At 37.1% G+C, this 217,642-nt stretch overlaps 1 protein-coding gene and 1 long non-coding RNA gene across 2 annotated transcripts; one reads left to right on the plus strand and one right to left on the minus strand.

Annotated features, from left to right (window-relative positions):
• The first annotated feature begins 44,815 nt into the window (after positions 1–44,815).
• Positions 44,816–177,304, plus strand: LOC121393748. Its single transcript, XR_005961309.1, has 4 exons — positions 44,816–45,080; positions 118,773–118,865; positions 170,360–170,467; positions 176,407–177,304. It is a non-coding gene; the product is annotated as an uncharacterized LOC121393748 (long non-coding RNA).
• Positions 129,694–183,180, minus strand: mei4.L (meiosis-specific 4 homolog (S. cerevisiae) L homeolog). Its single transcript, XM_041563104.1, has 4 exons — positions 182,060–183,180; positions 179,269–179,795; positions 146,439–146,570; positions 129,694–130,528 (listed from the first exon to the last, which is right to left on the minus strand). The coding sequence occupies exons 1-4, from the start codon at positions 182,301–182,303 to the stop codon at positions 130,268–130,270; spliced, it is 1,164 nt and encodes a 387-aa protein (XP_041419038.1). The 5' UTR covers positions 182,304–183,180; the 3' UTR covers positions 129,694–130,267.
• Between the last annotated feature and the right edge of the window lie 34,462 nt (positions 183,181–217,642).

The following is a 217,642-nucleotide window of genomic DNA, read 5'->3' on the forward strand; positions in this document are numbered from 1 at the left end:
AATACCTACATTTTTCGCTGCATGCTGCTGTATGATAGAAATGTGGAGGGCTTATGTTCACTGTATTGTCCAGTTTTTCAACAAGAAAGTTACAGTTGCCTCACAATTTATCAGTCAGTGAATATAACGCATACCTAAAAATACAGTTTGTTAGCATATCAAGCAGTATCATTCTAAAAAAAACATTCTAATTACAAAGCGTACATAGCGAGGATTTCTCACGGGCAATCGTATAAAGTCCAATGAATGACTACTTTTTGCCTATTGTTTTAATCAGGTAAAATCTGTGGTTTTCATTATTTCTTGAACTAAATGGGAAAGCTGAAGCTACTCCATGCTTGATCTTTGCAAGGTAGATAATGTGATTAACAGTTTACTGCTAACAAATCAGTCAGAGGGTGGGAGTTGTATATTGGTAATATTATTTACCTTACAAAGATCAAACACAGAGTAGCCTCAGTTTCTCAGTTTTCACTGTCTATCACAAGAAATATCATTTTTTGTGAAATATTGCCCCTTTAAAGACTGATAGCCCAAAGGGCATATTCAGCCAGTGAATCAGCAACCGACACCATCTATTTATTTGAATGAGAAAGAAAAGACAACAGTGGCACTCAAAGTGCTTATTACAGCATTTTTGGTCAACGCGTGTGTGCATATAACTTTCGTACCACTGCTTACATCCGGTATGTGTTTGATGTTCTTTAAAATTCCTTGGATACTCTTATATTTTCTTCCTGGTTTAAAAAGATAAAAACTTTTTTTTAACATGCATGACATTTACACAAGCCAATGATTTATTATGGGGCTCTGCACTTTGTTAGCATATATTTAAATTGCACCACAATTAGAGTTGTCATCTGGTATTTCACTGGCCTAGCTAGTAATTAAAAAAAAAAAAAAAAGGTCAAGTTATTATTAAATGACAGAAAATCCTCCTGCTGAGCACTAAGCCACCTGGATTTGGTAGGAGCTCCTGCCACAGGCAGCCATGTTACTGAACAGTGCCACCGCGTTCAAACTATTTATGGGTGACAGGAGCCATTAAAAGAAGCAAAAACAAATCTAAAATTGCAATTTTTTTTGTAGAAACTGTGGCAGCTTTTCTATCATACTGTATGTCGGGCTCACCATGAGTCCCCTTGGTGTAAGCTCTGTACGATGTACTCCAGGTGCCTCTGCATGCTGCTCTTGGCCTCAGCCGCTGTAGCTTTGGTGCTGGTAACAGTGATATACACTCGGGCTCTGTCTAGAGTTGCCACCTGGCTAGTATTTTACCGGCCTGGCCAGTAAAAATGATGCCAATGTTATTAATAGGAAAAAACCGCAATAATATAGGAAGGCTGGTATTTTTTTCCAGAAAAGGTTGCAACCCTAGCTCTGTCACTAATCTGTTGTCCAATGACTATGCCAGCTCTGTTTTCCAACTTGGCCATGTGTAAGGCTGCGGAGTCCGCCGGCTGTATAGTAGCAATAAGATGGGATACGGGCAAAGGAGCAGCCATGGTGGTTACAATGGCAACTGATGCCTATGGAAACCATTTTAGGACATCCTCAGCCATAGTCTGTCTGTGCTATGTGATCTCCTAAGCAAAGAGAATGCGGCTTCTCTTGGTATTTTCCTCCCCCTTCAAATAAGGCTCTATTCACTCTTCCGTCCTGCAGCATATCTCTCTCATATCTCACCCCTCCTGTCACGTGTCTCAGCTTTCCTACTTTAATGATCTCCCCCCCTCTTCCCTGAGCTTTGACCCCTCATTCACCAGCCTTATCATCAGCCAGGGTCCTAGGGAAGATTAATGCTGAGGAATGATGAGACAAGGCTAATAGGGAGGAGATAATTATTGTACGAGAGGTGAGGGGTTAAAGATGAGGGAGAAGGGCTGAGGAAATCATTAAAGCAGGAAAGCTGAGACGTGAAGGCTGAGTAACGTGACAGGAGGGGGAGATATGCGGGCAGGCGAAGGAGTGAATAGGGTCTAATTTAAAGAGTGAGAAACAAACCAAGTAAAGCTGTATTCTGTGTGCTTAGAAGATCGCATCGCTGACACTCACTTTGGCTGATTATGTCCTAAAATGGTTTCAGTAGACGGCTCTAATGCACGCGTCTGCCCCACATACCTGAACGTTACAGATATCATAGATATAGAGCTACAACGCTGCGAAATATGTTGGCGCTATATAATTACATGTTAATAAATAATAAAAATATCAGCCAGTGCAGCGAGTGCGCAAAGTTTTTAACTCTTGGAGCATTCTCCCCACTAATGCTGACCTGTCCGGATTCTTATGGATATATACTTATCAGCCCCAGTCAGTGTTTATATGTACCTAGAAACCCCGTATCGAGGTTAAATAGTTTAGGCTGATTAGTTCTGAATTCTGCAGTGTGCCAATATAATTTGTGCTCACTTATATGGGTGGCGCAGTGGCTGTTAGATTTTATCTGTCAGTTTCTACCTACAAGTAAATGCCTAATAGCACTACCTTTTCTAGATGCCAGGTTGTTCTGAGACTATACATCTTTTGGCCATTTACTTTATAGACCAAATCTAGACAGTATCCCACTGGCATGTCTGGGGCTGCCAACACAAGGGCCAACTACTTTAGACAGGGAGGCCCCACACAGGCATGAATCCCTCCAACTCACTCCATTCCAGTTGTGTATTTATGAGTCGAGACAGATAATTAATTTTGCTTGTGACTGCCAGCAGAAGGTCTGGGTTGGCAGGACCCACCAGGATTTTTCCCAATGGCCCAGTCCAACACTGAATATGGTCCAATTATTTGGCCAATGATAAGATCATAATGAATATCTATGCAGGACCCGTGGGAGAGGACTGTACCAACATGCCAATGTGGCCCCTGCCTAACAAGATTTTCAATCCTACCCCGATAGATATCTTGCCGATTTCATACCACCTGTCTATTGGGGGGCAGTCATGGAGGGTCCATACACGGGCAGATAAGCTGCCTACTCAGCACAATGGAGGTCTGGTGTTACAATTCATGTTGAGGCATTTGTACATTCAAAGTTTGTTCCATGCTGCACTTCACTGGCATTTTAATCTCAACAATATCTGATCTATTGGCACTCTGCTCTTCTTTCTGATATCGTGTATGATCAAAACTAGGCAGAGGCATTACTTATTATCACTGGGATCCCTGCCACTTTCATTCACTGTTCCTTTGCTTTTGCCTCCCCCCAATCTACATATTTCTTGTGTGATACAAAAGCAAGCAAGTATATAAAACAGCAAAATCAAACAGAGAAAACGATGATTTTAGTTCTATCTGAACCACATGGATCCCTATTCTTAATTACATAAAGTGTGAAACCTCCCTATGCTTAACCAAAAGGAACTGCTTGTCTCATAAAGTGAGGAGGTTGCTATGTTTAGTAGTCAGTAGATGGTGCTATTTACCTAATATGCAATATTTCAATAATTTCCTTTTGTCACATTACATAATGGAAACGACAGCTCAAGGCAAGATAATGCTGCATCTGTCAGCAATGATAAGCAATGTTGTTTTCTTTGCATTGACTGTATAATGCGATTGTCTTTTATTATATATGCCAATTGGCATACTAGTAATATCTAGTCCATTAGTGACATTTCATGTAATCTCTTGCATTTTACAGTTCTTTTGAAAGGGGTTCTGAAGTCAAAACATAAACTGAAGTGGACTTGTTTAGAGCACTCTTTTTAGAAGTTTACTTTCATTTTGTATTTTCGATGGTTTCAACGATGCAAACATTCTTACAGCTGGGGAGCTCTGTCTCTGGGCTTCCTGGGCAGAACTTGAGGGACTAATTAAATAAATGCAAGCGGTGTCACTAATGATCTGCATATTGCCTGCTAAGTCCAATGGGAATGTACAGGTCTACTGAGCTGCAGAGAAGGAGCTGCTTCACTCTAGTAAGCTTCCTAATTTTTCCCATTATATGAAATCAAGTGGTTCAGCTTTTTATATGTTGTACCCATTTTTTTCCCCTCATAACACTTGTTTGAAGACTGGGTTATATTAAAATGATACGTCATAAAAGAAAAGTCTATTGAGTGCTTAAGGAGACTCAGCTGGGGGGCATAAAAACCCTTCGAGGGTCACATTTTACTAACTTCCAATTGGACAGCCCTTCTTCAAGTGATCTGACATGTTGCTGTCATTTGCCCTGAGAAAAGTAAGAAACTTACTGCAAAGTAAACCATGATTTTAAGTACCCTGGTTTTAAGTTTCCCCCCATTGTACATTTTTCATTTGTGGCCCCACCAATTTATAATGCATTTGAATGGGTTAATTTGATTTTAAGTAATGTTTTACTGGTTTTTACATCAAAATATTGTCCTGATGTACCCAAAAACTGTTTTTCCCTCTATGGATGTTATTATTTGTGAAATAAAAAGGTTTAAAATACTATATCTTTTCAGTACTTGATAAAAAGTAACTTTTAACACATTTCCCTGATTTTACATTTTCCCGGATTTTACATAATTTTTTCCTGGTCCCATGAAAAATGTAAAATGGGGGTTCTGCTGTATTTCTACTGTCATTACAGCTTAAAATCACTCCCTACCCAGGTAAGTAGGGAACGTTATATATAAAAATATGGCCTGCATATTCAGTTAGAGGAACAGAAATACCAAAATATGAAAGTGTCTTAAAGTAATGTGTCTCTATCTGCTCGTTCATAGCTCTGGCCTCAGATTACAGCAGGGAGAGGAACAAACTGAGCATGCTCACGCCCAGGGCAAGGAGGTTTAAGCTGAAGGCAGGAAGTCTGATACAGAAGCTCATGTGTACACAATAGAAGGAAAGAAATGCAGTGTTTATTTTGACAGAAGACTCAGAGCAGCACTACTTTGAGGGTTTATTGGTGTATTTATTTAGACCTTTCTGATAAAGATTACTTTAACCTTTCCTTCTCCTTAATTACAATCTCTCTTAGTTGGAGACATTGACAGATATGAGATGTTTTTGTAAATCAGAATTTAATATATGTGAAATAGCGGGCCTCATTTGTGAAAATGAAGTAGCGATTTGTAATTGAAACCTTTCGTAAAAAAAAAAACAAAATTAGAACAAGCAACAGAAAAAGAAAAGAACAATAGTGCTTGTAGTAGGGATTATATTTATAAATAACTTGAACATACTTGTAATTTTTATACCTGTATGTTGGAAATTAGAATTAGAATTCATTTGTATTTCATTATGCAAAATTATAGTTGGGTTTAAAGGAAACTTGTTTTCTTTTCCATTTAATTATGTTTTTAGATATATATAACACAGTCTATACATTTATTTGATAAGACTGCTTAACAATGCATTTTTATATACAACGTATGGGCTACCTGTTTTCCATCTTCAAATTTGAAAATGACCGCTAGATGGCACAATTCATGCATGAATGTTTATTAGGAAGTGATGAACTGTGTAATTTGCAAGTTTGAAAAAGAGTACAAGTATTTTATACTCTGCTACCATCTTGTTAAAGCCCTAATAATGTCAGGAAAAGGGCTTTTGCACATGAGAGCATTGTTCAGCACCCAAGGAATGTTGAAAATCACGTTTCAGCTTCAATTCAAGTAACAAGATGTGATTTCTCAATACTCCTATGTGTCTTAATGTGCAAACAGTTTTACTGAAGGAAATTGCATGTAAATCTTAGATCTGCATATTAAAGGAGACAGAACTTGACTTCTTCTTCTCATAAGTCTCTGCACATGAGATATTTTGTGTGCAATTTGCTCTCCAGTGCACGTGCTTCAATGTATGTGCAAGTCTTAACATATTTGCACAGTGCAGAAATTGACACTGAGGCCTATAGCACACTGCAAGATGATTGTTCATCCTGGCTGACACTGAACATTATTCCTTTTAGATTTATTTGTTTGACTTCAGCTTGTACCTTGACTATTCTCCTGCTTGCTGCATGTCTTGACCCCTGCCTGTTCTACAGATACAATTTCTGCGAAGATATTCTACTAGCCCCAAAGTAGGGCAGTGGATGGGGTCTTTTGTTTGTGGTGGGTTTAGTTGGCTATATGTCTAGAAAGGATCCTTGCTGGCCACAATTTCTAGAGCAAAGAGGTGAAGAGGATGCTAATTTCACTAAAATACTTAAAATTGAAATGAGGTGCATCAGTTCAGGTTCAAATGTTAGAGAGAATCGAGGCCGAGCCTTTCTTATTTAAATCTCATACATTTGCTGGGTGGTTCACCTTTGAGTTAACTTTTAGTATGTTATAGAATGGCCAATTCTAAGAAACTTTTCGATTGGTCTTCATTATTTATTTTTTTCATAACTTTCAAATGGGGGCCACTGACCCCATCTAAAAAACATATGCTCTGTAAAGCTACACATTTATTGTAATTGCTACTTTTTATTACTTATCCGTCTATTCAGATCCTTTCCTGTTCATATTCCGGTCTCTTATTCAAATCAATGCATGGTTGTTGGCTGGACCCCAGCAACCAAATTGCGGGGACTGCAAACTGAAGAGCTGCTGAATAAAAAGCTAAATAACTCAAAAACCACCAATAATAAAAAATGAAAACCAATTGCAAATTGTCTCAGAATATCACTCTCTACATCATACTAAACGTGGATTTTAAGGTGAACAACCCCTGTAATTTCTCTTTAAAGCATGTGGTAGCACCAGACCCAGATTAAAAGAACTCTCTTAAACCTTTAGAAAGAAGGTAAATGGAAGTCTGGTAAGGGATTTAAAAAGTTTGCTAAACAATTGTACATCAATCATTCTCAGGGGCAATTGAGGCTTTGAGGCCTGGGTAACTCAACACAATATAATCCACCAGAGGGGGCTGGAAGATATCAGGAGACTGTAGCTCAACTGAAACAAACAACATCACAATAACAATCACCACAATAACCCTAAACTTTCCAAAAAAACACCAAGTACTGATTGAAAAACAAGAAATGTATGGTTCTGCAAAATCAAAGTTCTGATCTAAATTCTATGGAGATACTGTCAGGGGATTTGAAATGGGAGCATGCAAAAAAACCTAAAATATTAGCTGAAAATATTCAACATGGAGTAACGGGGGGATCCAGAGTTATATATAAAACAAAAAACACTTACATGAGGTTGTTTCTGCTACAGGAGCAGTACCATATATTAGATCCATAGGTGTACATACTTTTTCCATATGCTTTGTTAAATAAATTAGTGCAAAGTCAAATTTTCTGGGGTTTTTTTTTTTGCTCAATTACCTTTTTCTTTGGAAACTGCGTGAAGATGAAAGATTGCTATGTCCATATACTGTATGCCAAAACTAAAAAAAGAACATGGCGTGTTCTTTTCACAGAGCTGTATATAATCAACATCCTATCCAATATGAAAACATCTGTGAGAAATCCAATATTAGTGGTAATGTTATTCCAATAAAAACCTATGATTACTGCCACAGAAAAACATTCAAGCAGCACTTATGTTGCTCTTATGATAGAAACTGTTTGCACACTTCAGTCGAGTATCTCAGCTTGGTAATTGCCTCCTCTAGCTTGGTCCGAACTCCAGACTACAGTGCTGATTGGTGTAGGTTTGCTTTCATTTTCTTACAGTTTTGCTTTTTGTTCCTCGCAGCTGGTAGCGGTTTTACTGCTACTGTCTGCATGTTAACCGGGATGCAACAACGTGCCACTTTGACATCTGTGCCTTATTAAAGTCCCCCCCTGAGTCTAATTATATTAGGCATATGCTCCAAAGGGTTTAGAGCATCAGTGACAAAATTGCTGTATTTCGCCATATTGAAGGCTTTATAAAGCAGAACAGTCATGTAGTTCTGCGATTGATGTTTCACTTAAAGACATGCTTGGCATTATTACTTATGTGCTCTGTCATTCTTGTTCTGTTATGCTTTATAGATAATATACATTAAAGGGGAACTCCACACAAACATAACTTAAGCTTTTTGAAAAGTAAACATAATTTCAAGCAACTTTGCAAAATGCATCAATTAAATACAGGGTCGGACTGGGCTGTGCACCCGGCTCATGTAGGCCCCGCCAATGGCCCAAAGAATACACCGAAAAACTTGAATATTCAAATTTTTGATTCAAAATACAACTCAAACGTTAATAAATCTTCCCCCTTGTGTATAAAACTTGGATCTCTGGCATAATGGCAAAATAATGTACTAATAAAGTGACTTGTTGACCCCAGCAAACTTACATAATGGAGTGCTGCTAATTTGACCAAATAAATATGATCAATATCTTAAAACAGTAAATGCTGCTATGGAAATTGAGCAGTTATTTTGGTGACGTCTAGAATAAGAAGTTTCGCAATAGCATGCTGATATAGATGTCCTTCCAATAATTTAGAACTTTCTGGATACAGGGTTTCCTGATAAGAAATCACATTCCTGTATAAAATTGGTGCCAGTTTGCAATTAATAAAAAGCTATTTTTTAACATTGTACTGAAACAACATAAAATCACTACATTATGTATTTATGTATGTGTTTTTCCTATACTCTACCTGCCCTATGATTCCTGTGTGTGCCATACTATACCTACCCTATGTTTCTTGTGTGTGTGCCATACTCTGCCTGCCCTATGATCCCTGCGCGCAGTGTTGGACTGGGATGCCAGGGGCTGAACAGAAAACCTTAGACCATGGGCCCATTCGCCAAGTTAATTTTCTTCCAATTCTCAGTCAACCTTTTTATTTTCTTAGTACTTTTCTTTACATGGTATACTATATTCTCCATCTATCTGGCCCCTTTGTTTGCATAAAGAATTAGAGAATGAACATGAAATTGTTGTAAATTATTAGAAGCAGGAGGGCTCACTGAACCCTGAGCCCACAGAGAGTTTTCCTGGTATCCTGGTGGGCCTGTCCAACACTGCCTGTGTGCCATACTCTTCCTGCCCTATGTTCCCTGTGTGGCATACTCTGCCTACCCTACACTACCTGTGGGACATGAGCTTGGTAGGATTTGTTCTGGAGGTTTGTTAGGGGCCCCTAAGGTGTTGGGGGGGTCGCTGTGTTATCTGCAAGGGAGGAGGAGGCATATGGATTTAAGGGTAAGTTTTAACATGACTTTACATTTTTACACAAGTGATAAGTGAGCACCAACCATTAATGTGGATATGTTCACATGGGTGTGGTTTACAGTGGGTGTGGTTTAAAGGGGGACTGGTCAACACTGACTTCCATTATTGTCCCTCCACCACGTAGAAAAATGCTGACCTTTGGTAACACAAGTTGAACAGCACTTGTCTAGATATATATATAATAAAATCTGTCAAGATAATGTAATAAATACTTATATGCCAATACTTTTTTGTGTACAAGTGTGGCTAGTTTCACTTGCATGATCATGTTGTATGCAGAAAGTGTTAAAACTAAATGGAGAACCAAATACAAATGTTTTAATAGAGAGAAAAGCTCTTTCAGTATGTTTGGATATTCACCAGTCTCAGTTTTTTTACTGTTTTTTCCCTATTTTTAAGCACGTCTTATTTTTTTTCCATTGCCATGCACTTCACTATCCCTTGCTGAATTCACAATCATTACTCATGATCACAGTTGAAATGCACTGCAATTTTCCATGACCATAGGTGTTCTTCATTTACCCTTCTGTCAGGAAAATGGGGCCCAGATCTATAGTTAGTTGGCAGAATTGTTCCTACAAGGATGCAAGGTGAAAGCTGCAGTAAAATATTGAATTATTTTCCATATGTCTGTCCCTCACATTACATTATGGTTTTGTGTGCAGTTTGTGTTTTATCTATTTAATTCCAATAAATTGATATGAGGTATTCAAACTACTAACTTTATTTTTTGTTCTAAGCAGACCTTGTCCTTTTTCTAGTTAGCTATTTTGTGTTGCTACAGGAGATTCTAACAAAACAGCATTTGCAGTACTGAATTTGTTTTGAGTACTCAACATTTCCTCTCTCTGTCACATTGAAAATGAACAATGGCAGGCACACTGTGTACGTTCTTTTTCATGTGGAAAACAATCTTTGACACAGACATTCAGGATTGATTATTTTTGTTGTTAGATTGACATTAAAACACCATGAATGTAATACAGAAATCCATGATAATGTAATTAGTTCAAGAAAATAATTATATCATTTCACAATTAAAATGATTGTGATTTTAGAGGGAAAAGTAGCAGACTATAAGCTATACATAGTTTTTCATCCAAGTAGGGAAAAGGTTTTGGCTGTTTGTGGCAAATACATCAATTAAGACTTCTTCATCTGTATATTTCTTTCTTAAAGCAATTTGTTTGCGCATTTAAAAAAAAAATTGCTATACCGAATCAGGTTATGGTACAGTAAGGAATACCAGGTAAGCTCTTTAGGCTAATTCAAATTACTTCCCCAACTGGAATATAGATACACTACCATTTTATATTTCTTACCTTGAACCACAGTTTTGTGATTTTCGTTGTGCTGCCTCAGAGATCACCTGACCAGAAATACTGCAGCTCTAACTGTAACAGGAAGATGTGTGGAAGCAAAAGACTGAACTTTGTCCATTAATTAGCTCATGTAACCTAACACGTATGGTTTGTTTGTGTGCACCGTGAATTGTAGGATCCCAGGGGTGGACCTTAGATCTTAAAATTGAACTTTTCTATTTAGGATCACCTAATAGCACATACTACTAAAAAGTATATTATTATGAAAGTGGTTTATTTACATGGAGCAGGGTTTTACATATGAGCTGGTTTATGTAATATATTTTTATAGAGATCTACAATGTTTGGGGTATAGCTTTCCTTTAAAGGCTTAAAGACCTTTAGGAGACTAGAGAGAAGAGCAGTCCTCCAGGCAGTAGTAGTAAAAACAGGTCTTTATTGAAGTACAAGTGTGGATAGCAGCCTTACGCGTTTGTGTTCTCACAACAGCATAGGCGCCTATGATTAAGTGTTGTGAGAACACAAAACCCGTAAGGCTGCTATCCAAACGTGTAATTCAATAAAGATCTGTTTTTACTACTGCCTGGAGGACTGCTCTTTGAGTGCCTACCCTACAAACAATACAGTGATGTCCGCTCCCTTATGCTGAAGGCTTGGGGCAGAGCAGCTGAGCCTCCTCATTCACACGGTGAGTCTCTTGAAAAAATAAATGTTGTGATAATACTAGAGAGAAGAGCGTCAGAGATGGGATTGGAGGTGAACTGTGTGAAAACCAAAAATATGTTTTACTCTTAGAAAAAGACAGACTGTGGAAAATAGAATAGTGATCAATGAAGCTTTTAGAGCACCAGTGGTATTATGTAGTAAAAGGTTTAAGCAAGTCCTAGCACATTATGATATCACAGTAATGACCAACATTAAGAAATACAGGTCACAGTAAATTATAACTGTATTTCTACACACAAAAACCTTATTCTAACTCTTATTGCAAGAAGTGAATATAAAATACACCTATTATACTGAAGACTTTCTATTTTGCAGAATACATAGAGCTAGATCAGTCCTGAAATAGGCTTCCACATAAATACATCATAGGAAAGTGCAAACATATACCATTACAATTACATAATGTATAGCTTTGATGAACAGAGCATAAAGTTGTGCTGCAGATGTGTTTCTTGTGGAATAATTCAATTAAAAACAAATAATGCAATGAAATGCAGTTATCGTGGCATACAGTACTTTACAGAAGAATAAAATCTGCTGACCTTGCTTTAGTATTCAGTTTAAGAAGAAGTCAGCAGTTTAACAGAACACTCTGTGAGAGGAGAATTGTTGGTTGCATTTATAAATTAATGGAACTGATTTTATCTGTTACCCTGTATAGGTATTTTTTTTCCAGGAAAAATTAATGCTGATAAGAATCACTGAAGGTAAGAAGGTGACTTTATTTAAGACCAAATAGCAATTGAATATTGACATTAGGGTTTTTAAATGTACCTTACAGTGCCAAGTAGACTTAAAAAACATGTTTGATTGCTAGAATACACACAAAGGTGAGAAGGCTATAGTAGAGTGGGTGGGTGGATTAACCAAGGTTTTTTAGGTATTATTTAATATGTAATTTAATGTAATCACCCTTGTTTTATATATATATATATATATATATATATATATATATATATATATATATATATATATATATATATATATATATATCTACAATATATTTGACAGCACCCAGGCATGAAGAGAACGCTTGACTGGAGTGCACCACAGCTGGAACTTTATATATATATATATATATATATATATATATATATATATATATATATATATATATATATATATATATATATATATATATATATATATATATAGGCCCTAATGTGGGCCGAAACGTTGGACACATGAGTGATGTTGAAATAAACCTTTTTTGATTGAAGATTTGGTGTGCTGGTCCATTTTGAACATTATATATATATATACTTTACATGTGACATCTGTCTGAATCCCAGCAAAATGTGGAAGAAAGTATTTTATACATATCAAATTCCTTATTCTTCAGCATTACAAGGTTTTTTTCAGACAGTTTGACGCCTTAGGAGTGACACAACCTTGGTCTAAATACACTACTGAGAAAAAACTTGATGAGACCGCAAAAAAAAGGGGGGGAATGGCTTTACTGAGTATGCACTATTACCATCTATCTGCCAAGCTGTCCCCCATTAAGCACATGGTTAACACCTCAATACTCCCCATCCCCCTTATTCCACCTGTGGGACAGCATACAGTCTGACGCTAGGGAGGGTTGGGAAAAAGATCTTGGGGTTTGGGAAAGAACTTGGTGTGATAACAGATGACCAGTGGCAGGAGATACCTGACACTCCTTCCAATATCTCAATAAACTGTAGGCATAGAATGCTTCAACTATACTCAGTGCATCAAGCATATTATATCAGAAGCAAGCTCCATAGGATGTTCCCTGTAATATCATCATTAAACTTGAGGTGCTCTAATGTCCCTAGTAGCTTTCTCCACACCCTGTGGTCCTTTCCCAGCATACAAGCATACTGGCAAGGTGTACTGAGCGATCTATGTGTGGTAGTGGGCTGTCAAGTACTGGCCAACCCTCCTCTGCCTACTAGTGGTTCAACATGCCAAAAACAGTAATCCCTCTCAATACCAAATAATTATTCTATGCTAGACCACTCATCATGCTCCACTGGAAAGGTAGCCCTCATCAGAAAGGGTCATAAATCCACACAACTGGAATACTGGCAGGCGTGGACAAATGACACCCCAGAAGTATGAATTATATGTCCTTGTGAGGATAACAAAAATGTTGGTGTAACCTCCCTAAACTATGTTGTTGATGTACACTATAGTATATATGTAAGCACTGTAAACCCCATTGTATTGCAACCAGTTGTCAACTATAATACCTGACTGTATCACTGTGTATCTATGCTCTTTCTGTTCTGTTAATGAAACTTACCTGAGCAAGTAACAGGGTCACCATCAGGAACTTTGCTGTCCTATACAAGTCATCTATCTACGGTTCCTCCCCCATTTTTACCAAAATTGTTGGATACGCTCCTTTGTACATGCTACCTGATTAGATAGCAGATAGGCCAGTTTTGCTGGGACAAAAGGTTAAACTCGATTGGATGGGTTTTTTTTTTCTTTTAACCAGTTACTATGATATCAACTCACAAACCATTTTAAAGAAATAGAATAGAAGACTGTGGGAACATAATGTATAGCTATTGACATTTCCATGTCAAGAGAATTTTCTAATGCTGATTCCATTCGATATTCACGCTGGGCTATTGGCAACACAATCCTTTTATAGACTGGAAAATATGCAGTAAATAATACTCCAGCCTTTTGAAGGATCCCACTAGTTCAGTATGAGTGACAGAACCAGCTCTCCACACTCACATAACTTAAGCCTAATCAATGAGTGTAAGAACTGGCAAATTACACTGGTGTAGTGGGGATTTTTGAACAACAAATATTTCAATTCTGCCTTGTTCTTATCAAATCAGTTGTAAGAAATTAAACCAATTTATTGTTAACGGGTTTATACAACTGAAATCATACTGCCCAAAAAAGCACTGGTTTGTAGTATTGTAGGAATAAAATTCCAAAAAACAAGGTGTCCACATGTTAAATACTTGGTAAAAAAAATATTCATTTGCCTTCAGGGGCTCATTTAAATGGATTATTGCATCCCCAAGTGAGAGTGGATAAAATTTTTTAAACTAAGTTGTCTGATGTATTTTTAAGCATAACGTATTTTTTTCATCTGTTGGGTTGTCTTCTCCTAATAAGGATTTCTGTTATATATTAATGTGATACAGTTAAGAATAACATTTACCATTTTGTCTAATTTAGTCAACTCAATATTCTGTTATGGTTCTCTAAAGATACTTTTTCTGTTGAAAATTGAATCAAGGCTTGTGCAGGAGAAAAATAAGCTACACCCCACTTTAAATACCGCAATACTCACTGAGGCTCTTTACCTACGGAATTTAACAACTGCATAGGCTGCACGTTGTATTTCTTATAGTGTGTGACAATGCATACAGTATGTCCTGATAACGATAACACCGTTAATGCAGAAAAAACTTAATTATTTAAGATAATGACCACCATATTGCTTTTATCATACTGCTGAATGGTGAATTAGCAATTTTGTCATCACAAACCAAATACCCTGTTTTTGAAGATGTATATACTTGCACTAGATACTAAATCACTAATAAAACATGGATCAAGGGAATGTACAATAACCAAACCTTTCTATTTTGTGGGACTTGTTTTATAGATAGGAATGCCATTTTATCTATAATACAGTATGTTAAACACAATAATAAGAAAGTATCAGCTGAGATTGGTGAAAGGCCAAGTATTCTGGTCAATTTACAAAACAATTCTTGACTGCTGAATACTAATCATTTCACATTCATTTTTTAGTTTTCAGCTGACCTAATTACCATTTCACCATGTAGCAGGTATATTTAAAAGGTGTCAAGGGGACTTTGCAATTCAGTCCCTAGAAAACTGAACATCTATACAAGCTACTTGTATACGAATGAGTTTCCACGTGCAAGTCTACATTATAATTCACAGTTGATTAGTAATAATCTGGGTTAAAAGGTTTTTTTCAGGATCTATAGGCTATTTTGTGTTTTTCAACAATCATTAAGCACTCCAGAGAACACTGAGCATGTGCTTTTCTAAATTAAATATGGCTTCAGAGGCATGATTCATTCCTTTCATTGGCTACTATGCCTATGGCTTGGTTTGCACAGCAACTCCAATGAATAAGCCAAATTTATTTTTTAGCCTTTATTTCTTCTTGAATCAAAATACCAGTAGGTTAAAAATACACAAAGTAATAAGTATGCCATTTATGGGGATTTTAGGGTCACCCTGCATAGAATCTATAGCACCAACATAATATACCATAGACTCAATACTGTAGATGTTATGGTTCCAGGTTTCATTATGTTCCATGTCATGCCAAATGTTAACTGATACAGTGCAGCACAGCAAGATCAAAGGCAATCAGTGAAATGTAGTGTATAAATTAATGAGTTGTGTTTATTTGCAGTGTTAACAAGTCAGCTGGGAACCAGTCCTGCATTGTGACAAATATTTAGCCTCTGTTTACTCTGTAAAAATAATGCAATAAATAATTATTTGCGGCAGAGACTGCGTTTTATGTGCTCCATCCATACCCTTGTTTGCTGAAATTGTCTGTGGGTCTTCTGGTGTGGCCTGACTGGAGAGTGAGCACGATTACACAGGTGAAGGTGACTGAACGAATCTGCTGAAAGTTACTCTGTAAAAAGACCAAGATCTGTACACTAAGGCCATAAACACACGTGTTTTCACACAGCAGTAACGACACGGTTTTTAAAAAAGCAGACCACTGCGTAAATACGCTAGACAAGTGTGCCATTGCCCAAGCTTGTAACCGCTTAGTGTATGTAAACCGCGGCGCAAACCCAGCCGTAAAATCGCATGTGTGTCCATACCCTAAGAACAAACCAAAGAGAATTTTTTAGAATTATGGATTTCTGATAAGCGCATGGGATCTTATGAACGGAAAGTATTGTATGTATAGTACATCTGTGATCTCTAGTTTCATGCCACTGACCTAAGAGACCAATTAATAGGATTACATTTGTTACACAGATACAGGGTTAAACTATTTATCATGTAGCTCTGCTCTGTACTTTGTACTATGAAATTGTTTATTCATGAATTGCAGAAGGCTGACTCATGGTTTTGCAATACTTTCATGTACTGGCCAATACACAGAATGCTGCATGCTGTGAAAATCAAAGAATATCACAGAGAAAGCATTGATTAAACATAATAATGTCAGAAGCCCTTATTAGTTGGACAAAGAGATACCACGACAACCCGTTTACTCAATTAGAACTATAAATATGTTATTTTTTTCATGAATGTTTATTTCACGATTTTTTTTTATTATTCTGAACGATTTATTATGCATGCTCTTTAGATAATGCTTGGTATAACAGAAAAATGATACACTATTGAGAACCAACAATAGGAGCACACACCGCTAGAAATCAGGTGCCTGGGTGCTATTTGATAATCATTGTAGAAGAAAACAGAGCATAACATTCATCATGTCTTTAAAAAGTTTAGTAAAATAGTTTGCTTGAACCCCAAATAAACTAAATAAACATTTTTTTCACTTTTTAAAGACCTGATGAGTGTTACGCTCTGCTATGCTCTCTCTCTCTCTCTCTCTCTCTCTCTCTCCCATTATCCAGAAAGATCCAAATTACGGAAAGGCTGTCTCCCATAGACTCTATTTTATTTAAAAAATTCTCAATTCTAAATTTTTAAAAGCAATTTCCTTTTTCACTGTAATAATAAAACAGTAGCTTGTACTTGATCCAGACTAAGATATAATAAATCCTTAATGAAAGAAAAAACAGCCTATTCGTTTTATTTAATGTTTATATGATTTTCTAGTAGACAAGGTATGAAGAGCCAAATTATGAAAATATACGTTATATGGAAAGCCCCAGGTCCCAGGCGTTCCGGATAACAGGTCCCATACCTGTACTTCCCTTTTATTCAGGAGCTTGTGACATTATTAGTAAAATGTACTTTTTTACCCAAGCTAAATGTAATAATTTATCCACCAACACACTTGTTCTACATACACTAATGCTGCATATTCCTCTCTACTGATTATAATCATATTAATATTTAACTGTACCGTCTAAAGCTTTCTTGGACTTTCCTGGTTCTATTTGTACCAGTTATAAACCATTTACCTTGAGGATACAGGTATATACAGAGATATATATATAAATATATATATATGTTCATTTAATGCTTAATAGTCTCAAGTGTAATTCCTCACTTATTTTGAAATATTTGTCTGTTTCTGCTTACCAAATTACACTGCATTACAGCTACTTACTTGCCTTACTTTTACTGCTAGCTGCTTGTAAAACTAGAAAATTACATAAATAGTAGGGTCACCAGATCATTTAAAAATTCAGGGACCATTCTAATAAATGCAGCTTGCTGGGCTGCCCTTAATTGCATTTAAATCCAGCCCCTCCAGGTGAATTTCCAAGATTTGTCTTCAGTTTTTACATGATCTGGTAACCTTATAAAAGAGAATATGCAACATACACTCCTGCAATCTATTTGTTTTTGTTATACAATGCTCCAATGCAACTGCACTGATTGAGGTTGTCTTCTCTTTACAATATCAAACTACCTTTCTCCAACCCTTTTCTTCTTGCTCTTTCCACTAGCTCTGGTTCCACTGATGATCTCCTCTTTAGCACACTTTCAGTTACAATGAGCTTTCATGGTTCTCTTCCTACATTTCAAAGTGGCCAATCTGTGTCACCTGTTGTGTGCTCTCTCCATCCTGCTAGCAGTACCAGACTATTAAGGAATTTCAAGGTTTAAATTTTGGCCCCCTAATTTTGCCCACTTTTGCCCATTTCCATATTCATGTTTTGGATTTTATTTGGTTTCTTGTTTTAGATGATACATGACTATCTGCCTTTCTGATACTGTATTTTAATATTTGATAAATCTGCCCCATAATTTGGTTATCCCACCTCACATAGTAATCTTTGACCTGTGTGGTCTTTTGGAAACATCAAATAAAATGTGCATCTGTATGAGACAGTTTAAATATCCATCTCCTTTTTTATTTTGCAGTTGCAGTTGGCCCTTGATAGGGTCACAATTTCAAGAAAGGTGATGGGCACCAAGATGGACATCCCTGTGCTACAGTAAGAATTATCAAAGTCATTTTTTGGTAACAAATTAGTAAAATATGTATATTTCAAAAAGTTTTCTGAAGTTCACTTTTAATAACTTTGGTAACAGCAATTATGCAATGTTATAAGCACTGTTATCCAGTAAAAAATGTTGATTACAATAATTTCTCAGGACACATTTAATTTAAACAGTGAAAATCTCCACTTTGCACCTGAGCATTATGCATTATGAATCTCAGATTCTCTAATTAGTTTTCCAAAGCATGCTTTGCAAATTGATTATTGTAATTACTTATTGGTTGTTCTTCTGAAATATGCTCAGTCAGGACTCCAGCTGGTAAAGAGAGCTGCTTTGGGGTTAATCATAACCACAAAACCCTATATTTCCAAATGTTCTATTGTTGTACTGGTCCATGGGTGGATGGGGAGTTGATTGCAATAGATTATCATTTAAACACATACAGTGTCTTTTTTTTAAAATATAGCTTCTGTATACACTTTCGTTTTGCAATCAGAAAAATGATACAGTGTACTTTATTTAAATCACTATTTGCTTAAAGCTTAAAAATAAAAAGAAATGTTGTCAAGTTGTATTTTTACGGTATTGAGAACATTGGGAATTCAAAGTATTTTGTATATTGTTTTTTTCCCATATCTTTGTTTCTAGATTGTAACACTGTAACCAGTTATTGCAAAGTCCTAGTCCTATTTTTTAAAGTATATTCTTTATTTTAGAGTTTCTCGGAACAGTATAACTAAAGGGAAATAAATCAAAGGCAGTTCCTTAAAGGGTTTGGTAGGAGGGTTGTATTGGGGCAGTATACATGTGGGCAGTTTAATGGGGAAAGATCTAAGATATGCATATGATTGGACTGACTACCAAAACATGAAAATCTTGATTATATCTGTGACTATAGCTTATCAATCTGCGGGATAGGATATTGGGTAGATTGGGTGGAAGGAAATTGTAAAAGTCATGGGCAAGGTTTCCCGACAACACTAGGGGATAACCAGCATTGCTACTATTAAAAATGACTGCTTAAAGGAATTATTCAGAATATATTGAAAAACTGGGCATATAGGCTGTAAAAAAAAGTTTTCCATATAGTTAGTTAGCCAAAAATGTAATGTATAAAGGCTGGAGTGACTGGATGCCTAACATAATAGCCAGAACACTACTTCCTGCTTTGCAGCTCTCTTGTTTTCCACAGATTACCAGGCAGTAACCAATCCAATGAATTGAGGGGGGGCACATGGGTCATAACTGTTTGCTTTTGAATCTGCGCTGAATTGTAAGGATCAATTACAAACTCACTGAACAGTTATGTCTCATGTGGTCCCCCTTCAAGTCGCTGACTAACTCAGAGTTAGAGAGCTGAAAAACAGGAAGTAGTGTTCTGGCTATTATGTTAGACATCCAGTCACTCCTGTCTTATAGATTACAGTTTTGGCTAATTATATTAGAAACATTTTTTATTTTACCCAGTTTTTATTTGTATGCTGAACTGTTCTTTTAAGTTCTTCTAAATGTTATGTATGAGGCATTGGGTTAGTTGTCAATGGCTTTAAAAAGTTTACTTACCGTAAATAGCTGTGGTTCCAAGATATTTTACCAGTAGATATACATACTGCTGCCCTTCAGGTTTGAATATATATTAAAATATAAAGTGCAGTGTCCTGTGTCTTATTCCAGGTATCTTAGAACTGGCCTCATAAAATTAAATACCAAATAGTTCAGTGAATACACCAGTAAAGCTCTGTTTTCCTGAAGCAATAAGATTCACATAAAACCTCATATCAGTGTTAAATTAAAGTAAAATGTAAAATAGTTGCATTGGAATGACATTTTGACCATGCACCCCGAAACGATGACAGATTGGTCTTAAAAGGGGTAGTTCTTGTTAAAATATTTTTCTTATTTTGCTGCAGATTGATTGTTCTTTCTCACTTACATCTGTATATGACTTGTCTTGCAGAGATAATCACATGCGCCAAGGAGAAAAGACCTTATCTATGAAATATTAGCATTCTTTGCATTAATAAAAAGGGATCTCTAAAGGAAACAAAGCCCTATTTTGGAGGTACTGTATTAATAGCAAAAGTAAACTGAATTGACAGGATTCTGTTACACTGATAAGGTAAAGACAAGCAGGCAGTTTTATTTAAAATAACGTTTATTTTGGCAACAGATTTCTTTATAGCATTTTTGCATTTTACGTAATACACAATGGAAGGTATTCAAATGGAAAACGAAAGCTGATGGATGTCTTTGGTTCATCCAACTGATGGCAATGAATTTTGTTATGATGCATAATAATCCATATATGGTATATATATATATATATATATATATATATATATATATATATATATATATATATGTTGTGATGGTTTCCCTTAAATAGGCTTAGCCTTGAAAAGGCCATAGGGAGTACATCAACATTTTCCACTTTTACAACAATTTCCGTTTTCTGAAGCATAACCATGACTTATTTCGGAACATGTGTTCAAGCAGTTAGTGTCCATATTAATCAAAAATATAGAACAGAGGGAATCTGATCCGGTAATTAATCTCACTCCTTAGAATCTCCTTTATACAATGCAACCATCTTTCATCTGTTCTTTAATATGCAAATATGAGGGACACTCTGACAGATAACATCTATTCCAGCCATACTTTTTACTGCTCGAACCTGTCTTCATTTCTAAAATGCCATCCAGGGGAAATGCTACTCCCATGGATGAAAAAAAGCCAGTAGCCTATTAAATTATTTTTCTAACTTAGCAGATAATAGTTTCTCTACATTTGCTGTCAATGAACATTGAATACATTGAATTCTGCTTTTAATTGGTGGAAAACCTGTCTTTCTTGTGAAATGTAATCCTACACAAAAAAGAAATTAGATTTAGTTATCGTTCTGTTGTCATTACTCAGAATCGTAGCAAAAGCGGACGCATACTTTTTCATTTTGTCGACACTTTAGCAAATAATGTCTAGAATGTGCTATTTCACTCAGAAAGTTTGCAAATTATATTAGCAGGGAAGAGGGTGAGAATGGATAACTATGTATTGCTCTCCTGAGTAGGAAGATAGCTCAAACACTAATCTCCTTGACATCTTTATTCACTAAAAAAAAAAGATTTAATTACAGCTGTTTCATACTAACCCAGCACAGGAATTGGAATACCTTCCAATGCAAGACGAGAACAATTATGTCAGATTTATTTTAAACATTAAGATCTTTTTCCCAGTATCATTTACTATCTTTTTTTTCTGTTATTACATCTGATTTCTGAATGATGCACACTCTGAAGAGGAAGATAAAACATAATGAAGGAGACAAAAATGACAGTTATATGACTATAACTGTTGCCATTCTTTTGATTTGCACAAAACTTTTATTTGGACTTGCAGAATTTGAACCTGTTAGCCTGGTGCAATTGTGGCACCTGTGTTTTGTTTATTGCTTTGAAGGGTCAGTTCACGCCTTGAATACAGTGGCGTAACTACCAGGGGTGCAGGGGGTGTGATCGCACCAGGGACTGCACTCCCTTGGGGCCTGCTGGAGCCTAGAAAATGAATATTGCTGGTGGCTGGGCAGGGGGAGATTTTACAGCGTAGGGGGGAGGGCAGGGGTGCCCGGGTGCCCATTATGTACCAGGACCCGTCGGTGAGTAGTTACACCAACGCTTGAATATAATCGAACAGATAGAACTTTATTTGGACAACAGATAAAAGATATACATATAGATATACACACATATACAGTATATATACACACAGTGCTAGTGTGCCACATAAAAAGTTGGCTGCCCCAATTTCTGTTCACTGCCAGAATGGCCTTAGCTCCTATTTTTTCACCTGCTTATGTAGGAAAGTGAAACTTGCCCTTTCCTACACTTGTAAAGCATTTATTTATATAGGGAACCACATAGTCAGAGTACAGGGAGTTAGTTAACCCTTTCCAGTCAGCCATCATTGTGAATGAGACTAGTGCAGCTGCCTGTGCTATTGCTAGGGAAGTAATCCCTGTAGGATAGATAGGACTCCAGCCCTGCAATGAGTGAGTTGCCAGCGTGTACACTGGATGTGCACTGTGGATTTCCCATCATCCTCAGTGACTCCAATGGATCTCCTCAGGATATCAGGAAGCCTTCTCCTACACTTGCATTTCAAGCTCAGTGTGGATTAAAGTTGCCAGACTGCATTCCTGCATTTTCTCTGCCTCACAGGATTTATTTAATTTTCATTACATCACTGAGAGTTTGTGAGACCTTTACTTCATACACCCCTTGGTGCATCAATCTGGTGTTGCAACATGTACCGCTGATCATATTACCTTGTGATTACTAATATACCCCAGGAGACCATATTGTGCACTCTCTATTCTTAAAGTGACAGTGGACATTTCATACAAGGGGTGATCATTATTATATTGCCTAACGTTCATTGTGTTATTGTTATTTCACTGCTCTTATTGCAATATACTAGATTACAGTTTCTACCTATTGTGTGGTTAAATTGAGTACTGTAATCACTGCTACTGCAGTTCCCAGTGGGTTGTATGCTCACCAATACCTGGTCCTAGTCCTGGGTGGAGGCATTTAACTTTTCCAAACCCCACAAATCTCCCACTTAGTGGAGGCTTGGGATCTATACTGTTAGTGCCACAGTGTGGCCATGGATATTTGTGAACAAGAAAGGGTTACATTCAAGTGCCCTCCTTCCATCATCCACCCCCCATTCCTTTCTCCTTTGGGGGGGATGTCTGGGTCGGCAGGCCCATGTGCCCCATGGCTTACTGGGTTTCCCTTCTGCATGGATGTCAAGAAAAACAATCCATATGAAAGAAGAATGACTTTTGTGGCATAATGATGTGATAAAATATTATTTATAAAGTTTGGCAGAACTTCAGAGTTTGAAATAAAGCTAGTAAACACAAACACACATTGTTATACAAGAAGTAAGTAAACTGTTTTCCCACCATACTTCATACATACTGTACATACATCATTTCTTAATGTAAGAAATCGTTTTAGACAAAGATACAAATGTTTTCTGCTGATGCGTGTAAACCTGTTCAACTAGTTAGTGGAAATACTTTCCTCTCTTAGAACATACTGTATGTTATAGTTTCTTAGATGTATAAAACCTATCCAAATAGTGTATACAGCTACAATTACAAACACAAAGAACCCCATGTTGTCTGGTTTAAATTTGTTTCTATGAAATCGTTATCACCTTGTCCAGGTTTTTTTTTTTTTGTTTAAGTTTTATTCTATAAGCAAAATATCTTGTTCATAAAATAATATCACATGCAGTAAACAGCTTTTGTTTGAGGAGGAGGAAGCCCTGTTTTATCCTTATTAATGTACCATATTTCTGATAAAGAGATTCATTTATTCTACTGTAGATAGAACAGAATAGAGTTGACAGAAGGTTTACAAAGAGCTTTATTGGTCTAGCTCCCCCAATAGCTTTGTTCTTGTATTTCATACAGTTTCATTTCATAATTAATCAGTTGTCTGGTTTATAAACAGCTCCAAGTATTAATTCTACTTTTTATTTTTATAAAAAACCTTTTGAATATTTCATAATAAATTGTTTAAATTATTTAAATAGAACTGGAATGCAAGAGTTTGCAAGGACTGGATAAGTGGGAGCAACTGCTTTGCTTTTAGAGGCAATACTCTGGGGAAGTTATCAGTGCTAAATCATTTTAACTGAGCTTTTTGGGAATAGTTGTTTACATTAAAACATAGTAATTGAACAGGAGGAGCTTTGTATTAGATAGTTAGACATTAAAGTGGCCTCTTGTATCTATCTATCTATCTATCTATCTATCTATCTATCTATCTATCTATCTATCATCTATTTATCTATCATCTATCTATCATCTATCTATATGCTGTATAATGTAGAGGATGTCACAATAATGGCACTTCCAGCTGCACATGACTAGGTGTGACTATCAGAGATCACTAACTTCACCAATCTCTCCCACACGCTAGACAAACACAAAAGCATCCCAAAGCCAAACCAATACCCACCAAATTCATACAAAGAACTTGCTGCCACTAATCTCAGGATTTGTGAGATCCCTTCATTTTTTAAACAACATACGTGTGATTTGACGGCCACGAAAGGGTTAATTAGCATACACACATACTAGCATTAGCTGATTTCTTAGATACTAAACATCAATACTGTGTGTCCTGCCCCTGTCCATATATTCCTATCTGGTAAACTGCCATACCTAGTCATGTTTGGGCTCCTTTGAAAGCAAATATTACATTGAACCCATAACTAGTTTTTTATACTGTTGGTACAACAAGAATGGATTCTGGGATGATATATATGTTTGAGTATATGTTATAGTGTGACCTCCACATCACCTATGAGGGGTCTTGATGTGAAATCCCCCCTCCTCCTTAGGCTTTCGCCCCTCCACATGGAACTGCTCTTATAAGTAAGTTATCAGCCTGGGCTTAGAGCAGGACATCACAGGTTGTGATTACTTTCCACATGGCTGATTCCAGACCTTACTGAGCAGAGGTCTGTAAACTATCTGTTATTGGTATGGATATTTTTTTTCATGATACCTTGACTTGTTTTATTAACTTTTACAGTCCTGTATCATGACTTTTACCCTGGTGGTCTAGTGGCCGGCAGGAACACCTGCCGCATGCTTCCTCACCCTCTGAGTGCCGGTTTTCCTATGGTATGCACGGCGCGCACTTCCGGGTTTTACGCACTGGCGTGATGATGTCATTGGGCGCGAAATTCGAATGTGATTAAAGGGATTTCGGATTCGAACTCGTTGCCTGTTGTTAGGTCTAACTTGTTTAGATCCTGGGCACTTGTGAATCCTGCTTGTTATACTGGTATTGACCCTTGCCTGTGTGCCTGACTATTCTGAACTCTGCAATCCTGACCCTAGCCTGAATCATTATTCCAAACTCTCCAATCTTGATCCTTGCCTGTCTGCCTTATTATTCTGAACTCTCCAATCCTGATCCTAGTCTGTCTGACCTTGGTTAAACTCTAGTTCCTCCTGAGTTGTGTGGCCTTCCTTCTAAAATCCTTGGTAAACAATCGTGCCCCTTTGTTTGTCCAGAACTATTGCTAGGCTCCTCTCTTATTAAGACCTGGCGGCATCCAATTTGCAGAGAGCTCCTCCCGGACTAAAAGACGGCTCCTACAGGCGGAAGTGGAGCCGAGACCAGGGAGCCTAGCACTTGTTTTGGATTTAGGGTGCCGATCGTGACAGACAGAGGTTAATAAAGGACTTTAATAGCCTTTTAAATTTTAGTAGGACATATACTATCTTTAGCAGATAATAGTAGTGGCTGATAGTCCTGATATGAAAATTAATTCTGTCATTCCGTCTACAAAATACTATACGTTAAGTTAAAGGTGAGCTACCCTTTTAAGGGTTTTAAAAGTGGTTGGGAGATTTTTAAAGCTACATCCTTTTCTGATTTCTATGTGTGTTCAAGGATCATGTGGGGAACAACTTCCTGTGATTGTCAGAAATACTGTGACAGCAGTTGTTCCTGTTCCTGTCTGTTGAAATTAGGAAGGCAAGGATAATATTTACAGTATGGCGTATCAGAAAATTCCCATACTGTAGATTCTATAGCTGTTCACGTTAATGGTGTATTTATAACAACTTATACTCCAAGAAACAGTTATACTGATATGGCTGAATTGTAGCCTACTGTTTAACTTAGATTGTCCACACCAGGTTTTTTTCTTGGTTACATGACAAATATCATAACAGAACACTCACTGTTAAGTTAAAGTGCTGAGCAAGAAGTTAGGGGCTTCTTTACATATCAGATTCATTGTCACCAACTATTGATGAGACGGCAAATCTTGAATGTCACATAAGGAAAAACAAAGAGATGCTTTGTCAGTCTGGCATTTAGTATTCTCCTTGGACTACACCAGGTTATCTCTCTTGTGCCTCCAGGGGACAGAGGAAGGGAAAACTGGAATCCTTAATTAAATTTGATGAGAGGAAGACTTATATTAGCAAGAAACATGTCAACATGACTGTACACTGTTACCTTACAAAAACACACAATAAGGGGCACATTTACTTTGCTCGAGTGAAGGAATAGAATAAAAAATAATTTGAATTTCGAATGTTTTTTTTGGCTACTTCGACCATCGAATGGGCTACTTCAACCTTCGACTACGACTTCGAATCGAACGATTCGAACTAAAAATCGTTCGACTATTTGACCATTCGATAGTGGAAGTACTGTCTCTTTAAAAAAACTTCGACCACCTACTTCGCTACCTAAAACCTACCGAGCTCCAATGTTAGCCTATGGGGAAGGTCCCCATAGGCTTTCCTAGCTTTTTTTGATCGAAGGAAAATCGTTCGATCGATGGATTAAAACCCTTCGGAACGATTTTTCCTTCGATCGCACGAACAAAGGAAATGCGGTAAATCCTTCGACTTCGATATTCGAAGTCGAAGATCGAGGGTTAACCCTCGATATTCGACCCTAAGTAAATGTGCCCCTGAATGTTATGAGTGGGAAAGGTTTCATGTTTTATTTGTTTCTCATTATTTCTTTTCAAAAATGTTTTTCCTATTTAGGCTTATTTTAGTACGTCTTTTGACAATTTAGGGTGTTTTTGCATGTTAGGGCGATCCAGATCACGATTCCATTCTTATGATTTGTCATATTGTTTCTGCAGATACAAGCTAGTTCACATAGGAAGACTAATATAAAATAAAGTACCTCGACCAGCCCTTTTATTGTAGAACTGAAATTTGCAAAAATGCATTCAAAGTTATGCGCGTATTGATGCTGTTCACAAAAAGTGCTTGCATATATAGGAAGCACTAATGCCTTAATTTTGCTAAAGTGCATGCACTGACATAGGAGAACCATGGAATTAGCACCACCTGAATGAGGCAGTAATTCCCCAGACAGGTTGTGTTGACTGACTAGCACCCAACGGATCACAAGCTAATGCTGTTATTAATGTTGCTTTTGAAGTGACACCATCAAGTAATAACGGCACATATTATGCATCCAGTGCAGCTGGAATTCTGGGAAAAATACAGAAAACTGTACTTAGCAGCATTTGTAAATGAGCCTTACAATATTTTAGGATAAAACAACCCCTTAATGTTTTAGTTTAAGAGAAATATGATGCTGGACACAAGTGCTACAGTACTAACCTAACTGAAAAAGCATTTATGTTTGGGGTCTTGCTGTCTTTGCATGTCTGAATGATGTGCAAACTGGGGGCATACCTTTGTGCTTCCCCTACACGTTTTGAATACAGCGCATGAACAAAGGCAACAATGTATTCATTGGGCACATGCAGATTTCTGCACTGCACATTTTGGATCGCAGAGAGTTGTGGAAATTCAAATAAGTGCAGGGCAGGGTTCAAGTGTGCAAAAACATAGCAGTTTGTACTTCTTTGTAAATAACCCCTAATATATACTGAGAAATCAATCAAAATAATTTACTGTATGCAGGTAAAGGTATTAGGTAAAAATGCAGGGTCCTTAAATAAATCTACACTTTACAAAAAATTTGAAAATACAGGAATAGGAAGGATCAATTATTGGGAAATCCATTATCCAGCTCTGAATTACGGGAAGCCCATGTAAAAAAATGATTTCCCTTTCCCTGTAATAATAAGTACATTGTACATGATCCTTAATAAGCTATAATTAATCCTTTTTGGAGGCAAAACAATCCTATTGGGTTTAATTAATGTTTAAATGATTTTTTTTGGCGGAAGACCCGAGCATTCTGGATAACCAGTGCCATACCTGTAAAATGTTTAATATTCTGACAATATACAAAAATGTCCACTTTCACGACTTTTCAATGGTTTCAACATTTGGCAACCAGTATTTCCTGCTACCTTGGCTTAGGAGAGAGGATTATTCTGTTTATCTTTTGCTACCAGAAAGCCCACAAGCCATTTTCCTTTCCCATCCTGAAGATAAAACGTTTTCCCCAGGGAGGGTATTTTATTTGTGCGATAGTTATATCCTATAGCCTATCAGGGGCATTAGGTGATGCAGCATGTTGGTAAAAAGGGCCCACCAGAAGCCAGTCTGAACTAGCAAATTTAGGAGAGACTCTGTAAGTAGCTAACAAGAAATAACAATAATAATTTTCCTTTTAGAATAAAGGATAAAAATGCTTTTTAACTCCCATGAAGAATCTACTGACATGTCAAAGGAAATCTTGTTTCAAAAATTTAAATAAATGCTTTTTCCAAAGTGCTCCTGTTCAGTTCAGCGATAAACAAATGAAAATATTATGAATTTCTCAACTGAGAACCACGGGTTTCTCTTATGTTAATAGAGAAGGAGAGCAATTCATTTATTGATTAATAGTAATCGCATTCTAATTGAAATGAGGTCAGCTTAAAAATAAGGTTAAAAGCCTTTTTCATGTCCGCATATTGATTTTAATAACACCATACATTACTACTGGCATGTTATCCATTGTAATTGCTAGAAAATGACAGTACTTGTGGTGAAAAGGCAGAAGCCTTTAAATTGCAAATTTAAGCCAATAGCTATGTGTTTAGGAACCTAATTAGTCTACCTTAACTTTCAGCTGTAAAAACCTGTGGTACATTGCCTTATGTGGCTTTAGCTTTGAAATGATTTGAAACTTATTGGATGAATCAATGTAATCTTATGCAATGGTGATTCAGACAGGGGAGCAATAGGGCACTGCCTACTTTATAAGGTCATACATTTCTTTTATGAGGAATTTCATGCTCTGTCACAAGATTTCTGCAAACTCATGTTCATTCTTCCAAATGAAAAGTCGCTGTATTCCTCCAAATAAATTTGGGGAGGGAGAATAACAGAAATAAATTTTATATAGTGTAGTATTTTTGAACACTTTCTCACTGACCCCCTTGGTGTCTTTAAAACAACCGTGCTTCGCAATTCACACTATATTGTGTCATCAAATATCACGTGCCAAACTTAAATTCAAACAAAAGTAAGGAAGAAAGTAGAAATAAAAATATATAAAACATTTTTTTGCGTTAAAGCGTAACCTGTGACCACGTGATTAGTACGTGCAGCCCTTACTGCTAATTTGTCACCTTGTGCACACACAATGGTTACGTAACTTTTAATGTGCTGAGTGTGAACACTGTAACCACAATTCTGGGACCGATCGTGCCAGTAGCACAAACAACTCACCAGACGTGAGTTTGAAAGATCAAAGATGCCGACTCCAGCCTCCGCTGGTTCCAACGATTTTGCTGAGGGATAAAAGAGGTTCATGTGCAGATGAACCTCTTTTATCTCTCAGCAAAATGGAGTCGGCATCTTTGATCTTTGATCTTTCAAACTCACGTCTGGTGAGTTGTTTGTGCTACTGGCACGATCGGTCCCAGAATTGTGGTTACAGTGTTCACACTCAGCACATTAAAAGTTACGTAACCATTGTGTGTGCACAAGGTGACAAATTAGCAGTAAGGGCTGCACGTACTAATCACGTGGTCACAGGTTACCCTTTAACGCAAAAATTTTTTTTATATATTTTTATTTCTACTTTCTTCCTTACTTTTGTTTGAATTTAAGTTTGGCACGTGATATTTGATGACACAATATAGTGTGAATTGCGAAGCACGGTTGTTTTAAAGACACCAAGGGGGTCAGTGAGAAAGTGTTCAAAAATACTACACTATATAAAATTTATTTCTGTTATTCTCCCTCCCCAAATTTATTTGGAGGAATACAGCGACTTTTCATTTGGAAGAATTTTCTAACAGGTGGAGGAGAACCTGAGTTGACGCTGGACTTTGGGAGTGATCTAAGCTTCCTCGGAATCGAACTATATTTGGACTTTGTTTACTAAACTCATGTTCATGTTTTAATCTTCCTTCAGAACAGAATATCTTTGCAGCCATAAATTCTGCTTATTTAGGGGCATCTTAAGGTTTGTCACTCCTATGGTGCAACTGTAGGGTAACAGTGAACTATACTAACTGGGGATGCAAAGAATCCATCATTTTTGTATTTGTTTAAATACCTTATCTTCCTCAAAAGTTAAATCAAAATGGCAAGCCAAATCCTAATGTAATAGATACACCACGCTCACCCGGGATTTACTTACTCACTCTGCAGTAGGGGTGCTGGTCATCCATCGTTCAGCAAGCCCGTTAGCAACAGCAACTTTATATTTATGGATCCACACACACAAGTTTTTCTGCAGTTGGGATAGCACCCCTTCTTTTTATTTGTTTACACCACCAATATCAATTTTTCGGGGGGTACAACCTCCCTTCATCAGGATATAATTCTAAATGTGAAAAAACACCTTTATAGGCATAACCCCGCCTCTTCACTCCATCACATGTGAACCTTATCTCCATTAACCCCTTATTGCCCATACAGTATTACCAATTAAAACCCCCAATATAATAGTGTATAAATAGTGAATAAATTATTTAAACGTCCCCCTGAGGAAGTGCAATTAACTGAAAATGATGCAAATGACCCCTCCTCTGGAACTCTCTCCCACGGTCTGTCCGACTTTCTCCCAACCTTTCTGCTTTCAAGAAATCTCTTAAAACGCACTTCTTTCGAGAAGCCTACCCTCGCTCTGCTCAACTACCAAACGCAACACCACATACAGTACCACATTTCTCACCCACTTAATTCGATCTTGCCCACTCCCACACCTTGTGTATTACTCCCTTCCCTTTAGACTGTAAACTCTTTTGCATAGGGCCTTCCTCACCTTTTGTACCTGTATTGATTGTGATGTATGTAACTCCATATGTTCTATGTATAGAATCCATGTGATTTAGTTGTATAATCACATTTACTTTACAGTGCTACGCAATATGTTGGCGCTATATAAATACATGTTAAGAATAATAATAAAATTTGATTTGCAGATCTTTAATTAACCAGTACGCTAGGCCGGCTATAAGATACATTGATACATAATGACACATATAGCAGTCATCCCTTACTAAAAAGCTGATATTCATGGATACTTTTAATTCTCTACTACTGCTCTACTACTGCATATAACCACGAAATATTATGAGTCAGGCACGTAACTATGAATCCTTTATCATTGTGTCAGCTCATCAGAATGTTTTAGGCTGCTTTGAACAGTCAAACTCAGGTCTGCGTTGTGAGGTTTTAGAGCTCATATTGCAGACCTAACCTCTAACACTCCATAATGTTGATTTGATTAGTGAATCAGCCCTACTCATTAGTTTTTTCCATGGGGCAGGCTTGGGTGTACAAGTAATGAGGGCACTCTGGGCGGATTGCATGGTTTTTGAATTATGGATTGGCACAGACCGACTCATGCATCGCTACCGGTAAGTAAGTCAGCCCCATCTGTCTCAGTAGTCTTGTTTGAAAGTTTCTAAAAAACAAAAACACATTTATATAGATGAATACAATTCTAAGCAATTTTCTTACATTCAGTGCTTTTAAAGATAATTGTAAATATAATTGCTATTGAAAGCTTTGACTATTCAAACCGTCTAGCAGAAGGCAGATCATTAACAGAAGAAGGATGCAAGGTATTGTAAGAAATGGAATCTTGACTGGAAGAGAACAGAATTCAGATTTTTCCAAGAGCCAGAACCAACAGTGCAGAAAGGGACAAATAAATACCACAATTACATTTGCAGATAACTGTAAAAACACTGAAAGATTTAATTAGGGTATATTGCAAACTTTTTTCTTAATTGGGCACAATTTTATAAAAAAAAATAATTCAACTGTAAGATTACAATGTAACTAATTATATGCATATTCAGCGGTGACATTGGAATCTAGGTAGATCTGAGTTATAACAAGGACAATTAATCATGTGTTTTATCATTTCACTTCAATACAGTTGACAGAGTGCACTTCAGGGCAGAATCCTATTTTAATATATACAATAATGAGAACTCTGCAGGTGCTATCATTTATATTAGTGAAGCAGGGACATATAGTTCTTTTTGACAAGTAACAGTACATTGAAATAATAACTTACAATGCATTGGCTGTTGAACATATATATGCATACATATGTACATTGCCATTTGCTGTGTACAGAACTTTAATGATACCCTGCCTGGGGACACGTTATTTATATTAAATGGATACTGTCATCAGTTAATAGTGCTGCTCCAGCAGAATTCTGCACTGAAATCCATTTCTCAAAAGAGCAAACAGATTTTTTTATATTCAATTTTAAAAATCTGACATGGGGCTAGACATATTGTCAATTCCCCAGCTGCCCCAAGTCATGTGACTTGTGTTCTGATAAACTTCAATCACTCTTTACTTCTGTACAAGTTGGAGTGATGTAACCCCCCTCCCTTTCCCCCCCAGCAGCCAAACAAAAGAACAATGGGAAGGTAACCAGATAACAGCTCCCTAACACAAGATAACAGCTGCCTGGTAGATCTACACAACACTCAATAGTAAAAACCCATGTCCAACTGAGACACATTCAGTTACATTGAGAAGGGAAAACAGCAGCCTGCCAGAAAGCATTTCTCTCCTAAAGTGCAGGCACAAGTCACATGACCAGGGCAGCTGGGAAATTGACAAAATGTCTAGCCCCGTGTCAGATTTCAAAATTGAATATAAAAAAATCTGTTTGCTCTTTTGAGAAATGGATTTCAGTGCAGACTTCTGCTGGAGCAGCACTATTAACTGATTCATTTTGAATTTTTTTTCCCCCCATGACAGTATCCCTTTAAACTAGAAGGCAAGGCTGTACAGTTTACACAACTGCAGCTGTTGAATACAACTCCCATCATTCCCCTAAAAAAGGTCTAATAAAAATACAACAGTTAGCCAGTGCTATATTTCGGTCTGGTGCCACCCTAGGCACTGGACATAAGGACATTCCCTTGTCTTCCTTCTGCGCTTGCATGTATGATGTCACTAACGTTCATGTGACATCACTAGGTCCACACAAATGACCACAGCACCCCTCACCCCTCCAGGTCTGATGCCGGATTTAGACAGCAAGGTCTGGCGGTGGCTGGAGAGATAGGTTATACTTTCTTAGAAAAAGAAATCACATTTTATATCAGCCCTGCCCTGCAGTTAGCTATGATTAGTCTGCTTCTAATGAAAGGAACGGTTTATAGGTACTTGTGCGTTACTGCACCGGGATGGTAAAAAGAGATAGGGGGCTGCCTAATTTCAGAATTCTGTGACTTAAGGGGATCTTCCATCATGTTAGAGATTTCATATATTGCGATAATTTATAAATTTAATATAACTTTTGAACTGCAGCTGCCGAAGGAGTCTCTCCAGCCTGAATTGGCAGTGTGTAAACAGGGTTGTCCTAAGCACTGGACTTCAGCCCACCACCTCAGTGCTCAATAATGGCATGCGAAGCCCACTATTTTAGGGAGGCATGCTATCAAGTTGCTTCCCATGCACTAATGAATATGCACATTAATCAAGGGGAAGCAGCGGGAAGGACAAGTGGTAGGGGGCCTAGGGCGCCCGCTATGTAAATCCGGCCCTGCATGTGACCAGGGCAAGTGATATTAGTACCAGTAATTGAATTCCTTCATGCAAGTATAACAAGTAACCATTTTCCAGCAAGTAAAGTATGTTCTTTGTCAATATCCCTTTTATAATGTGGGGATTCACCTTTACGTTAACTTTTAATATGTTGAAGAATGCCCAATTCTAAGCTGCTTTTCAAGTGGTCTTCATTATTTATTTTTTATAATTTTGAATTATGAATTATTTGCCTTCTTCTTCTGGCTCTTTCCAGCTTTCAAATGGGGGTCACTGACCCCATCTAAAAACAAATGCTCTGTAAGGCTACACATTTATTGTTATTGCTACTTTTTAATACTCGTCTTTCAATTCAGACCCTTTCCTATTCATATTCCAGTCTCTTATTCAAATCAATGCATGGTTGCTAGGGTAATTTAAACCATAGCAACCAGATTGCTGAAATCAGAAAATGACGAGCTGCTGAATAAAAAGCTAAACAACTCAAAAACCACAAATAATAAAAAATGAAAACAAATTGCAAATTGTCTCACAATATCACTCTCTGCATCATACTAAAAGTTAATTCAAAGGTGAACAACCCCTTTAAGGGTCGAATTGGAAATTCACATTTTTTTTTTTTTTTTTTGGTCAATACTCTCAAATTTGAATTCTTAATTAAACACATTTTAATTCAAATTTTGAGATTTATCATACTCTGGCCCATTAAGAACTTGAATTCTACTATTCGCCACCTAAAACCTGCCGAATTACCGTATAAGTCAATGGGAGCGGGTCAGGGATCAATTATGGTGATGTTTGTAGCCTTCCTGACATTTGATTTTTTTTTTGGAGAAAAAAACTCAAATTGAGTTTAGTCAAATCGAGTTTTATGTAATTTGAATTAGATTCGATTCGAGTTTTTGGGTCGTTTAAATTTGTTCGGGTTTAAAAAATAGGATTTTATTAATACATTTTGACTAGTCGCATTTATGGGAGTAAAAAAACATGAATTCGAAATTCAACCCTTGATAAATGTGCCTAATCGTGTCAGAGTTCATATAAAATGTATATTTGTAGCATCGTCACAAAATGAAAGACAATAGCACGCAGCTTTTCTTCTAAATGTAGCAGAAAGATTGTTTATAAATCCCCATTTCATGCATCCCTGCAGCTCTCCTGTAGAAGTGGCAATTTACGATGTGAGATAAAGTTATGAAATGGCTTAGAAATCTTATTTTATCCAGTCTGTAACTTTCTGACCCGTCGCTTTTTTGTATCATAGCGTAAGGCCCAGGCACTGACATGTGAGTTAAAGAGATCACTGACACTGAATGGGCAAAAAATAACCCTAACCAGCAATTTCATCAGTATGAACCCAAAGAAGATCAATTTATTTTTAAGCCTTCCTGAGCTCAAAGGAACCGACATTCTGTCGCCTTAAATTAAAGAGCCTGGCGCACATTCATATTGTTTATTGCAATCTCCTGAATGCACAAATGATTTAAAAACTATTTACAACTTGGAAATCCTTGAAGGGACGTGTCAGGCTTCACTGAAATATATTTTACAATAAACAATTCCATTTTTTTATAGTTCATTTACAACTGACTTCCAGTACTGCTGAAAATATCGAGCATCATATATGACTCGCTTACCTTTTTTTCTGCTGCCAAAATATTTTAATGTTTAAAACTTCTTATTACGCAACATATTTTAGGTTTATAAAGATTAAATCACAATAATGAGCTTTATAGTTTTCTGGAGCATTGTCTCCCCTTAGTAAAATAGTTTTCTGCAATATTTATGATTCCTGCATTTGTTTGTGGTTTGGCAGTTAAAATTTCCAGGGAAATTTGAATAGTGACTGCATTTTTATTTTGTGGTTTCTTTTAATCGACAATCGAATGGAACAGTTATAATATTATACAGGAAAATACATTATATTGACTCAGTGTTCTGTCTCTGAGAATAAAATGTTTTACTCGTCCTAAATGTAAAGCTAGGCTTCTATTTTTCATGCTAATGTTTGTATAACCTCAGTAGATGACACAGCACTAATCAATAATATTGCTGCAGGAGTATTTTATCCAATATTTATTTATCATAGGAACTGGTGAATATTGCTGCAGGAGTATGCTATCCAATACTTATTGGATGAAGCTCCCCTGTTGAACCAATGAAGCTACGGAGCTCACTGTGATCACAAACTTCCTTCATTCTCTGCCTGAGTTTGGACTAGTTCTACTAGTTCTACTAGTTCTGTGATGCTTTCCTGTTAATTCTGATGTTCGAGCTGTAACTGTTGAGCTGTACAAATTTCCTAGCTGCTGACATTATAAGTTGTTTTCTAACTTTATTCATTCTGCCTTGCCTTACTTATAAGCCTGACTGACTTATCTCTCCCTATCCACTACCTCGGTTCTGGCTACATTACAGGCCTTTTTTAGAGCTTCCTTATGTCATCTTCTGCTTCTGGCACCATCAGTAGCCTTAGATGACACATCTGATAGATCGATAGATCGATAGATGATAGATAGATCGATAGACAGATAGATAGATTGATCGATCGACAGATAGATCAATAGATAGATGATAGATAGATGATTGATAGATAGATAGATAGATGATAGATAGATGATAGATAGATAGATGATAGATAGATAGATAGATATACTGGCCCTGCCAAAACTGAACTACCTTGTGTAATAAAACTATTTCATTCACCAAATCCTTAAAGTGCTTCAATCTGATGTCAATGATGCTACCAAGGTAATGGTACTTGCTCAGCAACTGTTTATTGGAGATACAGCTAGCCTAGTCATATAACTATCTTAAAGGACATATAAAGCCTACATTTCTTACCATGTTTATAAGTTGGGCATATCTTCCCCACCCAAGCCACATTATTTGTACTGCATATACCCCTCCATTTGCCAGCGTCATCACATTTTACTAAAACAAATAGCAGTTTTCACCCGGTGGCCATTTTTCCTCTGACACATCATCAGTAACACTGACATCTGCAAACAGGACATGTATGTTGTAAAGTTCATGCAATGCAGAATGCAGTTTACACAGGCACAACATACTTTGATAAAAAGTCCTGCTGGGGTTGATCACTGTAATGATTAAACTGAGCTCAGGATCAGATCAGACAGCTATGGGAACCAGCAATGCTATCTCTTCATTGGCTGTTAGACTGTGGAGTGTGTTTAGTAACCTGAACTGAGTAGAACTGAGCATGCTCGTTAGCCAACAACCAAAGTTAATTCCTGACAGAGGGGGCAGATTAGGTTAGAGGAGGAGAAGAGTTTCTAAGTGCTGCAGCCTTATTATTAACCTTTTAACAACCAGAGTGGCAGGTATCTAAAGATTTCAAAGACGCTGTTCACTGATTACATTTTTGTGGAGGGGATTTACATGTCCTTTAAAGGGGTTGTTCAACTTTGAGTTAACTTTTAGTATGATGTGTATGATGTGAGTCAGGCCTGTATTTCGGGCTTAGGCACCCCTAGGCTGCTCGGTCCTAAGGCCTGGGCCTTTGTGGCATCGCCACGAATCCAAGCCTGTAGAGAGTGATATTCTGAAACTATTTGCAATTGGTTTTCATTGTTTATTATTTGTAGCTTTTGAGTTACAGTAGAACCCCCATTTTACATACCCTGACTTTAAGTTTTCCCTCATTTTGTGGTCCCACGTATATATTATATAAGTAGCAATAACAATAAATCTGTAGCCTTACAGAGCATTTGTTTTTAGATGTGGTTAGTGACCCCCTTTTGAAAGCTGGAAAAAGTAAGAAGAAGGCAAATAATTCAAAAACTATAGAACAATCAAAAATGAAGACCAATTGAAAAGTTGCTCAGAATTAGCCATTCTATAAAATACTAAAAGTTAACTTAAAGGCATATATATAAGCATGACAATAATGATGATATAGAGAGCTGATGGCTTTCATGAGTGGCATAGTATTTCATTTAGGGAATTTAGTGAAATAGTATTTTTAAAAAATGGTTTATATGTAATCAAGCTTGGTTTTGGCAAATATTAATAGGTGAGAATTTGTACCTTAAAGATAATGAGGGGTCCATGAGGGCTGGGAGCATGTGTTGTACTGTGTTAGCCATAGATCAAAACCAAAAAATATAATGATACATTTTATTATAAAACATGAGCATTCAGCACTACTTAGGTCCATTCTTCAGGCATGGTTTATACAGCAACGGGAAAAACTCATGAAATATGGAAGTCCTCCATGACTTATATTCTTATATTTTACAATAGGGGGTACTTTATTCCTTATATATTTAATTAAATAGCACAAACATGTTACACAGCACTATATAGGTATTGATTCAGAATGTTCAGAACCTGGGTTTCCGTATGCGAGTCATTCTGTAATTTGGATCTTCATACCATAAGAGTACTAAAAATTATTAGAAATGTCATTAACCCCAGTAGGATCGTTTTACTTCCAATAAAGATTCATTATATTTTAGTTGGGATCAAGTACAATGTACTGTTTTATTATTACAAAGAAATCAATTATTCAACTAAAATGGTCTCTATGGGAGATGGACTTTCCATCATTTCGAGCTCTCTGGGTAATGAGTTTCTGGATAACAAATCCCATACCTGTAGAGAGAGCCTGCATTCCACATTCTCTCTTGCATTCATACAACACTCACAAGGGTACATTTTAGTGGAGTCAATCAATCTACAGTACCTTTTTAAAGTGCATCTTCACTTGGTTTTAAGGGAAAACATAACAGAAAGGGCAACATTTCCTTCAAGGTTTATAACCCATGTATAGGTTTTTAGACATGGAGCAAACTCTGCAACAGTTATTGAATTTTCAGCCTTGGCTGATGAAAGGTATAAACTGAAGGGGTAGGTTAATTAGTCTACATTTTAGTGGCTTTGCTTTTGAGGTAAGTAAATAGCAAACCTGCCAACTGTCCCATTTTCTTTTGGACAGTTCCGATTTTGACAGTTCAACCCATAGTCGGGGGTTTCTTACTGAAACTCTTTGATCTTTGATCTCCTGCACAGACTAGAGAAAAAGATACAAAGTTTCTGAAAACTTAATTAAAATAAGAGGCTTTTTGGCAGACAGCCCAGAACACTCAGCAGCTGCACTGAGATACTTTTGAAAAAATTTAAGATAAGCAAAGAAACAATTGTAACTATTTAAGATAAGCAGATCTCTTTGGAGAACTGAGACTACAATTCGAAGGGCAATTCACTTTCATTAGCAAAACCAGTGTCGTACTGGCCCGGCAGGACTCTGGGAAAAAACCCAGTGGCCCCAGCCCTCGCGGGCCCCACCGGCCCAGATCCATTCCACAGAGTGAGACCTCCTCCCCCTCTGCCTGGTTGCCTGGCTCTGCCTCTTGCCCCGCCCACTCCACCCACTTGCCCTGCCCACAAACAGGTCTCCCTGTAGTTATTCACTGCCAGGGGGGGCGGGAGAGGCCAGAGGTGAGTTTGCTGGGAAGGGCGCCTGTGACTGGGGAGGGGGGCTCTTGGGGGGCCCTGATGTGGCAGCCCCGGTGGGCCCTGACCCCCCCAGTCTGACCCTGAGCAAAACTGTTATAACACATAAAACATTGCACTTAAACTCCCAGATATGTGTTCAAACTTTTTCTTGAAGTGCATACTTATATGGAAAGCTGCGTAGAAATGCTGCAGAAGGCCGTAATGTTGGGACCCACTGCTGATTTATAATACATTCTGGCAGCATTCACTTCTTAGCACTCAGCTGGTGTACACTGTCAATGCAGTGCAAAGTATCATGCAGTGCAACTCGATTTATCAGTGTTATGAATAATGCCACTATATTGCCACGATATTGCCCATGTTAATAAAAACCGTCAATGTGCAGGTTAATAAAACTATAACTACATAGTGAAGACGGTATTCAGAACTAATTAAATAGCTGGAAGCACAATAGTATCTAAAACAACCTAAGCATATAATTAAAATACAAGGACCATTGTGGATTTTCTAATGATTTATAAATAACGATTCATTCATTATGATCTGAATGTTCATCTTAAATAACCAAGCAGTACGAGCAGGCAGCCTATTTTCTGATTCTTATACAGAATATGACATGAATAAGAATAACAATGCTTAATTAAAGAAAATATTGTAAAATTGCTGTTCTTTTTTGAGATTTGTAAAAACAACTATGGCACATGCAAAATCTGCTGCAATTCACACAGCATGTAGACTTTTCCTGCAGCTTTTTTCTTTAGCGTAGTTATTGTTTGAAGACCTGTTAATAAGAAAGCTCAGAAATATGGCAATGCCATGTCTATTATTGACAGATGTATCCTTTTATTAGTAGTAATTCTAAAATATGCGATTTTAGCATGAGTTTGTTTTTTTAGAAAATAAAAAGCTTGTCTGGTTTTCTGTGGCAATGATCCAGGACTTAAAACTTGTCACAGGGGGTCACCATCTTGGAAAGTGTCTGTGACACTCACATGCTCAGTGGGCTCTGAGCAGCTGTTGAGAAGCTAAGCTTAGGGGTCATCACTAATTATCCAGCAGAAAATAAGGTTGGTCTGTAATATAAGATGATGCTACAGGGCTGATTATTAAATTCTGATGCTAATTGCACTGGTTTCTGTGCTGTCATGTAGTAATTATCTGTATTAATTACTAATCCGCCTTATATTGTGACATTAATATTCTATTTGTACTGTATATTGTGAGTGACAGCAGCACAGAGCAGTGAATCAGCAGAAACGAAGATGGGGAGCTACTGGGGCATCTTTGGAGGCACAGATCTTTACTGTTAAATGGCTGTGATTGCCTTGGGCTGGTACAGAAACCCAAAACATAATGTACAACATTTCTAGCCTAAATCTTTAGTTAAACTTTTGTTCTACTAAAAAAACATTTTAACATTAAATACACCCAATTAACTTGTTTTGCTTCCTATAATGATGAATTATATCTTATTTGAGATCAAGTACAAGATACTGTTTTATTATTAAAGACAAAACGGTGATCATTTTTAAACATTTTAATTATTTGGATACAGTGGAGCTTATGGGAGACAGCCTTTCCGTAATTCGGTGCTTTCTGGATAATGAGTTACTGGATAAAGGATCCCATACCTGTATTAATAATAACAGATTCCATAGGTGTACTTCATAGATGAGTTATGTTATGTATAGTTGCGTTGGAAATATCCACCATCTTTTCAGCATCAAAAAATGTTTCAGCATGAAAATTAAATGTTTTTATTTGTTGATTTGCTTTCCTTGCAACCCAGAAACTAAATAGATCCAACCCGTACTTCAAATGATTCATGTGCTTATTTTTCTCTAAATAAACCTGGTGTGCAGGAGAGTTCAATCCAGTCCTCCTTCGGGCCAAAGCACTTTGCTTTAAAAAGTTGCTGCATGTGTTTAGCCTACTAGATATGATGGCTTTTGTAATAAGACTGTAGAAAAGGTTACTTTCTGTCATTTCTCAAATGCAGATAAATGTTCTTTAACGAAAGCTGGACCGTGGAACAGTGGACAGCTATTCCAGGTGCAAATTAACATTTTAGCAGGTTGTTTGCAGTGATTTATGACTCGTTTTACAGATCTGACCATTTGTCTGCAATTCTATTATCATTACTATTGCAGTTCCTTCATGAAGTATCAGCATCTTGTACAACAATGTGCTTTACATTGGGAGAAAAGTGTGACATAAACAAACCAGATATAATAAATGCAACAAGCAAACAGTAGGACTCATTTACAAAATGGGGATAGGTGCAAAGTGCAAAAATTGTTCAAAATGAAATAATTTCCACTTTGCAACCAGCCTATATGATTGTACCGTGAAACACAACTCTTCTAGCTCCTAGTATGTTGTGGACGAGTTGTGTTTCACACTGTATGCATAGCTGCTGTATTGTATACAGTACAGGTATGGGATTAGTTATCTGGAAACCCATTATCCATAAAGCTCCAAATTATTGAATGGCCGTCTCCCTTAGACTCCATTTTATCCAAATAATCCAAATTTTAAAAAAAAAGATTTCTTTTTTTTCTGTAATAATAAAACATTACTTGATCAGAAATAAGATATAATTAATGCGTATTTGACGCAAAACAATCCTATTGGATTCAATTAATTTTTAAATGTTTTTTTAGTAGACTCAGGGGCGCTCCGCCAATGAGGAGAGTTGAGACACTTGCAAAAATGCCGCTCCTGGTAACTTTAAGACCCGAATTTCCGGTTTTGCGCTCTCTTCACTAGAGACGTGGACAGCCCCGTCCGACGATGAAAAGGTGAGTGCCGTGGAGACGGGGGATGGGCGGTAAAACGAAGGCCGTCTCGGGTGGCAAAATGGGCAGGATCACCCCTGAAGCTGGCCATAGACACAAAGATCCGATCGAATTGAGGATTCGTACGATTTTCGGACCGTGTGTGGAGAGTCCCGACATTTTTCGAACGATCGAATCTTTGCATCTATGGCCAGCTTTAAGGTATGAAGATCCAAATTACAGATAAGAGTATTGACAAGTTGTTGACGAGAGTGAAGGAAGCCAGAAAGCTGAACTCTTTAACAGGAAAGGGTCCTGTGAGTACAGGGGTGAGCCAAACTATACTGTTTTGTTGTGCTGGTCGTCCACAAGGGGCCCAGTCTAGTCGTGGACTGCTTCAAAGTGTGAAGTTAGTGCCCAGTGGGCAAGGTTTTTATTTTATGATTTATGTTTGTTTGCTACAATGTTCACCCCTGTGCAAAATTGACTTTTGTTTAAAAGTGGGAAAATAAACCCGTGTTTTCCTTGAAGAAGCCTATGTGCCCACCATTGACTAATCCCCCCCAAAAGTTACATGTGCAAGTGCCAGTTTGCCGCAATAGTCAGGAACCAAGCTTCATCTAGTTAAACATTACATATAGTAGGGTAACTGCATAGTTCATTTAGGTTGAAAAATTACAACAGCCAGTCAAGTTCAAACCCTCCGAATGATCCCCCAGTGCCCATATATACATACATAATGTAAATATATAACTGTAGATGTTGTGATTGCTGCAGCCCTAAATATTATTCTTATCCAGGAAGTTATACAAGCCCACATAAAGGAATGGATTGCAGGTGTCTGTCAATAAAGCGATACTGACACGTTCCTATAAAAATCATAGGAAAGTGTCAGTATGAAGTAAATGCTGCACACGGAATAGTTCCCCGCAAAGCCGCTCAGCCCTGCCAACCTGTGTGTAGCAGACCAACTCACACAGCTCACTGATCTTCTGCATTGCTTCAGTGATGCTGGGCTGGGGCGGAGCGATCTTTCCATAGGCTGAAGTCCTGTTTTGATTCAGCCTATGAACGTTCAGCCGGGCCCTACGTCTCCTGTATCTGTACCGTACTGACTGATTGTTGCCGACCCGGCCTGGCTTTTGACTACGTTCCTTTTTTCCCATTCTACTACCACACGCCTGGTTCCCTAGCTTGCTCAGAACTCTTTCCTTGGTTCTCCCACAATAATACCTGGCTGCATCTGCATAGCAGAGTGCTCCACCCAAGGCCAAAGGCGGCTGCTAAAGGCAGAAGAGTGGGTCGAGACTGTAACCTTGGACTTAGTTCTGGGTTTGGGATACCCCGCATTACAGTACTTTTGTTCTGTGTAGTAAAAGAAATACAATATATGAAATAATTGTATAATTTATATATAATATTATATAATATATCTAATATGTATATACCATATAACTTGCCTCTATGAATCACACCAGTGATCCCCAACCAGTAGCTCTCCAACCCCTTGGATGTTGCTCCCAGTGTCCTCAAAGCAGGAGCTTATTTTTGAATTCTAGGCTTGGAGGCAAGTTTTGGTTGTATAAAACCAGGTGCACTGCCAAACAGAGCCTCAATGTAGGTTGACAATCCACATAGGGGCTAACAAAATGGGCAATCACAGCACTTACTTGGCACCCCAAGAACATTTTTCATGCTAGTGTTGCTCCCCAACTCCTTTTACTTCTGATTGTTGCTCATGGTTTCAAAAGGTTGGGGATCCCTGAATCACACTAACTTTTTCCTATGTATTCTCAAGGTCATTTTAATTTTTCTAGGAAATTGTAATTATGTTTTTAGATCTGTATACGCTCCCCTTTGTTGGACTAATTAGAAAGTGTATTGTTAAAAATAAGTTTACCTTAAATACAGTCTTTGTTTCTCATACAGTGTTAAGACACATGGGTGTTTGCATCATTAACTAATACACTGAGATTTTATTCTGCTTGTTGCATAACCCAGACTGCTTAATGCAGAGAATACTTCATAATTATCCTGTTTAATATGCACAACAGCTCATCCTGGAATCTAGATTTGAGCTGTTAAAACTAAGCAATTTAGGGCTGTTTCTTCCAAGATAACATAATCAGAGTGCAATATTCTGTTTTGACTGCTAATGTAATCATGATGTGTGAACAGTTCTGCAAGATTATAGTTACATGGTTGGCTGCCTAATAGCAAGTTGATGACACATGCAATTTCTGTTTGTCATTGGAAAAGCACGATTGTACGTAGGGTTTATGACAGCTGTTATGTCATTGAGGATGATTTTTACAAAGTGCTAAAACATCATTAAAACACATAAGGGTAATATGTACAATACTGGGCTGGTGAAAGTTTTGCCTGTGAAGTGCTGCTAAAAAGAATGGAATCAATTTCATTTAGTAGGGATTGTAAGAAAGTAACACTAACCCAAACATTATTTTCTCTTTTAGCATTTGCTGCAGGGTAGAAAGGTATAATTTTAGGTTTAACTTGCAATTACATTCTTATTTCTATAAAAAAGGAATTTAACTAAGAAAATAAGTTGTAACACAAATGTTTTCTTGCTTTGTTTCATTTGATGGGTAAAATCAGATTTTTTCCTTTACTCATTGCCTGCAGTTTTATAGTGATGTCAGAAAAAAGTGCATCAGATACGTCTGGAACTTTCCACAGGTTGCTTCAGAAACAGAGAAAATAGACAGATTAATGATTTAGCTTGTTTATAATAGTCATTGCAGCATCTGAGTTAAAAAGTAATAAAGAAAGCAGGGTGCACAAACGAAACAAAAAAAAAAAAGAAACAACTTCCCAATCACTATCTACGCCACTGGGAATCCTTGTTTTCAGATTAGAAATCTAGAAAACTTCTCTTTGATCTATAAATCTCTGAAAGGAATCCCCTGTGGGTCTCACCTTAACTGCTTCAATTGCTTGGAACCTTTAGACTTGAGCAGTGGTCTCAATTTTTTTTTCTGAAGCTGCGAAAAAGACCCAAAGCCACAAAAGAAGCCGAAGCTGAAGCCCCGTAGCCGTGAAAAGACTCAAAGCCACGAAAGGAGACTAAGGTAAGTTCCACAGAACAACAATGTGTATATGAAACCCCTGGCCACCAATGTATTGTTTTAACACTATATAGGCCCCTGGCCACTAATGTTTTTTTTTAAATATTCTATAGGGCCCCTGACCACCAATGTTTTCTTTTAACTTGAAAGGGAGGGGCCATGACCACCAATGGTTTTTTAAAAACTTTTATGGGGGCCCTGACGTCAATGTTTTTTTTATTTATAGAGGGGCCATGGCCACCAATGATTATTTTTTAACTTGTAGGGGGACCCTGAACACCAATGTTTTTTAAAAACTTTTATGGGGGGCCCTGGCGCCAATTTTTTTAACATATAAAAAAACATGGACCACCAGGATTTTTTTTAAAAACTTTTATGTGGGACCCTGGCCACCAATACATTTTTTAACTTATAATTGACCACCAATGGCTTTTTATAACGTGTGTGTGTGTTTGGGAGGAGGGGTTTACCATTTTTAGCTCTCTCTGTGTGGACTTTTTACTGTGGTGGGATCTGGGGTGGGGCTTTGGGGCTGGGGTGGGTGGGGACCATGGAACCCAGAAAATGTTGTTGTACAGGGCCCCATGATTTCTGATGGCGGTCCTGGACAAGTATAATATCCAAGGCTATTGTGATACTAAACTCTACAATTAGCATAGATACTGGTATACTGTATATAGTTTATTAATGTGAGTGTATGAAGGGGCTGGTATGAGTATATGGATATATGCACACTGGAGTTCGTTTGGAGGGGTTCAGTTTGATGGACTAATGGTTTGAACTATAGAACAAATAGCAAGTACTAGATAAGATTTAGCAGACGGTTCTAACAATACAGAGGAATAATACTATTCAGCTTTCACCTGATATGACCAAACTATCTTTTATTCTACAATTCTTTTCATTTACATAATATTATTTTGTTCTCCATTTTTCTACTGAATTGAAAGAATTACTTACCCCTGAAATCTTTTTTTTTTTCATCTGCACTCCAGCAGCTTAAAGCCAGGTATTTAGAATTAGAATCAATATGTTCAGCATGGAACAATAGGAAACCTTGCTTGTTCGATTGCAGAACTACTCCTAAAACTCAATTCAGATATTGGCAAGATCACATTACTAATTGCCTGTCTATGGGAAAATTGATTCCTTAATAAAAGAAGAACTAGTCCTAATAGTATAGGTTGAATAAAAAAAGCCATGTGTGGATTATGCTGAGGTTGAAAAGAGTATTATTATAGTTTATATGGTCTCTGCATTTACTTTTTTCAGCTCATAGCTCACCATCCAATTGAATTGTAATCCCTAGTGATTATTAGCGAGACCTTACTAACAGGTTTGTGCTCAGCACTCCAGGTTCAGCTGACAAGCTGGATTCTCCAATACAAACTGCAATTTCATTATTTTGATTCTGCCCTTAGAAGCTGCAGTTCAGTTGATGATAATGAAACAACTTTAAACTGGCTGTAAATCAACATACTGTATATATAAATGGGCACTGGTCCATTGAAAGCAACTGTTGTTTGCAAAATGTTCTTCTAAATACGTCAACAGAAGCCATAAACCAGTATTTGGCTAAAAGAAAGGACAGACATGGTCTACTACTCTTCCATTTTTCCTTTGTGGAAACTAAGCTAAATGAACTGTTCCTGTGACATTCCATGTTTCATTTAGAACTTTGATCAATCTATTGAAAATTACCGGTGCATGTTCATTTCCTAAATGAACCTTTCAGAATGACCGGCCTGCTGTCGTTTTACAGGTTAATCATTATAGACGACAGTTTTGTGGGCAGTAAGACTTTTAAGAATTTTAAAGGCAATTTTAAATGTAAAAAAACAGGCTTCGTCTACAGTACACTGTATAAAGTAATTACTTATACGCTGCACAAAATGAGAAGAGAAAATGAATTTATTATAATGTACAAGACAATAATATTAATCGCCTCTTCTGTAGATTAATAAAAGTAGATTAACTCATAAGTTATCCCTGTGTTACCTTATCCCCTGAAACCATATCTCTGCTCACTCACTGGCATATAAATGTAACTGGCATAAATGGAAAGGATTTACCATTTACATTATGATCAACCTAAACTTCTGGAAAGTTTCCACTATTAAAATCAAGCCTTTTCCAGATGGCTCAGAGAAGTTTTATATTTTATAGGTCGATGATTTCTTAAGAGCTGAATTATTTAGTATTTACATTCCATTTATTTTAACGTATAAATTTGTAACTTATTATGCATGGGGCAAAAATTGCATTTTGTGCCCTGCCCTTGACATAAAACAATTGCTGTCAAAATGGAAAGTGGAGATCTATGTTCCCCGTGATGAATTGCCTGCATTTGGCAGCACTGTACTCATAAGGGGTGAACAGAGAGAGGTATGTATGCACTTTTGTCTGGGGCCTTTGTAAATCAACTTCATTAGGATCTATTAAGAATCTTATAGAGAAATGTAATGTAAAGGCATAAAGGCACCTCATCTAGTAACCCATGCTTACCAATAAGATGTCTGCTTTCAATCAGGTGACCAGAAAATGCTACCTGCTAAATGGCTGCTGGATTATTAGACCTATAGCTTTTGTAAATATGCAAGTATTTTGACCCATCTACTAGAGAAAAAAAGTTTGCCCACATTTTTCACCAGTATGCAATGTATGTAATTAAACTTCTTACTGAAAAAGATTTAGGTTCTAGAAAAATGTACCGTGTGCAGTTAATATTGGCAATGTAGTAGCTTTACTTTGCAAAATGCAAATTTATCTTCTTGTGTATGCAAATTAGTATCTATTTATGACCTTTTTCTTACATTACTCCAATAAACTTGCCCTGTATGGATAATTAATGTTCCTGCATGTGTTTCTTGACATGCCATGTAGATGTCTTTGAATGTCTAAATATAGAATTACATTAAATTAACTTTGAGTATAAGATGAACTTTTACAAACATGAATGCAAATATTCAACATTTTGTGCTTTTTTTTTTTACCCTTGACGCATATCCTGGGGATAACTTTTCTTTTCCTTTTAGGTTTAGGATTAGTGCGTAATTTTGCTTGTTAAACGGGATATGTAATTTTACATACATTTAAATAAATAATTTCTCAGAATTATAGATACAAGTACTACAAACACATTATTTTATATGCTTTTATACACAACTGATTTTGAAAGCACCATATACCCGTGAGCACCCCAATACCAAATATATTTAATCTTAATGAGATTGCTGACTTGTAAAGATGAAAAAACCAACAGAAGTACAAAAGAGGATTTACAAATTACTGCCCCAGAAATAAGCACACTTCAAGGCAAAACCAAATTATAAATGGGCAAATATACTCCCCACACCCTATATTTTTTTTAAAGTAAATAATACAGAATTGAAAACACTGCAGCATAATCATTACTAAAAATGATCTTTCACTAGGTTTTAATTAGACTTATCATTAATGGGGAAATGCTAATCCATAGCAACCAATCAGATGTAACCATAACAAAATATTTTTTGGAAAGTAAACATTATAAAGAATTACAGGAGCAGTAATATCAAAATGTAAATCTATAAATGAACTATTTCTTACCAAGAAATGTATACGTACTACATATCATATATAGGTATGGAATCTGTTATCCAGAATGCTCAGATATCATTTCCAGATAATGGATCCAAAATCCACAATTTGGATCTCGATACTTTGTCTACCAGAAAATCATGTAAACATTTTGGGAGTTATTAAAATTCGAATTTATCTCATTATTTGAATTAAAAAAACACAACCAAACTCCCATACGCGATTTTGCTTTATTTATTATTAAAAAGGTTCAAAATCACTTCAGTTAAAACCTCAATAAAATTGAGCAAAAACCTGAATCGTACAATTTTTTTATATTTTTTTTTTCCTAAATCGGATTTTTGCCTGAATAGCCTGAAATGGTTGGAATTCCAGCGCAGACCACAGAAACTTCCTGTAAGAATCTTACCTGGTGGTCTAGTGGGGGGACGGCAGGGACGCTGACTGTAGGCCGCAGGCGCCTGTTCACTAGGGGGTGTAAATCTCCACATTGAACTTCACATTAGAGCAAAAATGGTGAAACTAAACTCATGATAGAGCATTGTGACTTGTAACTAACCTGTCTTCATTGTATTCTCATTTACTTACATGGCTTTTTTCCTGTTTTTACAAAAAAATTCTGTTTATATTTGTCACAATGTAAAAACAATAACTGTAAGTGATTCTTTCTTCGTGATCTCGAATCCCTTTCTTTTCTGTATTCCCCTTTTCTTTGAATTTCCTCGAAAAAACTCAATAAAAAGATTTAAAAAGAAAAAAAAATGTTGAAACTATAGTGCAGATCTAATTTCCTGGTAATTGCCAAAGTAACAGAAACACATAGGTCTTAGAGATTATATATTTATGTTGCTATATACAGTAATAGAAAAATATAAAGAAAACATAATTTTTGTACCTCCTGAATATTTTTCAGAATTTTGAATCAGAAGATCCTTGATTGGCTGCCATAGTCCTGCCATTGTCATATTAGTCACTCTACTATTGTTTTAGGGATATCCTCAACTGCATGGCCAAATCTCAACCTCAACGGGCCTTCAATTCCAGATTGGAGGACCAGCCTGAAGACCAATTAGGGACAGTTTTGCCTATTTGCTCTCCTATATGCTCAACCTTGAGTACTCTGAGCAATATTTGATGTCCTAGTTATTTTTGGAACAATAGCTGAATGACTTACAGAAATATTTGTACATGTTTACAACTGTGTATTGTGAACCTAGCAAGTTTGACTTCTACCGCATTCAAGTAATTCACAACATCCTCAAGCAGTTTTGCAGATAATAAAACCCCATTGGTATATCCAAAGCGGTGCTACATTCTTCTTAAACTCTAAAGCAAGACCAATTTTCACTGGATTTGTGCACAAAACTTTTTGCAATATGAGCAAAACAAATATAAAATATGAAACTGCCCTCTTCATGTTACCTAACTGAAACAATAGTTTAATTCTAGTTATAAAGAATTGTTATTGTTTTATTTTACTTTAAGAATTGCTGTAGTCTCACATTTTTCCCTGTAAGTAGCTGAGTTAGTTAAATGAGTCACAACGAGCTCTGTATAACCAACCTCTTCAGTATGTTGAGACAGTTTTGTTTTACAGAAGTCCATACTGTAGTGGTTTATCCGGGCACTGGTTGGATTTGCTACTTTACAAGAACCAGGAAGTTAGAAACAATTTTTTGTTTGCCCTGTATAACTCAAGAAATAACAAAACATAGATTTTTCTGAATAAAAGCAATAGACAAAAATATGTATATTTGATCAAGGAGGTATGTTATACCTTTAAAGAATAAAAAATCAAAGCGGAATCGTGTTTATTCTAATTTAATGACCATTAGAGAGTGTTCATCCAAACACAAAAAGGAAACTGAACTCACCCAAGACCTGAAGGTTTAATCAGCAATGATTTTAATGTCAGTATTCCCTGAAAAGCACAATTCTCACAATTAGCTTTCATCGGCCAGTCTCCATTAGTGTGGTGCACTGTTCACTCAAATCCAGTACAGTATTAATATATAAGCTTTTTTTTACTATAACCAGTCACTTTCACCTTGTGCTGCTGGACATCATTAAGGTTATATAAGATAGAAGCCACCTAATTGTTTTGCTATTCAATTAAAACTGTTTTCCTTTATTCTGCTGAGTATAATTCTTCTGAGCGGTCCAAAGGATTCATTTACAAAACAACAGCAGGAAAGGCAATTGAAAACATAGTAATTGAGAAGTAGGTGAATCAGTAGAAATTTGATGAACCATTTTTTTCTGATATATTTGTATCAGCATAATAAACTATGAGCAGTTTGCTCAGCCCTTCTTAAGAACCGTTGATGACAAAACACTTAGTTAACACAAATAGGAATTGAATATATTTTGCAAACTTGGTCTTTCTATTGCATAAAATATTTACACGAAAAGAATTGACAGAAGTTTTTGTTTCATTTAGCAATTATTTGGGCAATGCAATAACAAGTACAACATTTGCATGAATTCTAATAATACACAGCAACCAATCAGAATGCTCAATTACCAATGCAAGGCATGATGCTAAGCGCACTATTCAGATGCAAATTGCTGCCATGATTTTGTCCCAGAATTCCACCATCAGTGCGGCCATGTGCAAAGTTGCATCTGGCAAAATTGTGTACAATGTGCCATAACAGATCTTGTGCTTTTCTGTGAGTTGTGTGCAAGTTGTGGGTAACAATCGCACAGTGGACTTGCTGTCTCTTCTGGCAAAACTGGTCTGTAGTTGGGAATCCAATTAGCAACTGGCTGTTCTAAAACTCAGATTCTTAGCTTATAGGGCATTTCATGTACATGATGACAGCTATTTTAGGACTGATACTGGGTTTCATTATTGATATTCTGCTGGGTAGCAGCTTTTTAGTTTTAAGCAAACCAGTCAGAAAGCTCAGAATTACAGGAATCTCCCAAAAAGTCAAATTTTTTAAACAATTCTGGTTATGTAAAATGTACAGAAGTTATGGGTACATTGTTACAGGGGTGATAGAATCCATTATAAGCAATTTATTCTAATTCATTCTAATTTATACAATCCACAACCCCATTATCCAGAAAGCTCTAAAATATGGGAAGATCATCTCCCATAGTCTCAATTATAATCAAATAATTAAAAATTTAAAATATATTTCCTTTTTCTCTGTAATAATAAAACAGTATATTGTACCTGATTCCACCAATGATATAATTAATCTTTATTAGAGCAAAGCTATCCTGACCAGTAGCCGGGTTCAGATTGGGGCAGGTCGAGGTCGAGGAAAACTCGACCCGCACCTGCCCCAACCCGAACCTGGCCCAGCCTGCTCTGTCCCCTCTATTCATAGACCCGCCCCATGGTGACATCACAAAAGGGGCAGGGCGGGCACATCACTACTGACTAGAGAGGACTTGGAGAGGGCTGCTTTGAGTAAACATTTGAGCTTTAGACATTAAGAGAGCCCAGTTTCTGTTTCCTGCATGTGGATACTTCGACCACACGTAACTCCCCAGGGTGAGGACAGGTTTTGTTCATGTACCTGCCATGTGGGAGTGCTACTAAGTCCAAAGTGAAAGGTACTTTGGGGCAGGTTGTGCTACCTGGGGACATAAGAGCTTGTGGGGTAGGGGACAAATTGCAAAGAACTGAACTGTGCTAATTGGTATTTTACACCCAGAGTGTGGGACTGTGGCATTGAAAGACTGTGACAAGGGTTTCTATACAGGTTCCCAAGTGCAGGGTTATACTGTTGAATTGCATTATTGTTTATCTCTTTATTATTATTATTATTATTATTATTATATAAAATTATATTTGGTTTACTGCAAACTGTGTAGTTTATTTTCCTAGTAGTGCAAAGTCCCCAGTGCTCACTAGATGGAAGCACTGCGCTGTAAATCCCAGTTCCCAGTATCTTTCATACAAAGGGAATTCAGGACCCTGGATTGCAGAGGGTTAATTACTATTTAAGTGAGTGTACCAGCAAAGGGTTACACATTCATCTTGAGATGAAAAATAATTAGTTACCTTTTGAAACAAATCACCAGCGTTTGCAGAAAATCCATTGTCATCCTTGTCTAATGATGGGATCCTCCTCACCTCTAATATTTACTAACACTCCATCTTTACTTTGCATAATGCACACTTTACTGGCTGTATTCCTGCATAATGGATCTGTGACATTTGAACAGTTATCACAGCTAATATGTGTTTCTTACTGATGCAAGACAGGTTATAGCATCTTAATTTGCAAATGTGCCCATCATAGATGAGCCAATTACCACAAAGAGTGGCTAAGCTGTCAAAGCAGTTTTCTTATATAATAATGAATTGCAACAGGCCTTAAATTAAACTGTATGTCCTTTGTCTGATGACAATTACATTTTGGCACCAACATTTTCCACATGAACCCCTATGAATATATATTTTCCTCTTCTGCACATCATTGTGATAAAGTAGCTAGTGTTGAATCCTCAGTTAGTTATGAAGCTATGATTGATCATAATGGTATCATGCTTAGGGAAATTGTAATGAAGCATTTATTACTAGCAAATTTTGAAGACCCATGTAACCGTTTTTGTCACGGTCGGCACCCTACACCAGAACAGATGCCAAGCACCCTGGTCTCGGCTCGACTTCACCAGTTAAGTGACCGCCTTTGGTTTGGAGGTGCAAGGCGTAAGTTCTGGCAGGCAATGGGGCACGACTGTTTACAAGGCAGGCCGGGCCAGCACAAGCAGATAGAATAGTCAGACAGGCCAAAATCAGGATAGAGATCATAGAATACTCAGAGGACAGGCAAAGGTTTCAGGATTGGAGAGGTCAACGTAGTTTCAGACAGGCAAGGTCAGGATTGGAGAGATCAGCGTAGTTTCAGACAGGCAAGGTCAGGATTGGAGAGATCAGCGTAGTTTCAGACAGGCAAGGTCAGGATTGGAGAGATCAGCGTAGTTTCAGACAGGCAAGGTCAGGATTGGAGAGGTCAACGTAGTTTCAGACAGGCAAGGTCAGGATTGGAGAGGTCAGAGTAGTAGCAGGCAGGCAAGGGTCAAACACAGTAGATCAAGACAGGAATCACAGTAATAACACCCAGGAACAAGCTAATTGAACCTAACAACGGGCAAGGTCCTGTAATCTAAATGGGCTTTATATACCTTTGAATTTTGCGCCAATTTCGCGTGATGACGCCAACGCGACTGCGCATTTAAATGACGAACACGCGTGCGGCGCTCGCCCTAGAGGAAGCCGGCACAGGAGAAGGAAGCAGCGCGATGGGCGTCCACACCGAGGACGATGCGTGGACCCCTCTGCCGCTAGACCACCAGGGTAAGTTCCTTACAGTTTTCCATCTGAAGTAAAGACTCTATTCACAGCATATTTTTGGTTACCTGCTCAGTAGTATCAATTCAAATTGTTACAATTGTTACGGCCCAGATCCACTCCTGCATGGCTGGCATAGCCGCTCCCTTCCTGGCCTCCCCCCACCCGACCAAAGCTCTAAGAAGAAGATCTAAGATATTTTATGTAACAGGCCATCTATCTCAGAGCATCAGTGGTGTCCATGTGGCTTCACGCCTCACGCCTGCCCTTTCCTATCCTTATCCTTAAAGGCACAGTTACTGGGCTTTACACTGTATCATGAAGTAGGAAGATGTCCTTAGTGGGGAGGGAGTGATTTCTAACTACTGGGTTTCTTTGAAATAATATACGCTCTGATATCATCTATGTAAAGCTGTTATTTAGTAGGGCATATTAATCATTATTTATGTGGCCACACGTCACCTCATATTGGTGATTGCATGATTGGATTGGCTTTCTATGACCTTAGAAATGAATAACAATCGTGGTCGGAATACGTCGTTGGAAAAGCTGAAGTATGGCAAAACTGTGAATCCATTACTATATCACATGGTAGCAAATCCATCATCAATATTTTTAGTAAATAAGTCTGCAGGGGCTTCTGTGAAGGTCAAATGTTGCTTCTTCTAGAAAATACGTCAAAAGAAATATTACAGTGCATCAATAGAGGAAACGGATTAAATAAATGGTATTTTTACTGTGACACTACAATTCTGTTTTATTATGCAAAGAGACACCGTGGTACAAATGATCATTCATTGTTTCAGGCAATTCTAAGACTTAGCCAGAATGTTGTATTTTTGCACAATCAGTAGTTGTTGGTAAGAATAAACAAATTGGTTTTAGTCAAGGGTGCATGGCACAGTCGCATCATTACTGGAAAACTCAATTTCAAAGCATGGGCATAAATAAATATATCCTCTAATGGAAAATAAGCATATGCTTTGAAAGAATGAATTAGGAGGCATTATGATCTTATAGGATCCATGCAGTAATACATCAGTTTTGAAAACTAGTTACTGTGTCTCCATAATAGTTTTCTCCATACTGCAATGGTTTTGATCAATATATATTGATCCCTTCTTTGAAATAGAATCCCATTTCAAGTTGCCTAAATGCTCTCTCTCATTCAGCAACATGCCTCTGAGGGCAAACATATTCCTATGAAACGAAACTAAATGGCATCCGTAAGTGATAAATTGCTGCCACGTGTAAGTACAGTCATTTTCACAACCACTCTTTAGACATCACATAGGTGTTGAAGGCAAAATCACCAGTTTGTCTATGGACATGATTTACTCTTCTTCCTTCTCACAAGAAGAAGCACTGTTTAGAAAAATAAATATCTAATAAAGGAAAAATATATTTCTGGTAGAATGTCCAGTACCGTAAAAGAAAAAGAGCAGGAGTCAAACTCATTATGTCCATAGAGAGACATAGCGCCAACAAACCAAGAATTAGGATTCACTTCAAAATACCACTGGGAACTTCAGGATCTTGAATGATATGATATATTGTATGGCATTGTTTATTAAAACATATATGTGCCATGTCATCTACTTCCAGGTGGAGTTTCAGTGGCCCACTGTACTGACACATTGGTTCCCCTAAATCCTGTACAGCAAAAAGTTTAATGGACATAAAATCAGTCTTGTATGCCTTAACTTTAAAATGCATATTTAAAGGATTTTGTAATAATAGAGTTGCAAATTTTTATGTTTGATTGCCTCTTTATATTGCAGTTTGTCATGTAAATATGTGCGTATTTGTACAACAATGTAATGATTTTTTACAAAACAGAGAGTAAAACATATGTACAGGGGTGTATTAGCCATATAGGCACTTGAGGGCCTTTGCCTAGGATGGCCAGGCCCAGATTTGTGGAAAGGCCACCTAGGCCCGGGCCTTGGGCGGCAGGATTTTAGGGGACGGCATGCGGCCCAACCACACCCACATTGATTCAAAAACACTGGGAATGCGCTAGAGATACAACCATTTTTTTCCCCGTGCACCAATCCCCATTGCTCCAGTCCAGATGATGAATAATTTACATGAATAAAGGGGAGGGGACAGGGGCAACAAACACCAGTGGGCCTAGGAGCGCCCACTATGTAAATCCGGCCCTGAGGATGGCAGCTTTAATGGGCACGAATTGTGTAAAAATGCTATCCCCAACAAAAGGTGCGGGCTAAAGCCCACATTCCGGTTTGGGATAACAGTAGTTTTTTTAAAAAAAAAATGCCACCGCCAGTGCTACGTTACCCGCACCAGGAGCAGCCATGTCCCGTCACTCGCATGCACATAACAAGCAATTCGGGGCACATTTTCATTATGTACATGCGAGTGTAGGACATGGCTGGAAGTGTTGCGTTGCGGTGTATTGTAGGTAAATGTATATTTTCACCAATAGATGTCGGTAGAGAGTTTTGTTATTAATATTATATGGGGCCAATTACTACAAGTCTTCACCAGAGGGTGCTAGAGAAAATGAGCCTCCCTGGAAAGCATCTAGAAAAGAGGGAGCCCAAAAAACCATAGAAGGAATGCAGCATCTGATGTGGCTTTCTCTGGCCAAGTGAACACATATGGAAGCAAGCCGGGAGCCTGATGCACCAAACTCAGTTAAAAAGGAACCAGAAGGAAGGCGCCAAGTGGAAGAAGCTGTCAGGGTAGTTAGGACAGGAATAGTTTTTGTCATAGATCATCCTAGGGATTAGAGGCAGAGAGGGAACAGCTAGCAGTCTGTGCCCCATCCAGGAGTGAGAAGGGGTTAGTACCTTTGGCAGGTAATCCACAAGTTAGGGTCCAAATAGTGAGTTTAGGATATAGGAAGGGCCCTGATGAGCTTAAAGCAAATGCCGTTGAAATAGTGAGTTTAGGATATAGGAAGGGCCCTGATGAGCTTAAAGCAAATGCCGTTGAAGTTGTTCAGAGGGACCAGAAGAAAGCACCTGGCAAAGCTGGTCCCATTGTGAAAGGGGGTGTGTGAGTCTGGAAAGGTACTGGAGGCTGAAGGTGAAAGGCGTGAATGAACAGAAGGAAGGGCAGTATATGTAAATACTTGGGACTAACTGTAATTCTTCAAGCGTACAATTCAGTTTGGATGATGTGTACCAACTGTGGATATTAATCCTTTCGTGTGCAAAGAATGTGGCTGAATAAAAATTGTGTGTGTTGCAACTCCCAGAATACCAGTGTTCCTTGGTCAGATGGGCAATTTCTACTTATGTGGGCACACTGCATCTAAGTGCTTGCAAATACACTGGTACATATATAAAAAGGAAACAATAGAAACAGGCAATGTTTAAAAAAAAACAATGACATCTAACATGTTTTACACACTCACTGCTGTCTATGACCATAGTCTCATCATTGCTCTAAGGATTTTTATACTTCTAACCCTACAAGTTATTGCTGCGTTTAATGCTACTATCTACAACAATGATCCCCAACCAGTAGCTTGTGAGCAACATGTTGCTCCCCAACCCCTTGGATGTTGCTCCCAGTGGCCTCAAAGCAGGAGCTTATTTTTGAATTCCAGGCATGGAAGTGAGTTTTAATTGTATAAAATTAAGTATAGTGCCAAGTAGAGCCTCCTGTAGGCTGCCAATCCACATAGGGGCTACCAAATAGCCAATCACAGCACTTATTTGGCACCCCAAGGGACTTTTTCATGCTTGTGTTGCTCCCCAACTCTTTTTACATTTAAATGAAGCTCACGGGTAAAAAAGGTTGGGAACCCCTGATCTACAAGATTAAGGTACAGTACCATCAGACAGACATTTTGCAGTGCTGGGTGATTTAAAGGACTGTTTTAATAAGTGGAGAGGCCCATTGACTTCTATGCACCTTCTTCCACAGCAGAACAAACTTTTTTTTGATTGAGATATATTTTTCTAATTTTCAGGCATCATTGCAGGGGCTGCTGGACAGTTGTGCGTATATTCACTATGGGGTAGATTTATCAAGGGTCGAATTTCATAGTGGAAAATACTTCGAAATTCGACCATCGAATAGAATCCTCCGACATTCGAATTCGAAGCCAGAGGATTTTCTTCATCGTACGATCGTATTCCAATTTTATCGTACGATTTTCCTTCGAATACAAAAAACGTAGAAAATTGCTCTGGAAGGCCCCCATAGTCTAACATAGCACTTCGGCAGGTTATTGAAGTCTAAGTTTTTTTAAAGAGACAGTACTCAAATTGTCGAATAGTCGAGCGATTTTTACTTTGAATCGTAAATTAGAAGTCGTAGTGTCCTATTCGATGGTCGAAATATTCAAAAAATTACTTTGAATTTTGAACTTTTTTACTTTGAAAATTCCCTCGAATTCACTTTGACCCTTGATAAATCTGCCCCTTTAAGTGTTGTGTGTACAGTCCACCATCTTCTTTAAATCCAAGATATTTGTAATATAGTTTCAATTATGGTTTCATCAATTATGCATTGGGATTATACAAAAATATTCAATATATTACATTGAAAAGATTGACTGCATTTTCCCCCATTTGTGCTACAAAAAATCATTATATCATCGTACAATCCACAATCCAAAACCAAAACCAAAGTATTTTCATATTTAAGAGAGACAATTAATAGAAGAAAAAAATAATTTAATCTTACTTCTCTCTGGGGTTTGATTCAAAATGTGAAGTTTTGCACTCAATCTCTTTTTCTTATATGCATCAATAATTGCCCATTGCCTTCTGTTGCTCTGGGCTAGGGGATTAGAAATATAAGATTCTCAGCACCTTCCTTTATTTTTTTTTTGCCAGGGAATAACACGTGTAAGACTCACCATCTATAGCTCTATTACAAAAACACTAAAACATCTCATTATCCATTTCCATATGCTGAGTTATTTAAATCTAATGCTCGTCGTTTGGTTATTCTGTATCCTGCAGCTCACAAATATCTTTTCTTTCTTTTTTTCTTTATTGGGGTGGGGGGGGGGGTTACAAATGTAATGCTAAGTATGTTGTTTTTGTACTGTATATTAGTAGAATAAAAATCTGCTTGCCTGTTATGATGGTATATTCAGTACCTTCATATCTTCAGCAAATTGTGGCAAAGCAGACCTATTGGCATTTAACTACACTGGTTGAATTGAGGAGACAGATAAACCGTCAATGAAATATATTTGCAAGTGCAAATATGAAGGTTTTACTCAGGGGGAAACATTATGAAAGGCAAAAGACACAGAGATGATAACCAGCTGGGACTGAAATCTAAGCTTTGCAAGAATGATTGTTCTTCTAAGACAAAAAAAATGGTATTGTTATGGCTAGCAGACTGTTAAACTAGTAACTATTTTGCCCCAAGCTCTTTGGCACACAGGATAGTTTTACCAGCACGGTCATCTCATATGAATATAAAAACATGCATCAGATGGAAGACAGTGGGGGTTGCTCAGTAATCCTCATTTCCCAATCAACCCCCTCCTAATAGTGCCTGTGTTTGCCATTGATAGCACATTCCTTATCTGTATGAAGGTGGCTGCCTAGGTGTGCCATAGGGCTTAAAGGGATCCTGTCATCGGAAAACATGTTTTTTTCAAAACACATCAGTTAATAGTGCTGCTCCAGCAGACTTCTGCACTGAAATCCATTTCTCAAAAGAGCAAACAGATTTTTTTATATTCAATTTTGAAATCTGACATGGGGCTAGACATTTTGTCAATTTCCCAGCTGCCCCTGGTCATGTGACTTGTACCTGCACTTTAGGAGAGAAATGCTTTCTGGCAGGCTGCTGTTTTTCCTTCTCAATGTAACTGAATGTGTCTCAGTGGGACATGGATTTTTACTATTGAGTGTTGTTCTTAGATCTACCAGGCAGTTGTTATCTTGTGTTAGGGAGCTGCTATCTGGTTACCTTCCCATTGTTCTTTTGTTTGGCTGCTGGGGGGGGGGGTGATATCACTCCAACTTGCAGTACAGCAGCAAAGAGTGATTGAAGTTTATCAGAGCACAAGTCACATGACTTGGGGCAGCTGGGAAATTGACAAAATGTCTAGCCCCATGTCAGATTTCAAAATTGAATATAGAAAAATCTGTTTGCTCTGTTGAGAAATGGATTTCAGTGCAGAATTCTGCTGGAACAACACTATTAACTGATTCATTTTGAAAAAATGTTTTTTTTCCCATGACAGTATCCCTTTAAAGAGAAGTGTCAGTTGTAAACCATAGTGTCACTGAGCAAGATAAGGGCACTCTTTTTAAAGTGGGATAGCCAGAGCAAGTCTTGTATTGAATGTTGAATTAGATTGGGCGAATTAGCTGAACACCTTTAGTGCAGAGACACACTTAGAGATTCAGGGAGAGTAGTTGCCTGGTGACAAACCTCCTCTTCTTCGGGCGACTAATTTCCCCGAACTGCCTCCCGGCCAGCTAGAATGTAAATCGCCATCGGGATGGTACTCTTAGCACTTTGTTTTCCAAAATCGCCCAAAGTTTCCTTGTGAGGCAACTTCAGGTGACTTTGGAAAACGAAGTGCTCCAAGGCCATCCCGCCAGCAATTTACATTCTAGCCGGCTGGGAGGCAGTTTCGGGGAGAAGAAGAGGCAATTTGTCGCCGGGTGACTAAATCTCCCTTAATCTTCTCGTCTGTCTCTGCCCTATGTTCCACTGAGAGCATCATTTGGTCTGTTTGTTATCAATATTCTGTTCCTAACCACCCCAAGGGGAGTTTATACCCCCCTGCTACCAGCAGTGTTACAAAAATGTATTGTTCTTATTATTCATTATAAAGCACCTAAACAAGTATTAAAGGAATACAGGTATGGAACCTGTAATCCAGAATGCTCGGGCCTGGGTTTTTCCGGAGTGGATCTTTCCATAATTTTCATCTTCATACCTAAAGGGGGGTATTTACTAAGACTTGAATTTTCCCTATTTTAATATTAAAACAAAGTTGACCTAACTCCCATCTACAAATTTACATAATTAATTAAAATATCAAAACGAAGTTGGTGCTGGAAAAAGTCGCACAAAATTGTGCGTCAAATCAAACAGTGCGTCAAATCAAACTGTACAACTTTTTAGATTTGACGTGGAAAAACTTGACTTTTTCAGATTATCGAACAAAAACCAACCTGAAACCCTCGAAGATCATGAAGGTAAGAAACATCTTCAAATTTTAAAAGAATCATTTGCCATTAACTTTTACATGACTTCGACCAGTTTTAGTATTTTCAGATTCAGCAGCTTTGGAGCATAATAAATAAGTTTCCCCCAAAAAACTAGACCAGAAAAATTCAAGGGTTCTACTAGAAAATCATGTAAACATTAAATAAACCCAATAGGCTGGTTTTGCTTCCAATAAGGATTAATTATATCTTGGTTTGAATCAAGTACAAGCTACTGTTTTATTATTGCAGAGAAAAAAGCAAACCTTTTTAAAAATTTTGATTATTTGGATAAAATGGAGAAGGCCTTTCCGTAAGTCGGAGTATTCTGGATAATGGGTTTCCAGATAATGGATACATATTAATCAAGCACAAGAAGGGGCAAGACATAACACTGCAACTATGAAACTTCTTTTTTGTCATAATAGAATACGTATATCTCTTTACTTTTGCATTCCATTCATGTACTGTAGCTCGATAATTCAGCATTGATTCCAGACTATGGAAACTTCTAGGGCACCCTAATTGAAGGAAAGGAGTTTATTACAGTTTTCCAGCTTCACTGTGATATTACTCGTATATTCTGTTGCTGTTTTAATACATTTGGCAGTTGCTGTTGCTCATGTTAACTTGTGACATATTCAATTTCCTGCTCTTACAGGTTGCAGGATTGCTCTGCCGTTCCACATTTGGAGCAGGTTCTGCACAGACTTGTAGATGAAAAGGTACAAAAATATGCCTATGCCGCAGTAAAACACATCTATGAACAATATATAAAGAGCCCAGGAGAGGCAGTGCACATCTGCATTATTAGAAAATCTTGAGCAGTTCGTAACAAAAGAAAGCAGATTTTCCGTCTTCACCATTAGATTTCTAGGAAAGATTTCTATTAGGTTTCTTAGAAAACATAAAGAAGAATAGAAAGTCAAATGAATAACAGCATGCTAATTAAATATCCTGCTGTTGTGGAGTAATTATGCACATTCAAATCTTATAATTGGACCTGTTTTTCTCTTCTCTCAAGCTCTCTAGTCAATGCCTCAGCTTTTAAGGCATGCAGAAAGTTGAAAAGAAATCAGGTGCAGTCCTTTAGCATGGGGAAGTGTGTGTGTGTGTGTACAAGCCCCCAGATAGTTCACCAAAAATAAACACCTTTTTGAATTACTTTCTATTTGTGACTGTTTTTCTAATATTGAAGTGTGAAGTTTCATTTTTCACCTTCTTATTAGTGATGTGCGGGTCAAGCTTTTTATGACCCGTACCTGCCTGCCACCTGCCCAAGCTCTACTTCCGGATTCCTTTTATAGACCTGTGCCGATCCACCCCACGATGATGTGTCGAGACGCGCGTCTATAAAAGTTCAACCTGGAAGTCGGAAGCAATTTGGAAGGTCGCTCAAACTGCACTTGCGACTCGGAAAGGGGGGTGCGAGGTTGGCCCGAACCCATCTGACCAGCGGGTCCCGTGGGTATCGGGCCGGCCCGCACATCACTACTTCTTATGTCTTTCTAAAGCAGCTTTGGGAATGGGGGGGTCACTGACACTGTCACTGTTCTAAATTGATACATTTAGTTGAGGCATTTCTTATCTTGTGTATGTATGTATCAAATAGATGTATCAACTAATATAGCAAATTGTAACAGTTCAGAATCTGCACCTGAATTACTGAGCTGCCAGACTGAAACACCAGAGACACGAACATTAAAATGTAAACTTCAATTAAAAATAAAAGATGGAAAGTGATTGAAATAAAGTCTTTATTTCTGGTGAACAATCTTAAAACAACTCAACTTTAAAAGTGTTTGGAAGGTGAACAACCCCATTAACAAAATATTCAAAGGCACCCTGAATAAAATATATTCCAGCAGGCATCAAGTTGCTTTGTTTTTCACAGTTGTTGTCCTTAGTTTTCTAACTACACTTCAAATGTGTATCCCTGGGCAAACTCTGGAAATGATTGGCCATAACATATACATAAACTGAATAGTAGTGCACATCATCTAATAGTGTAACTGTATGGAGTACAGAAGCTGTGATCACTACATTGGACTCAAGTCTGGGAGCACCCAATAGATTTTAAACTGCATTACTAAGTATTTTACTCCCATACAATAGAACTGGGGTTATGGGGGATGGTAATCTAATAAATTGCTTCTGTGTTGAGTAATAAAATGTTCTAGTGGACTATTGGAGTTCTAGTGGTCATAAAGAAATTACATATTTAAAGAAGCAAGAACAAAAACCCTAGCCCATCCACAACTCCTCTAAGCTCCCTCCTTGCAGCATCTATTCTGTTCAAAAATGTCCCTGTGTGCTGCCTTAAATCTGCAGAGTTGTGCAGCCAAGTACAAAGGCATCATCTTTCCCTGTTTTCCTATTCTCTTCTGATAGTTTGCACACATGAATCTAAGCCCTGATTTAGCCTCACCGTTGCATGCTCCTACAAGATTCATATGAGCAGACTAATAGAAGAGAATCAGAAGACAGGGAAAGATGGTGCTTTTGAACTCTACTGCACAACTCTGCAGATTTATGGCAGGTTGGCACACAGGGGAACTTTTATATCAAATCAAAATAGGATTTTGTTGTGTTTTCTTTTGATCACAAGGTTCTCTTTTCACCTTCGCATTGTTCTGCACACGACTATCAAATATTTTATGACTTGTTTTACCTTTGCTGCAGAATGTTGCATGTTTTGAAGCTGGTTTTGAGGAAGGCCTTCAAGTGATGGAAGTTTTGAAGCCGCTTGAAAGCGTAGAAGGGTTACAAACAATCATTATATGCAACAAAAATATGTCCCTAACCTTAGCCTTGCTAGAAAATTATTCTTATCTTTTAAACCCTCCTGGAGTTCTTGAAATGTGAAAAATAACACATAAAAAGTGGTGCTGTCGCATGCTGAGACCACCAGTCAGATTCCACGCAGTGAGTTGTTCCTATAAAGGCACAAATGAATGCCGAATATCAGTCACCTCCGAAGTCTCAGAAGAGATGCTCTAAATAGACAGCTTACTGTAGTGCAAGCTATTGCACTGAAAATGAAACCCAAATTAACGTTCAGAAAACTTGCCTGGAATGAGGCACCGCTGATATGTTGCATGATTAACTGAAGAGCTGTCAGCTTGGCAGAGAAAAAATTATATATATATATATATATATATATATATATACACACATGCACAAATATGACAGCTTTTCACACAAAAAAGTCACTTTTCCATAGATGTAAATAATGACAGGAATACATTCATACATGAATAATATTTAAATGCTGGTCTGTATTTAACATAAGCAGATACTGTCCTCAATTCAGAAAAATGTTCCAGTGCTGATTGCCATAGTGATGTGTTGGTTGACCTGTGAAAGTGGAACTTCTATGGCAGAATAAGGAACTTGTACCTATGAAGCAACATAGAATACAAAACAAAGTGATGCAGGCATACATTTACTATACAGTTGCCCAAATAATTTAATTTTGGGGGCAGTTCACAAATGTGATTTTTTTTTTCATAATGACAACTCTTGTACAAGGGGGTATACTGTCCCTTTAATTATCTCTGTCCCTGCACCCCCTCTGTGTTTCTCTTTCCCTGTTACTATAGGGAGACTTTCATTTGCCATGTCTTTATTACATGTGTATATATATATATATATATATTTACATGTGTATATATATATATATATATATATATATATATATATATATATATATATATATATATATATATATATATATATAACAAACAAGGGAAAGTTGTGCTCACCACTAGTTTTTAAAACCATTAGGCGGGAGTGCAATGAGGGTGTGACCACAAAATACATATAGACAAATACAAGATTCCTCTGCACTCAACCCATTATCAATATATTTAAGACAGAGACATTTTGTGCATACTGCTACTGAAAAATGCCTTACCCTTTAAACAAAACAGGGATTGTTTGTCCATATATTGCAATATATTTAAGCTGGCCAACTACGTCAAAGTCATCCCATATCTGGCCAGTAGAGATGTCGCGAACTGTTCGCCGGCGAACTTGTTCGCGCGAACATCGGGTGTTCGCGCTCGCCGGAAGTTCGCGAACGTCGCGCGACGTTCGCCATTTTGGGTTCGCCATTGTTGGCGCTTTTTTTGCCCTCTCACCCCAGACCAGCAGGTACATGGCAGCCAATCAGGAAGCTCTCCCCTGGACCACTCCCCTTCCCTATAAAAACCGAAGCCCTGCAGCGTTTTTTCACTCTGCCTGTGTGTGCTGAAGAGATAGTGTAGGGAGAGAGCTGCTGCCTGTTAGTGATTTCAGGGACAGTTGAAAGTTTGCTGGCTAGTAATCGTTTTGATACTGCTCTGTTATTGGAGGGACAGAAGTCTGCAGGGGTTTGAGGGACATTTTAGCTTAGGTAGCTTTGCTGGCTAGTAATCTACCTTCTACTGCAGTGCTCTGTATGTAGCTGCAGTGGGCAGCTGTCCTGCTTCTGATCTCATCTGCTGACTGCTGCAATAACAGTAGTCCTTGTAAGGACTGCTTTTATTTATTTTTTTGTTGTTTTACTACTACTACTACTACTACTACTACTATAAGAGCCCAGTGCTATTAGTCTAGCAGTGTTGGGGAGTGGGACTGGTGTGCTAATCTGCTGCTCCTAGTAGTTCAGCAGCACCAACTTTAATTTTTTTTTTTTAATATTCATTTTTTTTTATTTTACTTTTTTTATTTTACTACCGCTGTAGTAGTGTATAAGTTGACCTTTTAGGCATTATTTGCCCAGTTTTTTTGGCCACAGCCACTGAAGCACAGAGGCCAGAAAAAATATGCCATATAAATGCTGAAAATAGTCATTTTTTGCCATACGTTGACTCAACGTATATGGCAAAAAATGACTATTTTCAGCATTTATGTGGCATATTTTTTCTGGCAACTGTGCTTCAGTGGCTGCAACCAAAAAAACTGGGCAAACAATGTCTACAAGGTCAACGTATGGCGAAAAATTACTATTTTCAGCATTTATATGGCATATTTTTTCTGGCAACTGTGCTTCAGTGGCTGCGTCCAAAAAAACTGGGCAAACAATGTCTACAAGGTCAACGTATGGCGAAAAATGACTATTTTCAGCATTTATATGGCATATTTTTTCTGGCAACTGTGCTTCAGTGGCTGCGTCCAAAAAAACTGGGCAAACAATGCCTACAAGGTCAACGTATGGCAAAAAATGACTATTTTCAGCATTTATATGGCATATTTTTTCTGGCAACTGTGCTTCAGTGGCTGCGTCCAAAAAAACTGGGCAAACAATGCCTACAAGGTCAACGTATGGCAGTTGTTTAAAGAGAACAGTAGATTACTAGCCAGCAAAGCTACCTAAGCTAAAATGTCCCTCAAATCCCTGCAGACTTCTGTCCCTCCAATACAGAGCAGTATCAAGCAGATTACTAGCCAGCAAACTTACTATCATCTGTCCCTGAAATCACTAACAGCTCTCCCCCTACACTATCTCTTCCAAGCACACACAGGCAGATTTTTCAGATACATTTTTGCCCTTGATCCCCCTCTGGCATGCCACTGTCCAGGTCGTTGCACCCTTTAAACAACTTTAAAATCATTTTTCTGGCCAGAAATGTCTTTTCTAGATGTTAAAGTTCGCCTTCCCATTGAAGTCTATGGGGTTCGCGAACCGTTCGCATTTTTGCGCAAGTTCGCGAATATGTTCGCGAACTTTTTTTCCGACGTTCGCTACATCCCTACTGGCCAGTCCTATGCTCAATTTTCATTTGATTCATTAAGAATTCTATGGTTTCATTATACATTTTATAAAAGGGACGAATGCGTTTTACCTGCAACTTACTTGCTGCTTTCAAAGTAAAACTCCCAAACTTGGCTGCCCTTTTATTAGACACCAGTGGGATCACCTGACTATAGTTGGAGGGGGTGGGAGCTACAACATGGAGCTGGTCACTGCTCTTGTAGAACTATAACAAACAAGGGAAAGTTGTGCTCACCACTAGTTTTTAAACTAGTTTTTAAAATCATTAGGCGGGGGTGCAATGAGGGTGTGACCATATGAAACCATAGAATTCTTAATGAATCAAATGAAAATTGAGCATAGGACTGGCCAGATATGGGATGACTTTGACGTAGTTGGCCAGCTTAAATATATTGCAATATATGGACAAACAATCCCTGTTTTGTTTAAAGGGTAAGGCATTTTTCAGTAGCAGTATGCACAAAATGTCTCTGTCTTAAATATATTGATAATGGGTTGAGTGCAGAGGAATCTTGTATTTGTCTATATATATATATATATATATATATATATATATATATATATATATATATATATATATATATATATATATATATATATATATATATAGTCATATTGTTGAACCGGCACTCGAAAGAGAGCAAATAGATATAGTTAGGAGCACTCACGGGTGTTGTGACAAAAAAGGGTTTTATTGGAGTGTTACAGTCTACCCCACATCAACGCGTTTCGGTTCTCTCTGAACCGTCGTCAGGATATATATATATATATACGTATATATATATTATATGTATATGAGGCTGCTTTTAAAGTATGGGATTTGTAATCTTTTGTAATTTAATTATGGGATAGTTTTTCTTTATGTAATGTAACAATAAAACAGTAGTGTGTACTTGATCCTAAATAAGATATAATTAATCCTTATTGGTGGCAAAACAAACCTAATGGGTTTAATTGATTTTTAAATGATGTTTAGTATACTTAAGGTATGGAGATCCACATTATGGAAAGATCCCTAATTAGGGAACCCCCAGGTACTGAGGATTCTGGATAACAGATTCCATATTTGTATTAGTATACCAGAAATGCAAGTCTACACACATCCTATTTAGCAAACATTCCTTCCTCTGTGACCAACGGTAGTTGAAAACTCAAACATTCTCTCTCTAAACTGTATTTCATACCTTCCTAAGGTGTTCCTAAGCTTCAATGGGGGGCCCAATCCCCTCAAATAACTTAATGTTTACTGACCAATCACAAGTGGACACAAGTGTAGGTGAATAGAATGGGTTAAGGTTTAGTTAGGGACAGTGGTGCAACTATAGAGGAAGCAGACCCTGGGGGCCCAGACAGTGGGGTCTACTTTCTCTATAGCGTTTGAATCCCCCTCCCTGATACTCTTTTTATTCTTCTAATTGACGCACTCACACCTGTGCAAGCTTGTGGGGGGAGAGAAGGGCTGTGAATGGAGGTTGGTTGGGTGTGGGGAGCGGTTGTGCACATTGGGCCCCCCAAAAGGCTTCCTGGCACAAGCTTGTCGACATTTGTTATTATCTGCATATGTATATATTTGATGTTGTTTTGTAGTTGATATTTCTGTAGATGTGTGTAAGTTATCATTGAATAAATATATATTTTCATTGAACTATCTCTTTTACTAATGAATCCTCAGAACCAGGAATATTTGTGTACATATTTATATGAGAATAAATACAACATATATTCCACTACATAATTATAACATTTGGTAACAGTGCTGCCAAGCCAGATACATTACCTTTTATTACATGGGTATTTGCTATACAATGTATTAGGTTCAGAACACAGGACGAGCCGTCAGTTAGGTGGTGGCTGATATATTAGGCTACGTGACAGCTGTGACTATGAAAAAAGTAAAATATATACAGTATATAACTAAGACAGGGATCCTAAGTAGAAACTCGCGCACCAGTTAAAAATGACTTAGATTTAGGCTGGTCCATTACAGATATATGTGGCAGATGGCATATTAGATTACATGGTACAATCTTAACTCAGCTACAATGGTGCCAGAGGCTTAAATATATATTAACAAACAGGCAGTAGATTGTATAAGAGTGTACATCAATACTGTGCATCTGTGCTGTATCAATGGTAATAGAATCAGAAATCACAATGTTATAAGCAGTTCCTGTCTCTCTAGGACAGTGATCCCCAACCAGTAGCTGTGATCAACATGTTGCTCTCCAACCCCTTGGATGTTGCTCTCAGGGTCCTCAAAGCAGGTGATTATTTTTGAATTTGTGTTGCTCCCCAACTCTTTTTACATTTGAATGTGGCTTACAGGTAAAAAGGTTGGGGGGGGGACCCCTGCTCTAGGATACTCTTAGACACCTAAGTGGAAACCTCAAGCACTATTACTATCATTTCACTTGAGGGCAGAGTTGCTTTAAAGGGGCAGTAAACTCCACTTGTCCACTATGATTTAATAAATGAATAGGGCTTGTGCTGAACATACTTTTTGCCTTCTGTTGCTTTCACAAAAACAACTCGTTTATTGAGCTAAACAGGGGACAAAGGGGAAACTGAAGCTGCAGTACTCCATATTGTCTCCTTGTGAGCTAGATAATTTGCTTACCAGCAGGGCCGGAACTAGGGGTAGGCAGAAGAGGCAGCTGCCTAGGGCGCAATGATTAGGGGCTGCTGGGCAGCTACCTCTTCTGCCTACCCCTAGACCGAACTCACCTGGAATTTAGCGTAGGCTATATCTCCCTGAACGATATTGCGCATGCGCGCGAGCAACATTGATGCGCATGTGTGAGCGTCATTATAGATCAATCCTGCGTCATTACTGCGCATGCGCGTGTGATGGGGGAAGGGAGGGCGGCAAGCTAGCAGCTGGGTTGCCTTGGGCGCTCAGGTTGCCTCGCCCTCCTCTGCTTACCAGTATACAATCCCCTTCACCCGTTGTTGTGACTGTTTTGATTTACAGATTTACAGATAAGCAGAAGCCCATTCTGCAGGAGGATTTTCTGTGTACATGTATTCATACCATCAGACCATTCATTCTACATTCACATTATTCAGTCTATAATGTGAATGTAGAATATCCCAAAAATGGTTGACCCTGCATTTTAAGCAACTGGAAGGGCTCAACAAATAAAACAATTTTATTGTCTTTCCTTTTTTTTAAATGTCTGTTGCAACAAATGTCATTATCTTTCTAATGAAAAATGGTTATTTTTAGTAGAGATCTTTTTTGTTCTTGGTTCTCTATTTTGTTACTACAGTTTATCTGTTCACTTGGTTGTTACCACACATTCCTTCAATTAGCACAGACCATTTTTTAACTGCATGCCTTATTATGGTCAGGTTCACCTGCTTGTGAAGTAACTGCAGGGGCCCACCAATGAGATCTTTGCTGTTATGCAGTGGTACCTTCAAGTATCTCTGCATGGGGATCTACACTGGCACCTTACTGTAATGTTTTGGGGAGCATAGGTAGGCTCCTCCCTATTCCTTTACTGTCTGTCAGTCTATAGAGAACTGCTAAAGGCGAAAGGTTATTTAACTTTATTTCTTTATAGGAAATGAGTAATGTAAATACATGTAGGGGGTTATTTATCAAAGTCCGAATTTATCACAATATTTTCTGCTACAAACTCCGATCAAACCCACTCGGGTTTTTTGCACTTATTTATTAATTTTCCTGAAAATTTGCTTTGCGGGAGAGAAAAAATCAGATTTCGAGGTTTTTTAGATTTTTCATCTGATTTTCAAATTTTTTTGTGAAAACTCGCATTTTTGCCCAAAACTCCAAAAACTTCGGGGTATTGCATGAAACCCAGCGAGTTTACTAGATAACCCCCGTAGTGTAAATAATCATAAAGCAGAAGTGATACGTAATGCAGTCCCAACAGACTAGACTACATTCATCTTATACCCAATGGGGCAATTTGGATGCTGTTTCAGTGCTCTCCCTTAAACCATAAACCAAATCATGTATCTGAGACTACCCTCTTGTCAGATATTTTGACAGTTTTTATATAACTTTTCAAAAGGGGTACAGATCGGAAAATGTGTGTGTGGGGGGGAGTACAGTACAAATGATTTGCATCACCTATACAGATCTTTTGATATCTAAATGCAAATTCAATTTCAGTAGCAAAGTATGAGAGTCTCTTGGATGTTCCATCAGAAGAGCAGAGCCACAGGATAAATACTTGCATACTTGTGCCCTTGGTAAGTACCATGTAGACACCTGCCCAGAATATTTAGAGACATAACTGCTTATACAGAGGCTGAATGTGTGAAGTTGGCGATATAAGACACCGCAATGAGTAATCTTAACAAGAAATGCAATCTTTCCTTCCTGTGAATATTACACTTTGAAATAACCTCTACATTAATTAGAGTTTTCAGAGCTATAATTACAGTACATGTTTTGCTCTACCATTTGTTTTTTTCGAAATTTCTTCCAGCAGTAATTTCCAGCCTATAACCTTTTTACATTTAAGAATGTTAGCTTGTGCAGCATAATGGCCTTTAATGATTTATTTTTCAAGCTACCAAATTGTACTTAATGAGATCTCTCAACTTATACATAAACCCTATGGATATACCATAAAAGGGGGGCAGGCAAGCACTTGTGATAGAATCCCTTTAATTTCTGTGTTCTTCTGCATATCACATCTGGGTATAAATTTTAGGTGCTGCTACATAAAGGTACATACCTCCCAACATTTGAAAAATTGAAAGAGGGATAAAAAGATCTGCTGCGTGTAGGGCGCTGAATATTTTTTGACCACCCCCATTTTGTGGCCACACCCCCTAAGTACCGTGTCCATTTTACAAAATTTGGCCGGTTATGGAAAGTTTGAACCCCTTTCTGGGTGTTTTAGGATTATGTTTTATGTGTTATTACAGTTTTGCTAATGAAGGTGAAATTGCCCTTTAAGCTGTTCTGGGCTCAGTCAGCTTTCATTTTTTAACTTGTAGTAGACTGACTGCTGACTGTTTGCCATAGGTTTTGGCAATTGTGCAATTTAGTAGCTAAGTTAGTTAATCATCCCCCAGAATTGCAGCACTAGGTACTGTTTGTAAACATCAGTTTCCATTTTCAGTTTCCATTATCGAACTCCATTTCAGTACTAACTGGGATAGCCCCTCCCCCCCTGCTCCCATCAGAAGGACCCTCCCCAAACCTTTAAAAGGCCAACCACACCCACCCACCCCACCGGCGTCTTTTTTGTCCTTCTCTTTCTTGCTTTTGCTCCCTTTTGAAGCAACATTTTTCTTTTTATCCTTGGGAAAACATAGACCTGCCCATAAGATGTCCTAGAGACAGGAGTTTTGGTCCATGGGGCCTTTTGTTTCCCAGCACATTGCTTCATATCTTGGAGTCTTCTGGTTTAGCTCTTGGATCAGGTAAGACACTCATGTGCATGTTTTTTGGTACCCTTGGTCTGCCTGTTGCCTTCCTGTTTGCTCTATAGCCTTTATAGGAAAATGGCGGCAGACCTGGGCCCTTGTAATAGGTACCAACACCAATTGTCCAAATTGTCTCTGTGTAACCTCAGCAGTTGCTTTTGGTTACCTGCCTATGCATACAGCAGCTGAGTATAATCAGCGGGTTCCACTGGCTATGTGACCCCCCACTGTGTGCAATTATATGATTTCTCTGTCTGTGCAGACACCATCTAATCCTTTGCCTCTGTCACTGTGGCCCTGACTGGCAAAGCACCCCTGGGGCACTTGCCCCTTCCTTCCAGCTACTTAGTCTACCTACAGTAAGTTTCATGGAATCTGGTCTACTACTAGCTTGTCTAAGGCCGAAGTCACACTTAAGGGCTCATTAACTAACATTCAAATTTGATTTTTTTTCTACAAAAATTTGCGTTTTTTCTATTTTTTTTTTTAAAAAAGGGAAAACCACGAAATACAAAATTTCCCCAGATAAAAGTTGTTGAGGTCCTATAAAAGTCATTTTCAGTGCGTACACATTTGTAGTTTTAGAGTTTATGAGTTTAGTCTTGGTCTCAAAAACCTCTAAAATCCAACCTTTGACAAATAGGCCCCTACTTATACTAAATGCAGGTGGTAAGAAGCAGATACACTCTCATCCACAGCCCTTGTAGCTGCACTGACAGGTACAATGCCAGCCTGAGTACACAGCCTGAGTACAGCTACAGAGAATTCCTGAAAACCCCCTTCTAAAGGGGTTCCCCATCCCACACTGCCATCTAGTGACTGCACTAAGTAACAACAGCAAATTAACATTATATTAGAAGCTTACAGGCAGATTCACATGCTTTGTCCCATTCTTAATGAATTTCAAAACAGCTCTGACTGCCATTAAACTTCAACATCATCATCTCCTGGGAACAGAACATTGCAGTCCTGGTAAGTGCAGTGTTACTTATGTTACACAAATGGGAAAATGACTCCTTAGAGCTGAAAGCATTCATTAAAAACTCTTGACATTTCTCCTGTCCTTGTTCATCATTCTCCTGACTGAGTGCTAAATTATCATCTATTCTGCATCGAATGCACGTGTAAAGGCCAAGGAATGTATATTTTACTGATATCTGTATATTTAAACATACAAATCCAGTTCAAGCCACAGTAGCAAAAGAGCTAAACAAGTTTATTATATTCAGATAGTGTTGGCTGAGGCTATAGTTATATGACCCTTTTGATAATAAGTGGCAACCAGTTTAAATTGCAGTAATAATTTTGGCATAGTTTGCTTTGTGCAATTCAGGTTACTATGGTATATACTGTATGCAGCTTCATGGCTTAATCAATGTAAAATCTGGGTCCTAGCACTCATTAGTTTAGATCCTCGAAACTTCAGTGTTGTTTAAAACTGTTCCATTTCTCAATTGCCATTTTTACCCCCCTAATCCCTTTATGTACATTGATTATTATTTGATTATTATTAAATGAAAGTAGAAATTACTATTAAATAAAAGTAGAAACTTACACACACACAGGGGCCCATTTATTAAACCTACATTTTTTTCTGGTCGAGTTTTTTAGGGGACAAACTCGAATTTTTATAGATTTATTATACCACAAAGCTGCTAAAAATCCAAATCTGAAAATACTCCATCTCAAACCTGTCAAGGTCATGTAAAAATCAATGGCAGATGTCCCTGGAGTTGTTTCGTGACATTGTGGTCTGTGCTGGATAATCCGATAAAGTAGGGGTTTTGTCTAATGATCCGAAAAATTTAGTTTTCGGAATGTCAATTGTGTGATACGTATTGTTGCTCAATTTTTTTTCGTAGCTTTTTTCACTAGATAAATAGATAAGTTTTATTTGAAGGGAGTTTGGTCGAGTTTGTTTTATGAAAAAATTTGATTAGTTTGAGTTTTACTAAATAGGCCCCTAAATGAAACCATAAACCATATAAACCTGCTACTGCTACTTAAATCAGGCACTGGGGCAGAGAATAGTTTGCATTTTCAATGTACCATGTAGCTTTTTATTCACACTTGAGATTTTATTGTCTTATTTCTGGCCACAATCATAATCCTAGATCTACACAATCCACCTGCTAATCCTCACTAACCCTGCTCCTTAATGCACAGAGCCCTAAGGCAAAGAAAGTGTCCAATGTAAACACATACAAGTATACATTTATATCTCTTTCTAAATTCTCTCTCTTAAATTCCCGTAGCTTTTCTATAATGCTTGCTCTGTCTCATACCACATTTAAAAAAAAAAAAAATAGAATCCATCAATTTGACACAATATAAAACACTGAAGGGAAAGGAAATTAAACATATGAATGTTTTACATTTTCTTTAGAAGGTTTAGCTCATATCTATAGTTTAACATAAAGAGATATGGCAACATTTGCACATACTATAGCTGAATGGAAAGTTACAAATCCTACGCAATTACTGTAGACGTGAAACTAAATAAGATGGGGGGGAGGGGACAGATTCCATTCTCTGCACAGTCTATTAAACCCAGACACAACTTTTCTTCTGCACGATTTGAGATTTCCGGTTATCCAGTTGTGTTAAGGAATGTACTTGTATATGATTTACATATCAAATCAGTTACACCAGTTCCTTTTCTTTTCCCATTTGCTGACTTGTTTCTGTGCTAGAAATGGATGTTATATAATCCGTTATGTCTGGCAGAAATATAAATGCACTTCTTCCATCTTATGGGACATCTACTGCTGCAATGCAGTGGGATTCATCACATTTCCAGCTTTCTAAGACCTGAGTATGCAATAAGTAGTAGAACAGCATTTGTGCTTGAAATTGGGAGCAATTATATATACATTAGTGGCTCATTAAGGACAATTAAGACAACAATGCTGAGTTGCTGGAAAGTGCACATAAATAATGATGCTGTAACATGGAACCACTTCCTACTGAAGTGTAGTAACACAGTTTCAAGAGCTTGCTGCTTATGTTCATTTACATGGAAAAGAATCCAAATCCATTGTCTCTATATGAAACAACACAACGTGCTGCACAGGTTACATTGTCCTAATTACTGTATCTCAAATGGAATCCACAAAATGGCTATAGAATAAAATGTGAAACAGTTAACCTCCCCTAATGCATGTTATGGGAATTATCTATTCTATAAAAGCTATGGGATCCCATAATTCTTTCACTCTAGAATCTGGCAGCAAGCCTGGATTTGTGGAAAGGCCACCTAGGCCCGGGCCTAGGGCGGCAGGATTTTAGGGGGGCGGCATGCTGCCCAACCACACCCACATTGGTTCAAAAACACTGGGGGTGCGCTGGAGATACAATCATTTACACTAATCCCCATTGATGATGAAAATTTGCACGAATAAAGGGGAGGGGACTGGGGCAACAAAGGGGAGGGGACAGGGGTGACGAATGGCAGTGGGCCTAGGGTGGCAGAAAAGCTTTCAGCAGTTCCCATTGGCGTCAGTGAGAGCTTTCCCACCTGATAACATTCACCAGTACAGTGTCGGACTGGCCCACCGGGATAGCAGGAAAACTCCCGGTGGGCCCAGGTATCAGTGGGCCCTCTTGCTTCTAACCATTTAGCATATTCCATGATCCTTACCTATTCCTTTATGGGGAAAAATGCTTAATGGAAAAATATAGTAAGTAGATATAAAAGACAAGAAGAATAAAAAGGCTGAGAGAGGAATAATAGTTTGGAAAGTAGGCCCACTGTCTAAGGTTTTCTGGTGGGCTCCTGGCATCCCAGTCCAACACTGCACCAGTGTACTTTTAGGCAAAAAAGCTCTGACATCCGCACATCCCAAGGGGGGGGGTCTTGTTTGCTGGCTTAAAAAAAACTTAACAGGGGGGTTGATGTGCCTGTAGGCAAATGGAAAAAGAAATACAGACTTGAAATGACATCAAAACTCTAGTGGTAATGAAGGGACATCTCAATGATTATTACCCCCTGAACAATGTAGGTCTCTATAAAAAGAAATTGCATAAAACAGCTCATATGTAAAACCCTGCTTCATGTAAATAAACCATTTTCATAATAATATACTTTTCTAGTAGTATTTGCCATTGGGTAATCATAAATAGAAAATTTCCATTTTAAGAAATAAATTCATTTGTGGGGTATAGTTGTCCTTTAATTCATATTAACTAGAGTAAAACAATCTATGTTAATAGCTGTTAAACATAGCTTGAGATATGGAACTGCTATACAGTAGATTGTCAGAACCAGTTTTCAAAAACCGAGAAGAAAGACAAAAATAAGAAGAGGGAATGCCTGTAGCACATTTCATCAATAGTTGTTTCAGTACACAGCTGGGACATTCTTGTAATATTTGCCACCCTGTACACCTTGTAAAACATCATTGAAGGGGTATCTATTATTTTGCTAGGCTGACCTATGCAAAGCCCACTATACTTATTTACACTGATTTAAATAAATTCTGGAATTTGAATTTGCTCACAACTTTTTTACTTATCCTGACATCTTACAATTGTATTAAAAGTTGCATTTATATATATTTGTATTTATCACACTTCAGCCTTTAGGGCAGAGACACACGGGCAGATTCAGGGAGATTAGTCGCCCGGTGACAAATCTCCTCATTTTGGGGCGACTAATCTCCCCGTACTGCCTTCACGCTGGCTAGAATGAAAATAGCCGGCTGGATGGCACTCGGAGCACTTCGTTTTCCGAAGTCGCCCGAAGTTGCATTAGGAGGAGCGAGTTCAGAAAACGAATCGCTCCGAGTGCCATCCCGACGTCGATTTTCATTCTAGGCAGGGAAGGCAGTTTGGGGAGATTATTCGCCCTGAAGAAGAGGGTCTACTCAGTATTACTTTCTACCTTCAGGCTAAAAAAAATGTGGTCTTTAGGCTGGTGGCACCAAATTAGTTACCTATCTCATATTATTTGGTGGAGCTCTTTGTACCTAACCTCTCTGTCTTGTACTCTTACCCGAGAACCCAGCAATGCCTTGTTTATATGGTCTAATTTACTAAGGTTTTACTCTTTAAGATCTGTACCTATCGCTGCCTTCCTCCTTTGAGCAGGAATCCCTAAGAAATTATAGATTCCTTCTATAATGGGGGGGGGGGAGCGTTACCTGTCAATCATATCCACAGTAGCACTGTACAAGCTCTCAATTATTCTAACACAGGAAAACAAGGTAGGTTCCATTTTATTTAATCTATGGGAAACTAAAAGTAGGGGGCACACAATAGGCAGATTTGGCCTTCCACTAAATCCCTATGAGAACACACTTTATAATTCTGGATAAAAAATATGGCCTTTAGTGTTTTTTCCCCCCTCAAAATTTGTATGAAGCTATTAAACTGAAAATCATTACTATGTAACGAACAGACACACTATTTTATATTCAGTAACATGTCCAAGTTATGAAACAGTTAAATGAGAATTGAAAAAAAATATTTCTCAATTTGTTTACATGTATAATAAATAAGAATATGTGAAATGATTCTAGAAACAGATAACTGTTGCCATTTCTTCTGTGAAACCACTTTCCATAATAGATGGCTGAGATGCACTCATTCTGGTGTGCGTAGAAAAGGTCTGGGAGAAGAGATCGATCATTGATATTCTCTCCTTTTGAACAGTTGGATGTCAACTTGTTTTGTCTCAGGAGAAAACACATAAATATGTTATTACTGTTTGTTTGATTAATTATAGATGTGGCTGCTAACATAATAACACACTGTAGCATAAACAGAATAAAACATATGCCGGATGTGTGTATTTGTACACATCTCCGTTTCCTATTGAAACTTGACAATGTACAAGGCCAGGCATCTTTCATATTTAATCACACAGTTGTAAATTATCCAAACTCCTTTCCATAGTGCTTTGGTAAATGGTAGTGATGGGCGAATTTCTCCCGTTTTGCTTTGCTGAAAAATGTGGGTTTTTCCTGCAAAAAATTGTGAATTTCCTGAAAAATTCATGAAAAGGCGAAAAAATCGCAAAAATCATGGAAACGGAAAGTTCACAAAAATTCGTGAAATTTGGCTGTTTTCATGAAAAATTTGTGAAATTCGGACGTTTTCACTAAAACATTCGTGAAATTTGGACGTTTTCACGTAAAATCGAGCAATTCTAACCTTTTCTCAAAAAAAATAGAGCATTTCGAACATTTTCACAGAAAAATCGGAAATTGCCGCAGGAGAAATTTTCACCAGTGAATTTTCGCGTGAGATTCGCAAATTTTTCCGGCTGTGAAATGAGGGAATTCGCCGCAAATTCTTGCCTGGCGAATTTATGCGCCCATCACTAGTAAATGGTTACAACTGATTTTATTTCCAGGCACACCCAACACGCACCAGTTAAGAATTGTTCTCTAATGCAATCACTTTGGGGTTGACCCTAATAGCACAATAGTTGTGGGCCCTTTCTCTCCTGTGATTCTCTCTGCAGACTTGACCACTTCTGCTGCTCTTTGCTGGTTGCTCGGTATCCAGGGAGATTAGCAAGCTGATTGAGGATAGGAGATGAACATTTTACTGAAAGCACTTCAGGAAAGTAGGCCAGCAGGTTTTCAACCCTTTTCCGAGTGATAATACTTACATCTGGTGTATTATTGTAAGCTTATTGGATCCATCTGACCATGTATAAATATGCCATCCTAGTCTATACAGTCACAAAAGCAACTTACAGAGCACCCAGAGCTGTGTATTAAAAAATGTATAAACTTTAATAATCCATGTTAAAAAGTAGTTTCAGCATGTCAGCATACATATCATGGGATCCTGCGCTTAACGCGCTTCATGGCTTCTCGCCATATCCGTTAAAGCATAACTATCAGGGTGCCATCTCTAACCATACAGATTTGGTCTGATAAGCAGTTTCAGTGTGCCCTATAAGATGGCACAGGAGGCTGTTGAAATTCTGCCACATGTTCCATTTATACATACTTATTATGCAAATATGAAGCAGATTTTACATATCTTTAATAAACATCTGAGTATTTTATCACGTGCATATCCGCAAGTGGCAGGATTTCAACAGCCCCCTATGCCATCATATAGGAGAGCCAGAAATTTCACATCAGTGCGGTTAAAAACCCACCAGTGTTAATAAACTGGCAACTCATGGTGATATCAGGTCACTGAGTTTAACAATGTGATTTTTTAGTCAACATTTAGGCAAAACTGACTGAATGAATAATAATTACTTACAGAGCCATGAAGGGTAGATCAGATATTTCAGCCTGCCTGTTTGATGCTAAGTAGGTTTTAGTCAAACAATTGCATGGTTTTAAGCTTAAGTTTTGATCTATGAACCAACGCCAAGAAAATGTTGTTGAAAAAGACCATACAACTCACACTTAAGTGGCCAGCGTTAATTATATATACATATATATATATATAGTGCTATGTTGTAACAAAAGGCAGTCTATAGGAAACGGGCTTCCAATCTCAGGGAGAGTTGCAGAGGAGTATTGTGTTAGTATAATTCTTCTGGGCTAAAGCCTTTTACAAAAAGTTGTGTCAAACAAAATACTGATCAGCAATCAAAATGCTTATTATCATACAGAATCTGTACCTCCACATTCTCCACAAATCTCGGTCACAGTTATTTATGCTGGCAGTTTCCAATAGTTATTAAACCATAACTGCCATTTACCAGCCAGCAGTTTTAGCAGTCCGCTTTTCTGATTTTAATTTGCAGGGGCAGGATTCTGTGTGTGGTATATATATATATATATATATATATATATATATATATATATATATATATTCCTAACAGAGGCACGCACTCACAGGACTTATAGAGAAAAAGAAGTATTTATTAAGCAATTTTTTTCTCCCTAAATCCTGTGAGTGCGTGCCTCTGTTTGGACTAGATGCTTATTTTTTGGCTATTTGCACCCAGGCATTTTTGATTATACACACGAGAGTTGTGCCGGCACAGAGTATATATATATATATATATATATATATATATATATATATATATATATATATATATATATATATATATATATATATATATATATATATATATATATATATATATATAATATTTAAATACAATATTTTCATCTATCCAGAAAATATTGTATTGTGTATTTCCCAAGAATATGTTCCGAAGCGAACTCTTTGCTCTACCCCCCACCAACCCCTTCCCTCTGGTGAATACACATATTAGCAAAAAAAGGGAATGAAGCAGCAGGGAAGATAGATTTGTAAGGGTAGATCAATATTTCTGTATTCAGTATTCAATGTTCTGTATTCAGCTTGAGGTAAGATGATTTCAGACACAAACAAGTAGATTTGATCCAGATGACCACATTTCACCCAAATTACCAAATAGTATCAACGGTAGTCTTTCTGTTAACTGCTCACATGGCTATTTTAAACTTCTGTTCAAAAGGTCCATCAATGCATTGCACTGTTCATTTCGCTTTGATTTAGATGTGTTTGTAAAGATATATATATATATATATATATATATATATATATATATATATATATATATATATATATATATATATATATATATATAATTTCCACTGACAAAAGGTGCACACCAGGATTTTTCAGTTTAAAACTCCATATTTATTAAATAGATTTAAAACAGGAACTGGCCAACGTTTCGGTCTTTTTCTAAGACCTTTATCAAGACCCTGTTCACAGTAAAACATCAGTGTTTAAATACCTAAAAACATGACACTCACCCCTTTGTGCACGCCCACATGATTATGTGAAAAAAGGAAACACCTGCACCAAAAAAGAGCAGAGAAGAATTAAGCACATTGTGGCAAGTATGTACAGATTGCATGAACACTTCAATATAAGCAGAGAATAAATACATTGAGGATATAGATTTTTGCAACTTTGTATCCAAACCGTTAGTGTTGCTCAAGGAAGCATAAGTAGGAGCAGTATTCATTTAAGCCTAAAGGGGCTATAGTGTTTAATTTGCGTATCCAGAACGCTTCCCGCTGAAGTAATATTTTAGACCTGTCACCCCCACGTTTCAGGGGCGGAATATGGTCAATAGCTATATACTTAAAAGTGGGTAATCTGTGATTCAGTTCCAAAAAATGCTTTGCAACAGGTTTGTTGGTGGTCCCGTCCCTAAATGCTGTACTGATGGCGGACCGATGCCCATCCATTCGTAATCTTAGGGTCTGGTCTGTCTTCCCCACATAAGCAAGACCGCAGGGACAGGTGATTAAATAAACCACATGCGTGGTAGTGCAGGTAGATTCACATGTGAAATTAACTCAAAGAAATTACATTTCCTTGATATTGAGTTATCTTTGAATGATCATGGCCTTACCTATACCCTCTTCAGAAAGCCCACCGATAAAAATGTGCTGTTACACTATGGAAGCTGCCATTCGCCCACCATGAAGCGATCCCTTCCCATCTCTCAATTTTGTAGGGTGATTCGTAATAACTCCTCAGAACAACAAACTGAATTACAGCTACGTGAGATGTGGGCTCGCTTCAAAGATCGCGGCTATCCAGACAAGGTACTGGACAAGGCCCTTGCGATAGCAAGGAATAGGTCTAGTGGTGTAAGTGAGACTAAGAAAACTACTTCGAGGCTGGTTTTCACTACCACTTACAATCCAAGCACCAGTATAGTCAACAAGGGGGTGAGGGACCATTGGAAAATTATAGAGGCAGACTCTGATTTACGTAGACTGACTTCTAGTCCCCCAATGATGTGTTATAAAAGAGGCACGAATCTTAGGGATTTGCTTGTCAAGAGTGACCCAATTGACTGCTATACAAAGAACCCTGGTGGTTGGTTACGTGATCTAAAGCTTGGTTGCTTTCGCTGTCCATGCTGTACGTCATGCAGATATATGTCTCCTGGCACATCTTTCCTTCATCCCCAAACAGTCAAGCGCCTGTCTATTAGACATCACATTACCTGCACTACCACGCATGTGGTTTATTTAATCACCTGTCCCTGCGGTCTTGCTTATGTGGGGAAGACAGACCAGACCCTAAGATTACGAATGGATGGGCATCGGTCCGCCATCAGTACAGCATTTAGGGACGGGACCACCAACAAACCTGTTGCAAAGCATTTTTTGGAACTGAATCACAGATTACCCACTTTTAAGTATATAGCTATTGACCATATTCCGCCCCTGAAACGTGGGGGTGACAGGTCTAAAATATTACTTCAGCGGGAAGCGTTCTGGATACGCAAATTAAACACTATAGCCCCTTTAGGCTTAAATGAATACTGCTCCTACTTATGCTTCCTTGAGCAACGCTAACGGTTTGGATACAAAGTTGCAAAAATCTATATCCTCAATGTATTTATTCTCTGCTTATATTGAAGTGTTCATGCAATCTGTACATACTTGCCACAATGTGCTTAATTCTTCTCTGCTCTTTTTTGGTGCAGGTGTTTCCTTTTTTCACATAATCATGTGGACGTGCACAAAGGGGTGAGTGTCATGTTTTTAGGTATTTAAACACTGATGTTTTACTGTGAACAGGGTCTTGATAAAGGTCTTAGAAAAAGACCGAAACGTTGGGCGGTTCCTGTTTTAAATCTATTTAATAAATATGGAGTTTTAAACTGAAAAATCCTGGTGTGCACCTTTTGTCAGTGGAAATTGGATAATGCAGCTATTTTCAGCATAGCACCCAGGTATGTGACTAATCATTGGAGTCTCTCATGGATGGTGTGCGTTAGGACTTTGAATGTGTATATATATATATATATATATATATATATATATATATATATATATATATATATATATATATATATATATATATATATATATATATATTCATGTAGCAAAAATAAGAGCACTTATAGGACTTCATTTAAGGTTTCCCAGAGACCATTCCCAAGACTAAACCACTGACCTTAAATAAACCATTTTTGTTCACTATTTCAAGACCCTTACAGTGCTGCAAACTTTTCTATATCAATATATCTATTTTTTTAGAGGCACCTGGACTAGTTATGTTTTTTTATCTTTGAATGTCTCACAGTAAATCTGGCCATAGATGTTGAGATTTTTAAAAGATCAGATCCTGATCGTGAGACCACGATCTTCTCAGAACGATCGTACGATCGTACGAATTTACCATCAACTAAAAAGACCAATTTGTCAGGAAAACAAAGGGGAGTTGCCTGCTTGGCCCTGCAAACATAGATAGATTGCACTGGGACTGACAAAGATTTTTTGACCTGGCCGATCAATTTCCTGACAGATGTCAGCCGAAAAATCGTAAGATGTACGATCGTTCGAATACCACTAACCACACGATAATTGGTCGGGCTTCCCTAAAATCGGTCGTTCAGCAATAAGAATCGTCGCGTCTATGGGGAGCTTAATACTTGTATCAGTATCGCAGTCTCCTTTTCCACTTATTTTGTCAGAAAATCACAGAAACAGCAAAATAAATTCCTGCTTTTCTGAACACTAGAAACCTTTTTCTCTCTATACAAGAACCTCCTAAAAGATACAGGGAATAAAATAATGTACACCCACTTTATCAACAGTATGTTTCACACTTAACCCGGAGCTCAACAGTCCCCCAACTACATGCAGAGAGACCGCTTTTTTCTAAATCAGTTGCAAGAAGCATTGATCAAAAATACTTTTTTTGTTATACATATACTATAACTATGAAGGGAATCATATTCCTTGCACTGATTTACTGGGCAACCATGTTTCTTGGCGATTCATTATGTGCCGAGCAGACACTTCGTTTTGTAATTGAACTGCAGTATAATTGACTGAACCCCTGCTGCTTCCATATAGGACTTACTGCACATATTGCAGAATACACTGCACAGCAATCTATTTTTCAGCATTGCAACATGACCTCTGATCCATTACCTGCAATTTGGGAAATAATGAGTCCTCGATCACACAACCGATCACACAACTGATTGTGTCTGTATTGCTGTGCTGAGACATATTGCCATACCCCAGGTTCTGTAGACCACATCTCAAAAGCAGTAGCAAGTAGAGGTGAATATTGTGGTGTGTCTCAGTAAATGCTCAGCAAATCTGTATTATATAACAAGAATATAAGTGTCATGAAGAAAATTAATTTGTAAAGTGAATGAATATTTGTACAGTATTTTTAGAATCTGTTGTCACTATTGATTCAACACTCATACGCACTGGTATATTTTCTAAATATATATACAGGTATAGGATCCGTTATCCAGAAACACATTATCCAGAAAGCTCCGAATTACGGAAAGGCCATCTACATTTTATCCAAATAATCCAAATATCAAAAATGATTGCCTTTTTCTCTGTAATAATAAAACAGTACCTTGTACTTGATCCAAAATAAGATATAATTCATCCTTATTAGAAGCAAAACCAGCCTATTGGGATTATTTAATGTTTACATGATTTTCTAGTAGATTTAAGTGATTAATATCCAAATTATGAAAAGATCCATTATCCGGAAAACCCCAGGTCCCTGGCATTCTGGATAACCGTTCCATACCTGTACTTATTTGCTATAAAAATAGATCCACTATAATCCATATTGGGGAGAAATCACTCGCTTTTGGGGAAACTAACCAGACTGTAATTTTATGGCAGATTCAAGTTCATAGCCATAGACATTTGTGAGCCTCCATGTGGAACAGAGGTACAGAAGAAATCCTGTAAATATTTTAGTATTGAATAAACATCTGGTTATACCTAAAATCAAGTTGTTGCCGTATTAAACAGTTACGGATTATTAACATTCAGCAGGTACTACTAATCTGGCTGCTGCTTGAAACCCTTCAGTAAATAATAAATCATCCCTTGGCGGAGATAGGTGCTTGCAGACCCAAGATTTTTTAGGGTAAGCTTGTGATGGTTACTGAAGCTTTCCTGCTTTTATTCCATTGCATAATGAAACAGACTGCAACTATTACAGGTTTTTAATGATAGCAAGCTGTCCCTTCCTAGTCTCCTTAACAAGTAATGAAACTTTGAACCACTGAAACAAGGAGAAATTCAACATTTTCATCAATCATTCGACTTTCTGCCAATTGTAAATAACTCTGCGTAAATGCTGAAGCTGAGAGTTAAAAAGGAATGTTCTGCAACAGAAAACTAACATATTTAAAGGCACTATAATTATGAATTGCCTTTCTATAACCCATTATCCTTAACTGGCAAGCTATATCGGTGTTTAATATACAATATAGATAGGGCTTGTATTGGGTTCATAAGGAATATTCAGGAATATTGCATATTGCTGCTTTGTATGGATGGTTTAATGGCAAAATAATAGCGATCATTTACTACCGCAAGCAAAGTTTTGTTACTGCAATTTTCCCAACAGTCAATTGCACATTCTTTAAAGGTACGTGCATCAAAATGTGTTCTTTGCTCTTCCGTATAGTTGAGCTCAGCACCACTCAGTTTTTTTTATTTGCGGTAAAATGCGTGCAAAGTTGTGTTAACACCCTTGTGACCACAATGTTGGTGGGTATTGTGTCTCAATATTTGCTCACTGCACTTGAGGACATAAATGAGCGCTAATGAATCATAGGTATTATTATAATATAATAACTGACATTAACATGACATCATGTACCAAAAATAGGGTAAAACAGGCACATGTCAAATTTCTCTTACCTTCATTCAATTATAATCAATAGATTCAAGATCCAATCAAAACAAAGGGTAAGTAGTAATATATTGTATGTAGCATGCTGATTGTGACAATATTTTAAACATCACCCTTAGCTACATTTCTGACTTCCAATAGAAATGTATCTGTATTCTTTAAAACTCTATAAAATTTGAGATTTATTTAGTGTAAAAACCACAAAAAACTCGAATACAAAACTTCTCCAAGTAAAGGTCCCATAGAATAGGAGCTGCACTGATCCTATTGGATTTTTTTTAAGCATCAGACTTTTAGAGGTTTGGAATTTTTTTCACTAGTAATTATGAGAAAAACATAATTTAGAGGTTTTAGAGATATTCATATTTTTCTGCAATTTTTCCATTCATACTTTTTCCATTCTGATCTTTCAATAACTTTCATGGCCATTGTGATGTTAGAGAAAAACAGTTTAATTGTGGTTTCCAAAAGCTCTAATATCACTAAATTCGCCCTATAATAAATGGGCCTCCCTGATACATACATTTTTCTTGAAATGTTTCAAGCAAAGCATTTTTTTTTAAATGATCTTATCGGAGTTCTCTTAATTTAAGACATGTTTCTACTTTCTTTGCCATCTTCTACTTTATTACTCATCTTCCTGTACCCTGTTCCCTCTGTGCTCCCTAGCTATACAATTCTTTCGCTCTCCAGCCCCAGAGAGGAATGCAATGCTTATTTATTAAATAAATCCTAGATGATGGCAGAACAAACAGACACCTATTGAGTGCTATCAACACTATTTCTGTAGGTGGGAAGAAAAGCAAAGCAGGCATAGTGACCTGTTTAATCCTTGCCACTTCTCTTTCACCTTCATTTTCCCAGTGTTTCACCTTAAAATGTTTTCCCCCAGGCATCATCACCTTTACTTGTCACCCAGTAGTTTACTTCCATAAAAAGCAATAATGGAATACAGCAAAAACATTGCACTCTGATACATCCTTGTAATTGTGAAAAATACAGCTTCAGAGTATTCAGGAAGACATAGCAGCCTCAAATAAGATATATTTCTATAAAATACTTTACATATACGGCAATGAAAAAAGGCAGCTGATGCTTTGGGCGACTCAAAGTATGAGCATGAGAGTTCTAGCTCACAACGTGCTTTATCAAGATAAGTGTCAGACTAACATAAAAATTGCTAAAATTGCATGTATTATATAATATCACAGGGTATACAGCAAATGGATGTAGCAAGATTGGTTGCTATATATTAATTCAGAGTTATACTACACAAGCATTTTCTGGGCTTTCTAAGATAAAGTGACACTTACTGCAATACCTGTTACAATAAACTGCTATTCCACCTACACTTGCACTTTTAAATTCTACTCTATTTAGAAAAGGCAGAATTACCGGGGTTATATAATAAATTTACAGGTTTTTACACCCCCCCTCCCAGTTTGATTTCCAAATTATTTTGGATAATTATCATAGATGTATTTGATGAATTTAAAATCAATATTTTTCACCAGAATCACCAGACTGCTCACTTTTGTCTAAAAAAATAGATAATCAAGGTATTGGAGGAAACATTTTCTGCAGATGAACTGTAACGCTATAATATATTGCAAAAAGAAGAAAAGTGGTTTTATAACAAAGATCAACTTACATAGGGGGTTACACATTAATGGTGCTAAATGTTGTGTCCTAAAAAATTAGAGTTTTTCAAGGGTAGTTTCACTAAAAAAACTCGAATTATTCAGGGTAAAAAAAACTTGAATTATTCAAGATTTATTATGCTCTGAAGCTGCAAAGCCCAAATCCAAAAATACTCCAGCTAAAACCTGTCGAGGTCATGTAGAAGTCAATGGCGGAGATCCCTTTAACCATCTGAAGATTTTCATGATTTTCAGGGTTTTTTGGTGGTTAGCACTCGAAAACTTGATAAGTTAGAGGTATTCAAGGATTTTTTAGCTCATAACACGATAAATTTGAGGTATTCAAGTTTTTCCCCCCGATTGCATTCAAGTTTTTACATTCGGGTCTTTTTCAGCAAAGAATCAGAAAGATTCGAGTTGTGGATTTATTAGAGGTAGAAAAAAAACTCACTTGACCTTTGATAATCCCCTAATTTAGTTGCTGAGCACAAAAACACTGGGGCAAGTTTGAGAGCATAGTGGTATAGCAAGAACAATACATTTGTAGCCTGTCAGAGCATTTGCTTTTTCCCTTCCATTTGAAAGCTGGAAAGAATCAGGCAAATATTTCAAAACTATGAAAAAAAAATGAAGATCAATTGAAGAGTTGCTTATTCATGATGATCCATTGCAGAAGCTGCTGGGGGAAAAGTTATTACTATTATTAAGTTATTATTATTCAATGCAGAGGCTTCTAGAGGAGTATCAAAATGACAGGACTCTACACAATATTAAAAATTTTTGAAGGAAGAGGTTGACAAGATCTATTGTGATTACAGTATCCCAATAAATATAGTATGGAACGTCAGTGTTGATGAGTCCGTGGGTGCAGATGTAGAACATTTGTTTTTAGGCTATTGATGTTGGCATGAATGATGTGCTTCAGGCTAGCCAATGTGTCATATTAGAAGCCAAGTACTAGCTAAATGTTTACAGAGAGCCAATAATTACGAATCCATTAACACAGGATAACATAGCCTAATAAATTAAGCTGGCTAATCACTGAATTGTGCAACAAGCCAATATGCCGTATCCATCTCCAAGCACTCCACCCCTTTTCTGCCACAAAATGATACATTTATTGCACAGTACTTCTGTCTGGGAGGAACAGGCTGCCCATTAAACTCTTCTGCATTTAAATGTCGGTTGATACGGTTACTGTTTAAGAATGCAGCAAAATAACGGTAAGCAGAATTTATATTTCACATTTTTCTATTCCTAATATAACACACATTCACATTCTTTCCTTTTTTAACTGCTTAAATTATTGTGCAAATTCATTGTGATATGGAAGATAATGTACCCATACTGTATTCATAGTTGTTTACATTCGGGGTTTTTTCATAAATAAGCAAACATTTAAGTAGTGAGTTTATTTGAGGTAAAACCTCACAAACTTCACAAACTCAACCTCTTAGGGGCAGATTTACATAGGGTCGAATATCGAGGGTTAATTAACCCTCGATATTCGACTGCTGAATGTAAATCCTTCGACTTCGAATATCGAAGTGGAAGGATTTACCGCAAATAGTCAGATCGAACAAAAAATTTAATCCATCGATCAACCGATTTTTCTTCGACCAAAAAATTGATAGAAAGAATATGGGGACCTTCCCCATAGGCTAACATGGCACCTCCGTAAGTTTTAGGTGGGGAACTAGGGGGTCGAAGGTCTTTTTAAAGAGACAGTACTTCGAATATCGAATGGTTCGATTTGAAGTCGTAGTCGATGGTCGAAGTAGCCAAAAAAAATTTCGAAATTCAAAGTTTTTTATATTCTATTCCTTCACTCAAGCTAAGTAAATGGGCCCCTAAATGTTAAGGACACAGAACTAAAATTTTTATTAATTCCCTTATACTGGTCAATCATTGCCTTACTGAACACAACAATTTGGGCCCATTATCTCATACATAATTACATTTTATGACTCCTCCTAATAAGTCCCATATTTTCTTTTTTTGGTCTGGTGATTTGGGGTAGTAAATGATACACATGGGGCAGATTTATCAAGGGTCAAAGTGAAAATTGAAATTCGAATTTGAATTTAAAAAATCTAATTTACTAGTTTATTTTAGTGTAATTCCACTAGGGAATAGTTAAAATTCAATTTGAGTTTTCAAAAAAATTTGAATTCAAATTTTGAAATGTATCATCTACTGGCCCTTTAAGAATTTGAATTCTACTATTGCTGTTTTAGCCTATGGGGGATGTCCTGGAATTCATTTGGTGTTGTTTGGAGACATCATGAAAATCGAGTATTTTTGGTGAAAAAACTCGAATAAAAATTAGATTCGAGTTTGCGGGTCAATACCATTCACCCGAATTTATAAATTTAGATTATTTTTTTTAAACATTTTTTGATTGTTCCTTTTTTTTGAATTTCAAGTTCATGGGAGTTTTTACAAAGTCTTATGAACTCGAAATTCGACCCTTGGTAAATCTGCCCCATAGTAACATACATCATGTGGAAATAGAAAATGTGAAACTAATTAAAAGTACAATTTATACAGGCAAATGTGACAGAAATATGATGATAGCTTGTTTGAAGGAGAAGAGTTTGAAGAAATGACTTTATTTGGATTGAGCCAATGCTAAGTGCAGATAAACACTCTTAGGTTACAGTATTTATCAAAAATAAACTCACAACTCGAATGTTTGCTTATTTACAGAAAAACCTGAATGTAAAAAACTTGAACTGAATGCAATTGAGGGAAAAAACTTGAATACCTTAAATTTACCAAGTTACAGTATAGTCTAAAAACCTTGAATACCTTGCATGTTTTTAGAGCAAACCACCAAAAAACCCTGAAACTCATGAAGGCAAAAAACATCTTCAAATGGTGAAAGGGACCTCTGCCATTGACTTCTACATGTCCTCAACTCAATAGCTGGAGTATTTTTGGGTTTGGGCTTTTAGCAGCTTCGGGGTATAATACATCTAGAAAAATTCAAGTTTTTTTTTACCCTTGAGAAACTCACATTTTTTCAAAAAAACAACTCGACCTTTAATAAATAACCCCCATAATATGTACTGTACCGGTTAGTATTGAGACATACGGACACAAGGGCCTCCACCTACTTATCTTTTAACACAAAGGGGAAAATGTAATAAAAATGTAAACAGAAAAAGATTGCACAACTAAGAAGAAAAATTTGTACTCCACAATGTAATATTCTTTGTTAGACTGGTATTGCACTGCAAAATGTATTTACACATAGCACACTTTTAAGACTTGCTTGAAGGTGGAGTAATCTTGTGAAGCAGACATAACTTTTCAGTAAGAAGTTTTATTGCATACACTGTGCAGTATTTCTTCCAGTGCCGGAATTGGTTGCTAAACAGTTCACAAAGGCTATATTAAATTTGTGCAAATGCAGAAATGAATATTTCTGCATTTGCATTTGCATTATGAATATTTTTCCATTAATGACTTTTATTTCATTCCCTCCATTAGCACTGAATCTTAATTGTAATTGTATTACTGCATGTACTTGTAGACTTAGTGGCAGATTTATCAAGGGTCGAATTTCGAATTGGCCAAATTCGATAGTTGAACTTTTCTTTTTGAATTTTTTTGGCCGTTTTCGGTCGAAGTAAAATGGTTCGACCGTTAGTTGAAATCACTCGAATCGAAGGATTCGAGCAATGTTTTGCGATCGATCGAAGGATTTTTATTCCACTAAAAAAAAAACTTAGAAAAGTGCTCTGGAAGGTCCCCTTAGGCCAACATTGCACTTCGGTAGCTTTAATTTGAATAGTCGAACGATTTTTACTTAGAATCATTCGAATCGAAGTAGAATGGTCGCATATAGCCTATTCAATGGTCAAAGTACCCAAAAATTTACTTCGAAATTCGTAGTTTTTAAAATTCGAACATTCACTCGAGCTTAGTAAATCTGCCCCATAGCCAAATTTTGGCTATAGGTTCTAGGAGGTCCCCATAGGCTAACATAGCAATTCGGCAGGTTTAAGGTGGCAAATTGTCGAAGTCGAAGTTTTTTTAAAGAGACAGTACTTTGATTTTGGAATGGTCAAATATTCAAAGTATTTTCAATTCGAATTGAAGTCGAATTTGGCCTATCCGATGGTAGAAGTACCCAAAAAATACTTCGAAATTCAACGTTTTTTCATTCGAAAATTCACTTCGACCCTTAGTAAATGTGCCCCTTAATGATTTTTTCCCTGTTTGTTCTGTTTATGTATTATTTTACTGTGCTGTACTACGTATACAAAAAGCGCTATATAAAATGACATGGTACATACAGTAGCTGCTACAAATGTGCTTGAAGCTGGCTGAACATATCCAGATATTGCAAGAATATAACCACTTAAAGGAATGCAAGACATAAATTATGACGGTAGACTGTCAAGGTTGGGTTTTTTTTCTCTGGAAAAAAGATTCTTGTGAGGGGACATGATTACACTTTATATAAACATTAGAGGACATTATGGACAAATAGCAGGGGATCTTTTTTTCCCATAAAGAGGATCACGGCACCAGGTTTGGTTCTGGAATGCCCTGTCAGATGATACTATTTCTGCATTGTGAGGTAACATCCATAATGTGGAATCTACACACAATCACTGGCGCCTGAAGGCAACACCTGAAAACTGTCTTCCATTGATGTCTCAAAACCACATTTTCGCAAAATCATTGTGGATTGCAATTAAAGACAGGCCACTGTTCTACATTGATCCTACTATGCATCTTGACCCACACATGCTTTGATTTTCTCTTCCACTTAATGTGACGTAGGAAACTCAAGTATCTCATCTGTACCTTCTTTTATAGAAGTACTGCTTAGCAATACTGCACCACTGAAATGTCTGATGACTATTCACTAGAATACAGCGCCGGATTTCAATGAGGGGCGCCCCTAGGCCGCGCGGTCCGACCAGGCGGCCGCGCGGTCCTAGCGCCCACCTCACCTCCCCTTCCCAGCGCGCCGGCGAAAAAACGCCGGCGCAGCTGCTGTAATTGAATGGGGAGGCACGCGTCCCCATAATGCGGCTGGGCGGCATGCCGTCCCTATTTTTTTGCCGCCCTAGGCCCGGGCCTATGCGGCCTTGCCGCAAATCCGGGCCTGCTAGAATATATGTGAATAGGTTGCTCTACAATGAGCTTACTAATTATTTCTACACCCTACTAGTGATGGGCGAATTTATTCGCCAGACGCGAATTAGCGGAGAATTTGCGCGATTCGCCACCAGCGAATAAATTCGCGAAAATTCGCCAGCGTCAAAACATTTTTTTCGAAAAAAACGGATGCCGGCGTCATAAACGGGCGCCGGCGTCAAAAACGAGCAAATTCGCCCATCACTACACCCTACACTATTGAACAACTCCCTCACATTCTTTAAGTGGAAACAGAGGAATTATGCACATTTCAGTTCACTCCATCCCTACTGATATATTCAATAATACCTTACTGTATGAATTGCATTTTCTAGCACATTGTTTTATAGAACATAAAGCAGTTGAAGGAGCTGACTTATTGAATTGCAAGATGGGATTCCATTACAAAGACCAACTTCCCACGCTGGAATTTTCTTAGTAGAGAAAACAGGTGTCTAGAAGATGCTACAATAAGATAATACAAATAGATCAAGGTCAATATAAAGCTGACTGGGAAACTGTTCATGCTTGTGAAAAGAACAAATACTTGTAAGAGACCTATAAAATGTTGAACTGGCTAAACCAATATATCCTTTAAACATAAATACAATATTATCCCATTTATGGTTTACAGGCCCTTTGAAGTGTGTTGCGCACAATCTGGGGAAGAAATACAACATTTATAAGGAAAAAATAAACATTATTACTTCACTATATGGTGCAGGCAGTGTCAGTGAAGCAGCCCAGTCGATTAACCATCCCCAACTTACTCTCCCAGAATGACTGCACCTACCATTGGGCAAATTTACTAAGCGGGGAAAATTCGCCAGCGACGGCTTCGCAGCCATTGCAACACTTCGCTCAGACAACGCTAGTTTACTAAAATGCAAAGTTGCATCCAGGGCACCGAACGCTGGTGAATTTTTGCTAGCGTTACTTCGGCAATCAAAGCGAAGATGCGCTAGCGTTGGCTAATTTGCATATGGTGGGAAATTATAAAGTTGAATGGACGTATATGTTGCAGCAAATACATTACATTACACAAGTCCATGGAACCTTAATAAAGAAAATAGAGTTGTTATAATGCCCTACACATGAGCCCACTGTATAGTTTATGGTCCATATGTTAGAAAATGTAGGGGGGAACCCGGTTCCCCAAACAATTTTTTACGAACTTCTGCAGGCTATCACTCTGAAAAAAGACACCAGCATTTTTTAGTCCTATGCACTCCATTGCACTCCAAGTCTGGCGAAAGATGTAATGCTCATCTTAGTGAATTTGCGGAGTAATGTCCATTCGCCAGTTTGAAAATTCGCCTGTCGATAGAGTGCGAATGAGCACTAGCGTTGGTATCTGTCGCTAGCGAAGTTACACCTGCATCCATTAGTAAATTGGTGAAGTGCCTGAAAGTCGTAACGTTGGCGAATTTTCGCCAGCGTTTGTCACTTCGTCCTTTAGTAAATCTGCCCCCTGGTTCCTTTACCTTGCGGCTTGTAAAAAAGAATCCAGGTTTTATGATAAAGCAGGCCACAGTATTTATTAAAAGATATATACAAACATAATAAATTACAATAATGGTTACATGTATAACAGATATAGGACTGAAAGAACACCCAAATGATTTCTTGAGAGTTGAGAGGGGACTTTTTTTCATAAAGGACATTTATATAAACTGGACTGTACATTAAGAATAAAGCTTTGTAATACATGGTTCTTTATATATCTCTGGCATTATTTTAAGAAATATCATCACTTCCAGATTACTAAGGAGACGCTATACTTTATCAGATGAATGACTCACAAAATGCTTCTGCTCATCTAGTTATTGTGTCTCCCTAAACATATGATTTAAAGAATCTAATAATCCCTTTTCAGTGTTGTCTTATTACTTTCTGCAGATGACACACTAATGCTCCTTTAATTTCCCTTACACATGCATTTTATCTAGTATCAAATTTCCCGTTGCGTCTCCTCTACTTTAAACCAGAATGTGCAGTTACCATAGAAATGCCTCTCATGTTTTCACTGAATACATGGAGATAATATTCAGTATTACAGGCACACAGCATAGCTTACATACTGACCAATGTTTGAAGAGCATATACTTCAAATAAGCAGAAACTGATACAAAATGTAATATAGGAAAGTAATAGTTATGCCATTTCAAATGACGAAATATTGATGGCTGTGAGTATAAAGAGAAATCACAAAGAATAAACCTTTATACTGACAACATACAGGTATAGGATACCTTATCCAGAAACCCGATATCCAGAAAGCTCTGAATTACGGAATGGCCATCTCCCATAGACTCCATTTTATCCAAATAATCCAAATTTTTAAAAATGATTTCCTTTTTCTCTGTAGTAATTAAACAGTAGCTTGTACTTGATCCCAACTAAGATATAATTAATCCTTATTGGAAGCAAAACCAGCCTATTGGGGGTATTTAATGTTTAAATGAATTTCTAGTAGACTGAAGGCATGAAGACCCAAATTACAGAAAGATCCGTTATCCGGAAAACCCCAGGTCCAGAGCATTCTGGATAACAGGTCCCATACCTGTACTTGCTATCCAGAATACTTGGGACCTAGGGTTTTCCGGATAAGGGGTCTTTCCGTAATTAGGATCTCCATACCTTGTTTACTAAAGAATAAATATTTCCATTTATTAAATAGATTACTATCATTTTGCTTCCAATAAGGATTTATTATATCATAGTTGATCTCAAGTACAAGATACTGTTTCATTATTACAGAGAAAAAGGAAATACAGGTATGGGACCTGTTTCCAGAATACTTTGGACCTGGTGATCTTTCCGTAATTTGGATATTATATCATAAATCTGCTAGAAAATCATGTAAACATTAAGGGGGTTACAGTATTTACTAAACTCTGGTAGGGCTTTTTAGGGCAAAACTCTATTTTTTCTAGTTGTTAAAAACTATAATTTTTCGACATTTATCAAAGCCAGAAGCTGCAAAAAGCCCAAATCCAAAAATCCGCCATCTCAGACCTGTCGAGGTGGTGTATAAGTCAATGGTCGAGGTTCCTATCCTATTTGGAAGTTTCTGTGGTCTGTGCTGGAATTATTTTTCATGTTTTTGTCCAAAAAGCTCGAAATGGTTGGAATTTCAGGCTTTTTGGGCAAAAATATGAAAAATTCCTGCTTTTCGGAAAAAAACATAAAAAAAATCGATTCATTAAAAGATAAATTATGCGATTTGGGTTTTCTCATGATTTTATCGAGTTTTTACCAGAACCGGTTTAATCAAGCTTTTTTAATAATAAATAAAGTAAATTGGGTATGGAATGTTGGTCATGGTTTTTTGTTTAAACAATTAGATAAATTCGGTTTTAGTAAAAAAACAACAAAATAAACACAATAGTACTGCTTTGCCTCCAATAAGGATTAATTATAACCTCATTTGGATCAAGTACAAGGTACTGTTTTATTATTACAGAGAAAAAGGAAATCAGTTTTAAAAATTTGGATTATTTGGATAAAATGTCTATGGGAGATGGCCTTTCTATAATTCGGAACGGTCTGGATAATACGTTTCTGGATGACGGGTCCCATACCTTTACTTTTTAAAAATTAGAATCACTTGATTTACATTGCTGAAAAATTGTAGTCTCTAATTTTTGAATTCACTGGGATCTCCTAGAAAACAGTGATACTTCTTTCTGTATTTATATTTGATCTTCTTGTGTATCTTTGATGTCACATAATGAAACAGCTACATAGGAGAATGGGAATATATAAAGAGTGCTTTACAGGATGTACTTACATGAATTAACATGTTCACAATCTATATCTTTCAAAACACCACACATTTTAAACATTTGCTTCTAATACTCAGTGGAGCCCATGAGAATTCATGAATCATTCTATGACACTCCAACAAGGACAGAATATGTGGAACAGCTGTTCAAAAGAACAATGAATACCATTAGAGTTGTGTCATGTTTTTTTAACATTTAGAGGCAGATTTATTAAAGGTAGAGTTATTTTTTTTCAAGTTCTATCAATTTGAGTTTTCCGGTTGTTCAGCCCTACTTCACTAATTCAAGTTTTTTACATCGAGTTTTTTCTTAAATTAGAAACCATTCGAGTTGTGAGTTGATTCAAGGTCTAAAAATGCTCATAAATGCTCCTAAAGCTCTAAAATAAAAAACAGTTCAAGAAACTAAGTTAGATCGCATGGCATTTTTTACACTGCAATCTGGAGGTGATGCCATTGAAAGTCAGATAGAGGTAGAAAAAAGTGTCATAAAACTTCCATCCACCATACCTTGCACACAAGTTTTGATGGACGGCACTTACTATGTGCTGACAATCACACTGGTATTCTGTGAAAATATGTTGCATTGTAAGTAAAAACTTGATGATTCTGAGTTCATTGCACTTTGCATTAATAACTTAAAGAAATCAACATAACATAATAAGTGAAAGCTTTAGGTAACAATAACATCTCCACACCAGTGTTACAAAGACTTTGGTATTGATAACTTGTAGGGGCAGATTTACATAGGGTCGAATATTCGATATTCGACTCTCGAATGAAAATCCTTCGACTTCGAATATCGAAGTTGAAGGATTTACCGCAAATAGTTCGATCAAACGATCAAACTAAAAATCATTCGATCGAACAATTAAATCCTTCGAATCTTTCGATTCGATGGATTTTAATCTATCGATTGAATGATTTTTCTTCGACCTACAAATTGTTACAAAGCCTATGGGGACCTTCCCCATTGGCTAACATGGCACCTCAGTAGGTTTTAGGTGGCGAACTAGAGGGTCGAAGTTTTTTTTAAAGAGACAGTACCTCGACTATCGAATGGTTGAATATTCAAACGATTTTTAGTTCAAATTGTTCGTTTCGAAGTCGTAGTCGAAGGTCGAAGTAGCCAAAAAAAACATTCGAATTTTTTTTTATTCTATTCCTTCACTCGAACTAAGTAAATGGGCCCCGTAATGTACATGATCTAGTATCTCAAGAACTGCTATGGTATCCCTCATACAGTATAACAGCTTTAATAACAATACAAGATGGCTTATTTGTAACTCTTCCTATGCACATGCATAACAAATGTGACTCCCAGTGCATACAGTGCATAAGTGTATCATCCATACAAGCAGCTGTTTACGTATTCTGTGGTCTAAGCATGCTATCCTTCACACACTAGGGATTCTTTAGCTGGGGCTTCATGTAAACCACAGTAAAAGACTGGAATAAATCCCCTGGGTGCACAGAAAGCACAATTTACGCATTGTCAAAGAAATTTGCTAGCTGTCCTTTATTAGATCTGAGGTTTTAGATAACCCAATTGGTTTCCTTAACAGTCTTCAGGGGAAAACAGCTCTGCATTTCTGGATATCCCTGCTCAGTTTTACTACAGTAAGGGATTTTCCCATATTTCTCTTGTTTCATTAGAAATGTAAATTTAGCTTTTTGAATGCTTCTATAAAGGATTAATGGATGAATGGGGATTGTTTTATTAGTAAGCATCAGCAGGGTAACAGACCATTCCAGTTATTTAACACTTTATATTTATATACAAACATATGAAATCTCTTGATAAAACTATCATCTGTGAGCGATTCCCCAAATCCACACAGTAGGTGCGAAGTGAGAAAAGTCCCAATGCACACTGTGAATTAATGTATCATCCCTGTGTTTGTCAGCTTTTTCCTGACATATAATATTTCTATCCATCTAAAAGGTGTACTAGCCAGGGCTTTATGCAAGCTACAAGTAACATAGTTATTTCTATTAAAATGTCACTTCCTATGAAGCCTACAAGGGTTTTTCAGCTTTGCAAAGTGCATACCAATATTATTCTGTTAAATTGTATTGTTAGATTGTGTTATGTTTTAGCCAATTGTCTAGTAATACCTAACAACCCAGGCTCCAGAATGTCCCTGCTTAATTATTCTACAGAAAGGACATTCCTCCTGCTTTACTGAATTTGATATGTCTTCCATAAAGCCAGTTGTAGAGAAATCCACCAATAGCCACCAGCTCTTATTGATTCTCCCTCGTTTTCCATACTGGTTGACAATATATTTTTATGAACATAATTGTGCAGATAATATATTTCATTATATGTAGAAAATTGCTGTATGTGGTTTCCAAACTGTAGTGCTGGATTAAAAATGCAGAACAAGATGCAGAGTGAAGATTTGTTGTGCCCAAGCTGACCCCGTGTTTTACAGCTACTGTTAGTATAAGATAGGCAGTATTCTAGAGGACACCCAGGTGCCACCCACCTCCACTCCTTCTGAATGCAGCTCTTAAGTGCTCAATTCTTGGAGAGCAGTGATCTTAGAGAGGCAAAGTATGTAAAACCACAATCACACTACTATATGCTTTTCACATGAAAGATAAACTCACACTTTGTTTTCCATGTAGCTACCAAGTGGCAAAGTCTACATGTCAATCTAAGCCAAACAAAATACAACTTACTGGAACCACAATGGGGAGTTTTTTTTTCTCATCTCATGACTGTGCAAGCATTTGGCTCAAACATAATTTCCAACATATTATGCAGAATATGTGGAGTCATGTAACCTGCAAAATCTGATCTACAATATATAGAAATTTAAAGTTTACAACAATTGTATTCATTAAATAGGATTGCATTAATAAAAGGATTTACAGAGATTATAGGGGTGATGTAAAATTTTCCCAGGCAGAAGAGAAAGTGCTACTTTATAGAATATCTTCCAGGGGGAATTGCTGTGCTGTGCAAACCGCTCCCTTACTTGTGTGTCTGAATGACCCCCCCACTTGGCCATCTTGAATAGAGTAATGCTGAACGCACCAGTTCTGTATTCAAGGGGGTAGCCTTAGGTCTCTGAGAACCAAAATGAAAAACAGACTTTTTTTGCACTTTATATATTGCCCAGGAGCTTGTAAACAACCCCTTGTGTTTTATCTTTAATTGATCTTATACCAACACTATTATAGATAATCTATCATGTGAAGTAATTATATTCTGATTTCCCATCTAATGAGATGTGTAATGTTTCTTGGTAGCTAAGCTTGCTAAGAGATAACACTCAAGTTGTCTTTATGATGGATTGTTGGGCTGTCTTGAGGCAATAATAGTCTCAGTGACCCAAGTGAGTTAAGGGGTATTTTATCTATAACTAAACATAAGACAGCCAAATCAACCAACCAAACCAACGATTAGTCTCCTTTTCGATTTGATATTGCAGCACAATAATATCTATTTATTTTATAATACAGTAGTTAAATATAACACACATTTCTATGAAACCAGAATATTGGCAAGATAAACAAACACCCAAAGTAATAAACAATTTCATAAAACTAAGCAAACCATTATCCTCTTTTACAGCCAGGCATGACCATGGGCTAGGGGAGGTAGATTAAGTATAATGTAAATCATATAGCTTTTCAATACTTCACTCAGCCCATATTGTTTTTAAAATTCATATGCCTCTTTAGCTGCTGGACAGATTTATATCATACATTTTCATGGAACTTGGTAAGTCAGGAGCTGAATATATTCATGATCCATAAACCGTTGCATTTTCAACTGTTCAGTCACTTCTCTTTCCTAAGCATCCACAGATGTTTCTAAAGCAATGTAATTTCAGTGCTGCTAGATTTAGAAAAACAAACACAGCTGCTGTTTTCCTCAACGTAACTTGTTTGTACCCATGAACCGTTAATGACACATTAGAGTAATCAGCGTATGTCTTAAATGAACTTCATTTGTTGAACGTTTGTGAGTTTTCAAACAGGAGATAAGGTTAAAAAAATTCTAATGAAGACAGGCATCAGAGCAGGGATAAAAATTCAGCCAGGAGAAAGGCAATTAAAATACAATTTCTTGCCCCTCTAGCTGGGACATTAAAACTGCATCTTATACTTTCTTCTGCTTTCCTTCATGACCAAAACTGAATGAGGTATAAGGAATTTTAATAGTCCCTTAAAAGATGTTTTGCAATTTTATTTTCTCAGTTGATGAGATATGCAGGATTACATCCTTATTTCTATTTATGAGAAGCTTTTTGGTAAGCCGCGTTAGATTTTGATGCCCACGTGAAAGTATAAACCATGCAAGATCATTTTCAAGATGGAAAGTTACTAGAGAAAGTTGGAAAAGAAGTGATTTTAATGAATTCTTTTTTTTACAATATATAATTAACTATATAACCAAAATGTATTTTGTACAGTGCAAACGCATGTACTGAATTACTTCATTATAAATATAAATTATCTAAAATTAAGCTTACAATATCCTCATGACATAACTATTATTTAAAAGATAAATCAGATTTTTTTTTGAACAAAATCTGATTTAAGGAAAAATTAGAAGTCTAAAACATGCATAGTTCTCTTTAAATAACTTTCAATATTTTTTGTTTGTGTCTTTATTTTTACTGCTCAATAATTCACTGCTCAAATGTGCAGTCTTAACATTTCAAAATTTCCCCCAATTGAAATGAATGATTTACTGGTTGCCTCGTGAAGCAAAAATCAAATAAAAAAACAATTGAGTTTAATTGTTATTTTTAAAAATAAATATTTGATAAACTTCAAAAAAATTCAAACATTCAAAAAATTAATAAATTGTCTCAGCCTGTCTATAGTATCCTCTAATGTATTTGTTAGAGAGTTATTCTATCTTCTTGCAATTGCTTTTTCTCTAGAGCATACAAATCCATCTTTGGTAGTCTATCCTGATAGTTTAATCGTTACATTTTCTTCACAGCTCGGTTCACCTTTAAATCAACTTTAATGTGTTATAGAGGCACCTTTTCTAAGGAACTTTTTAACTGGTCTTCATTATTTATTTTGTATGGTTTTAAAACTAGTAGCATTTCTATTCTATCTATTTCCAGCATGTAACTAAAGGTAGTTATTTGGTTATTGGGATCACTGACCCTGGCACCTAAAAAAAATATTAACTTTGAGGATTTTTTTTTTTTGTTATTTTCTATCCAGGCCTATTCGTATGCATTCTGACTTCTTAACTGTTTCATGCTAATTAAGCCCTAGCAAACTAGGTAGAAGTTAAAATTCTACCTGAGAGCTTCAGAACATAACAAGCAATTCATTAAATTAATTCAAAATTGATTTAAAATCCACAACTAAATAAAAATGATGACCAATTGAGAAATGTATTATAATATTATTAGTTACTGTATATCCTACTTAGGGGGTTATTTATCAAGCTCCGAATATCCGAACCTCGACTTATGTAGTTTTATAGTTTTCGGAGCAAAAAAAAAAAAAAATACTACGAATTATTCAACATTTATTAAAGTCCGATGGTCTTAAAACTCAGAATTCGAAACCCCGGCATCTAAAAGCTCTCGAGTTCCTGTATCAGTCAATGGGGAAGGTCCCAGTGTCTGTGCTGATGTCCGTACCGATATCCAATGTTTTTGGGGATTAGGAGCAAAAAATTCAGAAAACTATCTGTTATTCACAGCAACTATCAAATCCTTATTTCAGTTTCTTTCAGTGTGCAACTAGCATTTATAATATTATTGTCCAGGTATATAACCTTGAATTTATCATTGTCCAGTACTTGTTTTATTGAAATCACTCTGCAAAGTGGAAACATTTTGCATGGACTCTATATTATTAGCAAAAAAAAAACCAAGACAGTGCTTTCAATGCTAATCTCAAAAAATTGATGAATAAATATAATGCAAAGGGCCAAGTACAGTTTCTGGAGGCACTCCACTAACAATACCAGTCCAACTAGAAAATGTTCCATGTATAACCTCTTTGTAATTTATTCATCAGCCAGTTCTCAATTCTACAAAATAATACAAATAGCATGTTTAAGATCAATATTCCTTGTTGTAATCAGCTACCTTGGGTGGTACTGTATCAAATGCATAAGCAGAATCTAAGTAGATCACATCCTCTGCTGGGATGTCTACTTCTATGTGTCTATTTTTCTAGCAAAAATCAATTGTGCATAAAATCATTAGTGGTTAGGGCTAAGTGAAAAAAAAATTAGATGCTTCTTCTTTAAAAATTTCATTCTAACACTGGAATGGTTTGCAGCACAGAATAGATTTGTCAGAAAAGTTCTGGCAAATGCTAAAAACAGCTGGGAGTCCTTCAGGATAGTGATGGGCGAATTTGCGCCGTTTCGCTTCGTCGAAAAATTTGCGAAATTCGCAAAACGGCGAAAAATTCGCGAAACGGCGCCGGCGTCTCGTTTTTGACGCCGGCGCCCATTTTTTCGATGCCGGCACCCGTTTTTGACGCGAATTTTCGCGGGCGTTTCGCGAATTTATTCGCTGGCGGCGAATCGCGCAAATTCGCCGTGAATTTGCGCCTGGCGAATAAATTCGCCCATCACTACTTCAGGATTCTGCACTTTGATATTTTATAAATCTGCCCCATAGCATTGTGATATGAAATATATTCCAATATCAACTTCTATGCCCTCCAAAAGCTTTCTCACCACAGATGTGAAACTACCAGGGCTGTAGCTATCCAGGTTGATACAGAATATCTGCTTGAATAACAGCACATCATCAGCAATTTATTATATGATAAAAATATGTAAAATTTTGGCATCTAAGAGCTGCCAAATTCATGTGGAAGCATCTATGGCAAATCCCAGTGCTTTTTCAATGCACATTTTTCAAAATTTTTGACCTATTAAAAATTTTAAAGTAAAAATGTAAAATATATATTTTTTTCACAAATGTATTCAAACAAAATTTTTTATATTAGAACATTTAATAAATAAGCAAATATTTGGGTTTGATAAAAATTAAATTCCATTCAAAGTAAAAAACCTCTAACATTACACAATTAGAATTTTAATAAATAGGCCTTTATGTAAAGTGATGTGGCAACGACAGAGCTAAACTCCTTTAATACCTTAGTGTGAATAACACTTGAATAGCAAGTCTTCAACCCCTATTTACTTTCACATGTTATAGTCTTTTTGAAGTTCCTCCTGAGTTAGCCAGTCGCCTATGCTTAAATGTATTGATTTGGCTTAAAATATCTGAAACTGTTTGCAAAAAAAAAAACAAAACGATTTTTTTCTGTTGTAATCAACAACTCCCTCTGATACCAATGGGGTTATTTAGAAATTATGTGAATTTGTTTTTTACAAATTTTGAATGTACTCACAAAAAAATTTGATTGTCTAAAATTTCTATTGAATGGGAACGACCCGAAAATTCGATTCATATTCGATTAGAATACGAACGAAATTCAAATAGAAATTTCCTATGGAAAAACTTATGTCAGGAAGCCTATTAACATCTTCAAATGGGTCAACGGACCTCTGCCATTGACTTGTAAATTAACTCAGCAGATTTTAGGTGGCGGATATTCAAATTGGAACTGTTTCCATGGTCAAGGTATGATCTCACATTCAAATTGGGTGATTAAAATACGAATGTGTGAATTTTGACACCAAAAAATATTCGAAAATTTGAATTTAAATTTGCTAATGAACCTTTAATAAATCTGCCTCCAAGTGTTTCATGCCCTCTTTCATAATTATTCAGCATTTATATGTTTAAAAACTAATGTTAGATGTGTCTTACTATTCTCAACAATGTTTGATCTTAAACATAATTAATATATATTTTTCCTTTGCCTTTTTAGGTTAAAAGTTTATTTCTTTACCTTTTCTTTTTCTGCTAAAAAGTTTATATGCTGATACAAAAATGTAGCATCATTAACAGCACTCTAGTATATAATTCTTGAATCTTACATGTTGCTGTACATCTAGTGCACAAAGTACAACACATAGGGGCAGATTTATCAAAGGTCGAGGTGAATTTTCAAATTGAAAAAATTCAAATTTCAAGCTTTTTTGTGTACTTCGACTAGGGAATAGTCCAATTTAAAATTTATCATGTACTGTCTCTTTAAAAATTTGACGTCGACCATTCGCCATCTAAAACCTGCTGAATTGCTGTTTTAGCCTGTGGGGGACCTCCTAGAACATATTTGGAGTCAATTGGTGGACTCTGACAAATCAAAGTTTTTTTTGGGAAAAACTTTGAATCGAATTCGTTTGAATGCAATATTCCTTCGATCCGAATTTGGCTGAATACAGACCTATTCGGCCGAATACGGGCCTATTCGATCGAAAACGGACCTATTCGACCCAAAAAAAACTTCAACCTAATTTCGGTTGGTCTTTTTGAATTCAAATTTCAAAGTTTTTTCTATTCAATTTAACCCTTGATAAATCTGCCCCATAGTCTAATTATTTTCAAGTCTTTAGTTGCACTTTTAAATTGCAGTTTAAGTTTTGCTATGAATCATTTTAAATATCAATACATTTTTTGTGTGCATACAGGGCCATCCCTGAAGAGAGTCCAGGATAAACAACTTTGCATTCATACAAGTAATATAAAAATATAACACAGGAACTGTAGCTGACAGTATCTATGATCTAACTAAATGTAAATAGGGAGCTTTTACACTAGCCAATTTAAATTTGTATCCCCTTTCAGGGGTTGATACCATACACCAGAGCACGGCCAAGCCACCAGGTGCCCTAGGTAACCCGTTGGCCACCTCACACCCTTTCCCTAGTGTCTGCTCTTGTTGACATGGTAATATCATGCTGGGACAACAGAGTGCATGGATACAATCTTCATTGTGGGGCAAAAGAGGGCCTGGACTAGGGGTAAGCAGATGGACAAGGTTCATGCCTGGTGCCCCTGCACCTTAGGCACATGCCTCTTCTGCATACCCCTAGCCTAGGCCCTGCCATGCACCTGTTATCATGAGCTATTTACCCATTTTTTATTTTTAAACTGAGACTGAAGGTATTAATATTTTCTTATTGTTTTTATGAAGACTTTTTGGATATAGTTAAGCTGTACTTATTCACTTTAGTACTATGCACTTTTAACTGTTTTTATACTAAGTTTGATGCCTTTTAAGTAGTACACAAAGACCACGCGCACACTCAGGCCCTTCGTAGGCTTACGCTGGTGCCCAAGACCTGAGGGAGACGGCACTCCCAATGGACCAATGTAGGAAAAAAGGCCTGGCACACGGAGCAAGTTAAACCGGGGTCCTAGCCCTGGTGTGTTTATTGCATCAAACACACCAGGGGTAGGACCCCGGTTTAACTTGCTCCGTGTGCCAGGCCTTTTTTCCTACATTGATGCCTTTTAAGAACAGTGTGACTTCTCCACAAATAGAAAATGTAATGGCTCAAGTCTAGGATTGTTTGACTTTTTGCACGTGTGATTACCCCATAGGAACATGTCAAGAAAGGAGACAGTTTATATCTATTATTTTCCTTTTTAGACTCATTACTTCTTGCATTTTTGCTGCATTATTAATATTGATTCATTCATTCTACTAATTTACAGTTAATTCGTTTTAATAAATGAATTCAGTAACAGTTCATTATATTTTTCATTAAATTACTCTCTTGTATTTCATTAAATCACATTGACGGTAATATAAAACTGTCTAAATCTAATTAGGAATCCATTAATTAGTTTTGAATCAACACAGTTCTTAGCAATTGTACCTTTTTTATGTGGCTATGCCCCACAGTGATTATAAAAGTGCTGTTCTAGTGGTTTTTTTTTAAACTAAATTGTACCTATGACGTAATGCACCTTGAAGTCTAATGTTCCAGGGGTTTTACAGTCTCGAAATCTGACATTGCTCAATTTTTCTCACATGATATTACCATTTAAAATATCTGATTCTGTGTATCGCTTTTTTTTTTTTTTTTTAACTACAGCATATGTCTCATATTTATTACTTCTTGAAATCACTTTCTCTGGTATGCAGACACCATAGAAAATTCCTTTGAGCTATAAGAGTTTATATTGTAAGAAAAATATATTGGTGAGAAATTACCAGCAAGAACCTGAGAAAATGTTATACTTTTCAAAAACATTATACTCATCTAAAAATAATAATCTGTAGGAAAAACACCTAATTTTTAGTTAAGAGTGAGCGAAGGATTGATAAATAGCTTGAACCCCAGTATCACAAATACAAATATACTGTATATCTCACACCAACACTGCATATACATATACTGTACATTCCGTGACTGTAGAAAGGAATATTTTTGGACTTTTACATAACTGAGAACAAGGGCTTTCTCAGGCTGAAGGTCACCTTTCACTAGATGAAGAGTAAAATCAAATCAATAAACAAGCCTTAGCTCTATATGCTAAAGTATTTCACATGAAATTCAGAATCTGTTGTTGTTCTGTACTGATTACCATTTTAATGACAGTATCATCTAGGGATTTAATCTCTCTGCCTTAAAGTCAACGCTGCTGAATATGTTGATGCTTTAGAAATACGTGTTAATAAATTCGATAATTTTACAGTTAAAGTTGTGTACAAAATCAAATAATGGACATCACATTTTTGATCATGCATTAAAACTAACCTTTTTATCAAAACTGCAGTGAAACACTATGAATACATTTGAAAAATGATGCACAATTTTAATATTAAATAAAATATTATCTGCATTAAGAAGTGTATATCTTTTAAGGTAGCGTGTTACACAGCACATGTATTTTCCATTACATTATTTATGTTGTGAAAGCATTTAATTTATAAACATTTCTATTAATTTGGGTTACCAATTTGGAAAAAACTTTATAAACGTTTGCAGAGGTAGAAAGATGATCAATAAAACTGATTTTATTCTAGTGACACAAAGCCACTGTCAGAATTACAAAAAACAGACATATTTTGAGAAAATAAATCAATCATGCCCCACCAGCAGATTATCAACACGGGGGGGGGTTATTTACTAAAATTTGAGTTTATCAAATTTTTTAAATAAAAAAACCATGACAAAACTCCCATACCTGACTTTGGGGCAAATTTACTAACCTCCGAAAATTCACCAGCGACGGCTTCGCTTACAGCGCAACACTTTGCCAGGCGTAGATTCGACAGGACAGCGCTAATTCATTAAAATCCGAAGTTGCATCCAGGGCGCCGAACGCTTGCGAAGTTGCGCTATTGTTACTGTGCCATGCAAAGCAAAGTTGCCTAATTTGCATACGGCGGGAAGTTAAAGTTCAATGGACATATATGTTGCATCAAATACATAACACTACACAAGAAGGGAGACCTTAATAAAATAAAATAAAGTTGTTATATTGCCCTAGACATGAGCCCAGTGTATAGTTTATGTGCCATATGTTAGGAATTGTAGGGAGGAAGCGGGTTACCCCCCAAAAAATGTACGCTCTTTTGCAGCCTATCACCCTGAAAAAAGGAAAAGATGCCAGAGCTTTTTGGGACTTAGGAATTTTTTTCAACTAGATTTTGAGGAACTCCTATCTACTCTATTGCACTTCGCCTGGTCTGAGGTGGTGAAGGCAAGTCTGGCGCAAGAGGTAACGTTCAGTAAAATCAGCATCTTAGTGAATTTTCATAGTTATGTCCATTTGCCAGAGCACAAATTCGCCAGGCGTTCAGAATCAAAGTACAGCTGGAGTCGCAACGAATTTTCGCCAGCATTAGTCACTTCACAATTTAGTAAATTTGCCCCTTTATCTAATTTATTATTAAAAAAAATGTATTTAATCGGTTCGGGTCAAACCTTGATAAAATCGAGTAAATCTTAAAACACGAATTGTACGTATTTTTTAGGTTTTTTTTCACTAATCCCTCGATTTTAAATTTTTCGGATTTTTGCCCGAAAAGTCTGAAATGGCCGTATTTTCAGGCAAAGTCCAGCACGGACCACAGAAACTTCAAAATAGGATAGTGACAACCTCGACTGGTCTGAGATGATGGATTTTTGGATTCTGGCTTTTTACTGCATCGGGCATTAATAAATCTTGAAAAGTTTGAGTTTTTAAAAAAAAAAACTGAAAAATTCGAGTTTTCCCCCCCAAAGCCTGATTAGAGTTTAGTAAATAACCCCCAGCATATTCGTAATCCCACCAAAAATAGTTAGAGCAGGGCTGCCCAAAAGGTAGATTGGGGTCTACCAGTAGACATTTACGTAGCTGGTGATCTGTCAACAAACAGCATGTCTATATCACCCTCCAATTTCATGCTTTTAATGCAGATATTTATTATGTTAAGGTAACAGAAGAAATAGTTGTTTTTCTAAATGTAGCAATATACACTTTCTTGTAAATCAATATTTAAGTAATATTGGAACCGAATAGTATCAATGCTTTTATGGATGTAGATCATAATGGGACAACATCACTAAAAGTAGACCCCACATTAGTAAAGTATGGGCACTCCTGAGTTGGAGGGTACTGGACTCTCATAAAAAGGTAATTGGTGAGCACAAATGGAAGAATGCCTTGATCTGGTTTCTTCCTTGGTGTACAGTAAGGTATTTGTAGTCCACTTACAAGTGTACTGTAATGGTTTTATATTTATCATATTTCTTAGTATACTTAGAACATATAGCCTACACTAGAGGAATATATAGATGTATTATTTAGTAATTGCTTCACTGTGTGTTTTATTTTTCAGTAGATTTCAGTAGATTTTGATGTTTTGCCTTATCATATTAAGAGAAAAATACAGTAATTCTTACTGTTTAAGCATTATACAGTAGCTATATGATCCAAAAGCTACTCAAAGTATGAACTTATACTGCTATTCAGTTCCTTTTACTGCATGTCCAGGATATATGCATTTACATAATTTCTGTAACATCCAAGAATATAATAAAATTAAATTATATTACATTATAATAATATAATTTAAAGACCTGAAAATGAGAAGGAAAGTTCAGTTACATAAAGCATATTATCAGCCATGCTACTTCATACGCCTTAATTTCACCTCCGTTAGAAAAGGTCACCTTGTCCTTTTTGCTTTGAAGATTCGAGATCACATACAAGAAGCTATCAAGCATACAGTAGCTGCCCTTTGTCAGCAATCATTGTTAATGAAATTCATACACTATTCATAACACACAATAGTCTTTATTTAATCTTGAAACTGAGAGCATATTAAACACAAGAACATTTTCCTTTTCCAATATAAATACAAATGAATATTTTTTTTAATTAAAATAAGTTACTCTTACATGTGTGTCGAAACCTACATGTTTTATCTCTTCCACACCATTTTCTATACAGATATAGGATCTATAATGTTTGGCACCTGAGGTTTCCAGATAAGGGATCTTTCTACAGTTTGGATCACCACACCTAAAGTATGCTATAAATCATTTAAACATAAAATAAACCCAATAGTATTGCTTTGCCACCAATATGGATTAATGGAGTCTAGTTACCATCAAATACAAGGTACTGTTTTATTATTACAGAGAAAAAAGGAAATCAATTTTGAAAATGTAGTTTTCTGAATACTATTGGGTTTCTGGATAAGGAATCCCTTAACGGTATAATATATTTGTAAAGCAATTAATATCCATTATGACTTGGGCCTAGGGATGGAGACCTTTAGGGGGTGCAGACTGATTTCAACTCAAAGCATTAATACAATTGTCAGGGCCCGAAGGCGCCGTTTGGAGTGCGGACCAAGGAGGAAGCAACTAGGCAAACACAGTTCGTGGTACAAAGGGTTTAGGCAGAAGAATCGTCAGTTCAGGCAAAGGTCGGTCCAGGCAGCAAGATAACGTGGTCGATATTCCAGGCAGAGGTCGGTCCAGGCAGCAAGATATCAAAGTCGAGGTTTCAGGCAAGGTCAAAGATCAAGGAATCAATAATAGTAAGCACCCAGGAACTCAGGATAGAAGAACCTATACTCGGGCACTGAGAGAACCTTCTGGCGACTTTAAATAGGTGGATTTTCGCACCAAAACGCGCTAGATGACGTCACAGGACGTGCGCCAGAATATGCGCCAGCGTCTGCACGTTTTTAGACGCCAGCGTCTAAAGTATGTGCCAGCGTCACGCTGGCGTCTGACGGCCGCATGGCTTCTTCTGGGCGCCGCCATCTTGGATGCGCCAAGGACGCCTTACAATAATATTCTCACAAATCAGAAAAATAGTTTGCATTTCACAATATTTTTTGTTAGACTGTTATTTTATTTAGTGAATTTTAATTGCCCATAGTGCAGTTTTAAGGCATGTTTTAAGGTTGCATAATCTTTTGGAGCAAATATAATAACTTATTCAGTAGAAAGTTTTATTACATACACTGGTGCAAACCAATAAGACCATCTGTCTTATACTGTCTGACTTGTTTGCTAGTTTCCAGGTTTGCAAAAGTGATATTAAAATTTGCACAAAGGTATACATTTTAAGTGCATTGTGAATATTTTACCATTACCAACTTTTGGTACATTCCCACCACAGTTTCTTATACATTGTTTAAAATTGTTACTATTGGAGGATGAGAAGTGTGTTTGGGTAAATCAATATTATGGGGCCGATTTATCAAGGGTCGAATTTCGAGGGTTAATAAACCCTCGAATTCGACCCTCGAAGTAAAATCCTTGGAATTCGAATATCGAATTAGAAGGATTTTAGCGCAAATACTTATATAAAAATCGTTCTATCGAACAATAAAATCCTTAGAATAGAACGATTCGAAGGATTTTAATCGATCAATCGAACGATTTTTATTTGATCAAAAAAAACTTAGAAAAGTGCTGGGGAAGGTCCCCATAGGCTAACATTGAACCTCGGTAGGTTTAAACTACCAAAGTATATAGTCAAAGTATTTTTTTAAAGAGACAGTACTTCGACTATCAAATGGTCGAATAGTCGAACGATTTTTAGTTCGTTCGAATCGAAGTCGAAGGTCGTAATAGCCTATTCGATGGTCGAAGTACCCAAAAAAATACTTTGAAAATCTATGTTTTTTTCATTCGAATCCTTCACTCGAGTTTAGTAAATGTGCCCCTATTTGTATATTGTACATATACTGAGGAGGAGATTATTCAAGGATCGAATTTTGAGCTCATGTTTTGTAAAAAGTCTCATAAACTCCCATGAACTTGAAATAGAAAAAAAACAATTGAAATTTTTCAAAAAATATTAGAATTTTTCAAATTCAGGCGAGTGCGATCGACCCGCAAACTCAAATCGAATTTGAATCGAATAAGAATCAAATTTGATTCCAGTTTTTCACCTTGATTTTCACCTTGATTTTTCCAAAGAACTCCAAATTGATTCCAGGATGTCCCCCATGGGCTAAAGCAGCAATTCGGAAGGTTTAAGGTGGCGAATAATCTAATTCGAGTGCCAGTATATGATAGATTGCAAAATTACAATTTTTTAAAAATAAAAAAATAAACATGAAAATTAAAATTTTTAAATTCGAAATTTAAAAAAAAAGATAAATCTGCCCCTTAGTGAGCGTATGTGTGTGTTTGTGAGTGTGTGTGTATATTTTGTTATTATTGTGAGGAGTGCAGTCAAATCCCACTAATTTATAAAAAAAATTATGTTGTTAATAATTAATGTTTTTATTTTAATTAACTTTAATAGGGGATTAAAAAAACTATTTGAACCTGAAACTACAAACAAATGTTTTTAAAAGTACCAGTAGTCATTATTCTTCCTTAACACCGATCTATAACCTAGAATTCTTTTGAGAGATTTGGAAAATTAACTTGCATTACTTCATTACGACCCTACTGAAAAACACAGCTACCATGATTGCTGCTCTTTCTCATTTTACAAAAGATAGAGCAGTCTATTTGTTTTGGCATATAGAAAATAGTACAAAGCGAATCTGTTCTAATCGATATTATACAGAGGCACTAAAACTAAAACTTGAAAGAACACATTCAATTAATTCTAAAAACTGAAAATCAAAACATATGAAATGAACGCCTTATCTAATTTCTCTATGAATACATACAGTATCTGATTTCACGGCATTGTGCCTCACATGCTGTTTTGTTATATCATTGCTAATTGGAAATTACTTTTTCAAAACATTTCCTGAAGAAAGTAAAATTGGAAATTATTTTTTTACCAGCTGTTTAAAATCTATCAAAAAGCAAATAGATTTTTTATATTTAATTTTGAAATCTGATATGAGGCTAGACATGTTGTTAGTCGCAGGGGCCCCAGTCATGTGACTTGCACTCTGATAATCTTTAGTTACTCTTTAATGCTACACAGCAAGTTGGAGTGATATCATCCACCTCCCTTTCCCCCAGCAGCCCATCAGTAGAACAATGGGAAGGTAACCAGATAGCAGCTCCCTGACAAAAGAAAATAGCTCCCTGGTAGATATGAGAATATCACTTAATACAAAAAAGCCTAGTCCCACTGCGACTTCTCTAGTTACATAAATTAGGAGAAACAATAGCTTATCTGAAAGCAGTTCCATTGTAAAGTGATGGCTCTTCGTGAAAGCACAGGATCAGGCACAATGATCTGAGATGGCTGCCTACACTGCCTTACAGCTTCAAACATTTTACATTTTATTTTATATGGTATAGTGAATTATGTGTAATGTAAACTGTGTCATTTATAAATATCAACTACACCATAGAATCAGGACAGAATCCCTTTATGAAGCTATAGCTATACATAGCTCTTGGTCCCAAGAATACAAGTGAGGCTATGGCTTTGGCTATATCAGGCTAGGGAATTTATTGGAACAATGTTTTTACTGTGGTCAGTGGCTGAAAAAAATATGTAGTTATTTTCAGTTGAGTTTATAAGTTATCTTGATAACATACACATATATTTATATCAATTTGGGACATGGCATATTTTTGTATATCCTTGCCTGAATAAAATCAAATGAATTGCAATATATTATTGGAAATATACATTATTAAAATAATGTAAGACTTATTGGAAAACCTTCCAGTGTCATATAGCTTTCTTTACCAATGGAAGGGTATATAAAAATAAGTCCTGCATGGGGAAAAATATTAGTATTACTTATACCAACTCCTTCCATTATATTTTATATGTTATAACACCATATTAAGGGGCAAATTTACCTAGGGTCGAATATCGAGGGTTAATTAACCCTCGATATTCGACTGCCGAATTAAAATCCTTCAACTTCGAATATCGAAGTCGAAGGATTTAGCGCAATTCGTTCGATCGAACGATCAAAGGATTTTAATCCATCGATCGAAGGATTATCCTTCGATCACAAAACCCTTGTAAAGCCTATGGGGACCTTCCCCACAGGCTAACATTGGCCTCGTTAGGTTTTAGGTGGCGAACTAGGGGGTCGAAGTTTTTTCTAGAGACAGTACTTCGATTATCGAATGGTCGAATATTCGAAACGATTTTTAGTTCGAATCGTTCGATTCGAAGTCGAAGGTCGTAGTCGAAGGTCGAAGTAGCCAATTCGATGGTCGAAGTAGCCAAAAAAAACATTCGAAATTCGAACTATTTTTCCTCTATTTTCCTCTATTCCTTCACTCGAGCTTAGTGAATGGGCCCCTAACTGTGATACTTGTAAAAATTAAAGTGATGATTCCAAACCATTACTGCGCTACACAATTCCTTTTCCAAAAGTGTTAAAAAGATCATCAGGAAAGAACAATCTACAGTTTTAATACATTGTTGACTTCCCTGCCCTGGGCTATAATTACAGCACCTTCTGCACTCTAGACACGTAATAACAAATAGAGGTCAGCAAGGTTGCAACAATGGTGTGATCTCTGTACCACCTTAACAGAACTTCATGTATACCTTTGGAGAGAAAGAAATCTCCCAGCTTTTACTGCTGAGAGAAAAATTTGGCTAACATTATCTGTCAATATCTTCATTAATGTGTCACTGATTCAGTTGTAGTTAACTCCAGCAACTCCATAAATTTAAGCCAAATCTAAAATGAGCCATTGATAAGCATATATTTTGCTTGGGTATATGTAGGGGGGAATGTTCAGTATGATGCAATACTGCTTTACTGTGGTGCCATTACTTGCTTTTTATGGCTATTATTGCCTTGAGATATATTTGTGTTTCAGTTAAAACTTATATTCAATTACACAGTTCATGTCTTTGTAATACTAACTGTAATTTAGTAAAGGCATCATGTAGCCTGGATAACCACATAACCTTTCATCTATTCTCCTTTAGCTAGCCACAGAGTGTTATATGTTGCACTGTGAATATCCCCAGAGCATTACTTATTGCATTATTTTTGCAAATGGGCAAATTCCTGAAATAGCTTGCTAAGATTTAGCTGAAGCAGCCAAGCACAACCATGAATGCTTGCTTTCATGATGTTTGGCTAATTTAGTAATTTATCCTAGAAATATAATATTAAAAATATAAAATAGCACACTGTTGGGTACATAATGCAAAGGGAAAACGTATCAAAAAAACATAAAACAAATAAAATGTTTAAAATGAAGCAATAACACAGTGAATTCTAGAAGCAGCTGCTTGGCTAGTTTGCAAATAAATATTGCTTAGACAGCATGAAAATGTGCCATTGTAGGTAGCGAGCCATTTTCTGAATTTCTGCAGTTGGCCCAAAGAGGTTCATTTGTTTTCATTTTGTATTAAAGGGGAAAAAAAGCATAAAATAGTTTCCAACAATGAAAATAATTTTTACAGGACATATCATTATCAAAGCAGCTGACGTTTCACTTAAAATATATGGGAGCTGCCATATTGTGTGTTACACCAACCTGGACACCATGGGGCACATTTACTATTGGTCGAATATCGAGGGAAATACTTCGATCGAACAATTAAATCCTTCGAATCAAACGATTCAAAGTATTTTAATCCATCGATCGAAGGATTTTCCTATGATCAAAAAAATCTTAGAAAACCTATGGGGAAGATCCCCATAGGCTAACATTAATGCTCGGTAGGTTTAAAGTGCCGAAGTAGGTAGTCAAAGTTTTTTTAAAGAGACAGTACTTCGACTATCGAATGGTCGAATAGTCGAACGATTTTTAGTTCGAAGGTCGAAGTAGCCTATTCGATGGTCGAAGTACCCAAAAAAAAACCTCTGAAATTCTACGTTTTTTAACTTCAAATCCTTCACTCGAGCTAAGTAAATGTGCCCCCATGTATTGTTTTCAAAGTCAATAGCTTGTCAGTACAATATACTATTATTCCTCACTAGTTAAAATCAATTTGAGTCAAATACAAATTGATGATGGCAAGAGAGTTGTAAGAGATGAAGGGACTGTAGAGGAAAGTTAGACAGAAAGAAAGTAGGTACAGAATGTGCTGAAACACAATACTAAATGCATACCTCCCAACCATCCTGTTTGAGCATGACAGTCCTGCTTTTGACAGCTCAAACCGCAGTCCCGGATATGTACTGATATGTCCCCAGTTTCTCTTTGATCTGCTGCACTGAACTGCCAAAAAAAGATACAAAATTTCTAACTTAATTGGCTCTTGTCAGAGAGCCCAGAATACATACTTAACATACTTTTGTAACAGTTTTAGATAAGAAAAGGACTTACACAACTAAAAGGGGAATTCACCTTCATAAGCAAAACTGTCTTTTTGTCACGCTTTCTGTTTTCAACATGTTGGGAGGTATGTAATGTATGGTGACCCAAATTACCAAAATTCTAAGTCCCTCACATACTTGATAGCAGCTCCCATACCTGTACCTTGTTCCCCAAGCCTCTCCAAATAAGAATAGCCTGGTGCTTGGTATATAGGGGATCAGCACCCCTTCCAAAGCATGTAATAAAAAAAGGCATTACTAACACATTGTGACAAGTTAATTATGTCATGAAGTAACATTTCAGGGGCACACCAGGTACACATAGCTCCAGGGTACCCACAGTGCTCTGAATCAATAGATGTAGCATATGTGTGTTTAAAGGATCACAAGCAGCCATCATTTTAACATATTAAGTATGAACATTTTCAATGTAATTGCATCCAATCTACTGTGAATCCCAAGCACATTTCAGCACCGTGTGGCTGCAATTACACTGGAATTATTGGAAAAAAACCCTGTATTGTTGATTTTAAAAAAATAGCCAGTTGGATTCAAAGTTGCACTTTACACTCATAAATACCATGGTTTTTTTGCAACTGTTCCTTCCTAAATGAGAAATCACCACTCAAAATGTACCACATTAGTAGTATATTGCTGCCATGTGTCCACCTAGTAATGTCAGTTCTGCATGCCAACCTCTTGATCTTCTTAGAAAACAGCTTGAAATGATTCCACTGAGTGTGCTCTTGCCCAGGGCCAGGCATTTTTACAGAACAGAGGAAGTGCACTGATGTCACCCAATTCTAAAACTTACAAAGCTGATCTGATTTTAATGGAAAATCTGGGGACAGCACTGTGAATTTAAACAAACTTTTAATGTGACCTTGTTGTTGAGGCGTTATTTAAATATACCTTTTACCTTTTATACCTTTTTTTTAATGTGTTATTAGCATACTACACCCCAACAAGGCTCTATACATTACAAGGGAAATTATTTTAAATGTATCCGGAGGGACCATAGCCAGAGCTATGTAACATGTTTATGTATGTCAGGCAATTAAAAATATTAAATATGATTAATGGAAATGTACTATATATAGTTTTATGCAGTATTATTCATGATTAAAAAATAATAAGGTTTGGATGCTTCTACATTTGACACGTAAACATATCTCCTAGGAACCATCGGTAATTTGACAGGCTAAATAAGAAACAGTTTCAAGGCCACTCACAGGGAATTTAATTAGATGGCATGATGGAAATTATAAGGAAATATATTACTATTCATTAGGGATAAAAATATTAGTGGTATTAATTAGAACATTACTTAATTGTTTATATAGCTTAACCTTTAAAGCTTTCTCAAATCAGATAAGCAACCAAATATAAAATGTCAGAAGCACTTATAAGTGAAATAAGACTGACATTAATTTCCTCTCCAAATCAAACTTGGTCAAGGATTTTTATAAAAGCTGGCAAAGAAAATTATTATTCATTAGGGATGTGCCGATTCCTAAATTCATTTCGGGATTTGGCCAAATCCCAGCCTTTTTCAGCACTATTCAGATTTGACTGAATGCAAGCACCTGGCCAAAGTCATGCGACTTCAGGGTTTGGATTTGGTTTGACCAGGCTGTTGGATTCAGCCGGCCTTGCAGAAAAAGCCTTCAATTTGGCCAAAGTTTTCTTTTATAAAATATTTTGACCCAGTTTCCTTCTAGAGAGGAAACTGCCGTCATATTATGAGGTGGATCACTTCCTTCTTCTGTTTCCTAATTTGTATATGCAAATTAGGGGTTGGATTTGGTTTGGGATTCTGCAGAAACCCTCAGGAAAGATTTGGGGTTCAGCTGCATCCTGAAAAGCAAAATTTGGTGCATTCTTGTTATTCATTATTCCAGGACAAAATTACATTATATGAATCATTTTCCTCCAGTGGGTTTTATAATAGATTTGTTGTATATAAAAGTGGGGATCTGGTTTATTTCAAGCGACTACATTCACAGATGCTTTTGTTAATCCTTTGCTCGACTAAACACACCAGGTAAAGCCGGTTTACTGCGCTGCATGTAAGAATGACTGTTCCACATTGGCAGTTTCTGATATGATAAGCCCCCAACAAATCCTGTCACTACAAGTACATACAATCACTGGTGTCACTGGGTTGTTAAACACATGATTTAGGATAAGCTGAATTCATTTTAAATATCTTTTAAAAGCACATTTAACAAAGGCTAAATAACGGAAAACAATACTGTAATAAATAACCCTTTGGTTTATGTTTTCTTTGTGCCGTTTACATTCAAGAACTGATGGCATGTGGCTTCTTGATTTATTTATTGGTCTGGCTATCCTTGATTTATTAGTTCAATAACATATTCTGCAAGTATATCCTCCACAATTTTTAAAAGTTTTTCTGAACAAATGGACATCTTTTGGTGTTCACTTGTGGTCTTCCTCTGCCTAATTGTAATGTCACCTAGAAAGGTGAAAAATAGAACAATTAGTACTATACATTGTTCATTATAAATTCAATTTCATAATGAGATTGAATTTGTTGTATATGAAGTTATTCACTCAGGTCTTATGCCTCTTATCTGTATTCTTCTGCTACCTGGTAGTGTTTATATGTATGTGAATTGATCTTTGAAATATTCTTGCGGATTATTATACCTTTATGTCTTTGCTTTGGCTTACAGGATCAGGTGTGTGTACGGCAAAGCTGCAGCACAAAAAATGTGAATGTCAAAATCCAGCAACTAAAGCCTAGCGAGTTTCTGTAGCAGGCAATGGTAAGTGTATCTTGAAAAACATTCTTTTTTTTTAAATTAATTTGTAAAGTATTTAACGGGGTGAGTACAGTCTAAGTTTCACCCACACTGCAAGACATAAAAAACACACTAAATCATATAACACATGCAATGTCTGCTATTAGAAAAATAATAGAAATATTGATAATTGCTCAAAAATAGAATGTCCATTCTCTTTTTAAGCAAACCATCCCTTTAAATACTCTAGTCTTTATTGCTTGTAAGGGCAGTTGACTAAGGGGGCCCTCCTAAAACATTTGATTTGCTCTATTGTACCGTATAACCACCTGTAAGCAGCAAGGAATCCGGTATAGTAATCTTGATAATTCTATGTATGTTGGACATTTAAAACAAACATGTAAGGCATTGTAAAAATATGAAATGCATAACGAATTTAAGATTTAAGTACTGTACATAGGTGCATGATTTATGTATTTTCTACTGGGATTGAGAGAAGTGCCACTCTCCAGCAAGGAGGAGAATTAAGATTAAATACATCATCAAAGAAAGGCATATTGGAGGCATACATTACAAATTAGATGCCCCAGTAGACACGCGGAATAGAAATTATATCCTTTGAAGTGTTATTCATGCATAAAAAGCAGAGTTTTGATTTAAATATTAAAGAATTACTTATTGTGGTAATTTGTAATTAGTATGCAGGATATTTAATAGTATGTGACATTTGTATAAGAGTAAACAATTCTGCAGCAGCAATGCTCACCGCTGGTACATGTTCAATTTTATATTTTTTGAGACATGCAGATTATATACTTTTAGGAATTAACTAAATACAGAATCTTTGAAAAACATAATCTCATATTATCATATATGCATTATATAAAAGCAGTTTGCATACTAAAAAGCAATGGAACTGAGACATAAAAGCATTCATCTTGATTTGGGATCTTTCTCATGTAGCTCTTTTATTATATACTCCATCAAAATCCGAGTTTATCTAATTTCTATCTGATATATACTCCGACAAAATCAGCACAGGGTATTTCTCCTTATTTATCATTACATTTTCCCGAAAATTTGTACAATCCAAATTTGTCACCACAAAATCTTTGGATTATTGCATGAAAACCAGAGCAGATCAGGATATCTTCGGGACTTCTCCCATTGACTTATATACAACTTCGGCAACTGGCAAATACTTATTATTAAAAAATCACGATTTAATCAGATTGGGGAAAAAACCTCAATAAAATCAAGTGAAAATCCGAATCATATGATTTTTTTCTGATTTTTTTTCCTGAATCATTTTATTTTTTCGGGCTACTTCCTAAAAAGTCAGAATTTTTCGGATTTTTTGCCAGAAAATCCCAAAATAGTCAGATTTTCAGGATAATTCCAGGGCAGAGCACAAAAACTTCCAAATAGGATAGGGACCTCTCCCATTGACTTATACAACCTCAGCAGGTCTGAGATGATGGATTTTCGGATTTGGACTTTTTGCAGGCTCAGGTTATAATATAGCTCGACAATTTTAATTTTTGTTATTACAGAGAAAAAGGTAATAGGTTAAAATGTTGCCTTATTTGATGAAATTGGAGTCTATGGGAGATTCTGGATAAGGGGTTTCCAGATAACAGCTCACACACTTGGCTTCTAACCCTGAAGCTCCGGGGTTCTGCAATGTCACTAGACATATTTGCGTTCTAGGGGCACATTTACTAAGGGTCGAAGTGAATTTTAGAATTTCAATTTTCAAATTTCAAAGTAATTTTTGGATACCTCGACCATCGAATAGGCCAAATTCGACTTTGATTCGAAGTGAAAAACTTTGACGTCACCAACACCAACGTTTTATTTTAGTGAGGCAATTTAAATTATGTTGGTAATGCATGACAATTCTGAATTCTGACAATTCACTGTAAGGGCTGTGAGGTTGTAGAATATTGTGGTTTGCGTGGCATTTATTAGCATTTATCTTAAAAACTGTCCCAACAAACCCCTTCTAAAACATGTTGTCTACTGGGGAGCGTGCCCTACCCCTCTCTTGCTGCTGTGTATCTTCACTCAGAATGCACAGAAAGGTAAAAAAAAAATGCTTTAAGACATAGATCTGTCTAAGTTGCATTTATAGGTAAGTATACTGTTCCAACTTACATACAAATTCAACTTAAAACAAACCTTCAGAACCTCTCCATCTCATATGTAACCTGGTGACTGCCTGTACCCTGCCCTGTGAACCCACATTTTACGTGTTTTAGGGGACCAGAAAAATTGTGTAAAATCAGGGAAAATGTAAAATCAGGTAAATGAATAATTATTATACTGTATGTTGGTGGGAATACAAAAATGGTGTGAAATGAGGAAATATCTAAAATCGGGGGGGGGGGAAATTTGAGGTTTCATTGTATTCATCCACAGAAAACTAAACCTAAGAAATATAATGATCAAAGCATGTTCATTAATTTATTCTGTACTTCATTCAACATGCCTCTATGTTTTATATTGTAATTAATTTGTCCTGTCCTACAGTTATGAGGACAGGGGTCGGAACCTTAATTATAGCAATCCCAACATATTAAGCTTCATTAGAAGAGAGTATTGTAAGTATTTCTTTACCAATATCACTGTAAAAGGAATTTGCTGCTGGTAATTTTCAGTTTCAAAAGCTTTGAAATAAACCAAGCCAGTGTTTTTGATATACAACATAAAAAACTAAAAAAGCAATGCATAAAAATTGAAAATTCAGCTGAGCTAACATAGAGGAAAATATTATTTATATTCAGTATGCACAATGTACTAACACGTTAAAGGAATTGTTCAGTGTAAAAATAAAAACTGGGTAAATAGATAGGCTGTGCAAAATAAAAAAGTTTCTAATATAGTTAGTTAGCCAAATATGTAATGTATAAAGGCTGGAGTGACTGGATGTCTCACATAATAGCCAGAGCTCTGCTTCCTGCTTTTCAGCTCTCTCGGGTTACACTGACTGGTTACCCTGGTTACCAGACAGTAACCAATCAGAGACTTGGGGGGGGGCACATGGGTCATATCTGTTGCTTTTGAATCTGAGCTGAATGCTGAGAATCAATTGCAAACTCACTGAACAGAAATGTCCCATGTGGCCCCCCTTCAAGTCGCTGACTAACTCAGAGTTATAGAGCTGAAAAGCAGGAAGTAGTGTTCTGTTATATTAGACATCCAGTCACTCCAGCCTTTATACTTAACATTTTTGGCTAACTAACTATATCAGAAACATTTTTTATTTTCTATTTACACAGTTTTTATTTTCACACTGAACTGTTCCTTTAAGATAAAAAGAGATACCACCACACATTAAAAATAAACATTTACTCACTGTATACAAATGAAAATGTTTTACTAAGCCTAATGCTGTTCCAAAACATTTGCCTATCGATACCATGGTCATACACTGATTCAGGTATGGGATCCGTTATCCGGCTAACAGTTATCCAGAATGCTCTGAATTAAGGAATAGCTTTCTCCTATAGACACCATTTTATCAAAATAATCCACATTTTGAAAAAGGATTTCATTTTTCTCTGTAATAATACAACAATGCCTTGTACTTAATCCAAACTAAGATATAATTCATCCTTATTGAAAGCAAAACCAGCCTATTGGGTTAATTTAATGTTTAAAGGATTAAGGTTTGAAGATCCAAATTATGGAAAGATCTATTAACCAGAAGACCCCAGATCCTGAGCATTCTGGATAACATGTCCCATTCCTGTTCTGAGCATATTTCTTATTTAGTCCCTTTTTCAGTGTTCATACTATTAAATGGTTAACATCTTGTTACTTTACAGATCCCTTCAGAAGTCAGTAGTTGCTATCGACTAAAGTTACTGGTATCTACTATTTTGTTTTTGCTTATTAGACAAATCCTACCTCCTGTTTAATCAGAGCTTCTCATAGCCTAGCAATTAATTATGAGAATAAAACAGAAGAGAAAGATGGAATTACAAATTGAATAGTTCATTGTGGTTGATTCTGAAGGGATGAAATGAGTCTTTGATGGGAATGAAGAATAATTAACCTACAGTATATTAAGCAATGTGACATGTGGCTGTTTCTTTTCATTGATTAATGCAAACGTCAAACTGAAAGTGCTTTCATTTTCCAGCTTGGTCCTTCAGAGCAATATTTTTAATCTAAAACTAAAGAACCATTAACATCAAAAAAATTTTTCTTAAACTTTGTTTCTTTCTAACGAAAAAAAACCACCAAGACATATTTAACGTTAAAACCGCAAAGTCTTTATTAATAAATAACTTACCGAAACTCTGCTTCCTCTCCTCTTCAGAAAAGGCGATAGGGCGACGATCCATCGCGCGGAGCTCGATTTTTCCTCCATGCCTTTTATATGAGATAGCCAGGGAGGAGAAATCGAGTGTAGCACGATGGATTGTGCGATTTTAAAGTTAAATGTGTCTTGGGTTTTTTTTCCATTATATACAAACATATTTATTTAAATTTGATGTTACTGGTATAAGAAGTATATTTTCTCTCTTTAAACAACCTAGAAGGAGGGGGAAGAAAGGGGAGAGGGAAATACAATTTAATAAGATAATAGGGGTCCTTTACTCAGACAAGAAGTGTGCATTGCACTAATTTTTTGCACTTTGCACATTGCCTTGAAGGTTCATAAATGACCTCTAATGTGTATTTTTATTTAAAGGTATAGGCAGAATATATGCAATTCGTGATTACTGTAAATATTGCAAAAAAAAAAAAATATTGCAACAAAAAAAAAATATTGCACAAATGCTAAGTAAACGTATAACTTTCTGTGCACAATAGTGTATATATATATATATATATATATATATATATATATATATATCTGTCTGTCTAATACATTGCTGCCTATGTTTTGTATAAGGGATGGGTGGGGAAGACATTGGAGCCCCACTCCAGTCTCCTACCTTGTTAGAGTCTTCAGGCAGCACTGGGGCCCTGTCCTTACCACCTGCCCTATGACCTATCACTTATCCATGGAGCACACATAGAGGAAGTGGATACTTGATTTCATGACCAGAGGGGCATGCACGTGGCCCTGTGGCCAACTAATGCATACATTTGTTGGAGGTATACTCAGTAATATATTGTAATTATGAACGTGAGAAAAAAACAAGGGATCTACACAATGGAAAACCTGAGACTTTATGGGAGTTATTTATCAGTCGTATTTCTACAATTGTATTCATTAGACATTTTTATATTTAGAACTGTTAATGAATAAGGTAACATTAACTTTTTTTAAACTGTGTTTTTATTTGAAGTAGAAAAACAATTACACATATCCAAATGTGTTCAATAAAACATGAATTGTGGTAAAAAAGTGAACGTTGATAAATTAACCCTTGATCAAATAGACCGTAAAGGCTATTAAACATGTAATATTGAATATGTATTCAGTATCACATGTATAATGGCCTTTAATCATATTTAGCGTGAATCGTGCGGTTCAAATGTGAGCACTGTTTGCTCTGCAAGCATGGAAACACACCAACATTCATTGAATCAAAAGCTTTCTGACTAGGAACAGATGGAACAGTCAAAACATTGCAAGCCTGTATTTCAAATTCTGCGGTAAAATGTGTGACAACAGCTGGGTTTTTGAAATTCTTTTATGTTAGAATAAGCCCTCTTTGGCAAGGCCCTGTGTTTATAAATATAAGTCATATACCTTTCTCATAGCAGGATGATATGTATTCACAAATGGTATTTACATATTTTTTACCAGCACATTTTCATCATATGAAGCATTCTGTGGCCTCTGGGTATCTGGTGGCTGAAGCAATGCAACTGGGATACAGAATGATGCAGCTACAGAAGAAGGGATAATGATTCATACACTACAAGAATTACAACAGAGAATATGTTCTCAGTGCATTAATATAGAAGCAAATAGATTTTATAGGAGATTAGGTTTTTCCTAATGTTACATAATCAGTTTTTTTTGTAATTTATGTACCATTGTATACAGCGCTGTAGAAAATGTTGGCACTTAATAAATATTGTAAATGTAAATATAATAATAGTGTTAACTATAAATGCAGGAAGGTTATTATGGTGGCATGCAGGCTTCAACATGAAATATAGACTAGCAGTAGTTATAAATCCCACACCCCCAGGGCTTTACAGAATAACTTTGTTGACCTTTATGAATGATAATGTACAGCTTCAATTTAGAAAATCTTTTATTAGTCTGCCGCTCATTCAATGTAACTTCAAGCACTTATTGATTAGTGAGTAATGTGGAGTCAATAGCTTAATTAAAGTAACATTTCTTAAACTGTACTAAGTTAATTACTGGACCCAGGTATAACAAAATTGAGCTTTAAAGTTTCCTTTAAAGAAAACTTCATTAAACTGTTGCAGACATTCTTGGGGGCCTATTTATTATGCTGTGTAAAAATGAAATTTGTCAAAAAACTGTGTAAAATGCTGTGTAAAATAAACAGAAAATTTAGCAAGGTATGTTTTGTTTTACACCACGCAAAAGCCAGATTTGCCGCTGTTATTTTACACGTATTCAGATCTTTGTAAGTAAGTTCCCTCGGAAGTTGCTCAAAGAAAAAGAGCGTAAATAATTTATGCCATTTTTATACCGTTTTTTAAACTGTGCTGCCTGGCGATGTGTGGTGAACTATGCTGCCATTTTTTACACTACATAATAAATCTGCCCCCTAGTTTCATATGTTAAACTTTAACATTTAGCCATTGTAAAGAAAAGCACTGGGAAACAAGCAGTGTATGTCCCCCCCCCCCAAATTACGATCATATGTGGGGTAACTTCAGCAAATGTCAGTTTTGCAGTGGGGGAAAACAATGTGTTCAATTTTATTATTGGTCAGCTTTCATAAAAACTGGTTTATGGAGTCCCTTGAGTCAATGGGCAACTTATTTGTGTGGGATTGGGGTCAAGGCTCCGATCCTGAATTAGTAAGGGAAATCTAACTGTGTATTAGTTAGAGCCAGATAGGCTTAGTATTTTTTTGTTTTCTGTATTTTGTTTTTTTTTTCTCTTTGGAAAAGCCTCCAATAAACTGGCCACAGACCAGTTATACTGAACTGTCTGTGCCTCTGTTTAGGAGTGGCTGGAAGTGTACTCAAAGGTCTATTCCTCAGTGAGACCATGGTCCAACTACCTGAAATTGTTACTTCATTTACTTGAACATCAAGGAAGAGATTAAAGCATGTGTTAAGTCTGGACCAAAATATAGTGTCCTGACATTGGTCTGAAGCAGGAATATTGTTAACAGTAGTAGAAACTCTAATGACCTTAAGTTTCCCTACATTACAAAACAGCAACCTGAGCTTGTGGGAGGGAGGTATTTTTATTGCCACAGGGGGTAGTATGGGCAGTTATTGTTTTCCTGTTTTTCTCTTATTTTATTATTGCTACTGACTAATTCTATGCCTATGACTATTGCATTTTCCAAACGAACACTTCATTAGCTTGAGTCCCTCACTCAGGAACACTGTACTTGTGTTTATACGTTTTCTTATTGTTTCATAAGAGAGCTACAGTTTTGGGACAAGTGTTTGTTTTAGATAGGATTGATGGCTCCATTATGGGCAGGCATCATTGGCAATAGTTGCTAAATATAATTCATTCTAAGGAGCTGCCATAGTTATGTAGATACAGACCAGTACACTGATAACATATTCTACAGGTACAAATAACTTACCATGAAATCAAAGAAACAGCAGTATGACCTTTTGTCAATAAGGAACATATACACATCACTTTGTACAACATGCATTGCAAGGGATAAAGTACATCAGTTTCATTTATAACTACAAGTAGCAACAAATGTTACTCCTAGCTTCTTCTTGAAATGACCAAGGAATTTACATAAAAAAAAGCTCCAATGGTATAGCTGAATCTTTCTGATGTTTCTCCATTAATTTAGCAATAACCAGCTGTGCAAAGGATGTTTGGAAGATCCTTCAGCTGTAAATAAAGATGTCATATGGGAGTCTGTTAAAAAATTTGAGGTATATGACTGAAGAATCTACCTCAACCTAAATGTAAAGTACTGCATTTTTGTACCACAGAAGTGAAAAAAGTGAGAAGTGAATTTACTTGCATGGGCACACTTACCTTATTTAGGGGACTAGTAAATTAGTCTCCCAGTATTATGAAGCAGGCAGTCCCCTACACCAAACTTGGTCCTAAAGTACAGTTAGGAGGGGGGCCTGTTTCCTGATCATGCTTAAAGCTATGCCCCTTTGGTGTTCACACAGTGACCAGTTGATGGCACTGTGCTAAAGTATAAAGTCCTGGGTAGCCATGTGCTCAGGGTCCATTTTGTGTTAACCCTGACCTCAGCAGGCAGGATATCCAGTGGAACCTAGACAGGTTAGGTCTAGTAAGAATAGACTACTCACCTTAGGAGGTCACTCTAGGAGTGACAGATAGACAGGCTATTTAGCTGAGCAGCTTCAGGCTCTTCCGAGGAATGTGAGTGGGATTATGATCTCTGGTACCAATTGCCCAGAAGAAGGGACTAAGTATACAGACCTAGGGATGTGAAGACTATAAGAAACACTGGCGCCCAATTACTGCACCCTGCACAAAGTTACAGTTACACTACACCCTGCTTCCACAATTTGTGAGGGCTTACTCCCTAAGAATTAAGGTCTCATCCGGAGCACAGCATTGGGATTGGAGTTTATAGTAAGAGATCGGTGCACTCAATTTACTATAGCGCTACACTTACTTACCCTCTAGCGAAAGGTAAATGGGAAACATTTCAAAAACTGGCGCAGTGGTTGTGTTGGTGCTGGGGATGCTACTGTAAATAACTCCCTGTTTCAGAAATTCTACTTACTACATGCAATGCGAAATGTGCTGGCCCAACAAGCTTGAAGTAATAAATAGAGAGACTTGTATTAATAAATGTGATACACATCGAGAAACAAATACACAGATTTGTAAGATCGACAATTTAATACACCAAAATGTTGAATCAGGGGTTTACAATCATTAAATAGGCTGTACACATATATACAGTTGCTTGTGGTTCTCAGACACTCAGGGGTCTCAGACATGTGCACCTATTGACTTAACAATACCTCTTCTTTTCATTTTCCCAGTCTTCACTGTTGTGTTTTTTTGTTTAGCTTGACAAAATTCTCGCATAACTTGGGCTCAAACTGAAGTAAGCATTGTAAGGTATTGTATAATTAGCAAATGGGGCATTTCCATTCTTTTGTGTTACCATCCACTTAGTAAACCACCCTTTACAAGAAAGAGATATTGTAACTAGAAATGCCTCTTAACAGGTTGCAAATACATGTGCTGAATATTTATATTTAGTAAAAGAAAATGAATTCACAGGCTGTTATTTCATTCTATCATAGTCAACATTTGAAAAGCCTAAATCTCCTTTCAAAGAGCAGTCTCCAGATATTTTCTATTATTGGCCATCATACAGGAACTCAGAATCAAACTATCGACACTCAAGGGACAAGTAAAAATTAAATCAGGCTGAATGGTCTGTCATGTCATATTAGCAAACCTTTTTATGTAAAAAAAAAAAACAGTAATACCTACGTGAGAAAAAATAAAATTCTGTGTATGCAGATTCTCTTGGGAGCCCCCTGACTTATATGGATTCTGTTCTCAAGCTAGCTTGGTCATTATTACCTTGACCTTGAGGAAGAACCATTTAATTGGTTATTTGGGCAGTTGTTTGTTTTAATGTGCAGTAAAGAGATATCTCTATGCTGTCGCAATGGTAAGGCTTTTGTATGACCACAATTTCTTATGTCATATGTTGCAAAGTTTATAAAAACTCTGTGATTTCTTTGTTTGGGGATCTAACGCTTTGTGATTTCATGGAGCTCATGTAAAATAAACTTCATCTTTTTTTTACCTCAAGTGGTCTCTGTTATGTGAACTTCCACGAAATGTGTAATTCAACTATTTCAATTATACTTTGTAGAAATGCTTACTAGATCATATACACCTCTAGATTTGGTGAGTCTAATTTTGAACTTCTTTGATCAAAAAAAGTAAAAAGCAACAATTACTTGAACTGTTTATCTTTAGTGATGGGCGAATTTGCGCCGTTTTGCTTCGCGAAAATCGCGAAATGGCGAAAAATTTGCGAAACGGCGCTGGCGTCTGTTTTTTTGACGCCGGCACCTGTTTTTGACGCCGGCGCCCGTTTGTGACGCCGGTGTCCGTTTTAAAAAAAAAAAAATTGGACGCCGGCGAATTTTTGCCGCGAATGTTCGCAGGCGTTTTGAGAATTTATTCACCGCGAATTCTCGCCTGGCGAATAAATTCGCCCATCACTATTTATCTTTCATATGCTTTTCTTTATGAAGTGGTGTCAAAAACTTAAGAGTTGGTGTCCAAGACCAGTTGTCTTAAATGAATATCAAACTGCAGTTTGGACCTACAAGGGGACCTGCAACTGTAACAGGATCACTCAGCCTAAAGGTCAGTTAGGGTTAGCTTTGGAAAGAATATCTCTTTACTCTTCTACATATGCCTTGATGCCAACCTAAATTTGGGGTTAGTTTCAGAATAGCCAACTTCACTGAGGGAATGAGAGAGTGCCGTACAGAACACTTTCACTGAGAAAGGGGATGAACAACCATCCACGCAGTTATTTAAAGTGCCCCAGTGTTATATAAATCCAGTATATGAATGAGGCATAAATATCGTATAGCTCATATTTTTAATTAAACTAAAAAATATGTAGTTAAGAGAAACTTAATATTTAAAATTGTATTTTTTGATATAACTGTTGATACATATAGACAAAACACATTTTGCAACATGCATAGTGGGAAATTATCCATGTGTATTAAAATTCACCAATGTATAATGAATGTACAGTAGTATTTATTTTTGTCTTTCAAAACATTTTTTTTGTCTCTTTAGATTTTATGACTGTTTGGGGCCATGTTGCAAGCATATGCATAAAGCAGTTTATTCTTTGCAGGCAAGAAGGATCAGTTCACTCTTGTGAACCCTTTACAACGAAAGAAAACAGCCCTGGAATTCCCTCCATGGCAGTGGCAATTCCCATATATCTGATTGTAAAATATAAATTTACTGAATCTATGTTGCTGGTTCTTCTTAATTGTTTCATAAGCAACATAGATTTTAGGTTGTTGACAGGGAAGGAGTTAAAGGCACACATTTTTTGTTTACTTTCTTAACTACTAAAATATATATACATATTTACATTTTAAAAATACATTGACAAACTATACTGTGTATTACTATACTACCTACACTCCTGTCTTTTCACATTAATATACATTTCTGTTTCTATTTCAGAAATAGTAATTGAAAAAGCTAAACAGAAGAGAAATCTGTTATAAGGGATGACTATATACATTAATAATTTCTTTCCTTTCTGTTGAGCAGTTTAAAGAGGCTTACATTTATAATTTTCTATGTACGAACACAATGTTCCCATTTTCCACAGATACAAGGAAAATAAAGGAAAGTCATCAGAAAGACTGAGTATCATTTGGTCAAGATTGTGCAGAAACTGTTTTGTCTCATTGTTAAAGAGCTCACATTCTGATGATTCTGATTTCTCCTTTTCATACTGTAGAAGTGCTTCCACTGCTGAGAGAATTGAAAAAATATTCTCATACTCGGAAATGTCATATTTGCTCTGGTTCTACAGGAACAGAAAATACACAAAGGAAACATGAATACTTTATTCACAATTACTGTACTAAGAAAGGTCTGTATAAATATGTAACTTTAAATACAGGTATGGGACCTGTTATCCAGAATGCTCCGGACCCGGGGTTTTCCGGATAACGGATCTTTCTGTAATTTGGGTCTTCATGCCTTAAGTCTACTAGAAATTAATTTAAACATTAAATAACCCCAATAGGCTGGTTTTGCTTCCAATAAGGATTAATTATATCTTAGTTTGGATAAAGTACAAGCTACTGTTTTATTATTACATAGAAAAAGGAAAAAATTTGGATTATTTGGATAAAATGGAGTCTATGGGAGAAGGCCATTCCGTAATTCGTAGCTTTCTGGATATCAGGTTCCCGGATAAGGAATCCTATACCTGTATATTACAGTAATACTAATTATACTATTACTATAAACAGTCCACTAGGCTATTTTGCAAGTGAATGCACAAAAATACTATTTTCCAATATGTAGGTGTATATAAATATCACAGGTTTTTTTGTAAACCTTCACCTGTACTGAAGCAAAAATTAACAGTACATTTCTGTATTTTATACAAAATGTACATATGCAACATGTATTAATTCCATAGCACATTATACACAGGCTTTTTATAATAAAGGTCCTATGAGGTGCCAGACAGAAATACAGCATTAAGCTGGAAGTAGGTCTTAATTTGATATGCAGACGAAAAACAACATCATTGAAAGTGCATTATTAAGCACCATGTTCTACCTTAAACTAGTGAAGTTCTTTTCCATCATAGCATTTATAAAATATTCAAAGGTCATAGGAATATTAAGCATTATTTTGAAAAGATTTCCATAAGCCGCTTGGGTAATATCTCAATATAGAAGGAAAAAGAGAAAATATCAAGAAATTACAGATAGCTCAAACTGTCAGCAGTTTTATTTACTAACCAAATGTGCGTAGTGCTTATTCCAATGGTCTCTGTTTAGCATATAGTTGCTAAACTTCAATGTCACTGCTAATATCCTTTAATGTTACATTAGGGAATGTAACTACATAGGTTTATACTTTTATAAGTGTTTGAACTGAACAATTTTGAAATATACAAGAGAGAATATGCATATTTGGTAACCCTGTATACATACTGCATTTGTATTGCTCATCTTTCTGGTTTGGCCTAATCCAATGAACCCATAATAATTCTATTATAATAATTAATACAGACTAATTCTTACATCTCGCATTATTAGACCATTAAAGGAATAATGACATCACAAATTTAACCCCATTTATAATAATACCAAGTGTTCGCATACAGCTTTACAATGGATATTAACATTTTATGTTTAGTTTAAAATTGCAATGGATGTCATTGCCTCATTTAAACCTTTGTATATTTTTTACTCCCATGTTAAGCTACATTGTATAAAATGGTTATGAATAACAGAATTCAAATAAAGGGTATTTTGTTCTGTTTTGTCCTAGGGGACACAGACACAGTTCCTGAATTTATTTCTGAGGTCCCTTACACACAGGCATTTGTCCCCGTGTCACCCAATCAAGCTGTGTTCCTCCTGTGTTCAATGCTTACACATGTTTGAATGAGCCTGATCAGGAAGCATGGGCTAAATTTGTTTGAATGGTCCCCAGTGGAGGCAGACAAAAAGCATTAACCACAGGGGGATGCAGGAAAAAATGCCCATGTGTAGGCCCCTGAAACTCTAAAAGCAAGAGAGGCTTCTTTTTTTTTATGGAAGAAATCATAATTTGTTTGATGTTTACCAGAAAATAGGTTCCCCCAATTTTTCACATTGTTTTCAACTTAGTAAACATTTTTGTGACTGAATCTCTAAGCAAACATGGACTGCTGTTCTGCTCAATAATGAGACATTGATCTGCATGAGGGTACATTTGGTGGGCCCTAAACCAGTTCTGGGATCACAAAGTTTGCTCTGCACTAGTTTAAACTAAGACCTTTTAATATCTAAGCAGTTTCTGCCTGGCTGGGGTCTACTCATGTTACATATTCATGATGCTATAATTTCTAAATTACCTATTCATTTGAAAATAGTTTATAGGTGGACTTTGTCACTTGGTTCTTACTGCATTACTAGAATTGTATTACAAGGGGTTATAATAATCCACATCTACTATATACACAAACTATATATATATCTGCTATATATACAAACTTAATGCTTGTTACTATGACAATGCAATTGTTTATTTTTAAACTTACCTTTTAAGGGGTGTTTCAAGGTCTTCTGCCTACTAAGGCAGCTGGCCCCCTACTCTCCAGGGGTACCTCAAATGCTCATAGCAGGAAGAGGGTGGCACATTACAATCAATACAATAAATTATTCTTTGTGTTAAAGAATTTTCATGACCGCTATGTATTGACAGGAATCAAATGCTCCTAACTGTAATTTTTTTTGTTTAAATGTCATATGTTCTATTCGAGACAAGTATTAGGCTGTGATCCATGATTTTGTGAAGCAGGAGAAATCTGGGTAAATACCAACTGATTAGCCATTAATCATTTTATAATGGGCCTGCTAGAAATAAATTTATGAATGTGTGGGGTAGGGAGTTAGGCAAAGAAAAAAAATGAACATTGTAAAACTTGTTACAGCATTTATCTGGCCCTCTCTAAAGTACTTTTGTACTGGATTTGACATGGCTGCTATATAATATTCTTCAGTGGCAATAATAAATATAATATATAGTGAATTAAGTACACCCTCCTGTAAAATATAAGGATATTATAATTTACCGAGGAGTTCCATGACCATATAAAAGCACGAGGCCAAAGGCCGAGTGTTTTTATATAGGTCATGGAACTCCGAGGTAACTTCTAATACCCTCATATTTTGCAACTGGGGGTACTTTATTTATTATAATACACAAGTTTCAGTGAGTCATGTGACAGAAATTACATCAGAACTCACGGTTTATAACTGATGACATCAGAACTCACCGTTTATAAGGATATAATTTACAAGATATTGATGGCTTTTGTGTATTATATAAATATAATGTGCAATCAATCAATGTTCTTCATTTAAATTACTGACAAAACTAAACACAAGAAAACCTGCATTTGTGACTATCATGTGTTTTCTTGTGAATATAATTTGCTTTTGCTTTAGGTGAAAGGACTTGTGGCTATGAGCTAATTTTATCATTAGAAGTGATCATGTTTCAGCAGTGGGTGTTGGATATACAGAATTTGCTGGTACTGAGTCTTACTTAGCTTTATAGGTATATTGAAAAGTATAGAATACATTATACAGAAAACTGTACCAATTTAAAGCAGAAAATTATAACGAAAATATGAACATAATTCAAACTTTCATAATTAATACCGGATTTTCTGAGGTAGGAAATATTATAATTATTTTCACTTATGCACAGAGCGGTGATATTTTACACAAACATTTGCAAAGAGAATGTTTAATCAGTCTTGTAAACAGCAAGGCACTTTCAACTTACAACTCAATATGTATATTCTTGTTTCAATTTGTAATTAGTTTTTTTCTGTTTTGTGCTTTGTATTCACATCCAATCCCCTGTACAGCATAGTGGAATATTTTAGCATGATTCACAAATATAATAATAAATGTCAGTCCCTGTCCTTGTGTAGTTAACAATGTCATTTTAATTTTACGGTCACTCATACATAAAGTACAGACAGACACACATACACACGCACATACAAATCTTTTTGTGTGACATATTGACAGAAAAGCATTTCAAAACGCCTTGCCAGCCATTAATCAACAACTTTCTTTTAAAGCTTTCTTTCAAAGTGTTATTTTTTTTTCTTGGCACACAAGCCTTTATACTAAACACAAAATACTGTTTTGCTGCTTTTACATTGCAATTGTAAATGTCAATAGGTTTAGATGAAGTAGTTTTCTCCACCCCCATACATTTTATATGTGATACACTTCAGTGCAGGAATAGAGGAATTGTTGCTATCTAGCTATTGTTATTGCTCAACAACCCCATTACAGTACTTAGAATTGTATCTATAAAAAGGATGAAGTTGTTCAGTAATAGGGTTAATATAGCATTTAGTAACAGTATGTATAAAAACCTAAAATTGCATATAGGTAATAAGAGTAAAAAAAAAACCATGCATTCCCGATGCTATTGAAGTATTTTTATGAACCACTACATAACTTCAGTCTTATACTAGCTTAGATTGTTCTCTTTGCCTCTGGTTGGAATGCCTGGAAGTGACATTTTATCAGCTCCATATAAAAAGTAAATATATTTAAATATATAATCAAATAAAACTGGGAAGGCTGAATACAAAGATATTGTTTTTGTAAGTGATATAATAAAATAATGGTAAATATTGAGCAATACTCAGCAATCAGAAATAATACAGTTCAACCAGCAAAATCCCAATAGCATGTCTAGCATTTTGGGGTCTATTCACTAAAGGTTGATATGAAATAACACATGAGATATTTTCATTAGGTATTAACCATCATCCCATGCTTTTCTGGTGGAAAAGTGTTGTTGTTTCACTTTCGAGCGCTACATGGTTGTAATTTGCCACCATAAATATAATGTCAGGGAAAATTGTTGATAGGTCAATTTGGCTTAAATCTTTTTTGGCGCACAAACATTTTTACAGCACAATAAGGACAGTTGTTTAACGTATGTACAATGCTTTGTAAGATATGTCGGTGTTACAACATAAAACTATAAGATACCTTCTGTGACTTTGTCATGCTTATTACATTTTTACTATTAGCCAAATGACAATGAGTCCATGTCAAAAGAGGGGGGGGAGGATTGTCCCTTCAAAAGGGAGATCAAGGTCATGTAAATCAAGTGCACTTGATAAAAACTCAATCAGTAGGGTGATGTAGGGTAGACTTAAGAAGGGAGCTGGTGAATGAAAAATACCAAAGGCAGATAAAAGTGAGTGGCTAATAATAAAAGTTAGAATTGCAATGTAAGAAGACATACATATTCCTAACCATAGTGGCAGTAGTGGAGCAGGGTACACATTCAATAAATAAATTAAAGGAATTCTTAGTAGAGGCTAACAGAGAAAGTGATGGAAAATATATGTAAGGTTTCACAGTAGCTGTACTAAAAAGGGCCTACAGTAGGCAATCTTGCTAACTAGGCCCCCTTTCTCCCCCCCCCTAAAATCACACATCCCTTGCCTGCATCTCTGAATGCATCTCTGCATGCTTAGGTGAATGTTGTAGCTGATATTTAACTCAGGAGAACTAGCCAAGCAGATTAATCTCTTTCCTAACAGTTTGCAAGCCTCAGGAAAATGGCAACTAAAAGAGTAAACTTGAAATCATGGGGATGAAGCCAAGTTGGGTAAATGCGAGAAACTGTGTCCCTTTTAATTATGTTATTGTGGCTCAAGCCTCTTCTGCCAAGCTGTAGTTCCTACCAAGAGTTTGAGTAAAGCGCAAAGACTATATTGGCTAAGAAACTGAGGGAAAATAAACAAATGAAAAGAGGTAAGTAAGGGGGGTAATGAAAATAAGAGAATGAGCCAACAGAAGTCACAAATCAAAGCAGTTAAGTTTTCTTCTGTGATGTTGAATAGGTTGTGATCTTTGCTCAATGCCACATCAAGTTTAAAAATCTATCTTTGTAACTAGAAGAAAACAGACAGAGAATCCTGAAATGTGTAATACATATAATTTAACTTTGATACATGAAGAAAGAAAGATCTGCCAATTCATGTTTATGTTTTGGTTGCTTCTCCTCATTTCTAAAATTACAAAAATTATCACTAGCAGGAAGTACATATAATAACACTATATCCTATATTACAAACATCAGTATTTATTTTGAGTTTTGTTTTTTTCTATAGAGTTTTCATAACCATTTAAAGTGGACCTGTTGCCCAGACACAAAAAACTGTATAATAAAAGTCCTTTTCAGATTAAACATGAAATCCAATTTCTATTTTTTATTCATAGCTGTTGTAAGCTCATTTAAAAATCTCAGCAGTCAATCAAATATTGCCTGCCCCTCCTCTATGACTTAGGCATAGAGGCGGGACAGACAATTACTTTCACTTTCCATTCAGCACTTCCTAGATGTCACTGCTCTCCACATATTCCCCCATTCTCTTCATTCTCTTCACTGTTTAATTGTGTAGCCAGGGCATGAGGATGGACATTGGGTCCCCCATTCTGGTGCACAAACAAGATTCTGAGATGATGCAAGGCTTGCCTTAATAACAGTGCCCACAAAATGGCTTCTGCCTGCTTGCTATAATTATGAATTCCCAAACTGAAGGAAACAAGATTCAAATAATGAATATAGTGTAATTAAAGTTCATTGTGCTTGACTATGTGATAAAATAGGATTTAGAATAATTTTTTTGGGTCCCCTTTAAAACACTTGAATTGGAAGTGGTCATTATAGCTTTAATCCCAAGCTAATGATCTATAACTGGTAGTGTTCATTTTGCATATTTTAAATTATGCAATCCTCCTTTAATCTTAGAGCTAGTTATTTATGAAAAATACAGCAATGGTTGTGTGGCGGAAACAAAATAGTTCCTTGAAATATAGGGACAACATATTCCCACTTTCTGTTTTCATTTGATTTCTACAACTAATTCTTTGGCTTTATGGCATAACACAATTGTGTATCCTAAAACTAGCAGCTACAAGAGACCACTGAGAGAAAACAGATAAATTTAATTTCAGTAACATAATAATCCATTATTCATTGTGCACCTGGTGGAATTTTAGATTCAACCCTAAAGAACCTTAAGTAAAACTTACAGAATGAGACTGTCAAAATATATTCTTGCTAAAACATATTTACAGAGAGGCAGTTTTATTAGAGCCATCTGTATGAAAGGCACTACACTACAGCAAATTATGTGAAGTTGGAATACAACATTTTTTGGTATTTTGACTATGTTTTGAGTGACAGCTACATATATAGTTTTTTTCCCTTTTTTCAAATATTCATGAATTAATGAGCCTGTTTTTTTAAGCAGTAAAATTAATTTAAATCTGGTATGCTGTACTTGTTTCCTTCTTGTCTCATGCTCATCCCTTCCACTTGCCGTTAGGACAGAACGATCATTACCACCATTATTTAAAGCACTTTAACTTAGAATCTTGTTAATACCAATAAAAAAATTAAAATCCAGGGAATATGCACAGTTCTGCCACAAAGAGTTGGGAAAGAGAATCTGATATTTTCAGTCATCTTTGTGCTACCTTGGGTTATATCCTAGCAGTAGAAATTGTAGTGAGGGCAACATAAAACAGACACAAAATTATATGCTAAAATTGATCTACTATTAACAATTTAACACAGAGATTAAGGAAGTTATTTATTAAAGTCCTAAAATGCTATACTTTACTATAAAACCCGAGTTTTTAGTGGAAAAAAATCACATTTTTCAAATTTTATTATACATCGAGGATGCAAAGAGTCTGAATCCAATAATATTCAATCATCAACCTGTTGAGGTCCTGTAGAAGTAGAGGTTCCATTTGCAATTTGAAGAGACAGTTTCATGGTCCGCGCTGGGTTTCGTATGATAATCTGAACATTTCAGGCTTTTCCACCAATTTCATGAAAATTTTTGACTTTTCGGGCATCAAATCCAAAAAAATTGGATTTTATCGCACAACAATCAGAAAAAGTTGGGGTTTTTGTGTGACAATCTGAAAAAGTTAGGGTTTTTTCCTGATCGGTTTTTTTCCCCTGTTTTAATTAAGATAAGGGTAAATCGTGGATTCTAATCTGGTCTGACTTTTTCTTTAAAACTTGAGAAAAATTTGGATTTTGATAAAAATGATGTCTGCATCTGATTCTTTAAGCAAATGTACACTGTGTCTATTGATGCAGTCCATTGTGTCCCCAATGTCAATGGCTGGATTACTTACTATGAATCTAACCAGACTGCTGGGGCACATTGAAACACAAAACTTGTGCAGGGAGGCTGCTTTTGACACATGCATGACTGTATTCATCTTTGCATGGTCACAACTGCAGTTTCATAAATAAGCCCTTTTACGTCATGCGAGGTTAAAGCAGCAGTGGTTTCAGGTTCTAGTGCTTGTTTGTCATCTCTTCTTGGCTAATCTGTGATCTCAACTCAACTCGACTGTGAAAGTTTCTGTATTGCCAGATACAGGGTTATGTAACAATGTACCCCCCCAAAAGGTTGAAGCTTTTATACAGGTCATGGAAATATATTATTTTTTTTAGCAGGTCATGTTATACAAATAACATTACTAACCACCAATTTTTGATAACTGTTTACAAGAATATAATTTGCAAGCAATGCATGGCTTTTTGCGTATTATATAGTTATAATGTTTATGGGCCAAAAAAGTACAGCAGTGTGAACTCAACAATTGCAGTAACAGATATACTAATCAGGAGGATACATGGCATGTTCAAAACAGCCTAAAGACAGCACTCATTTTACTCTTCCTGTTGTAAAGCAATCACACTCTGCTTTAGTGCCTCTCATCCTATGGGATGCCAAATAACTGGAGCTGAAGGAGTCCTTAAACCCTTGGTTTGCTTATAAATATAATACAAATGGTACAGTTTTTAAAATCTAAATCCATATGCATTATAAGGTGTAAAGTTTGCCCTCACATCATAACCCACAGCAACCAATAAAATGTTTCCTTTTAATCAGGTAACCCATAAAGTCTATTTACTTATTGGTTGCTATACTTGATAACAACTGTAGCAAACCTTGCAGCTTTTATTGCATAACCCTATTACCTTTGCTTTATGCAAAAATAGGAGGGTAAAATGCGAGCACACCCTTACTTCAGGCAGTCCCCGTAAAGTTAAAGAAAGATTAGAGCCGGTCCTGATTTACAGTTGGGAGGGGAAGTTGTGTCCCTTCAAATGGTCAAAGTATTTTCTGGTTTCATATCAAAAGTTGTGCCCTTTAACATGGATTAACGAGTTCTAAAGAAAAGAGTATTAGTAAACTGATTTAAAAACTATTAATATTACATGAATTGAAATTATGACATGATATCAAGTTGAGTTCTAGCTAACATTTCCCGTGTTTTCTCGGGGCTATCAACATATGTCTGATTTAGTCAGTGTTTGTACACATGGGTGTTCACAATATTTTATAGCTATGTTTTTATCCTAATTTATTTAACACTGCATGACCTAATTATTTGGTTCAGTGTAACTTGTATTTTTTATTTAGACTAATGAGCTTCATTGCAAAAGGATTAGTACATTTGTAACTTAACATTTATGCTAATAATTCATAAAGAAATTTCAGTGCCGATGATGAATTTAGGCTGAATGTAATTTGTACAGTAGCTTGATAAAAACAATTGTACAGTAAAGCAGAAGTAAAGTAACCTGAACTATCTTTTACCAAAATCATGTTGCCAACTGTAGAAGGCTTTCTTAATTTACCTGTGCCTCAAGGGTCACACCTGTCATTTTGCAAAAAAATGTGTCAAATCAGATTTGTTTACGAACTGAAATATATACTTGTCTTTCCACTTAATTATAAGTGGCAATTGACAGAGTTCAGTAATGACCCATAGGCTTCTGTACATCATCACTTAACATAGGGAAGTCCAGATATTTTGTGCAACTGTGCATGCTCCAACCCAAAGGCATCAGATGAGAGGGAAATCTACTAGTGCAAAGAACTAATGGAAACACCTGAATAGGTTTTATGTAATTTTTATGCTACTGTGGGTTGTTAAAACAAATAAAGTAAGCAACTCATTTTAACTGGCCTTTGTAATGGGCATTATTTGCCTCTTTTTTAAGCATTTACTCTTATTTAGATTAGTATATGAATAAAGAAAAAAAAACAACCAAATAAAAATCCAAACTTTCTTTTATAATGACTCTTTAAAAACATGCAACTGCACACAGGCTGAACAAATCAAAAGAACAGATGGAATTGTGATCCTCTACTGCCTGGTTTATAATGCAGAAACATATACCCAATTCCCATGAATCAATGCAGAATACTATTCTTCAACATATTAATTAGGCATCTTACTGTTGGAGTAAAACAGCAGCAGTACTATCAAACCATTCAGATGACAAATTCTCAATAATTTAAATGATTGAAAATTGTTACATAAAATGCTTCATGGCTATGTTACAGCAAAATCACAGAAAACAATGCTTGGAATGATTTGTGACTTACTGTAAAATGATTGTAAAACATGTGACTTTCATTGTCACATGTTGGGTTTTCATTTCATTGAAGCATGGTTTGTCCATCTTACTCACCAAGTGACCGTGCAGATTCCAGAATGTTGAAATTTACTCAAAAGAGAAACTAAAAGAATCCCAGGGAATAAAAACATTGAAGCAGATGGAATTTTTTTGTTGCTTTGTGAAAAATATATGAAAGTCTCATTGAAAATTAGGTAATTTGTTTTAGTGCACTGAGGTTCCTATAAATAGTTTATTTGTACAAATAATATCTGGCTCACAAATTATGCTGAAAGTTACTTTTGGAAGATACAATTAGCTTTCTCAGTTTTTGGTTGTGCGAGCATTTTGGGATTTTTATAATACTATACAAACTGGACTGGATTTGGGATTGTGTGGCCTGTACAGGAAGCCACATCAAAGGTGGGTCCAAGCTGTGTAAACTGATAAGATACTGTACCCATGTTTGGCCTTTGTTTCCAGCAGGCAAAAGGAGCTTTACTTAGTTTAGACTGTCTATACTTCCTTTAAAATTGTAGCAGTGTGTTAAGTGGACAATGTGATATTTAGCATAAATGCAATGATTAATACAGACTACCTTTTAAAATCCAGCATATAATGTAAAATGTGTGTTGAATTATTTTTGGCGTATAAAGTACAAAAATGTTGATGCAAAGAAGTAGATTTGTTACCAGATGGGAAGTACATGACTTTCTGATATCAAACTGTTAAGTGGAGTAAAAGTTTGGTCCTCTCAGAGGGTACAATTCCATAGGTGTTTTAAATTAGTAATATGATCTTTTAGTTAGGTGACAGATGCTGGTTTGTCTTGAAAGCTAAAAGAGACTAGGGTGTCATATAGCTTGATACCAAGAGGCACAGAAAGGGGGTTATTTACTAAACTCCGAATGTAAAAATCGGATTTTTTTCTAATAGAAATCTGACTTTTAAAAAATCACAATTTTTTTCGGAATTTAATAAACCCAGAGGATGGAAAATCCAGCATCTCAGACCTGTCGAGGTTGCATATAAGTCAATGGGAGAAGTCCCAATAAATTTTTTTGATGTGCGCTGGGTTTTGTGCAATACCCCGAGTTTTCAGGTGAAATATCCGAAAAAAACCAAGAAAATCTATTTTTCTTTCCCGCAAAGCAAATTTTCTGGAAAATTTAATAATAAATAAACTTAAAAAACCCGAGCGGATTTGATCGGAGTTTGCAGCAGAAAATGTTGAGATAAAATCGGACTTTGATAAATAACCTCACGAGAGGGGGACCGCTCCAAGTTCACACTCCCTATTCGCTGCTCCAATCGGGTGCTCAGTCCGCAGCGTCCTCACTGCTAGAATTCACTTAGACATCAAAAAAGAAGGACGGCACTCCGGTACGTGGAATATGCTTTTTATTCCAGATTCATACAAGGATCCAACGCCCATCCTTGTATGAATCTGGAATAAAAAGCATATTCCACGTACCGGAGTGCCGTCCTTCTTTTTTGATGTCTATTTGATAAATAACCCCCTAAAAATCACATTGATTTAGAACCAATATAAATACAATGATATAAAAACCTATGGCAAATTAAACTATAGAACAGAACAATGCAAAAAGTCTAGGCAGGAGGCAAGCTGAAAAAAAATTCCAATATATCATACCAAGGTCAAAACCAGTCAGAATAAGAAGGGCAGGAACTTGAATGACTTGGTTTCATCAGAAAAGCTAATGATCCAGCACTTTTAAATTGGGCTATTGCCTGCAGCTGGATTGTAAGCAGGGTCAGTCAGGGAAAGCTCACAAGGTAAAGAGTCATTCTGCAGTGTCAAAAGTATGAGGCATTCTGATGTTCAACAAGAAGGTGAAGATATCAATAAATAGCAGGTCCCTGACATTTGTGGACCCTTGCATTGCAAGGCAAACCACTGGATTCACATACTGTGAATCCAACCTACTGCCTGCCCATCAGAACTAACAGCTTCTCTGCATACTATTGTGGAGAGTTCAAAGTTTTCCTGGAGTCTCTGTATCTGCATGAAGGTTGCCAAGAGACAGTTAGGTAATGTGCAACCATGAAGGACCAGAAAGTTATAAATCAAAATGTTTTTACCTTTCACAGAGGATAACTGATAATAGGTTGCTAGGGTCACTAACAGCCTGCTTTTATTTTACTGTGTGCTACAAACCTGGCAACCAGGGAGGGTTTTAAAAGTAAATATAGAGAAAGACAATACAAAGTCAAATAATAAAAAGACTCATAAAAAGAAAAAGGAAACCAATTGTGAGTTGTCACACAACTGACTAAATCATGACTAAATCATAATACAAGTTAATTTTTAATATGAATATAACCTGTAAATCCATTGCGCTCTGTTAGCCAACAGAAGAAAAAAAAACCCACTGTGCTTTGTGTGCAGATAAGAATCAAACAAAACTGGCGTTAATGTGAAATATTTTACTGGAAAGAGTAGGATCATGCTCATGCTTTGATTTTTTTCCCTTTTGCTTATGTTTTTTACCTAAATGCAAACGGCAATATGTTTTGTCTTGTTAAAAATATAAATTTGAATCTACCTGATGACTGTATGCTCCATAAAAACATATTTTTTGTGGGTGTTGTTAATGTCTTTAGCATATTTGTAGATGTTTGGTAGAACTTACACCTTACAAAAAACATCTGCAATAATAAAAGAAACGCTTGGATTTGTTGTTTTTGTGAAGTATAGATTAAGTGGATACGCAGATAATGCAAATCCATTTTTATCTACTTTTAAAGCATCCTTTTGAGACTGTGAAAAATCAAAGCTTCCTACATTTTATTTCAAGCTTTGCAATGGTCTCTTGAGATGAAAATGTAATACAGCAAGGCACTTGAGTGAGTAAAGAACGCACCGAACTGATTTATTCAATATTTCATTCTACTGCATTTTGATCTAATTATATTATTATTAAATGTCTATTTTAGCATCCAAGACCCAAGCATTGTTACCAATGCAATGTGAGAAGGAGTCTTTGAATCATTAGCACTTGACCCTTTGGACAAGAAATATTCTGTTCTAGAATCATTGTTATTTGAAAAAAGTACTAATACATTTATCAGACAAGAACAGCTATAAATATTTTAAATAGTATAGGCTTGATCAGTTTTGCTTCATGTGCTGAAATTGATTGTTTTGTGATTTATCATGCTATAGTTCTTATTTCTACTAATGTATTTCTTCATGTTGAACATAGTGTCTATTAGCCTTCAGCTATTTTATTTGGGCTTGACAATCCTTATATTTCATTTCACTCTCATGCATCCAGTGGCATTATTGCTATTGTTTTAGTAAACCTTTTACATAAGAATTTCAATATAAAATGTATTTTCTCCAACAGACTACTTTGTATAAATAATTTTTGTATAAATATAGATAGGAAAAAAGTTTATTTAAAGACAGGCATATCTGGAGGAGGCAATTTAGCATTACATGTTTAAAATACATCTAAACTACATCTAAAGTAAACAAGTAGCAATAAACAAAGCTGGAAAATGTATTGTTATGATTACATCCTGCACTGCACAATCCAGTAATCAAAGTTCCTATTTATAGCATATTCAGGCTTTGTTTAGCATTCATGGCCTACAGTTCAGCTTCATTGCCGGGTCGGACTCGCGTCTGGCAAACAGGATCATATCCCATTGTAATGAGAGATAAGTCTACTTTTAGTCCTGTTAAATGGTCTGTTTAGGGAAAAAGTCTGTATTAGGGTTGCTACCTGGCTGGGTCTGAACCAGAAAGCCCTATTTTGGCAAGGAATGTCAGGTCGGCAAAACAATCAGGTTTAGGAACTTCAAGTGACAATTGCTTACCAAAGCAAAACTATCAGTGAAAACGATCAACATGACCTATAGGTAACTTTTAGGGGCAGATTTATCAAGGGTCGAAGTGAATTTGAGGGAATTTTCAAAGTAAAAAAATTCGAAATTCGAAGTAATTTTTTGGATACTTCGACCATCGAATAGGATACTACGACTTTGAATTCGATTCAAAGTAAAATCGTTTGAATATCGAAGTACTGTCTCTTTATAAAAAACGTTGACTTCAATACTTCGCCAAATTAAACCTGCCGAAGTGCTATGTTTTTTTTAAGCCTATGGTTTTTTCATTGAATTTGGGTATCCTGCGGTCGAAGTAAAATAGTTTGATCGATCCATTAAATCCTTCAAATCGTTCTTCGACCGCAGGATACCCAAATTCGATGAAAAAAACTTCGACTTCGATATGGTCAAATTTCAAAGTATTTTAAACATCGAAATTCGACCCTTGATAAATCTGGCCCTTAATGTAGATTAATATTTTGAAAAGAAAATTTTTAGTGTCAGTATCACTTTAACTGCCCCACCCCCAGAAGTCATTGCCATCCCTAAACATCATCATCCCACCCTCGAATTCGACCCTCGAAATTAAATCCTTCGAATATCGAATTCGAAGGATTTAGCGTAAAAAACGTTAGATCGAACGATAAAATCCTTTGATTCGAACGATTCGAACGATTTAAAGCGAATGATCAAAAGATTTTTCTTTGATCAAAAAAAGGTTAGAAAAGTGATGGGGAAGGTCCCCATAGGCTAACATTGTACCTCGGTAGGTTTAAATTGCCTAAGTATGTAGTCAAAGTATTTTTTAAAGAGACAGTACTTCGAATATCGAATGGTCACATAGTCGAATGATTTTTAGTTTGAATCGTTTGAATTGAAGTCAAAGGTCGTAGTAGCCTATTCGATGGTCGAAGTACCCAAAAAAATACTTCGAAATTCAAAGTTTATTTTATTTAAATCCTTCCCCCGAGCTTAGTAAATGTGCCCCTAAGATTCTGGGGAGATTAGTTGCCCAGCGACAAATCGCCTCTTCTTTGGACGACTTATCTCCTCTAACTGCCTTTTTGCTGACTAGAATGTAAATTGCCGGAGGGATGGCACTTGGATCGATTCGTTTACCAAAGTTGCCCAAAGTGGTGGTAACCATAGTCAGTCTGATTCTGTATCTGATACAGATGCATATTAAAATGTTGCATTATGAAAGCAAATGTAAGTCTTAGCAATTTTTATGCATTAATTATCCATTTTCAGTGATTTATTTGTAAATGTAATTGCTGTTAAAAGTAGCATCTATCTGTCTTTTGCTCTTCTCTGCACTACAAACAATTTAACATTAGCTAACAGTCAGGAGTCTTTTCCAGAATGTTTAATTATCTCTTTTGTAGTATAAAAATAATAATTAAAGCAACACAATAGTGTTGTTCCTAAATGTATACCTTAGTATTAAAAAATATATTCTCATTTTGTTTCCCATTTTCCAGCTTTTCTAGTTCCAGCAAGATTCTTATTCCAGAAGAGTGTGCTACTGGAATACACTGCTACACAGTGTGCTACTACATTTTTTAACATTTAACTGTATATTAATCCCTATACAAGTAGGGTTCTTCCGGTATTGACTCCTAACACCTACAGTATTCTGGTGCCCTAGCAGTGGGTTGAGCGCTCCTATTATAGCACATTAAAAAGGTCTAGTCTTACAGGAAAATGAAACAGTTTACATATTTACTGGCATTAAAATTCTGATAGCAGTAATGTCATATATGTCATGTAATAGCTGTTCTTCTGTCTTGCAACAATGGATACAAATGCACACAATCATTTATAAATAACACATAAGAAAAATCGTATTCCATGTATTGCACCTGGTAATGTTGAAGAAGCCCATCAGAATAGTGTTTCACTTTGGAAAGCAGTATATTTATTAGAGGTCCTCCTAATATGTGGCATTTCCCCAACAAAATAAGGCAGTTGGTCATTGATTGCTGCACCTGAAACTATAAATACATTTCTTTTATACTTTTGCAAATGCATCTAAAGTAATAATGTGAGTAAACTACAGTGATGGTGCAAATAGTAGTATTATTATTTACAATTAAGATAATATGTAAAAACTGATCAATATTTGAAGCTATTCCATCTTTTCCTACTATTATAATTAAAGCAAAATAGGTTGCTTGCCCATTTTAGCAAGAAAGGGCATAAATATCTATGATTAGAACACAATGAATAGTAGCTGATCCAATGAGTTATGTGATTAACATTTTGGTGACAGGAAAACATCTACAGTGCATATTTATACTTGTTATTATTAATTTACTTTGCACAAGAGCAAACATTCTTGTAAAACCTGATGATATTTCTTTTTATCACTGACGGTATAACTATGCCACAATGCTGTGCCCCTTGAAACCAAGTAACTAAAAATTGAACACCACTGAGTGTCACATTGGAGAAGCTTGGGCCCACTGGAAAATGTGACCTCAAGAGCTCACAAGCTTAGATACCCACTGGGATTTTTTAGGTATCATGGTGGGACAATGTGACCTTGGAGTTGGGCTGTAGTCATTAGAGATGTCGCGAACTGTTCGCCGGCGAACTTGTTCGCGCGAACATCGGGTGTTCGCGCTCGCCGGAAGTTCGCGAACGTCGCGCAACGTTCGCCATTTTGGGTTCGCCATTGTTGGCGCTTTTTTTTGCCCTCTCACCCCAGACCAGCAGGTACATGGCAGCCAATCAGGAAGCTCTCCCCTGGACCACTCCCCTTCCCTATAAAAACCGAAGCCCTGCAGCGTTTTTTCACTCTGCCTGTGTGTGCTGAAGAGATAGTGTAGGGAGAGAGCTGCTGCCTGTTAGTGATTTCAGGGACAGTTGAAAGTTTGCTGGCTAGTAATCGTTTTGATACTGCTCTGTTATTGGAGGGACAGAAGTCTGCAGGGGTTTGAGGGACATTTAAGCTTAGGTAGCTTTGCTGGCTAGTAATCTACCTTCTACTGCAGTGCTCTGTATGTAGCTGCAGTGGGCAGCTGTCCTGCTTCTGATCTCATCTGCTGACTGCTGCAATAACAGTAGTCCTTGTAAGGACTGCTTTTATTTATTTTTTTGTTGTTTTACTACTACTACTACTACTACTACTATAAGAGCCCAGTGCTATTAGTCTAGCAGTGTTGGGGAGTGGGACTGGTGTGCTAATCTGCTGCTCCTAGTAGTTCAGCAGCACCAACTTTAATTTTTTTTTTTTAATATTCATTTTTTTTTTATTTTACTTTTTTTTATTTTACTACCGCTGTAGTAGTGTATAAGTTGACCTTTTAGGCATTATTTGCCCTGTAGGCATTATTTGCACACTGTTTTCTTCAACCCGCCATCGAGCTGTGTGACCTTGTTCACATTCTGTCTAAATATCCATAATATTACCGTCTCCAGAAAAAACACCGGAGTCACTTTTTTCAAGCAGCCATAATATATTTTACGTAATCCGTATCCACCGCTGTAGTAGTGTATACGTTGGCCTTGTAGGCATTATTTGCACACTGTTTTCTTCAACCCGCCATCGAGCTGTGTGACCTTGTTCCCATTCTGTCTAAATATCCATAATATTACCGTCTCCAGAAAAAACACCGGAGTCACTTTTTTCAAGCAGCCATAATATATTTTACGTAATGGCGAAAAATGACTATTTTCAGCATTTATATGGCATATTTTTTCTGGCAACTGTGCTTCAGTGGCTGCGTCCAAAAAAACTGGGCAAACAATGCCTACAAGGTCAACGTATGGCAGTTGTTTAAAGAGAACAGTAGATTACTAGCCAGCAAAGCTACCTAAGCTAAAATGTCCCTCAAATCCCTGCAGACTTCTGTCCCTCCAATACAGAGCAGTATCAAGCAGATTACTAGCCAGCAAACTTACTATCATCTGTCCCTGAAATCACTAACAGCTCTCCCCCTACACTATCTCTTCCAAGCACACACAGGCAGATTTTTCAGATACATTTTTGCCCTTGATCCCCCTCTGGCATGCCACTGTCCAGGTCGTTGCACCCTTTAAACAACTTTAAAATCATTTTTCTGGCCAGAAATGTCTTTTCTAGATGTTAAAGTTCGCCTTCCCATTGAAGTCTATGGGGTTCGCGAACCGTTCGCGAACCGCTCGCGTTTTTGCGCAAGTTCGCGAATATGTTCGCGAACTTTTTTTCCGACGTTCGCTACATCCCTAGTAGTCATAGAGATCTGTGTAGCAGCAGGCTGCAGTTTGGCAATGTGATATGTAAATAAAGGCAAATATCAAATATGCAAGCCAGTATGCCCCCCAATTGCTGTGAGTAACGTATGATGCCGTGTGAATTCAATCACAGGTACAGGTATGTATCCTGTGGCTGGATAAACCAAGAATACAGTGACAAGCTGTGCCTTAGAGTGGAAAGCCCACACTATTAATATACTACCTCCCTATCATTTTTTATATCAAAGCAGCTAAATTTCAATACAATACTAACATCATCAAAGCATACTGTATCTAATTATAAAAACAAGACTCTTATTTGCTTAGTTTTTGAGACTTTTGTCTCATGGGTGGCTCTGCAGCTGATATATTTCTCTGCCCTGATTATATACATGTATATGTATTTTTTATTTATGTAGTGGTACTATACAAACTATTGTACATTTTTTCCAGTACATGTAACATTTTGTTTAAGGGAGATTTACAAACGGCAATGTGTTAGTTTACCTAGATAGATGTTCTAGATTTCCCTTTTTCAGCAATTGTTTGCCCGAACACAGGTGGGAGAAGATGGGTACATTTGCCCCTTCATACCACGCAAAAACAACACACCACTTGCCCTAACTTTCTACTACAAACTAACAGTATAACTGTTGTGGGAAATGTATTGTTAGCAAAAAATATTGCTAATACCGTGTAATAATTGCTAGTAATTGATTTGAAATTGCGAGCAGCACTGAGGGGCCGATTCACTAACTTCGAGTGAAGGATTCGAACTAAAAAAACTTCGAATTTCGAAGTGTTTTTTGGGCTACTTCGACCATCGAATAGGCTACTACGACCTACGACTACGACTACGTATCGAACTATTCGAACTAAAAATTGTTCGACCATTCGACCATTCAATAGTCGAAGTACTGTCTCTTTAAGAAAAAACTTCGACCCCCCTAGTTCGCCATCTAAAAGCTAGCTAACTTAATGTTAGCCTATGGGGAAGGTCCCCATAGGCTTTCTTAATTTTCTTTGATCGAAGGACATTCCTTCGATCGTTGGATTAAAATTCGTCGAATCGTTCGATTCGAAGGATTTTATCGTTCGATTCGAAGGATCTTATCGTTCGATCGAAGGAATAATCCTTTGATCGTTCGATCGCACTATTTGCGCTAAAATTCTTCGACTTCGATATTCGAAGTCGAAGGATTTTAATTCCCAGTCGAATATCGAGGGTTAATTAACCCTCGATATTCGACCCTCTGTGAATCAGCCCCTAAATATATGCAAAAATGAGATTTTAAACATCTCTTGCGATTTTAATTATATTCCCCCCTTAAGTCTGTGCCTTTTAAAATAAAATAAAAATTAACCCAAAACTTGCATTTAAACACATCTCCTTTATGTTCTTGAGTACAAAGACAAAAGCACATAATAAAAAAAAATGATTGTGCTGTTTTAATGGCATATGTCAGAATAGAGGTTTTAAGGTTTAGTGCTGCTTTTTATTTCACCTTAGTTAAGCAATTGGCAATAGTGTCTATGTAGGAATGCAACTGCAACCTCAAAGCATTGATTTAACGTATTTGCTTCCATATATGCTCCTTAGCAACTTACTAGGATATATAAATGCTGATGCCTTACTTGTCCTGCAAACAAATGGATGCAAGTAAACTCAGGAATTACCAGAGAGACCTGAGGATATATCAAGAATTCTCTTAGCTGGTAGCATTCAGCTACAACTGATTTACGCTAAGGGAATCAGATGCTAATACTTATAGAAGAAGTGACACTGTTTACAAAAAATGTGTGCTGAAACGTGGGTGCAATTTTCCAAAAAATACTTGAATTTGTGTTCATATTAGCAAAAACTTCAGAGTCAGAGGAGAGTATACTCCTTAGAAGGCAGCTTTTATTGTGCTGGAATTATATTGAGAAAATGTGGCATTGCAGGTTAAAAAATTGTGATTTGTATCCAAATATGCACATTGCTCTGCATTTGTATTTCATCCTGATTCCTTCATAATTTTTTCAAAGTTAAGTTGAATATTTCTGCTCAAAACTATTATACTTTATTAATATTAGACATTGTTTTCACACATCTTATTCTGACAATCTCCCTTTAATTAAAACCACACTCAAAAAGTAATCTGATAAGATTCAAGCTATGACCTGCTTCCAACCCAGTGCCAACAACATGGAAATAAAATAATGTCACAGTTATGCATAAAAAACTAAATAATATCTCTTTGGCTGCATTGTGTCATCATTAACTAAGCTTTTTATATTGACAAACTCGTATAAAGAGTAGATAAGTTTCCCCTTAAGCTACCATTATCTGAATTTAATTAATTAACATATTACAACTCACTCTTTTGGTTTCAATTTTATTACTGCAAGCTCAATTAATATAAAACCAATTATATAGTAATTGCTCTACAAGCAGATGGTTCAGCTTTGCTGCGCTGAAAAATGAGTGAATAATACTGAAGTATCTTGGTGATCCAAAGCTTATAGTAAATGAACTGTGTGACAAGTAACAATATACAAATATAAAAACAGTGATTTGGAGCTTAAGTGCTAGGGTGGGTTTCATCTAGGTTTATGCCCACAGTTTAAAATTATACTGTTAGGTTGGCACTTACATAACTGGCTCATTAATACAGTAGAGGTATGGGACCTGTTATGCAGAATGCTTGGCACATGGGGTTTTCTGGATAAGGGGTCTTTTCTTAATTTGGATCACTATAACTCAAGTCTCCTAAAAATAATTTCAACATTTAATAAACACAATAGGATTGTTTTGTCCCAATAAGAATTAATTATATCTTACGATCAAGTTCAGGGCACTGTTTGTTATATTATTACAGAGAATAAGGAAATCATTTTTAAATATGTGAATTATTTAATTAAAATGGAGTCTATGGGAGATGGCCTTCCCGTTATTCAGAACTTTCTAGAAGACAGGTTTCCATATAATGGATCCCATATCTGTATGTGTTTGTATACTAAACTTTAAACTCTACTGGGTTAAGGACTACTGTGAACAATTTAACTTTTTTGTAATGCATTGAGAAACATATTTATGCTATATATAGTATATCAATACACATGTAGGACATGGTCCTAAATGGTATATACTATAGTGTGCTGCATTGAATATATTACATTGTTATTTCACTGTAGTAAATTCTTTAAAGCACCTTTAATGAGTACATACAGTGTCCATTATTATAGTAGAAAAACAAGACCGGTGGGACTGATATTAGTAATCTTTCTTTTACTCTGGTATCCCTAACTGGTCAATAGTATCTAAAAAAAGATAAAAGCAAGGTTAAAATATGACTCCCATAACCAGAGAAAACAGTTAAATCTCCAGTTTTCATATATTCCTTTTGAAAAACCTCAAGCTTCCAAATCCAAAAGGCTTCTCTGTGAAGCAGTGTTTTCCTAAAATGACCAATCTTTCTAGCCACTGTTTCCTGAACGTGTCAGTGTTCTGCCTGATGGCTTTATTAAAGTTTAAAGTTTAGACATTTTTGAAATCATTAGCAAACTATGGGTCAGATTCAATTCAGTGAGAAATCATGGACAAGATTCAATTTGAGATTCAATTCAGAAAAACTTCATCACTTGAAAACTCTATTGAAGTCTATGGGAAAAAACTGGAACTGAATTTGGATTAAAAGTTTTTCTCCTCGAACTGAATCTCGTCCATGACTGTTTTCACGTGATAAACTATGAGATAACTTTTTCTCCCTAAATTAAGTCGGTATACTGCATACTTAATGGAAAATTAAAAGGAGCTTTTGAAGAATTTCTGGCCTGAGCAACTGAAAGAAAGAATATCTACAATTTTTTCTATGAAGTCCAATGCATTTGGTGAAGTTTTGCACAATCTTCTGCAGTTTTGAAAACGTTTACGCAAAGCGAATATATCTATTTTGAGAGGTAACATGTTAAAATGTTATTTGCGGTCTGGCAATGTATGCTGTATTGGGAAAATTCCTTTATCCACACAATCCCTGGCCCCACGCATTCCTGACAATAAGGAGCAGATTTATCAAAATGTGAGATTAGAGCTGACCACAGAAAAACTCACTTTATATATAGTCCTATGGGATTTTTAGAAGTATATTTATCAATAGCTGAATGGAGAGTTCACCATTTGATAAATACACTTCTAAAAATCCCATACGATTAAATATAAAGTGTGCAATTTTTTTTCAGAGAGTTCTAATTTTACATTTTGTGAATGGGACCTAATTTCACTAAAATTAAGAAACCTGACGGGCAAGTGCTATCGCTATGCTATTCTTTGTTTAGAAATTAATTTTATGTAAAACCACTACCAAACCAATCGGATGGCTGCACTGGATCTGTGCTATCTCTTCAGCTTCAGCATGAAGGCTACATTTAAATTTGGAATTAAAAATAAGGACCTCTTTTTAGAATAAGCCAGCACTTGTAAAAGGGTAAAATTACACATATGCAAACCTGTGGCATTAATGTAGTCTTAGCTTCATTTTAGTGATGATACTGATAAAAGGGCTCATTCGTTAATACCATAACAAAGCAAAACAGTGTGTCCATTTAAATTCTATTCTCTAAGGCACTTCCATCTATACATATTCCTCTGTACTTGTACCTTGAACTGAACTACATTATGTTAGTATTTGAGGGGGTTTTGATAGATGTAGCTGTGGTGCACTATAGGAAGGAACCCTTGAATTATCACATACTTAAAGCAGGTGTAAAGTTTGGGGCTCTCTTGTACCAAAGTATACTGTACCTTGCTCCCTATTCTGCAAAGAAAGCCCAACCATTATATTAGCACAGTATTGATAGAGATGTCGCGAACTGTTCGCCGGCGAACTTGTTCGCGCGAACATCGGGTGTTCGCGCTCGCCGGAAGTTCGCGAACGTCGCGCGACGTTCGCCATTTTGGGTTCGCCATTGTTGGCGCTTTTTTTTGCCCTCTCACCCCAGACCAGCAGGTACATGGCAGCCAATCAGGAAGCTCTCCCCTGGACCACTCCCCTTCCCTATAAAAACCGAAGCCCTGCAGCGTTTTTTCACTCTGCCTGTGTGTGCTGAAGAGATAGTGTAGGGAGAGAGCTGCTGCCTGTTAGTGATTTCAGGGACAGTTGAAAGTTTGCTGGCTAGTAATCGTTTTGATACTGCTCTGTTATTGGAGGGACAGAAGTCTGCAGGGGTTTGAGGGACATTTAAGCTTAGGTAGCTTTGCTGGCTAGTAATCTACCTTCTACTGCAGTGCTCTGTATGTAGCTGCAGTGGGCAGCTGTCCTGCTTCTGATCTCATCTGCTGACTGCTGCAATAACAGTAGTCCTTGTAAGGACTGCTTTTATTTATTTTTTTGTTGTTTTACTACTACTACTACTACTACTACTACTACTACTATAAGAGCCCAGTGCTATTAGTCTAGCAGTGTTGGGGAGTGGGACTGGTGTGCTAATCTGCTGCTCCTAGTAGTTCAGCAGCACCAACTTTAATTTTTTTTTTTTAATATTCATTTTTTTTTTATTTTACTTTTTTTTATTTTACTACCGCTGTAGTAGTGTATAAGTTGACCTTTTAGGCATTATTTGCCCTGTAGGCATTATTTGCACACTGTTTTCTTCAACCCGACATCGAGCTGTGTGACCTTGTTCACATTCTGTCTAAATATCCATAATATTACCGTCTCCAGAAAAAACACCGGAGTCACTTTTTTCAAGCAGCCATAATATATTTTACGTAATCCGTATCCACCGCTGTAGTAGTGTATACGTTGGCCTTGTAGGCATTATTTGCACACTGTTTTCTTCAACCCGCCATCGAGCTGTGTGACCTTGTTCACATTCTGTCTAAATATCCATAATATTACCGTCTCCAGAAAAAACACCGGAGTCACTTTTTTCAAGCAGCCATAATATATTTTACGTAATCCGTATCCACCGCTGTAGTAGTGTATACGTTGGCCTTGTAGGCATTATTTGCACACTGTTTTCTTCAACCCGCCATCGAGCTGTGTGACCTTGTTCCCATTCTGTCTAAATATCCATAATATTACCGTCTCCAGAAAAAACACCGGAGTCACTTTTTTCAAGCAGCATTCATATATTTTACGTAATCCGTATCCACCGCTGTAGTAGTGTATACGTTGGCCTGTAGGCATTATTTGCACACTGTTTTCTTCAACCCGCCATCGAGCTGTGTGACCTTGTTCACATTCTGTCTAAATATCCATAATATTACCGTCTCCAGAAAAAACACCAGAGTCACTTTTTTCAAGCAGCCATAATATATTTTACGTAATCCGTATCCACCGCTGTAGTAGTGTATACGTTGGCCTTGTAGGCATTATTTGCACACTGTTTTCTTCAACCCGCCATCGAGCTGTGTGACCTTGTTCCCATTCTGTCTAAATATCCATAATATTACCGTCTCCAGAAAAAACACCGGAGTCACTTTTTTCAAGCAGCATTCATATATTTTACGTAATCCGTATCCACCGCTGTAGTAGTGTATACGTTGGCCTTGTAGGCATTATTTGCACACTGTTTTCTTCAACCCGCCATCGAGCTGTGTGACCTTGTTCACATTCTGTCTAAATATCCATAATATTACCGTCTCCAGAAAAAACACCGGAGTCACTTTTTTCAAGCAGCATTCATATATTTTACGTAATCCGTATCCACCGCTGTAGTAGTGTATACGTTGGCCTTGTAGGCATTATTTGCACACTGTTTTCTTCAACCCGCCATCGAGCTGTGTGACCTTGTTCACATTCTGTCTAAATATCCATAATATTACCGTCTCCAGAAAAAACACCGGAGTCACTTTTTTCAAGCAGCATTCATATATTTTACGTAATCCGTATCCACCGCTGTAGTAGTGTATACGTTGGCCTTGTAGGCATTATTTGCACACTGTTTTCTTCAACCCGCCATCGAGCTGTGTGACCTTGTTCACATTCTGTCTAAATATCCATAATATTACCGTCTCCAGAAAAAACACCGGAGTCACTTTTTTCAAGCAGCCATAATATATTTTACGTAATCCGTATCCACCGCTGTAGTAGTGTATACGTTGACCTTGTAGGCATTATTTGCACACTGTTTTCTTCAACCCGCCATCGAGCTGTGTGACCTTGTTCACATTTTGTCTAAATATTGATAATATTATCGTCTCTAGAAAAACCACTTGAGTTACTTTTTTTCAAGCAGCATTCATATATTTTACGTAATCCGTATCCACCGCTGTAGTAGTGTATACGTTGACCTTGTAGGCATTATTTGCACAGTGTTTTCTTCAACCCGCCATCGAGCTGTGTGAGCTTGTTCACATTTTGTCTAAATATTGATAATATTATCGTCTCTAGAAAAACCACTTGAGTTACTTTTTTTCAAGCAGCATTCATATATTTTACGTAATCCGTATCCACCGCTGTAGTAGTGTATACGTTGACCTTGTAGGCATTATTTGCACACTGTTTTCTTCAACCCGCCATCGAGCTGTGTGAGCTTGTTCACATTTTGTCTAAATATTGATAATATTATCGTCTCTAGAAAAACCACTTGAGTTACTTTTTTTCAAGCAGCATTCATATATTTTACGTAATCCGTATCCACCGCTGTAGTAGTGTATACGTTGACCTTGTAGGCATTATTTGCACAGTGTTTTCTTCAACCCGCCATCGAGCTGTGTGAGCTTGTTCACATTTTGTCTAAATATTGATAATATTATCGTCTCTAGAAAAACCACTTGAGTTACTTTTTTTCAAGCAGCATTCATATATTTTACGTAATCCGTATCCACCGCTGTAGTAGTGTATACGTTGACCTTGTAGGCATTATTTGCACACTGTTTTCTTCAACCCGCCATCGAGCTGTGTGACCTTGTTCACATTTTGTCTAAATATTGATAATATTATCGTCTCTAGAAAAACCACTTGAGTTACTTTTTTTCAAGCAGCATTCATATATTTTACGTAATCCGTATCCACCGCTGTAGTAGTGTATACGTTGACTTTGTAGGCATTATTTGCACAGTGTTTTCTTCAACCCGCCATCTAGCTGTGTGTATTATCGTTTCCAGAAAAACCAACTGAGTTTTTGTTGTTGTTGTTGTTTTTTTAAAAATAATGCCAGGCAAAGGCAGGCCGCCACGCAGAGGCCGTGCTAGGGGCCGTGCTGCTATGCAATCCTGTGGCCCTAGCAAATTGCCCAGTTTTAAAAAGCCAATGACCCTGAACTCCCAAAATGCTGAAGAGGTAGTTGACTGGCTTACACAGCACACCCCATCCTCTACCGTTTCTAACTTTACCACAACATCCTCCTCATCCTCCACTGCTATGGCCACCCCACGTAACACTTCCTCCACCACCGGTGCCCCTTCTTCACTGGGGTCAGAGGAGTTATTTTCCCATGAGTTTCTTGAACTGAGTAATGCGCAACCATTATTGCCAGAAGAAGATGAAGGAGATGAGGACCTTACACCAGATTTAATTCTGGCAGAGAACACGATAGAGATGGACATAATGAGTGATGAGGAGGAGGTCCCCGCTGCTGCTTCCTTCTGTGATGTGTCAGAAGAAATTGATGCATCTGAGGAGAATGATGATGAGGAGATTGATGTTTTGTGGGTGCCTAGTAGAAGAGAGCAAGAGGAGGGTAGTTCAGATGGAGAGACGGAGAGTCAGAGAGGCAGTAGGAGAATAAGACTTAGAAGAAGCAGGGAGGACAGCCCGCAGGGATCAGTAGGGCAACAACATGTATCGGCACCTGTGTTCAGCCGGCCAACGCACCCGCCATTGCCGCCAATACCGCCAACTCCGCCAACTTCTACTGTTACCGCCAGATCGCACACTTCCAAAAAGTCAGCAGTGTGGGATTTTTTTAATGTGTGTGCCTCTGACAAAAGCATTGTAATTTGCAATGAGTGCAGTCAGAAACTGAGCCTTGGTAAGCCCAACAGCCACATAGGTACAACTTCTATGCGAAGGCACATGAGCGGCAAGCACAAAGCACTTTGGGAGCAACACCTCAAAGGCAACAGGCAAACTAAAAGCCACACTCCTTCTGGTCCAGCATCTTACTGCTCTACCTCTGCTCTCCTTGACCCGTCTGAACCACCCTCCACTCCGCCTTCCACCTTGACCACCTGTTCCCATTCCCAGTCATCTGCCACCAGCCAAGTTTCTGTGAAGGCCATGTTTGAGCGTAAGAAGCCAATGTCTGACTGTCACCCCCTTGCCCGGCGTCTGACAGCTGGCTTGTCTGCACTCTTAGCCCGCCAGCTTTTACCATACCAGCTGGTGGACTCTGAGGCCTTCCGCAAATTTGTAGCAATTGGGACACCGCAGTGGAAGGTACCCAGCCGCAATTTTTTTTCTAAAAAGGGAATACCACACCTGTACCAACATGTGCAGAGCCAAGTTACCGCATCTCTGTCACTTAGTGTTGGGCCAAAGGTCCATATGACTACTGACGCATGGTCCTCCAAGCATGGTCAGGGCAGGTATGTCACCTACACTGCCCACTGGGTGAACTTGGTAATGGCTGGGAAGCAGGGAATGGGTAGCTCAACAACAACAGTGGAGTTGGTGTCACCGCCACGGATTGCACGCGGTTCTGCCACCACCTCTACTCCTCCATCGCTCTCTACCTCGTCTTCTTCTTCTTCTTACTCTGCTGCTGGGTCCTCCTTCTCCTCCTCCACACCTGTGCACCCCCAGCTCCCCCTAGGCTATTCGACGTGCCAGGTACGCCGTTGTCACGCTGTCTTGGGGATGACGTGCCTGGAAAGCAAAAACCATACCGGATCTGTACTCCTGTCATCTCTGCAGTCACAGGCCGATCGGTGGCTGACCCCACACCAACTGCAGATCGGAAAAGTGGTGTGTGGCAATGGAAGCAATCTGTTGGCAGCGTTGAGACTAGGCAATTTAACACATGTGCCCTGCATGGCACATGTGTTAAATTTAATAGTCCAACGTTTTGTCTCCAAGTACCCAGGATTCCAGGACGTTCTCACCCAGTCCAGAAAGGTGTCGGCCCATTTCAGACGTTCCTACACAGCCATGGCACGCCTTGCTGACATTCAGCAGCGCTACAACATGCCAGTCAGGCGTTTGATTTCTGACAGCCAGACTCGCTGGAATTCAACGCTCCTTATGTTGGAACGTCTGCTGCAACAACAAAGGGCCGTCAACGAGTACCTTTTTGAACTGGGTGGTAGGACTGGATCTGCACAGCTGGGGATTTTTTTCCCCCGTTACTGGGTGCTTATGCGCGATGCCTGCAGGCTCATGCGACCTTTTGAAGAGGTGACAAATATGGTCAGTCGCACCGAAGGCACCATCAGCGACCTAATACCCTTCGCTTTATTCCTGGAGCGTGCCGTGCGACGAGTGACAGATGAGGCTGTAGACCAGCGTGACGAGGAGCTGGAAGCGCACGATTTCTGGTCGGAATCACCAGAACGAACCCAGGCACATGCTGCAACGCAGGGAGAGGTGCCAGAAGTGGAGTCAGAGGAGGAAGGTGGCTTTGTGGAGGAGGAGGAGGAGGACCAACAGGAGCAGGCTTCCCAGGGGGCTAGTGGTGACCTTTTGGGGACCCCTGGTCTTGTACGTGGCTGGGGGGAGGAGACCGTGGATGATGCAGTCCTTGATAATGAGGAAGCGGAGATGGATAGCTCTGCATCCAACCTTGTGAGAATGGGGTCTTTCATGCTGTCATGCCTGTTGAAGGACCCCCGTATCAAGAGGCTTAAGGAGAAGGACCTGTACTGGGTCGCAACGCTACTAGACCCTCGGTACAAGCATAAAGTGTCAGAAATGTTACCAACATACCACAAGTCCGAAAAGATGCGGCATTTACAAACCAGCCTGCAAAACATGTTGTACAATGCTTTTAAGGGTGATGTCACTTCAGGAACTCATCAACATTCCAGGGGCAGAGGTGCCAGTAATCCTGCCACGAGCACACCTGCAAGGACAAAGCCCTTTGGCCAGTCTGTAACGTCAGACATGCAAATGTTTTTCTGTCCAAGGCAGCGCCACAACCCTTCTGGATCCACCCTCAAAGAACGCCTCGACCGGCAGGTAGCGGACTACCTGGCATTAACTGCAGATATCGACACTCTGAGGAGCGATGAACCCCTGGACTACTGGGTGCGCAGGCTTGATCTGTGGCCAGAGCTGTCACAATTTGCCATGAACCTCTTGTCTTGCCCAGCCTCAAGTGTGCTCTCAGAAAGGACCTTCAGTGCAGCAGGAGGGATTGTAACTGAGAAGAGAACTCGCCTAGGTCACAAAAGTGTCGATTACCTGACCTTTATTAAAATGAATGAGGGGTGGATCTCGGAGGGTTACTGCACGCCGGAAGACTTGTTCTGACTTCTATGCAGCTGTCCTTCTCTTCAAGCCTCATGACTCCACACACAGCTGTCCTTTAGCGTCCTCCTCCTCCCTCCGCCACCGTTACAAACTAGGGTGCAAACCCTACTGGTTTAATTTTTTCTGGCCTCTGTGCTTCAGTGGCTGCGACCAAAAAAATGCCTATTTTCTGCATTTATATGACATAATTTTTCTGGCCTCTGTGCTTCAGTGGCTGCAACCAAAAAAATTTATATTTTCAGCATTTATATGGCATAATTTTTCTGTCAACTGTGCTTCAGTGGCTGCGACCAAAAAAATGCATATTTTCTGCATTTATATGGCATAATTTTTCTGGCCTCTGTGCTTCAGTGGCTGCAACCAAAAAAATTACTATTTTCAGCATTTATATGGCATAATTTTTCTGGCAACTGTGCTTCAGTGGCTGCGACCAAAAAAATGCATATTTTCTGCATTTATATGGCATAATTTTTCTGGCCTCTGTGCTTCAGTGGCTGCAACCAAAAAAATTTATATTTTCAGCATTTATATGGCATAATTTTTCTGTCAACTGTGCTTCAGTGGCTGCGACCAAAAAAATGCATATTTTCTGCATTTATATGGCATAATTTTTCTGGCCTCTGTGCTTCAGTGGCTGCAACCAAAAAAATTTATATTTTCAGCATTTATATGGCATAATTTTTCTGGCAACTGTGCTTCAGTGGCTGCGACCAAAAAAATGACTATTTTCAGCATTTATATGGCATATTTTTTCTGGCCTCTGTGCTTCAGTGGCTGTGGCCAAAAAAACTGGGCAAACAATGCCTACAAGGTCAACGACGTTGACCTTGTAGGCATTGTTTGCCCAGTTTTTTTGGCCACAGCCACTGAAGCACAGAGGCCAGAAAAAATATGCCATATAAATGCTGAAAATAGTCATTTTTTGCCATACGTTGACTCAACGTATATGGCAAAAAATGACTATTTTCAGCATTTATGTGGCATATTTTTTCTGGCAACTGTGCTTCAGTGGCTGCAACCAAAAAAACTGGGCAAACAATGTCTACAAGGTCAACGTATGGCGAAAAATTACTATTTTCAGCATTTATATGGCATATTTTTTCTGGCAACTGTGCTTCAGTGGCTGCGTCCAAAAAAACTGGGCAAACAATGTCTACAAGGTCAACGTATGGCGAAAAATGACTATTTTCAGCATTTATATGGCATATTTTTTCTGGCAACTGTGCTTCAGTGGCTGCGTCCAAAAAAACTGGGCAAACAATGCCTACAAGGTCAACGTATGGCAGTTGTTTAAAGAGAACAGTAGATTACTAGCCAGCAAAGCTACCTAAGCTAAAATGTCCCTCAAATCCCTGCAGACTTCTGTCCCTCCAATACAGAGCAGTATCAAGCAGATTACTAGCCAGCAAACTTACTATCATCTGTCCCTGAAATCACTAACAGCTCTCCCCCTACACTATCTCTTCCAAGCACACACAGGCAGATTTTTCAGATACATTTTTGCCCTTGATCCCCCTCTGGCATGCCACTGTCCAGGTCGTTGCACCCTTTAAACAACTTTAAAATCATTTTTCTGGCCAGAAATGTCTTTTCTAGATGTTAAAGTTCGCCTTCCCATTGAAGTCTATGGGGTTTGCGAACCGTTCGCGAACCGCTCGCATTTTTGCGCAAGTTCGCGAATATGTTCGCGAACTTTTTTTCCGACGTTCGCTACATCCCTAAGTATTGATACAGATTAATGCAAGTAGATGCTGGTTCTGCATTTCGGTGCCAGTATTTGCACCCAGCCCTGTAACTTGAAATATGTAAGCCTTAAAATCACACATCACTGCAACAAGCATTAATTTCAGTGTCAGAATCAGAAATGTTATTGTCTCAAGAACTACAGCATAATTACAGAAACACAAATGATTAAACGGTATGTTTTTTCAAATAAATATGTAGGCAATCATCTTAAAAATTTACACACACACATATAAATAGATACCAAAAATACCACATAAATTGTTAGACATACAGAAGTTATATCTAAGATAAGACTATAGCAGTTGCCACGACACCAGAGCACTCCGTCTGAAGTACCAAGTGGAATATTTGTCTCAATGTGTTGTGTTTCAATCTTAGTAACCTATATACAGTAGGTTTCTTTGCTGTAAGGTTGATCAAGTTATGTACTGTAATTACTTGGGTTCTACAATGGGTAAAAGACTTTTTAAGCAATAAAGAGGCTTTGACAGCAATAATAGACTTCTGACAGTGTAAATTACTCTTTTGCTTAAGCCTATGATGAAGTATTTTTTAACACGAAGGGGCAGATTATTAAGAATCGAAGTGAAAATTTGAATTCAAATTTTCTAATTTTTTTGGTCAAAACTCTCAAATTCGAATTATGAATTATCTAAACTCGATTTGAGTTTTAATTCGAATTTCAAGATTTATCATACTCTGGCCTTTTAAGAACTTGAATTTCACTATTCACCATCTACAACCTGCCGAATTACTGTATAAGTCAATGGGAGAGGTCCAGGGATCAATGTGGTGATGTTTGCAGCCTTCCTGACATCCATCCACTTCTATGATGAAGTATTTTTTAACACGAAGGGGCAGATTATTAAGAATCGAAGTGAAAATTCGAATTCAAATTTTCTAATTTTTTTGGTCAAAACTCTCAAATTCGAATTGTGAATTATCTAAACTCGACTTGAGTTTTAATTCGAATTTCAAGATTTATCATACTCTGGCCTTTTAAGAACTTGAATTTCACTATTCACCATCTACAACCTGCCGAATTACTGTATAAGTCAATGGGAGAGGTCCAGGGATCAATGTGGTGATGTTTGCAGCCTTCCTGACATCCAAGTTTTTTCAGAGAAAAAAACTCAAATCAAGGTTTTTTTAAAGTTGAGTTTTTCTAATTCGAATTCAACTCGAGTTTTCAGGTCGATTCAATTCGTCTGAATAGAGAATATTCGATTTTATAAAAAATTTTTCGATTGGTCGAATTTTAAATTAATGGGAGTTTATGGGAGTTTTAAAAAACTCTATCATGACCTAAATAAACGACTGTGTTTTATTATACACCTATTTGAGTGCTTGCTCTTCATCAATACAATTGGATCTGCTCCCTAGCTGAAGGCTCGGGGTGGTGCACCTGGGCCTTTTTCAGTACCTGGTGAGTTGTATGAACCAGTTTTTTTTTTGTGAAACCTCCTAAAAAATTGCGAAGCTACGAAAAATTCACGAAATGCATTAAAGTCAATGGGCATCAAAATTATTTTTGACGTGCGACAATTTTTATGCTCTCGACAATTTTTAGAAGTGCAACTTTTTTGTCCAAATGCATTAATCAATGGGCGTCAAAATTATTTTGACACACAACAATTTTTACACAAGAGACTTTTTTGTCGCAGTGAATTTTTTGGCTGGTAAATTTTCACAGCAGTTTTGCGAAACAATTTGCAGGTGCGGAAATTTGCTGGGAATCCATGCCTGGTGGTATATATCATACATAGGGCCAGATTCAATAAAGTGAGAAAAAGTTATCTCATGGTTTATCACATGAAAACTTATTCATGAGATTCAATTCAAGGAGAAAAAAATCTTTCTCATAATTCAGTTCCAGTGTTTTCCCATAGGCTTTAATAGAGTTTTCATGTGATAAACAGTAAGATCATTTTTTCTGGCTTGCATCTCAAATTGTATCTTGTCCATGAGTTTTCACTTGATAAACCTTTTTCTCACTGAAATGAAAAAAGTCCATAATTAGAGGATCTGTCTTTCTTCATTACTCAAAAAAAGTAATTTCTTCTGTACAGCAGAAAACATTATAAAATATAAGGTTATAAGATAAATGCCAACACCAAGTAAGATTGTATGTTGAAGACTTACAGTAAGCAGCATCATTTCTGTTTTCTCTACTAAATTGCTTTCAGTTAGGGATTGCTGTCCCTACAGCGGCCTTAGCACAGGTTGTAAACAAAGACTTTAAAAATGTAATTTCTTACTTCAAAGTGTGCTAAGTCTTAGTTGTAACAAGGAAATGCAATTTCTATATTTATGGTTAAGGATTCCTATTGAGAATGTTTGACAGCTGGTGTGCCACCACAATCCACTAATTGCACAGTTGATGATGCAGCTGCAGCTGCTGAAGTTGTTGCCTAATGAAAGAGATCATAATAAGAGTGATGTCGATGACGAGCCTTTAACAAGGTCCTCTTATGTACTGTAGATAGTAAAAAGAAATATACATGAATTCTGTGGAAAAGCAGTAATGCCAAGGATATCACAATATGGATAACACAATGATAACATGAGAAATGTTAAGTAGTAGTGTGCAAAATATTATAAAACTGGTGACCAGTTCTAATGGAAAGCTTAACCCCCAAAAATGAATACTTAAGCAACAGTTTATATCCTATTAAGTGGCCTATTAAATTGTCTTACCAAATTAAAAAAATAAATAAATAAAAATAAAATAAAAATAATAATAAAATATATATATATATATATATATATATATATATATATATATATATATATATATATATAAGTAAATATTGTCCTTTTTCATCTCTTGCCTTGAGCCACCATCTCCTAATGGTCTGTGTGCTGTCTCAGAGATCACCTGACCACAAATAATACAGCTCTAACTGTAACAGGAAGAAGTGTATAAGCAGTAGACCAAACTTTGCCCATTAATTGGCTCATGTGACCTAATATGTATGGTTTGTGTTATGTTTTGGGTAGCCGAGGATGAGTAGGGTATATCAGTGCTTTATTATTAGAGTCATGCAGGCATTACACAACAGTAAGCTTTCACTTTTAAGCACAGTAACTCATGTAGACACTGACACCTGCAGGCCATTTGTATAAACACCAAATATTCCCCCTACAGTAGGAAAGCATTTGCACAACTATAATTAATAGCAACAATTAAACAGTATGAATTTGAAAACAATATTATACATTCTTCACATAACAAAGTCCTTGGTCCATGCAGGTAGTTTTCTGATTCTCTCAGTACGACTTATAGGTTCACTTTCTTCAGGCTTATTGCAGTTGACATCAGGAGTAGGAAAATGTCCTTCATCAAATGGAGCTTCTCCAAAGTCATATCTAACAGGAGCAAGACGACTTGCATTCCATATGCGTCATCAGACAGTTATTATGTGTATGGTCCTCACTGGCGTCTCACTTCAAGAGGTGTAGTAAATTTAGATTGTCCTTGTTTCTGTATTCCTGGTTTCTTAATTCTGACTAAAGATCCAGGCTGAAAGTGTACTTCTCTGGCACCATGTTTTGCTGTCTGTAGTGCTTCTTTCAGACTTCTGTTGAATCGCTTGATTTCTCCATTTGCTTGTGGGTAATACGCTGAAGATTTCCTATGCACAATATTCCTCTCTCTCAGAAAGGATTCAAACTCATACAGGCAAACTGTGGTGTGTTGTCCGATATTAACTCCTTTGGATTACCTTTTCTGCTAAAGACTGTACACAGAAATGTTATTACTGTAGCTGATGTTATATGAGAAACAAATGCAATTTCTGTCCATTTACTGTAATAGTCCATCAAGGTTATAGCAAATCTGCAGTCTATAGGAACATCTGTAAAATGACCCACAGTATCAATAGCAAGTTTTTCCCATGCTGAATCAGGGAATGGTACTAGTTTTATATCTGGTCTCAACTTATCGTTGTGTACAAAGTTCTTTGCACAGTCCAGTGAATTGTTGTGGTGAAATTTTAGACACTGACTGTGTGGCAGGCACTTGTGCTGTAGTAATGAGACCATCAATTAATTGTAGGTTTAATGCAGCAAAGAGATCCCTTCCAAGTATAGCAGTAACCTTATTCACAATGTAAAAGTCACATTTTGCAGTATTTGATTCAAATTGTACAGTCACTGGCAAGCAACCAAGCACACGGATTAGATCCTTTAAGTAACTGACCAGTTTCAGGGCAGGTGCAACAAGCGGATGTTTTGCAAAGTATTTCAAGAAAATATCCTTTGGTAGTATAGAAACAGCTGAACCTGTATATTTCTGTGGAGACCTTCATTTTTCGGGGTGTCATTATCCTTTAAGTACTTTAAGAAACTGCTGAAAAATCTACATTAGAGATGTGGAAATGGAATGTTTGAAAAGCTGGTTTAGGTAAATAAAACACTAGAGGCACTATTTTATATTCATTTTATTTATGTTAGGCAAGAAGACATGATTAGCTGTGTAGTACTTTCTATTGTAGCTAGTTCCCTGTAGAGCTTTTATTTTGTTATGAAAAGTAACTATGCCTTTGAGCTTCCACTCAAAAGAGGATAAAACAATGGGTTAGGCAGTTTTTTTTCAACACCCCATTGAATAGAATAAACACCTAACATGTTTGACACATAATCCTACGCATATACAAAATCCAAAAACAGAACTGTTCTGCGTGTCAGTGCTCTGCATGGTGTGTGTGTAAGTCACAAATCAAAGATTTCCGTGGCTCTGGGTATTTGCATGAATATTTTGCTGCCGATTACAGGCATCGTCGTGTTCATACAGGCAGAGAAATGGAGCACAGAGTCCTGTGGTAGTTTATTTATTTTGCATTTTATGCTCATTTTTTAAAACTTTGCACCTGCCTTCAATGTTGAATGATTGTTCTATTTCACAATGAAAATGTTCACACAAGCATTTGTAATACTAGATAGTTTTAATTATACATTTTATTAGTTTATTTATATGAATTGTTTTTTACTCTTATGTAAGAGTTTTACGGCAGAATTTGTATTTGCAAGGAAATCATACTACCAGTCCAACAGCCTCCCCTCAAGATGGTCCAGAAAGCAAAAAAGGTGATTGTCCTGGGAAACCTAAACATTGACCTCATTCTCTTTGGATGACAAAAGGGAGAACTGATGCTGTCCAGGGCAGGGGGACTAATACTTCAGATAATAGCCCAGCTGAATGCCTTGCCATTAAACCTCACTAAGATAGGCCAGCTGGTGTTAGGTCAGCTTCTGTTGAGCTCAACCTAAAGGAGAATTCAAACCAAAAGTTAAAAAAAACCCTACCCCCCTACCCTACATAGACCCCTCTCCCTCCCCCCAGCCTAGCTGCTACCCTGGGCAAATACCCCTTACTCTTTATTTACCCCTCCGTGCAGATTCTGTCCAGTGGAGTTCATGGCAGCCATCTTCTTCTCTTCGGTAATCTTCGGAATGACGCTGGCATATCGGTGCATGCGAAAAAACAAAAATTGCCGAAGGGCCGGACTCATTCCGAACATTACCGAAGCAGCTGAAGATGGCACCCATGAACTCCAGATCTGTTGATCCCGCACCTGCAGATTAAGGGGCCAATTCACTAACTTCGAGTGAAGGATTCGAAGGTAAAAAACTTCAAATTTTGAAGTTTTTTTTGGGCTACTTCGACCATCGAATGGGCTACTTCGACCTTCGACTACGACTTTGAATCGAACTATTCGACGTAAAAATCGTTCGACTATTCGACCATTTGATAGTCGAAGTACTGTCTCTTTCAAAAAAACTTTGACCCCCTAGTACGCCATCTAAAAGCTACTGAAGTCAATGTTAGCCTATGGGGAAGGTCCCCATAGGCTTGGATAACTTTTTTTGATCGAAGGATATTCCTTCGATTATTGGATTAAAATCCTTCGAATCGTTCGATTCGAAGGATTTTATCGTTCGATCGAAGGAATAATCCTTCGATGATTCGATCGAACTATCTGCGCTAAATCCTTCGACTTCGATATTCGAAGTCGAAGGATTTTAATTCCTAGTCGAATATCGAGGGCTAATTAACCCTCGATATTCGACCCATAGTGAATCGGCCTCCAAAAATCGTTCGACTATTCGACTATTCGATAGTCGAAGTACTGTCTCTTTAAGAAAAAACTTCGACCCCCTAGTTCGCCATCTAAAACCTACCGAACTCAAAGTTAGCCTATGGGGAAGGTCCCCATAGGCTTGCCTAAGTTTTTTTGGTCGAAGGATAATCCTTCGAATGTTGGATTAAAATCCTTCGAATCGTTCGATTCGAAGGATTTAATCGTTCGATTCGAAGGATTTAATCGTTCGATCGAAGGATTTAATCGTTCGATCGAAGGATTTAATCGTTCGATCGAAGGATTATTCCTTCGATCGAACGATCGAAGTATTTGTGCTAAAATCCTTCGACTTCGATATTCGAAGTCGAAGGATTTTAATTCCCAGTCGAATATCGAGGGTTAATTAACCCTCGATATTCGACCCTTGGTGAATCGGCCCCCAAGAGTAGTTTTCATTTTACAGTCTTGTAGAGAGCTATGAATGGCATTTGACCCTTGTTTTTTTTTTTCCTGCGGAAGAGCTAAAATAATATTCTACAGAGCTAACCTATCTGCTGTGTAAACATGTACATTTTACTATTTAACATGAATGGCTGCCCCCATGGTTACATAGCATATTATTTGTATCAGTGTTTCTGAAGCAAACACAGTTTTTGCCAATTTGCGGTAACAGTACATTATATTGAAGTTCATATAAAACCCTTCCATTATTTTAGGTAATTTGTCTTGAAAAGTATCACAGGAGTGAAGGAAAAACAAAAAACAAAACATAAACCACTGTACACAGTTAATAAAACATGTACCTTATTTTCATATCCATTTCAATTAGGTAACCTATATATTATTCATCTTTGTATGAAACCAACCTCGACCAAACTCCCATTCATGGTTTTATCTTAATTATTAATAAAATAATTTGAAAAAGTTGGGTCGGGAAAAGACTCAATAAAATCGAGAGATAACTCGAATCATGGAAATATTTCAGATTTGATGCCAAATCGCTCAATTTCTTTGGGGGTTATCACCTTAAAATAGTTAGTGGAGAACAAGGTGCTCCAGAATTGTTTGTAAAGTAACTCACCGAACAGTGAAAGTGGTCCAGGTGCACCAGCCCCAGACCCCCAGCTTTAGGGAGCGGTACAGCAGAAGATAAGAAAGCAGAGCTGACCGGCACTCAAACGGATCCACAAGACCATAGATATTCAGTTAAAAAATAAATTTATTGGTAGAAAAGTTAAAAATATAGCTGCATCTCCATCCACCCTACGCGTTTCGCACCCCTCAGGGTGCTTAGTCATGTGCCCATACTTAATAACAGCTAAAATATGATTAATCCTCAATGGAGGCAAAACAATTCTGTTGGGTTTAATTAATGTTTAAATTATTTTTTAGTAGATTTAAGGTACGGAGATCCAAATTAGGGAAAGATCCCTTATCCAGAAAAGCCCCAAGTCCTGAGCATTCTGGATAACAAGTCCCATATCTGTAATATTCACAGTGTTATTTGCATTATTTCTCAAGTGGTAGCATTTATCACAGCTCTTATCATTAGCCCACAAATCTTGCAATAATATTATTAGCTAAAACATTAAATGCTCTGGTGACATAAACATAAAGAAAAACATTAAGGGGCACATTTACAAAGCTCGAGTGAAGGATTCGAATTAAAAAAAGAATTTCGAAGTGTTTTTTGGGCTACTTCGACCATCGAATGGGCTACTTCGACCTTCGACTACTACTTCAACTTCGAATCGAACGATTCAAAGTAAAAATCGTTCTACTATTCGACCATTCGATAGTCGAAGTACTGTCTCTTTAAGAAAAACTTCGACCCCCTACTTCGGCAGCTAAAAGCTATACGAAGTCAATGTTAGCCTATGGGAAAGGTCCCCATAGGCTTGCCTGAGATTTTTTGATCGAAGGATATTCCTTCAATCGTTGTATTAAAATCCTTCGAATCGTTCGATTCGAAGGATTTAATCGTTCGATCGAACAAATAATCCTTCGATCGTTCGATCGCAGGATTTGCGCAAAATCGTTCGACTTCGATATTCGAAGTCGAACGATTTTAGTTCCTAGTCGAATATCGAGGGTTAATTAACCCTCGATATTCGACCCTTCATACATCTGCCCCTAAGTATAATAATAGTGCCAAAGTTTTGCCCTGGTCCAGTAACCCTAAGAACCTCATCAGCATTTCGTTTTTTATTGCAGTTGGAATACTGACCAAATATTTGGAGGGTAGATAGAAGGGTCATTTATGCATTTTTTGCTACTAAGCCCCATATACTAAAGGTGGCCGTACATGGCAAATAAAAGCTTCTGGCTTTATCCCTTCAGACCAAGATAGCAACTTATTGGACCATGTAAGCTGCCAACTGATGGGCTTGCCTGACAAATATCTGGCAAAGTTGCTGGGAAAAAGAAACTAGAGGAAAGAGGTATCAGGTAAGTTGATGCTAGGGTAGTTATTGAAAATAATATGAAAACCATGACATAGATGAACACATGACACAGTGCACATGGTCTCCTGGTAAGAGGTATTATTTGTAAGTGTTCACAACAAATGTTACCCTCAATGACCATCAGGTTGAGCTTCTAGGAGAATCTAGGAGAACACATCTCACCAAATCTCAGCCTAACCGAATTTGAGGCCATCATTTTGTACTTAAGTACTGATTTCAAATATTAAAGTTAGTCACTATCAACTGTGTCGTTGAGACTGCATAGTGATGATATAAAAAAGGAAAGATAGCAATTGAAATGGGGGAAATATCCCTTATCCAGAAAAGCCCCAAGTCCTGAGCATTCTGGATAACAGGTCACAAACCTGTAATATTCACAGTGTTATTTGCATTATTTGCAGTTGAGACTGCATAATTGATAGTGACAGTGATGATATAAAAAAGGAAAGATAGCAATTGAAATGAAATGAACAAACGGCAGCATTCGAGTACCTCTAGTTTAGGGTTTTTTTTGTGATCCACAGCATTACTACCCATTTTTGGGATTCCATATCAATGCCCTTCTTACAACCCTGGTACAGTATGAAAATGACATTGCTTTGATATGAAAAACTATGGGAAAATTTATCCTAGATTTTTTGAAAAGCATTAACTAAAATTTCTAACTCCTAGAAATCCTAATGCAGTCATTGAATTTATGATGAAAACATAACTTTCTTCATCTCTGGACCCCTCATTTACATACTAAAGGTTGCTGAAAACTGATTATTACTGTGAATTTTATTTTAACGGTTTCCCAGAAGTGAGTAAACAGAATTTCAAAATGGATTAATGTACTACAAGAAAGAAGAAAATTAATAAAGAGAAATACATACATATGTATAAAAAACAGTACTGTATATGCATGAAAATTATAAAGTTGAATTGACGTATATGTTGCAGCAAACACATTACATTACACAAGTCCAGGGAACCTTAATAAAGAAAATAGAGTTGTTATAATGCCCTACACATGAGCCCACTGTATAGTTTATGTTCCATATGTTAGAAAATGTATGGGGGAACCTGTGGAGGACAGGTAACAGTGTTACTTTATTATCTCTCAGGTAAAAAGTCTATTTTACTGTTATGCTGTGCGTTTTCATTTATTTCCTTGATCAGCTATTTGCAAAACCATATATCACAAACTGCTAGATGAAACCAAGTTACAACCTCTCCAGGAGTCAGTCTGAACACGTCATGACGGCTTGTGGTCATGACACTCTGCACCTGCTTCCTGAGAGAAGACTGCACAAACACACTCCGAATAAGGACATGTTGTGCCATATGCTATGCTTATTGGCTAAATAGCTAAACCACATACATCCTGAGCTACCACTCAATTCCCTATTTGACTATATAATTCTCTGTGCCTTAGAATAAAGCAGAAGAAGCATTTTATATACTGAACTGTCTGTGTCAGTGTCATTCTTCCGGTCTAGACCTTTGCACAAACTAATTAGGACGGGAATAGATACTCTCAGGACTGATTACGTCCCTAACAATTTTGGCGCCCAACGTGGGGCACCAGGTTCTGGCTGACCATTAGCCGATGCCACGGACAGCAGTCACCCAGTAGTGGAAAAGGACGGAGACTGATCACCTCCGGGACACAGGTAAGACCTATGTTATTAGTTTCTTACCTGTGTCATACGTATACCTACTACTGATGGTGCCTGTTGTCAATATCGACTTTTAGCAGCCAGCAAAGACAGGTAACATCTTGCCTGGTGCCATTTACCTGACCTGTATAAGAGTATCTATTGCCCTGTTTATGTTTTGTGATTGTGGTTGTAATCATTGCCGGCTGTTTATGTTATATGTTACTTCATCTCTGGGTGATTTGGATTAAAAATAGAGGGGACCCTGGACGGAGAGAAAAGAGATAGTATCGGGTGGTATCTTATACCCCCAAAATATATACCGGGTAAACTTCTCACTGTCACTGTAGCAATCTGGAATAGTTCAGAGCAGTCAAAGGTGGCGTAGCCCAGGCAGCGGCATAGATGAGTTGAGTCCGTCCTTGTGTGGCGGCTATTGTCTGTGACTATATATTTAGATAGACATACCCGAGGAACCCTCCTTGACTGGGAACCGTGTCCAGTGGGAGGCGGTGTGTCTATATACGTCAAAGGGACAGTAGGTGGCTGTCCTGGCACTTCCGGAGTGTCTGAGGACGTATTATACTATCTCTGTTCGTATCTGACTAAACCCAGTAAAGACATCCCACCAGAGTTGAGGTTGTGTCAATGTCCATGTCAATGTCATGAGCTCAGTTATGTCATGTTTGTTTTACTTGTGTGTATCAATTTAATCATTATACAGACTGACCAAGAACCCTGCGCAATACAGTCTCTACTCCTTGTCTATCTACAAAGTGTATTTTTTTTTCCATTAGGTCTGGGGATAGGGTTATACAGCCAGATGGCAAAATCAAGTATTTGTACCACAGAGAACCACCTTTCCCTTGCATGGCAAATATACAGCCACAGCCCTATAATGGCGCCTCAGAAAAAGGACAGATAGTATGAGAACTAAAACGTCATTGAGTTTTCCTGGTGGCCATCTTCCCCTTGGTCACTGTCCCGGTCTGGATCTGAAGAGTAATAATGGGACAAAAACATCAGTACAATGAGTGAGGGGGTCCCGGCATGTGAGTTAGTGGCAGGCGGGGTGGGTAAAAGGTACGTAAGAAAATATGATAGATTGCCGAAAGAATGCAATTTGACCAAGAATGGCCCCCGGCTACAGACGGAAGAATGGTGTCTTCTCTTAACCGAGAAGAGAAATTGCTACATGATAAGGGTCTTGTAGAGACCGCTGAAGTTCAAAGTTGTTAAATGCTTACACAAAGAATTTTGGTCCGAACAAAGAATAATCGAATCAAATAGTAAAGTTAAAGTGATGTATTAGAAGCTCTAGTCCTACAAGAGTTGAGTGGTTGTTACTCATATGGCATACATAGAGCCGTCAGCCCCCTATACTGGGAATGCTTCCCATAATAGAAAGCAAAGAGAAGAACAAGAAAAGCTGCTAGCAGAAGGGTTAAGTTAGAAAAATAGAGAATAGTGAGAAGAGACAATTCATCTTTCAGTGCTGAAAACAGCAGCGCTGATACAGGCAGTTCTCAGCCCCGCAGCCTAGCTCTACCCCGCCCATACAGTACAAACTAGAGAAAAGGGGGGGGGGGGAGGCAGGCACACACACACACAGCACCAAATCTTAGAAGGATTTTTCAAGACGTTTCACAACCCCGTACTAATCCACTCAAATTTGGACAGGAACTCTTGTTTATCCATAGTGCCCATAACCCTAATTGGACTGATATGTTAGTTGTAATCAAACAAGTAGGGGTCCCGTATTTACACATGCTGCCTTTCTTATCATTGTCCCCATCCCTGACAGTTGCATAGGTAGGGACATCCTTTGTAAACTAGGGTGCAACATATACTGCAATCAGGATGCAGTGTTATTGCATCCCATCCGGGAAGGGCATCCCATCCGGTAGTGCCTAATCCGACTACCAAAGCAGGTTGCAGTCATTATGTACCAAGCCCATATCGGGTTCTTTGACCCTGTAGCTCAAGGTAATGCCCATGTTGATGTAGATGCGAAGCAGGCAGCATTGTATAATAAAATGTTTAAAGCATGTGTTGTAAAAGAACCAACTCTGTTCCCTCTAGTGCTGTTTTATCAGCCCTTCAGGACCAAGTGGAGCCTTAAGAGAAGGAACGTTGGCTTAAAGACGGGTGCACACAAACTCCCAGTGGTGATGTTTCTGTTTGCCGTTTAGGCGATTGCCCTGTTGCACCCCGTGCTCTGTTACCATATTTGGTTGCTGCCTCACATGGTCTCACCCACATTTCAAAAGGGGGGGGGAGGTGTGATGCAGTATCAAGAGTGTGGTTTGCCCTGGGTTCTCATCTATCGCAGCCAAATATGTACACTCAATGTACCCATTTCAGATATTGCAGATAGATTACATATTCTCTTGACAACACTAAAGTTGTAAATGACACAACCTATGAATCCGGTGTGGAATTCTGTGAGCAAATTAAATCCTGGGCACAGAATAGGTTGGCTGATCGGGCTATAAGCATTCAGGACATCAACCAAGATTAGGCGGAATCAGTGGAGAAATACAAGGTCCGCATGATGCAGGTGTTCTATGATCTGGGATTCAACTCTCACAACAAAGCACATGTCTGCCGCCCGCCATCTCCGCCTTCAATGCTCCCTCCTTATACCCGACAAAATCACCCTCTATCCTCAATCCCTCCACACTTCTGCCAATTCCTGAGGGGGGAATACAGTAGGATATAGACGATGACAACGAAAACATAAGGAATGGGAAAGGAGCACATGATGCACATGACTGTTTTGAACTTATGCAACAAGAAACGGCCCATCTTCCCACAGTTAGTGCATCCCCATTGGATAACCCAGATATAACCATGTTTGTGGATGGATCCAGATTTGCAGATGATACTGGAAAATTTCATGATTGGATATGCAGTCACCACCACGGATAAGGTACTTCAGACAGGAGCCTTCCCCACCATCCTGTCCTCACAAGAAGCGGAGCTAAAAGCTCTTACAGTAGCATGCAAAATTGCTAAGGATAAACGTGTCAACATTCACATAGACTCCCGATATGCCCAAGGAGTGGCATTAGACTTTGGCGTTATTTGGAAGACAAGAGGATACTTGACAGCAACGGGAGCACCTATCAAGCATGGCAAGTCTGTTGTTGAACTTATGGATGCACTAGCTCTTCCAAAACAAGTTGCCATCCTAAAATTTAAAGCTCATGGAAAACTTGACTCCCCAGAAGCACGTGGCAACCATATGGCTGATCAAACTGCAAAAGAAGCGGCAAAGGACCAATTACAGGAATTGCCAGAAGATGTGCAAGTAGAGTCGACTCATCAGGAAGAGACCAATGAAACAGCTCCTCTTTTCCAGATGGATCTCCTAGATAATTTTGACAAACTGAAAGAAAGTCAGACAAACGCAAGTCAAGAGGAAAAGGACGGGTGGCTGGGAAAAGGAGCTGTGTTACGGAATGGAATATATACACACAATAAGAAATTGTGTATACCAAAAAGCTTGTATCCGGCCCTAGTCCAATGGGCCCATGGACCAGCACATATATCCAAAAATTTGATGAACAACCTCATATCAAGGACATACTTTGCTCCCAGGATAACCACTATTACCAGGAACTATAGCGCATCCTGTGCGATATGTGCTAAATGTAACCCAGGACGGTTGGAGAAAACCTCCATCAAAACATTTAGCTAAGCCTTTATATCCCTTCCAGAGGATCCAGATCGACCACATCCAAATGTCAAAGAGTGGAAAATTCGAATATGCTCTGGTGATCATTGAGATGTTTTCCGGCCAGAAGCATACACAGTGACCAATATGACCAATATGACCACCAAGACTACCGCAAAGAAATTACACTCAGAAGTAGTATGTCACTATGGAATACCGGAAGTGATAGAGAGTGATCACCGCCAATGTTAACAAACAAATTTGGACAGCCTTGGGAGTGACTCTTCACTACCACACGCCTTATCATCCTCAGAATAGTGGAAAGGTGAAAAGGATGAATAACATGTAAAAAAAAAAAAATGGCGCAAGACTCCGGAATGCAGTGGCCAGACAGCCTGCCTATTGCTCTGTTCAGTGTCAGATACACACCAAGGGGGGACCATAAATTGTCCCCCTTCGAGATTCTGTTTGTGTCAGCCCCCAGGTTAGGGTGTTATTTTCCCCAACAATTACAATTACAATCAAATGTATTGACTGACTTTGTATCTCAATTAACCAGTGAACTAACAAGAGTGCATGCTCAGGTCTTTTCTTCTATTCCAGATCCCTCTCTTGGCACAGGTGCCCACAGCCTCAAGCAACGAGATTGGGTCCTAGTCAAGAAGTTTCTGAGAAAGCACTGTTTGGAGCCCAAATTTGATGGCCCCTTCCAAGTTCTCCTTACCACATCTACTTCAGTGAAGCTAGAAGGAAAACCCACCTGGATCCATGCCTCACACTGCAAGAAAGCAGATGCACCTAAGGAACCAGATATTGCTCTATATCCTTTACCTACTGCCCCTGGGACTAGCCCAGGAGGTGGCAATACGCAAGACAAGTGCAGGACAATTCTGGTAAAACTCCTCTAGCACCCATGTAGCAACTTACACCTTTAGTGCCCTAGGCAGGAATAATAAGGATGGTAAATACTTGATCAATAGAATGGCTATTACTAAACGTTTTGCAACTGTCAAATTGAATATTTCCTTCCCAGGGATAGTCAGGTTTATAAAGTTGGTAGGGTTGGTCCCTGGCTTTGTGCAGGCCTCTCCAGGCTAAGCTGAACATCCATACCCACCCTTATGGTGTATTCCCTCTGGAGCAACTTGCAAACTTCTATATAGGTAGGGACAGCAAAATAGACATTTTTAGGGGGGATTGTGGAGGACAGGTAACAGTGTTACTTTATTATCTCTCAGGTAAAAAGTCTATTTTACTGTTATGCTGTGCATTTTCATTTATTTCCTTGATCAGCTATTTGCAAAACCATATATCACAAACTGCTAGATGAAACCAAGTTACAACCTCTCCAGGAGTCAGTCTGAACACGTCATGACGGCTTGTGGTCATGACACTCTGCACCTAACAAACCTGGTTACCCAAAAAATGTTTTCAAGGACTTTTGCAGCCTATCACTCTGAAAAAAAATTGAGGAAGTCCTATGCACTCCATTGCACTTCACCTGGTCTGAGCTGGCAAAGGCAAGTCTGGCGAAAGATGTAACGTTCAGTAAAATCCGCATCTTTCCATTTGCCAGAGCAAATGTTTATTTTAAAATCATAATTTTATTCAGATAATTAAAAAACAGGCCTGTTTTTTAATTATCTGAATAAAATTATGATTTTAAAATAAACCTGTGGATAGGTTCCCAGTGTGCACTCATTCACCTTGGACTTATATTGAATATGCACTTTCTGAGTAGCACCTGGGTAGCTTGCTGAATACAGGCGAGTGCGGATAACCAAGGACTATATATATATATATAGTGCTGAATTTTATTCACACATGCATATCCAACGTTTCGACCGAAACGTTGGATATGCATGTGTGAATAAAATTCAGCACTTTTTTTCACATAAAACTTGGAGTGCGGGTCCCTTTACTACTGTGTACAAGAATACTTTGACCAACGCAGCCACCTCGTTTGAAATCCGGTAAGAGTGCGCTCACTCAACAGATTATATATATATATATATATATATATATATATATATATATATATATATATATTTATATGGACAGGTCAATAGATAGCAATGTAGATATATATATAAAACTAGGTATCCCTAAGGAACACAAAGGTAATTTAAAGATAGATTAGGAAGTATTAGTTTGAGTATAAGCTGTTTACTTAGTAAACTCAAACTCAAATGGCAGTAAAACTGGATCTAATTAAACTAATTAATAAGGTAGAGATTTCACCTACCCACACTCCAGTAAAGGACATGTGACGCTTTGCCTGTTTTTTTTCAAAGGGCACATCAGGTGTAGGAAGCCCTGTACGTAACACCTACTTTGAAATAGAAGGACATGGGCCACCAATGTATTGAACTTTATATGGCAGGTGAAACTTGACCTTAGATGCAAACCAGTCACTACTAAGCGCAGCTTTTAAACCAGATTTGCACGGGATAGACACAGTTTTAAATACTGGAAAAACTGCACCATTTTAAGAAAAGGTATTTTTTGTTTTATTTAGTCATGTGTACCTCAGATAAAGTTGCTCTAGTCAGTACCCTAAATGGTCCTGGATAGTTCAGATTTGACTAAAGGTGAAATCACAGTACTAGACTCTAATCTGCATAGCTATAGCTTACATTTTAGATCAAAAAGTGACTTACTAGGAGTCATTTACTATGACCCCAGACAGAAGTTCAGAAGGACTAATGGGAAAAAAAATGTGTGTATATTTACTAGGGGTCATTTGCCTGCTGAATACAATATGCTTAACACAGGTCTTAGCAAACATTTTCCTTTCAGCAGGGTATGGTGCAAGAGCAAAACACATGGTGGATAGTGCTTGGTTTTTGTACTTTGAACCCTGTCCTGCATATAGTAAGTGACCTATACTAAGGTGCCCATTTACTTAGCTCGAGTGAAGTAATAGAATAAAAACTTCGAATTTCGAATGATTTTTTTGGCTACATCGACCATCGAATTGGCTACTTCGACTTCGAATCGAACGATTCGAACTAAAAATCGTTCAAATATTCGACCATTCGATAATCGAAGTACTGTCTCTTTAAAAAAAAAAAACCCTACTTCGCCACCTAAAACCTACCGAACCTCAATGTAAGCCTATGGGGAAGGTCCCCATAGGCTTTCTAAGGTTTTTTTGGTCGTAGAAAAATCGATCCATCGATTGATTAAAATCCGATTCGAAGGATTTAATCGTTCGATTGAACGATTTTTCGTTCGATCGTTTGATCAAACTAATTGCGGTTAATCCTTCGATTTCGATATTCGAAGTCGAAGGATTTACATTCGACAGTCGAATATCGAGGGTTAATTAACCCTCGATATTCGACCCTATGTAAATCTGCCCCTGTGTAATGTTATACTCTTACTGTACCTACAAACAATTTATATACAGTACAGACTTTATAATATTTATTTTATTTGAAAATGTAAGTTTTTTTTACTTACCCTATTAATACTTTTGTTTGATAAAATATCCTGAACCAACTGTTTTTCAAACTTTTCTATAATATTAAGGCAGTTTTTGAGCACATTTTCAGACATTTTCGAATCTTTGAGTAAGGCTGTTAATATACCAATTGTTTTTGCCTGAAATGTTGAAACAGATGGTTTGGGATTTCTGTAGAGGCCAAGCAAACCATTCAGCAGACCAGACAGTGACTCTTCTACAACACTGCACTCATTTTCTAGATTAGATAAACTTTGTGTAGCTGTGAGATTCCCAAGGACAAGTAGATGGTTTAAAAACTGTATTTGATGAATCATTTGTTCTTCTTCAACAGGAGAATATCTTGCAGTTGGTAGAAATATGGAAGAGGATGGAAAGCATGACTGAATGCAGATTTCAGAAGTATGAGTTGCTTTAGGAACATCTTCTCTTACTTCATTAGAAAGATCACAACCAGAATCATCTTCAATTTGTCCTGAGTCAACGTTACACTGCAGTGGCATCAAACCCACTGCTTCAGCTGATTCTAAAATGCAATAGTATAGGTATTATTAACTTAGTTAAGGCTTTGATATTGCCCAAAATCTATGGTTTAGCTATCTTAAACCATGCTTTTCACTGTTTATGCTTAAACATTTATATTTACAGTTTGAAATATTAAATTTGGTATATTTGAAAGTTCTGTGAATGCAGTTCTTCTGCAGTCGTTTTTTTGTTTTCTTTCCCAGCACCCAGGTCATGGAACTCTGAAGTGAATTCTAATATCCTCATACATTAAAACAGGTGGTACTTTGTTTATTATAATACACAAGTTTCAGTGAGTCATGTGACAGAGATGACATCACTAAGCTCCAATTATAACAGATGACATCACTAAGCACATTTATAAGAATATAATTTACAGGATATTCATGGCTCTTGTGTATTATATAGTGAACAAAGTACCCCTCTTGTAAAATGTAAGGATATTATAATTTATAGAGGAGTTCCATGACCATTTAAAAACACGAGGTAAAGGCTGTCATGAGCCTTCGGCATCATGTTTTAAGGTTATGGAACTCTGAGGTGATTTCTAATATCCTTATATTTTGCAACAGGGGTACTTTGTTATAATACACAAGTTTTAATGAGTCACGTGAAATTACATCACTAAGCTCCTATTATAACCAATGACATCACTAAGCACAGTTTATAATTTACAGGATATTCTTGTGTATTATAAAGATATTATTTACAGGATATGTGTGACTTCTTTTTTTTCTCCAAATTGCATTCTGTCTATCAAAGTAGACAGGCACAAAGTGAGCATAGCAAGATTATATTGCCAGACTGGCTACACAGTTTGGACTGTAAACAAGGCTACAGCTAGATTCACAGCCAGGTAAGGACAGTAAGGGGCAGATTTATGAAGGGTCGAATTTTGAGTTCATGTTTGTAAAAACTACCATAAACTCCCATGAACTCGAAATTCAGAAAAAAAAAATCGAATTTTTCAAATTTGGGTGAATGGGATCGATCTGCAAACTCGATTCAAATTTGAATTGAATTCGAAACAAATTCATTTCGAGTTTTTTCTCCAAAAAAACTCGGTTTTCAGGAAGGCTGCAAACAACTCCAAATTGATCCAAGGACGTCCCCCATAGGCTAAAACAGCAATTTGGCAGGTTTAAGGTAGCGAATAGTCTAATTCGAATTCTTAAAGGGCCAGTACATGATACATTTCAAAAATCTAATTTGAATTTTTTTAAAAACTCAAATCAAATTTTAACTATTCCCTAGTCGAATTCCACAAAAATTCTAATTTTCACTTCGACCCATGATAAATCTCCTTAGTGGTGAGAACCAGGAATGACATGAACTAGGCTTAAGCCTCAGTGTTCAGGCTATACTACTCAGATTCAGAAGAGGGGAAGGGAAAAGGCTTATACAAGGAAGACTCAGCTGTGATTGACTGGACTTTTCTCGTGCCTAAATTCTTCTATTCCTTTTTCCACTTTACTTCTCCTAAATCTGCATTGCATACTCAAATTAAAGTATCCTTCTCTCTATCAAGTCAGCAGTTATGACCTATTAAGAGGTAAAATGATCCTTCTATCTCTAGAGTCAACAGCTAATAAAAAAATAGATAACATTCATGATGTTTTGCCTAAGTGCATATGACCATACTTGCAATTCCAGCCTCAAGTTTAATTATAAATGACTTGCAAATAATTAAACTACTGAAACTGGACAGCTAAAGCACTCTACTAACAGCGCTGGTTCAACAATATGTCACTCCTTAATGTTTTACTCTTAAACTGTATTTAAACTGTAAATGTTTAATGTTCTTTTAACTTTAGATTTAGTGTTCCTTCAAGGATTGTGGAACCTCTGACAGAACATGTCCCCACAGAACCACTGAAACTGTGAGTGAATACTGTAAGTAGCCTGTCATATGAATAACACTCATCAAAAGCATCAAAAGTAGCTTCCTTGACCGTGCGGTTTATTGAAGGCACATATATATTAATGCCAGACCTGTGGTGTTCGCTTTGATTTTTGTGACATTCAAGTAAGAGTAAATAATTGTGAAAAATGTAAACTACAGGGAATCCATTAGGATTCTGTGGTTCAAATGTCAAAAACGTATCCCTAAATTTCACAAAACATTCGCCAAATGTTTGGTTGTGGATTTTTGGACCCTACTATAAACATATTAGAGCTCAGGTATAGATAGACATATGCACTTACCAAGAAATATCAGAAATTAACCATGATCCCCTTGTATCAATATAATATTTCAATATTTACCATTTTCAAAATCTGAACTTGTTTGAATACCTCGGAGAAGAAGTTGTTGACGCAATTGTAGAACTTCAGCTTCCAGTGTACACACTTTTGCCTTCAAGTTGACATTCTGTTTTTTTCTATCAGAGATAATTGTTCTTAGCTCCTCTGTGTATTCTCTGCTTGTTTTGCATTTTGGTTTAGACCTGATAATTGCTATTGCCACTGCTACTTTTAAAGTCAACAGGTGCCATTTATGTGTTTCCATTTTCTACAGTATTCCTGAAATGTACAACAAAAGATTGTCAGATTTATAGAATCTTGCGAAATATTTACCTGGATTGGATTTTTCCCCCATAATTTGTAGTATTACATCATGAAAATAAAATCAATTTAAGTGGATTTTTTAAGCGGGATTTTATGTCATTTTACAAATAAAAAACTGAAAGTCTTGATTTCAAACATATTCACCTTCATAGACCTGATATGAAGCCTCCAAATACACTCTGATGCAATCAATAGCATTTAAAAGTCAAACAATTTGTTCAAAGGAGTTTACTTTTATGCACCTGAATACATGGTCTCAACATAAATACTTTGTACCTTTCTGGAAGGCCCTAGAGTTTGCTATATCAGTTACATATCTAAACAGACAGCATCAGGAAAACCAAGTAGCCATCAAAACAAGTCCAGGATAAAGTTCTGCAGAAGTATTTTCCATAATCATGGCACTGTCTAGTGAAGGCAAAACATAAGACATTACTCAGAGAAGCAACAAGAGCCCAAGATAACTTTAAAGAAACTGGAGAGATTCACACCTGAGATAGGAAAAAAAATATCCATGGGACAACTACAAACCAGACGGTCCAAAAAAACTGGGCAACGTAAGCTGTTGTGAAGAAAACATGTTACAACTTTTTTTGTTTATTGTTAAATGGCATGATAGAGAACAAAAGGTCTGATGAGACCAAATTTTATTTTATGTTCTTATTGCAAATGATTACATGCAATGGAAAGCCTGCAATGCATATCATCCTTACTGCTTATTGTCCTGAGAATTCCAGCAGCAGGTGGTAGTAGCAACATATTGTCAGGATCCACTTTATTGACAGGTACTAGAAAACTGGCTGATGGGAAGATGAATGGAGCAAAATACAGTGAAATTCTAGCGAAAAAGCTAATGTAGTCTGTGAGACACCTGAAATGGGCAGAATATTTACCTTACAAAAGAACACACACAACCAGATTGAACCTAGAAAACAAGAAGCTGAAGTTTTAAAATGGCTTATTTATAGCCCAGACATCAATCCAATTGAGAATCTGTGGCAAGACTTGCAAGCTGCTGTTCACCAACTGTCACCATTGAGCCTGAAATTGCTTCAGTAATTGTACAAAAACAATCAATAGGTTCCTTGTATACTATAAACTGAATAATAAAGCTACAGAAATAAATGCCAGTTAGCAACAGGAAGTGCCAGCGTCCAGTAAAGTTGTTTGTCAGTGCTCAAAAGGAACACTCTTAAAATTGAGAATATCCCCAAAAAAAATGGTCAACCTGATTAAAGGGATGCCTCAAATTGGCATCTGCCATTGCCCTAAGGGGAATATGATAAATGATTCATGATAAATATAATGAGCTTTTATTCACTCTTAGAGCAAAGTTGATCCAGGGAATGGTCAAATATTCCTTTGGAGGCAGGATGGAAATTTCCCCATTCTGAAGCAAACTGTAGATGGCCTCAAAAGAAAAAAAGTTGAACTTGTAATATTTTTAGCTCACCACAAACTCGGTGCTCCTTTCTTCCGTGTTCTGACTGAAGTCTGTGCTCATTGCTGATTTGTAACAGCAAATCAACAAACATCATCCTAAGAATTGCCAAGAAGAATCACAAGATTTTCGAGAATCTGAAACAATAACAAGTGTGATATTTTTAATATCAGTGCTATTCCTTAACAATAACCGGGAGACCCATTTATTAACATTCTTAATAGTAGTTATAGGGTTTTTTTTAATTGTGAATAAACTCATATTCTCTAAAACCACGAATGTCAAGTAATTTTTTAAAATATCTGAATCTAAAAAGCATGAATAAAAAAATACTTAAAGGGATACTGTCATGGGAAAATTTTTTTTTTTCAAAATGAATCAGTTAATAGTGCTGCTCCAGCAGAATTCTGCACTGAAATCCATTTCTCAAAAGAGCAAACAGATTTTTTTTATATTCAATTTTGAAATCTGACATGGGGCTAGACATTTTGTCAATTTCCCAGCTGCCCCTGGTCATGTGACTTGTGCTCTGATAAACTTCGATCACTCTTTACTGCTGTACTGAAAATGGTTACTTTATTTCAGTGTTAACAATCACATTGACATTTCATTTTTGGTCTAAAACCTTTTTCAATATGTTCACTGGCCTTGGTTCCTTGATGTTAACATACAACCTTGTACAGCACCCAAAATCACCTGAGAGATATTAGGAGAGTGTGGCCTATGGAGGTATATATATATACCTCCATATATTATATATAATTTAGTGCGATATAGGCTATGAGGTCATTTCCTGTTCACTGTCTTAAATATGTTTCACCTGTGTAATACTGTTGTTCATTAAGCTTGAGAAAGGGCACTTGGCTTGTCCGAAACGTCGCTTTGTGATGTTTTAATACACTTTTTTGCATCATTCGAGTGCTGCTTCATTTATTTTGTTGTTATTATACGAGGAGACGAGACGGCGTCCCCTAGGGAGCTTGCACCGAGATTTTCACTGAAGCGCTGAGGAGAGTGCTGGGGCATAATCTACCATTGTATGTATTACCGCAGCCTACGTGCACCTCACCTTTAATTCACGATGGACAGTCGTGTTGGAACGCAACAGGGAGCTGGAACGCATCACGGGACTTCAGTCTACACCGATGCGGAAGTGACACAAATTCTCTCCCACTTCGCCGGTCCCGCAGAGTTTTTGCAAATGCCGACAGTGACAAACACTCGGCGGCAACTAGAGATGCTCCGCAAGAGGACGGTTGACTTGGAACTACACGGTCTAACCTTGGCGGAATACCATAAGAAGGCATGGATACCGCGTGGATTGAGAGTAAGTCTGCGTCCAACCCTTTTTGCCAGTAATACAGATTTCTGTAATCAATTTAAACAGATAATTGATAGATGTTCCAATGATATTATGTTGTTAACGCTTCAATTCATCAATAAAGAACTAGAGCTTGTTCAGCAAGAAATCACTACTGTTGAGGCTGAACTGCAACAATGTAGCTCTGTTGATGAACTGACACAAGTGCACACACAATTAACTGCCAAATTGGAGAAATATCGCAAAGAGGGAGAGCGACAGAAACGCTCTAAATTTGACAGAGATGCACTTGACTACCAGAAAGGCTATGTATATGCTTGGATGTCTGATGCTAAAGATAAATATTATCAACAACGCTCTGAGAGTAAACGATACACGCCTATGAGTAGGGGGGAAGGTGCCCAGTTTACCAAACATGATAAGACATACAGGCCTGATTTTTTACCAAAGTCCCCCAAGAGAGGACAAGGAGACCGTGGCGGCGGGGAGGTGCCAGACATAGAAGGCATGGCCAGACGCCCACAGCGGGTATGCAGCAAGAGGACCATAAGCAAGTGATATATTATATTTCTTCGAAACAGCTTACTCACATAGAGGAATCAGTGTTAACTTTGGGTTTGAACTTTTGTCCAGATAAACCCTTAGATCCGTTTCAATTGGACATTGACTTATATAGATTTTTTCGCTCACTGAGATTAAAGGTTCATTTTCATCAGAAACCTGTGGAACCATTAATCACAAATGTTGATAGACACACTTTGGATATGGACACATTTGGTTTACATAGCAAAAGTATGTATGTTCCACCTACTACATATGCTGCTGTGGAAACATATATTAAAAACATCCAGTCAGAAGTGAAACAGATGTGTCAGGTAGGGGCGAGTCCTCTAGGGGTGACACATAATTTTTCTAAAGCACAACGTGATGCACTGAGGGATTTATCTCAAAGAACCGATATTACCATCAAACCCTCTGATAAAGGGGGTGCGATAGTAATAATGGATACTGCATACTATATATCTGAAATTGAGAGACAATTGGCTGATGAGGATGTGTATCAACTTCTATCTGGTGATCCCCTTTTGGGAATCATTAGAAAGATTAGAACACTATTAGATGATATGGTAGATAGTGGGGTCATTACGGATAAACTTAGGAAATTCTTGGTGGTGTCGAGTCCGATTACACCGACTATCTATGTTTTACCTAAGATCCACAAAGATCCAGTACATCCCCCAGGGAGGCCGATAGTGGCTGGAATAGGCTCGGTCTTTTGTCCGCTTGCAACAATGTTGGACAAGATATTGGGTCCATTGATACAGAAGGTTCCGTCTTATGTAAAAGATACAGGACATTTTCTCCAAAAACTTCAATCACTTGGCTGTGTGGGAGATAGTGATGTGATTCTGGCCACACTAGATGTGACCAGTCTGTACACATCTATCCCACACAGAGATGGTTTACAAGCCTGTGAATGGATTCTTAGGGAATCAGCACAGTCTTCGACACAACAGCTGGTTTTTTTCCTACAGGCTTTGGAGATTATATTAGGTTGTAACTACTTTACTTTTCGGGAACGTTACTATCTACAATTGCGTGGGACCGCGATGGGATCCAACGTCGCCCCGTCATACGCCAATGCCTTTATGGCTAGGCTTGAACAACTTTATATATATCTCGATGTTGATTTCACCAGCCATTGTTTGGCTTGGTGGAGATACATCGATGATATTTTTTTAGTGTGGCGGGGTGACGTTGACTCCCTTCGGCGGTTCCATGCCAGGATTGATAGGATACATCCCTCTATTGCTTTTACACTTTCCTTTGATCTCCACAAAATAAATTTTTTAGATGTCCTTGTCTACAAAGGCTCTGACAGCCAGATATGTACCTCATTATATACTAAACCGACAGACAGGAACCAAATTTTACACTATATCAGTAAACACCCCTCCCACATTAAAAAATCTATACCAGTCAGTCAACTCTCAAGAGTACAGAGACTAGTAAGTGACGACAATGAGAAAGATAGACAAGAACAAATTATGTGTCACAAATTCAGAACTAGGGGTTATCCAGAGAAAGTTATACAACAGGCACAGTATAGGGTGAGACACCCTCATAAAAGAGTGGGGAGATCTGACCGTATACCGTTTGTCACCCAATTTCACACAGAAAGTGATGCTGTCAAGAAGATTGTACAAAAACATTGGTATATCTTGCAGAATGCATATCCATTGATACAAGAATTCAGAGCACCCCCTTTGATTTCATATCGTAGGGGTCAGACCATTGGGTCGCAGGTCACTTCATCTGTGTTGAAAGCCAAACCCAAGGAGACAAATGTATTTTGGGGTGGCAGGTCAAAGGGTATGTTTCCCTGTTTAGGATGTGCACAATGCCCATATGTCCTTAAGGGTAAAGAATTCACTCATCCTCTTACTGGACAAGTTGTACATCTACGGGGACACTTTACATGTATCTCCAAATTTGCGATTTACGTACTGATATGTCCATGTGGTTTCATCTATATAGGTGAAACCACTCAGATGGTAAAGTCGCGTATTTCACAGCATCGCTCAAGCATTAATCTAGGCAATACCATGTTACCTGTTTCTAAACATTTCATAGAAAAGGGACACACTGCAGATCAATTGAAATTTATGATATTGGAAACGATACCTCCGTTGAAAAGAGGAGGAGACAGAGAGCTGAGATTGAAAAAGAGGGAGGTGTGGTGGATCAATAAACTTAAGTCGCTACATCCAACAGGTCTAAATAAAGACTATGACCTTTTTTTGTATTTATAAATGTATATATGCTAATTTAGTGAGATATAGGCTATGAGGTCATTTCCTGTTCACTGCCTTAAATATGTTTCACCTGTGTAATACTGTTTTTCATTAAGCTTGAGAAAGGGCACTTGGCTTGTCCGAAACGTCGCTTTGTGATGTTTTAATACACTTTTTTGCATCATTCGAGTGCTGCTTCATTTATTTTGTTGTTATTATACGAGGAGACGAGACGGCGTCCCCTAGGGAGCTTGCACTGAGATTTTCACTGAAGCGCTGAGGAGAGTGCTGGGGCATAATCTACCATTGTATATATATATATATATATATATATATATATATATATATATATATATATATATATATATATATATATATATATATATATATATATATATATATATATATATATATATCCAGGACTTCAAACTTGTCACAGGGGGTCACCATCTTGGAAAGTGTCTGCGACACTCACATGCTCAGTGGGCTCTGAGCAACTGTTGAGAAGCTAAACTTCCAGCAAAAAATGAGGTTGGCCTGTAATATAAGCTGATGCTACAGGGCTGATTATTAAATTCTGATGCTAGTTGCCTTATCAGCCTTATACTGTGATGTTTATATTATGTGTGTACATTTTGAGTTGATCCCTAAGCTCAGTTACTGACAGCAGCACAGAGCAAAAGAAGATGGGGAGCTACTGGGGCATCTTTGGAGACACAAATCTTCCCTGTTAAAGTGTTGTGGTTCCTTGGGTTGGTACAGAAGCTCAAAACATAATGTACAACATTTCTAGCCTACTTCTTTAGTTTAACTTTCCTTGTCCTCTACGTTTTTCAATTGAGTCTGTTTTTGATTGCAAGCAAAGTGAGGGGTAGTGGGAATATCGCCTACACCTAAGTGTTATTCAAGATGAAATGAACAAATTCTACCATGCAATGCCATTATTTACATGTGAATTTTTCCATACTGCAGGTATTAAAGAATGTCAGGCCGTACACAAACTGAATCACTTCTTTTCACAGCTGCTTTATCATTGGTAGTAAAAATCTGTGGTCATCCTAAATTTTAATCTTAGATACACTGATAGATTCTTGGATCCAAAAGCAATTTTTCTGTCAGATTGAGAGTGGGTATAGAACACTAAACATTTCTATTTCTGAGCTTCACCTTAAAGGGGACCTGTCACCATAAGAAATATTTCTAAATCCTTTTCTATCATGTTAGTTGAGCACTAAATATATCATTTAAATAGTGTTTCCTTCAGTCTTGGAATTACATTATCACAGCAAGCAGGCAGGTGCCATTTTGTAGACAATATTATTAAGACAGGGTGTGTATCACCACAAAATCTTATGTATGCATCAGAATAAGGGATTTAATGCTTATAAACAGTGCCCTACACAAATATAGAGTGTGAGGAGGGGGACATGATGTAGTGACATCTAGTTAGTGCCAAATGGAAAGTGAAAGCAATTGATTGCCCTACCTCTATGCCTGAGGCAGGGCAGGCAATATATGATTGACAGCGCAGATTTTTAAACACCTTTATAACAGGTATGGGTGTTTTAATGAAAAAATTCATTTGGGTTTCATGTTTAATTTGCAAAAGACTTTCATTATTCAGCTTTTTTGTATGTGGATAAAAGGTTCGCTTTAAAGGAGAACTAAAGCCTAACTAAAGAAGTAGCTAGAAATGTTGTATATTATGTTTTATGCTTCTGTACCAGCCCAAGGCAACTAATGACCCTTTAGCAGTAAAGGTCTGTGTCTCCAAAGATGCCCCAGTAGCTCCCCATCTTCTTTTCTGCTGATTTACTGCACATGCTCTGTGCTGCCGACACTTACTGAGATTAGGGACCCACTCACAACATACAGTACACATAGAATATAAATGTCACACAATAAGGCTAATTAGTAATTAATACAGACAATTACTACATGGCAACACAGAAACCAGTGCAATTTGCATCATAATTTAATTATCAGCCCTGTAGCATCAGTTTATATTAAAGACCAACCTTATTTTCTGCTGGATAATTAGTGACGACCCCTAAGCTTAGCTTCTCAACAGCGGCTCAGAGCCCACTGAGCATGTGAGTGTCACAGACACTTTCCAAGATGGTGACCCCCTGTGACAAGTTTGAAGTCCTGGATCATTGCTGCTATTGAGAAGCTGAAACTGTAGGCTGGAGCAATAAGTTCAGCATATAAAATAGCCATCTTAATTTTTAGGGTTTAGTTCTCCTTTAACGGATTTACTTGTGATATAATGAAAATCAAGTGTTACTTTACTTATCATCATAAATCAATAAATCAACTCTGAATTGAGTGCATGTGGCAACTATCGATTTAGAGGAACTGTGGAACTGCCGTCACCTCCAAACCAGGTGGTAACTCCAGGATTCCCATAGCGTTGTGTGTCAATAGGTGTGTCACTGTTGTGTCGAACACTGGAAATTATGTCAACTGGACTTTTTCACTGGCAATTATGTCTGATTTACAGTGAAATTGTATTAATATTGACACAGTTGCTAATTATTTATATACATTATTTCATAAACTATACCATATGCATACTTTGATGATTTTCTCTGTCCATTTAATGATAAATCATGGGATGCACGTTTCACTATCAAAAAGTTTCTAATGGTTTTACACAGTCATGTTGAACTTGCTACAATCTTATAACCTTCACCTTCAGTATTCTTTAATATCGAAATATCTGTTTTGCTGCATTCAAGACAGACTGAACACAGCAGAAGCATATTTCTGCTATTGATTTGACTTTGCTTATGTCAGATTGGAAAATGCTTTTTGCCTGCGTCAGTGAGCATTACAAGGCATTACAATGTGTCAGTTTGAGCTCTAAAAATGTAACACTTAACTTAAAACAGTTACTTGTCATGTGTAGAAAATTGCTTTAATCAGAATTTTAGTTAGTCAATAAGAAAATGTGGATGCAGCACATCCATAATGTATGGATTTTACCAAATATTACATATTCTACAAAAGATCTGGATGAATATTAAATCCAAACCCTAATTTGCATACATACATTTGAAAAAAATCCCAAAAAAGTTTCATCTGAATTAACTTAACTTTGTAAAGACAAAATGCAATTGGTCTTCCGTTTTCCGTGTTTTCTTAATTATTTAGCTTATTGATTAAAAGCTCTCCAGTTTGGAATTTCAGTAGCTTTATCCTAGCAACCAGGCAGTGGCTTAAATGATAGACTGGAATATTAATAGTAGGAGTACTGACTAGAAAGATAAGTAATTAAAAAGTAGCAACAACAATACAACTGTAGCAATTGTAAAGCAATAGTTTTTTGGCTTTCAGGGTTAGTGGTGGGCGAATATCTCCCATTTCACTTTGCCGTAAAAATAGGGAAACTCGAATTTTGACTCCTGCTTCAATTCACGTAAATTTTGACGCCAGTGTTAAAGTCAACGGGTGTCTGAATGGTGTTGACGCGTGACGGTTTTGACGCAAGTGACTTTTCCGACGTACGCCCACATTTTTTTAAATCGGGTGAATTTTCGCTGGAGTTTCGCAAATTTAGATGCCTGTGGTGAAACGCGGAAATTCACTGTGAATCCCATTTATTCATCACTAGTCAGGATCAGTGACACCCATTTGAGAACTGGAAAGAGGCAGATAATTGATGGTCTGCTTTATAGTCACATGAACTTTTGCTGAATACTGAGGCACATTGTAAAATTAGTGCTCACCACAGTAAAATTCCACCACTCTCTATTGATTCCTATGGAATTTTAAAGTCATATTTATCATTGGGTGAAAGTTAAAGTTCCCCTTTTCGCCTCTAAAAATCCCATCTGAACGAATAGAGAGTTGTGCAATCTGACCCTATGGAATCTAAATCCTGCAGAATGCATTTTGGCCAAATCTCAGACTGAACCCTGAATTCAATGCCGGGTTCAGAATAATATTTAAATACAATACATTTATAGGACTTGTTATCCAGAATGCCTGGGACCTGGGGCTTTCCGTATAAGGGCTCTTTCCATATTTTGGATCTCCGTGTTTAAAAAATCATGTAAACATTAAGGGGCAGATTTATCAAGGGTCGAATTTCGATGATAAAAATACTTCGAAATTCAACCATCGAATTAAAATACTTCAAATATGGAAGTTTTTTCCACTGAATTTGGCTATTCAGCGATCGATCGAACAATTTTACTTCGACTACAAAAAACTGCTCTAGAAGGTCCCCATAGGCTAATATAGCACTTCGGCGGGTTTAATTTGGCGAAGTATTGAAATCGAAGTTTTTTAAAGAGACAGTACTTCGATTATCGAATGGTCGAATAATCAAAGTATTTTTACTTCTAATCGAATTTGAAAGTCAAAGTCGTAGTAGCCTATTCGATGGTCGAAGTATCCAAAAAATTACTTTGAATTTCCAAGTTTTTTTCTTCACAAATTCACTTCGACCCTTAGTAAATCTGCCCCTAAGTAAACCCAATATGATTGTTTTGTTTGTGATAAGGATACATTATATCATAGTTAGTAGCATGTGCAATGTACTGTTTTTGTTGTATTATAGTGAAAAAAGGAAACACATTTTAAAAATTATTTGTTTAAAATGGAGTCTATGGGAGATGGCCTTCCTGTAATTCAGAGCTTTCTGGATAATGGGTTTCCAGATAACGGATGCCATATCTGTATTGTTTACAAACTAGGTTAATGAATGGAGCAGTTAAAGAAATTTTGATTCATTAAGCATAATGTACAGCATTATATATATATATATATTACTTTATTTTTATTAATGTGTGCATTGGTTCTCTATTGTATATCAGTATTACTCTGTTTTAACCTATTATGGCTTAAAGGAAAATGATTTATTTCCTTTGCAGTCTTGCTTAAATTGTATGTTTGTACCTGTATGAGCTTAGCATGCCCCCCACCCCTTGTTACTGAATAGGAATGATGTCCTTTTTCCTAAAGCCAACAGCCCTATGCCTCTTTATGTTCATGTTCTGAGAGGGACTTAAACCAAGATATTATTTATATCTTAATAAGTGACCTGTTAAAGAATATTATCATATTGGCATACACATATCAGCAAACATTCTCCTTTTCATTTTTTACCTGAGCCACTATTTTATGTTCTGTGTTCTCACTCACTGAACACCTGACAGAAAAAAAGGTTCTAATGGTGACAGGAAGCAACCTGAGAGTAAAAGACACAGCTCTGGGTATTTATTGGCTAATGTAACTAGCAAGTATGTGTGCTCTTGGTTTGTGTGAGAGCACAGTGCCTCATACAGTACAAGCCAGAGAGAATGAATGTAATGCTTAAAATAACAGTATTTATTATGGTATTATCTCATGTCATGTATTATTATCAGAATATATTAGTATAGTATAGTATAATATATTATAGTAAAGGCTCAAGGATTTAATAAACATATATGATACACTGTAATATTTTTCTGTCCTTGTAACTTTGTGATGTGACCTTAGCTTACTTTCTTTAATTCATCCCCCTCCCCAGTATATGTATCACAAGCTCCATTACATCCTTGGGTGAATAGGAAATAACCTCCCACCCAGGGGCATATGTTACAAATACCATGACTTAGTCAGTAGGGTATTTAACCTCATGGGTCCCTACACTTAGGGGTCTATTTATAATGCTGTGTAAATAAAGTGAAACATTACCGGTGATGTCGCTCATAGCAACCAATCAGATCTTTGCTTTTGCTTTCTGTTAAAATCTAATTGCTGAGTGGCAGCTCTGGGCAATATTACTGGTAATGCTTCACTCCACTTACTTTACACAACATGGTGAATAGGCCACTAAGCTGAGGGAAACTGCTGTAAAAATGGGAAATAGATTATTATTATATTATAATAATACTGCAGGTCTGCCATATATAGGATAGGTGCTGTTAGTTTCAAAGCTACCTCGTAGCTGCTGTTCTGTTTACATTCTTTTGTGGAAAACCCAGAGAGTTGCAATGCTACTGTGGGGCATTATACTACTCAAGGGCGATTTTTAGAGATGTCGCGAACTGTTCGCCGGCGAACTTGTTCGCGCGAACATCGGGTGTTCGCGCTCGCCGGAAGTTCGCGAACGTCGCGCGACGTTCGCCATTTTGGGTTCGCCATTGTTGGCGCTTTTTTTGCCCTCTCACCCCAGACCAGCAGGTACATGGCAGCCAATCAGGAAGCTCTCCCCTGGACCACTCCCCTTCCCTATAAAAACCGAAGCCCTGCAGCGTTTTTTCACTCTGCCTGTGTGTGCTGAAGAGATAGTGTAGGGAGAGAGCTGCTGCCTGTTAGTGATTTCAGGGACAGTTGAAAGTTTGCTGGCTAGTAATCGTTTTGATACTGCTCTGTTATTGGAGGGACAGAAGTCTGCAGGGGTTTGAGGGACATTTAAGCTTAGGTAGCTTTGCTGGCTAGTAATCTACCTTCTACTGCAGTGCTCTGTATGTAGCTGCAGTGGGCAGCTGTCCTGCTTCTGATCTCATCTGCTGACTGCTGCAATAACAGTAGTCCTTGTAAGGACTGCTTTTATTTATTTTTTTGTTGTTTTACTACTACTACTACTACTACTATAAGAGCCCAGTGCTATTAGTCTAGCAGTGTTGGGGAGTGGGACTGGTGTGCTAATCTGCTGCTCCTAGTAGTTCAGCAGCACCAACTTTAATTTTTTTTTTTAATATTCATTTTTTTTTTATTTTACTTTTTTTTATTTTACTACCGCTGTAGTAGTGTATAAGTTGACCTTTTAGGCATTATTTGCCCTGTAGGCATTATTTGCACAGTGTTTTCTTCAACCCGCCATCTAGCTGTGTGACCTTGTTCACATTCTGTCTAAATATCCATAATATTACCGTCTCCAGAAAAAACACCGGAGTGACTTTTTTCAAGCAGCCATAATATATTTTACGTAATCCGTATCCATCGCTGTAGTAGTGTATAAGTTGACCTTTTAGGCATTATTTGCCCTGTAGGCATTTTTTGCCCAGTGTGTTATTCAACCAACTGCCATCTAGCTGTGTGACCTTGTTCACATTCTGTCTAAATATCCATAATATTACCGTCTCCAGAAAAAACACCGGAGTGACTTTTTTCAAGCAGCCATAATATATTTTACGTAATCCGTATCCATCGCTGTATTAGTGTATAAATTGACCTTTTAGGCATTATTTGCCCTGTAGGCATTGTTTGCCCAGTTTTTTTGGCCGCAGCCACTGAAGCACAGAGGCCAGAAAAAATATGCCATATAAATGCTGAAAATAGTCATTTTTTGCCATACGTTGACTCAACGTATATGGCAAAAAATTACTATTTTCAGCATTTATATGGCATATTTTTTCTGGCAACTGTGCTTCAGTGGCTGCGACCAAAAAAACTGGGCAAACAATGCCTACAAGGTCAACGTATGGCAAAAAATGACTATTTTCAGCATTTATATGGCATATTTTTTCTGGCAACTGTGCTTCAGTGGCTGCAACCAAAAAAACTGGGCAAACAATGTCTACAAGGTCAACGTATGGCGAAAAATGACTATTTTCAGCATTTATATGGCATATTTTTTCTGGCAACTGTGCTTCAGTGGCTGCGTCCAAAAAAACTGGGCAAACAATGCCTACAAGGTCAACGTATGGCAGTTGTTTAAAGAGAACAGTAGATTACTAGCCAGCAAAGCTACCTAAGCTAAAATGTCCCTCAAATCCCTGCAGACTTCTGTCCCTCCAATACAGAGCAGTATCAAGCAGATTACTAGCCAGCAAACTTACTATCATCTGTCCCTGAAATCACTAACAGCTCTCCCCCTACACTATCTCTTCCAAGCACACACAGGCAGATTTTTCAGATACATTTTTGCCCTTGATCCCCCTCTGGCATGCCACTGTCCAGGTCGTTGCACCCTTTAAACAACTTTAAAATCATTTTTCTGGCCAGAAATTTTTTTTTTAGATGTTAAAGTTCGCCTTCCCATTGAAGTCTATGGGGTTCGCGAACCGTTCGCGAACCGCTCGCGTTTTTGCGCAAGTTCGCGAATATGTTCGCGAACTTTTTTTCCGACGTTCGCTACATCCCTAGCGATTTTGGGGCTGCTGCCCCCCCCTCCTGCGCTGTGCTTAAAAAGCAGCGTTGGAGTGGGTCAAAGCATCACTAGTGCATTGAGTGCTCTCTGCACTAGCAGAGGTGAATTTCCAGGTTAAAACATGGAAATTCGGATCTTAAAGTTATAAGAAGCAGCTCTTTGCCACCCCTTGTAACTGGCCATTTACTGCTACCTGAGGCAAAGTTCTCACCTTGCCTCATGGCAATAGCAGCCCTGATGCTACTCCTGCAGAGCTGCAGTTTCTGCATCTGTGTATGAAGGTGCTGGAAGCTGGGAGCTGCTTAGGGAACTGTTCCAAACCATTAAAAATCATGAAAAGTCTGCATATTTTTAATTGATGTATATTTCAAAGTTGTTTGAAATTATGTTTACTTTTCAAAAAAGCTTAAGTTATGTTTATGTGGAGTTCCCCTTTAACTTTCATAGCACTATTTCTTAGCACTATTAACTGATGCATTTTGAAAAAAACATGTTTTCCTATGACAGTACCCCTTTAGTTTAACACAACTAGGGAATATTAGTGAGTAATCTGGGGGAAAATGTGTTTGATAAGTTATTGTAAAGTGCTTTATAAATTGCTGACACCATATAAACAAATAGATGATAATTAATAAATTGCTATAATTATATAAATGTTTCATTTATTGTTGTCCTTTGTTATAGCGCTATACAAATACTTAATATTTATAGCATTCAAAAAACGGGCACCAAAACCAACAAATATGGAGCATTAAACTTTATAATATCAAACACAAAGCTTTTTAAAGGGATCCCAATAACATGACTTTCCTGTGCCAATCTTAAAAGGATCCTGTCATCGGAAAACAAGTTTTTTTCAAAACGCATCAGTTAATAGTGCTACTTCAGCAGAATTCTGCACTGAAATCCATTTCTCAAAAGAGCAAACAGATTTTTTTATATTCAATTTTGAAATCTGACATGGGGCTAGACATTTTGTCAATTTCCCAGCTGCCCCCAGTCTTTTTTGGAAAAAAAAAGTGGTGAAAAACATTTAATTATAAATCAATTTGTTTTGTATTAATATGCAATTTGAAGTGCTTAGTAATCAAGAAAGTATTTTTTTCTTCATTGTAGTCTACAATTATCATTTGACAAATAATGTCAAAACTTTGTTTCAGTAAACCCAGAAACATAAGAAATCTACTGTATATGATACTACATGGCAGCTTTAAACCCTATTAAACTTTTAAACTTTTTGACATTCGACCCATTCACTCGAGCTTAGTAAATCCGCCCCTACTGCAGAATCAACAATGTGCCTTCATTTTATGTGTGGTAAAGGCCCACTAAAGCAGGCTGACTCCGGAAAACAAAATATGGAAAGTACATATACTGACAAATTAAAATAGGTAAACATGTCATTCTACTGCAGACTGCAAATCGTTGTACCTGTATTAGTGTTTTTTTGATATTTCTCAAATTAAATCAACACTTTGACTTTTCAGCATCTCATCTGCTACATGTTCTAGTTTACACCATATGGGTATGCCTTGTTCTTGGTGCCTAGTAGAATCTATGATCTGTGGCACTTTATTCGTTTATCCCTTTCTGTCTCTAGTTATGACTCAGTGTAGAAGTCAGTAAATGTGTTTGTTTCTGTTACATTGTTCCTGTATACAGAGCCAGGAAAGCAGTGAAAAAATACAGCCATGCAAATGCTGCTTTCAATAGCAGTTACATTTACAACTGCAAATCATTGATAGTCCACATGCAATGAAGCACCAGGTATTTGGATGTGAAGCCTTGCCGTTTCCTTATTCTGATAATTCTTCTTCAACCTCCAATATTTTTCCAACAATTTACAGATAAATCTTCAACAGACTTTCCTCAGTTCAGTACTGTTTTCGGCTGAAACATCCTTGTACAATGGTGCATAGAATGCAGGCACAATAGTCGAAAAGAGATTTTTAATAAGATACAAAAACCAATGGAACCAGAGAGAATAAATAAGGTCACTCAAGTTTAACATGCAAAAGCAGGGAAATCTGTAGATCCTGGCAGACAAGATTCATGTCTGACAAGCTGGGCCATTAACACAAAGGAAAATCTGCACTGCCAGCTGTTATAAACTTATAAATAAGTTGATTTGTTTTCATTATACATAAATACACATACAATAATATTGTGGCAATACAGATTGTACCCACAAAATAACTAGTTTTTCTTATTCTGTGCATAAACAAAACATTTATTCACCATGTAACCATTAACAATTCATGCATTGCTTTTACCTTTCAATGTTTCTAACAGTATTAAATACATTTCTTAGCAAAAGTCAAGAACATAGTACAGTTTATTTGAACACATGTATCAGCATATCAACAAGCATTATAACTACAGTGATAGTTTGACAGTAAAATCATCTAATGGCTTGCTGTTTTTGTCCCTGTGTTCTACTGCAAACTGCCAAATAAAAACATGTCAATGAATGTCAAAGCAGAAGATGTTTTTTGTTAAAATGCATAATTCAATATGATTTTACTTGAGATTAAAATTCCACTAAACAATTGTATTGTAAACTGCCTTTGTCTGGTGAATGGCAGAATGGCAGGATTAACCTACAACTGACAATGACAGATGTGATTTTAAAATACTAGATAAAATATAGTTTTTCATATTTTTATGTACATGCTTATTTATTTGCTACAGTGTGTCTGTTACAATTTTAATTCACAATAAAAGTAGGAACAAAAGGTTTAAATGTGTTTAAGGTTTTGAATTTCTTCTAGTTACTAAATATATATTTGTACTGTATAGCTATTGAGGTTAAACAAACCCTCTGTCAGGACTAGGGATGCACTGAATTCAGGATTCAGTTCGGGAATCCTTCTGCCCAGCCCAACCAGAATCAGAATCCTAATTTGTATATGCAAATTAGGGACGGGGAGGGAAATTGCGTGACTTTTTGTCACAAAACAAGGAGTTAAAAATGTTTTCCCTTCCCACCCATTGCATGTGCAAATCAGGATTTGGGTTTGGCTCGGTATGTGGCCGGTATGTGGCTGAATCTTTTGCGAAAGATTCTGGGGTTCTGCTGAATCCAAAACAGTGCATCCCTAGTCAGGACTTGCTGGGTTTCAAACTCTGGACTCTGTGCTGAGCTACTTTTGCATTTACCTGTTATTCCACTGGAGGTCCTTAGTGCGGTCTTTTTTATTATCCTTCTTGTTCCTGTTATACTTCTGTCTTCTGCTTTATCTCTCCACCCATCTCGTTATTTTGTTATCTGTATTTCATTATCCAAGCCTGCCCTGACATTTGCCCAGTGCTTGGTCATTAAGCTGTTGCCTTGATCTTGCCTCTGATTCCTATGGTTTCTGATCCTGTTCAAGTTTCAAGTTTTCGTGACCCCTCTGGTTCTTTGTTCCTTATTCCAAGTCCTGTTTGAGTTCCTGCAGTGGCGGAACTACCGGGGGAGCAGGGGGTGCGAGCTGGCCAGGGCCCGCACCCCCTCAGGGCCCCCCGGCAGTCCGTGCGCCACTGAGAAATGCGGGCAAATGCGGCCGTATGGAGGGGGCGGGGCCCACTGCGCGTCACGCACCAGGGCCCGCCCCCCTCTAGGATCGCTACTGAGTTCCTGCCTTGTTCCTGTACTCTTGTGCCCTCCTTACCCTGCTTTGGATTCCCCAGTTCTGACTCCTGGCCTGTCCCTTGACTTTGCTTGTCTGCTGCCTGCCTCAACTCTTTGGCCTGATACTGGTTTTTGTCCCTGCCTGCCATTTCTACAATTACAAGTCTGTGTATTCATTGTGAGCACCGTTACTTGTGTTATCACTTTCTTGAGTTCATGAAAGTATTCTTTCCCCATTATTATGGATTCTGACCTCAGTACTGTTGTGTATGGTTACACCCCGGCTTACACAGTCTTTAAGCTCCCTACTTCCTGGTACTCCACAACGTCTCCCTAGGGAAGACATGACACCCTCACGTCAATAGAGTTATTCTTTTTATGTATTTTACAGACACTGCATCTATAAGTTGGTCCAGAGACAGGGTAAAAAAATCTAAAATTCAATTGGTGTGCAACAAAAAAATCTCTCCAGTGTTGCAATTAGACCGGGCATATTCCTCATTAGTATTATATGGGTCATTCATGACTACAAGTATAGTCAACAAAGTGCATTTTCAAGCATAATTACCAGGTTGTTCCCCACAATGCAGCATTTCCCCTCAGAATTCCACCATTGCTGCAATTGTTCCTTAAGCAATTGTGGCTGATACATAAAAATATTGCAATGACGCTCACACTTTAAAGAGATGTATGCAATTGCACTAAAAGTCTGGTTGATTTAATTTCCGGCATCTGGCTTGAATATGATGTGTGTGCCCAATTCCTTTCACACATCAGCAATGCACCTGTGATGGAACCTTGGAGCTATTATTGGAAAGAGGAAATATTCATTGCATTTCTACTTATTTCTACCCTTTGATTTTGAAATCTAATGTTGCACTTTAGTAAAGGTATGGGATGTATTATCCAGAATGCCTTTGGCCTGGGGTTTTCAGGATAAAGGATATTTCCATAATTCTGTAACACATTCTCACTAAGGGGCATGATATTATTTTTCAAGTGTCAAGTGTGTGATAATTTATACCAGAACATTTGTGTGAGTTCATTAACCTGATTATGTTTTGTGGCATTGTTTCTTTTTCTTTGTACGAGATTTTTTTTTCTTCATGATTGGGTTGTTAAAAATAATAAAAAGCCTGTCACCTAAAACCTGCCAAGTTTCCTGTTATCCAAACAAAAATTATTGAATGAGTATAAGTTAAATAACCCACATTTTTTAAAAGTACTAATGCACATCAGCACTTGCTTGTTTGTCAGGGCAAACAGAAATAGTCCATTGTACAGAATGCTGTGCAACTATATATGGATGTGCAGTGTAAACTCTGAAGTTTGTGAGACATAGCAGCCTTGAACTTTATTAATGGGACAGTTTTATATCTAAAACTGTATTTGTTTGTTTGAAACTGTCTACTGAAAGGCATTTTAAAATGAACAGTTTCGGATTTACATTTTTATCACATAAACAGAATTCAGGAAAAGTTACTCATAACCCAGTAGTTATGCTTGAAAGATGTATCACAATAAAATATTAGGCTTGTTTGAGATGTTTTTCTACAGAGCTTAATTTCTTCTGTATTTTATTATTTGCAGTTTGTATTTTCCAGTCAGTAAAACACAGCAAGAGAGAAAAATGACTGATTTCTGAATCAAACTGTGTTTTTGTCATGGGAAAATCAGTTGTATAAAAATGGTCAAGTTCAATAATAACAATTAATATAATTATAATTATGTTACAATGGTATTACTATAATCTGGGGAAACTATGATTTTTGATCATAAGAGGAAAACAAAGAAACAATGGGCTGCAATGAGCAAGGTGCAGCTGATTTTCTTTCCATTTTATATATGCTTGGTCTAATTGAACATGTCAAAAAATTCAGTGGTCGAATGCAGCATTCTTTAAAGGAACAGATTTTATGGCACAATAATTGAAGGGGAAAAGGTGCAATGCTTATTTCACAGACACAAACCATTGAGCCTCTGGTATGGGCTGCAATGATTTGGTATGCTGGCATGTAAGGGACAAAACGTTTGGCAGCCATTTGCAGTCCTCATGTATTACCTTTGCTTGTAATTTTTGAAGTGCAAGGTAGATCTGGAGCCCTTTACTTATCTCCTGCTACCACTGCTCAAGAGAGTCTTGCACTGTAAGTGTCAACAAATGTTCCAGTGTAGATTACACTTCGAACTGCAATTCTTGTGTTTTATTGACTAGAATGACTAGAGGACCACCCATAACTGTTCACTTAAGTGTATTTTTTGTTTCAGTGCTCAAACAAAGAGGGGATTCGAATGTGGCAATCCTGGGTAATTACACAAAATACTTTCTTCTACATTCACATCAGTTCCCAGTGAAAATGTGGGGAAATGCAAGAACAGTTCAAACTTTGTATATTTTATATAAATTAGCTGCTGTGTAACCAAAGGGGCAGCTGTGCAAGATCCATAGGGCAAAATGTACTTTTCAACACATCAAATAGCAGATTAGCTATTTAGAATACAGCTATTACAAAGCAGATTAAATGCTATACAGGAAAAACTACAGGAAAAACTTTATTTTTCAAAACTCTATTTTTTTTTGTTTTTTTTTAACATAGTTATAAGGCACCAAATGAAAAAATAAAGGAACATAAAACAATCCAAAGCCAAATCATATAACATACCACATGAGTCATGGAATGAGTCATGTAGTATTACAAAATTTACATTTTCATTAAGGTCGTGACAGAGTAGCATGTATGGTACGGTGGCATACAGTATACATTGCATGGCATATAAAATCCCAATCCCTTTTTCACGAGATCATATGTGAAGTGTTATGGGATTGGTTCCCAGGAGTGTTAGCCTCAAGTAAAACAATAAATACAAACAGTAAAATGTATACTGTACAACTGAAACTGAAAAGTATCTTGTGAAAATTGTAGTCAAAACAGTAACAGTTGCGAACCCCATAGCGAATTAAAAAATAGTTACATATAATGCCTAGTTCTCCTTTGTAAAGGGTATCTGTGTTAGTAATTGACAGTTAATTTATGGGATGTTTGGGGGACATCGTAGAGAGACAATCTCAGGGATTTAGGGGGGGGTTATTTACTAAAATCCAAATTTATATCATAATAGTAGGCTTTTTGCAGCCTTTAGTGAAATCTCAATTTTTTTTGAGATTTTACAACTTGACCTTTAATAAATAACCCCATTAATGTAAATAGGAATAAAGAAACCACACTGACAGCAAGAGCATATCATTTAGCATTTATTTATATAGATATAAACAGCAAAAACTTTTGATATATCACTACAAATCAAAGTTAAAGTAATGTTAAAGGTTGCATTTACCCAGTCTGACCCAATCCTGGTTTCAGACATGTCCATTTTTAGGGGGACATCCTAAATGTGGTTGAGAAACAAAATTTGCACTCACCAGTCCCAATCTTTGTCTTGTGCCTGGTGCAGAGGTATAACATATTGGTTGCTGTAATCATGTAATCAAGTGTCCCAGTTTACGTGTCAGTGGAAGGAGTTTGGGGAGGGAACAAGTACAATCACAAAGGGGCACATTTATTAAAACTCAAATTAATCTCATTGTTTTATGAAAACAAATGGGGGGGGTCTGAGTCCGGCTGATTTTTTTGGAAGTATTTGTCTAAAACACATCTCCAAGGGTTTGCACAGATAATGAATATCTTACCCTTTTCTGTTTCCCCAACGTGATATATGGTGAGCTGTCAGTGTTATAGTTGGCTTTGATATCCCAAGAGCTCAGAGATAGTGTGCCTCTTCTTCTCCATCTACAGGTCATGTACCCCCACCCAAAATAAAAGATTTCTTACATAAATGAAGACATTAGTTGTCAATAAATAGCTCAATTCTATGTGCAGGATTGACAGATACAAACTTTCCCCTCCAACTGCATGTGGGGAGAAGCGATTTAGACAATTCTTTTATGTGCTGGAACAAAATCATTATTTTCTTACTAAGCAGTAACTTTTGTTATCACTTATTAAGTTTCCGGTTAAGTGATGAATCTGACCAATATATTTTGGTTGAGGAATTGCTGTTATATAACAAACAAGTATTTGGAATTTAATAAACCATATAATGGCTAATTGGTTATACTTTGACTAATATACTTTTTTTTAGCAATCCCAGTACAAAACAAATTGGAATGATGTTTGTTGTTGTTAATTATTTAATATTTAGCTTTGTTCCATTAAGAGTGACTTAACCAGCAATTCGCTCAGCCATGGGCTTGCATTGTACATTAAACGCGCTTATCTGTCTCTGCCAGAGAGCATATTTTCTAATGGACAGTTTTCCACTTTCTTGAGGCAAGTTAACACATAAATCAGTATACAAGACTGTTTGCTGTCAGAGATACCGCAATGCAGCAGAGAAAAAAATACACTATATTTAGCAATATATGCATTATATTTCAGTATGAAGCATCTCTTTAATGCTGAATGGATACAATGATTATAATTTGTTTGTGTATTTGAAAAAAACTATTTTGTTGAACTATATGCAAAGTGTGCAAAAATATGCCCCCCTATACCATATATGAAATACATATTTTTTTTCAAATCATTCCCTTTTAATAGTAATTGATTATAAAGTAAGAGCAAACATTGAGAAATATAGTTCCATATAAGGATATGGAAAATAATTATCAATGATCAAAATCAGAATTAACTGTTTGATGAAGTGTCTGTACAAATGAATAGAGAGCTGTGAGATTTCTCTCTTGTGAATTGTGATGAGCTCTATTTTTAACTTTTGTTTGCCCCAAAGTATCATTTCCAAGAACAACATTTTTCAGGGACTGAAAGTGATACCTGGAACTGTCTCTAGAAACTGAATGATAGCAGTTATAATACGACATTGACCTCCTTTCTTCCTTGTATATAAGGAAAAAACCTTTTATATTGCAGTAACTGAGAATGCATAGACGTTCTAATGGTTGCTCTTCATATCATAAAGTGGTCAAACAATTACAAAATCAGATGCACTCTGTTCACTTATAATGTGACCATATTCCAAGATGCAAATGTTCCCTTGAATACTACTAATAAAAATGCCTTTTTTTTAATAAACACCAAGTTGAAGTGAGATACCATGCTTGACCTTCTTAGACCTCAAATTTAATTTCTGAATGCATTTCTGCTTGAATGGCTTTATCATTTGTATGGCTGTATGCCAACAAAGAGTGAAGAAGCTATTAGGTGCTTTTAATTTCCAATACAAAGCTTATTTGCAAGTATTATAGACAGAAAGTACATGTTACTGTACATCTTGCAGCTGTCAGCAGTCATATGGAATAAACCATTATAATTAATCTGTTCCACACATCAGTTGGCATGCAATAATTTTACTTGTACTATATTAAGCATTATTTTGACTTTCTTTTAAAGAACATGCTAGTTTGTGTTATTATCAGTATTCTCGGTAGTAAAAACATATGGCACACTGTGGTCTATGGTATTTAGACCTACAGGAAGGCAGCAAGACTTGTGTTATTTTAGGGATGTTAAAATAAAAAAGCTTACTTTTTCTTTGTCTGCTAAAAATATGCTTAAATGTTAAATAAATGCAATAGCATTGTTTTGCTACTGATATGGATTTATGCAGCTTAGTTACTGTGATTTATTATTACAGAGAAAAATTAAATAATTTTTTAAAATTAGAATTATTCACTTAAATCGAGCTCTATAGTATATATTGTATATAGTGGCCTTCCCATAGTTTGGATCTTTCTGGATAATAGGTTTTTGAATAGGGGATCCTATACTTGTCTATCAATCTCTACCAAAAAAAGAATAATTATTGCACAAAGCTGAATACATCACATCTCTATGAATGGCTTTCCAAATCAGTAAAAACTATTTTAATATCATTCCACTGTCTATATTTTCCATACAATCTTAAAAAGTTCCCAAAACCATGTATGCATGCCTAATATTGAGACTTACCGCAAAAGGGAGCATTGGGAGTGCTCACCACTATACATTCTAAATTATATAGCATGCTGCAATGATTGGCCAACTTAATTATACTATATTTACATGTTTGAACATCCTCTGTTAATGGCAAACAGGCATTTCTAAGTAGCTTTTCTCACATAATAGCTTAATGCTCTTTAACATATAATGGAATGCATAAATGTGGTGTAGAGGATCAAATTTGTGTCTTTCTCCATGCTAAACATGGTGTCACACAGAATGCAAACTATAATTACTTTGTGTTATGTTCCGATTTGCTAGAAAATACTTCACAAATTCTGTGAAATTGTAATAGAATACAGGCAGAGGATGATCTAGGGACTGATAAAGTCCTTAGTGGGTAGCTTGTGTAAAATGAACTTGACATTTAACTATCACTTACATAATGCATTTCTTTCACACTGGAAGAACTGCTTTTACTAACAATGGCAGATATGCCTTACTGCTAACATAAGATTATGTGCTAAAAGTCCAGTGTAATACCCAGAGAAGAAATTCTAGACTGCCATCTCAAGCCAACCAGTGTTGATCTGAACTTCTCTATACATCCCGTATACCAATTTGACCGTCGCTTATCCTGTGCCCTTGGTGTACAATTTAGAACATGGCATTGCAGACCTTTGCTGTGATTAGTTTTTATTAGCAGTGTCTTACAACATGTTACGGGCTAGAGACCTTTGCAAGTAAACAACACAATCATGGAAAAACAATTAAAGCCATTTGTACAAACCCCACCCAAGGATGAAAAAAATGTTTAAATCCTTATAAAAGTACTCTCAGTAACAGAGTTTGGATTGCTATAATAAGCTTGTAGAGGGAATACATATAATAATCATATATTCTACATTCATCAATCATTGCTAAAAAATATACGTTTCAGTGGAAAATGCATCTTACAAGGGAATACCCTGAGGTACCTTCCTTTTCTGGGCGGCCTTTATATATCTATTGGATGAAGCAGACTGTAATGTGTATAGATACAAAGATAGATAGATAGAAAGATAGATAGATAGATAGATAGATAGATAGATAGATAGATAGATAGATAGATGATAGATAGATAGATAGATAGATAGATAGATAGATAGATAGATAGATAGATAGATAGAGTAGATAGATAGATACAGTAGATACAGTAGATAGATAGATAGATAGATAGATAGATAGATAGATAGATACTGTAGATAGATAGCACAGCATTGCACACTCTGGTCTTTTGAAAAGAAAAAAAACCAATAAATGCTGTTCATCTAAATTCAATATGTTGCACATTTTTGTACCCTGACAGAGCTCTTCAATATAAATGCAGCTATTTGTGCATACTATGGGGCATAATTATCAAAATGTAAGCTTAAATGACAGTAACAAAATAGTCACCCACTATAAGATTTTTAGAAATGTATTTATCAAATGGAGAACTCTAAATTTCACCCATTGATAAATATGATTCTAAAATGTTATCACATTTTGGTAAAACTGCCCCTATATATATAAATAAATATATAAATTAGCAAGAGAATCTGGCTTGTACTCCAGTAGCGGCTCTAGTGGTTTGCAAGGTAAAGTTTAGTAGTATTAGCTAGATTCTTAACACTGCCATTCTCTACTATAATTTGGTGCAAGCAGAAAATATATGGTGTTAAGGATGGTTAAACTCATGGGAACGGTATGCTGTAATGCAGAAAATAACACATATCCAATAATACACAAGACACCATATCTTAGTTGGAGACACAGAAAATAACACATAACCAATAATACACATGACACCATTTCTTAGCTGGAGAATGGCCTCAGCAGAATTTATGAGTAGATTTTTAAACATACCATGTACTTTCCAGATACATAAAAATTAGCCAGCCCAATTCCTTCATTGGGTAGCCTATCCCAATAGTTCCGCCTTTTGATTCTTCTGGCCTGGAAACTACTTATATAACAAACTTAAATTTTTCCTCCAGCTGCGACAATAGTTTTATATATATATATTTTTTTATAAAACTTTATTAACAACATATACTCAAATATACTACACAATTGGGTGGGTGGGTGCAAATCTGGACAGCATGTTGACGATGCTCCTCCTTCACCGATCTTCGTCGACTGACAGGTAAGCTAGCCGCGAACCGGCTTTTATACCCCTTCCTTTAGGTCACGTGATTGCTAACCACCAATCACCTTTCTTTTCTCCTCAGCTGTCGCCCGGGACCTTCAATCAAGCCAGGGACTTCGCTGACTGCAATTTCTACCTCAGGTAAGCATATAAACTTAACCTTTTTTCTTTTATAGCAACCTTCCCATGCCTGCTATAAGTGTTAAACACACTTAAGCTTACATTCTTTTAGTATAGTATTTTTAAGCTAAAAAATGCTTTTCATAGCCACAAGAAAATGTAAATATGCATGCTAGTACTGGAAAAGGCAGAGGATCAAATTGGCATTTTTAAGAAGCATTGACGTACTGAACTATAAACACCTACCAAATGCATAGTACTGTATATATAAGATAGTGAACACCCTACTGTGATTTATAAGGCTAAAGCTGCCAAGGAGATGTTTGATTATATAAAGGTCAGAGAACTGACTCACCAAGGTGACTTCTAATAGCTTTTTCATTTTACTTTAGAATACACAAGTGTAAATATTATTTATGTAATTCTGTATTTCTGTATTTCTCATAGAACCAGATTCTCTCAAATTTTATGACCTATTGTGTACCACCTCCATGGAAGCAGACTGCTGTTGTTGACTCTCATGCAGGGACCCCCACCCTGGACAAACCTTCCCCACCCTTGGAGACCTTCTTCGGTGTTCCTTTGGCTCTCAGGGATTGCAGGACATCTGTGCTTGAGGAGACCTTGCGCTTTTTTATTAGCACAAGAATTCCAAAAATGTTGGGATAATGCCTGGTTTGCCTTTCAAGGGAGGCTTTTTGTATGGGCGAGTTGAAAATATCTCAGTATAGTTGACATAGAATTGTTCTGTAAGGAGGAGGAATCTCAAGAACATTTTTTAATTAATTGTCCTGTGTCTAGAAATCTGTAGCTGCTTCTCGAAACCTAAAAGTTCTTGAAAATCTTAATTTTTCAGACTTATTTTATCGGATTTTAGATAAGAGGAAAGTACACAATGTGAAGAGGAAATCCTTGTACATAATAATTTCTGTGCTATGGTACCATTTCTAGTAGATGAGGTGCAAAATGACTCTAGAACAGATAAGTGACTCTATTGAATGGGTTGTAAATGTTATTTCAAGAGAGATCTTTCTTAATAAAACAAGTGAAATGGGAAAACCAAATGTGAATGAAACTGTCTGAAACTTTTTTGCTTTGATGTTACTGTAATTTACAATGATAGACAATGATATAAAAGTGTGGGAATACAAATTAATGCAAACGTTCAATTCTCTGGAGAAGGGACTAAACCTGGGACTTGGATTTATGGCTAATTATGTGGACTAAGAAAGGACTGCACCAGGTCAGAGATACCAACATGTGTGGATCTGGACTAAGAGATCATATGGAATTCCTTTGATTCTACTCCACACTACAATAATTCAGCCCTAATTTATGCTCAGCCTATTTGACCCACATTATCTTGTACCTTATCTGCTTGTCTTTTGCAAATCCCCTCATAAATGACTTTGACACCTCACACACAGATTGATATTCATTTTTATTGGTCATTTGAGCTGAATGTTGTGTGTGTGTATATATATATATATATATATATATATATATATATATATATATATATATATATATATATATATATATATATATATACCAGAGAACACCACAGCTTCATGGTAATCAGCTTGAGAAAGGAACTAAAATGTTCTGAAAGCTTGCTATGATTATATTAGTTAGCCAAAAAAGGTATCACCTTTATACCACTTTTATTATTTTTAATTTCAAAAGGGTTTCCCTATAACATTTTTACTGGCTAACACGGTACAGCAACTTTACCTGTAATTTACAGTTAGTTTGTTTTCTGTATTGTTTTTATTCTTCAATAAAATCCCCACAGCACCTTCACTTTTTTGCACAAATGCTAGCATTAATACACCTCATACTTCCCTAAAAGTCTTTCTCCCCTTTGTTCACCCTCATTCAGTTTTTCTGCTTTTACTTCTCTAGCCTTTTCCTTATCTATCCTCCCTCTGTCTCTCATCCACTTCCCTCAGGCAGTGCTGTGCATGTAAAGTCTATTGCTGAGAGTTATTGCTATGGGCTTGGTGTGCAAATAGCATCCATATGAGCCATGACATCCAATGCTATGGGTGTGCTGCGAAAGCCGCATCAATAGCACTGCTGAGGGCTATTGCTATGATCACACAATTCAAGCAGTCTCTATAGCAGCTCTGAAATGTACTATTATGGTCAAGCAATTTCAGTAGCAAGGCTGACAATGCCAGTGTGGTTATCAGAGAAGCTCTCTTAGCACTTGTCAGCTCTGCTATGATCCTGATCACACAGCAAACTTAGCTTTGCTATCTCTTTCAACAGGGTGTGTTGTAAAATGCCCATGTTGTATTTAAATGTTTTGTTCTAAGAGCAATAGCATGTGATTCACATTGAAATGGTGTATTGCATTTGGTGAATGTATACACCATTAAACTCTCTTCCATACCCAGAATTATACTATTCCTCCTTCACTTTAAAACAATCACCTATTGTGACTTTGTCGTCATGACCAATTTATATTCCACAAATTGCTGCAGTAATCATAGAGTGTCAATATGACCCAGAAATGGTGCATAAAGTGATGTAGGTGACAGACAGGAATGACATTTCCCACAATACCATAAAGCCTGGCAGAGCCTGACATTTTTGAGACCTTTTTTTTTGAGATTCACTATTTCCCCCTATATTTAAATATTCTTTAGCATTTTAATCAGAGAATATTCAGATGTTATAGCTGGCTGCATACCGTTAATATAAAGTTAAATTGTTATAGGGATAAGTGATAGTAATATGAATGTATTCAACAATATAAGGAACCTTAACAACAATTAAACCATATTGTGTATATATATATATATATATATATATATATATATATATATATATATATATATATATATATATATATATATATATTATAATGCTGTGTTTTTCAGTGTAAAATGTTGATATCCCAATGTTGGTAATTAGTTTTAAAATATTAGAACACTGGTTTTCTTGAAACTTTAACACACGTGCATGTCAATGTAAATATATACTTAAAGGAAAACTATACCCTCAAAATGAATATTTAGCAACAATGTTTTTATCATATCAAGTGGAATATTAAAGAATCTTACCAAACTGGTATATATATATATTTAAATAAATATTGCCCTTTTACATCTCTTGCCTTGAGCCACCATTTTGTGATGATCTGTGTGCTGCCTCAGAGATCACCTGACCAGAAATACTACAGCTCTTGTGACCTAACATGTATGGTTTGTTTGGTTCGTTTCTGTGCACCTAGGATCCCAATGGGTGGCCCTTATTTTTTAAAATGGCAATATTCTATTTACGATTACACAAATGGCACATACTACTAAATATAGTATATTATTATGAAAATGGTTTATTTACATGAAGCAGGGTTTCACATATGAGCTGTTTTATGCAATATCTTTTTATTAACACCTACATTGTTTGGGGGTATAGTTTTCCTCTAACAAGACATCTACAGCAGTGAGTTAATATAACTATATTTGTATATATTCCCTAAATATTAATTCTCAGTTCTAAAGTTAAAAGAGCATTAAACTATATTGTGAAGATTCACTCAAGGTCTGTGTTTTATTCCCAGCAGGGCACATTTTAATATCATACATCAAATTTGAAATGAACAAGTGAAGTTCAGTTCTCTGAAACAAAGACAGACTGATCCACTGGCAGTATGAACATCTTGGAAACGTGTTCTTTCCAATGGTCTCAGCCTCTATTAGTACAACTCCAAACTAGTAAAATATTTCAGTTTCACTTAGATTCTAAAGGTGTTTTTTTCTCTGCTCTCCAAGCAGGTTTTTTTCTCTGCTCTCCCAAACTGCACAAGTTCATCTCTCACTTGCTACTTCCTGGACAGAGGGTCCCACCCTTTTTCATAGGTGTTGACTAACCAGACCCAAGCACCTATACTAACAAGCCTAAGGGCAGGACTACATGGCCGATTCAGCAGCGATCCGTCACGTTGGATGCGACGGAAACAAGGGAAGTAATGGCAGTGTTGGATCGTGTCACATTGTTGATGTGATGCGACACGACTGTCGACAATTGAATTACTTACCTTATTTCCGTTGCATCCGACGTGACGCCTGCGATTTTGCGCAGAGCGTCAGATCGCAGTTGAATCGGCCATGTAGTCCTGCCCTAGACTCCACTGAATGCAACAGACCAGGTGTGTATTTTATCAGATAAACGATAGCTGAATGATAGCTGACAGCAAAGAAACTGTAAAAAAGATGAGGACCTGTGCTTTAGATACTTTATATGTACAGGATAGATATATATATATATATGACATGACAGTTAAAATGAATATTTTTTTATTTCTGGTGTCACTGTCCGATAATCTTAATGAGGAAAGAAGAAAATGGATTATAAAGTTGGTGGCTTAGTGAAGCAGAATTGGGTACAGTTTGAACACAGAAATGTCCCTTTTATTCCAGTCACAAATGTTACACAGGTTATAAGGGTTTGTTGGCTAGAGGATAAAAGGTTATAAAAGGTGATACATTGTTAAATGCTTACATTTAAATCAGACATATTAAAAGGCTTTTTTAACTAAAACTGTCAAAGAAAAGGGGCAACACTTATTTAGATTTGTATTTCAGCCACTTTTTTCTAGCAGCATAAAAACCGCTCATGATAATTTCTTACTTCCAGCTTGTAGAGGTTTGAATAAGAAAAGAATGAGGCATGATCAGGGCTCCATTTAGTGAATAAAATACCCCCTATTGTAAAATATAAGGATAGTATAAGTTACTGAAGATTTTCATGACCATATAAAAGCATAATAAATTATGTAGACAGATAGTCCACAGAAAATGTAGTATGCCATCTCCCCTATTGTCACAAAGCTATATTGGGTGTCTAGAAGTAAATGGTATGCAGAAGTCTGATTCTGTTGATTTATGTTGTAGAGCAGTAGCTACAGTCTACTTGCTGTGATTGTTAACCTTTGTGTAAGTTTTAAAAGGTACTGAGAGTAACAGTCCCCTGCATTGTTTATGTATGTGTGTCTGTAAAGGTTCTCATTCGTCCAAGTTATGGTATATCTATAGTAATACATCAAATTAACTGGACTTGTTATGTTCTCTTTATGATTCATGTGGGTATCATATTATCATCTTAAAAGTTCTTGTGATAACATGGGCTTGGTTTAAAGTAGGTGTGGTTTTAAGGAGTAAACGGAATGCATTTTAGGACATCCTGCAGCGAACTACCTGTCCTTCATGCAATGTCCTATGCCTTCGGAATGGCGCGTCGGTTGCTTTTACCATCACTCATCGTCCAAATCTGCAGTCACACCTTCATCCTCTACCCTCCCTTCTCAGCCATCAGTCATACGAACTTTGCCCTCAGCCTTCTGCCCTCAACCTTCCTCCCTCATTCTTCCGCCCTCAGCCCTCCATCCTCCTCCCTCAGTCCTCTGACTTCCACCATCAGTCCTCTTCCTTCCGTCCTCGCTCACCACTTTAGAAACTTATGGATAAGACTGTCAGCTGAAAAGAGAAATCCGAGGGGGAGTGCTAAGGAAAGAGGGTGGAGGGCTGAGCAGGGAGGGCAGAAGGAAGATGACTAAAAGGAAGAGGACTGATGGCGGAGGATAGAGGATTGAGGGCGGAAGGCTGAGGGCAGAGTTCGTATGACTGACGGCTGAGAAGGGAGGGTAGAGGATGGAGGTGTGATTGCAGATTTGGACGATGAATGACGGTAAAAGCAACCAATGCACAATTTCGAAGGCATAGGACATCACATGAAGGACATGTATTTCGCTGCAGGATGTCCTAAAATGGAGTGGTCAACACTGGCTTCCATTATCAGCTTCCATTATCAGCCCAGCACTTTTGTAGAGCGTTCCAGACTTTTTGGGTTCAAACCTACTTTTACTTTTTTGTTCCGGAATTCTACAAAAAAACAAAACATCAAGCTAGCTCTCAACATTTTATGAAGATAACTCTAAATGTTATGCTGATTGAAATACAGTTCCCCTTCTCATTTGAGAGGATTTAGGGTACAAGTTCCACAATCTGGAATCATTTCCATAAGGTGACACACTGTCTTGTCTTCATAGTTTACAAGCCAAAAGGACTGGCTAAAAGACGTACAGTTCCAAATGCTAACATTTTAAAATAAACTATCAGTATTTATACAGATTGTTTAGATAATACCTTTGAGTGCTGTAGCATTTTTTAGAATTTTTTTTACTTTAAATATCTGTAGTTTGGTTTTGCAGGTAATTCTGTGACAGGCAATAAATATATATTATCTAAGGCTCAGCTTTAGTTTGGTTCAGACAGCAGATGAAAGATTGCTGAGCTCAGCAGAGCTACAATAAGAGCCAGAAATTCTGTATAAAATAAATTGTTGTTTGCATGCACTGTACAGGATAGAAATGGCTGGTACATGAATACAAATGGATCACTTTTGTTTATGTATGTCAATGGTCATTTCGGTACAAACTTTACATCTCCTTTAAGGAAATTCTCAAGCTGTGCAAAAGTATTAATGAGTGTCTTATTTTTGGTGTTAAAGCACACAGGTCTCCTGTGTCACAGATATTTGCTTCAAAACAAATAAACCAGAGTGGTGTGATACCCAACGGACAACAGTTATCCCCTGTAAGAATACATTTATTAGAACTGTCTTAAAAGTGCAAAAATACAATTCTTTTTATACAAACCTTTATGTTATTTTCTAAAACAACATATCTATTTTCTACTTTTTAAAAAGTTTTTAGTAAAAACTTGTAATTTAAAAACATGGGCCATCTATTTGTTTATTGTAATACATATATTTCAAATGAAAGCTTTACTTTTTTTTATTAAAAAGTTTCTGTTACATTAATTCTATTAAATGGTTCACTATAATAGAGAACAGAAGAGAGTTCACTTCACACTAATGCCAAGAGATTGAGTTGCATATACAGTAACTTCTCCTCTCAATTATGTATACAGTTTTAAATAAATTTAGTTATTCTACTTTGGATTATTAAAAGCTTTACATGCGTCAAACTAAAATTATAAGAAACTACTATTAAAACCTTACTTTAGCACTAGGAATATGGAGTTAGAAACGCTTGTGGAAAAATAAAAGGATATCGATGAGGTCATTGGCTCCGAAACCCAGTGTGAGTACATTATCTCATATGGGGTTACCTTCAAGATGAATTCAATATAATATACTATAATATAATATACTATACTACACTTCTCTTGAGTAGCTCTCCTCTATCCCTGACACAAAGTCGCATACAATTGTCTCAGGGAGGCAGATTGCACAATATAATACTAATCAAAGAGTAAAGGGCTGATCAATTAAGCTGCAATTTTTTCTGGTCTGACTTTGTGTCAAAAAATGCAAACAAAAAGCATGACTTTCTGGGATTTATTATGCAACAAAACAGCAACAATTCCGAAACCAAAAATAGCAAAAACTGTTAAAAACTGTTAAAATCATGTAGAAGTCAATGACAGATGTCCCTTTTACAACTGGTAGATCTTTCTTTGCTTCGTGGTTATTGAGGTTATTGGGTGTTTTTGACTCTGGCTTTTGTGCAACAATATGAAAAAGTCATAGTTATTGTGCGACAAGTAGTGATGGGCGAATTTATTCGCCAGGCGCGAATTCGCGGCGAATTTGCGCGATTCGCCGGCAGCGAATAAATTCGCCGGCAGCGAATAAATTCGCGAAATGCCCGCGAAAGTTCGCGGCAAAAAAACGGGCGCCGGCGTCAAAAACTGGCGCCGGCATCAAAAACGAGACGCCGGCGCGATTTCGCGAATTTTTCGCCGTTTCGCGAATTTCGCAATTTTTCGGCAAAGCGAAATGGCGCAAATTCGCCCATCACTAGCGACAAGTCGAAAAAGTTGTGGTGATCTTTTGATACATGACTGACATTTGTGAAAATGAGTTTCTTTGTGGTTTCAGAATGCTCTAATACTACTAAAATTCATCCTTTAATAAATGGGCCTTGAAGGCTGCATCTTTCATACATTACTTTTAGCTCAGATAAGTGAACTGATAATAAACTGTATCAAAGGAATCCATTAATCAAGCACACACCTAAAATATGTCTTGCTACATCAAATCAACTCTGGTGTAGACTGTGGTTAATATGTGTCTGATCAATGCACATTTCAACTTTTCAAAGGGGTGATTCACCTTCAACCAACTTGTTGTTTTCAGATAGATCACCAGAAATAATGACTTTCTATTTTCTATGTGTGACCATTTTTCTAATATTGAAGTGTAAAGTGTAATTTTTCACCTTCTGAAGCAGCCCTGGGGGGGTGGTCGCCGACCCTGTAAACTGTTCTAAATGGATACATTTAGTTGATACATTTCTTATTTTTGTCCCTGCTGAGCAGAATCTCTCGGTTTCATTACAGGCAGCTGTTAGAACTGATACAATAGTTGCTAATACTCCAGAGATGCTGCTGAGAAATGTATCAACTAAATGTTGCAAAATTGTAACAGTTTAGAGTGCACCTGAATTACTGAGCTGCCAGACTCAAACACCAGAGACACGAACATTCAACTTTTGAAAAAACAATAAAAATAAATAATGGAAAGTAATTGAAAAAAGTCTTTATTTCTGGGGAACAATCTAAAAACAACTGAATTGAAAAAAGTGTTTTGAATGTGAACAACCCCTTTAATGTAATCCTATGGTGGTACACTCTCTTATAAAATATTAATTATTTTCAATACAGGGCCTGAATCCCCTTTGCTACATGAAAGGATAGATACTAGGATTTTGACACAGTACCTTTACCTAGTGGGATACGGGGATGGCAACTACGAGTGCCCCCACTAGGAATAATAATAAAACCCACAAGTTCAGCAAACATATAGGGCAAATTTACTAAATGGCGAAGTGACTAACGATGGCGTTACTTCGCTAGCAAAGGAGATAGACTCTAGCGGTACTTTACTCCCTAACTCCAGGCGAATTTGCACTCTGGCGAATGGACGTAACTATGTAAATTCACTAAGATGCGGATTTTACTGAACGTTACCTCTTGCACCAGACTTGCCTTCACCACCTCAGACCAGGCGAAACACAATAGAGTAGATAAATAGTTGAAAAATCCCAAGAAACGCTCGCATCTTTTCTTTTTTCAGGGTGATAGGCTGCAAAAGAGCATAATTTTTTGGGGGTAACCGCCTTCCCCCCTCCATTTCCTAACATATGGCACATAAACTATACACTGGGCTCATGTGTAGGGCAATATAACAACTCTATTTTCTTTTATTAAGGTTTCCCGGGCTTGTGTAATGAAATGTATTCGGTGCAACATATATGTCCATTGAACTTTAACTTCCCACTGTATGCAATTTAGGCAACGCTAGCGCAACTTCGATTTGCTTGGCGCAGTAATGGTAGTGCAACTTTGCCAGTGTTTGGCGTCCTGGATGCAACTTTGGATTTTAGTGTATTAACGTTGTCCTGGCGAATCTACGCCTGTCGAAGTGTTGCTCTGTGAGCAAAGCCGTCGCTGGTGAATTTTCGGAGGTTAGTAAATTTGCCCCATAGAACTTTATATAGGATTAAAGAAAAGTAGAGCAGGGGGCACCTTTACCTAGGGTCGAATATCGAGGGTTAATTAACCCTCGATATTCGACCATCGAAGTAGAATCCTTTGACTTCGAATATTGAAGCCGAAGGATTTACCACTATTCCAACGATCGAACGATCGAAGGAATAATCATTCGATGGAATGATTAAATCCTTCGAATCGAACGATTCGAAGGATTTTAATCCATCGATCGAAGGATATTCCTTCGATCATAAAATTGTTAGGAAGC

Source organism: Xenopus laevis, chromosome 5L (assembly GCF_017654675.1).
Source record: "Xenopus laevis strain J_2021 chromosome 5L, Xenopus_laevis_v10.1, whole genome shotgun sequence".
In the NCBI taxonomy this organism is placed as follows: Eukaryota; Metazoa; Chordata; class Amphibia; order Anura; family Pipidae; genus Xenopus; species Xenopus laevis.

What these genes read in the sequence shown, in the direction of transcription:
- mei4.L (XM_041563104.1), bottom strand. Translation starts at nt 182,303, where the DNA reads ATGGAAACACATAAATGGCACCTGTTGACTTTAAAAGTAGCAGTGGCA. An exon ending in AAGTTCAGATTTTGAAAATG is followed by an intron (nt 179,796 to 182,059) that starts GTAAATATTGAA and finishes ATTGCATTTTAG; the next exon opens with AATCAGCTGAAGCAGTGGGT. An exon ending in GGCTTCTTCAACATTACCAG is followed by an intron (nt 130,529 to 146,438) that starts GTGCAATACATG and finishes CTGTTCCTGTAG; the next exon opens with AACCAGAGCAAATATGACAT.